The 288358-nt window shown below is 51.8% G+C and overlaps 10 protein-coding genes across 21 annotated transcripts; 5 read left to right on the plus strand and 5 right to left on the minus strand.

The window, feature by feature from the left end:
- Positions 1-4208: 4208 nt before the first annotated feature.
- LOC116939748 (uncharacterized) lies at positions 4209-20295 on the plus strand. Of its 2 annotated transcripts, none has more exons than XM_032948511.2 (2): positions 4209-8573; positions 9658-20295. In XM_032948511.2, the coding sequence occupies exon 2, from the start codon at positions 9696-9698 to the stop codon at positions 10845-10847; it is 1152 nt and encodes a 383-aa protein (XP_032804402.1). In that variant the 5' UTR covers positions 4209-8573; positions 9658-9695; the 3' UTR covers positions 10848-20295. The 2 variants fall into 2 exon arrangements, with proteins under 2 accessions (XP_032804402.1, XP_075919576.1); XM_076063461.1 differs by having other exon boundaries at positions 4209-4688; positions 5365-20295.
- LOC116939702 (ADP-ribosylation factor 6) lies at positions 19882-24373 on the minus strand. 2 transcript variants are annotated; one of them, XM_032948453.2, is made up of 2 exons: positions 24189-24373; positions 19882-22985 (listed from the first exon to the last, which is right to left on the minus strand). In XM_032948453.2, the coding sequence occupies exon 2, from the start codon at positions 22966-22968 to the stop codon at positions 22441-22443; it is 528 nt and encodes a 175-aa protein (XP_032804344.1). In that variant the 5' UTR covers positions 22969-22985; positions 24189-24373; the 3' UTR covers positions 19882-22440. The 2 variants fall into 2 exon arrangements, with proteins under 2 accessions (XP_032804344.1, XP_032804343.1); XM_032948452.2 differs by having other exon boundaries at positions 24231-24351.
- A 183-nt stretch (positions 24374-24556) lies between these two features.
- Positions 24557-29260, plus strand: GEMIN6 (gem nuclear organelle associated protein 6). Of its 2 annotated transcripts, none has more exons than XM_032948450.2 (3): positions 24557-25695; positions 26892-27231; positions 28210-29260. In XM_032948450.2, exons 1-3 carry the CDS (start codon positions 25644-25646, stop codon positions 28619-28621), a joined length of 804 nt encoding a protein of 267 aa, XP_032804341.1. In that variant the 5' UTR covers positions 24557-25643; the 3' UTR covers positions 28622-29260. The 2 variants fall into 2 exon arrangements, with proteins under 2 accessions (XP_032804341.1, XP_032804342.1); XM_032948451.2 differs by lacking the exon at positions 24557-25695 and adding an exon at positions 25706-26052.
- A 3536-nt stretch (positions 29261-32796) lies between these two features.
- LOC116939698 (uncharacterized) lies at positions 32797-41794 on the plus strand. Its single transcript, XM_032948448.2, has 6 exons — positions 32797-34159; positions 34897-35045; positions 36720-36919; positions 39411-39662; positions 40251-40632; positions 41141-41794. Exons 1-6 carry the CDS (start codon positions 34079-34081, stop codon positions 41184-41186), a joined length of 1110 nt encoding a protein of 369 aa, XP_032804339.2. The 5' UTR covers positions 32797-34078; the 3' UTR covers positions 41187-41794.
- Positions 41795-43094: 1300 nt separating this feature from the next.
- On the minus strand, positions 43095-86277 carry SOS1 (SOS Ras/Rac guanine nucleotide exchange factor 1). Its single transcript, XM_032948449.2, has 23 exons — positions 83301-86277; positions 63745-63870; positions 62584-62715; positions 61996-62160; positions 61455-61667; positions 60282-60425; positions 59464-59574; positions 58753-58851; positions 58203-58330; positions 57426-57705; positions 55868-56564; positions 55025-55106; positions 54228-54350; positions 53287-53390; positions 52496-52724; positions 52124-52243; positions 51033-51195; positions 50333-50450; positions 49845-50017; positions 48568-48684; positions 47875-48142; positions 47033-47142; positions 43095-46577 (listed from the first exon to the last, which is right to left on the minus strand). The coding sequence occupies exons 1-23, from the start codon at positions 83376-83378 to the stop codon at positions 45774-45776; spliced, it is 4584 nt and encodes a 1527-aa protein (XP_032804340.2). The 5' UTR covers positions 83379-86277; the 3' UTR covers positions 43095-45773.
- Positions 86278-86442: 165 nt separating this feature from the next.
- Positions 86443-96101, plus strand: LOC116939697 (retinol dehydrogenase 13). 2 transcript variants are annotated; one of them, XM_032948446.2, is made up of 7 exons: positions 86443-86675; positions 88474-88592; positions 89069-89224; positions 89988-90092; positions 91072-91284; positions 91636-91737; positions 92646-96101. In XM_032948446.2, exons 1-7 carry the CDS (start codon positions 86611-86613, stop codon positions 92960-92962), a joined length of 1077 nt encoding a protein of 358 aa, XP_032804337.1. In that variant the 5' UTR covers positions 86443-86610; the 3' UTR covers positions 92963-96101. The 2 variants fall into 2 exon arrangements, with proteins under 2 accessions (XP_032804337.1, XP_032804338.1); XM_032948447.2 differs by lacking the exon at positions 86443-86675 and adding an exon at positions 86682-86839.
- Positions 95026-157450, minus strand: LOC116939696 (mitogen-activated protein kinase kinase kinase kinase 5-like). Of its 5 annotated transcripts, XM_032948439.2 has the most exons (34): positions 156581-157450; positions 144588-144645; positions 144112-144202; positions 142370-142434; positions 140896-140951; positions 137975-138022; positions 136024-136066; positions 135080-135152; positions 132053-132184; positions 131696-131758; positions 127922-128003; positions 126884-126997; positions 124118-124193; positions 123519-123577; positions 119541-119602; positions 119297-119335; positions 117276-117320; positions 116010-116036; positions 114424-114454; positions 113552-113771; positions 113118-113233; positions 112214-112252; positions 111104-111188; positions 110447-110526; positions 110210-110270; positions 108290-108380; positions 107652-107710; positions 106657-106763; positions 105597-105762; positions 104877-104945; positions 103424-103516; positions 103221-103291; positions 102301-102356; positions 95026-101889 (listed from the first exon to the last, which is right to left on the minus strand). In XM_032948439.2, the coding sequence occupies exons 1-34, from the start codon at positions 156686-156688 to the stop codon at positions 101802-101804; spliced, it is 2673 nt and encodes an 890-aa protein (XP_032804330.2). In that variant the 5' UTR covers positions 156689-157450; the 3' UTR covers positions 95026-101801. The 5 variants fall into 5 exon arrangements, with proteins under 5 accessions (XP_032804330.2, XP_032804331.2, XP_032804333.2 ...); XM_032948440.2 differs by lacking the exon at positions 117276-117320; XM_032948442.2 differs by lacking the exons at positions 117276-117320; positions 119297-119335.
- A 120-nt stretch (positions 157451-157570) lies between these two features.
- Positions 157571-173798, plus strand: LOC116939695 (transmembrane protein 178A-like). Its single transcript, XM_032948438.2, has 4 exons — positions 157571-162463; positions 167143-167256; positions 169239-169376; positions 170574-173798. The coding sequence occupies exons 1-4, from the start codon at positions 161848-161850 to the stop codon at positions 170786-170788; spliced, it is 1083 nt and encodes a 360-aa protein (XP_032804329.1). The 5' UTR covers positions 157571-161847; the 3' UTR covers positions 170789-173798.
- Positions 173799-176019: 2221 nt separating this feature from the next.
- On the minus strand, positions 176020-213985 carry LOC116939747 (SERTA domain-containing protein 2-like). Its single transcript, XM_032948510.2, has 3 exons — positions 213570-213985; positions 182061-182333; positions 176020-181850 (listed from the first exon to the last, which is right to left on the minus strand). Exons 2-3 carry the CDS (start codon positions 182328-182330, stop codon positions 181008-181010), a joined length of 1113 nt encoding a protein of 370 aa, XP_032804401.2. The 5' UTR covers positions 182331-182333; positions 213570-213985; the 3' UTR covers positions 176020-181007.
- Positions 213986-223529: 9544 nt separating this feature from the next.
- AFTPH (aftiphilin) lies at positions 223530-257254 on the minus strand. Of its 4 annotated transcripts, none has more exons than XM_032948435.2 (10): positions 257136-257254; positions 251573-253685; positions 247626-247762; positions 238228-238354; positions 236819-236875; positions 235924-236064; positions 235271-235331; positions 232871-232957; positions 230029-230152; positions 223530-229599 (listed from the first exon to the last, which is right to left on the minus strand). In XM_032948435.2, exons 2-10 carry the CDS (start codon positions 253616-253618, stop codon positions 229443-229445), a joined length of 2937 nt encoding a protein of 978 aa, XP_032804326.2. In that variant the 5' UTR covers positions 253619-253685; positions 257136-257254; the 3' UTR covers positions 223530-229442. The 4 variants fall into 4 exon arrangements, with proteins under 4 accessions (XP_032804326.2, XP_032804327.2, XP_032804328.2 ...); XM_032948436.2 differs by lacking the exon at positions 257136-257254 and adding an exon at positions 256476-256774; XM_032948437.2 differs by lacking the exon at positions 232871-232957.
- Positions 257255-288358: the final 31104 nt, after the last annotated feature.

Raw genomic sequence — 288358 nt, forward strand, 5'->3', positions numbered from 1 at the left:
ATAAAAAAACCCTGAGTTTATAGAAACTGTGCGGTAAACTGCAACACCGTTCAAGGCAACAACGTCCAGACTTATGTATGAATCTATTTCGGTCACCGAACACACACACACACCAGTGCACTGACTCTTCGTGCCAACCCGGGACGGGTGGCAACCGTCCAGCTCCAGCCATGAGGCCCCCTGCCCAGGCAGCGGTCGTGTCGTGGTTAGCGCTACGCTGCGCGCTGCTACACCGCCGATCACATTTGGATTCCAGCTCACCGGTCATGGGGGGCCTCCCCTAGGTCAACTCAGCCTCAAATGAGTACCTGGTGTGGTGTGTAAACATCGCGCCACTCGGGAGACAAAGGCGGCCGGGCGCGGCGTTGGCCACCCGCCCCCCTGGTGTGGGCCAGTGGAGGCAGTCACAGGCGCTCCTCGCTAACAACACTTGCCCCGCCAGTCAGTGGCCCTGTTTCTGCATCACCCTCGGGTTAGAAGATGTTACAGAAACGTGTCTGTGATGCCTTCAAACAAATACATCTGAGAGCAGGGGCCTTCCTGGGTGACTGCTGAAGATAACTGTGGGAAAGTTCAGTTAACATTTAAAACAATCTCAGACCTGAAATTGAGACAAGTTAAACCCAAAACTGTATGGATGTTTTAATGCAGTCATGGGTGAACTGGGCTGACACCATTTATATACTCACCGTATTTTAGAACCCAATTTAATCATTGGTGGCTGTCCGAATTTGAACCCAGGTTTAAGTCAATGAATGATCTGATCTCTTACTCACACGGGCACCTCACTCACCAAGCTCATGTGTCTATATATATAAATACAAAAGGTTTGTATTGTATTTACATGTTTTAAATATATCTACAAGGAAAAAAATATTGTATCCCACCCAAGTCCAAGATAATGACATCTCTTTTTTTTAAGATTTACACTTAGGATGCAGTAAGAGAGACTTTATGGTCATATAAGTTGAGTAATGTGTCTGACTTCCATTTGGATGGAAAGTGTGTTCATTTAAATTGGTTATACAATTAACGTCCTAATCAACTTGACATTGCGCATGTCACTGATAGTACCTTAATGCAAAGAGGTGTGCAACATCAACTAGACAAAACTGTACCTCCTTGAAAACTATCCCACGTAAGACTAGACTAAGCATTTACAATATAAATGTTGTATTTGACATTGAATGCATTCAGGATGCAGTGGATTTGAAAAGAGATGTTCTTATGTTTATATTCATGTTTGGATGTTTTTATATTAATTAGAAAAAAAGTGCTTAAATTGATGCCATATTTTATAATCAACTGTTTAAAATCAGGTTCTGTCACTCATATAATACTTAATTTCAGTAAACATAAATATGCCGTTTAATGTAATGTCATAGTAAGACATGGACAATGTTTGCATTGTACTTTTATGTAGTTGAAGTCACGAATGATGAACCGCGTGAACTACTTCAGCATTTCAAGAAGTCACTGTGCCTTGCTGACGGATCTCAAGAGCATGAAACATGTTCTGTCAACTGTAATAACACTTAAATCCAATACATTTCACAATGCATAGTCATTTGAAATGTATTGTACACAACACCTTGGCAATTTTATCAATTATGGTCGTTGATGAGCTGTTTAGAAAATGACACTGGTTATATGACTACCTAAGTCGCCATGTCTCAGTGATGAGCACAAAAAAGAACTACCCATCTGTGTAATGTTGAATAGCGGTGGATGCAAAGTGTTCGCTATGGCGCATGTCCGCTTAAAGGTTGATTATATATTTTAAAATTCAGCGACTAACTTTGCACCGGGCTCTCAATGGCCCTTCTGCGTGGATTGGGAGGCGTTGTTGTGATGTTTGCTCAATGGAGGGAGGCGTCCCACCCAAGAGGCCTGCAGGGCAGCGGGCATGGTGAGTGGGAGGCCCTCCATGACGAGAGGAGCCGCGACAACGGCCTCCGCCCCACTACACAGTGTACCCATTTACATGGTGTACCCATTTACACGGTGTACACATTTACACGGTGTACACACCGACACAGTGTACCCATTTACATGGTGTACCCATTTACACGGTGTACACACCGACACAGTGTACCCATTTACATGGTGTACCCATTTACACGGTGTACACATCTACACAGTGTACCCATTTACACTGTGTACACATTTACACGGTGTACACATCGACACAGTGTACCCATTTACACGGTGTACACACCGACACAGTGTACCCATTTACATGGTGTACCCATTTACACGGTGTACACATCGACACAGTGTACCCATTTACATGGTGTACCCATTTACACGGTGTACACACCGACACAGTGTACCCATTTACATGGTGTACCCATTTACACGGTGTACACATCTACACAGTGTACCCATTTACACTGTGTACACATTTACACGGTGTACACATCGACATAGTGTACCCATTTACATGGTGTACCCATTTACACGGTGTACACACCGACACAGTGTACCCATTTACATGGTGTACCCATTTACATGGTGTACCCATTTACACGGTGTACACTTCGACACAGTGTACCCATTTACACGGTGTACACACCGACACAGTGTACCCATTTACATGGTGTACCCATTTACACGGTGTACACACCGACACAGTGTACCCATTTACACGGTGTACACATCGACACAGTGTACACATCGACACAGTGTACCCATTTACATGGTGTACCCATTTACATGGTGTACACACCGACACTGTACCCATTTACAGGGTATACACATCGACACAGTGTACCCATTTACATGGTGTACCCATTTACACGGTGTACACACCGACACAGTGTACCCATTTACACTGTGTACACATCGACATTGTACCCATTTACATGGTGTACCCATTTACATGGTGTACCCATTTACACGGTGTACACATCGACACAGTGTACCCATTTACACGGTGTACACACTGACACAGTGTACCCATTTACACGGTGTACACACCGACACAGTGTACCCATTTACATGGTGTACCCATTTACACGGTGTACACACCGACACAGTGTACCCATTTACACGGTGTACCCATTTACACGGTGTACACACCGACACAGTGTACACATTTACACGGTGTACACATTTACACGGTGTACACACCGACACAGTGTACCCATTTACACGGTGTACACATCGACATTGTACCCATTTACATGGTGTACCCATTTACATGGTGTACACATCGACACAGTGTACCCATTTACACCGTGTACACATCGACACAGTGTACCCATTTACATGGTGTACCCATTTACACGGTGTACACATCGACACAGTGTACCCATTTACATGGTGTACCCATTTACACGGTGTACCCATTTACACGGTGTACACACCGACACAGTGTACCCATTTACACGGTGTACACATCGACACAGTGTACCCATTTACACCGTGTACACATCGACACAGTGTACCCATTTACACCGTGTACACACACTATGTAACCATTTACAAGGTGTGCCCACTAACAGTGTCACTATTTACACAATGTACCCATTAACAGACTTCAAAACGGTGGCGAATACAATTGATGATGCCCTTTCGAAAAACATTATTCCCACCCCCCATTGCAGTTTTCCCTTTGGTTTACAAATGTTAATTTATTTAACTAATGGAAAGGAGAATGATTAAAAACTTCATCCAGAATTGATACACCCGTATAACTTTGGCAAAAAATCCCAGTAAACCCTCACCTGAATGTTTTTGTATGCTCCTGTTTGAGATGTTTGGCAAGTTATATTTGGGTATCAGGACTGCATTGCAGTGGTGCATAAGCACAAATCATAAACATTAACCATGCATATATATAATTGTATTCTCATATATAATCATATTCTGGGCAACTAATCAGCCCACTACTCTGCTCTTAAGGGGGCCCATCAGAGCTCCTTTTTTCCCTACCATATTCTTATTTCGTGACACAGTTTTACTAGTGAATGTGGTTTTACGGTTTCTATCAAGTGTGATTTTAATCGAGTGTATGAAGATAGCCCACGGATATAAGGGCCCATCCTGCAAACTCCACTGCCCAGAAAAGTCGTCTGCAACAGACAGGCACCTGGGTTCCCTGCAGGCCTGGCACGACTCTTGCATTATCAAGACACCCAGCCGATGGGTACACTTTGTAAATTGTCTGGCATGTTGGCCAGCTGTAACATTGGGTGCACATTGTTCTGGGGGCACTGAGAGCTTTCACACTTCACGTGGTGTTGCGTCCATCCGAGCGAGACCAGAGGCACTCGAGGTGTTTATTAAACAGTGAGTTATTTTATGTTTGCCAAGGTCCTTCGTGTAACTCATCTAGGTAGTTATATATAGCATTCCGAATTGCTCAGAAACTACAGAGGCGTGTATGAGAATATTACAGACGCCCGAGACGATACCTCCGTGAATGGGAACCAGGAGCTCAATGCTCTTGGATTAACAAGTCTTCTAAATGTAACCGCGTCGCAAGACGCTTGTACAGAACAGATGGACATATAAATGTGAGAGGTAGGAGACATTAACTGGATTCGTTATAAATACATAGCTTTAATGTGTTTAACAGATAAATGATATACAAACATAAGGGGAAAAGTACAACATTTTGTTAGGATTTTTTCCATTAGAATCTCTTCATTCGCCAGAGAAGAACGCCACCCTACACCTGTGTGGTAAGTCATGTATATTACTATATTACTCTATACGATGTTATATATCTGAGGTGCATAGCAAGTCACACATCCACTAGTAGGCTGAAGACTCCCAGGTAATGCATTGATACACATAGAGTATTGTATGTCTCATATTGCCTACGTGCATGCACCACATACATACTCGACTGTGTCACTCTGCTGCAGTAAGTTATTATACGTTCAGAAGTGCATTCGGTAGCCACGAGGTTACATTGTTTATGCTAATTAATGTGGGTTTACCGTGTGGGTATTTCCCACTTCTTCCTAGTTACCTGTCCAGTGCGACAGGAAGGCGGAACTCCTCTGAATGGAGGCCCTTCCGACAGCTGCGCCGTTGAGCAAGGAATTGCAGGGCTGCGCCTGTGTCTTTCTTTAAACTATGCCGATAGCACAATTGGAAATGTATAATAACAGTCCTGTCAATGAATTGCTAGACGCAAGCTCCTCCACCCTGTGTCGGCCATGGGGAGTGTTTGACCATATTTCACCACAATCTTCATTGCGGGTTGGCGAAGGTAGGCCCTTGGTTCCTTAAAGTCATCACTCACCACAGACGTTAGCCGTGGAGGGGAATCAAACTCGGGTCGCCTGGTTCATCGTGCACTGCGCTAACCACTGCACATCTGTTCTCCCCGAAATTGGAAATTATTGGCAGAAAACTGAAAGCTGTAATAAATCTACACATGGAGGCGGGGACCATGAATCTGGAAGAAGGCCCAAACAGACTGATGGATTACTCACCTGGTGGGTGTGGTGGGGTACATCTGTCATCCATCCACTTCAAACAGGGTCGCTGGATCGTGCCGAGACAGGTAGAGGAACACGCGGATTAAGAGAACACGTGGATTAAGAGAACACGCGCCAGTTGAGATCAGATTGACTGTTAGTAAAAGTAGGATTGGGCAGGGCAAGGCACGGCTCGTGGGGATGATGAGCGGTGGTCGAGACTAAAGTGGCGGCAGCCAAAGGAGAGAACGACACCGATCTCGTGCAGAGATGGAGCCATCAAATCCGCTGTTCCGCGGGCATGAGATGGATTGTTACATCGCGGATGCATATAGTTAGTTAATTTTGTATCTTAATTGTAAACTACTGAAAATAAATTAATAAAGGTGGCCAGTTTGAAGGGGAGGGGGCATTGCCTCCCGTGCCCATGCGGGCAGAACCATCCAGCGGTGGGGGAAACAAATCAATGGAGGGTTTTTACGCCACTGGCCACTTGTCCCGTGTGTAGTTTGAGTGCAAGGGATCCGTTTTTCCCTGACATTTCAACAACTGCCGCTCAGCATTGTGCCAGGCTAGATGCACCGTGCGGCCACGTGAAATGTCGGAAGGCTCCCCGGGAGGAGGAGGAGGTAAATGTGGCAGACCCAGGAGTTATGGGTTGGCTGAGCTGATTGACAGATGCACCACCTGCGCCCCCCACTGTGCTCGTAGTACACACAGCACACATCTGAAATTAGTTGATTTCTTCGTCTTGCGCCTTGCCTTGGTGAGGATATCTCATACAGAATATACAGCACTAGCTGTACTACCCGGCTTCGCCCGGGACTTGGATCCACCACGCGCGGCCGCCTTTGTCCCCCCAGTAGCAGCAGTTACTCGTTTGAGGCTGAGTCGACCTAGGGGAGGCCCAGGAGAGGTTGAAATAATCGTCACCGGTGGTGGCCGTGAGCGGGAATCGAACTCGGGTCGCCGGGTTCGTAGCGCAGCGCGCTAACCACTACACTACCACTCCACACACACACACAGACACACACACAGACACACAGACAACAACAACAACAACCGCCATTCGCCACTAAGTGGCGGTGACGTCACCACGACGCTTGTGCCAGGCTATGTGCACCCTGAGGCCACGTGAAGTGTCGAACGCCCGCTGGCAGGAGGTCACGGGGCAGACCCAGGTGCCACGAGTCGACTGACTGAGATGACTGGCTGATGCACCACCTGTGCCCCCTACTGTGCCAACCTGCTGTGCTTTAGCCACCCGGCGCTCCGCTCGTTCTGAGCGTCGCTCCTCCGCCCTCCGTTGTTGTTGGAGGGCGACTGCCTCCAACTGCCCAGTAGCGTCCTTCACGAGCCTCCTCCACAGAGGCCGATCTTGACACCGCTGGTACCAGTCATCGGCAAGTCCACTCAGCTCCACGTCCTCCTGTACCACATCACTCCATCTCTTCTCTAGCCCGTGCCGCGCCCGCTTAGCCCCCTCAATCCGGCCAAACAAAAGCTGTTTCGGCATGCGGTGGCTGGGCATGCGGGCTACATGACCCAGCCATCGCAGCCTTGCCTGCCGGAGGAGCTCACCGATGGGACCCTGCCCAGATCTTTCAAGGATTTGTGAGCTCCTCACACAATCCAGTCTGGTTAAACCCAGAATGGATCGTAGGCAGGCCAGCCTAAATGTTTCTAACCGGCGAAGATGTTCCATTAGGGGGGTCCACGTTTCGCAAGCGTAGAGAAGGGAGGGAATGACCGTGGCCGAGAAGACCTGAAGCTTAGTGCGGAGCGACAGACCAGGTAGCTTCCACACAGCGTTACGCAACCGATGAAAAGATATTGCCGCTCGACTGATTCGGAGTGAGACCTCTGCTGTTAAACTGGAGCCAGTCATAAGCACAGTCATAAGCACACACAGACACACACATACAGACAGCGCGCTAACCGCTACACTACAATGCGTTACGCTTCCACATGCGCGGGTCACATGACAGATTTGACGTCACAGCTCACTTGCCGTGCAAAATAAATATGCATTAATGAGCTCCCCCCAAAAACAAAAGTGCATTTTTTTAATAATTTTTGCATGGTGTACAGTCTGGAAAGTACCCACATGGCAAATTTCCAGTTTGTTGCATGTCGGGAAGTACGCTAAATATTTTGAACAGACATACATAATCACAACTTTGCCTTTTATATATATGGAGATAAATAATGCGAAATACAAAGCGCTAGATGTATCCGTTGCAGGTGTACTTTGTCTTCATACAATTGAATAATTGAAAGCTCCTCGTTTGAGTGGGGAGCGTCCTGACCTGAGGAGAGGGAAACATAGAGAGAACGGCCCAATTATTTATCAGTGTGCCACATTGCGTGTTTGGACGCGGCAAAGAGAGAGAGCCTGGGAATTGCACGCCACTCATAGTCCATCCGCTGTGGCAAACATAAGCCAGCTGTGGACAGGACCACGGTAAAAAGGCACCGCCACAATTACAGCACTGTAGCACATCCGTATATATTGTCCTTTCAATTGCACGCACCCTCAAAAGTCACAAGTGCTCACACAGGCGTGTGGCGGTGGCCCCAGCTCTATTGGTGGCCATGAGTCACCAAGCGGCGAGTGGGCCCGACTTGGCTGCCACGGACAGACACTCGCACCACCTGGGACCCTGACACCACAGGAGGGAGGCGGGGGGGGGACGCCTCTCCCAAGGTGCGGGCCGTGTCCTGCAGGATTGCTGCTGCTGCTGCTGAGCCTGCGATTCGCTAGCCGCGGGCGTGGGGGACAGAGAGAGGCAGGGTCGGGGTCACCACCACGTGCAGCTGCCACGTTCTCACCTGGGGCTGGGCTCCAGCCAGCAGCTCGGTCGGCCTTCTTCACATTTGGGGGCTTGCGCTTGGTTCGGAATCACGATTGTTTATTTACGACGTGTCCAAATGTTTATTATGTACATAAGGAAATAAATAACATGATGATGACGCACGTGTTGGCTGTGCCGTCATATCGCGTAGTTATAAATATGTTATGAGCAACCAAGCTGCGCAAGGTGGCTTCTGCTGGCAAGGGAAACTGCTCCGTAGTCTCCACGTGTCCAGTGGTGGTGACAGCGGCGTGCTGTGAACAACATCTCCCCGTCTCCCAAGGTCAGTGTACTGTGCCTCGTGTCCTATCTCACTCATAAACACAACACGGCCAGGCGCGTCGCACTTTCAAGAGCGGTAAATGCAGCCACTGCAGGTTAATTGCCCTTGCTAATCAAATCGATTATATATTATGCGCTTGACTTGTGCTTATACGTATAGCATTGCAAACAGTCTGCATCTAGTAAACACACACATTTGTGACTTCAGGAGAAAGTGTAAATGCACGTAGAGGTGAATGGTTTTAAATGACCTTGAGAAATACCGTGCGTAGTACGCGTCCGGCTCGTGTGCCAAACGGTCACATTTGGGGATTCTCAAACGCGTGAAATCTGCGTGTTGCGCACCGGATTACAGTGTTCCTGATACCTCTACCATTAACGGCAGTCTGTGTTGTCACGAACATGATGCTGACGCTGCATCGCAGTGCTTATGTCCACACGGGCTCGTGCAACCCACGGCACGTCCATCGTTTAACCAGCTGACAACGCTTTGAGACTGCCTCTTTTTCACGGGAGACCTGATCAGCTACAATTACGTAAGCAAATGTATTAATTTGTTATAATCCCATCTGACGTGTACTTTTTCCTTTTCAGTTATGTTTTTTTGTTGGCTACGAACCGGGTACACGGTGTCACCTACTGTCGTGAACAATGAAGTCACCGTGCGCAGTATTTTTTTAATCCATTTTTGAGCAGGCGGCATTTTTTTACAATTTCCCGCATAATTATCAGGCAGCTGCAACGAGTGAAGCATCGACTCCGTGGCTAACTGGCGTGACGGTGGTGCACGCTCCGAGCTTGCCCAGCTGCCACGGTCCCAGTGTTGAGAATCCGAGATCGCACTTCCAACTGCCCTCTCGGGTTTCCACCTATCCGGAATTGGCATCTGTGTACAGGTGGCAGGGATTTGGTTTGTACCGAGATCTGGTACCGGAATTGCTTTGAACGTGATTGCAGAATACTGCACAGGTTTTATAGACCGAGGCTTGAATGAGAAATAGGTCCGGTTTTGGTCTACAGTGGGAAAAGGTTGCAACCTTACAACCGTCCCCGTGTTTTATTCGTACTCATTCCACAATTCACAGGTACCGCACCCCCGGCACGGGGAAACGAGGGGCTTGGCATGCAGCGCACCGTGCGTGGCACGGGTGCCGGGCACCTGCAACGGGCTCAGCGGGTTGCGCGCGACCGCCTGCTGCGGCAGCTGGAGCGGCAGCGCGTCCACTGCGTCCGGGAGCTTGCTCACCGCGTGGACACCGAACATCGACTCCTGGCGGCCATCGCCGGGAGCCGCTCCACGGCCGCCACCCTGGCAGGTCCCGTCGCCGCCGCCACCGCTGTCACCGCTGCCGCCACCGCTGTCACCGCCACCACACGGCCTCCGGTGCCGCGAGGCCAAGCGGAAAGATCCTCACTCGTGCCGGGCGAAGTCGTAAAAGCGAGCGACTCGAAGAGCTCTGCTGTTTGTTTTCCCGGTGTTATGTGCGAGTCTGCACTCCGCTCAGATCGCGGAGCTCCTCATCGACACAATCACCGTTATCCTCATCATTATCCACAGCATCGTTTGACCTCTCAGAGCCAGCCAATCACTAAGTTATCACTGCCATCGCCTCATGGGGAAACATCCAGCATGTCTTGCCTGAATGGCTACGCGGTTAATCACAATGGTGACGAACAAACTCAAAGGTCTGACTGCTTAGAGGACAAACACACGTCAACTAGGAGCAAAGACAGTGACGCGAAACACGATCACCAATGCGACGACCACCACCGTGTCCACCAATGTGGTAACCGCCGCCATGACCGGCTCCAGCAAGGCTATCGCCGCATCGCCCAAGCGGACCTTGAGGAAACGGGGCCAACGTACACGGGCGGCGACGAACTTCGTGCGGTTGATGGACGAGAGGAGCTCCCGCTGGCGTTTCCCCGCCGCCACCGCAGCCGCCAGCGTCGCGGCCGCTCACCCGCCGCCCACGCGGGCGCGTCGTCGGGGCCTCGCACGGGCGTGCGGGCGCGGCGCGACGAGGCGGCGCGCGCCCGCAAGGCGGAGCGGGCCCGGCGGAGGAGGGAGCGCATCACGGAGCGGACGAGGCTGCCGCCGCTCTGGGACCGCGGTCGGCACGGCGAGGGGGCCGGAGAGGCCGCACCGGAGCAGGGCGACTGGGCGAGGGTGCTGCGCGACGTGCGCTACTTGCGCATTCACGACTGCGGGGAGGGCTCGCATGCGAGTGGCGAACCGGAGCAGGGAAGCCGGGACGGGTCGGCCGTCGGATAAGAACAGCTGCTACACACATCCACGGGTGGTAATGCATAGGCTTATATGCATAGGCCTACTTTAATCCACTACTGGATGAAGACCTCCCCACATCGCGTGGGTATTGTGGGTTGAAGCCCAGGAGAGGTTGGCATCTCACTTGCCACTGAAGTTGGCTTGTAGCCTGGCTCACAGTCCGCTAACCACTGCCCTCCAGACAATGGGTTTGATTCCAATGCTGAAGCATGTATACCTGTGTTTGGAGTCTGTGTGATCTCTCGCTCGGGTTGCATGGATATTTATCCGGGTTCCTCTGGTTTTGCCCTCCACAGTTACAAACATGTCTTTAGATTATTTGGCTGCTGCTATAAATTCTCAGGCATGAAATCAGCCACTTCGATGAGCTATCATCACGTGCTACCAGGTGGCCTCTGAAAAAGAGCTACTTGCTCAGTGTGCTTTACCTCGTAAAAGAGTTTAGTGTAGTTTAGACATTGCAAACCACTGTTCTCTCTCCAATGGTGATGGTTTTACTGAGGCAGTGCTCCTTCATAACCACATCACAACTGGAGGTGACAATTTAATTAAAACATTTCATCATTTTAATACTGTGGTGAATGCAGCGTCTCAGGGATTCGCGTGAAATTATTACATATGTAGACAAATGTGCACAATGGGATTTTTTGCGAGGTGTTGGTGACCAGCATCGGTCCATCACATTCGCTCGGAGAACCTGCATCTTTTACTCCCAGGTTTGGAGCTCAGTGACCGTTTGCGTAAAACACCCGCAGGACGACGCTAGGTGGACATTCGCACGCAAGTTTCTGCAGGTTGTCTGACGCGACCGACCCCGGGGTGGCGATCCCCCGATGTGTGCAGCAGAGGCTCCGTGCCGTGAAGAAGCAGCAGCAGCAGCGTCATTCGTCCCCAGAGGCCCCCCTCGGATCGGCGCGAGTTGTTACCGCGGCGTGCAGTCGGCGTGAAGCCACGGAGGCTCCCCACAGTCCCATCGTCCCTCGCGCGCTTGCCAATGCAAGGGAGCGGTCGTGCCATTTCGTGGCGTTTAAGTACGGTCGCGTGCATACATTGCAACGTACATAAAGCTGCGGGGGAAGTATATGCGTGCACGCATTGGGCGGGCAAATCGCGTACCCGCGAGATCACTCGCATTTTTTGGGGATTCATAGAAATCCAACAGCAACAAAGAGGGGTAATATTCGCCGAAATATTTCAGTCTTCGATTAAATTGCGACCCCGAACTGTGGAAATTCAGGGAGTTAATTGTCCAGCAGCTGGACTTGATACCATCGCTCCATCTCCGCTGTGGACGCGTTCCATTCCTTGGCTGCCACTCCCGTCACCATTCTTACCCAAGCGTACCCACTTTCCATAACAGTTAGAACGATGTCAATATCCTGCGTATTTTCTCCATGCCAAGTGCTCCACTTTCTCTCATAGTAATTCCAGAAAGGCCTTTGATATGTCAGAAACAGTATACGGCTGTGACAGTCAACCTCGGGTCTCGGTTTGAATGCGAGGGCGCGTTAACATATACAGTATATATAAGTAACGTTACTATATATAGTAACATATAGTAATGTCACGACGAGAGAGCGAAGAAGCTCTGGTATTCGGTAAATAAGCGCTCTTGTAAGCGAGCAGCACATGCACGTGACCTTGAAGACACAGTGTGCATACAGTCCTCTCTACTTAACTGGCTTTGGGTAATTGCGCTATAATTAGCCGATGTTTTATTCACCGCACGCCTGCGTTTTATTTCTCCTGCAATTACAGTTTGACGTAATTTGTTGACAATTTGTGGCAATCAGCCCGATTTTGCATTATCTGCACCCGTGAAAAATGAGCTCGAGGTTGGGTGCGTTCGTACGCTACTTTCGCGACCAAGCTGTAAGCCCTCCAAGCCACGGGACTTGTTCACGTAATTGTGATTATAAAAAAAAATATCATGAAAACTGCCGATTCAACACAAACTACAATGAATGTCACCGCGTTCTCCAGAAATTTTACTTTTGCAAAGGAGTTTCCACCCTTTGATCCACATTGAAAAAACACCAATGAACACATCTGAAGGAAATATCACCGACACTATACAAATGCACCGATTGATAGCACTCTGCCTCCTTATCCCGGAAATAATACGGACAGAATAATGTAAATTTAATATTTTATTATCCTAAAAATGGAGTTGCACAGAGGCAACACTGATAGTTTGCTTAAACTTAATGGTTTTATGCATAATGCATGAAAAGTACAAGCACTGTTATGGTTTGCTTGTGGGATACACATTAATTACATTTTTGTGCTCGGCGCACGCAGCGCTACATATCTCACCTGGTTCTGTATAGCCACAGTTGCGTGTTTGATCAAATCGACTCGGAAGGGTAAGCAGGATTGAGCCTGGAAAGCGCTTGCATGGGTTAACCACTGGTGGATAAAGCAGGTGCTATAGGTCCTGTTGACATCAGATGGTAGTCGAGAACAATCCACCGTTATGCTGTACTTCTGCACCCCAACTTGCACCAGTCCGCGTTGAGAACTTCCGTGACCCCCCCGTGTCTCACTGCTCAAAGGAGCAATAGGGTATCACTCCTATCCATTGGCATCCCCAAAGCCACATTCCCACGCTGTGGCGAGCGGTCTCCCCCGAGGAAAACCACTGCTGACGTTACACACAGCGGTACCGATTGCAATCCATTACGGTGGGATGAACACGAGCGGCAACGACCGCTTTAAAAGTTGGGCGGCACGGCCGTCGCGTGTCATTCCCAGTGCAGGGGATCCACAGGCTTGGATGTGCACCTCTTCCCGTTCCTTGCTTGCTGTGACATGCCGCACTCTGTCCGTCCTCGTGAACCAAACCACTTTAGGTTGTGTCGCGCAGATATTCAACTTCCTCGTCTCTACCCTCAAGCTTACGAGCGATGCACAAAATCACCAAGCCCTCTCGTCGCATCACGTCCCAAAAAAAAATCGTCACCCCCCATTATTGTTTCAGGGAGTCCCGCACGAAAGGTTTCTCTCGCACACCGACAACTATTCGCCATGGCACTCTCTCCACATCCATGGCTTTGGCAATCACAAGCAGTGGTGAGAGAAAGCACAGGTCAGAGACTTAAGTGAGACACGTTACAATTGAGAATCGTGTCCGTGATTCAGGTGGATAATATCAGCCACGTAACAATGAATACATTGAAAAAAAATCTATTCTTACACTTCTGATACATGCATTGCCTCATGCGTGTAAGAATGTTTTTATGTTGTATAATAGTTTCACATGACTCCTGCAGCCACGGGAGGTGCTACATTCACCACGATTGAAAACAAGTAAAATTGATTCTTGAATATAACTCGTGAGCTCGTAATGCAAGCGGGGGGAAATGACCACATGCCTCGCTAACACAGTCACAACACCAGTACCACCAAGATCCTGGGGGGTCTAAGTACAGTTTTCAGACACGCAACCCCCTGTTAAACCACGTTCTCAAGTATCTTGATGACGCGACCGACTCAACGTAATCAACAATCGCACAAAAAACCCCATCTTGTTCAACTATTACTGCGTGCTTACGGCAATTCACCTCTGTGGCGAGTTATTTGTGCTGCAACACCCGCTGTGAATGAGGCAAGTGACGCGCGCTTGAGTGACATCGTCTCACGGGGGGGGGGGGGGGTCCAACACAGGGTCACCGTGCACGCACTCGGCGTATAATTCATTACTTGGCGACTCTGCCTCTCCGCCTCTCTCCGAGGACTGTGAAGATGAGTCATTGCCCGAAACGTCACCTATTTTTATTCAGGCGGTGTTACGCGCCGAATTTTTTTTCTAATTAATTAAATAAGTAAGCTTCGTGGGGAAACCCCCTTGCAAGGATGTATAGTAAGCTTCGTGGGGAAACCCCCTTGCAAGGATGTGTAGTAAGCTTCGTGGGGAAACCCCCTTGCAAGGCTGTGCAGTAAGCTTCGTGGGGAAACCCCCTTGCAAGGCTGCGTAGTAAACTTCGTGGGGAAACCCCCTTGCATGGCTGTGTAGTAAGCTTCGTGGGGAAACCCCCTTGCAAGGCTGTGTAGTAAGCTTCGTGGGGAAACCCCCTTGCAAGGCTGTGTAGTAAGCTTCGTGGGGAAACCCCCTTGCAAGGCTGTGTAGTAAGCTTCGTGGGGAAACCCCCTTACAAGGATGTATAGTAAGCTTCGTGGGGAAACCCCCTTGTAAGGCTGCGTAGTAAGCTTCGTGGGGAAACCCCCTTGCAAGGCTGTGTAGTAAGCTTCGTGGGGAAACCCCCTTGTAAGGCTGCGTAGTAAGCTTCGTGGGGAAACCCCCTTGCAAGGCTGTGTAGTAAGCTTCGTGGGGAAACCCCCTTGCAAGGCTGTGTAGTAAGCTTCGTGGGGAAACCCCCTTGCAAGGCTGTGTAGTAAGCTTCGTGGGGAAACCCCCTTGCAAGGCTGTGTAGTAAGCTTCGTGGGGAAACCCCCTTACAAGGATGTATAGTAAGCTTCGTGGGGAAACCCCCTTGTAAGGCTGCGTAGTAAGCTTCGTGGGGAAACCCCCTTGCAAGGCTGTGTAGTAAGCTTCGTGGGGAAACCCCCTTGTAAGGCTGCGTAGTAAGCTTCGTGGGGAAACCCCCTTGCAAGGCTGTGTAGTAAGCTTCGTGGGGAAACCCCCTTGCAAGGCTGTGTAGTAAGCTTCGTGGGGAAACCCCCTTGCAAGGCTGTGTAGTAAGCTTCGTGGGGAAACCCCCTTGCAAGGCTGTGTAGTAAGCTTCGTGGGGAAACCCCCTTGCAAGGCTGTGTAGTAAGCTTCGTGGGGAAACCCCCTTGCAAGGCTGTGTAGTAAGCTTCGTGGGGAAACCCCCTTGCAAGGCTGTGCAGTAAGCTTCGTGGGGAAACCCCCTTGCAAGGCTGTGCAGTAAGCTTCGTGGGGAAACCCCCTTGCAATGCTGCGTAGTAAGCTTCGTGGGGAAACCCCCTTGCAAGGCTGCGTAGTAAGCTTGGCAACGCCCTGCAATCCTGCTTAGTAAGCTCTCTGGGAAACGCCCTACCACCCTGCGCAGTAAGCTCACTGGCCAACGCCCCGCAAGCCCGTGTAGTAAGCTCACTAGCCAATGCCCTGCAACCCTGCATAGTAAGCTCTCTGGCTCACGCTCTGCAATCCAGGAACTGAGCACCACTCAGTGCTGAGCCAGTGTGGGGGGTCCACGTGACCACAGGCAGCTGGGTTGGGCCCATCAGGGATGTGGCTGCTGGCAGGCTGGTGGTGTTGCTGGCCTCATCGAGACATTTCGCCACAGCCCAAGCGCCCTTCACCAGATAACCCTCATTTATTGCCCACTGTTCAAACAGAACGGTCGACCAATGATGAAACATTACACATCCCAGTGAGCCATTGCAGGCAAAAAAAAACAATGAATGGCACATTTTAAAAACTTATTTACGAGAACACTTGCGGTTCAATAAATGTAGTATTTTCTTCTAATGAAAAGAAAAACGTTATTGTCGAGTCTCTTTTTTTCAGAAGGCTTTTGCTTGGGATATCGGGACACTTTATAACGAATAACTTTGAGTGATTTACGTTAACCCGTCATCTACAGCACGGGTGTCATTTTACTTTGTTCTTGACCATTGTGACTCCGCAAGCAATACCTTTAGCTTTATCCCTCATTGCATGACCTCCACGAACACCCTGGGAATTGTCTACAACAGCATAAGCACGCGGGACAATACACCGCTTCACTAATTATTTGTCTTCACTCAAAACAGAAGAGTAGGCGATCTTACAACGACTCAAAAGTAAATTTCCCTAATCTCACTGCATACACTGTAACTCACTGTATGCACATGGTGATTCACGGCCTATCTCACAGGAAAGCATTGTGCGGAGCTCATCAGAACAATCTAAACGATAAGAAAACAAGAATCGGTGGTACTCAGTCACCGATGTTCTTAAGTCGCAGATGCCACAGCTTACTTAAGTCTGAGAATCGTGACATTGTTTTGCAAATGTCACTTAAGTTGCCTCTCGCGTGACCCACCCTGAAGCATTTGCTAAGACAAAGTTAAAACACCCACATGTTTTATTTACGACGCATCGTATAAACGGCCGTTCATAAATGCCCGAGTAATCTGCGACACGCTGCTGCCATAGCACGGCAAAGCCAAATTGCACTCTGCTCGCCACGGAAGGCAGGCGCTGTAGTTAACTGGCACGAGTCGAGAGCCTGCCTGGGATGGCCGGGATTGAGAGCTGCCCCGCATCCCCCCGGCGTGACGACACGCCGGGGGGATGCGAGGTGTCGTAAGCTCAACCGTCGGTTGCGCAGCGGCACAGCTGGCGAGCGAGCGAACGTGCGCGTTGTCTCATCACGACGCAGGACGTCCGACACGATCCGCCCTGGCCAGGACTTTTAATCGGCACCCTTGCGCCGTGGGCAGAAACCGCACGCCAACTCCGTCAGCTGGAGCCATTGTTACAGCGTATACAATTGTGAGAATATTTAGCCCTTACACTTTAGATGTCACAAGATGGGCACTGGTAAAGAAAATGCCAAGGTGGAAAATGCACAAATAAGTATTGAAAGGTGCATACTTGGCAATAGGCCGGGACAGAAGGCAGGCTTGGATCAAAGAGCACGAACTATACGCATCATATGGTCGATTAACAGTGGGAACGTTATTCAAGGGAAGACGGCCAGTGGTCAAGACTGACAATGGATTGTGAGCCAAAGAAGACAGCGTGCCCGAGATGACGCATACCGCGGAGAGCTGACGTGCACAAAACTGAGGGATTGTGACACAGGAGACCTTCATCTAGCAGTGGAAAATGGCTCATTAACATTTATTCATAACCAGGTGAGAACTTAGTGTCTTTTTTTAAGAGAAATTTGGGAATATAAATTGACGTTACAATATTTGTATTAAAAGGCAGTGCACCAACCATGTATTTTTGTCCTCTGTGGATTTCCAAGCAATATTCCGTTGGTGTGCTACTTAATTATATTTCCCCATGGTAAATGTGTTTCATTGTCTCGTCATTCCCTTGCAATGCCCAGCATCCCTTTGGTTGACGTGGCACGCGCTGAAGAGCGCATGCAAGCAGATTCAGCCTGCACGGCACTGCGGTGAAAAAATAATGCAGTCTGAAGTGTTTTCCTTCACGTGCAAATAGACAAATGGTGCACAATAGAGGTTTGTCAGCATGAGCCATCCGGTCATGGGCAACCGGGACAAAAATTTAATGGGAGACTTGCCATGCTAAAGTTTAATTGTAAAAAAAGTAGATTTAAAGTCCCTTTCCAGATAAATGTCATTAAATTGGAAAATATGCCTTTACCATAACGATTGACCCTTTTTTAATCCAGGAAACCTCAACGACTCGATACTTTTTAGGTGTGTTTCATTGGATATTTTGCCAATGCCTTCTTCAAATGTTACATCTTGGAAAGAACCGGACCACCCAACAATAACCCTATTTATCTCACATGAGATAAAAGTCTCCTGCAACAATTTTTGTTTAAATCACAAAAATTCCACGGTCTATTTTTGTTATCTCACAACACCACGACGCAGGTTAATGACGTACGCCTATTTGTTAATGCAATAGCCACTAAACACAGGATGCAAATGTGTCAAGATGGCCCAAGTTCCACTGCGTTGCCCCTGAAATATGAAACACACGGAGCTGCCACCAGCACTTTCGACCTAATTGTCGCCGTGAGCAGCAGGAAACCAGGGCACGCCTATAAACGTAGCTACTACACACCAGAAACACGATGCTATTTTTAACGGAGCTTCACTTTCACGTCCTAGAGTCATCGTGAAGACTCGATGAGCGGGTCACAGCAGAATGACAGGACCGACAAGTCTTGCCCATTTTGCAATTTCCTTTTGCAAAAAAGATCCATTTCGCGATGCTACAGCTCGGACACGAATCGAAACTGTAATCGCGTCAAAACGGTTACTTTAAATGGATTTTAAAGAACCAAAAAATCTCATTTTGGCCAGTTGACTGCTTTCTGACAAAAAAAAATCTATTTGCCCTTTACAGTAGTGTAATATTCATACTGTCTATGCTGTATAAACTACATGCATGTGTGGCGAGGCTTCTCCTGAATTAAAAAATGAGTTCTACGTACACACCACTTATATATTGTGTACAGTACAAGTGCAGGGGGATGATACATACAGCTGACCAAATATGGGACACGGGGTACAGTAGCGGTACATTAACGAGCATTTGGGAAGTCGAGCTCTTTCTGGAAATGTGGACCCAAGTACACATTGTAATTAAACACCGTTTAGACATTGACATTCTGTGCTGACCTAACAACGCTGGAAGCAAATAGATCAATTGCAGTCACTCACATTCATTACCTGAGCCTCGCATGGGATCTCACTCACGACTCTACTTTTTAAACTGCTCTTGTCAAATGCGTGAAATTTGTTTCAGTACCTCATTCCCAAACTGTTATGACCACCACCCTTCAGTGTTGTTCAAATGCATTTCCACACATCACCGTAATTTTGTAAATAAAAAGCCACCCCAGTTTGTCCACATGTTACGTACCACCGCGCCAGCTTCTAAAAAATAAGCAAACCGTCAGCTGCATTTTCCTCGCGGAATTAATTATTTACTGTTGGCGTGCCGCAGTTAATTCTTTCCCTGGCTTAACAAACTCTTTTGTAAGCAACTAGGAAGAGCAAAAAAACGGCTGTGTTAACAGACAAATGGACCCACACCTTAAAATATGATTCAAGTTGTTGTAAATAATGCACCAGAATCTACGTCAGAATGGATGAGGTGGGCCTTGTTTGTGACCCCGTGAATCCAGAAGGGAGGACATGAAAGGGCAGTATTTAAGTTGGGCTCCCATCAGTGACAAGAGGCTTTCAAATGTGCAGCACCCATCTTCTACATTCGTGGACAGTGGGCGCTTGTGTTGAACGCATCCGAAAGCCCCTCGCGCACGAGGCCACGTTTACACCTAACAACACGCGTTGCACGTAGCACCACCGTCACATATTGGACACGAGACCTGTCAGCCATGGTTAAAATTTTTACTGAAATAAAACAAACCACATTGAAATAGCTTTTAATGAACAGTAGTATAAATTATCCCAAAGCCCCCACTACCTGTTAAATCCGCGTGCATCTTTGCTCAGCCTCACATCCGACAAGCATCTGTTTCAGGATTATGCACGATGACAGATTGTCGGTGGACCTGCATGCACGTGCACCCTAATCATCCATCGGCGTCAACGCAGGCGCAAAAGCGGCTACCAGTTAATTAAGAAATCCACGACGCCAGCAAGTCGAGCAGGAGTGCATGTACTGTGTGTGTGCAGCTTGAAGACTTATTCTCCACACACACATACAAAAATTGTCAACGGCACCGCAAAAGCAAGATGGCTCGATGCTCGGAGCAGCTGCTGCCACCTACACCGCCAAGCCCGAGTGCCGCGCAAGCAAAAAGCCACCAGAGCAGAGCAAACCACACGCGCGCAAGATGCTATTCTCCTGCAGCTATCATCAACTACAGTCGGCACGGCCCCGCTTCCTACGTTGCCAGTGACCGGACTCGAGCCCACTGCCATGGTCAGCGACGCTACCTGGGGCCTACCGGGGGGGGGGGGGACAAGGGAGCACGGGTTGTGCAGACTGGTGTTGGGGACTGCTGCTTCAGGCAGCTTCAAGTAAACAAAGAGTCTTCTGTTGTCAACACACCGGTTGCACCACTTCCCATAGCTCACAATTAAACCTAGCAAGTATAAATTATGTCACTCGCTATTTTCTGAGGGAAAAAAAAATCAATTGTTAGATGTTTGGTCTTGAAATTAAAAATGCAATTTTATATTTTACAATCAACAATAGTTTACTTTCTCAGTTATTAAGATTATAATAAAACCTCTTGATGCACCAATGTCACCGGCATCAGTGCTATCTAGTAAGCAATGGTGTTTGTTGGGTATTTTCAGCAGGCAGCAAACTGCATGTTAATTTTATAGCATGCCTTCACCTGTAAAAAACTACGTGGTGTGATTTCAGCCATGGTGCAGCACATGTCAGGTGCAATTATGCTTCCAGTACAATGAAAACCTCCACAAAAACACTAACTTCTTTACACTAACTTCCATTTATTGATTAGAGAAAAGGCAGATGTTAAACACAAAATAAACTCTACACATTTAACTGAATTTAAATGTCTACAATTAAAAGACAGGCTCCCAAAGAAGTTAGCGTTTCCGTGGAATATCACTGCTCTGAGTAATTTATTTGAGAAAAAATCTTTATGTGGTTCATACTTTGTGCACTTATATACGTGGAATGGCTGGAAGAAATAAAATAGCGTTAAATTCCCCAAAGCTAACACTACATCCGTACCCTGAAAAGGCTGCATAGTTAATGTATGTACAACAAAATAAACGAATGAGATGAGACCGCGTGTCTTAATAAGAGCATCACCGATATATAAAATTGAATCGAAACTGATAATATGTCCGACATGCCCAAATACGGTATCGCCAAACCCTGTGTCATGGATCATAGCACATCTGCGTAAATACGTTTACATTGTTTTGGTTAAACATTTCACAATGCATTACAAGTAGGGCGAGGATGATGTGGGGCGGATTGGGGGGGAAAGGAGGGGGTGCGCGGGCGGGCAGGTAAAATACATTCTAAAGCGATCATCTTATGATCAAATACACGAAATCCAGAAGATATATAGAAAAATAGCCTATTTTACAAATTTAGTCCATTCTTTATTTTTGATCTTCATCCAGATGCGGCTAGACGGCGTTTTTAATACTTCGAGGCGGCTGCTTCTCAACAGTGGTCATCATCTATCAATCAGTCCATGCTGCCCTCCCTCGACTCCTGGTTCATGGGAGCATCGAGACAGTACGGCACAGCTGCTGCTGGGCCGGAACTGGATTCCACCGCCACCGCCAGCCGGTCACTTTGGCGAGGGAGGCACCGCATGAGCTGGCATCGGCTTCAGTGTGGGCGACACTACACCAGCAGAATGTGATTTCAGTGCGAGTGGCACCACGCCAGCAGGTGATGAGAGTAGCACCACACCGGCCGGCTGGTGGAATTGAAGGTTGGTACCACGCCGGCAGGCTGTGGCTACAGTGTGGGTGGCACCACAGAGGCAAGTGTGTACCCACCCCTGCATGCAGTGGCTGGACGCCACCATGTCCCCCACCGTTTTGAAGCCTCACCGATGGCCGGTAGCCTCAGAGAACGGTAGAATTGGCGCTTGAACATGTAATTGCGCACAATCGGCACGCCACGCGCACACATAAACTCACATTCTCTCACTTGAACGCACCATATAAACCTTTTAAAGAAACTAAACCACCTCTGACCAATAAAAAAGCTAGCTAGCTCAGTGTGCCATTAATCCCCCTTCCTCATCACCTTTGCCCCCCTACCCCCCTACATCCGCACCCCCCCCCCCAATAACTATGAACGTGTCAGGCAGTGCCAACACCAAACCACAGTCCCCCTTGCCCCACGAGGGCATGGCCAGCTGGGAGGAGCCTTCATCTCCGTAACCTCCGTCCTCCACTGCCACCTCCCCGTCACTGGGGCCACCGGCTAGGACTTGTAGTTGGACGTGAGCCACGTGAGGCCTTCGTAGAGGCCGTCGCCCGTGGAGGCGCACGCCGGCTGCACGTACCAGTTGCGGTCGCGCACCCTCGTGAGGCCCAGCTTCTCCTGCACCTCGTGCGGCTTCATGGCGTCGGGCAGGTCCTGCTTGTTGGCGAACACCAGGATGATGGCGTCGCGCATCTCGCGGTCGTTGATGATGCGGTGCAGCTCCTGCCGAGCCTCGTCGACGCGGTCCCGGTCGGCGCAGTCCACCACGAAGATGAGGCCCTGCGTGCCCGTGTAGTAGTGCCGCCAGAGCGGGCGGATCTTGTCCTGCCCGCCCACGTCCCACACGTTAAAGCGCACGTTCTTGTAGGTGACCGTCTCCACGTTGAAGCCCACGGTGGGGATGGTGGTGACGGGCTGGCCGAGCTTGAGCTTGTAGAGGATCGTGGTCTTGCCCGCGGCGTCCAGCCCCAGCATGAGGATGCGCATCTCCTTATTGCCGAACACCTTGGACAGGAACTTGCCCATAGTGGCGAAGTCACCGTCTGCGAAAAAGTATATCGATAACATTGTTCATTGTCAATTATGATTTTTTTAATGTACAATGCGGTATTGATGTTGATAGTGATGTTAATTTTTATATTGCTTTGTGCGAAGTCAGGGACTTATTCTTACTGTCTGATGTTATTCATATAATTGTACATTTTAATTGAGGTGATTACAGGGAGCCTTACTTCACCACCCTGTTGTTTAATATTACTCATGCCTCATTATAACTGTTATTCACACATTCTAAATAAAGGGTGTTTATTTAGAATGTATGAATGAGACGTGTTACCCTGTCTTTTCCGTCTGAAGACATTGGGGAGACACAAGAAGACCTTTGCCTCGGCACGATATTTATAATTGTTTAATTGAAAGTGCAAATTCATGACAGTGCCTATTCTCAGTCTGATGACCTTGATGTTATTTAAAATGAGTGTTAATTGACAAAACGCAAGCGCCCTCTCTCTCTCATCACAGACAAACGACGTTAACTCGGTTATTTACAATTAATTCGATTACGGCTCTCCACAAGGACCGATGACGTTACTAAATAATAACGAGATAAATTACCTGCGTTAACCCACGAAACGTGACACACACACTCTTCTCACCTTCTGACGATGCGAATTATAACGCTCAAATGCAATTGTTAATACGCTGTGACTCGGGCAGGCCTCGATATCCGACGACGTTAATGAGATGCATCATTTATAACTGTTCTGTACGCTCGGCGTAAAGACGCCGAGACGAGGCGAACCCCATCGCCGACGAGGATTTCCTGTGACCGAGGTATCATTGTTGAGACGCGACGCTTTCTCTCATCACCCATTAATGACGTTGAACAACCGTAAGCCGTAATTAGAATTGCCAAACGATTGTGCCGGTTTCAACATCCTCGCCGCCTGATCGGGTCCTATTACTAAATTATGGTACATTTTACGATCGCTTAATACTTGCTTAGACGCGAGAGTTCTGTCTTCACCGGCTAATCACGTTCACAATCACCCTTAACAGTTTAAAAGTCATCGTTGTAAAGGGTTTAATAACGATGATTATGGAGGAGGTGGTGATGATGATGACTACAGGGCCCCGGCCCTGCCCTGCCCAGCCGCCTCCATACAGCGAGGGCCAGCGCCGCCGCGGAGCCTCCACCCTCGGCACCGCCGAGGGTGGAGGCTCCGCGTCGCCTTCTCGTCACTCACACAGAGCGGAGGAGAGCAGCAAAACAGCGGCGCAGGCCTCACCAGCGGTGCGAGCGGAGCGCGGCTCCCTGAGCCCGGTGCCGGGGTCGCGGCCTCCGTCTCCGTGGAGTGGGAAGAGCGGGAAGGACGAGCAACTCCCGATGCTGTCGCCCTCCTCGCCGGCCACGCCCCTTTCCCGCCAGCCCCTCCCCCCCTCATGCCACGACCACACCCTTTTTCGCGCTAGCTCCGCCCATTTTTTGGCCTAGCCCTCCCCCTCCCGCCCGTTTCTGCTCCGGCACCTCCCCCTCACGGCCGTTACGCGCCACTGCGCATGCGCTGGGGCCCCTGAGACGCGGGGGCGGCGACACAAATCAAGCGCGTTCGCGGATTGACGTCACGTCCGGTGCAAAATTATATCTGAATAGTATATATTTTTTTAATGTGTCAGTATTACGTCGGTTTTGCAGTTTAGTTTTTCAGAGAGTTGAGTTTTTGTTCATCGGAAACATTTCTTTTTATCTAGGGGAAGTAAAAAATGGTGACGTCACATGGGTGTGTCAACCTCCGTCACGGTCCTCGGCTCATTTTCTTGCGACTTTGTTTCAAACGCTGGATTTGAATATTGATACTCAGATCTATCGTAGGGGGACGCGTTGATTATTGCTTTGAGTTGTGTTTTTTTTAAATCGATGCTGAGTTAGTAAGCGTGGTGACGTCACGCGGGAAGTGACGTCAACAGTGCGGTCCCATTGAATCCCCTTGATCGGTTTCACGTGGAATTAAACCCTCGTGAGAGGGGTGCTGCCCTCTGTCTTGATCCCACCGGGGCTGCCCTTCGCGCTCGAAATGGACCCCTAAAACAAAACCTACGCCCGGCGGCGTCGAAGGCGCGCGGCGCTTCTCTCTGCTTGGTTTTGAAATTTAACGGGAGCCGCAGCGGGCGTTCGGCTCGAGATCATTGCCGCAGGGGGGGAGGGGGGGTCGCAGTCGCGGGGGGGGGGGGTTATTTGCAATTATTTTAAAACAAAAATCTATCCGGTAAAAGACGCTACTCCGGAAGTGACGTTCACAATGGACATGGTACATTTAAAACAAATTAATCCGCTCGAGTTTGTAGGAAACTTCATTTGCCTTTGTAAAACTTCCTTTGCCTTTGTAAATCTAGAATTTGTAAATGTTCTGCCTTAAACGTCCTCGTGAATGTGGTTGCGTAATAACGTCAGCGGCGTGGTCATCACGGTTTGTGGTCTGTACTCTTAAGCGGAACAAAACAAATATATAAATTACGCGCGTAGTTCACGCCCTATGCTCCACACCCGTGCTTTCATTCAAGCCACATTCCGCCTGTGGGCCGCAATAGATTTTAGACGCGCGTCTCGAGTGTGACGTCACCCCGGTCCGGCGTGTCACCGACTTCGCTTGACGTCACCGCGAACTCGCTCTGCGGCGGTGACGCCATCCCTCCGTGCGGTGATGACGTCACTCACGCACGCTCTTCGTGACGTCACGTCTGTGGCGATAGCCGGTGAGTACGCGTGGTTCAAGTACAGTTTTGTGCTTAAATTAAACTCTTACAACCAGCAGCGTTCTAGACCACTTCATTAACTCGGCGTTAACTCATAAACAATATCAGCGACGCGGCTGCCCAAGCCCAGTCGATAACAATTGCGGATACTGGGGGCGAGGTCTGGTTAGGCGAGCTCCCATGTGAGGAGAGGAGCCAGAATCAGAATATTTAGACTGCATGAGGAATCCGATGAGCTACCAAGCTCTTTGCATACAGATGTAGCAGCAACAGCATCGGGGGGGGGGGGGGGTGGATGTGTGGCCTCGCCGCGCCCTGGAGTGGCGCTGTAGCGGCGGCAGCTGCCCCCAGCTCGGGGTGAGCGCGACTGCTGTCCCCTCGCTGTCTGTCTCTGCCAGCAACTCGCTACGGTCTCGCCCCCTTCAAAGTTTCAGGGTTCCTGGGGAAGTTTAAAGTTGAGCAGCTGCTCATTGATAATTATTCATTGTTACCGATCGTCGGTGACGTCGTGTGTGTGCAACTGTTGTGACCGTGATGAAACCCCGTTCCCATAGGGGGCCTCCGTTATTCGCATCGGCGTTCGTCATGTTCTATCCACTGTTTGATGATGAAGTCCCCACGTCTGGTTCAACTAACGTACGTGTATTATTGCAGTGAGGCAATTGCAGTAACGTCGCGTGTGGTTTATTCGCCGACATCGTTGGGTCTCCAGACGCAGTTGTGATGGAGGGGCCTGTGTACTGGGATGTTGTGATGGCCTCAATTGGGTACAGTCCAGTGATTGTTTTCATGGGAGGAAGTAGGGAGAAAAAAAGTCCACGCACGTCATAGTATAACACTCTGAAGGCTGCTGCTGCTGCTTCACAGGTTAGCAAACTCCTTACTGTACTGCCATCGTCTGGCCAATTGACAGCCCCAACGGTTTACAATTCTGGTAGACAACACGCGTTCCAAATGATCCGCCAAATGAATTCCAAAGTGATGAACGGACCACTCAAAAATGAACAAGAAGCTAAAATGTCACCTTTGTTATCGACTTGCGTTCTCGGCACCTTGACGGCGTAAGCCACGGCGATTCCACGGCCGCGAAGCGTCAACGATTGTGAGCGGAGGCCGCGTATCCGACCAGTTATCCCTCTCGATGCAAAGCAGCGTTTTTATAAATATGAATTCCACGGTGCGGTCTGAGTGCGCAGCGGCCTCGGAGAGAGATTCTGAAGAGACGGGAGACATGCCGACGATGGGAGACGCTGCGAAGACTAAAGATGCCTGCGAGGTCACGGACGCCGAGGTGCGGGAGACGGAGGGAAATGCAATGGAGGTGGTGGCGGAGACGGACGATGAGGTTGGGGAAGTGAAAGAAGGCGACCAGGCTGGAGAGACGAGGGGGCTGGAGGTGGTGGAGGAGACGAAGGCGTGGAGCGAGCTGTCCCCGCTGCGCTGGCAGGAGCTGCTGCACAGGCACGTGCGCGTGTGTGCGGACGAGGGCGTGCAGCGAGAGGGCTGGGTCTACACCGTGGACCCCGTCTCGGCCAGGTGAGACCCGCTCACCACCCCTCTACACCCACCCCGCCACACCCCCCACAGGATGAAGGACTGCGCGGGACGATGACCACCCTGCAGCGCGGTGTGAACACGTCCGTGAGGTACCGTCACGATATACAGGATTGTGCACGTACTTGCACGGCCCTATTGCCCATCCACTGCTGGATTGGGGTTACTTGACCATACTTTATCACACTGCTTGGCGTAGGCTGGTGAAGGGTAGGCCCATGACTGGTTCAAAAAACACCCATGGCCAGGACTTTAAACTCATGTCACTGCGTGCACTACCGTTCAACCCTAAAGGAAGATGCAGGATGCCGTATGAGTCGGCCATCGAGGTCAGTTGTTGATTTTCTGACAACTCTGAGAAGGAAGCGATGGTGAGGTGTGGTGGCATAAACAGCATTGATTGTGATTAACTCTTGACCTTGCCTTGAGCGATAGTGTTAAGGTAAGCATTAGGGGTTAAGGGTTAAGCTAAGAGTGATTTGAATTCTGAAAGATCAAGTAAGTGATTGGATTTCTGTTTTTAATTCGGTTAAGATTGTGATGAGTACTCGTTAAGATTAATGTTGCAGTTAGACGTAGTGCTAAGTGCTAAGGGCTACAATTTGAATTCATTGCTTGGTTAAGTTGGAACTGAAGTGAGGCTAGTAACCAACTGTTAATCAGTTCTGTGCCCAAGGGAAGCCCGTGGCTTGACCTCGATCCCAACCAGTCCCGCTCCCCACCCTTCACCTGACAGCACCACTCTCCATACCAAGGTTCTTGAGCCACAACAAGAAAAGTGGAGTTGGACGGTGTTTTACAGCCGATACCGTCTCCGAGATTAGCGTGACTGTCAATGAGACTTGGAACAGGACCATACGCACGAGGTAATCAGGGCTCAATGTGGAGGACTTCAGCTGTGCAAGCAGATTGAAGGGTGCTGGAAGGACGAGATTAACCGACTTCTCCCCTACCCTGCAGCATCATGCTCGTGACCCAGCCGTCGCCGGGGAGCCCCGAGCTGACCCTGTGCACGGTGATGGGCCACGCCGTGCGCTCCGTGGTCGAGACTCGGGCTCCGGGGGGCGACGCGGCGGCGACGTCCGAGTGCCCGTCGATGCTCTTCCGGCCCGCCGCGCGCCACCGGCCCTCGTTGGGTGCCGAGGAGGTGGCGTCGCGCCGGCAGGCGCTGCTCGTGTGGCTCCGGCGGAACCACGTGCCGGTGGAGGAGCGAGGCGATGAGCTGCTCGTGGCCGGCGGCGTGCTGAGCGTGGCGCCGCCGTACGGCCCCGACGACTGCAGCAGCGCCAACGAGATCATCCTGGAGAGGGTGCGCCGCCTGGTGCAGGCCCGGCTGTCCGAGGGCCGCGAGCCTGAGACCAACCCCGCATAGCGCCAAGCGTGTGTGCTCGCACGGCTCCGAGCTGGACGTTTCAAGCGTACGGCGCGCGTGGAACTTTATGGTGCGCAAGTGTGTGACGCGCAAGTGTGTGATACACAGGTGTGCTGTGCGAAACTGAACCATGCACTGCAATGATGTACAGGTTAAAAAAAAAATACTTTCACGGTGTAAAATTTTATAACTGTCCATAATGAACGATTAATTTTCTGGTCTCAACATCGATACAAACATAATGCAAGCTTTCATTGTAAACTATGCAATGGTATTAGAACGTGCTGTTTGTTTAAAGTGCAGGCTGTAATTCTAAATTGATTTAATGTTAAATTAAATGTGAAAAATTACATGACTATTGTGGCAAAACAAAACAGTGTTTCTCCCCTGCGGTTGATTCTAGAGTGATTCTAGAATGAAAACGTTCAGAAAACAAACTCTTCAGTGCGTTGTGTAGTACACGCTGCCAAAGGACATTCACATCGGTGGTCAGTAACCAAATCTCATCGATCTCAGCGCACGCGTAGCACATTGATACAGCAGACGATGTGTCCGTCCTGTACGAGATGCACAGTACTCTTTGTATGGAGAAGTGGGGAGGGTGGGTTTCAATAAAATAAAGCAAAGAATTGTGCCATATTCGTCGGTGTGTTAAAGGTTTCGTTTGGTTGCCTCCAGAGCCTGGGCCGTGACTCTGCATTCTGCCTGCACCTGGACCTTAGATGAAGGTTCGCTGTGTTTTTATGCAAATTTCACGGAGGTGGTGGGGGCGTGGGGGGGTGGCTGACGTCTGCTGTTACCAGTGCCTCCAACGCGGTTCTCTGTGAATGAAACGCATCTCACAGGGGCCACCACACAGGATCCGGCACCCATAGCCATTGGGCTGACAAGCCCTCCACACTTGGCTCGTTCGTGAACGCCTTGAATATTTTTTCGAGGCCGTGAGAAGCCCTCACCATTTCACGGATGCTTTAACCCCTAATGATGCTTGCACGCCCCTGTGGACTTGGCTTAGGGTTTCATTCTCAGCAGAGGGCAGCGCTGCAAAAGCCTGCAATGTATTGTTAGCCAATGTCTATGCTGCCCACCTACACGAACCCTGTAGGATGTGGAGGATACGTAATGGGCAACACACAGTGTGTCTCAACTTCGGTCCCACAAGCCAGCGGGGTCGGTGTCTCATGCAGATGACCATGTACCAACTGGGCAAATATTCATCAATGTGACCAATCTCTGTGTGGTCAAAGTACCAGCGTCTTCTGCCTGCTCATAGGGGCAGATGTTTCAACACCCACCTGAAGTTCTGCGCCAGTGGGGGGGGGCAGTCCCTCGACAAGACAACTACTGCAATAAATTACATGGGGGTGACTACATTTGTTAATGGCTGAATATAGGTGGTGGTCAGGCGATGGGGTTGCTTCGACTGTCAAGAGTTCCGTGCTGGCAGTGCCGAGACCCTGCGTTTTAATTCAAGTTTCAGCCACACACGCATCATTGATTCGTCCATAACACTGGCATTCAAGTTTATACATTTTCAAATAATTATTGTTTTATGTGTTGCGAAGAAGGGTCATTGTTTGAAACGTCAACTGTTATATATAGTTTTTTATTGGTGAGTTGTGTTGTTAACTGTGCTTTGTGCACCACTGCCAACTCAGCAGCAGCATCACCGGATCATTCATGTCATGAGTCAAACGCGTGATAATGACGTACCAAAGGCAAAGCCTTAACAGACTGTTGGGGCAAGTGCTGTTAGCGAGTAGCACCTATGAAGGCCGACACGGCACATACGGGTGTGGGGTAGCCAGCAACCACCCCAGACCGCCTTTGTCTCCCGAGTGGCGATGTTTCCACAACGCACTGCGTACTCATTTGAGGCCGAGTCCACTTAGGGGAAGCCTGGGACCGATTCGGATAATCGTCAGCGGTGTTGGTGGCCGTGGGCCTGAATCGAACTCGGGTCGTAGCCGCAGCACTGACCGGTTGACCCCTACCGGGGGGGAGACAGGCGCCACCGCACGGCCGAGTTGCTGCTATGAGCGCCACATTGGCATGAGACGATAATTACTGACAATATATTAAATAAGGATATTGAATGTATTGTTGAATATCATACACAGCTAATCGAACACAGCCACGAATATTATAACCATGCTCGACCCCGCTGTTGCCAATGCCAGAAGCAGCGCCTTGGATACAAATGGGGGCCCAGGTGACAACATTTTTCAGGCCCCTTTGTCCGTTTAAAACATTTCAAACAAAAAAATTCTCAACCTACCGCCCCCCACGAAAGACAAACACCAGCTAACAACAGCGACGTGAGAGCCCCCCCCCCCCGCCCCTCTTAGTCCACACAGAGCCCAGAGCCCGCCGTCTTACACCCACCCCCGCACCTTGCCCGGCGAGGCGCTGCGTGGTTGCCAGACGCACCCAGCGCAGAATGAATGTTCCGCATTGCGCCACAGCGACTCGCGAGATTGGGGACGGTGCGAGAGACACGGGGCGATTCAGAGCGGCTCCTGGGAACTGCAAACACGAGCGCCGTGTCCGCGTGCGTGCGTGCGTCTGGGCGTCGTGGGGAGCGGGAAGCGCCGCGTTTCGCGTGCCACGAACCCGACCAAACCGAGTTCGATTCCAGCTCACGGACTAGAACCAGTGAGGATTATCTGAACCGGTCCCGGGCCTCCCCTAGGTCGACTCAGCCGCAAAAGAGCGCCTGGTGCGGTGTGTAAACATCCCCAAAGGCGGCCCGGCGTGGTGTTGGCCACCAACCTCCTCGCGTGCCGTCCCGGCTTTCATATGTGCTCGCTAACAACACTTGCCCCAACAGTCTCTTCAATGCTATACGGGGGATCTTTGTCTTTGTAGGCATCTGGGTAGCTGGACAAAGAGGAGGTTGGTTCTTTTCGGATTGAGCGGTGACGCAGTGGTTAGCGCATTGCACTTTTGACGCCGGTGACCCGAGCTTGATTCTGGGCACGGCTTGGAAACGAGATGCTCCATCTCAAGGGGTTACTGGATTCAGGTGAAACTTTTAAATACAAAAAAATCCGCATGAAACCTACAGTCTCTCTCGGGAGTCTTGGTGAGACAGTGCCGCAAACGTAGGCACGTGATACGAACGCCAAATACATCGAAGCAATACAAGAAGTCTGAAATAAGATCTTAACATTCTAATTTAAATCGTATTTAAAATGATATTTCACGTGTCCATGAAGAGTGGTGTTGTGGTTGGAGGACCGCGCTACGAATCTAGCGACCTGGGTTCGGTTCCCACCATGGCCAAACTCATTAGCATATTCCGTGCATCCCCTAGGTCGACTCAGCCTTAATTGAGTACCTGGGCCTCCATATCAATATCAGCAGTGGTGGGATAAAGGCATCCGGGCGTGGTGCTGGCCACGCCAACACGATCGCTGTCCAGGCCTCAATAGGTGCTAGCTAACAGCACTTGCTCCAACAGCGTGAGCGTGTGTGTGTGCGAGTGTGTATCGGTGTGTGTGCGAGTGTGTATCGGTATGTGTGCGAGTGTGTATCGGTGTGTGTGCGAGTGTGTATCGGTGTGTGTGCGAGTGTGTATCGGTGTGTGTGCGAGTGTGTATCGGTGTGTGTGCGAGTGTGTATCGGTGTGTTAGCGAGTGTGTATCGGTGTGTGTGCGAGTGTGTATCGGTGTGTGTGCGAGTGTGTATCGGTGTGTTAGCGAGTGTGTATCGGTGTGTGTGTGAGTGTGTATTGGTGTGTGTGTGAGTGCAATTGTGTATATGTATCGGTATGTGTGCGAGTGTGTATCGGTGTGTGTTGGGGTGTGTATCGGTGTGTGTGCGAGTGTGTATCGGTGTGTGTTGGGGTGTGTGTGCGCTCACGGCCAACAGTGATGATTATCTGAACCGGTTCTGGACCTCCCCTAGGTTGAATCAGCCTCAAATGAGTCCTGTACCCGGTGTGTAAATATCGCCAATAGGAAGACAAAGGGGGCCGGGCGTGGGTCTGGCCACCAACTCCCTTGCTCCTCCAGTCTGTTGAAGGCTATATGGGGGATCTTTGTCTTGTGTGCGTGCGCGCGTCTGACTGAATGTGCATTCGCGAGTGCGTGTCTGCGTGTAAGTGGGTGTAGTACCTGTGTGGTGTGTAAACTTCACCACTGGGGAGACAAAGGCGGTCGGGCGTGGTGCTGACCACCCACTTCCTTTGTGTACCGTGCCGGCAATTCATAGTGGCTCGCTAACAGCACTTGGCCCAACAGACTGTTCAGGCTACACGGGGGATCTTTGCCTTTGTAGTACGTCTGTGTGCGCTTGTGAGTGCGCGGCGTGTGTGTCTGTGTGTGAGTATGCGGCGTGGAACTCGGGAGGGAAAGAGGCGGATTGTTTTGTCCTTTCAGATGCGATGGCGAGCAAGGGAAGCGGAGCATCACGCCTCAGCGCTCCCAAACAGCGAAACACAAACACGGGGGGGAGAGCGGGGAGGGCTGAGCCGGCAGCGTCCCATTCCTGCGGCGTGCGGTCACGACCTTGCACAGCCGTGAGAGAGAGAGAGATCACGGGTAGAGAGAGCACGGATAGAGAGAGCACGGATAGAGAGAACACGGATAGAGAGAGCACGGATAGAGAGAGCACGGATAGAGAGAGCACGGATAGAGAGAGCACGGATAGAGAGAGCACGGGTAGAGAGAGAGCACGGATAGAGAGATCACGGATAGAGAGCACGGGTAGAGAGAGCACGGGTAGAGAGAGAGCACGGGTAGAGAGAGCACGGGTAGAGAGAGAGCACGGATAGAGAGAACACGGATAGAGAGAGCACGGATATAGAGAGATCACGGATATAGAGAGATCACGGATAGAGAGAGATCACGGATAGAGAGATCACGGATAGAGAGAGCACGGATAGAGAGAACACGGATAGAGAGAGCACGGATAGAGAGAGCACGGATAGAGAGAGCACGGGTAGAGAGAGAGCAAGTCACTCTCTCACCACGCGGTGGATGATCGAGGGACACGGGGTGGGAGCTTGGAGGAGGAGGAGGGGGGGTAGCAGGTGCCGCGAGTCGGCTGCGCTCTCGCGCGCGCGCACAGCGAAGAGCAACCACGACAGACATTGGCGATGTATATTTAATTCATGTGGGGCACTCTGCTCGGCGGAGTACGTCCTGCGTGCTGTTAGCGAGCGAGATAGGGAGGCGGGGGTGGGGGAGGGCTCGTGACCGCCTCGACGCACGGAGAGGGAGCCACACGCGGTCCCTGTCTGACGCTGGAGGCAGCTGCAGCCCTCGGCACCACCTCGGGAGTTTGAGGCCTTCGCCGGGAGGACAACCCCGGAGCTGATCGCAGGGAGATTGGGCGAAGGAGACATCCCCCACCACTCCCCAGGCGAGTGCCCCCACGGTGTACTAAGAGCGGAGATCTCACACTGAGAGTGAGAACCCCCTGCCTGGAACCCAGGATCTCAACTCGGGGAGGATGGAGATGGATCCAGGGAGCGGGGAACCCGAGATCATGCTCAAGTTGACGGAGATCAGAGACATCGTGACCTCCATCAAGGTGCAGCACACAGCTCAGCTCACCCATTCACAGCTCACCCACTCACTCATAGCTCACCCATTCACAACTCACCCACTCACAGCCCAACTCATCACTGACGCAATTGATCAAAACCACACACAATATAAAAAAAACACATCATAATTGTCATAATCGGGTGGAGCGGTGGCGCATTGGTTAGCGCACCGAGCTAGCGTCAGTAGTAATATATCTGTACCAGTCCTCGGCGCTGTATACCCACCGTCACCATCCCGCACCGACCCACATAGTAATGTTCCGAACAGAGTTTCAAACTCATGTCAGACAGCCCGGGACACACCGCCGAAGCGTGTAGCTACAAGATGAGAGCTGTCTGCGGGTAGAGACTCCCATCGGGAAGGGTTGGTGGGACGCGGTGGCTCGCACGTGGTGGTGTGTGCAGGGAACGGTGGCGTAGTGGTTAGCGCACTGCGATGTGAACCCAGCTGCCAGAGTTCGATTTCCGCTCACGGCCAGCATCAGAAACTAACGTCTGAATTGGTCAGTCCCGGGCTTCCCCTAAGTCGACTCAGCCTGGTGCGGCGTGTAAACGTAAACACGGGGGAGACAAAGGCGGCCGGGGGTGGTCCCTAGCCACGTGAGCCGCGCCCGCCATCGTCAGGGGTGTTAACGAACAGCCAACTTTGCCCGCCAAGTGTGTCGAGGCTACAAGGGGGACCTTTGCGTGTGCGCGGCGTCCCCGTGATGCCACCCCGCAGGCCGAGCTGTCGGGAGTCGTGCGGAGCCTCGCCGCGCTCGGGGAGCGCCAGGCCCGCCTGGAGCAGCGGCTCCTGCAGGACGGGGGAGCTCCGGGCCCCACCGCACGGGGGTCCGCTGGGGTCTCATCCCCTCCCTGGCCCAGGTGGAGGTATAGTTCATGAAGGGGGGGGGTATACACACGTACAGCAAGTAGGTCTCTGTCAAATAAGTGGTGGAAGCAGCACAAGGAAGTGCGGTTGAGCCCAATGAGAGACCACGCAAATCTTCTTCTTGCGTTCAAGAGTCTCGAGACTCAATGATGCTTCCCAGGCGGGGTTGTTGTTGTTGTTTAACGCGGGGGCTGATGAATCGATGGGGATCACTCGGTTAAAGAACATTTCTGCTGATGGTGAGCGGAGCCAGGCGGTGAAAGGGGTTTGTTGCAGGCAAAGCGCCAAGACCACGTGGACCCCTCGAGTTCAACATTGGTCATCTGACAGATTGTTGTTGTTGTGAAAGCTCCGCTGGGACACCTTCTGGGTCTTAACCGAGCACCTTCATCTCCCCATCGCGTCAACCGATTGCTCAAGAGCTGCCCTCTCGCTCTCCTAGAGTTGCTCCGATTCCAGTTGCTGCCTGGACATCGACTCTCCCTCCCTCCTTGCCAGTAGGCAGCTGCACCAACTCCCAACACCCGCGGCTTCACGCTCTCTCCTGCCAAACCCCCAAACGTCTCCACTGTGCAACCACCGGGCGCTCTTTACCACGGCTTCCGCGGGCCCCACGGCCACTGGGCCCGCGTGGGCCCTGCAGCGCGCGCTCCTCGTCCTCCGAGCGCTCTCTTCCCGGGAGCGCTCTGCAAATGCCCCCTGAAGAACATTGAACTTGGCGCTGTCTGCTAGAGCGAGCCGCAGGGGCACAGAGGGGGACCCCCCCCCCCCCCACCCCCAGTGTCGGGCCACTGCTGCGCTGGACGTGGGCCGCCCCACGCCGTCGCAGGTCACGGGGGATGTCTGACGGCGCTTTGCCGCACTGGTCACTGCGGGTCGGTCGAGGTGTGGAGCGTCTATAGGTGGGCGCATAGTAGAGTTGAGTACAGCGATGTGCAGCAGTGTTTGTCTGCGCTGCTCTCTGCTGCCCGCGCGTGGCCTCACGGTGATGACGCCGGCCCGGCTTGGCGGTTGCCGGTCAGAGCAACGGTCCAGGGCTCAACCCGGATTGTTCACCTCTTGGGCCCGCGATGATTCACGACTTCTTGCCCAATGCGCTTTTATTGCTGTTTTGGTTAACTTAAAGGATAAAAACTCGCGTGTTTAGTCTGTGCACGCACACTGCACTGTCGATCTCACTTGTTCTGTCTCGTTCGGACTAATTTGTTTCGGCATAATTTTGTACAAATGATGAATTTATTCGTTTTAAGCACGTAATTGTGTGTGTGTGCGTGTGTTGTCTGGTATGAGAATCAATTTAAGGAACGAATGCCAACTCTCCATCTTGATGCCAACTCTCCGTCTCCCTTTGTCTCCGGCAGTGGGTGCTGCCCGTGTAAATGGCAACGTAATGCCCTGTCTTGAGCCAGGGAAGCTTCAATGAGTCTCACGTTTGTTTTCTCTCGGGAGGATCCAATTCCTCTAAGAATCGTGCGTCCTCTGCGACAACCCACGGCGCACGTTAGGGGATAAAACAAGCAAAGTTCCACACAGATAGATTCAAGAATCCATGGCTGTACGGCCAAATTGCGGCCCAAATCGACAAACACTTGACGGTCTTTGCCAACCAGGTTGAAACCCGCTTGGCTTCTGCGAATAACTTTATCTCCCCGCCTGTGTCTCTCCGTGGCGAGGCTGGTGAGACTGCGGCCCGCGACGCAGCCAGGGCCGTCGTCAGCGCTGTGGGTCCAGGGAGGAGCTGGGGGGGGCCTCGGCCCCCTCTGCTCGCAGTCGCTTGTCCAAAGCCAGCAGGGGGTGGGGGGCCCGGCCAGCGAGGGGGGCAGCCCCTCGGCCCCGCGGCGCCTGGGTCCGTGCGTCGCCGAGTACATCGCCTGTGAGCCGAGCAGAGACGCACGCGGCCACGGCGTTAGTGCGCACACACACACAGCACACACAGCATACACACACAGCATACACACAGTATACACACAGCATACACACATACACAGTATACACACATACACAGCATACATACAGCATACACACAGCATACACACAGCATACAGTGAGGGAAAAAAAGTATTTGATCCCCTGCTGATTTTGTACGTTTGCCCACTGACAAAGAAATGATCAGTCTATAATTTTAATGGTAGGTTTATTTGAACAGTGAGAGACAGAATAACAACAAAAAAATCCAGAAAAACGCATGTCAAAAGCGTTATTAATTGATTTGCATTTTAATGAGAGAAATAAGTATTTGACCCCTCTGCAAAAGATGACTTAGTACTTGGTGGCAAAATCCTTGTTGGCAATCACAGAGGTCAGACGTTTCTTGTAGTTGGCCACCAGGTTTGCACACATCTCGGGAGGGATTTTGTCCCACTCCTCTTTGCAGATCTTCTCCAAGTCATTAAGGTTTCGAGGCTGACGTTTGGCAACTCGAACCTTCAGCTCCCTCCACAGATTTTCTATGGGATTAAGGTCTGGAGACTGGCTAGGCCACTCCAGGACCTTCATGTGCTTCTTCTTGAGCCACTCCTTTGTTGCCTTGGCCGTGTGTTTTGGGTCATTGTCATGCTGGAATACCCATCCACGACCCATTTTCAATGCCCTGGCTGAGGGAAAGAGGTTCTCACCCAAGATTTGACGGTACATGGCCCCGTCCATCGTCCCTTTGATGCGGTGAAGTTGTCCTGTCCCCTTAGCAGAAAAACACCCCCAAAGAATAATGTTTCCACCTCCATGTTTGACGGTGGGGATAGTGTTCTTGGGGTCATAGGCAGCATTCCTCCTCCTCCAAACACGGCGAGTTGAGTTGATGCCAAAGAGCTCCATTTTGGTCTCATCTGACCACAACACTTTCACCCAGTTGTCCTCTGAATCATTCAGATGTTCATTGGCAAACTTCAAGACGGGCATGTATATGTGCTTTCTTGAGCAGGGGCACCTTGTGGGCGCTGCAGGATTTCAGTCCTTCACGGCGTAGTGTTACCAATTGTTTTCTTGGTGACTATGGTCCCAGCTGCCTTGAGATCATTGACAAGATCCTCCTGTGTAGTTCTGGGCCAATTCCTCACCGTTCTCATGATTATTGCAACTCCACGAGGTGAGATCTTGCATGGAGCCCCAGGCCGAGGCCGAGGGAGATTGACAGTTCTTTTGTGTTTCTTCCATTTGCGAAGAATCGCACCAACTGTTGTCACCTTCTCACCAAGCTGCTTGGCAATGGTCTTGTAGCCCATTCCAGCCTTGTGTAGGTCTACAATCTTGTCCCTGACATCCTTGGAGAGCTCTTTGGTCTTGACCATGGTGGAGAGTTTGGAATCTGATTGATTGCTTCTGTGGACAGGTGTCTTTTATACAGGTAACAAGCTGAGATTAGGATCACTCCATTTAAGAGTGTGCTCCTAATCTCAGCTCGTTACCTGTATAAAAGACACCTGGGAGCCAGAAATCTTTCTGATTGAGAGGGGGTCAAATACTTATTTCCCTCAATAAAATGCAAACAAATTTATAACATTTTTTTACATGCGTTTTTCGGGATTTTGTTGTTGTTATTGTCTCTCACTGTTCAAATAAATCTATTATTAAAATGATATACTGATCATTTCTTTATCAGTGGGCAAACGTACAAAATCAGCAGGGGATCAAATACTTTTTTCCCTCACTGTACACACACACACAGCATACACACACACATAGCCTACGCACACATATCATACCCACACACAGCATACACACACACACGTAGTGAGCAGAACGGCAAACAAACTCATGTGCAGCCACACACAACAACCCTGGTGAAGGAGAACTGTCCTGCTTATCCCAAGCAGGACAGTTCTCGCCGAGGCCTTTAGATGCAGCGAGGGGCTCCCCCCGCACCACGAGAAATCCTCGCAGGATGGTGCTGTTAACTAAACAAGTTGATATCACAGTGCCGTATGGTTGTTTACACATCCCATTAACTTAGTGGCCCTTCTGGGGTTGCAAATATAATGTTCAGCAGCATTGGTTTAAAACAGGCAAACTCTGGACGGGTTTTAACATTCAGGGTCTCATCAGCAGAGCCAGGCTTGCTCCAACCAATGCTGATCAATGTGTGGACGTGTCGAGGCTGTTGGGGGTGGCTTCGTGACTCGACGCACAACGACAGAAGACACAAACACACACAAAGACCACGGTGGGGCAACGGCCGATTAGGTTTTTTTTTTTTATAAAACTCGCGTCTTGTAGAGTATTTGGGCTGCTGCATGAGAGAAGGCAAACGGGCTCAGACAGTGTCGCTCAGTGGGCCATGCGTGGTAAAATAACAACAACTAACCACAACAACAACCACCATAGTGTTCAAGTCGTTGCATCAGAATGTCGCGGCCGTCTTCTCGCAGGGACCGGGAGCGACGCTCGCCCGTTCCCTCCTCACGCCTGCGACCGCTGCGCCGTGGACGAGGCGGACGGCAGCGGCCCCGCCGAGGAGGCCGTGGGGGACTCCCCGTGCAGCTCGCGCTCCAGCCTGGACGCCAGCGTGCTCACGCCCGTGGCGTTCGCCGGCACCGCCACGGCGGGCGCGCGCACCCCGCCCATGCGCAAGTGGTCGCTCCCGTCCCTGCTCGGGGGAGTGGAGATGGAGGATGGAAGAGGTGAGGGGCGCGGTGGGTGGGGAGGGGGGGCACGGTGGGTAGAGGGGGGCAGGGTGGGTGGAGGGGGGCACGGTGGGTGGGGAGGGGGGGCACGGTGGGTGGGGAGGGGCAGGGTGGGTGTGGAGGGGGGGCACGGTCTGTGGGGAGGGGGGGGCACGCACGGTGGGTGGGGAGGGGGCAGGCACGGTGGGTGTGGAGGGGGGGGGCACGGTGGGTGGGGAGGGGGGGCAGGATGGGTGGGGAGGGGGGGGCAGGGTGGGTGTGGCGCACGGTGGGTGTGGAGGGGGGGGCACGGTGGGTGTGGAGGGGGGGGCACGGTGGGTGGGGAGGGGGGTCTCTCTGGGTAGTAATTGCGCAGGGCTCGGTGTGCTGGGCATCGTGGTTTGGAGCAGGGCTTCTCAGCGTAAGGCACTACCACGAGAGTACAACGTGCGGTCGTCCATTATAATCCCGGCTCAAGGTAAGCACCGGTTATACCGCGGCGACTTGAAGCTGGCATCGGTGGTCACTGCCCGGTCACCGAAGCCCAGGCTCCGCTCCCGAGTCCCCGTGGCTCGTGCTGACGCGCCAGCGGTGCCGTGCGTGCAGGCGGCGTGGGGGGTCGCCACACGGCGTGGAGGCGCTCGCTGCAGGTTCACCCTCGCGCGGATGCCCCGTGGCACGGCGCGCCGCGCTCCTCCTCCTCCGGCGGCGGCCTCCCGCGACCGTCGGGCCGCGCTGCCGCCACCGCCACCCAGGCTCACGCCCGCCCGAGACGGAGGCGCCACGGGGCGGCCGCCGCTCCGGCCTCCTCCGGGGACGCGGAGACGAAGCGGTCGCAAGCGGCCGGACGGCGCGCGCGACGCGGCAAGGACCGCGAGGGCCCGGGGACACCGGCTGCCCCGGCTGCCCCGGCTGCTCCGATGGAGGGGCCGGCTCGCAAGGGCAGCCTCCGCGAATCCCTGCGCAGCTTCTTCAGTCGGGGCAGCAGGTGGCGCACGCACGGCGGGAGGGGGAGCGGGGGGGATGCCTCCGTTGGGCGCACAGTGAGAGTGCGACTCACGCGACTTGGCCACGAAACTCATCGCATTGTCGAATGGTCGGTGATGGGAGATGCTGGGATGTATTTTTTGTTGTTGTTGTTGTTGTCAAAAACAGAATCAAGAGAGGCATTTGCCAATTTGTGAATTGGGTTCTTTCTGAACACCAAGTTAAATGAATTATTATATTCAATTGTCAATCAACTAGAATCGACTACTGGAAAACGTCCTCCCCATGCTGTGTCTAGAATAGGGGTTGTTTAACCAAACTTAACCGCGCTGATCAGTGCAGGTTGGTAAAGAGGGGACCCAGGACCAGTTCACATATATGTCACGCGCCACTAATGTTATTTGTGGCCGGGAATAGAATTCGGGTGGCCGGGTTCACGGCGCGAGCCACTGCACCACCGCTCACCTTCGCGAGGGTAACGAAAAATCCCTTGCGCTGTGTTCGCGCAGATTTCCCAACGCCACGACCACGGAGCTCCGCGGGGAGAGGAAGTGACCCAGGCGACACAAGGGGCCTCGGCTTCCTCCCCAGCCACGAAGAGACGACGACGAGGACGACGGGAGGGGCAGGGGCGCGCGCGGTTAAAATCAAACAAAAGCACTTCGACAGGCACCTCCAGCACACACGCTCCCGTGAGCACGCCGCAGTCGTTCACGAGTCAGAACGTCGGTGCCGTTCTTCTTTCCGCGTGCACGTGACCATGGGGGTGGTGCAAATCTCCATTGGTGGTGAAGAGGACTGCCGCGAGAGGGGTGTGGGGGGGGGGCACGCTCCCCTCCGCCACCTCCACTGCTGGAGACTCATTCCGTCAGCCACCGTTTGCGACAGGGTGACTCCAAAACCGAGTTTTGCAGCCTTCTAATTGCGAGTTGCACGGCTGCATTTACACAGAGGATTTGTGTGCGAGTTGTTTCTAGGTGGGGCGTGAAATTCTGGGAAATATCAACATTACAAAATTGTAACATTAGAGAGGAGCGTTACTTTTGCTCGATTTCCACAACCGCGTGTATTTTGAACACAACACTTTTCTACGGCACTTCTCGTGAGATTTTGACGATGTTTTAAAATATTTTGTTCAAGTGAAAATAAAGGCGAGTGCACTCTCCCTGTGCAACGACTGTCTGCACACGCCTACCCGCTCGGAGGCAATGCTACTCGGTTGGGCTGCCTCCGTCGCAAAGCAACGCGAGCGGTTTTCTTTTTATTCACGAGGGTGGTTCAAGTACTCGAGATAGTAAAGGCCATGGGTTCGACTCAACCTATCATCCCACCTCCAGGGGGTGGATAAAAGGTGTACCCCCACCTGAGTAGGGGGTGTGTATGCACCTGTACGCTGGTTCGCCGGGCAAGGAATGGGTGGAAAAGCATTAATTTACACCGAGGAGTTTCCCTAGAAATAGCCTCCTCGCAGTGTTCGTCCACTGCGATCAGCGCCCGCTACTGTGGACATCCAAGCGCTGTAAAGAGCACACTCGTTTTTTTCCTCCCCAAGTACTCCTAACACGACCTTTGTCGATGGGAGACCGCTCGGTGCAATAAGCGACAAGAGACCCCGAGGCAGCCGCGAGTGCGAGGCCCGCCACAGCGGTGCGCCGGAGAGAGAGAGGGCAGTGGAGATGCTTCCTGCGCGCAAAGGCATCGATGTGGCCGAGGCTGGCCGAGGCTCGCCGAGCGACGCCGGGCCGCCACCACGGCGTTCGGCGTTTGACAGTCGGTCGACAGCGCGTGACCGGCGCGCACGCTCCCGAGACGGTCGCACGAGCGTGCTGGATAACGTTGTGCACGGCGGGTCCGGGCTGAGTGTTTTGCCGCCAGCCCCCGCACCTCCGATTAGCAGGGTTGGCTACGTACGGTGTGGAAAGAAATTCAACGTACGCACATACTACGTGGCACATGTGCAAAGCCCGATTTTCTCTCTACTTGCTGCGTCACCGTCCGTGCAATTTCAGCAGAAACGTTATGGTCCATCGGCTAGAGCAGAATGCATTTCCACATAAGTTACCAAAACATTAGTATTGAGTTAGTTATACTAATAACAGTGAATTACATGACACTTGATTACCCACTCATCTACGGATAAAATGTGCCTTACAAATGTAAATTTGTTATTTCAAATAATTATCGCCGTTGTTGGTCACATCGAAAAATTGGAACCGCCGAGGTTATGCCACCGCAGGGTGGCAGCGACAAGTTGAACACTGGTCTGGGCTCAAGACTCATCGGTGCGCATTCAGAGCAACGATCCTGCGATTCAGGCCCAGCTGCACGTGGCAAGGTGTCCGCTGACACATGGGTCTCGAAACAACTTGACGCCTCCGACAGACAGGACCGTGTGCACATCAGCTCCGTTGAGGTGTTTGTGTTTTAGCAGAAAAAAATGAAACATTTTCTGCAAAACAAAAATTGCAGTTTTCCCTCATTTTATTTAATTACATTTTTCTTCCCGCGCTGTAAGAAATAACGTCGCTTATATGCAGGTCCGTGGCTACGGCAAAAACGCAAACGCTGCATGATTTACGGCAACTTTCACCGTCAGGAAAATTACATAATCATGTTCATCAATGGATCTGGGAATAAAATATTAACGATAGAAAAAAAACTAGACAGGCCCTTTTGTAAAATGTTGCTGGGGAAAAAAAAATGACAATAAAAACACAAGGCTGTGTCAAGAGCCTTGTGCGAGTGCGTGTCGCAGTTAAAACATTTTGCATCCTTGGTACACACTGGGGTCACATCTCTCCTCCCAACAACCTGGCAGACACAAGAAGCTTCCAGAAAGAAAACGTGACATTGAAGGCGACGGGCAGACGAGGCCTTGGAACACAGCCAGCTCGTAGGTCAGCACACGACACCGTTCCGGAGTTGAGCGTTCCGGGGTTGAACGTTCCCCGCTCTCCACCGCAAACCGAACCGTAAAGGGGAAGATGCTCTCATCGTGAATGACATGGGTGCTGCCGACACTGAACGTAGGAAACCCCAGCTGTAACCTGTCATGGCAATCGCTGGACACAGACGAGGCTTAAATAAGGACACTGCGGCGCTAGGTTCTGGTTCCAGTGTCGATCCCAACCTGACAACAACAAGAAAACTAAATATAATTTCGCTGTGGGATTTTAGCCAGAGACAATGGCTGTTAAGGCTGTGTCATACAAACTCGAGCTGTGCAGGGCAATGGATAAACCAGGGGTTGAGTGTTCATATAAAAAATATATGGAAAGAAATAAATAAAAGGAACGACATTTGGAAAAGTGCCTACATTGTCGAAACAGAACGCGAGGCTCCGGCAGCTTCCTTGCCGGTCCAGGGCTGCTCCCTTCTCACCACTTTCCGTCGCCCGAGCGCGACGCTCAAGGTTACGGTGCACGGTGGTGCCTTCCCAGAGTCAAGGTAACAACGTTTCCTCTTCTCTTTGTAACTCCACGATTGCGTTTAAGCTTTGCCCCTCCCCGTGCGGCCGCGAGCAGTCGCTCTGGACGCGCGAGGTTCAAGCACGCTGCTCCCCGTCGTGACGATGGGATCGCGAGACCCCTTTTGACACCCCCCTCTCCCCCCCCCGGCCCTGTGCTGAAAGTGGCCAAGCCCATGGGTGCTACTCTGGGTTCCAGCCGAGAAGGAACAAGAAATATTCATTTGTATTGGTGGGCGGGGGAGATGCGTGATAACTGTGCTCGGTGCAAGTCACCCCCTGTCCCTAACCGATCATCCCTCGACTCTCTCACTTGTGTCTCCCTCTCTTCTCTCTCCTCTCTCATCTCTCTTGCTCCTGCCACAGACACTATTTCCCGGCGCAAACATCTGCGCCACTGCTTCAAGTCAACATCACGATGCGCCAAGTTTTCTTTTTTCGAGCCGAACAAATATTCATAAAAATTCTTATCACAAATTTTAGTTTTTTTCCACGGGGGGGGGCGGCCGCATGGGAACGGCGAAGGCGATGGCGTTGCGAGGACCCTGGCAGAACCGGGCGTTCGCGTGTCTGATGAGGACCCGACGCCGACACACGGAGATGACAACTCAGGAGTGCGGAGCTCTCGGCTTTGTCTCAAATGCAAACCGAACCTTCTCTTGTTTTGCTTTTTTTTTTTACGAAGCACTGCTCCAGTTTGCTGCGGACGCACGCAGTGATTTCAACATTATGAACATTAAAAAAATCAAAAGAAACCTTTGTAATAACGAGCAAAGAGAAAAACAAACCCGAGAGGCGGTGTTCGATTGTGTACAGGATACAGCATGCAGTGTCGCAGGGCCGGCTGCCGTCTCTCCACCTGGCCCGCGACGATGGCGGACGCGGGGAGCGCCCTTCCCGGCTCGCCTCATTTGAACCAAAATCAAAGGCGCCGGAGAGGAAGAAACCCCGCCACGATTTGTGTACAATAACAAATAAAAAAAAGTAAACACGTGATTTTTTTTGTATGAAATAAAATTAAAAACACACCAACGACCAAAAATAAAACTATCCGGGCCGTTTGAGTTGCGCGGAATTTCACAGTCGTCATGCTCGCTCGTTACTGAGCAAAAAACCGTATCTGGCTCAGATGGACAAATGTTTTTTTTCTTGTTTGAGATTAATACAATTAAACATGACCAATAAAATAATACCGATACAAAAAAACATGAACATCATCTGCGACAAAAACTAATTAGAAATAAAATACAAAATGCGTAAAGAAATAAAAAAATAAACCGTCAGGCTTGTTGTGCCGTTTAAGTTGGGCAGGGTGCTTGCGGTTGGGGTTGCTTGCGGCTGGGGGTCTGGGCGCCCCGTGGCCGGGGGGGGGGGGGGTCCTCGCTCGCTCCTCAAAGACGATGACGACGCTACAGCGCTCGGCGCTGGTCGACGATAACGCACGTTCCTCCTGCTGCTGCTGCTCTTCCGCCTTCTCGACAGTGTTAGTTTGCGAACTCTTGATTTTTAAAGATCGTTTTATATATTATCGTAATTATTACTAATATTATTATGAGCATTATTACTATCATAATTATTATTCATAATAACGTTATGATTATTTTACAACAGTTTGTGTTTTTTTCTTTATGTCACGTCGCCGTCTTGATTCGCGGCTGTGTGTTTTTTTCTCTCCGCTAGGGGGCCTCCTGCGAGGTTGCCCGCGCGCGCGGCGTGGGCGGCGTCGACAGCTCGCGCTTGTACGTCTTGGGGGGCAGCTTGGGCAGGGGCGCCTGCGCGTTCGCCGCAGAGGACGGCGCGGACGACGAGAACGGCGCCGCCGCCGACGACGAGAGCGACGACAGCGACGGGGAGGAGGAGGCGGCGAAGGAGGCGGAGGACGACGACGACTGCAGCGACGGCGGGGTGGCGGCCGAGCCGGATCCCGTCGCGCCCCCGCTCGAGGCCGCGACGACGCCGCCGCCGGGCGGCGTGGGTCGCGGAGGCAGGGGCGGCCCCGGCGAGGGCGGCGGGAACTCGTCGGCGTCTTGGTACGAGAGGTTCTGCGGGAACGTCTTGAGCGGCGGAGGCGGCGGCGGCGGGGGCGGGGGCGGGGGCGGCGCGGACGACGGGTTGCAGAAGCGCGGCAGGCGGCCCGGCGGCACCGGGGCCAGCGGGAAGGGCGACTGCTGGCCCGTCGACGTCACGGGCTGCGTCGTCGTTGACGCCGTCGTCGTCGTGGTGGAGGCCGGCGGAGGCGGCGGCGGCGTCGGGGGCAGCGAGGGGAAGGAGCAGCAGGCCGAGCCGAAGGACTCGGGCGGGCGATAGTTGACGAAGGTTTCGGGCGGCCTCAGCGGCACGGGGGGAGGGGTGTGCGAGCGCGGCTCGCGCGGCGGGGGCGGCGGCGGGGAGCTCTGCGGCAGCGAGGAGCGGTGGTAGGAGAGGCGCGTGGGCAGGCGCGGCGGGATGGCGGGGGGGCTATCGGGAGGCTTGGGCATCATCTGAGCGGGCGCGGGGGAGGGACAGAGGGAGGGGGAGGCGCCGGCGGGGCGCGCACGGCCACGCGCGCGCGTCAACACGTGGGGACACAAAGGCAAAGATCCCGCGAAGCCTTAACTGATTGTTGGGGCAGGTGCTGTTAGCGTGCACGGTAAGCACGTGTATATATAGACCGGAGGGGCAAATGCTGTTATAGAGCACATACTGACATCAGCATGGTAACATGAAAAGGAGGTGTCGTCAGCACCCACACCTGGCCCCCTTTGCCTCCCAAGTGCTGGTGTTTACACACCGTGCCAAGAACTCATTTAGGGTCCGGTCAACCTTGAGGAGGTTCAGGACCGGTTCAGATATTTGGTACCGATGTTGGCCAAACTCAGGTTCCTGGTGCAGTGTGCTAACCACTACACTTTCACAAACACACACGTGCGCACACAAGCGCACGCCAATTTGTTACCTTGGAAGGTGAGGACTCGGTGGGCGCGAGGTCGGGACGCCGCCGAGGGGGAAGGGGTGGAGGCACGCAGCACTCCTCCGCCCGGGACAAACTCGAGATGGACGGGGATCCTTGGTGGGGGCGAGGACAAACGGGGGGAGAGGAGAGAGGCGGCGTTCGGTTCTGCGGCTCTCAAAAGTCACCCGCTGAAGCCGGTGCCGCTTAACAACGCAACCTACAGTCTCATCGATGACCGCGTCTCGCCGCCGTGAGCACTCTCACCGTTCCTGGCAACGCAAACGTCAGTACGGGCAGTGCGACTGCAGCATTTGCAACACAGGTCACATAGACCTTGAGAGAAATGCATCGATTTTTATTCAGACCAAATATATGACGCTGGGTGCTGCGGTCACTCAACCGTGGCCTCCCAACACCCTCAATCCCCCCTCCTCTCTCTCTCCTGGCAGCAAGCGGCACACGCTCGTGCTCTGGCGCAGCCTTCGCCAGGAAAGGCTGCGCACCGAGGCGTCTTGCAAACCAAGTAAAGCTGAGTCGATAGATCGACAACTTAAAAAGGACTGATCGTACCAGCTACAATTAAAACGACACACGTGTTGGCTTCAAATGTGTACGTGGATATACAGATCTTTTGTCAATCCTACTGCTGGATAACGGCCAACTCAGTTATTTAATTGTAAAAGTATCTTGAGATGTGACTTGCATTTAGACACTAGATATAAAACTGAGCGATGTGATGCGCTCTGTGTAATGTCACCACCACTGTCACCACCAATGCCATCACCGTCACCACCAATACCACCACCGCCGCCACATCGTAGCTCGCAGGCCGAGTGTCGACTCACGCGTGGTCGGGAAGGTGGAGCTCTCTCCCTCGCCAAACACGGAGCCCGTGTCGGAGGCGGCCGAGTGTGGCGGCGTGAGCGGCGTGTTGGGCGAGTTGGGCGTCGAGGCGGCGCCCGCCGTCTCTCCGTCGCTCTCAGGGATGCGGCTGTAGCTGATCTTGCGCGGTTCGCGCTCTAGCGCGATGGGGTGCCCGCGCAGCGTGCCCGACGCGGAGGTGTGCCGCGGGCGGATGCCCGGCGACTTCAGCGGGAAATTCGTGCGACGTTGCTGTGGAGGCGCGGGCGAAAGGGGTCACCCCGGGTCAAGAACGGATGGGGACCTCGCCAGTTGGATCGGTGCCGTCGATACGGTCGCCCTCGCATCCGTCACACTGCCAGTGTGATCGCACCGTCATAAACATCTTCACGCAGTTAAAATTATTTGCAATTTTTAACTTCGGCTTCCGTGTTATGACAAAAATTTGTCGTAGCAAAGCAAACGAAGAAACTCTCCCTTAAAACTGTGATCACGAGCATCGACTGTGCTGAGCCGCTGTACGTACTGTATGTAAAGTCTCGACCACGTGCGTGGCGACGCGCGCGAGCTCGCGTTGACGCACGCGGCCGTTGGGTGCACGTTTTGTTGGCGTGAGGAGATGCGAGGCCGCGTGCGTGTACACGCGTGTACGTGCGCACCGCGCGTCGGGCACTCACAAATCTCGTGGGCTGCTTGGCGTGGCGAGGCTCGATCTTCAGCGACTCGTCGAAGAGGTAGTCCATGAATTCCTTCTCCTCCATGTTGCCCATCGGGTTCAGGTTCTCAAAAAACCTCTGTGAGGGCCCAACAGCAGAGTCAGAGGAAGCCGCCCCACCCTCGCCCGCGAGGTCACGCGCCGACAATTCAGAGCGCGCGATTGGCACGGTTGGCTACGCACGACGCGAAAGAAGTTCAACATACATACAAGCATACTCGCAAAGAACAAAGAAGGGTGTGAGAAAGGACAGAGATAAGAAGGCCGAGGCAGATGTTTGTAATCTAGAGAAGGGAAAGGAGGAAGACTTAACGAGTTTGAGCCCGAGCAGGAATTATTAATATTATAATATTATAAAGATGATCAGACCACAAGCATTGTGGTTAATGCAGACATGATTCCTTGTAAAAGGTTTCAGTTTGGTGTTTTAACATCTTAACACCTAAATTTTGATTTAAAGCTTTCGTGGCTGCAGGGATTCATATTCTTGGTTCTTTCGGTAAAGTCACGTGAATATGAATATCTTAACACGGCTGTTTTGTTGCCAGAAAAAAGGGGAAAAACCTATTATCATATTTAAGTGCTGGCAAAGGGGGTCCCAAAATGATCGGAGAGGTGAGACGTTGGAGATGGTTTTGGCACGTGTTGAGAGGAGTCGAAGAAGATGCAATGGGAAGGGCTGTGGAGATGCTACCGGTGCAGGGCTTAGGAGTGGAGGGAGACCGAGGGTGAGATGGGAGGGTACGGTTGGATACTGAATAGGAGCACGTGGAGAGACAATATCCAGGCAGCAGACCCCAAAGCAATAAATGGGAGTTTCAGTTGAGGAGCAGTGTGTGACCAGCGCATATGGTTTGTGATCGTGAGGTGTAGTGGTTAGCACACTGCTGTACGAATCCAGAGACCCGAGTTCATTTACCACTCATGAGTAATAAAAATTTAGAATATTTGAACGGGTCCTGGACCTCCCCTAGGTCAACTCAACCTTAAATGAGTACCTGGTATGGTGTGTGTATACATCTCCACTCGGGCAGCCAGGCGTTATGCAGGCTAACCTACCACCCCCCCCCCCCGCTTCGTGTAATACCGTTCTGGCCTTTGTAGGTGCTTGCTCATAGCACTTACCCCATCAGGCTGTAAGAGGCTATACTGGGGGGGATCTTTGTGTTTGTGTGAGCAGGTGTGTATGTGATTGAGCCAGAGTGTGTGCGCGTGTGTGTGTGCGCACGAGCCACTCACCCGTATGTCGGGCTCGGTGCGCAGGCAGTACGGCTGGTTCTGGTACTGTTGGATCTCGCCCGTGATCTCCGCCACCTTGCGACGTTTGCTGAAGTTGATGAGCTCCTTGCCGTGCCGCTTCAGGAAGTCTGGGTTTCCCTCCTCCGTCTTGAGAATGTTCGTAAGGTAGATTCCTGCGTGGGATTGTTACAAAACGAAAATCACACCAACCACTGCAGGAAGTGATCGTGATGCATAATTAATAGTCGACTCAGCTAATCACACCTAAAGGGTTGCTAAAATAAGTACCCCATTGTTGGAAGTTAACAGTGGCCGTCCTAGAGAGAGCGACTGGTCGCGGCCACAATAATATGAAATGTCCACCACTGGCTGACGGCCACCAGTGACGATGGGCACCGCCCACGGGTCATCGTCACGGAAACGGGACTAAGACGAAGGCGGGGGAGCTCGCTGCGGGGATCAGAGGCGGTCTCAGGTCGGGGTCGTACCAAAAAACGGCACGCAGGGCGGGTTGATGGAGCGCAGCTTGAGCTGATACTTCTTGTAGTGATCGTCCATGAGCTCCGACGCCTCATCCAGCGCTTTCCTCTTGCTCTCCGCTACTTTCTGAGAACGAATGAAGCCCGAGCGGGCGGAAGAGTGAGCGAGCACGCACAAGACAGTGCAGCAGACGCGCGTACACACACTCACCAATGAAACCTGAATAGAGCTCTCAAGGGAATTCTGATGCAACGATCAAAGTTGCCTTGTATCAACGTACAGAATGCACGCACACGTGTGCGCTTGCCCTTAAAAGCCTGGAAAAACGGTCCAAGAAAATGTTGTTTGTGAGCCCCTTTTTTAAGGCCAGTATGGCACAAGTCAAATTTCAGAGCCAGCACCACACATGGCCAGCCACCTTTATATATCCAAATATTGGACCCAAATCGCCCATTTAAGGATTACTGGCCAAGCGGAGGTCTGAGACAAGTTCCGAGACCGTTAAACTGATACGTCTCACAACAACCAAATCAAGTATTGCTATGTGATCACATACAGGCACACTGGGGCACACACAAGAGTCTCGAGTCTGAACTTGAACATGGGCAAGGAGTTGGCAACACAGTCACCGGGGGCAGGAAATCTCGGCGTGTGTACCCAACGGACTACACAGACGCGGGCACGCGTGGACACGCACGCGGGCGTCACCTCGAGCGTGTGGTGCAGGCGGTAGACTGGCGCCGAGCTCATGGCGCTCACCACCTCCAGGACCCCGTTGAAGTTGTTGAGCTCCTGGAAGACCTGCGCCACCTCGATGATGCGCGTCATCACCGCCACGCGCTCCTCAAAGTTCTCCGCCTCCACGAGGCACCTGTGTGCAACGACCCCCCGGGCAAAAGCGCGCAGGCGGACAAGGGATGGGAGCGGTGTGAAGTGGCATAAGAGGAGATGACGGACACAACACGGCTACAGAGCGGAAAGAGGAGACGGCCCCGAGACTCGGAGACAAAGTCTACAGCGAGCAGAAGGATTGGTACAAATTAATGGTATACAAATATTGGGTAGTCATATTGTACGTGTACAGCCCTTTGTCAATCCGCTGCTGGACGAGGGATTCCCCACGCCGTGTGGCTTATCGAGGTTATTTGACCAAAGTTCACCATACTGGTGGTGAAGGGTTGGTGAAAACAGAGAGCAAAGATTTGGGAGTTTAAAAGTACGGTACAATGGATTTTGCTACACTGCCTACTGCTGCCTATAACGTAGATCCACAACCTTTTATCAAGGTGGTCACCCATCCAAGCGCTGTCCAAGCTCAACCTTGCTTAGTTTCCAAGATCCGAAGAGATTAGTCAAATTCCTGGGTGATCTGGCCAAAAGCAGTGGTTGCTATTAATATTATAAAGTTACGTTATCTATCCAGGAAAGCCTCGCTCAGTCTGAAAACTTTTTTTTCAGGAGAGTGTTACAATGGGTTAATTGGTACATGTCTATAGTGTTTTGCATAAGGAGGAAACCTGAGGACTTGGGAGACAACCCACACAAACAAGTGGATAACATTCAAATGTCTGCAGAGACAGACTCGATTATTTATTTGCTGTCCTGCCATCTCCTTCTGGCCAACATTCGCGATTCATCAACCTTTCCCTTACCTCTAAAGCACCGCATCGCAGGCAAGCGCCACCACACTGCTACGAGTCGTGTTGACATTAACGCTAAAATCCACAAGGTGGAGGGTTAAAGATAAAAGCTCGTGGGGGTCAAGGCTTTTCTGCACGGTGTGGGCGGGGTTCACTCACTTCTCGAACCACAGCGTAAGGTTGGTGGTGTGGCGGATCATGCGCAGTAGGTTTGGGGAGTTGATCTCCTTGTCCTCCTTGGTCCACACGCTGCCCACGAGCTCAGAGGGCTGCACCGCCCTGCGTGGAGCACACACACGTGGTATACTTTTGATCAGGGTGTACAAGGGAAATAATAACAGTGACTTATTTACGCGAAATAGCCACGGTGCGGTTGCACCGCCAGCACCCTCGATAGCAACGCCGCCTCCGCCGCCGCCTCTGCCGCCACCTCGCACGCGCGCCACGAGGAAGGGCATTCCTGCCGCCGCTGGCGGACACCCTACCACCGTCGCAATCACGATGGGCACCACCGCCGATGGCGCCGCTCACCTGTAGAGCTCGGACTCGATGAGCGTGAGCTGGCGCGCAATCTCGATGGGGTGCAGCGTGAGCACGTCGAAGCTGTCCGCCTGGTTGGGCCGGCTGATGTGCCACTCGACGGGCGGCGGGGAGCTCTCGAACGTGAGGCTGTGGCTCGGCCCGTTGGGCTGCGTCTGCGCCTGCGTCTTGCGCTGGATGATCTTGGTGATGGACTCCACCCACTTGCGCATCGCCTTGCCTGGGAGGGGGCGGAGGCACGGGCTCTGTCGGTTAACAGCACGGCCGCCACCACCGCCGCTGTCACTTAAAGAACGATGCGATTCCCAGATGAGGATGAAAAATCTTGCCTACGCATGGATTCTGTAAAGACTTCCAAACAAGCATTTTATCTTGGAAGTATTTTACGAGCAATAATGTCACTTTCCGAGCCGCACGACGAGATGACGTCAGGCACGACAAGATGACGTCAGGGGCCCTGAGATACATGAACACGATGATTCAGTGGGAATGCTCCACGTGCCTTATGCTGCAGAAGCCATTGGCTCAATTATTCCATGGAATTCGTTTTATTTCTACTAGAAGTAGTAAAGCTATGTGATAGAGTCAAGTCATGATGTCACTGTCTGACTTATGAATTACCACACTCCTGTGTGACGCACACGACCTCATTCTCGCGTGACATCACTTGCCTGTGACCTCACTCCCATTTGATCTGACGACCCTGTGACCTCTCCTCCCACCCCCCCCCGCCACGCCCCCACTCAGCACGCATGCACAAACGCGCCGTGGGCGCCACTCACCCCGGACCTCCCGGATGAAGTCCTCCAGGGTGCTGAGCAGCTGCGGGTCGCGCTCAAAGTCGTAGAAGTGGTGCTCCACCCAGTGGCGGCACACGTTCAGCACCCTGCGCGGCGGCACGGCAGATCGCGACGGCGGTTACCAACCACGGCCTGCGCCGTTGCCCGCAGGGCGGCACGCCCAACGATTGACGGGTATTTCGACGACTCCACGTTCTAGCGACCGATAAATACGGGCAGTCAGCAGAACTGGTTAAGCTCAGATGGCATTCGAGAAACCCACAGGCTTTAAGATAAAACCCAGCATTCTGATTTCTCCCAGAGCGAAAAGGGAACTGCAGAGGCTTAAACACAAAACCCCAGGACTATTAATGCCGAGAGCATTAAGAAAATCTCCACAACTTGTAGATGCCTGCTATTTATTATTTTTCCAAGAAATCATCAAGACTTTTTGAAGATTTCAAGTCTCAAGAATTTTTCAAGAAAATCCAGGATTGGGATGTTTTTAATTTATGAATGTTTGGCATATGTGAGGAGACCAGAGAACCTTGAAAATACCCAGGCATATAAGGGGATAACACTAAAAACCTCACACAGATGGATTAAATAATCAATTTGTTGTGATGTGATCTCCTGGCTTCTTTACAGCCCAGCCGGCTTGGGAGTTTCACAAAACTGTATTATCCACCAATCCTCGTCTCTCAAGTACCAGACCAGTGGCAGGTGCCACCATACCGGCTAAACTCCTTACAGTCTCACGCTCCGAGTGCCGTACGAGGACTTGGAGGACTCCTCCAGTCCCTCAGCTACAAAGAGAACTCCCACAATTCCTAAGGCCCCTAAGGGCCAAACAGAACTCACATCGGCCTCATCGGTGACCACCACCAGCGCTGGCGAGAGCACCGGAGCACCGACGAGCACGCGGGCACTCGGGGCGGACTCACCTGAGCTGCACGGGCTGCACGTACTCCTTGCGGAAGCGCTTCAGCTCGGCACTCATCGGCTGCTCTCCCTGCTCCAGCGCCAGGCGGTCGGCGTCTGACGGCTTTGGGTCGGGGATCTTGAACCTGCGGAGACGACAGGCGATGACGACGACGGGCAATGACGACGACAGGTAATGACGGGCGACTTCGCACAAGATGACGACGCCGCCCACGCCCGTCCGTCATCAACACATCGATTCATTCACAGAGCGCTCCTCAACAACCAGTCGATTGCAAGTGCTAAACATCACGGGCTTGCAGAGGACAACAGCTTGAGTTCATGGCGGATAATTGTAAGGAACGCGTTAAACCTCACTCTGCGGCGAGCGACTCCTGTTTGTTAGTGTGATGCTCACCAATCACACGTATGAATGTTAACTACAGACAACTGAATCTAGACAACCTGTTAGTTAGGAAAATTCACTGGTGCACAAATTATCCAATCACATTCAATTTAGACTATTACCTAAAAGAATGTGTTCACCATAATGCTACATTTACGAATAATATAAGGAAGTGTGGATATTTAATGAGAGAAACACTTAAACCGAACATGATAGTGTTGGTCTACCATCCTGAACTGTTGCAAGAGTAACGCTCAAACACCAACACATGCTTGGCACATGGGATCGTGCGGTTGCTGTTGGAGGGAGCGTGGTGTTCACGATCACGGACACGCAACCGAGACCGAACGAAAGCAAATATTTAGCCCTCGCCAGAACGCAACTCTCTACGACACCACCGTGCAGCCTCCTCACCGTTCGATGAGCAGATCCAGCAGCTCCTGGGGTTTGCAGAACGAGCGGTACGTGGTCAGGAAGGTTCGCACAAAGTTTGGATCTGTGCGGAGAAAAAAACACAAACAGGCTATGAAGATCTGGCGGCACGAAGCACTGGCGTGGTCGCCCTCGGGCACCTGCTCGCTGACCATCACCATCACAAGCTCATCGCCAACGGTCATCGATCGCCAGGATTCCCACATCCTGGCGATCGATGACCGTTGAAAAACCGCCGAGGACTAAACGTGGCTTCAGACAGCAACGCGAATCGGAAAGTGATAAGCGATTGAAGGCAGAAACTCACAAGACTGCAAGCTGTGGTTATAACCGGAGTCAATTCAAGAAACGTAAAGACTCTTACACACGATCTTACTCTAGCTGTGTCCGTTCCTGGCCATTTTATATTATACGCCAAGGGCCTTTGCTTTGAAGATTGTGATTACAACATTGGTGATTAAATTTAATTACGCAGAAAAAAATACCTTCAGGACGAGTCTGCATTGGGATGCTTTGCCAGCAAAATAAGTTCAACATACATACATTAAGGGAGTGGCAGGAGATAACACTCAAAGACTTGTACTGCCATCTCCTGGCTACCTCTCAACCCAGCGGGTTTTTCCTTTTGGCAAATGCTTGTGAGCTACCAACGCTCGCTTGCAAGCAGCGGTGAACCGCGGGACTGCCAGCGATCTACACGCAAGAAAAATATTACCGTGAAGGTGAACAAAAGCACACAGAAGGAACTACAATCCGCACGAGATTCACCAACGCCACCCTCCTCGACTGCTGGATCGCAGGACGAGCCTGCCGCCGTCTCCGTACCTGCGTACATGTGGTACGTGAGCCTCTCAATGAGCTTGAGCACGGTGCCTCCGCGGATGATGGGAATGCCCGACTTGGCCTGGACGCTCTCCTCGAACAAGATGTTCTCGTCCGAGTCCTCCAGGGCGAAGCGGTAGTCGCTGGGCGCCGGCAGCCGCAGCGGCCGCTCCTTCTCCTCCTGCGCCAGCGCGGCGTCGAGCATGCGCTCCAGGGTGCTGCGGTACTGCAGCGCGATCAGCGCCGCCATCCACGCGTCCTTGTCGTCGGCCGTCCGCGCACAGAACACGATCGACGTGCCGCCACCGCTGCCTCCTCCGCCACCCGATCCGCCGTAGCCGTAGCCGCCGTTGCCCCCGATGATGATCATCCCGGCGCCGCCCATCCCGCCGCCGCCGCCCATCATCATCACGCCGCCGCTCACCATGCAGACGCCGCCGCCGCCGCCGAGCCCCCCGCCCCCGCCGGGCCCTCCGCCCGCGCCGCCGCCCCCGCCGCCCGGCAGGCCCGGCAGGAGGCTGCCGGCGGAAGAGAGAACGCCGCCCGAGGCCAGGCCGGCCGCCACGCCGGGGCCGCCGGGAGGCAGTCCCGCCAGGCCCGAGGCGCCGTCCGAGTCGCGGCACGTGATCTCGAAGGCGTGGCGGTAGTCGGAGGAGTCGTCCTTGTCCGTGATGCGCGCCTTGCGCACCTGCAGCTTCTCCTGTGCGGCGGGCAACAGCGGATCGTCCGAGGCAGGTTTTAGGTCACTGCCTGTGAGAACTACGCCGATTTTTTTAATGCCGACTGTGCGCACACTGGTATCATGACGTGAGATGAAGTATTCGGAATGCTAGCAAAGCGGTGACTAAACGCGCATGTTACACAACAACCAGTGGTTTGCGATTCCACAGAAGTACTGAGGTGTCTTCAAAGTGACCTTTTTATTCACAATCGGCGGGTGCCGCACTTTTTCCCTCAAATGCCCTGATACAGAGAAACATTTTCAATGCACAGCAGTCAAAGCAAGCGGTAGTCGCTGGGCGCCGGCAGCCGCAGTGGTTGTTGTGTAACTGGAATTTATCCGAGTGAAAATATAGTTGGGAGGTTTTATTTTTTGTGCAATCATTGGTGCCCAGGCTGAATCTGTTACTCACAGGTGGCTGGGACCTGGAGTCGAGCCCAGTGGTTCCATCGCTCGGAGCTGAGCTACGTGGAATTGCGTTCTTTGTTGTGGCCAGTGCGCTCAACTCCAGGTCCCAATGTTGTCTAGCCCACACCCTGTCAGCCCAGCCAAGCAAGACCTCTACGTGCATGCTCCAACCGACCCCGTCAACTCAGCCAATTTATGCTCGCCTGCCAAAGAACATCACTGAAGGGACCCCACACAAGTCCAACCTCGATAAATATAATAAACCAACAAAAACAACAGCAGCCACCCATCTCCACTAAGTGAAGCTGACGTCACCGCAGTGACGCGCACAACCGCACGCCAGCATCCAAACAAACTCCACCGCGAGCGCCTTCGCGTTGCTCCTTTCCCCACCCTCTCATTCCCCCCCCCCCCGCCGCCGCGGTCGCCCACCTTGAGTCGGTACTCGGAGCTGCTGCTGGAGCCCGGCAGGCGCGGCGGACCGTGGTGGCCGAGCGGCTTGCAGCTCACGAGCAGCCCGTCGAACAGGAAGACGTAGCGCTCGTGCTTGGCGCCGGCGCGCGCCAGGGGCCCCTCTGTGAGCAGCTGGCTGCAGCACTGGCTGATGTCGCGGCCTTCCCAGCCATCGATGCTCTTCTGGATCTCGTGCATGCGCCGCAGAGCCAGGTGCTTGCTGCGCATGGGGCTCATGTAGAAGCGGTGCGCCGGCTCGCTGGTGCCCGCGGCATCATGGGAACGGGGCAGGTGGGCCGCAAGGGGGGGGAGGGGGGGGGAGCAGTGGACGCACGCACGCACCGCCACGGGCGCACACAGGGGCACGACAACACGTGTGCACGCGTACCACAAAAAGGCAGAGATCGCCTGATTAGACTCACAGATTGTGGAGGCAGGCGCTTTTAGTGAACGCCTGCTGAGGCCAGCCTGACTAGGAGGGGGTGGTGTAGTAGTGTGCACCGTGTATGCTCGGCCACTTTTGTCTGCCCAGTGTTGTGCCAGACGGTCATTTGAGTCGAGTTAGAGGAGAACGAGGTAAGGCTCAGATACCGCTCACCACCGAGCACTCCCCTTCACCAACACTGCACTGACCAGCAGGTGGGGGGGGGAGCAGTACGAGTCACGCCACCCCAAGACCGGCACGGAGCGGGGGAGGCACACGGATCCAAGTCGCAGAGCCTGTGCGGAGGGACAGAGAGAGAGCAGGCAGCTCACCTGAGACGGCGCTTGGGCAGGTGGCGTGCGCAAGTGCGCTCGATGCTGCTCTGCAGGTTGAGCAGTGCCGTGATGGCCTGTTTCAGGCACTCGCGGTCCTCCTCCTCCTCGCTCTTCTCCTCCAGTTGCTGCGCACGGTGACGCAGGCAGAGAGGGGGGTGGCGAGGGATGGCGAAGGTGGGAGCGTTGACGAGACACACGCGGGGAGAGAGGCAGAGAGATGACACGATGGATGAATGATTGTCGCGTTAGCAAACTGTTGTTTGTGGGGGACAGCACGAGTGTGAGTAAGATAGCGTGTCAGCAATTGAGTGAGATGAGTGAATTAGTGCGTGGGCTGAGTCATTGAGTGAAGGATTTATTGAGTTGAGGGGGTGAATGATTTAGTAAGTGGGTCAGCGTGTCGGTGAGTGAGTGTGTAAGAGTGAATGTGGATGAGAGTTCGTGCGTGCTGTGAGAGTGAGGGTGCTGAAGCGAGAGTGTTAACATGAGTGTACATCAGCAAGTGTGCAAGAGTGCGATGTCAGGTGACCAATGGCAGCCGCCCCACCTTGAGTAGCTCAAAGTAGTGCAGGCAGTGGTAGATCGGGCGCAGCAGCAGACGCGGGAGCATGTACTGCACTGCCTCCTTGAAGCCCTCACCAATCGACTAAGGGATGCACAAAACCACCAGCGCACAAACACAAAGAATGCCCCATATAGCCATCACAGATTGTTGGGGCAAGTGCTGTTAGCGAGCAGCTATGAAGGCAAGAAAGGCACGCGAGGGGGTGGCCAGTACTACGTCCGACAGCTTTTGTCTCCCCAGTGGCGATGTTTACTACACACTGCGCCAGGTAGTCATTTGAGGCCGAGTCGACCTAGGGGAGGCCTAGGACTGGTTCAGAAAATCGTCACTGGTGTTGGCCGTGAGTGGGAATCAAACTCGGGTTCCTGGGTCCGTAGTGTAGCGCGCTAACTGCTACACGATCGTTCCCCACACACACACGCGTGTACAAACACCCACGTACACACACACACGTGTAAACGCCACCAACGTACACACCCACACACACCCACGTACACGCACAAACGTACGCATGCAGACACAGACAGAATGAGCCGTTAAAAGAGATGAAGCTGTATACAAAGTGCGATGAATTCTGAAGAGATCACACAAGAGTGGGTGTGTGTAGGGAAGTGGGTGGTGAGGCAGTGTGGGGGGTGGGGCAGGGTGGGTGGTGAGGCAGGGTGTGTGTGGGGCCGTGGGATCGGGACGCACGCGGAGGTAGTTTGCGGCCCCAGGCTTGGACATGAGGCCGAGGAAGTGGTCGTGGTAGCCAGAGCGCAGGATCTCCTGCGTGTAGATCTCGTAGGGGTCAAACGCTTGCTCCTAGTCATGGAGGAGAGGGTGGAGATTAAAAAACATATATTAACGTCGTCAATTCAATTCAAACATTTCTTACTACACTGCATTGCGGCTAGTTTTTTGTCTAAACCGAGAAAAAGCTCTCCCAACTCAACGCATGTTTTCTGTGACCCCCGATCAACAAGCTTTCAACCCTCCACCCACAATTCATGGGTTGTTTGTCCTGTGACCTTTCTGCGAGTCTTCTACGGTATGACCACAATGCCAAGGTATCCTGTCAGGGAGTCATCATCACTGCAGCAATTACAGCTGCACATTTGTTTTGTAACCTTCTATCAGCCAGCGTTCAGAACTCCAGCAAATGCAGGTCATGTCCCTTGACACCCCCCCCGCCCACCCCATCAGTAAACTTTCATTGCTAAAGAGGGCGCCTGGAATGTAACAAGGCTGGCACAGAAGTTGCAGTGGTGGAACATTGATTGTTATTTTTCACAGGTGAGTGTGCATGGGTGAATGGGTGAGCAGGTCAGCAAGTGAGCAAGTGGGGAGGTGAGCAAGTGAGAGAGTGGGCAGGTGAGCAAGTGAGTGAGTGAGCGACTGAGGAGGTGAGTAGTAGAGTAAGGCGAGCGAGTGAGCAGGTGGTCGGTGAGCGAGTATGTGAGTAGGTGTGCGAGTAGGTGAGCGAGCAGGCAAACAAGTGAGCAGGTGAGCGAGTGAGCCAGCGTTGTCACCTCAGCCATGTCCTCGAAACAGCTGCCCACGAGCGGGTGAGGGCTGCTCTCATCTGTCATCTCCACCGTGTCTTCCATGAGGCCCAGCAGCTTCACGGTCAGCTCGTGCACGTCCAGGATGCGGCTGAACACCATGTCCAAGTCCTGTGGCGCGGTGCGACACAGCACGGTGAAGCAACGACATCTTGTGGCACCGCATGGCCAGTAAAGCACAAGTCTGACCCGGCGCCTGAACACACTGGTGATCGATCCAGAGATGGCCGTGTGGCTTGAGAAGCTGATGCTTCAACTGGGTGAGAGCATTAGGCCAGCACTGCTTCAGGCGTGGAGTTTGAATCAAAGATTAAAAAACCGTATGTAAATTTGCTACATATTGGCTTATACAGACCTTAAGGGATAGTTTTGCAACTGTGTTCTAGATGGCACACGTCCGCAATGAACCACTCTCTCCGCACTGCATGAAGAGTGCCGCCTTGTGGTTTGTGGGCAGACACATGCGTGCACACCAGTGCGCACAAGGACAACAAAGATTCCATGTGTAGTCTACACTGCCTGCTGGGGCAAGTGCTGTTCACATGCACATAGAAACGTTGATATAGCACACAAAGGGGTGGTCTGATCAATTGTACACCTGGCTGCCCCCCATACGCACAAGCATGCGCATACATATACATAAAACAGCTTCCATTTGCCATATGAAGTGTGGACAGCTCGCTGGCAAAAAGTAACAGGACGACGAAGGCATTATGGATTGACTGAGATACACCACCTGCACTCCCCACTCTGCCGACATTTGCACGTAGACACACGAATGGACACAGACGAACAAACACGCGAATACCAGGGCACGCACGCACAAACGCACACCAACAACAACAGCTGCCATTTGCCACTAAGTTACGGTGACGTCACCACAGAGCGTGTACCGGGGCTAAGCACACAAAGCACGCGCACAGGCGTGCACACGCGCATGCGCGCGCTCATGTACACGGGCGCGCGGGCACGCACGCACATACACGGGCATGCACGCGCGCGCATGCTCACGCACGCGCTTCACGGGTACGGGCGTGCACGCGCGCGCGCTCATGTACGTGGGTGTGCGGGCGTGCACACGCGCACACGCACATGCTCACGCACACGTACGCGGGCGTGCACACGCGCATGCTCACGCACGTGAGAGGAGAAGAGGCCCGGCGATGACGCGAGCGGCTCGCGGAAGACGCGCAGGATGAGGTTGAGCTCGCGCAAGTACTGCCGCTCCTCGGCGATGAGCGCCTTCACCAGATCGTCGTACGTCTGCTCGCACGCCGCGCTCGGCTCCTCGTCGCCCGAGAGCACGCTGGACAGGTCGGCGTCGTCGTCCTGCTGGAACATGTCCATCAGCACCTGGGTCGGGGGGCGGTGGGGGGAACACAGGGGGACAGTCGGTGTGGCTCAGTCACTCGGCCAGCAGTGATCGGCGCTATGAATAACACTGTTAGTGATTCCATGCTATATGCACCAGATAATCAAAAGAATAAATTGTACATTCCGGAATTTTATCGTGACCCCTTATCGTAAAAATTCGTCTGAATCTCTACATGCCGATTCGTGTGCATGCGAGTTTTGTTGGCGACGTTGTTTGATGTATGTTGAACTTCTTTCGCACTGTACGTAGCCAACCGTGCGTGCGCCACCGTCGCTCCACAGCCACTTGCGGCGCATTTGCAGGTACCTTGTCGGCGCACATGGCCACCTTGATGTCCTGCTGGGTGATCTCAAAGTGTCGGATGTTGCGCACGTAGTTGCCGGCCAGCTTGAGGATGTCGGCCGAGATGTACTCGAGCACGGCCACGATGTAGGTGGACACCTGGTGGTCGATCCGGTAGCCCAACACCTCCTGTGCACCACCGGCGGCGGGGGTCAAAGGCCAAGGGGTCAGAAGAGAGGTGGCAGAAACCGGCCCTTCAGATATCAACTCCTAACGGAAGAGGACGATGATGAGGGATTCAATGATGCACCAATGAATCTATTAATTACTTTTTCGATATGTGTATGTAGCGTGTAATGGGATCACACGATCCTCGCATCCACTAGCGATGCTGCATTCACCCAAGGATCAAAGGGGAATAAGAACAAATAAAGGAGTAGAGTGAAGTTGAGCGAGACGTCGAGACCGAGCGAGTGAGATTAGAAGATGGAGCGAGGGGTGGGAGACGAAGGTAGAGGCAGCGAACGGACGAGGAGAGGAGACGGGGAGAGAGGGGACGCGCCGACACCGAGAGATCGAGGGGACCGAGCGGAGCTGGGACGCGGGGGCCACCTTGAGGAGCGGGTGTATCTTGTCGACGGGGAGCAGGAGGGGGCTCCTCCGCTTCCTCTTCTCGATGGCCGACTGGGCGTCCCCGATGGCCCACGTCTCAATCGGGTGCGGGAAGGTCTTCTGGACACGCTCCTGGGAGCGCACAATGTGACAACGCAGCACGCACATAGTCACGCACGCAGTCACTCACGTAGATAGTCATGCACGCAGTCACACATGCGCAGTCATAGTTATTGTCACTCACGCACACAGTCACTCACACACAGTCAGACAAGCACGCACAGTCACTCACACACACAGTCACTCACACACACAGTCACTCACACACATAGTCACTCACCCACAGTCACGCATGCACATGGTCACGCACACGCAGGCAAGAATGCAAACACCGCCGTCACCGTCGCCGCCAGCGCGCATGAACTGGGCGCAGGAGTCGCACGCACGCCCAGACGCGTGCGTTGCCACGAACGTTCATGCAGTTCGTGTGTTTGCCGTTACGCGCCGGGATTCGAAGCGTTGTGCCGTTCAACAGAAGCACGCAAAGTTTTTGCGCAACGACATTTACGGGGCAGAAGGCAGCTGGGCGTCTTTAGCTACCTAATGTCCCGTGTCGGAGTAATGAGCCGGCACCCAAGGGCAGGGAAGTCGGAGAACAAGCCTTGGCCGTAGGAGTGAGAGAAAGCGCCGGCAGACAATAACCGGGCAAGGGCGCCTTCTGGTTTTAAGAAGGGCTCTCGCTGCGGTGAGTTGGGCGACACGTAGGTTGTGTTTGCATTTTTATTTGACTTGCACTCATCTGTGATCGCGCAGAAAGGAAAGTGCTAAGTGGCGGGGCGACAGGTGATGTTTGAGGAGTGCGACGCACGGAGGTAATCAATTGCCAGCCAAAGTGCCGGTCCTGTAATGACACAGTGATAAGACAACTTTGGACTGGTTTCGTCCTCATTAGGACTCATCAGTACAGTAGTCACCAATGCACACTACTCCAAAGTCTGCCTATGGAAACCATATTTGTGGATTCCTCACTGTTGTTTGCTTTTTTGTGTTTGGTGTTCAGTGTCTCTCCCTCTGTGGCTGCTTCCTACTCCCAGGACCGCCGGTGAACCTGTGATAATCCTGCTAGTACGGACGCGCGGGGACGTGCGTGAACGTACGCACCTCGACGTCCTGCACGTTGCGCGGCTGCGTCACGCACAGCATGCTCAGCAGCTGCAGGATGAGCTCCTCGATGTAGCGCAGCGCGTCGTCGTTGGCGGTCAGGTTCGGGTGCACCTGCCTCTGCACCTGTGCTCATTCACGGGCGGAAAAGGGTCAAGGGTCATCCACCTGTCCGAGGGCAGTGTCGGTCAACTTTCATGCGTTATCGGACCTGCTCCAATCCTAAACCAGACTCGGGAAGAACATTATTACTGGGTGTCTACCGATTCATTCATTAAAAGCAGAAGGCACGTTTCAAATTGCCTCCTATTGTTGCTGGAGGGAGGCTACCTTTAAATGCCCAGTAGTGTTTTTCACGGGCCCCTTCCACAGGTGTTGATTTTGATGCTGCTGGTACCAGTCATCAATAAACCACTCAGCGTCAAGCCTCCCTGTAACCACATCAACCTCTCTTTTCTCTATCCGGTTACATGTCAATTTAGCCCCCCTATATTCAGCCAAAGAGAAGCTACTTAATTGTGCAGTCAGTTGGCATGCGGGCTACATGAACCAGCCAACACATCCTCGCAAGACGGAAAAGTTCACTGACGGGGGCTATGACCAAATATTTCAAGTTTTCTGTGATCAGATGATGGATCATAAGACAGGGCAGCTTGAGGTTTGAAATCAGTGCAGGTGTTCCTGTAATCGAGTCCATGTTTCTCAAGTGCAAGTGACAAGATCCAAAGCTTATTGCAGTGCAACAGGCCGGGCAGCCTGCAAAGAGCATTAAACCGTCGCTGAAAAGATGCCGCGTGACAAGATTCAGAGTGCGACCTCTGCTGCCTAACTGGAGCTGGCCGTCAGCACACTGCCCAAATACAAGAGTCTTTCCACCACCTCATAAACCACCACACAAAACTCGAATGGAGAGTTAAGGATCTGGATTTGTTGAGGACACAGGGTACTCAGGTAGGTGTTTTGTTTTGTCAGATGGCAAGGCCCTATCCTCGTGGGGATACGTTCCAGGTTTACCAGTTCATCAGCATGCATACATAACATGGTTGACCAGCAGGGAGACATCCTTTGACCTCACCCGGGTATCAATCACCCACTTGTTTACAAACCCATAGACAGCCAAGTGTATTCACGCATACTGTATACACAGATGCACAAACACACACATTAACAAATATGTACACATGTGGAAATACACATTCACATGATTGACTTATTGTATGTCCATCTTGAGTCAAAAGTCCAATCAGAGGGTCAACTTGGGCCATCATTTTTCTGGGGTTGATAAAATGCACTGGTCCCACCATGGGAATGTGAAATATTCCCCGTCTGTTCAGAGCCACCGGCAGGAGAGGAGCGCTTTGCACCTTGGCTGCCCGAGCAGGCAGATGACGCCGTGGCTGGAACTTTGAGTTTCACCGGCAGAGCGTGGCCTGAAACCACCGCTGCTTGGTTGCCTGCTCTCACTGCCAAGTGCCCTCTACAAAACACCACGTCCCCCCCCATTGAGCACAGTCGGGGAAAAGTGTACCAAAATTAATTTTACGTAGATTTTTGGTGGTTCGTTACAAACCACCAACACGGACCAAAAATGTACGTCGTGTCACAATAATTGTTATGCTTGCTTATCCAGGAAAGCCTCACTCAGTCTCAGAAAGAATCAAAGAAGAAGTCTCAGGACTCTTTATTCTTCAGGAGTGTCCTGGCAAGTTTCGCAGTATGGGGGGTGATGTAGTTATTTGCAAACCCAATGTAATACTTTGCAGGTAGATTGGGATGTTTGTCAAACACTAGTTCCATTCTCTTTGGGTCTTTCGGTAAAGTCACATAGATAGAAAAATAATTAGGCGAACCAATTTCTCAACCACATCAATTCCATACACCCAGCCATCAAATTCAACATGGAAGTGGAAAAAGGAAAGCAAGTTACCATTCTTGGATGTTTTAATCGAAAAGAGACCAGATGGCTCATTGGGACACTCTGTCTACAGAAAAGCCACCCACACGGATGCCTATCTAAACCCTGACTCCCACCACCATCCAGCCCAGAAAAATTCCCTCATCAAAACCCTACACCATAGGGCCCGTTGCATCTCCGACCAGCACCACCGAGCCAGTGAACTGGAGCACGTACACAAAGTCCTCAAGATGAATGGATATTTGGACCGCACAATCCGCAAAACTGTCACCCCAACCTTGGGGAGAGAAAACCATCTGAGGATCCAATAAAAACCATCACCTTGCCATACACATAGCAGGGGTTACCAAAAACATTTCCAAAATCATGGACAAACACAAGATTCCTGGTTCGATTCAACACAGTACATAAAATTCGTGATCTGATCCCATCTGTGAAGGATGCAATACCCCGGTGTCTACAAACTAAGTTGTGTCTGCGGCAGTAGATACATTGGGGAAACTAAAACGACATGTCTCGGACCGTGTTCGTGGAACACAAGGCAGATCTGAAACACGGTAGGACCAATACCTCGGCCGTGGCTGATCATTGTTTAACGCTGTAGGCTCACATTAAATTGATTTTTCCAAGACGAAGGTACTATGCAAACCCACTGGCTTGTTTCAGTAGCTTTCTCTCTCTCACCTGAAGACGCATTTCTTTTTTTACAAAAAATATGAACATCAACACACATTTAACAAATGCGATGGGGAAAAAAATTATTTGGAATAAAAAATGTGTGCGGAATTTTTGACCTTCCGTGTGATATATGTGGTTGTGCAAAAAATAGATATTTTAAGATGAGACTTCAGTTGTTTATGTCCTTGCTTAAAACCATAAACTCACTGCACTTGAGAAGCAAGTTCAATCACAAGCCACTACCTGGTTTTGAACTCAGGGTGTCAGAAGTAACAGCACAGTCCTCTGACCTTGGAGACATCCACCAACATCACATTACACTTTGGTGCTGCACTTAATTTGGCTGAATCCCAGTTCTAAACATTAAGAATATCACCCTCAGCGGCCGCGTGGATGGGCAAGTGCTGCCCCCAACTGTGTGGGTCAGAGGACACTTGGCGAGATGTCAGAAGGAGTTCCGTGATATCCATTTCCGTGGGCCATTCGAATAGATTCTTCACCTCACAACACGATGCCAATACTTATATTCCTCACAATTACCCTCATGATGATTTTGTGTGATGCACCTATGACACTCTTCGCTGGAGGAAATTACTAATTTCCCCTACAGGTGAGTGTGTCACACATCTTTCTCTCCTGCCACAAACTGATCCACCGTCCCCCCCGCCCCCTCCCTTAAGTCGCTGAGTAACAGCCGGTAAAATAAGTTGGGCCTCTAATGAGCAGCCACCCGAGTGCGGTTCAGACCGGCTTTGTGGTTACACGTTTTACTGCAGGGCCCAGTAGTGACGAGGCAGGAAGCCGGGACCGGTACACAGCACCGAGACCCCAGGTGGCAGTGGGCGTTATCTCAGGCCCTGGGGACGTCTTGGCCCACATGGGAGAAGACGCAAGTTGTGTGGTGCAGCTGGTTTGCAGTCGCGAGTCCTTTCACTTCAAAACTGTTGACATTTGCATTGGCGAATGTTTTTGGACAAAGCATAATGTGCAACACACCGGACTTCTTCAAAACCCCACATTTTTGTAAATGTAACCATGAAAAAAATAACGTACGGTCTTGTGTCAATCCACTGCTGGATGAAGGCCTCCTCACACCGCGTCTGTCATGGGGGTTGCTTGATCATACTTCACCGCGCTGGTCAGCGGGAGTTGACGAGGGGGTGGGGGCGTCACTCAGACTGGTTCAGATATCACTCGGCACCCATGTTAGCTGTGGCCAGGAGAGGTAAAACGGTGAAATGTGCAACCACCCTGCCCCCGCTCCCCTCCCCACTGTAAAACTTGAATACGACCGTGAGAGGGAAAGTAACACCAACGGAGTACGGCAATTTTTTTGCGGTTAGCAGCCAGGCATGCGCCCACCGACTAAGAAACGCGCGCAGTTTTCAGTGGATGAAAACTATGTTAAAATATTTGTTTTTGAGAGCGACCTGCTGGGCTTAACGCTCGCACGCACACAGGCGCACGCAACCAGTCGGTTTTTGTTCGAGCCCCCCCCCCCCCTCGCCGTATCGTCTCAAGCCGCACCCCGCACCGACGGTCCGCGGCTAAAGCTAGAGAGGGCAATTTTCCCACAATATTGTTGCGTACGGCAAAGTTTCTGTCCACATTGCTCGGTTCAACACGGGCCTCAATGCTGACTAAATACTGATCCACGTCGGTCTACGACAGGCAGCTTGGTCCCAATGCCTTTTGAAGCGCATTGCGATGCACATGCAACAGAAGCATTCTGTAATTGGCTGGAAACGCCATGTGGGTCATCATGGAAGCTTGGACAAATGTGGCCAAATGCTTATTCAGGCACATTGGACTATGTTGCCAAGTGTAGTTGGTTGGAGTGATGGAGGTTGCACTGTTAGAGGTTCTGGTCATTGAGGTTGTGGTATTAGAGGTGGCGGTGATGGAGGTTGCAGTGATGAAGGTTTGTGGTATTAGATGGTGAGACGTTAGGAGATTGCAGTGATGGAAGTTGTGGTGATGGAGGTTGTGGTATTAGAGGTTGCGGTGATGGAGGTTGTGGTATTAGATGGTGAGATGTTAAGAAATTGCAGTGATGGAAGTTGTGGTGATGGAGGTTGTGGTATTTGAGGTTGCGGTGATGGAGGTTGCAGTGATGAAGGTTTGTGGTATTAGATGGTGAGATGTTAGGAGATTGCAGTGATGGAAGTTGTGGTGATGGAGGTTGTGGTATTAGAGGTTGCAGTGATGGAAGTTGTGGTGATGGAGGTTGTGGTATTAGAGGTTGCAGTGATGGAAGTTGTGGTGATGGAGGTTGTGGTATTAGAGGTTGCAGTGATGGAGGTTTGTGGTATTAGATGGTGAGATGGTAAGAGGTTGCAGTGATGGAGATTGTGGTGATGGAGGTTGTGGTATTAGAGGTTGCAGTGATGGAGATTGTGGTGATGGAGGTTGTGGTATTAGAGGTTGCGGTAATGGAGGTTCGGATTTTAGAGATTGCGGTGATGGAGATTGTGGTGATGGAGGTTGAGGTATGGGAGGTTGCGGTGATGGAGGTTGCGGTGATGGAGGTTGCGGTGATGGAGGTTGCGGTGATGGAGGTTGCGGTGATGGGAGGTTGGGGTGTTGGGAGGTTGGGGTGTTGGGAGGTAGCTGCATTATGATTGCAGCATTGGGGGATGAGGGAGAGAGACTGAGTGAGAAGCGCAAGCAGGCGGTGGGCGGGTGGGTGTGAGGGCAGGCGGGTAGGTGGGAGGGGGCGAGGGGCAATTTCATGCAAAATGATGACGAATCACTCTTGAGTCACGGTCACGAGTTCACGCGCCTAACGTGGGGCGACGCTGGGGAGAGAGTGCAGGCGGGCAGGGTGTGTGCATGTACGTGCGTCAAGTGAGCTGGCGTGCAAGGCATGGGGAGGGGTGTGCGCACGCACGCGTAGTAAGTCTTGCGGGGCCAGGCAAAGGGCCCGGGATTTGAAACCTGCAACAGCTGCTCGAGCCTAACGCTGTTTCACCGTGTCCAAGACACAACAGAGCACCCCAGCAGGGCCTGTCGCCCCGTGTCTCCCTTCTCCTCTCGACTCCGCCACTCTCACCCCGAGTCACGTCGCACCTCCCCCCACCCTCGCCCCCAAATCAAATCCTCAGCGGTTCTGCAGCCAGCCTCTCCGTCTCTCCCTCCTGCTGGCACAAATCTGATTTGGACAGCCGGTCTAAACTAGCCAGACGCACACTGCACACTGGGAAGGCACTCCACAGCTTCAAACGCGGGGTCAGTCGGGCATCACTCTGAACCCTTAGAGACACGAGCACAAAAGGCTTCCAGCATTACCATTAGTGTTATTATTCAGGGCAGCAACAGCTACTTAATTTGATGAATCAGCAATTTATGTTAATATTGCGAATACATTAACTCCCATTATCTAATGGATAATATGAAAGTATTAATCCATAAGTGAAAGCGATGATCGGGGCAAAACCCAAGGATGCGGAAGAGGATTGCGTCACTACATTAACGATTCGCAACATCGTGATCGGACACTGGCATCGCAGGCAGTGTGCAGGGCACACCACACTCTTGAAGTGGACGCCGCCCAAATCCACAAAGCCTCACTGCTGCCGGTCCAAGCTTATGCAACGTGCAGCTCTGGCATCGTCCAAAGTTGGAATGTTTGAATTGCGTAGAAGTCGCCCGGCTGTCATCAGTTGCACAGCCATATGACATCGAGCAACCACCAGATCTGAAAACGGTCAATCGGCAGAAAATGTCGTCGCACGGTTGTTGGGGAGGCCGGCGATGAGACGCACACGTGGGGGTCACGGCAACACGCATTCCCTGCCGAGTTTCGGCAATCGGTTGCCTAGCGCCAGACGGGTTGCGCCGGATCGTGCAGGCGAAGCGTTAAGGGCGGCGCAGCGTTTGGGAAATCACACTCGCTCGGGGATGTTCCATCGCCCGTGACCCTGAGTGCCCCCATGACCGCTCTGCCACGGCCCACCCAGGGAGCATCGTGCGCGTGCGTGCCGCGGATAAATATTTACAACAGCTTTTAAATAAACCGCACAACGGCTATTTCTGCGCACGTCACCGCACGTCTGAAGAGTCGCTCTCGGGCGGCCATTGGAAAAGTGACAATTTGAATGCCATCATTTATTGTGTACCGTATTACAAATGACAATGAGTTTATTGTAAATCATTAAATTCTAATTACATTCCCATCTTAAGTGAGAAGGAAATAAGTGGTTTAATTTCCCCTTCACAGTGGAGGAATTTTGCCAGAAAATGCAAATTTTTCATTAAATAGATAAAATCTGTCTTTTGAAGGGGCAGGTTTGGTTTGCACAGACTTGTATAATTCATGCCTGGGTGGCAGGTGAATAACTGTTTACAATAGGACCCGAATAACTGACTTTATGGCTATGCAAAGTATGTTTATGTGCAAATCGCATGCAATGACAGAATTTAATGTGTGCTCAGAATAACTCGGATAAAGCCATCCTAAGACAACAACCTTTAAAAAATACGAACATAAAATGTACACATCCACCCGCGCTCGCGGACACTACAACCCCAGGCTGCTTGCCTGGACTCGTGGATTCGCATGTCTGGTGCGCGGCACCAAGGACTCTGCCGAAGCTACCTTGGCGCTGCTCGCCACAAAATGGCAAAACGCCGCCGGCCTTATGGCGGGAGATCACAGTGGGAGCGACGCCACCACTGCCACCGCGATCACAGTGGGAGCGACGCCACCACTGCCACCGCGCCGTCGCCGGGTATCAACGGCACGCCCTGCCGTACCTCGCTGTGCCCTGTTCGGACGGCCTGCCCACAACACACCCACCCGCCTCCCCACCGACCCTCGCACCAAAATGCTTTTTGCGTTTAGGTTGTTGTCCTTCCCCGCACCTCCGATTAGTAGTTGGCTACGTACCGTGGGAAAGAAGTTCAACATAGATACGGATATACAAACAGCTCCTAAAGTCCACCAGGCTTCCCCACGTCACAGCACGCACACACGGACTATAGGCTGGTAAATAAAGAAGACAACATGGTCCAACCAGGTGGTGGTGGTGAAATGAGTGGGGAATGGATGTTTGGAGAATTGATGCCACCGAGGGCTAAGATGCCTGCTTCGTGGCACTAGGCTGATTCAACAACGTGGGATAAAACTACCGTGCCACGTCCATAAAACGAGTACCACGTTGTGAGAAGCTATAACAGCGGTGATCCTTTGCCAGAAAAATGTGAAACTTCAAAGACTTGTTCAGGGACACGTTGGAGATAAGCGCTGCCCAATGCTCGCTTGAGCACGGATGCATTTTGACCGAATAGAGTTCCATCGGCCGTAAACAATAACGATGGTGGTGATAAGTAAATTATATTTGTCAGTCTGAGAAAACATGTCACACGAGGCAGAGATGTATTGACGGGTCAGCAGGCAGTGCTGGGCAAGGCCGGGCGCCGCCGTGTGTTCCTGGAGGAGGGCGGCGCCGTGTGTTCCTGGAGGATGGTGCCGCCGTGTGTTCCTGGAGGAGGGCGGCGCCGTGTGTTCCTGGAGGATGGTGCCGCCGTGTGTTCCTGGAGGAGGGCGGCGCCGTGTGTTCCTGGAGGATGGTGCCGCCGTGTGTTCCTGGAGGATGGTGCCGCCGTGTGTTCCTGGAGGATGGTGCCGCCGTGTGTTCCTGGAGGATGGTGCCGCCGTGTGTTCCTGGAGGATGGTGCCGCCGTGTGTTCCTGGAGGATGGTGCCGCCGTGTGTTCCTGGAGGATGGTGCCGCCGTGTGTTCCTGGAGGATGGTGTCAGCGCTCTCGGGCACGTTCCCATGTTTGGACTGCTGCTCAGTCATTAAGCCTCGACTGCTGGCCATCATTCCTTCAAGCGACGTGTCCTGCCCAAGGCTATGCTTCCTTTCCTTAACAGTCAACGTGACGTCTCTAACTTACATTTGAAGCGCACAGCACACACAAAAAAAATCACAACCCCCCCCCCTCCTCGCACTGCTCCACGATGGAATTCCCTACATACACACACACACAACCTTGCTCAATTTAATACAAATGTTTACTCCGACCGATTACAACTCTGACGGTGCTGTGCGTTGCTGGCCGCTTTGGGCCTATGCTCAGCAACCGTGTAAAAAAAAAATCACAATCACTAAACCTCGCAAGAATCCAAACCACGAGGAGCATGGTGGAGTGGGGGAGCAGGTGATGTGACCACGAGTGAGGGAATCTCTGCCGTTCGTCCCCAACGTCTCAATTTCATGCACAAGCCACCCTTTTAGGGCGACGGGCACAGGCACCGCGCTGTTACTTAACGAGATGGAAAGCAAAATAAATTAGAATTATTATTTCAGGCAACGGCACGAGTATATTCGCTTTGCTGTACACCCGCCCTCAACCGACGAGCAGAGGACAAACGCGTGCTAACATGCTGTTTGCCTGTTTTTCACTTTATTTGTACAACCTACAACCTTCGTAAAAATGAGGGTACTGTGCGCTGGATACGGAGAGCGAGAGCAAGACAGCGAGTGTGCGAGAAGGGTGGGTGGCGCGGTCAGGTTTAATTTCTTCTAATTATAAATAAATAAATTGGTGTCTATTTGCCCACCCTGGGGTGAATATGATACAGGGGCATAGTGCCGAGTAGTGCCACCCCCTTTCCCTGGGCCCAGCATTCTGAGTTTAGCCTTTTTACCCACCAAGGGCATCCCCTAGGCGCCCTTGAGGCTGAAAAGTTCAACACAGCCTGGAATGAGCACACACTGAAAGCCTCCGTGAGGTCTCACGAGGATGGTATGAACATTCTGTGACATCCTTGCCGAGAACACCCACTCATAGGGTTGGTACCATAAGCATCACAACCGCTCAGTAGGTGCCAAGGTGTGTATCCACCCACTGTCTCAGTCACGTGCAGTCCCAAGGAACATAACTTTACACTCTGCCCACTCATCAACAGAGATCCTACGTTACACTCCTGATAAGAACCGACGCTCAGGTGCATTATAAAATATAATTCTGTGGTGGCCATGTCTGACACTGCACTGGCACCGTTCAGATTCTAGGTTGAAGTTTTTTTGGCTTTGCAGGCCAGTCTACAATCAATGCATAAGAGGCCGTCAAAAATTCTGCCTTTGCATGAAATCTTGACAAGAGCATCTCTATGCAACAGCTTAGAAGCCACCTGCTTGTCTGTTGACAAATGCAGCATTGAGCCTGCTGCACGGCAGGCCCATAAAGGATGGCCAGCAATGGCCTGTAGCATCATTCCTAGGTCGTTGCCGAACTGGGCCGCGCTATTAAGGGAAGATACCTTAGTGTGCGCGTTGATTCCAGGGACACAATCGGTGACACCACATAATTGGTGAAGAAGGTGAAGGCGGTTTGAAGATGACACCGCTGGGCAGCACCCAATGCCGCATCTCACAGCGTCGGGGGACAAAGGGCAGCGGAGCCGCGTGCGGCACACACACGGTCTCGCCGAGGACGCCCCCCCCCCCGGCACCGCGTGACCCGGCCACGTTCGTCGCTCACAGAGGGATTCCCTCTCCCTTTGTCTCGTCACCAAAGCAGCGCGCGAATAAAGGGGACGGTCTTAGGCTACGGGGTCGTGACCCAGAAGGGGCAGGGGTCACAGGGGGCTCAGATGGAGGTCGAGAAGCGGAGAATACTGCGCCAAATTCCCTAGCACCCCCCCCCCCAACAATTAATACCGTATTGATTATACCGTGATCTTCATGTGAATTTTTTTTTTACAATTGTTTAACAGGAAAAACATCGCACATTCTATTCGTGAGCGCGTCACTTGAGGAACGAAATTCCGTGGTTGGAGAAAACTCACGCGTATGATAGGAGGGTAACACTCAAAGCTCTGCAGGGATAGATTAAATTAATCCTGGCCAACCTACAAACCATGCCTACAACACCTGAACAAGGTAAAACAAAGACGCGATGTTACATCAGTAATCACACCATAAACACCTGTCCCCGCATGGTCACCGTATGCTGCCAGCTTTCACCGGGGGACAGGAGGAAAGAGAGTCTGCGCTGGCTTTACAAAATGCGCGCCAAACGTGAAAGCCATCGGTGGGACGCAATTACGATGATAGTTCAGGGAGGAAGCGTGGTTGTTTCCCCAGTAAAAAAATATATATTCTGTAAAACGTACCACTTAATGCGAGAAAAGGCTGCTGTCTAAAAGGTCCGATGTGTAAATGCTCAGGGATTTTTAAAAGTTTTTTTAATGGGCGGCTATTACATGAGAGCCAAGTGCCATATAATATTTAACAGCCAGAAAGTACTGATTATCATTATTTTAAATGAAGAGGATCTGAGGTAAAAAAAAAGTCTAAAGACAATAGCCACTATTTGCGAAAGCTTCCCGAAACTTAGAGGTGCCAATGAAAATGTTTTAACAATGGAATTTGGCGGTAAAATATGCGCAGACCCGTGAAGAAAGTACCTGAAGAAATAAACTTGGTGTCATTCGCAAAGTGAAAAGGGGAAACATTCCTAGACCAGAGGGTATATAAACTGTAGAGATCATCAAAGCAGCGGGACCAATTTCTTGAAATAAAAGCAAGTAGACTTGCTCGCTCAATGCTTACACAGGAAAGAAAAACCGCAATCATGGAATGACGGATCAATCATTCCTCTATTGGAAAAGGGAGATAAACGGACTCGAAGATCCACAGACCCATTAGCCCCTTATCGTACGTCTATGCATTTTCACGAAGAACATAAGGAACAGCATAACAAAAATAGTCCGAGGTCAAGCAGGAGGGTTAGCAAGGTTTAGGAGAGTATTCTCTACCATCGACCATGCACATCCCATGAACCAGGTTCTGGAAGGTAAGTTTGGTTCATGTTGTGCCTTTGTAGACGATGAAAATACATTTGATTCAGTAGATATTTATGCGGTCACCCAGGGCTCTCACATGCAAATATACTTTTTTTTATGTAGACATTACAGAAGCATTTACAAAAAATGAAACAGCCGCACTGAGATGAGATGAAGGATGTACTGGGATGCATGTTGACATGGGAGTCAGACAAGGTGGCACGCTCTGCAGCAAAGCTATTCAGAACGATGTGAGAAGATATTCGATGAAAATCACACTGGAGAAACTAAGGCATAAATATAAATGGAGAAAAACATGAACAATCTTACAATTTGCTGACAACATAGACAATGTCCAATGGGAATTCAATAAAGGCAATGTTAGAATAAAATAATTTGACAAAAGGCTGCAAAATTGGGTTCAGGATGAATACGAGCAAATTAAAGGTCATGTACAACAAGCTCACTCAACAATTGGGGCCGTCTTTAGGAGGGTCACAAACTGGAAAACACAGCAGCAGGTTGTGAATATCCACGACAGCTACTGAAGGCAGACCGAGAGCAGAAATAGGAAGCAAAAATAAAGAGGTGGAGAAGGGGGCGCAGCGATTGTGGAAAGCTAAACTTGATCATGAAAAGTAACACAGCAACGTGCACCAAAGAAGATTGTTTTAACCAGTGCGTACAACTGGCTTTGGCGTGGTTCAAAAACGGTAATCAAATGTGCGTGCGAAAAATCATAGACACACACGCCTGGGCTTGCATTGCGAGATAGACAGAAGACGACATGGATTAGAGAACACACACAGGTTTAAGTCATAATTCCATTTGTGAATAAAATTGTGACTGAGCAGGACACGTCACTCGAAGAAAGAATGGCCGATGGTCTAGAATAATAACGGCGTGGCAGTCAAGGGATGGAGCTCGGGGATGTCCACCAAGGGGAGCGAAACTACTGGACATCGCTCATCGGATTCCTCCAGTATCAATATTATGATTCTGAATCTGCTCATGTACAGGTGCCTGGTAGTTTATTACAACGCAGAGTTGCGAGACATGGTGACAGCAGCTTGTGAAGGCCTTCATCCTGCAGTGAACTGATAATGATGACGATGATGTACACTCATACACTGACCGATCACCGCGTTGGATAACAGTGTACAATAAGTATAAAAAAATAATCAAAATACAAATGACTGACCCTCGTACACATAGGCCACGGTCAAATGACCGTGCATGTGACTATTTTTCACTGCGACATTAAGGCGATAAAAAAGTGCTATTACACAAATGTATCTGCGCACCAACAAACAGTTGATAATGTTAATTTTAAAAGGTATCTCAAATAATGAGCGCAAACCAGTTTGCTGCATTTCATCTGAAAAAGAAATAGGTCAGCTATTTTCAATTCCAAGAGGTGCTGTGGTTTTCAGATTTCAGAGAGGCCCACCGTTGACTCGGCGTGCCCGGCTTGTACGAGTTAAAAAAAATCTGATCAGAGGAGGCGGTGGCACGAGCCGAGCTCTTGGCTCTTGCTTGGCCCCTCGAACGTTTCAGCGCACCCGGAAGGCACTGGCCGTAGGTGAAAGCGCGCGGCGAAACAAACGCCGCCGCCGCCGCCGGGTGAGCCGCGGCAAAGCGAATGTGGCTGCATCGAAGCTGTCGTCTGCTTTGGCCGGTCGACGATTAACAAACAAAAAACCCCTGCAAACAAAATAAGATTTTTTTTTACTTCCTTGAGCCTAACCCAACTCTGAGGACAGCAGTTCGTTGTCGTGAACGACGGACAGAGCGGCTCTCCACAGGGCGCGCAGAAACTCCGTATCTCGTTCGAGTATCCCGCTCGAGAAGATGCAATAGGCCAAGTGGTTGCACGGTGTTACCTGCTATGGACATTTCCTGGCATTATGCGATGTACTATCCGCGAGGAGTTCCGGGAGACGTTTATTCCCTTCACGACATGACCCCAATAACACAAATGGGATATAGATAATGATACATTTTTAAACTCTTGTGTCAAAAACAAAGATAACATTGTCATCTAGATTTTACTTTTGAAAACAAGTTTCTAAGGGTATATAGCAATGGCACTGTGTAAAGTGAAAGCGACTGGAAAAATGCATTCCTGCAGACTAGCAGCCGTAAGAATTGGGTGTTTTTTGTTGTTATGAAACGACATGCACACACACCCGACCGGCAGCGCTCTCGGCTTTCATGCAGAAAACTTCACTCCTAAAGGACGTCGAACGGATCAACATAAACGCACACCGTCGATGCTGTCCAATTCTACACTCCGGCTCGCCCCGACACGCACCGGAACCCACGGGGGCCTGGGCACACAGGTTCCCTTCTGGCCCCGATCGGTTTGCGAACACGGACGCGCGATTGCGATCCTTCGTACCACGCACACAGGCACCTTGCTGCAGTGCGGCCGAAATCATTACGGTGCAGGTAAGGCCGGGAGTCAGACAATGGCGGCTATAAAAATACAAGACTGTACCATTTACCACTTTACAGCCACTGTGGCCTGGCGAGCAATCAGTTGGCACCAGCGAGACGCTCCAGTGCACGAGCACACGGACTGTAATGGGAGCACCGCTCGGCATGCAATGTGACAACGCGAACACACACACACACTCTTGCTGGTCTCGCAAAGTGTCCAAGATGTATTGGGATGCTTTCGCTGGTTTTCTTCCTTGCGATTAATGTATTTTAAGTGAATAAACAACAAGACTCGTTTTGCTCTTTGCTAACAGTCGACGTTTCAGCCAGCTGGTCTTACTCAGGGAGGCTCAACAGATGAAGAAATTTTGGGTGTTTTTTTAAATAACTTTTCACTCAACAAGTGCTGACTTGGCCAAAAGGCAGACTATTTATGCACAGCACATATATAGTATGTTGTACACATGTCACTAAAATACGCAGCATGGCACGAAACACGACCGCTGTTTTGCAGCATAGGGCAACAACTTTCCAAGCCTACTGACGGGCAGCGTGCTTTAAGATGTTGCGAATTAAAACTCAGAGACTATGCACACGTTGCAATGATGTCCATGGGCTGGCATGATAGAACCCTCAGGTTTAACGATAGTGGCGAAGATTAGGGGGGGGATACATGGATGATTGCGGCACTCAACATTAATGATTATCATAATCAGCCATGATGAATCCACAGCTGGATGAAAGCCAACATAAGCTGCTGCAAGCTCTTCACGATCCTGAAATGTAATAATCCACCCCGTCACCTGTACCACAAGCGGATTAATCATCGCCAGCAACAGCACCATTGGTCACATTCTACTGCCGCTTTCCAACGAGGTATCTCTCGCATCGCATGAGCCATGCGGGCAGAGTGAAGGGGGTCTTGCAAAGGTTGCGACCATGGCTCACGACGCGAGGCGTCTTCCTCGTCGGAGCGGTGACGAGGCTAGCGACGATGGGAGCGTTCGTCTGGTCGTGGCAGCGGCGTGCGTTCTGCATGCCCTGCAAAGCGGTAGTTTCCTCACTCTCTTCTTCCTCATCCATTCTTTATTTATTTGGTTTGTTTTACTCCATTTGCTATTGCACTCTTTCACAATTTGTATCCCAATTCTTCCTGCAGACCGTCCATGTACTACTCAGCAAAATGTTTAATAATGCAGGCTGCTCTTGCTATCCTCATACAAGCAACAGACACGTGCCGCAATAATATCCTTCAAGGGACTATCTTACAAATCCACTTCAGCTGTGCAGACGAGCCAGTGGTTTGGCCTGTCGCTATCGGACAGGCCAATTAATCCTCAAGAATAGAGAGCTCGGCTAAATTAGAGGCAAAAGGCACATTTTATACGACACATAAATAGTGTCGTCATTGGTGACCACACTGGGTTGTGGACATCAAATTTACCGCATATTAAAACTCTGGCGTTCTATCACACTGGAGACCAGGACTCTAACCTATGTTCTCACCGGCACAGATGAGGTGCGCTACCAGAGATGCCGGATATCTAAACGCCCATTCTCCCGACACCCGGAGCGTCAGCAGCGAGGAGCGTGTGCACACATGCACCACGGCACACATGCACCACGGCACACGTGCACCACGGCACCACAGCACACATGCACCACGGCACATACCGCAATGCACACTAACCAAAAATGTGTACACCAAGAGATGCACCGAAGACCAAGATCCCCCACGTTGCCTACCTACATGAGCTGTTGGGAACGGTGCTGTTCGCGAGCCTGATAACGTGCAGCATAGCGCACGAGGGGGTGGTGTGGCTAAAACCGCGCCTGGCCGCCTTTGTCTCCCCACTGCTGATGTTTCAACACCATACCAAATAACTCAATTAAGGCTGAGTCAACCTAGGGAAGGCCCAGGCCCGGTCGAGATACACCAACACTCCACACACACTACACGTACAGCTCATGCATACATGAATGCTAAACTGGATTTGTTTTTTCACCAGGTAAGGCCCACTGAGTTACGTAGCTCTTTATCAGAAGCAACCTGGCCACAAATGACAGCTCAACGAAGTGACTGACTACGTGGATATGTATAGCAGCCAAATACTCCACAATGCGTAATCGCAGCACACGCACCAAAGCACAAAACAATGCCACTGACCAAACACAGCGCGGTCACAAACACCACCCATGTACTGTACAGCATCAGTGACAGCGAAGAGGAGAGCTTTCACCACAGTGCACACACACGCACGTGAACTGTGCTTCGTAGCACACACACACACAACACACACGCGCGCCTGGGAGTGCGGGGCCCAGGGCACACTCAAATGCGTACGCCAACAACACGCACCAGCGTATCACACCAACACGGGCGGCACTCTCAAACGACAACACCGCAACATTCAACACGGCCAATGTCAAACTAAGGCAACAACATCAACATCGGCAGGAACGCACGGTCCTACAAACACGCCGAGCGTTCAACCTGTACTGTCCTCCGGGGCACACGGGCTGCTGCTGCTGCTGCTGTGTGCTGTGCCAGGCACGCCAAGCGCAGCACAAGCCGCCTGTACTCACCGCACAACACCCCAGCGAAGAAGGGCCGTAAACACTCAAAACGGTACACACACGCCCACGACTGAGTACATGCAACGGGGTCCCACCACTCGCTACTAAAATGTTCGTACCCTATGCGTATCAATGGGGCACACGCAGTGCGTGGGACACAACACTCTGTGCATGGTGCACCATCGCGCCTGAATGTCCGAGTGCACGTTCCATCACGGCACTCTAATCAAGAGCAACATAGTACACAGGCCTCTGTTAGTGCAGCACTCTCTCACAAGCAGTGCTGCACTTAGCAGCACAAGTACATGCGGTGCCAAGTGTAGCACCCACAACACAATGGGGTCCTAGTATCAGAGTACACACACTCCAGTGTGCACAGGCCTGTGAGTGGTGTACAGTACTGCAATCACAAACACTTCACAAGCACACGCGCTGCACACATCAAAGGGAAAATAGTGCAGTGCACGTATAACAACACACACACCTATGATTGCATAACACGTTTTGCGGTACACAGCTCACACTGCGCTCAGCCTCGTGCACGTTGACAGCATGAGAAATCAGCTCTACACTCCACATCACATTCTACACACAAAGTGTGCACATACATCAAGTTGCACATCATAATACACATCATATAGCGTACACACAAATCAGCATATGCACATCAGCGTGCAGTGCACACCCATCATTCTGTACACAATTAATTATGTACACACATTATTATTGTTGTGAATACACATCACAGTATTGGTGTAATAGTCTACGCACATCATAGTACCCAAGTCAGTGTACACACGTCACAATACACACGTAATAGTGTACACACATCACACTACACACGTAAAAGTGTACACACACCACAGTACACATAACTGTGGTATACCAAACTTCAGTGTACACGGATCACAGCGTACATAGACACACATTACAGTGTAAACATCAGTGTACACACACATTACAGTGTAGACACACCAGTGTACACACACACATTACAGTGTAGACACACCAGTGTACACACACACATTACAGTGTAGACACACCAGTGTACACACACACATTACAGTGTAGACACACCAGTGTACACACACACATTACAGTGTAGACACACCAGTGTACACACACACATTACAGTGTAGACACACCAGTGTACACACACACACATTACAGTGTAGACACACCAGTGTACACACACACATTACAGTGTACACACACCAGTGTACACACACACATTACAGTGTACACACACCAGTGTACACACACACACATCACAGTGTAGACACATCACAGTGTAGACACATCACAGTGTAGACACATCACAGTGTAGACACATCACAGTGTAGACACATCACAGTGTAGACACATCACAGTGTAGACACATCACAGTGTAGACACATCACAGTGTAGACACATCACAGTGTAGACACAACACAGTGTAGACACATCAGTGTAGACATAACACAGTGTAGACACATCACAGTGTAGACACAACACAGTGTAGAGACATCACAGTGTAGAGACATCACAGTGTAGACACAACACAGTGTAGACACATCACAGTGTAGACACATCACAGTGTAGACACATCACAGTGTAGACACATCACAGTGTAGACACATCAGTGTAGACACATCACAGTGTAGACACATCACAGTGTAGACACATCACAGTGTAGACACAACACAGTGTAGACACATCAGTGTAGACATAACACAGTGTAGACACATCACAGTGTAGACACAACACAGTGTAGAGACATCACAGTGTAGACACATCACAGTGTAGACACATCACAGTGTAGACACATCACAGTGTTCACACAACACAGTGTAGAGACACATCACAGTGTAGAGACATCACAGTTTAGACACATCACAGTGTAGACACATCACAGTGTAGACACATCACAGTGTAGAGACACATCACAGTGTAGACACATCACAGTGTAGAGACATCACAGTGTAGAGACACATCACAGTGTAGACACATCACAGTGTAGACACAACACAGTGTAGAGACACATCACAGTGTAGACACATCACAGTGTAGACACATCACAGTGTAGACACATCACAGTGTAGACACATCACAGTGTAGAGACATCACAGTGTAGACACAACACAGTGTAGACACAACACAGTGTAGACACACATCAAAGTGTAGACACATCACAGTGTAGACACATCACAGTGTAGAGACACATCACAGTGTAGAGACACATCACAGTGTAGACACATCACAGTGTAGACACATCACAGTGTAGACACAACACAGTGTAGAGACACATCACAGTGTAGACACCACAGTGTAGAGACATCACAGTGTAGACACAACACAGTGTAGACACAACACAGTGTAGACACACATCAAAGTGTAGACACATCACAGTGTAGACACATCACAGTGTAGAGACACATCACAGTGTAGAGACACATCACAGTGTAGACACATCACAGTGTAGACACATCACAGTGTAGACACAACACAGTGTAGAGACACATCACAGTGTAGACACCACAGTGTAGAGACATCACAGTGTAGACACAACACAGTGTAGACACAACACAGTGTAGACACACATCAAAGTGTAGACACATCACAGTGTAGACACATCACAGTGTAGACACATCACAGTGTAGAGACATCACAGTGTAGACACAACACAGTGTAGACACATCACAGTGTAGACACAACACAGTGTAGACACATCACAGTGTAGACACATCACAGTGTAGACACAACACAGTGTAGACACATCACAGTGTAGACACATCACAGTGTAGACACATCACAGTGTAGAGACACATCACAGTGTAGACACATCACAGTGTAGAGACACATCACAGTGTAGACACAACACAGTGTAGACACAACACAGTGTAGACACAACACAGTGTAGACACAACACAGTGTAGACACAACACAGTGTAGACATCACAGTGTAGAGACACATCACAGTGTAGACACATCACAGTGTAGACACACCACAGTGTAGACACACAACACAGTGTAGACACACCACAGTGTAGACACACATCACAGTGTAGACACACACACATCACAGTGTAGACACATCACAGTGTTCACACACCACAGCGTACAACAGCACCACCACCACGACCACACGACGCTGGGGCCGCGTCCGTACCTTGCGCAGGGCCGCGATGAACAGTCCCCGCCATTTCGAGGCCGCCTCGTCGCTGCTGAAGTCGTAGACTGGCTGCATCGTGCCTCTCTCTCTCGTTCTTTCTCTCAACACACGGCACTCACACACACACACTGAGGCACACGGGGCTGATCCTTCCTCTACATGCGAAAGCCTCTCCCTGCCGCCTCCTCTGTCCCAGCGCTCGGCGTGTACTGTAGTACAGTGTTGTACTGTATAGAGCGCGTTAGTCCGACGGTAAAGATCCAGCAGCGTTGGTGGCGATTCTCTCGCCGGGACGCACGCACGGAGATGGGGCGACGGTGATGGCACCGTCGCGATAGTTACAAGTACTGTAGTAGTTGCAGGAGGTTTGTGCGCGTGTCTTCAACACAACACAAGGAAGGTTGGCGGCGGGCCCACGCACAACAGAGAAGACCCTCGTCACATCCACCGCCGGCCACCTCCTTCCTCTTCGCCGGGGTCTCTGTCGACAAGACGACGGAGTGCCGCCAAACCGAGGGGCTGGAAGGCGGCGACGGAGGCGAGTCTCGAGCGCTGGGTGGGTGGTGGGGGGGTGCCTACCGCACCGTGCCCGCCACCTCGCCCGCGCGGCCTACACGTGGTGGGGCCGGGCCCTCCTCCACCATCTCCATGGCCCCGGCGGCTCCACCGGGGACTCTCTGGCCCGCGCCTCGCGTGCTCGTGGACGATTTGTGTGGGCGCCGGTCACAGACGCACGGACGGCAAAGCGTCCAAATGCAGACTTCTCTCGGCAGTCCTCTCGCGATGGAGGTCCCGGTTCGGTGTACGGATAATTCGGTTTAGACTTTTATATAATGGCGAGGTGGAGTTTTATGACCCTTGATTCTGAACTACAGATTCCTTAAGTTGATATCTGGCTTTCCCGATTCGGTTTAATCAGATCCCGAGCTGTACTTGGGGAATCTGCAGGAGGATTTATTCTACCTGGAGGTCGAGTTTAACAACGTAGATGTATATTGTGGTTTGTTCAGGTAGAATTATTTTAACCTTCGCGTTCCCAAGTCCTAAGGTCAATTTATTTTGACGAGTTTTTATTTCCGGGCTCCCGAATTCTTCTTTATCCAGATCCAGAATTCGAATATAGCGATGGTAAGTCAAGCCCGTGTGTACCTTGCCGTAGTATTAAGGCCAATTCCCAAAGTAATGTATTCACTGTAGTTAAATTATGGAATCTTCAGTGCCGATTTCCAAACCTGGCGTTGGAACTTCCCAAGTTCTGCTCCGGGTTCGCCGTGATGGAAACCCGCGGGCCCGGCCGAGCGAGGCAGAACCACCCCACCACCACCTCGTCTTCCTCCTCCTCTAGCGAGTTGTTAACGGCAGCACAGCCCCACGTCGACTGCGTGGTGTTGCAGAGATAATAATAATGCCGCCACCACCACCACCCCTGTCGTCTCTCTGCCCTGGTGGTCTCTCGCCTCGCCCCCTTCCCCGCAGGAGATGCGCGCGCGTGTGGCGGCAGGCGGCGAGGCTGCTTCGCCGCGTGTCTCCCTCTCTTGCTTCGTGCTCGCACAACCCCGAAGCCAAAACACGAACAGGACAAAAACAACCCGAACGAGACGAATTGAAAGAATTCGAAGAAGAGAGGCGGGACGCGCCAGAGGCACAAAGGTCGGAGCCCCGAGCGGCCAGGCCGCGGGGTCCTCCCAGGCGCAGCCTCCCCGGCTCGCTGGACCCCACCGCTCGCTCGCTCGCTCTCTCTCTCGCTAACCACGACGACGGTGACGACGGCTGTGTTGATGGCCGTGAGATGGTCCCGGTGTGATGGTGGTGACTGTTGTGGCTTGGCAGCAGATGGAGAGGTTCAAGGTTCAAGAGGAGGAGGAGGAGCAGCAGTAGCAGCAGCGCCGGCCGCCAGGCCCCGCTTAGCGACTGCTGCTGCTGCTGCACTCCCGCCCGCCCAGTGCGCATGCGACGGGCGGGGATGATGATGATGGTGGTGGTGGAGGGGATTTTTATTTATTTATTGTAGAGGGAGACGGAGATTGGTCGGCATCTGTGAGAAGAAGATGATGATGATGTGGTCGTTGGTGGTGGCGGCTTTTATGTTACAGTATTAGGGGTTTGCCAGACGTTGGAAATAGATTGTGCGCGCGCGGAGTTTTTGTAAAGATGACAAGGTGTTAGACGACACGATGATTATTATGTTTTAAGAATGAGATGAAGGTGATAATCTGTTCGACTGGAATGTGTTACTTTTGAGGGAGGCGAGACGTTTGTTGGCTCTGTTGGTTATTACGTTAGGACGGCGTGAAGCTTTATTTTTTATTTACACTGTTTTGGAGGGTCATGTTCGGAATGAAGAACCATGAGGTATTAAGGGCCAGGTATGTTCATGTTATCTGGATGAGATTGTCCAATAAAGCCACGCACTCTGTATCCCGTGTGTACCTGACGAGGTGGGATCTGATCGTGAGCATTGTTGCCAGCTCCGAGGTTTCCCCTTCAGATCTCTGGGCTTGTTTTGCGTTCACAGAATTTGAACTTGGGGGGGAGGGTGATTTAAGAGGTGACCTTTAGTCTTAGGGTTTTCCTTACGACTGTTTCCCCTCAGTAATAATTTGCAAGTATGCCTTTTTCAACACGCTGACGCGCTATATTAGTGACCCCCTTAATGGGGATCATCAGTCGACTCCAACTCTTGCTACTACCCAAACCCACAACTGTGCGAATCACACAGTGATCTTTAACCACACGGATTAAAGCTGGTTTTATACTCGGAATCATCAGCTCAACTTGCACCTGCTAACCTAATGCATGCAGCTGTCCCATGGAGCGATGCATTATTATTACATCGCACACGGGCTCTTGTTTTTTATTCGGCATTAAAAGTTTCCATTCACTTGTCGTTAAGACGTCTCTCGATGTTGCGACGTTCCATGCAGGAACGCGTGGCCCCGGCGGCTACGTCACAATCGCCGTGTCGGGTCCCTCGCCGCCACCCGTAGACGCCGACGGGAAGGTCAGGGTCACTCCCACGTGACTTGTGTGCAATGACGTCAACGATAGTGGGGAGGGTGACGCCACGACTGGGCGAATTACGTCATGTTTTACAGCGTCAACGCGGTGGCCATCTTACGTAGGGACCCCCCCCCCCACAACATATTGGTGACGTCACTCCCTCAACTGACTTGGCGCTCCTCCCTGCGTAACATGACCGCCGGGTGATTTGAATGACAGGCGGCGATCGAGGCTTGCGGGTTTAATGAGAGTGGACGGTAAACTCACCCGTTAATCAAAACTAACCGGTTACCCATTACACCCGACCATGAACCGGTACCTGTTGCCCGCGTCACTGGTGGGGAGCGTGGTGGGAGGATTTGTGCTGCTCAAGTGAGTACCCGAGTGAAAAGACGCGCAGCGTGGCGCTGCGCATCGGTGGAACCGGGCGTTGAGTTACGCGCACACGGGGTTACTCCTGACACATTGAGTCACAGGTTCACGCGAAGTTTGTGCAGATGTTAACGCGAACTGAAGGTGTCGAGGTCAACTTCTTGGTGAGTGGGTTGTGAGTAGAAGTGCGGGCATCGTTCAGATGAACTTGCCACCACCATAAGAATGTGGAATTTCCTCCTCTTACTCAGGAATTTACCCCATAGGATGATTTTTAAGGACTGCATTTAAATAAAAAACGCACACAACTGTTCGATGTTGAAACCATCGACCGGAGAAAATGCACGCATTGGAGAGGGAAACTTTTTAAAACTTCTCACAGATAGGTCACCGATTTGCTTTACTGCCTCAGGCAACTCATTGCTCAGCGCCCTGTGACAAACACATCGTGAAAATGTCCTCTTAAAGCCAGGCGAGAAGTCGTTGAGACAGAAACGGCATTGCATTCGTAATAAATGAAACGAAGTGGCCATGGTGTGAACCCCCCCCCCCTACAGTCTCTTCTTCAAGCTACCAAGCTGCACGGTTCACCTTGATGCACAGACTCTTGCAGTGTTAGTTTCAAGACACAAATTCGAATTGTACAAGTATCATGCATTATTTAACCAGGCGATATCCCGTTGAGACGTTACCTGGATGGGCAAGGTAAGATTTAAAAAAACTATAGGTTCATATTTTTGAAGTTAGTAAAATAAAACCCAGCCCCGTGGTTTCATTGGGCAATCCCAGTGATAAAAAGTAATATTTAAAAATACCTTTTTTAAACACGCTTTAATGAAATGTACCCAACTGGTAATGGAAGAATTCCACGACTCCAGGAAGTGGCCCCAAGCTTGCCAGAACGTAAGGGGCCCGTGATGATTTACAGCCAACGTCAGTTGACTGTGGACAATTAAACCCAAGGCGAAACATAACATATACAAAATGTTTAAACATTTATTTTTTATGATAGAATATAGTATTGTCATCAGTATGACATAAGTATACCAAGTTTGCAGTCGATACCACATTGTGAAGTGGGTTAAATTAGAGTTACAAGATTTGAGGATACAACGACAACAACAGACAGAGTGAGTTAATAGAAAGTGTGTAATAATAAAACGCCTTCACCGGTCCTCGTCCATCGTGTGCCACTACCCTGTACCCACCACCGTATACCCATCACCGTGTATCCACCACTGTGTACCACCACCGTGTACCTGTAGTGACATTGATAGCGCTGGATGGCACCACGCTCGGCGTGCAGTTCCAGCCCCTACAGGGCAGGGTGTGGGAATGAGGTTATTAGAGGCCATGGCACTCTGGGTGACCCGAGAGGACACGTGATCGGTTAAGTCTACAAAGGGGCCCCAAGTGGGGGCTAGGGGTGGTCACGTGGTCGGGGTCCAGATCCTGCTAGATGATTCTGGAAGGTGGGCGTGGCAAAGGGCGGAGCCAGCCACGCCGCAGAGAATATAAGCCGGGTCCCCCAAAGGGACCCGGCGTTGTTGTTCACCTGAAGAAACCTTCGTCTACGTTCTCCAAGTCTCCAACACGTGGACCCGGACACGAGCTGTGATCCTGCGCCGTAGTAGCAGTTACGTTGTAATTAGTGTAGTTAGCCTGGTGTCACTACCATAGGTTGTTATTCTGTGAAGGGGCAGTTACCCCGTGTGTTGGTGTTAAATAAATGTGTTGCCTCCAAGAGTACGTCTGCGGCTCAGTTGAACTCACTACATACCCACCACCGTGTGCGCAGGGACTCCATGCATGGCGGGCTTTGCAGCAGTAAGGCCGTGCTGCAGGGCAAGACGGCAATCGTCACCGGGGCTAACACGGGGCTCGGCAAGGAGACGGCGCTCGACCTGGCGCGCCGAGGTCACGACGCACGCACTCGTGCACCGTGCCGCACCACGTGCCACATGCCACGGGCACGTGGTGTGGCGTTGTGATGCAGTCGCCACGTCACAGCGCATCGCGGCACACCGCTGTCCAACGCGGTTGCCGTGTGCTCTGCGCCACACCGATCGTCATGACAATTAAGATGAACGGGCTGGTGCTAACCCAAGCTTCGTTGCTCACTGGTTTCAGACGCTTGTAAATGTTGCAGTCTGCTGTTAAAGTCATAATTCCACTGATGTGCATTCCTAGCCACACAGGCGGTGTAACTGTATCTGCGACTTTGGGCTATGAAGAAGGGGGATATTGGAACTTGGACAGGGGTGTCCATTTTATTCCTTGGACGAGGACTCATGCCAATTACATTACACCACTGCACCCATATTAAGCCAGGATATACGTTGACATGTGTTGGGTTGGTTTTGAGGGGGCGTGCGTTCTGGCGGTGCGCGCAGGGGCGAGGGTAATCTTGGCGTGCCGCGACGAGGCGGCGTGCGAGGATGCGGCGCGGGAGATTCGCGGGGAGACGCTGAACCCACGCGTGGTGGCGCGCCGCCTGGACCTCGCCTCGCTCGAATCTGTGCGAGACTTCGCGGCGCACATCAACCAGGGTGCGTCACGCCGTACCGCTTGCTCCGATCCCTATCACAATCAGCCCGGTATACGTGGATTTTTAAGAAGATGCATGAAAGCAAGGGGATGGCGAACACACCTGGGTGGACTTCAGACTTGTCCCCGCATGTGTGGGTTTTCTCCTGCCGCTCCAGTTTCCTCTCATATGTGTAAATACCCAATCGGGAACTGACCCAATATCCCAAGCAGGATTATTCTCATAAAAAAGGATTCAAAATCGGTGAAGCTCTACATTTTTTTACATTGTCGTCTCCACCAAAAGTACAAGGCCCACAAGCAGTCAGGCTTGGTGTCAGCAGTTAGACTTGTTGTGTCAAGTATATTTTAAAAAATGTTTTAACAGAAACTACACACCTGATGATGACCGTTTGAGTTATGGTCGAAACGTCGTGAGAAATTTTTTATTGTTTTATATATATTTTGTTATTTTGTTGTTTCTCTTCAACGTGACTTTACCGAAAAAACTAAGAATATAGAAACTACACAGTTGCCAATGGTAGATACCGATTCATATGCCAGGGGCAGAGGAATATGGAAATTCTATCACCGGTGCAGGGTCCACCTTGTTTGTATGAGGAGGAAGTGAATTACTCTGACCTTCACCAACCCCCACTAACCAGTGTTTAGGAGCATGTTAAAACATCCCTCATCAACATGGCGCGGGAGGCCTTTGTCGAGCAGTGAATTGACAAAGGACAGCATGTTGTTACACTAACACTGTGGGTAACGATGCCTCCGCAGACGAGGAAAACGTTCACATCCTGGTCAACAACGCGGCCGTGATGCGGTGTCCACACAGCACGACGGCGGATGGCTTCGAGATGCAGTTCGGAGTCAACCACCTGGGTGAGCTGCAGCAGCAACAGCAGCGTGGTTCTTGTGGTTGGAGTAGAGCCAAGTAGGTTGCCAACCTACACATTTTTTACTGTTAGCCCCCAATATATGAACTTTATGGCGGTATCCCGGGGTACCATAGTACCCCGGCTCTCGCATAATGTCCGTGATGCAGTAATTTTTAGTCTGCTGATGGTCGGTGATGTGGCAATCGACTCATCTCGACGAGCTGTACACGATGCACTACGGTGCGTACCGCGAGCATTCAGGGTTTCGGCGCAATCGTCCTCGCTGCATTTCGACATCGCGGAGTGTGGCACTGATTTCGGATTGATTGGTTACCCCAGTCGCGGAGTGAAGTACACACCTGGAAAAAAACAGTGTCCCAGAAATAAAATATTTAATTGCCTCGGCCATTTAGTTTTATTTAGTACCCTGGGGTACCGCCATGAGGATCATTTGTGTAATTTCTTCAGACACTCTTTATTACCTCCCCCATAAATAAAAAAAACTCAATAATGAATTGGCAAAAAATATTGCGAATGTTGTCTTCATACTCATTTGCAGCTCTCTTGCTAAAATAAAGCAGTTCTTTTGTTTTACCTCTAAACCAGATGCACAATGGCCAATGCTTGCAAACAAGTCTGTAAATTTCACATCGCAACAGACAACATGCTGTGGTAGTGCATAATTGCCGAAAAATTCCCTAAATTTACCAACTGTGCCTGTCAAAGTTGCCCAGCATCAAGTTAATACATTTTGTGGTTCAGTGGCTCCACACATATCCTGTGTTGATGATCTTAATCTTAAAATGATGGATAACGACAATTGACGTCAAAGGCACTGACGATGGCTGTAAAGTGTGGATTTGTAACAGAGTTATGGTGCCCAGGATTGTAGTGATCTGGCCGCAGTTGTGGTGGTTTGATGGGGGTTGTTGATGGTCTATTTGGGATTTTTTACAGTCTGGTTTTGGGCAATGCCGCCACAGGCCACTTCCTGCTGACGAACCTCCTGCTGGACAAGCTGCGTGCGTCGGCCCCGAGCCGCGTCGTCACCGTGTCCTCGCTGGCTCAGGTGGCCGCATGCCTCGACCTCTCCGACCTCAACTGGGAGCGCCGCAAGTATGACCCCAAGCTGGCGTACTGCGACAGCAAGCTCGCCAACGTGCTGTTCTCGCTGGAGCTCAGCAAGAGGCTGCAAGGTGCGGCCTGGCGCTCGGTGGCACACACGACGTAGAATGCTGTTCGGCGTGCTCGCACCCAACGAATTCCATCGTCAACCCTAATCAAGAGGCGAGGTTGCAACATTGAGCCTTGTGTCGTAAATTGCTCGCGATCACTGAAGAGGACAATGATTATTGAGTATAATTTTGTGGCCAGTCAAGCAAGAGGGGTTGTCGTGACCGGTCTCTGCAGTGGTCATGTGGAATTCAGGCCCACTAACGGTGCCACATGGAAGTGTTGTCCGTAGAATGTGTAGTTATGCGGGTGTTGTTGGGAGGTGTACACAACAACGACGCATGTGCCGCGTTGTGTGCGTGTGTGCCGTGCAGGCACGGGGGTGACGGCGAACAGCGTGAACCCAGGAGTCTGCAACACATCACTGGGCCGCCACACGGGCATGCACAAGTCAGCCTTCTCCAGCTCCGTGCTTGGTATGCCCGGATATCGCAACCGATTGTCAGTTTCTAATTAAATCGCACAAATGCCTTGCGGTTTCTCTACACACTGCGGTGGATTGCATTGTTTTTGTAAACTTGTCAATTTGGCTGTAATTTAGCAGGGGCTACCCTCATTGAGGGGTTCGTTTACACATTAATAACGATGATAATGCTATATTCTTGGTTCTTTCAGTAAAGTCACGTAGAAGGGAAACAATAAAATAATAAAAATATAAAACAATAAAATTCTCACGACGTTTCGACTGCAACACAAGCAATCGTCATCAGGTGTAATTGCTTGTGTTGCAGTCAAAACTTAGTGAGAATTTTATTGTTTTATATTTTTATTATTTTATCATTTCCCTTCTACGTGACTTTACCGAAAGAACCAAGAATATGAATCCCTGCAGTCATGAAAGCTTTGAATCAAAAGATGATGCTATTATACAGCACTCTTACTACAGAATTACATCAAAGTGCTTCGCAGGCTAATTTAAGTAAACCACTATGAGTTAAACATTCAGATGACATATATACTCTTTAGTTCTATTGGGTAAAGTCACGTAGGTGAAAATAAAATAAATAAAATAATACGTGACTTTACCCAATAGAACCAAAGAGTATGGATCCTAGCAGTCACGAAAGCTTTAAATCTAGAATAGATGACATATAACAAGAAATAAGTTATTGAATTAAACACAAGCAATTAAAGCTATTGAAAATTACAATATATCTCAATAAACATAAATCAAGGCACATAATGAAGATGGTTTTCCAAACAACATTTTAATGTCACTTTAACTGATGGTTCTAATGCTGAAGTACATAAATTACGGCAATAACGTTGATGATTCGGTAATGGTGCAGCCCCGTCACTCTGCCCCGTGGTGCCGTGACGACAGGCCCCTTCTTCTGGCTTGTGGTGCGCTCCCCTCGGCTTGGCGCCCAGCCCAGCATTAACCTCGCGGTGTCTGAGGAGCTGAGGGACGTGTCGGGCCGCTACTTCGATGGGATGCGGCAAGTCGACCCGGGCACGAAGGCCAACGACGAGGAGCTGGCGCGGCAGCTCTGGGAAGCCAGCGCTCGCCTCGTGTGTCTCCGCGATCACGACGGCAGCGGCGGTGGTAGCGGCAAAGGTGGCGCGGGGGAAGCATCGGAGTGCCACAAAGGCCAGGGTGCCGGCGCTCCCGAGCGCTCCGCCGTGGAGGACGGTGCTTAGGCTGCGGCGATCGGCCGAACTGCTGCTGTGAACTGTGCCCCATGGCCTCTTTAAAAGCTCTTCGAAGGCTGGGCCTAGTCCATATTATGGGTCAATCTGGTAGGACAGCACTAGTTGTAAGGGAGGCCCCTCGAGAATGCAATAAGCATCAGTGTGGGGCTGCAGAGATGGGATTGAGGTGCTTTCTGGAGGCAGCTGCCAGTCAGCCCTGCATGTAATCCTGTGACACCATGGCCTGCTGATGGCATATCACAGTGCACTGGCGATCACCTAACATTGCATAATTAGGTCAAATAACACAACGGACTGCTTCAAAGGAAGCCTTAATCAGAGACGTTTCCAACCAGGGCAAGCGGCCTACTATAAACAAATACATATTCTTGGGTCTTTCGTTAAAACCTATCTACGTGACTTTACCGAAAGACCCAAGAATACGAATCCCTGCAGTCACGAAAGTTTTAAGTCAAGATTGACTATAAACAAAGTGAAACCACACAAAATGACACTCGCCCTGGCACGACGTGTTCTCATTTGAGATACTTTTATACTTTTGCGCAAAGAATGTTTTGGTGCGCGGACCTCTTCCCTCTCCCACGGGTGTTGGTTTGACTGTGCATTGCACTGCGTTAATAAAAGCGTGTGCCCAAGAGTGACACCGTCACTGATGATCACCGCACTGGGTGTTGCACGCGGTTCAGCGTGCACCCGGCCAAGACGCTCGCTGCACAGGGCACAAACAGGACGTGATTTAGCACAAACCCTCGAGCGGTTTTCCACAACAGCGTTGCGACAGTACCGCGTGCAGTTACATAGAAAGTGGCACCACGTGAACGGTCGTGCTTGGCTCTGGCACTGCAGCATCGTCGGTACGGAAAATCTCAACGCTCTCGTGCGGAGAAGTGTTTAGTGAGATGTTGGTGGGAAGTGAAGATGCCATCGAAAAAGAAACGGCTCTTGCTGGCTATTCCGACATGAGTTTGAAGCTTCGTTTAGAGAGAAAAAAATACTTTAAAGTTATGGTGAGGCACTTTTTGATAGCACTTTATTGAAGTCACTACATTGACATTACAATATATAGAAGTGATTAATGCACTTGACCATAACTTTTTTCTTCTCAAGATCAAAGCTTCAAACTTGGAAAGGACAGCAGAGGACACTTAGCCTATATCCGAATACACATGTCCTGTTTGTTTTTTTGGGTTGAGCTTTAAGAGATCTCATTGTACCACCTATACACTACCAGATTACACGCTTTTAGCGAGCACCGATTAAAGTCACCTTGGCATACGAGGATGGTAAGGCCAGCACCAAACACCCCATTGCCTTCGCATCTCCAGTGACAAAGATGCTGACTCCCCAAACCCACACCAGAACACACAATTTAGGCCAAGCCAACATAAGGGATGCCCATAACAGGTTTACATATATTTCGATTTAAAGCTTTCGTGACTGCAAGGATTCATCTTCTTTGGTTCTTTCGGTAAAGTCACGTAGAATGAGAATAAAATAATAAATTGATAAAATAAAACAATAAAATTATCACGACGTTTCGATGAATGCCGCTTGTGTTGTGGCCGAAACGTCGTGAGAATTTTATTGTGTTATTTTATTTTATCAATTATTTTATTCTCATTCTACGTGACTTTACCGAAAGAACCAAAGAAGAGGTTTACATATAATTTGCGCTTTCCACTGTGGCCAGAAACTGAACCCGTTCAAAAAACCACAACCGATTTCCACCATAAAAAAAACTTGAGAACCGATATAAAAGGTTGTAACAGTTGTTTTCCCCCACCAACTATCCGCAGATACTGCCCCTCTGCAATCACATGAGTTGGACTCCTCTTTCTAAGGGAGACCGGCACAGTATAGGCAAGAAGTTGGAGGAAGTGGCTCTCCGTCAACTCGGTCGGAGTGCGGTCGCTGAGGCTGTCACATAAGTCGCCCAAAAGAGGAACCCAGGGCACGATGGTTTCGTTGCCATCAGAGCCTCGCGGCGGAACGGGCGGCGCGAGGGGGATTCCCGGGGAATTCTGCGGTGAACAAAGAGGCGAGCGGCAGACTGATGTTTATTCTTTATGCTTTAATCGCGCAGTTTTTTTGTGTAACTAAAGAGGATTAAACAAAACGTGTAGTCAACCGGCCTTTTCAGTTCCAGATGAGTAGCAGCAGCAACAGGCGGCATTTGATGGCATCGTTACAAAGTATTTTAGCCCCATCAGACAAAAGCGAAGGGTTTACAGTGCCACCAAGAATTATTGTTCAACACGATGCAATGTAGATTGCTGACTTGAATCCGAGATGTAAATCTGTAAAAGTCTGCAAAGTCGTCGTGACTCGGTGCATGTTGACTGAGCACCACACTCCCGTGCGCGTATCCCACGTGCATGCCCTACAAACCTCCGAATATTTGTAATTCAACCGGAACAGTTAATATGTACCTTCGGGATTTTAGTTTAAACTTTGTTTTAAGTCGATATGTTTTGCACCGTTAAAGGTAATGTTACTGTCAATTAAAATTGGAAGTGTACACAAGTCAGCCGTGCAAGGTTGTGTGCAAGTGGCATCCAATAGGGGCTTGGCACCAAAGAGACAATCTCCTGCGTGTGAAGGAGCTCCCTCTCACCAGCCAGTCACGATGTTATGATTAACAATCAACTGCTGACAAGCGAGCCAGCCAATCCACTGCATACGCAATGCAAAACTAAAAATCAAGAACATTTCCATTATTTTCATATTATGTTTGTGGCTTCGCCTCGAATGGGTCCAGCAAACGGTGGCGGAGCATCGCGGTGACGTTTTGCACCGTGACGCCGTGAAGGACGACGGGAGGCGGACGACACTCAACACGACTGCAGCACCGAGTGTGGGGGTGTGTGGCCATGCACTGGGGCAGACTATCTCCGAGTGGCAACGTTAATCATCGTAATTTAGCACGGGATTTTTTTTACCGTGAAAATGCATTCGTGTTTGGATGTGGTAAGCATTTAAGACGACAAACAACTCTTTAAACGTATGTAAAGTACAATTAAAACACGCAGAACGCTACTCGAAAGTGATGTATTTTGAATGCATTTACAGGTTTACGTTTATGTGTTCCGATATTGTGAAAAATAAAGTTAACAAATGGGAAGTGAAACAGACATGTATTATATTAAAATATGACCAAAGGCTATGAATGTATAATATATAGAAAAACTGTCAGATTTTTCACAAAACACCTTTGGGCCACACTGAATTGTGAGAAAAGCCCCCCACAATGCAACGCAAGCGCAACAAAGGACACGCGTGTACACAGTTTGATCTGGCCTGCAGCCTCTGTGAAAGCCTCGAGTGTGGCTTTTTGTGTAACCTATGACGTGTTACTCGGCTGGAGGATGGGAGATTAAAAAAACCACAATGCAGAGCAGTGCTGCTCATGTGCCAAACCCACTTACTTTCCAAGCGTCTTGGAGGCATGGTATAACTAAGAGCCCTTTTGAAGTTGCTTCATTCTGTGTCAGGCACTTTGCTGTGGATATTGCACATGCCCCCAGTCACACCGGGTATGGGGTTTCTGCCACTGCGCTTCAAGCTGCCCCGGGTGCTCGTAGCGGTGGGCACGCGGCCGTCTACCAGGTTGACAGGTTTTGAGTGAATTGAGCCGTGTTTTGTACCCATTTTGTCCGGTACCATTACACCTACCTCTCACTATATGTATGCACGTAACAAATAATCGCAGAAAAAAATACTCCGCTTACGATACACAACTGTAACCTATAAAAAATTATATCCCCCCACATCCCACAAAATCATATTTTATGTCAGTCAGCATTCTTTGTGTAACCGGCAGATTAAATAAACCCACGAAGACAAAAAAAATGCCTTTTTTGCAAGGGCGACCTGGGCTACATCAAGACAATTTGAGTGCAGAAAATATTAAAAGAGACATTAAAAATGTGGTTCATGGAGACCCAGCAGGCGCAGTTGCACAGAGGTGGCCAAAGTTGCTGACCCCACGAACCGCCAAACCCAAGCCCTGGGTCACTTGGCCGAGCGCCACACGGACAACGCGTCAAGCGGGGTGGTCACGCGGCCTGCTCAAGAATTTTTTACGTAGAAATCTGCGGCAGCACTCCGGGAATTCTTGTGGCTGGCTCCACTGCCAGAGACGAGTAGTCTGCGCTACTCCGGCTTCCGCAGATTTTTGTCTTTAACATAAAGTGATATCGAAAGGAGTGGTATGCGTCTGCATAGCCTCACTATGCATTTTGCATTCTACATTGCACAATGGAAAACAGTTATCGGACTCTTGAATCGAAGGGTGACCCCCTAATATTAGTTCGTGAGGAGGGTTGAATTGTTACATGGCTCCTCTCTTTTCCCAGGCATCCCTTGCGAAAGTAACATCTCTTCAGACTCTTACTCGATTTAAATAAAGGATATTTACCTAACGACCTACCTGCTTAACACCTGCCTACATCTCTACCTGGCTACACTTAGGAAACATGTTAGTTTTTATCTGAAAATCTAAGTCATTAAGAGGTCAGTACCCTATGTCTCTTACAAGATCCTTTATGTACAGCTAATTGCACTATACTGCCAAAACTTCTGGTGGCTGCTTCAACAGATACACGCACGTATGTATGCTGAACTTGTTTCGCACCGTACGTAGCCAAACATACTAATCGTGCGGCATTTGAAGGGCTCCAGACCTCACTAAAGAAAAAATCAGTACTCAACAGGTATCGCCAAAGAAGTGTTCACAGGGGAACCGGCAGAGGAAATGATTGGGCTCCGGTAAAGGAGTATTCATCCTCCACCGCTAATAAATAAAAATAGCATTTTGTCCGTCCAAGGACGGGTGTATTGTGGTAAATTTGAAACTTGCAAGCGGAAAGCAGACCGCGACGTGATATATTCATTGCATCAATGTGTGTGCGATTTGTAAGGGCGCGGTGACACAGAGCTATTTAATTTTAAGTTTATAATCCCTTGTTCATGACGACGTCCTTTTTACTTTGATGTCTCAACAGCGTTACGGAGATCACGTGACGTGAGGGTTCTGCCTTTGTAGTGAAGGCTGTAAGTTGACGCCGAGGAGAGGAGGCGCCTCGGCCCCCCATGTGGAGGGACGTCACCCGCTCATGATTATCAATGAGGGGTGGGGGGGGGGTGTCCATATGGATGACGTAACCTTTCATGAATATTAATTAGGGGGGCTGGTCGATGTGGAGTGACGTCACGAGCGTTAAGGACAGGCATTCCTAGGCGATTACAGTCGGTATGATGCTGTGGTGTGACGCCCGTGGGTCCCCAAAGTGTTGAGCATTTGTGATCGCGTGCAACCTCAAGCAGTGTGTGGCTACTGACGTGATAAGACTACGTAATCTGAACGGTAACAAAACGCATTGTAAACGACGACAGTTTCACAACAGCAGCCAAACAGCACAACACTAAATAATAATGAGCGTCGTAAACAACGCAACATTAACAAGTCGGGCAACTGACACTGATAATACAAAACATAAAAGTACGATATTAAAATCTAAAATCCCAAATACAAATTGGGTGATAAATTCACGCAAAAGTGTCCACGTACACCGATAACACTGCTGCTGTAACGAGTCCCAACACTGGCGAACCACCGTCTTTAAACGACGGTGGGGGGACCGCTGACGAACGGAAAGGCATCGCTGTGCGTCGCTGTGCGTCGCTGTGCGCGTGGACAGGGCACGTCGAGTGGTCGGGCTCTACCCTGCATTTCAGATGTTTATTAAGTACAATTGCACCGGAGTGCTTCCGAGGTTTCGTTTGAAAATGCTTAAAACATTGCTGGAACGTTTTGTTACATTTCTTGCGGACATCTGTTGGGGTTGAACAAACAAATACAAATAGCAAGGTTTTACTAATGAACGGTGATGATGCACGCAAACCATACCGGCTCGTATTCAAAACGCGTGACGTTGTTAGAGCACACTCTCGCGTCATTTTTATCATTGGCCTATTTGCATGTTCATGTCAAAATATAGAAATCCGTGGTCAAAATTGAGAAAAAAATCCCTCGTTCAATGTAAATTTTGGAAAATGTTCTATTACATTAATTCCTTCAACCCGTGCTGACCAGCTTAGTGAAGTATAGTCAACAAAAATACCCATGGCTAATACGGCATGGGTTGCTTCATCCAGCAGTGGATTGACAGGTTTGAAAATTATTACTTTTCCTGGGAAATGTTCCAATGGAAATAAATGAAAATGAACTGGTGAAAGTGCTAATGTAAATACATGCTTGTAGGGTAAAACTGAGTAACAACACACACCACACTCGTACGACCTTTAAAATGCAGAGTTAGATTCTCAGGCACGAAATCTCTTTTGTGATCAGTTCCACCCGAAAGTGTGATTTGTTAGAGCGCAACGGTGTGGTCCATTGCCATCGTCAATTACAGCTGCACCAAGCAAACCATAACGACCAATGACAAGGGACAGTCGCTTCACTGGGAAATTCGATTTTTTTTTTGTTAAGGACAGCGTTTAACGATGCATGCCATTTCATTTCAAGTCCTAAGCCTCACCCTTTTTGGTGAAGGCATACCTGAAGCCCATGTAAGTGATGACAATGCGAAAAGTTGTACATATATGCGCAAACAGTACAGCGTTATGTGTATATACAGGAACGCGCAAAATACATCGGTGGCTGTGACTATGAATACACACATTGACATATGATGTGCCTGAGAACACAAGCATGTTGCGTCATCGACAATCTCCACCGTGAGCCGCAACATGTGCCGACGCAGTACTAGCTTACAGCAGTCACGGCCGCCTCTAGGACACGTGGGGCTCGCCCCCCGAGGGCAGCCACTGCTCACGACCCAAGCGGTGTGCTCAACAAGGGCGGCCCAAAGGCTCCGCATGCCCTACAAGAATATATACGGCATTTGGAGTCTCCTTCCAGCAAACCACTTCTCGCTCTTTCTCGCACATTTTCGACAAATGAAACCCATGTTTGCAACAAATGAGTGCACGAGGTGGAATAATACAGCACGTGAAGAACCGTGCTGCTATGACGGCCACGGCCCACCTGTGGGTTGTGACCCCAGCTCGGATGTGAACTGTTGTCTGTGTGGGTAAACTGTCAACCCCGATAGCATTTACACAGCCAGCTGTGTTTAGCTTTACGAGGCCGAACGTAACGTTCGTGCACAGGCGTGCACTCTCACGCTCAGAGTTAATACGAGTACATTTTACGCATTTCAAAATTAAATATAGGTGTGAAGTCCCGAACGTTCTCAAGCACCCTCTCTCTCTAACCAATCAAGTTGTGGTTGTCCACGGGGTATTTTTTAGTCAGGTTATCTTGGGTATGTTTTCTAGCAGAGCAGAGATTACGGTGGATATGTATGATGATGAATGGAATTTCGGGTAGCCGTCCAATACGTTATAAAGGTTTTTGTGGTACGATAAGAAAACGTATACATCACGTTAACTAAATGGGCATGCCGGTGATCTTGACGATGCTGTTAAAACTTGCGCTCAAGGTGTGGCTATGAATGAAACGGTGGGATGGGTAGGCCCACGAGGAGTTGCATAGAGTTTTGATCGACGGGCAGCTATTATGGCAAACGCATCTGTGTGGCAATGCGGCGGTGAGCGACCTCACGCAAACACGCACACAAGACCAGACGCACAGCCTCTCACGCGCACGCATGCAGCTTCGACTCTCAGTTCATTGAATACACACACGCACACACGCTAGCGTGTGTACACAGACGCTGTAGCTAGCAATACTGGCAAATCATTGTATCTCGTACATGCGCAAACTCCCACCATGGCCATCGAACCGAGGGCATCTATTTTGTAACTGAGGAACACCTCGTTGAGTCTCACCACTGTTTTTCAGGAGGGTCCTGCCAAGTTTTTTTTTGGGGTGGGGGGGGGGGATGATCGCTACGTACATTCCAATTGCGAGTAATTTTGCAAATTCGGCAAACGAAGCCGGCACACAATGGCCTACTCTTACCAATGAAGTCGTGGGATCTTTAACGCCCATGGTGCAGCAGACAGCGCGTAGTTATTGCGTCGAGTACACCGGCAGCAACAAGCAGGCGTGCGTAGTCCCATCGCACGGCTCCTCCGTTCCCCCACCCCGCCGCTCTCCGCAAGGGCGCCGCAAAACACGCCGCCTACGCGGAGCCGCCCTTCGAGGCTCCGCAAGTTTGTTCTGTTCCCGTCGTCGGTGGTGGATTCTTGAGGGAACAGCTTACAGAGATGGTCGCCAGAACAAATGAAAAAGCAGAGAACCCGGCTGTTCACCGAGTCGCTGGCAGGGAATGCGTCGGAGCGAAGGCCACGTCCACACTCGGTGCATCGTGGGCCAGACAAGCCGTGTGTTATATCCTGGCCAGGGCGAGGCAGTAAACATCAGAGAGCAGCAGCACAGCTGTGTTGGCCACATCCCATGTTGCTACACAACATGTAACATAACATACCCCAGCATATCCGTGACGACTGCAACCACAGCAAGAAAGTGTCTGCTGCAGGAGGACTCCCTCCCTCTCTTGGCGGTAAGGAACCTCAGCGGAACACGTAGTTGCCCCCGCATTTGAGAGGTCACTCGCAAGGACCCAGAGATTTGTCTTCCAATCGACAGAGTGGATCCATAAGCTGGCGTGCTTAGATTTGGGCGCTGCGTGCCCGTCTCGGCAGCAGCATCGTACCGATGGGTGACCACTCGCCCTCCGCCCCACAGTTCGGCATGGGTGGCACGCCGGATGGGGAACGGAGCGTGCCATTCGCTGGGGTGCATGGATGATGAGAGCAGGGCATGGATGATGAGAGCAGGGCGACGTTGGCGAAGTCAGTAGCTGTTCTCGTGGCCCGCCAGGATGTAGAGGTTGCTGTGCACGGAGGGGTTGTCCGTGGGCCGGCTCTCCAGCACCACCACCCTGTGCCATGCACAGGGCGAGTGAGCAGACAGGGCGAGCACGAGCACTTAGTGCTCGCGAGCAGCAACACGCACGTGCGCAGAGTACGCACACACGTACAGAGCGTGCACAGCATCACCATGCAATCATCTTCACCATAACACAGTCGGGATTTAAGGTACATATACATTCAAACGTGTGAATTTCACAGCACATTCCTACAAATATTGTTGGGACAATGACTTAATTTATATTTCTACACGACAGGCAGAGATAGGTGACATCAAACTCTCCCATCCGTATCGTGCCTGTCTCTCTCTTTCCTCTTTTTCTAACCGCCATGTTTACGTGTACATCTCTCTCGTTACGCGACGTCTCCGTCCTATCCGCATCTCTCTGCTGGTTCTGGCACGGCCGGGCCGGTGTTCTCACCTCTCGGAGCCGAGCAGCCGGAAGACTCGCGAGCGGTCCGTGATCTCCTGCGTGACCTGCGTCCGCACACGTGCGAGACCCAGAACGCCAAACGTTACGCGTGCTCGATCGAGACCGCCAACTTCAATGCGAATCACGATGTTTGAAATCTGTCCTCATCGTCAAGAGTAAAATGCACAGTGACAGAAAACGTTCTCCCGAAAAAACACTGAAATGAGCAGGTCGGCCAAAGACCGGTCCAACTCTCCCATGTTTATATGCGTGGTGTATTTATAAATAGCAGTCCTTTTCGCAGAAAATCCTGACTGAGCCACGAAGCTCGTTAACAAGAGGATCTTCCCGCTTCTGATGTTTGGCCAAATCCTTCCAGAGAGCTTTTTATTATGGGAGGAAGCCGCTGCGCCCAGATAAATCCCTCACCGAGGAGGGGAGATCGCGAATGAAGGAGCTGCAAAGAACTAAACCCTGGTCCATGGTTGTGCGACCAGCAGACTCTCGAAATCTCGGAAATGAATGATCACCTCCAACCGCTCTGTCTACATCTGGGCGAGCAGTTGTGCAACAAGGAATTTAAACAGCGCATTCAGGATTGTAACAACACATTAAAGTTCGCAAGTGTGCACGTGTGATGATATACTTTGTTACAAAAGTCTCTTTAGCAGATCGATGATTCAGAGTGGAGTCTGTTTCTACTGACAACACCCAGTTGTGCGCAACTGCTCGCAACTGGTTGCAGAGACGTCCACGTGTAAGTGATATGGTCGGTGCAACTAAGTGTCAAGTGACCGATCGCTCAGGTGTGGACTCGGGTGAAGAAGCAGCAATGGTAGCAGCGAGCAGCTGGAGTGAGACGGGCACGTGACTGCTGGGAGAGTGAGACGGGCGCGTGACTGCCTGGAGAACGTGCATGCGACACTCGCCTCGTTGGATCGGAAGCTTCGTCCCTGCATGCCGTGCTTCCAGAATGCCAGCACGCTGTCCTGCAGGCACACTGCAGCCACACCACGGACGGTACAGACAGACGGAAGGCCGCTCTCAATATGCTGTCTCCAGACTTTCACCTTCGAAGGCATTGCAATTACCACGAGCTGCTATCATCATTGGCAATAAGGACGTAGCTTACCGATAGACTCGATTTGGAAGTCGAAGAACAGCTCAGAGGCCAGCTTCTTGCTGGACTTCAACTTGCCCTGAAGATTCACTATCTTCACGCTCTCTAAAAATAAAATGTTCAACAATGAATTAACTTGAAAGTGAATATCGTAAATTAACTTGATTCTGCAACATGATCAAACTAAATTTCGATTTAAAGCTTTCGTGACTGCAATGATTCATCTTCTTTGGTTCTTTCGGTAAAGTCACGTAGAATGAGAATAAAATAATAAATTGATAAAATAAAATAACACAATAATATTCTCACGACGTTTCGGCCACAACACAAGCGGCCTTCATCAGGTGAAGGGACGAGACTGTCTGGTAGGACAGCGCTTGTGTTGTGGCCGAAACGTCGTGAGAATATTATTGTGTTATTTTATTTTATCAATTTATTATTTTATTCTCATTCTACGTGACTTTACCGAAAGAACCAAAGAAGATGATCAAACTAGCTCAGCTCTCTGTGTCGCTGGCCTTGGACAAGTATCATTAGCCATCTCCACCGAGACACTGGGTTCGCATCCGCGTTACTCGTCCAGGGTTAAATTGGGTTCTCAAGTATGCAGTGGGCTCAATCTTAAGGAAGTATGGTCAAAGGGCCGCCACAACCCGCACGGTGTGGGGCAAGCGAGTTCACAGAGGGCTGCTGCATGTGTGCCTAGTTACGCACGACGGCATAAACACGGTACGTTTGGGTGTAAAACTCGGCAATAAAAAAAACACATTGGTAATAACAATGATAATAAATAGGCACATACATTTAATATATTAACTGAATCTCATCACCATTTTTCAAGAGTGCCCCGCATTGGGATGTTTGCCAATTAATGTTTAAAGAGCGCGTTGCTTGGGAGAGGAAACATTGCAAGCGCGGATACATCTCACACAAGGGGATAACATTAAAGGTGCACAAAGATGGGCGCACTAACCCACTTGCTGTGCTGCCAACGCAATGGCTGCCTCCCCCTAAGCCGAGATGCAGACGTTTGCCGTGACCCTAAAACAGGCGGCGTCCGCCTCACAGTGGCCATTAAATATCCCGCGACGTCATTCGAAGAAGGGGAGGCCACCGCGTGCCACCGTCAGGCTCCAAATGTGAAAAATGACTCGCAAATTGTTTGATTGGGAAACACAGCAATCGTCGCCCCCTGCTGTGAAAACTTGGCAGGAACCCTCCTGAACAAAAATACTGTGAGACTCTCTGAGACCCTCCTTGGTAAATAATAATTGATGATCAAAATAATAAGTGCTGGAGTATAGGAAGTACGCCACGATGTATTCAAATTTGCTGTGTCGTGTACAGCGCTTTAAGATCCTTGATAAAATGGTGCTTTGTCAATATAATCATTATTATTCAGCAAGAGAAGGGTTGGGAGTGTATGAGTGTGCCAAGTTCGTGCAGACGGTGGCGCCACACGCACTGTCAAAGCACACGAGCACGCTGTCCCTCTCCAGCTGGTTCACGTAGACGGCCTCCAGCGGGTGTCCCCCTGCCGAGAGACGGCAACACGCGGCGTCACGAGACCAGCGGCAGAAGGATCAAGACCACCGGTGCCACCACCACCAGCAATATCATTTTCACCGGCAGCAACAGCATCATTATTATCACGAGCATCAAACCAGTAACATAACCAGGACCTCCACAGCAGCAGCACCAGTATCAATAACACCAGCAGCACAATCACCAGCAAGACAGCTTGGCATGCAATGATTCATCACCCCTTGCCTCCTTGCCTACCCACTGATTCAGAATTGCCACAATTTGTGGTTGCAATTTGATTTCAGAATCGTTTATTTTTTGTCTCAATTTTACCATCCCGTTTATACAGTTTCTCATTCTAATTTCACAGTTTTTGTTTGCTTCATGACTCCTAAATGTAACATGAGCGTCAAATAACCGACTATAACGCGCACACTTTGATACGCGCATCATAAGCATAGGAATACAGCTGAATTGATGAACTGATGCGTCAACCATCACCACTACAGACCCCCCATGCAGCCTTAACGGTGTTATTGGGGCAGTGTTGTCAGCACGCACTTATGAAGGCCTTCATAAGTGCTCACTAACAGCACTTGTCCCAACAGTGTGTTAGAGGCTATCCGGGTGATCTTTGTCTCTGCGTGTGCGCGTGTAGGACCAGCTTGGCTGCAGGCGCCCGTGTTGAGGTCGATGGCGTGGAACGAGACGACCTGATCCGGCTGGGAGCTCGACGCCAGCGCCACGCACGCCAGCGGGAACTCCTGCTCCGGCATCACCAGCATCTCGAAGAGCACCAGCGGGCTGCGTAGGGGCGCATCCACGTGCTGCCCAGGGCGCCACCATCAACGGGGAAGGTACAGTGCGACGTGAACGTGGATTAGTGCGGCGTCCAAATGCAACGGCTGCACCTGAAAACTCATTTCTTTAGAACTGCTTTTTGTGGTTAGTTTGTTGTCCTTCCCCCGCACCTCCAAGTGGCTGCGTATGGTGCGAAAGCAGTTCAACGTACATACAAACAAATACCACATTCGCTAGCTTCCTAACATACTCTACAGACATTTATCAATCAACTATTGGATAAAGGCGTCCCCATGCCGTGTCAGTCATTGGGTGGGGGTGTTTGACCATACTTCACCATGCCGGTCACTGTGGGTTGTTGATGGTGGGGAGCTCAGATGAGAGGGAATAGCATCACACTACGAGAATGGACTTTGCTGCAGTGCCCTATGCTGCTCACCACGTAGGCCCTCACAAGCCCTATCACACCCATTATGCACAGTGGTCACCCATGCGACCACTATCCAGGCTCAAACTCACTTAGCTTCCGGGATCTGACGAGATCGAGCGCATTTCCGGGCAGTTTGGTCAGACGTTTAGATTATTTATATTGTTTTGCTGCTATAAATTTCCACATGATAAGCCACTTCGTTGAGCTATCATTTCTGGCCAGGTTGCTTCTGAAAAAGAAGCTAATAGCTTAGTGGGCCTTACCAAATATTTTTAAAGTGATTTGTTTACCTTTGCTACACTTTCCACTGTTTGTTGTTGTAACGTTCTGGCCCCATGCCCCTCCTGGAAATTGTGAAAATGAGCTTCATAGCTCTTCGGATTCCTCCTCCAATAAATATAAATATTCTGATTAATTAAAGCGGCTTCTGACGGGGGAATCTGCAGCGAGGGCAAGCGACGGGTCGCCTCGCGCTGGAGGCATCGCCCACCTTGATGAGCATGAACTTCATGAGCGGCTCGTACCACTGCAGCAGCAGCAGCACGCCCGTGTGTAGCGCTGCACACAGGTACTTGCAGCCCGTGTACGGGTTCCGCACTGCAGGCAACGGGCCAGACAGGGCGACACACACAAGAAAACAAAGATTCCCCAGTGTGGCCTTTACAGACTTTTGGGGCAAGTGCTGTTAGTGAGCAGCACCTATGAAGGCCAGCACGCACACGAGGGGGTGGGTGGCGTGCACCATGCCCGAACGCCTTTGTCTCCCTGGTGGCGACGTTAGAGGGGGCGACACATGCACATGCACATGCGCAAATGAGTGCGTGAGAAAATACAAGCACAGACTCGGTCATCTTTGCCTAAAGGACGTGGTGCCATTTTTTTCTGTGTTCCTCAATCAGCACCACGAGATAAAGTATCCATTCGGAACTCTCACGAAGATAAACATCGCCCCTGCTTTTATAGAACGGCCAGCGTAAGGCGATTTTACAGAACTACTTCAGAGATCCCGTCATCTACAAGAGTGGAGTCTCGAGCATCTACAAGGTGGGGGGGGGGGGGGCTGCACTCTCACAATTTCCAAAACAGAGACATGATTGTCAGGGCTGGAATTTTACCAAATTGAAGTAAAACACCAAATCTAAAATAAGTGTTTTTTTGTGGACTTATCGGGGACCAGGCCAAGACCATCAAATTGGAACACTTGAGAACCCGATTTAACCGTGGGTAGCAACCTAGATTTGAACCCAGAACCTCAGCAGTGCCGGCTCGGTACTCTGATCCCCAAGATACTCATGCCGCCTCTGAGAACACAAGACATCGTTATTAAAAGTTCAACGTGTCCAGATGGTGCCCTGAGCCGGTAGTGGGATTTCCACGCTGCTTTGCAAGGGAATTGGTCTAATCTTACCAAGGAAATGGTGCTCAGCCCAACGAAGCCTCCGAGTTGAAAAAATCAAATAACGAGACGAGGGAGAGATGCCTTACCCACACAGCACCGGTAGCATCCCTTGCTGTTGGGGATCTTGGTGGAGACCATGAACCTCCTACCACAACACAGCACACGTCGAGATAAACAGAGACAGCAGCCAGATGATGACGTGCCAGCAACGTCACCATCGGAGACGGCACACGTAGGGGATGCCAGATATTTGTGTGCCTGTGTTCATGTGTGCGTATGGGTCTATGTGTGCGCACATGTATGTAGTGTGTTTACACATGTGAGCGTGTTAATTGCGTGAATGTGTGCACATGAGTCCACGTGCGTGTGCGTGCGCCTGTGGGGAGCAGTAGTGTAGTGGTTAACGCACTGCACCACGAAGCCGGCAACATGAATTCCATTCCCTCCCGCTGATGTCCAACATCAATGAAGAACATCTGAATCAGTCCTCGGCCTCCCCTCGGTCGACTCAGCCTTAAGTAAGTACCTGATGCAGTGTGTAAACATGAGCACCGGGAAGACAATGATGGCCGGGCTTGGTACTTGCCACACCATCCCCTCTTGCGCCGCATTGCCTTTTGTAGGTGCTACTCGCAAACAACACTTACCCCAGTTGCCGGTGAATGCTATGGGAGGGTTTTTGTCCCGTGTAAACGTGCGTGCGTGTGCGCGCACACACACGCACCTTGGCAGGATGCGGTCGGGCAGCTTCTGCTCACGCCGCGCCTGCTCAAACAGGCCCAGGAGCGCGTGCGAGTAGAGCGTGCCTGCCTTGCCTGGCGCAGCACGGAACACACACACGCACGTTCGCTCACATTTCTGTCAGCACAGATTATGTATGTTCTTATATTTTTAAAATAAACATTTATTTTCAACTAAATTCCATATTAAATCGGGTCACAGCATTTATCAATGCAAATGAGCAACGGGCAGCCTTCATCTCAGTCGGTGGCCAGGAGCCAGTGGTGTAACTTTCAATCTTTCCATTCATACGTGTTACTACATACACAACATATTGATTCTCTTTCTAAGCACAATATTAATTCACCCTCAAGCGATTTCCTGCTAAAATGCGGATTGAGGCGGTAGTCATCTCCTGTTTACAGCCATGAACAAGCAGTGAAAATTCCTCATTCCTATGATGGGGGCAAGATGCAGTGCCCCACATCGTGCCCCTCATCACTCACTGTGCCCCTCACCCCTCACCGTGCCCCTCACCCCTCCCCATGCCCCTCACCACTCACCGTGCCCCAGACCCCTCACCGTGCCCCTCACCCCACATCGTGCCCCTCACCCCTCACCGTGCCCCTCACCCCTCACCACTCACCGTGCCCCTCACCACTCACCGTGCCCCTCACCCCTCACCCCTCACCGTGCCCCTCATCACTCACCGTGCCCCTCACCCCACATCGTGCCCCTCACCCCTCACCGTGCCCCAGACCCCTCACCGTGCCCCTCACCCCTCACCGTGCCCCTCACCCCTCACCGTGCCCCTCACCACTCACCGTGCCCCTCACCACTCACCGTGCCCCTCACCACTCACCGTGCCCCTCACCCCTCACCGTGCCCCTCACCCCTCACCGTGCCCCTCACCCCTCACCGTGCCCCTCACCCCTCACCACTCACCGTGCCCCTCACCATGCCCCTCACCCCTCACCGTGCCCCTCACCCCTCACCGTGCCCCTCACCGTGCCCCTCACCCCTCACCGTGCCCCTCACCACTCACCGTGCCCCTCACCCCTCACCACTCACCGTGCCCCTCACCATGCCCCTCACCCCTCACCGTGCCCCTCACCCCTCACCGTGCCCCTCACCGTGCCCCTCACCCCTCACCGTGCCCCTCACCCCTCACCGTGCCCCTCACCCCTCACCGTGCCCCTCACCCCTCACCGTGCCCCTCACCCCTCACCGTGCCCCTCACCACTCACCGTGCCCCAGACCCCTCACCGTGCCCCTCACCCCACATCGTGCCCCTCACCCCTCACCGTGCCCCTCACCCCTCACCACTCACCGTGCCCCTCACCACTCACCGTGCCCCTCACCCCTCACCCCTCACCGTGCCCCTCATCACTCACCGTGCCCCTCACCCCTCACCGTGCCCCAGACCCCTCACCGTGCCCCTCACCCCTCACCATGCCCCTCACCCCTCACCGTGCCCCTCATCACTCACCGTGCCCCTCACCCCACATCGTGCCCCTCACCCCTCACCGTGCCCCAGACCCCTCACCGTGCCCCTCACCCCTCACCGTGCCCCTCACCCCTCACCGTGCCCCTCACCACTCACCGTGCCCCTCACCACTCACCGTGCCCCTCACCCCTCACCGTGCCCCTCAACCCTCACCGTGCCCCTCGCCCCTCACCGTGCCCCTCACCGTGCCCCTCGCCCCTCACCGTGCCCCTCACCCCTCACCGTGCCCCTCACCCCTCACCGTGCCCCTCACCCCGTGCCCCTCACCCCTCACTGTGCCCCTCACCCCTCACTGTGCCCCTCACCCCTCACTGTGCCCCTCACCCCTCACGGTGCCCCTCACCCCGTGCCCCTCGCCCCTCACCGTGCCCCTCGCCCTATTGTTTGCCCACGCGAGGGCTGCCCTGGTGGCCATACCGGTTATGGCCATGAGCACGTTGTTGAACACGTAGAGCCAGGTGCAGCGCCGTGGGTAGAGCTGCAGGTGACAAGGATCCGCCAGTTAGCCAAACGGACTGCAAAGAGATCTGGTGCTTACTGGCAAATACAGGAGCCAGCGTGTGCCCCTGAGGAAGGAAGCAAATAGTAGCCTCACCTGGTCCACAGTCACCACACCTGTTAGCAGCCACCGCACCCGCTCTACCTTATTCTCACCTGCTCCATTGTAGCCTCGTGCAATTCGTTGAGGTTGAGGGTGTAGATCCCTTCCTCGGCGCCGATTATGATGTGCTGGTCTGCAGGAGACAAGGGTGCCAGCACGCGGCATGCACGCACGCACACAAGTATGTACGCACGCACGCACTGCGGGGCAACAAGTGAACGGCAACGGGGCTGTTCGACCATACTTCACCACGATGGTCAGTGTGGGTTGGTAAAGGGGGGGGCCCAGAACCAATTCGGACACCACGTGATATTAGCCGTGGCCAGGAATCTAACCGAGATCACAGATTTCATAGCGCGGTATGCAAACCACCGTGCCACCACTCCACCCCATCGTGTAATGTATGTACTGTACAGCCCGTTGTCAATCCACTGCTGGACGAGGGCCTCCCCCAACGCTGTGCGGGTCACCGGAGTTATTTGACCATACTTCACCACGTTGGTCAGTGTGGGTTGCTGAAGGCAGGCAGCATCGCCGCTGAGTGCTCAGATTCACAGCACAACGATCAACGTTGCTACAGTGCCCCCTGCAGGCCAGCCACGTCGCCTGCCCCCGCACCAGAAGCCACCCGATGCAGCGCAACACAGCAGAACGGTCTTAGCTCACGCGTCGCACCCCTGCAAGCAGATTTCTAACGGGCGTGGCATCACCTCTGGTGTCGGGATGCACCCAGGAGGTGGCGCAGCTGATGCGGAGGGGACATCCGTTGAACACCTTGGAGAAGCAGGCGCCCATCTGCAAGGCGGTGGCAGTGGGGGGGTGCACGTGACGATTCACACTCAACAAACGGAGACGTCTGTCGGACAGACACAGCACACGGCTGAAAAAAACGCATCAAAGCGTGCGTAGTCCTGGGGCGGATATCGAAGGTAGACCGAGACGAGAGCAGTCCGAAGTTTTTTTGGAAAGCTGAACTTGATAACGAAAAGCAAAATGCCAGTGTGCTGGCAAAAGCACGTTTTTAATGAGTGCGTATTACTCGCTATGAACAGGGATGGGAAACTTTGAGACTGGCAAAGAAAATTGAACACAAAGCTGAAAACAATCGTGGAGAGATGCGTGCTGAGAATTTCGTTGGGAGAGAAAGCCAAACATTCACAACATACAGAAAATAAATATCAGAGACATGATAGTGACCGTTAATATTGTACTGGATATGTAATTGGGCTGGGAGATAACCCATCGCTTAGGCCAACGCTTGGCATTGGTGACGGCATGGCAGTCAGAAGTGGGGACGTGTCCGAGAAAATGACCGACGCTGAGATGAAGCGATGGGATTTACTCAATGTGCAGGGGTGAGATGGATTACTGCATTGCAGGACCGTGACGGATGGCGACAGCATGAGGCATCCAGACAGCAGTGGAGAGAACGTGGCCCATGATGGAATGTAACAATTAATTGGTTAAAATGGATGCATACATTGATATTCAGACGTTGATCGTGTTTGCATGGAATTAATTATCATTCATGAAACAAGTCGTGAGACTCAGTGAGACTTTCCTGGACAAAGAACATTAATATTTTTTTATCTTAATTTGTATTCCCCCTGTGAAGCTTTTAACGATGTAATAATGGTAATGTCCAGGAATTCCGCGACACTAGGTGCCTCATGCAGATAGAAGAAAAATCATCATCATCAGCCACGATCAATCCACTGCTGGATGAAGGCCTGCTTAAGCCGTCGCCACCTCTCACCGTCATGCGATGTAACATTCCGGCCAGTGAATGGTGAACTCAAATGAAACGTGGAACTACTCACGTGAACCTTGGGAGTTGGAGGAAGTCCGTTACACCAGCTCTGCACAGCGCGTGATGAACACAATGAAACACCTTGTTATTGTAACACGCATTTTAAATAATTCTTCGCTGCTACAATTACAATAGATAGGCAAATCTGAAGACAAAGAAGGCCCAAATAAACTAAACGGATGGGTTGGGAGTTATAGTTCAGAGAGCTGGACTTTAAGGAAGCAATGGGAAAAGCAGCTAGTGGTGTTCGAATTCAGATTAGCATGGTTGGCTACCTACGGTGTGAAAGAAGTTCAAGACACACACATACGGCCCTTTGTCAGTCCACTGCTAGATGAGGGCTTCTTCACGCCATGCAGGTCGTGAGGGTTATTTGACCATAGATGTGGAAGCATGTAAGTACAGTGAACAGTGGATGTTGCTGCACTGCCCACAACGTAACGCCACAGCCTATTAAGCAAAGTCGCTCATCCAAGCGCCATCCACTCTCAAGCCTGCTTAGCTTGATGAGATCGGATGATTTTGTATGAATTGCACAGCAAGATAGGATAAGCAAACTGGAAGTTCTAAATAGAATAGAATGTGGTAGGAAAGTGTTTTAGATGTAATCAGGGAAGGTACGATGTGATAGATGGGGCACGTGTGGCAGACGGATGAGGGCAGGCTACCCAGACAGGCACTGGAGTGAGCACCTTGGGGTCGGTGACCGAAGGGAAGATTGAAGCCAGATTGTGGTGATGCGACTCTAACGGCAGGTGGTGCAACAGCTGAGGAATCTGGTAGAGGATTAAAGTGGTGGCGGGGTGACATCATCGGCACCGGCTCTGGTGACCTCTTGAATGCAGCTGTGTGTTAAGAATTTAAGAGGCGTTGAGGTCAGGAGGTCAGGAAGGCGGGGGGCTAAGGGCACCTACTGAGAAGTCCTTCTTGTCCTTGTGACCAGGAGTCAGAAGCGGCTGCCCCTCCATGCTGGATGAGTTTTCAATCACGGGCAGACCGGTGAGTTCATCGCCATTAATTATCTCTGCCACTGCACTCACAGGGGCACACGCAGACACGCGTGCGCACATACACGTACACATAAACACAGAGGTAAACGCTATCCCATTCAGCCTTAGACCACAGAGGGTATCAGGCCGTTAATGAGCACACATGCACGCACACACCTCCCCACACGCACACCCCCAACTACCACGAACACAATGGCACCGATCCAATCTTTCAATTCTAATCAATGTAACCGCTTCACACCTCCTATCAAATGCCACCCACGCGAGCCACAAGTATGCCACCTGCGACGACCCTCTAACCCAGTGCCTGGCAGGCAAGAGGAGGAGGGAGGTCTCACCCAGGGGCTGTGGGGCGTTGTGGTACTGCACCCACATGTGAGCAAACTGACGGAACGTGGCCCTGGGTTCGGCCCCGGCCGCCCCGGCCCCGAGGGCCGCCCCGGCCCCGAGGTCCGCCTCGTCCCGCGGAGGGCCCGGCGCTGCGGGAGGGGCGGGGGTGGCGCCGTCTCCCTCCACCTCCTCCTCCTTGACGACGACGACGTTGCTCTCGTCCGTCGCCTGCTCGCCCGCACAACCGCAGTCCGAGCCGTTACGGATTTTGTTTCCCCCCCGCCCCCCCACCAGGTCTCCGTGCCCCAAGGAGACCTGGCCCACAGTTCATTTGTTAGCACCAAGGTGGTCTTGGCGATGTTTTTGAGGGAAAGAAAAAATACCTTTCTGCAACGTGGGAAAATACACATTTTAAGCACCGGGTAGAGTAAGGACACGAATTGTTTTTATGAAATTATCTCATTTGTAATCATTATCACAGGTCGTTTTTAAACATTCTGATACGGTCCCACGTAGTGACACGACCGTCTCCTCTCAAAAACCGCTGACAGCACAGGTTCTTTAACATCCATTTTAACGCAAACTTCGGCAATTACCGTACTGCTGCTCAAGTGGCTTAGGTGAGTGCATCAATCACGAGGGCACCCTCCAGAGAGCTTACATTAAATTGTAAATGAACGTCTAAACTGAAGTTTGCAGCCATGCAATTCACATAGCGTGGGGATGCGATGGCATCACTAAACGCTGTACAGAGCCGGGCAACACGTGCGCAAGGAAGGGGGAACCATCGTCAGCACACGTCATAAATTTGTCTTGGGATGAAATTAATCAATAAACACGTGTGTCTGTATGCGAACCACTGTCGTGTACATTGCTCTACCTTTATGGAAGTCGTGACCTTGATTGTGGAGCTGTGAAAGCAAAACAACCAAAATCAATCCACCAATCGATCAAAAACATTTTTTTATCTACCCAGAAAAAACTTCACTGAGTCTCAAGATTTTATTTCCGGAGGACCCCGCTAAGTTTTGCACGGAGGAGCTGATGCTGCGCTGCGTTTCCCAATTTAGTTATTTGTTGGCAATTTTTATAAAATTTGGAAACTCCATATCCAAAAAGCAAAAAAAATTACTCTGTCCATGCATTCAACTCGATTTATTGACAAAGTGTCAAGGCTGTACGTACCACGAGGCTGGTAACGACAAATTAACCAGACAAGTATCCATTGCAGATGGGAGAAATAAAGAATTGGGTGGCAAGGTGGCAGGCACAGTGGTAATATGTGCCCCACAGCAAAAAGGGTCGAGGTTCGATTCCCGACTTGGGTGCCTTTCTGTGTGGAGTTCGTATGTTCTCCCTCTAAAATCATCGGATTTTATAGCCAATACAATGGGTTAGGCCTAACCCACAAACAAATATGGATCCTGTTCTCGCCCTGTTCTGCACGAGTTTCCTCCGTGTTCTCCGGCTTCCTGATATAGCTCAACAAACACACAATGTCACCGGTGTTGACCAAACATCCCAATCTTGAAAATATACCTGAAAATTACTCGATTGGGATTACACTCAGCAGCAGCATCACCCTCTACTGAGAAAACCTGGCAGGACCTTCCTCAATGGCGGAACCAGGATTTTCATGTAGGGAAGGCAACCCCTCCAGCAATGAAAAATGATAGAAGTTGTTAGTAAGTAAGGACTTGTCCCTTGCTTTTTATTCGCGTGTGCGGTGATGGCGCAGCCATCGATCAAGGGTCGAATTCGAACCATATGTGATCGGCATCGCGCTCGCTAAAGGTGTTTGCCTTCAGGGAAGTCGTGTACTGTATACGCAACTAAGCACAATTCTGTGCCGTTACTTATTGCCAATTATGGACTCAGACTATTGTCCTATCATCTCATAGAGTCCCTGGCACGTAATAATATGCTACACAGTGGCAGTGGGGGTCGCAAAATGCCGATTTATTACGAATAAACCCCAATGATCCGATCTAAATTAGGGATTTCGATCGGATAATTGGGGGAGCACGTGCCACCCCCCCCCCCGCCACTGGCTCCGCCAGTGACCCTCCTGATAAAGAGTCTTGAGACTCAGCGAGGCTTTCCTGGTTAAACGAGCGTAGGAATAATAGAAACGAAATAATTTACGAATCACCCCAATTTGAAATCACCATTCAATTCGAGAATTGGTCATTGCTGCTCTCCCCTTGCGGCATGCATAGAATCCACGGTGGCGGCAAAGGCTTCCGTGAACCAACGACACTCAGCGTACGTGAATTGCAGACAATTGATTGGGGGGTACAGTTCGATGCAGATATTCTGAGAATAAGCATCAAATTTAAGTAACCGTTAGACGCCCATGGATAACTTCGAATGGTGGAGCTTTCCTCGATCGCAAATGGCCGCGGCTTTCGCCATCCCACGATGAGCGAATGTTTGATCTTTGTGTAAAAAAAGTAAAAAGGTTACCTGTTGCAGTAATCGTGATATCTCATGCTTTAGTTTAAGAAGGCGCCACACAGGAGGAGGACGAGAAAGGGAAACAAGAGACAGAATGCGATGCTTTAACGCTTAATGCATTGTCTTACAATAAGAATACTTTATCACCTATTAGAAAATATATTATCAAGTCGCCCTGCCCACAATTCACGAACGACATTTTAAATAGTTTTCTAGTTTTCGTGAATTATTCTAGCGCTTAAATAATTTCGCCCACGTCACCACGAAGTCTTAAGTGGATAGATTTAGGGCAATTAAATATAACCTCAGATGGAATTACAGCGCGGCGACAGACTTCATTGGTCACTCGTACGCCTGTGGCCAGTTACATAAAAACTACCTGAATGAACATTTCCTTTGGTTCACGCGGATTTAGTCTTGAAAAATAATAAACACTTTCCCTAAAACCGTTCAATGCCACCGTACCGTGGAGCGCGCTTCTCGAAGATGCTTCAGGCTCGCATGTGCGAATGTCATCGCGACCGGTGATTGAGCAACAGAAATGCACCAATGGTGGAGATGATGGGGCAGAAATTAAGAATTGTGGAGCAGGAAACAGGTGAAAGCATGCACAGAGCTACCAATCATTTTCTGAGAATCAGCAACAGGTACTGACTTGCACATCACATGGATTAATGGGATATTTTCTGAGGCGAAGCAAAACAAAAACAAACGATACATAATATATTAGAACAGAGGAAATCTCTCTCTCGTACTTGATTAGCTAACTACAAAGGCAACATCCAGCTACCGCATTCCCTTTGGGCGACAGAGAGGATTTGAAATTCATGCCACTTTGAGGTTTGATCTCGAGTCCATTTCACGCTTTGTGTAATGCTGCCCTGCGTGCCGAGTTTCGAGCGAGCGCAAGGGGCAGTGGGGGCCGGCCTCGGCTCCGGCGGATTTCTCCGAGTTTGCGCCCCGTGATCAACGCTCTCAGGGAGTCTCGTCGAGTCTGCGTGAGGCTCTGCAGGAGGGAGGCTCTGCCCGGCAAGGACACGAAACACGGGGGAGGCGGCAAGCGATAAGCAAAATGAACGGGTGTTCCAAAACAACCACACCATGCACACACAAACACATTGACATGCGCACGTGCGTGTGCACGTGCGTGTGTGCACTGGACACGCTACGGTGCACGCACGCACACACGCCAGTGCATCAGTCGGGCGGAGACGGTCACGCCGGGTGAGCAGATTGAGGGATGGGAGGTGGCATGGCCGCACGCTCGGCACTCACTGTTGGCTCGCATCTCCGTCATCGTTTAGCCAAGCCGCGTGGCCGCTGGGGGGTACAGAGAGGCCGACGTGGGGGGAGGGCACGAGGGGCAGTAGTGGCGGGGGGCACGCGTGTGCAGGAGTGGCAAGGTAAGAGTGGCAAGAAAGAAAAGGGCGGGCGTACGGGGGGACCACGGAAAGGGAAGAGGGCAGCCAAGACAGGTTAAAGGTCGGGAGGGGAGGGAGACACCGCTTCCAGGGATGGGGCATTCCCGTGAGGTACGAGTCTGTGTTGTCTCTTCCAGGGTGCCGTTACATGAGGGGGAAAGTATCCCAGGCGAAAAAAGTGCAGTGTGACAATTCGTTAAGGTTTTGTGCTGGCAACTAAGTGACCGACAAGATAAAAAGTAAGGTAACACGTGAGGTTAACTATTAATTTACTTTTCACTTTTCATGGCTGCAGTGGTATTCGAATGCAATTCAAACATTATCTGTAAAGCAAGTCGATTAATATCGCCGCATTAATATTCTGTCTATCATGGTCATACGCATGCTGACGAGGCCATTGGGGGTGCATGCATGTCATCCGCAGGGTATTCATCCAGCGCTTATGGCTGGAAACCGCTTCATGCTTTAACTGCGCTGGGGGGCAACGTTTGGCGAGCATCGTTTGTGGGGTAGCAGTCGCCCTGGCCGGTCGCGTGGAGCTCCCCACGTGTCCACTGGAGGGCGCTGTTGCTCAGAGCCCCGACTGGGTTTACCGCTGCTGCTGGGAGGCTAATGTCATTGCCAAGCGGGTGATGGACTACAAATACCTAACACTCTACATACAGTGCAGAGGACGCGTGGATTACGGTTCTAAGCGGGTTAAAGGTGGCTTCAGTTGTTCTACTGTTGGAAAGGGGTGGACAACAAAATCTGAATTTTGAGCATTTGTTTTGTTAAACCGAATACTGTGACGTAGAAGATTTTATGGGGCACGTGTGATCATTAAAATTACAAATAAGTGGCAAATGTACTTGCGTATTTTTTTTCTTTAATAATGTTTCGTCCGATAGCAGCAGGCATAGTTGAACGGCAATTGGAATAACTGCAGGAGACTGTGTCCAGTGGCCCCTCATTGCAACGAAGAAGGTACGTGAGCCTCGGAGGAAGGCATGATAACCATTCGCGGTGGCATCACCGTGAGACATTAACTGGATTGCTAACTTCGACATCCAACTAGAACCGCTTCCCCAGCCAGACGGAGAAGAAGAACAAGAAGAAGAGGAAGGTTATCGGGAAGGCGTGCGGGACGGAGGAGGGACCGTGGGGTCATGACGACTCCTCGGGGTTTCTGTACGAGTCTTGTACACGCAGGGTTGCCGCACCACGAGGAGGAGGGAGGGCACGGGACAAAGACCTGGGTCTGCCCGGTGTCCAGAGCCAGCCTTAGGGGCTGTGAATGTGGCCAATTGTGCACGAGCTCTGCCGTAACCACGTGACGTGAATTCCATTGATAACGACAAACGAGCGTTGGGAGTTGCCAGAGCAGGCTGCGTCGGCGATCGCCCATTTGTCACCGAGTGCTGAGAAGGGCGCGCACCGAGCGCACCGTTTCACAACGAGCAGTGATACCTGCTCCTGTTGCTGGCTATGCAGCGATTGAATGCCAGTGGTCCATAAACACGTGACTTTAAACAATACAATAGCCCAATTGGAAATACATTGCCCAGAATTTTTTATTGAACATGTAAAAAATCAACCTCACAAACTGATTCAAAACGATATCAATTTGAATCTTAAACAAGGCCAATGATGAAAATAATACTTGGTAAATAATTAACTGTGCATCTTGCAATAAGAAAATAGTTCCATTGACAAGGGCACAGTGTTTCTTGGGAGTCACAGTTGTCCCTACGCGCTCGATTTTCAAGCGGTGTCCAGGGCGAGCCACACTGGGCTGAGCGGCCGGTTCCTTCGGGAGCCTCCACTCAGACACAATTAGCCGAGTCCTGCCCACGTGGCTCCACGGGGCGAGTGGCGTGAGAGTGCGTTCGTTACCGTTGCTTCAGCTCCTCCTCGACGGACCTCAGCAGGCTCCTGTGACGGACGTGGTCGGTCCAAGCAGGAGGGACAGCGAGAGGCACAGGGTGGGCAGGGATTAGGAGTGGGTAGCAGGGGGGTGGGGGGGGCAAAGCCTTGGGCGTCTAGCACATGCAGGCACGCGTGTATGCACGCGTGTACGCACGCGCGCACGCATGTACGCACGCACGCACGCGTGTACACGCATCACGGCACTACTCACAGGTCGCCTCCTGTGCTGTGGGCCCAGAGCGGCCCGCACTCGTAGCTCCCTTGCTGCACATCCTGCCACGACAAAACACAAGACGCGGGGGACGTGGGGTCAGAACGATGGCGGATCGCCCAAGCGGTAGTGATGGTGCCCCCCCCCCCGAAATGATTCCCCCCGCGAGTGGGCACACGGCCTTGGGACAACCGCACGGACAAAGTCTGGGATCGAGCGAACACATGGGTGGGATGCAGGCAAGTTGGTGGAGACGGCTACAAAAACATGTTGGACAATTTATCAATATGCAGATAGAGAGAGTTTACCCCTATGTATGTTGTTTGTACGTTGAACTTCTTTCACACTGTATGTAGCCAGCCACGCTCATCGGAGGTGTGGAGGAAGGACAACAAACTAAACACAAAAAGTAGTTCTCAAGTAATTCATTTTCAATTTAAATTTAAAAGTGCATAGCTCCAGCGGCTTTCAAATATTGGATGGAAGAGCGTTCCAGACGGCCTCAAAACGCACATCTGAAAGCGTGCGATGCAGTGACCGTCTTTGTCTTTGTTCGATGGCTAGACAAAAGCCGCTGCGAGGATGACCCGAGTTGGCATGTTGGTAGTTACTATTTCCCATATGTTCCAAACCTCCATTGGCTGTCATAAGCCAGTGGGGGAAGTTTCACATTCGTGTGGCAGGGACCATCCTGTCCTTCTTGCAACCACACATGGGGGAATGAAAACATTCAATCGTTAAAGTCAAATCGTGTAATTTAAATCATCCGCTTCTTTGCGAGGTATTCACATGGGGACAAGGGTTTTTCTAAATATCTTGTGACATGCCCCCCAGTCACGTGACCTGGATGTAACCTTCAAAGTGGCCTCTTAGACGTTAATGTGTTCACACAGGGAAGAAAATTGGCTGTCCAAACTCATGTTTCGTCTCTGCTCATCCCAACTTTAAACTTACAACACAATTTCTGCACAACATTTTGCACAATTAAAATGTGTTACTAATGTGAGAAGCTCACGACCGTGTAGAAATTCACCATCCTTTTCCGTTCCCCCCTAACTCTCCCCCCCACCCCACCTCCACCTGCTTGAGTGATTTTTCAAAAACGATGACGATGAGGTGTAGGTTCTCACTGCATGGAATCTACCTGGTGGGAAATTTCTATGGCGCCGAATGGATGTCAGTTCATAATAGGTCTCTGTGACAAGGAACGGTGCTCGTTCAGATCTAAGTCAACGTGAATGGTGATCCGTGAAGAAACTCGGCGATGGCTCAGGACTCTTCTGCGGTGTCGGGGCAATGAGCCGGCTCTGCTGAGATTCTGTGTTTTGACTCTGGGTTTCAGTCTCATCGCTAAGGTCACATTTAATTTTACTTTTCATGATTCGGCTCAGAGAATGTTAACTTGCAGTTTAATTGACACGAAATGTGTGCCCCCAGTGTGGCCAAAGAAAACGACTTAAGGGACTCCCCAAGGAGTTCTGTGACATCCCAAATTCACGCTGGTGCACTGCTTGCCGCGAAACATCGGAATGGAGATGTCTTCACCTCGCAACAGTGATGCCGCCAGCACAATTAGAAGAAACCGTCATTGTAATACAAAGGAAATAGGCTGTGCAGCTAATAGTGAATTCCGCGCTGAGCCTTGCACCACCATGGCTGCCACTCGGGGCCACGTCTGGGATGAGACGCGACACGGGGCCGCCCCCCCACCCCCCCCGGTAGACCACTAACGAGCACCGCCTCGACTCTACTGCTTCCCCACAAACTCACGCTCCCCCTTGCCCCCCACCGACGTCGCCCGCCCAGTCCCACCGTCGGCCGCCCCGATTTTACGCCCCCGTGCCCAGATCCAACGCGACAGCTGGATAATCGCACGCGAGCGCGGACAAATCTGTGAGCAAATGCGTTGTGGCAAAGCTGCGCCGAGGGCGGCGCGGTAGTGCCGGCGCACAAAACAAGCGGCGCCCAAAATAAACCGGCGGGAATAAAATAAAAAAATATATACCGAGCGCATTTTGAAAAAAAAATGGGTAATACGCAGCGCCGTCCCGGCTAAGTGCATTTGCGACGGTTTTAAAAAACAAGGCCACTCGGCCCCCCTGGCACAAAGCAGTCCACTCTCGCCGCATCCCATCGTCCGCGCACACAGACGCACGCACGGCATCGCGCTGCCGCCGCAGTGACAACAAAACGAAAATAATGAAGACGAACGTCTTGATAATAAATACATTCACACGCTACTGGACGATGCAAACAAAAAGTAAATCTAAAAAGTAAATATGAAGCTTGTTGACAAATAAACAAATATGGGATTGGAAAAATGGTTAATGTCTACGAATTTAAATAATATTTTGGTTGATGAAACTGAAATTAAAACGACTGAAGCAGAGGGAGGTCAAATGTCTCCTGTTCAACAAGAAAGGGGGTGGTGTTCGCCTCTGTCGATGGCCCTCTGCCACGGGTGGAAATTGCACATTCCTATGGTGTGGTGCAGACTCGCCACAGAGCAACCGTTGTTGACTACCCACAAGGAGCAGTATTTATTTTATCAACCCCAATAAAGAGAGAATCGATCCTTAATAATCAGTGTAGGAACACTTAATAAAGGAGCATACAACTACTGGCCCTACGCCCTGCTGGACATCTGTATCTCATCAGATTCCTCCAGTATAAATAAAGATTCTGATTCTATAACAGTCTAATGACGTAAAAGCCCTTCTGTGACAACGTGGTCTTTGTCTTCGTATTTCTTTCAGATGTGTTTTATTCATGACCAGTTTATAAGTAAAAGGCATTAATATTGCCATATACATTTACGAAGAAACCACCTGCTTACTGAATGTAAGTACATAGAGATCTTGAGATACACCTTGAGACTATGAGCTATTTTACTTGTAATTGCTAGTTCAAATTCAATAGTTTTTTTTAATTAATAACGTTGGGCGCTGTTTAAATAGCTTGAAGTGTTGTGATCGCCCCCTGCCCCTGGTAAGTATCTAGGTCCACCCAGTGCCAGATTATGCTAGTAGCAAAAGTAGCTACACAAGTAGTAGCTACACAAGTAGTAACTACATATGTAGTAGCTGCACAAGTAGTAACTACACAAGTAGTAGCTACACAAGTAGTAGCTACATATGTAGTAGCTACACAAGTAGTAGCTACATATGTAGTAGCACAAGTAGCTACATGATGCTACGGGCCCCGCACTTTCAAGGGCCCCGCGCTAAATGCTTTCAAGCTATCAATTCCAGTTCAGTGATTCTGCACTTGCTCTATTACTATAGTACTATACTGCCTTCAACTTTTATGAACGACTGGGTGTTTAAGGTTAACAATTTCTCGTATTATCTGGCTGTATAGCAAATGAAAAAATACAAATTACTTTACTATGCAAGTTAAATATTTGTGTTTTAATATTTGTGTTTTGTTTAATTTACGGCCCCTTTATAACATTTGCTACAGGCCCCGCACTAGCTTAATCCGGCACTGGATCCGCCTCTGTTGCCATGGTAATTGTGAATACTGCAAATAATTTAAAAAGGAGGCTTCAGAATGTCACGGAAGGGACATTCTTCACAGACACAGCCCGAGTAAGGTGGAATGCCCGTAACGTAGGTGGTTGATTTGTTTGTATTGTGAGGGGCCACGGAGACCAAAGCCTTCCTATCGAGGGAGAGCTGGTCGCGAGGTGTCATCGTCAGCGTCCCCTCGCCACTCGCGCCTGCCGGGCCACCGCTACCGTTCTCCAACGCACACACCACCGTCATCACCACGTCTAGCGGCTCAGACTCTCTTCGCACGTATTGGGCCCCAAGTGGGTCGCGGTGGGGATGTTCGGACTCCACCGAGCGGAGAGTGAGGACGAACCGAACGCCCGTGGGCTTGTATGTACGTATGTGTGCATGTTGAACTTCTTTCGCACCAGCGTACAGAGCTAACCACACCAATTGGAGTTGCGGGGGAAGGGAAAAAACTTACCGTGTCATGGTTGGGCTCCGTCTCCTTGCGCAGTGGGAGGTTGAACTTCACCCGGTCGACTGCGCGCGAGAGACGGGGAGGGAATGTTGTCAACAGAGTGAAGTTAAGGTGGTTCGGTGAATCAGCCGAGACTTAGCCAAAGGTTGATACACTTGTTTGTGAGAATAGTTTTTCAACTTACCAGTGAGCTGAAGCAATAATGTTTGGCTTGTTAAACGTTTGAATCTGTGACAATTTAATTTTATTGGCTGTGTTGAGTGGTGGAGGATTATAAGACACAAATTAGGCCAGATCATTACATGGCATCATCCAAAACAGCTGTTATGAATCAACCTACTTTCAGTTCAGTTGACCTACTGGAATCACTTCACTGCACTGGTATGTAGGAGTCTTATACAGAAGTTATTCCTATTCTTGCATGATCAACCAAGTCGTTGGATTACAGGCGCATCTTACAAGTGTCTAGTTTACTTTGTTTAACCTGGTGAGACCTCAACCTGGGTCACCAAAGTCACAAAAGGAAGGCAAATAGCAATCAGAACAAAAGCAACTGCATCAGCAATGGCCTGCTCGCCCGTTTTGTGCTGTGCGGGGCTCACAATTTATCTCTGACAGTGTCCTCTCGGTTCTCTGTCGGTTCATCGAGCGGATCCTGTGTGGCACTGAGAACTGCAACTGTCGGACAAAGAAAACACACACCCAACACATTCACTCACACGCAAACACACGTGCAAATACACTCTCAGATGCACACACAAACACATTCAAGCTCACACAAAGACAAAGATCTTCCGTATAGCCTTTAACAGACTGTTGAAGCAAGTGCTTTTGGAGACCACCAACGAAGGCCGGCAAGGCACATGAGATGGTGGGTGGCCAGCCCCACACTCAGCCACCTTTGTCTCCCTATAGCTGATGTTTACACACCACACCAGGAACTCATAGAAGGCTGAGTTAACCGAGGGAAGCCACAGTACTGTTTCAGATATTCATCACCGATTTTGGTCTGTTAGCGGGAATCGAACTCGGATCACCAGGTTCAAAGCGCAGCACGCTTGGCACTGCGCTACCACTCAAAGACACGCACACACACACAAGCGCACAAATACGCGCAAAGACACGCACGCACACAAACACATCTACATGCACACGGATGCACACGTGCAAGAAAAAGTCAAGAACACGTGCTTTAATCCACGTGCCAACTTTTGATTCGGGCACCGTACTCGCGATGACGTCACATAGTATTTGTACATGGCGACGCCCTCAAAGTGGCATTAGCTCAAAAACTGCAATGGAGGGCGGCACTCAAAATTTAAGCCGTCCACATTTGTTTTCAACTGGTATGCGTGCAAGTTGAATTTTTTTTTAACGTGCGTTTCATTTATAGCTACTCTGCTGCGCCGCGTGTCAATATTATGTTTTCTATAGCTATTTATTAGCTTCCGCTGGCTTCAAGATACGCTGGTGGTGTTGGTATTAGCACAGTGTGCATTGTTTTTCATAGCGGGCCAGTATCACCAGCAAAACTGATTTCCTTTTAGAATTTTTTTCAGTAATGGATAATTTTGTCCTATTTCGAAATGTCATGATAAATTGTGGCCCTCGGCATTCTGTTACGAGACCAAGGAACAGTATGTCCATGCAGGATTCTCACGCAGCGGCGCATTCCTCGCTGTCAGAGAACGGTCCGTCGAAAGTGATATCGCAGAACTACTTCTGAGATCGCTGCCCTCGCCCTTGTGCCCTGCTTGAGAGGTGCGGCTCATGGGGCATTCCAACTCGAATGATTACTTTTTAAGTCGTAGAGCTGGCAGTGTGACTTACCTAAAAATGTAGTAAAAAAATTGTTCAGCTCAAATATTTGTTTTTCATTAAAAATACTGTAAAAAACATTAAAAAGTTTAAACAGAAATTAAACCAAGTGGCTACTTTAAGTAATTTTCTTTCTTTTTGCCTTTTAAATCGATTTGGATATAACTGATTTTAAATATTACAAACTGTGGGGCGCCTGGTTCAGAAAGAGATAGCCCGATGCATATTTATATTCTGAGCCCATGACGTACGGCATTTTTGAAAAGGAAATAAAGGAAGTGCCTAATCTGACGTATTTTTACAGCCGTTCCCAAGATATCACTTGACACAATTTGCGTGACTGCCATGACCTCTGGTGCCAAAATCGTAGCCTTATCCATTGGTGACAAGGCTGCTGCGCTTTGTTCAGGAGAAAGTAGCTGCGTGGTCATCAGCATTACACACGGCTCAAAGGGATTAGCCAGCGACGCAATAATGCCAACGGTGTCCAGACCCTCAGGAGTCCGGTGTAATTCTTTGAAAGTGGCTCGTGAGTTGATAGTTTATTGTTTACAAAGCTTTTGAGTGTTTGATGTCACCTCGTCCCCTTTGGATAAGAAAAAACGCCAGCGGCTTCTGTATGCATATTGAACTTCTTTTGCACTGTACGTAGCCAACTGTGCTAATTGGAGGTGCAATGGAACGTTTACTGCCTCCTTCTGCAGCGAACGAGCAGCCTGGCGCCTCTCGATTTTGAGGTGGAAGAGAGGTGCACGTGGTTTGTCTCCGTAACGTGGCACCAATGTACTCCCTGCACACGTAGAGTTTCTCCTTCACGTTAATCAGGCCGCAGCCTTTGGCGTGGTTGGTGGGGGTGGGCCCACCGGTTGAGACCACCGACTTAAAAGTATTTTATTACTCATGAGGTCACACCTATCCACTGGTTACATCTTTGAGACTTTAGGGCTCACAGTTGTCGGGACACACATTCAATTAATCATTGAGAAGATGATCGATGCCACACGTGTTGATTCACAGCGAGGCTGGGCGACCACCGCTGGCGTTGGGATTCTCGTGGCACCGACTGCACCATGAACGAACCAAGAGGTTGTGGGTGTTGCTTGAAAATGGGCTCGGGGATAAAATATTATTCTCGCTCGCTCTTATTGCTGGCGAAGGCCCATGGAAAACACGGCCACGTGCCCAGTCCGGCATGCAGAGCGGAGCCCTTCGCCGCACGCCATCTTTGGTCAATTCCTCTCCGGCAAGGAAAAATGTACAAAGTACACAGTCCTCATAAGTCTCTCCCATATAGACTGTCAAATACGGATTGTTATTTTAAAAACTTTTTGCAAAATGTACGTAGCCTTAAAACTGCGAGGGTTAAAAACCTGGCTTTTTCATTGATGTTTGAAATTCCAAGTCCATGCGCTTGCGCGTCTGTGCCAGCTAAACGAGGGCATCGCTGGGAGTCACTGTGCGCTTGCGCACGCACGCACACATGTGCATGTCTGTGCGTGTATAAATGCGTGCGCACGTTTGCGTTTGAGTGTGCGTGCGTGCGTGCTGACCTCATCGTCATCGAGGTCGGGGTCGGGGGCCGCAGTGGGCGGCTCGGGGTCACTCACGCGCTCCAGCAACTCCAACGCCTGTGCCCGGCTCAGCGACTGCTGGACGTACGAATGCTGCCACGCGCGTTACCCGCACCGCGCACACCACAAGGAGCTCGGTTCATTTACGCGTTTTCACTCTGTGAGTGTTTCGGATTTTTTCCCTCCAGTGTAATCCTCGCTCGTGCTCTCGGCGTCATGTCGCGAGACGAAAACTTAATTGGGAAATCTCACAGAGGCAGATATCATACCTTCAACTGACTTTGCGTCCACGCAGTAGGGGGTGGCACTTTCTCTCCCGCCCCGTTATGCAGAGTGATATTCAAAGCGTGAGAATTCAAACTGATATTTTTTATTGTCAAGGCTGAAATTTGGCGAAAATAACCAGATGCAATCAGATGTGATTTTAGTGCCGTCATTGGTGACCAAGCAGAAACCGTCTGCTCACTACACTCGAGAAGCTAGTTTAATCACAGGCAGCTCATCACCCTGACCTCTGTGCGACCCGGCCACCACACAAGCATTCACTGTCAATACTGTATACATACATGCATATCCAGCTGTTTGTATTTATGATGGAAGTTCTTTCGCACTGTACGTAGCCAAACGTGATAATTGGTGGTGCGGCACAGCACACCGTGCCCTGTATATCAACATTCACCCTGAATACGAGACATGTAACCATGCATACAATCGTGACTTAAATTGATTCTTGCACTCAAAATACACGCATCGAATAATGCTCTGGGTACGAATTATTTAGCGAACCAAACGCATATTGCATTTACATATTGCATATGCAAATGAGGCAGTAAATACTGAACATAAAAAACACTATTCTTGAACGACATGCAGCATTAACTATTAGTTACCACGGTACCCTGCGATCTGCCTGCCCATGCGGCCCTCTGTAGCATGGACCCAGCACGCAAAAACCACACCAGCGTTTGCCATAACGGCACGGGCGTTCGCTGCGGTGCCTCGGCGCGCCGATCTTACCGTCAGCATCTTCTCCGCCGTGGGCCTCTTCTTGGGGTTCTTGGTTAGCGCCATCTTGATGAAGTTGTGGAAGACGGGCGACCTGAGGGAGGTAGAACAGATTGGGCACAAACGACAAGGCGAGGTTAATCAAGAAGGAGTGGTTAACCACCAAGATGCCGCGTTCCCACAACTGCCACAAAGTGAGCTGGCTTGCTTTGTGAATCGGGAAAGTTGGCTTGGCCCAGATTTCCACAGCAACCTTACCCCGCCAAGGGAGCTGTAAGCAGACTGCGTGGCTCGTATACGGAACCAACCGGCTCGCATTCCGAAGGGAGCTCCAAGCTTTCATGGATTGCCCTCGGAAACATTCACGATGTTACTGGGTCAGCGCAGAAGGCAGAGGCACGGTCAACGGCGTCTCGCACTTAGGTCAACTTTCAAGGGCTGTGGCGTTGTAAAAAAAAACACTGGGAGAAAATTATAAATACAAATGTCTGCTTAGGATAGCGTAATCTAACCCAAGCATAAGTTAAATCTCACATCTCTTTGGCCGTGGAGCAGAGAGATGATGAGCTGTGCCAGGCTGTGAGTGGAACGTTCGTGGGACGTTCGTGGGACAGCGTGGGCAGGCTCAGGTCTGATTTTCAACGGAGGTGGAAACGCGGCACGAGTCACGGTGAAACGACTTCTCGCTTTGTACTTTGCGCCAAGAGGCACGAGGTTCTGCCTCTCACCAGAATGAGCACCGGCATCTCAGACGCCTTTCGAGCTCAGTTTGAAATTGTGAACAACATATTTATGTGGGGTTTGCGTGTTGCATGTTGTACCTATACAATCATGTAAGTTAATGTTAATTCAAGAATGTAATAAATTATTAATGTACAGTTTAATTGTTTAGAATGCTTCATGTGCCACTTTATATATGCTCACATTACATTGGCATTACACTGACTATTCTTTGGGTCTTTCGGTAAAGTCACGTAGATAGGTTAAAATTATTTTCTTTGAACCTACAGTGAGGGAAAAAAGTATTTGATCCCCTGCTGATTTTGCACGTTTGCCCACTGACAAAGAAATGATCAGTCTATAATTTTAATGGTAGGTTTATTTGACAGAATAACAAAAAAAATCCAAAAAAACGCATGTCAAAAATGTTATAAATTGATTTGCATTTTAATGAGGGAAATAAGTATTTGACCCCCTCTCAATCAGAAAGATTTCTGGCTCCCAGATGTCTTTTATACAGGTAACGAGCTGAGATTAGGAGCACACTCTTAAAGGGAGTGCTCCTAATCTCAGCTTGTTACCTGTATAAAAGACACCTGTCCACAAAAGCAATCAATCAGATTCCAAACTCTCCACCATGGCCAAGACAAAAGAGCTCTACAAGGATGTCAGGGACAAGATTGTTGACCTACACAAGGCTGGAATGGGCTACAAGACCATTGCCAAGCAGCTTGGTGAGAAGGTGACAACAGTTGGTGCGATTATTCGCAAATGGAAGAAACACAAAAGAACTGTCAATCTCCCTCGGCCTGGGGCTCCATGCAAGATCTCACCTCGTGGAGTTGCAATGATCATGAGAACGGTGAGGAATCAGCCCAGAACTACACGGGAGGATCTTGTCAATGATCTCAAGGCTGCTGGGATCATAGTCACCAAGAAAACAATTGGTAACACTACGCCGTGAAGGACTGAAATCCTGCAGCGCCCGCAAGGTCCCCCTGCTCAAGAAAGCACATATGCATGCCCGTCTGAAGTTTGTCAATGAACATCTGAATGATTTAGAGGACAACTGGGTGAAAGTGTTGTGGTCAGATGAGACCAAAATGGAGCTCTTTGGCATCAACTCAACTCGCCGTGTTTGATGGAGGAGGAATGCTGCCTATGACCCCAAGAACACCATCCCCACCGTCAAACATGGAAGTGGAAACATTATGCTTTGGGGGTGTTTTTCTGCTAAGGGGACAGGACAACTTCACCGCATCAAAGGGACGATGGACGGGGCCATGTACCGTCAAATCTTGGGTGAGAACCTCCTTCCCTCCGCCAGGCATTGAAAATGGGTCGTGGATGGGTATTCCAGCATGACAATGACCAAAAACACACGGCCAAGGCAACAAAGGAGTGGCTCAAGAAGAAGCACATTAAGGTCCTGGAGTGGCCTAGCCAGTCTCCAGACCTTAATCACATAGAAAATCTGTGGAGGGAGCTGAAGGTTCGAGTTGCCAAACGTCAGCCTCGAAACTTTAATGACTTGGAGAAGATCTGCAAAGAGGAGTGGGACAAAATCCCTCCTGAGATGTGTGCAAACCTGGTGGCCAACTACAAGAAACGTCTGACCTCTGTGATTGCCCACAAGGGTTTTGCCACCAAGTACTAAGTCATGTTTTGCAGAGGGGTAAAAAACGTATTTCCCTCATTAAAATGCAAATCAATTCATAACATTTTTGACATGCGTTTTTCTGGATTTTGTTGTTGTTATTCTGTCTCTCACTGTTCAAATAAACCTACCATTAAAATTATAGACTGATCATTTCTTTGTCAGTGGGCAAACGTACAAAATCAGCAGGGGATCAAATACTTTTTTCCCTCACTGTATCTACGTGACTTTACCGAAAGACCCAAAGAATATTAATTCCTGCAATCACGAAAGCTTTAAGTCAAAATTACACTTTTTCTTGAGCTCCACGTCTTGACTCGCAACGTCTTGACTCGCCACACTGTAAACTCTTTTTCAAACTAGGCTACAGAGATAAACGAATGTCCCTGTGAAAGGTGTTTATTGGTCAATAAAAGTGCCCAGTTGTCCAGTAAAGGGTGTTTATGGTTGTTAACGTGTTTACTGTTTGGCCGAAGGGTTACGCCGTCGGTAAAGAGGTTTAGCGGTCGACGACGGGAACATTGTAGCTTTCGAGACGCTGCACCGGAGGCAATGGTCGGACTCTCTAACCCATCTCCCCAAAAATCCCAGCCATGCTCTAGCCCAAGCGGAACGAGGCCCTCAGCGCTGTCATTTGGCAGCCTGGACGATCCAAGTTCTAATTATAGAAGCCGCCCTCCAGAAACAGTGAAGAAGAGGCAGCGGCGCTGCACTTAGGACAAAGACTCACCACAAAAGCAGCATCGCTACTTCCCAGTTATATATATTACTTAATACTTAACGTTTAACAATGCTTTAATGTTTGTTTTATTATTTAATCATTATGATGTGACTTTTTTCACAAATGGTGTGTTCACCATTGCGTTGTTTACACGATGAATTAGTTTGCCATTTTCGTGAACTTATTAAAACCTGGGTCTCCCATCATAAAACAGACTTCGGGACTCTATCCGCTCTGAGCCAGTTTTACGTATATTACATACAGTATACATTCATCACTATCGTGATCATTCATTCACTATCCACTGTTAGTTTCAAGACATCGACCGCTGGTGTCACCACGTGAGAGCCCGTACTGTCGCGGATGTTCAGTTGCGGAGTGATGACGATGTGTGCCGCCTCTCCAGGAGCTTGCGGTGTCATCGCGTGATCGTCGTGACGATGATAAACTTTTTTTTGTTGCACAATAGAAATGAATGTATAATACAACAGACGGAGGTGTGCTGCATGCAGAGTCAGAGTGACAATTGTTCTCCCAAATAGACTGGGACCAGTGGTAAAACATTGTCGACAAACTCCGGCCCACACCCGCCTCGTGACAAATTTTTCAAACCAATTTGAATACGAACAAATAATATTAATGAAAATTAAAAAAAAATTCCCGACGGAACAGCAATCCCAGCACGTACCACTTCTGCTTGTCCCTGAGTTTGGGCGGCTGGAAGCCACTCTTAGACATCAAGAAGAGGGCCCTGGAAAAATGTACACATGCACACAAGGACAAACATCTAATATACAGTCTCATAGATTTGTAGGGTAAAATGTTATCAGCAAGCACCTATTAAGGTGGCACAGCACACGGTGGGGCAGGGTGAATATATCCAACACCAAACTTAATTCGAAAAACGTGTTATTCGCCGTACCGTTAACTAAAACTATTTCACAACACCTTTTTTAGAAACGATTTTGTCAAATAAGAGCGGTCATGCGCCTTCCCTTTAAGGCTGGCACTGCACTCGTGCGAGCGGCGGTGGTGGTGGGGGCACCTCATGGGGTGCAGGTCGAACATGGGCGGCTGCAGCTCAGCCAGCTCGATGGCGGTGATGCCCACGGCCCACACGTCGCACTGGTGGTTGTAGCCGCCCTTCCTCTCCACCGCCGCCACCTCCGGAGCCATCCTGACGCGCGCCGCGCCACACAGATGCCACATCGAGTCAGGCCACGGAACATCGTGCCAACACTGTGGCACCGCTGTCACACCGCGCCGCATCACGCCACCGCAACAACGCGTCGCGCAAACGTCGTGCCACAACAACGCTGCGCCCACACAGACTTGTCGTATCACAACACCATACCATGGCAAAACATCATAGCAGTAATGTACCATGCCTAACATCAAAATACCACAGCACAACAACTATACTGCAACAACACCAAACCACTTCAAGCCACCACAACCATAACACTGCACAGCATACCAATCTAAAACACCATAACAACAATGCACCATGCCTAACTACCACATTACAGTATAATCATCAGCCATGACCAATTCACTGCTCGATGAGGGCCTACCAAAGCCATCATCATATTACAATACCATACCACCTCAATCACACCACAACACCACACCACTCCAAACCACCACTTCACAATGGCACCACAAACACACCACATCAAACCATACCATCGCAACAACACCACACCATGCCAAACCTCATCACCAGGTGAAATAATCAATAAGACTGCGAACAAAAACGCACGTGTACATATTTATATGGATATTAAATTGCTGCTGCTTCAGCAATTGTCTGGGATGAGCGTAGATAATTTACACAAAACATAAATAATTGATTCTTGCACGTGTGTGGTGCGCGCAATAATTGATTTTCACCAATGACTCGTTACCTGCCTAAATATCAAGATCTCAACATTTATCGGTCGAACGGCCTTCATCAGCGGCATAGGGACGCACGAAGCAGCCGCGTTGTCTGTCCACGCGACACGAGAGAGGAGCGCGCGGCGCATCGCGCCCGTCGGGGCGAGCCGCCCACCTGCGTCGCATCGACGCGCCCTCCGTCCCCGAGCACCGCGGCCCCCGCAGAGCCAGATCGAATGCCATCGACGTCCGCTGACAAAACGCACGCGTTACGCGTTACTTATTCATAAGCGCTTATTCATCGTGCCGTTTGGTGGTGTCAACCGCCGACCGGCCTATCGGCCCGCCGGCGCTCGCTGTGTCGTTCACAGGCTCCCGAGCAACCCCAGCTCTGCAGCCGCATTCACGTCTTTTGCCGCAGCCAGTGACGATGGCGTAAACTGTTTTGCTTTTTTATCCTTTGGGCAAATGAACTAATCTGTCTGTTGACTAGTAATGATGTTTATAAATTACGATTTACAAGACAGTCTGAACACAACTGCATCTCACGATGCTGTGACACATCGCTAATGTCAACAGACGCTGCCCTCCATGAAGAGACTGCCCCCCACCATAGTCATGTGGAATTGCCATGACTGACTCAGGGGCTGCCAAACAGCAATGTGCCACTCAACGCGCATTTGAGCACACATATTTTGACTTGAATCCTTTCTGTAATCAGAAAATCCTCGAGGAGTCTCAGGATTCCTTTCCTGCAGGGTCCTGCTTTGGATGTTTAACCAATTCTTTATTGAGTTTCTGTAATGAGAGGAAACCGCAGCGCAGAAGCGACGGCGCCGTGGTAACGGTGGGAGCGGTGGCATGAGGGTTAACGACGTCCGCTTTCTCTGCCGCGGGCCAGGACAGACGCACGTACGGAGCGAGCACCCGGGCCCCGTCGCAGCCCCCCGCTTAGCATTTGCAACAGACGGGGCTGATCTGGGGCCCCTCACTTGAGTAGCGCGCGTGCGCCCGCAGGATCCATCACCGGGGGCGACGGTCGTCCGGCAAGCTCCGACGCTGCCCCCCGAGTCCCCCGCAGCGTCCGAGTCCCCCACAACATCCGAACGCGGTCACAGAGACCCTGACCTTCAACCGTTGCCTTTTGGGCTCAGCCGCGAGACGGACAGAGGCAGGCTAAAGGAAAGAGAACTCTTATTGTGTGTGACAAGAACTGAAAGGTGCACCAAGAGGCATGGAGAGATGCATACTTGGACTTGCACCGAGGGGACAAAGGCACAAACACAGGAATGCTCGGCTCAAAGAAACGAAAATTGGACACGTCACACTGACAAAGGACGAGCAGTACATGAGCGTGGGCAGAACGCATCGCGAGGAGAGATGAAGGCCGACGGGCGAGGGCGGTGATGGAAAGGTGGCAAATGAAAACGTGTCCCAAAGGATGTCCGCTGTGGAGACGGAGCGATGGGATCAGTTCGTGCGCAGGGTTGAGATGGAAGGTAGCCACACTGGACCGTAGTTGATGGTGGTGACAGGGGGAGTCCAGCAGTGGATAGACAATGGCTGATGATAATTAACATGGGACAAGCTGCGGCTGACTGCGACTCTCTTTTCGAATGAGCATAGGTGGTGGACGCTAATCTATATTGGTAGCCCAGGGGAAAAATTACAAATTCATATTGAAGGCACCAGAAAATCCATTGATGCTCACTGCTTACTTTGCAAAATGGTAATTTTATACTCACCCTGAAGAAAGGCTGCATTATCCTTTGAAAACAAAAGTGATACTCTTGCAAACTAGAAATCCCAGGAAACCCTGCAAACCACTCCCTGTAACATCTGCGGAACCGCCTGAAGGCAAACAGAATACTTCTCATGATCTCTCAGCGTAATTGGTTGTGAATTCGATTCACAGTCAGGAGGAAGACTCGGCCCATCAACGCCGCCGGACTTGATACAATTAGCACCACTTTTTGCAAAATGAACAGTTGTTGTCCTACGATTCAAGACTGGTTCCCACCGCAGGAATGCGTCATTTCCACCACTCGCCAATTTTTTGTGGTGGCTGATTTTCAAGGAGCCCGAGCAATCGACCGCAAAGTGGCCGATTGCGACTCGAGTCGTCGATCCGTCGACGTAATCGATGGACGGTTTCGAGCTACTCGCGACGTACGTGAAAAAATGCAACATTTACCAGTAAGGGGTGCCGATGAAGGACTTCCTTTTGGCGATCGTAGCCGTTATCTGAGCAGAGACCCCGAAGTCGGCTGGAGATCCGCAAGCACGGCACATACAGGCGAGGGCATTAAAGCAGCAAGGGGCAAGCCCAAGCGACAAGAAAACGCAACCAGAAAACGAGCGCCCACATAAACAAGATCAACCTCCAGTGCTGGATGAGAATAACTTTACCATCAAAACCTCGGCTCAATAAGAAGCTTTAAAACCGAGGGTTCCTACGATAATTTATCTGAACGAGGAGTCGTTGGAAAGCGTACGATATGTACTTAATACAAAGGTCAAAATTGCAAGAAAAACAATAACTTTCTACACAATAATTATGCTTATTGGACTTATCACTGCTTATTCACTCACCCATTTATAATAGTCTAATGCAGGGTGTTCCCCCATATCAAAGTCACACAACGGATAGGCATATATATCAGTCATCAGAGCATCACGCTATCGGGGAATTGTACTGCAAGACGATGTCAATCGAGATGGCGCTCCATCATGCTCTATAAAGCTATAAGCACACCGACAAGGCTATGTTTCACCAGGTGAAAACAGTTCTGGGCCTATGTCTTCCCAGGGCATTTGTTTCAGCGGGCAAGCTCCAAGCTGGCTTTCGACTTCCCCGAGTCTCATCGGCAACGCGGCGTGTTAATTAACGTTTTGGGTTTCTTCACAACGTTGTTGTCTTTTAGCCAAGAGCGGTGCGCGCTCGAGGTGCTGGCGGTGCGCTCACGGCACGCCCAGCCGCCGTGTTCGCCAAACAGGTTCTGTTCACGAAGGCGTGAGCGGTAAAGTGTTGTTGGTGTTGTTGATTTTTTTAGTTATCCCCCATTGCAGTCAGTGCCTCCATGCCGCGGCCCACGCAGCCCCAGACATTGCATTTGGCGCCAGCGCGTGTGCCCGTACCCAGCTTCACGTCTCCGTCGTCCGTGAGCAGAATGTTCGCGCCCTGCAGGGAAATGCGGGAGTGGGTGGGGGGTGGAGAGGGAGGCAACGCGTCACATCTTGTTGTTGTCTGGGTGTCGCATCGCCACACGAGGCACCCCCTGCCTGTAGAGTTACAAAGTGCCCTGCAAGAGGCAGTGCGGCAAGTAGGCGTCTGACATATCCGTGCAGATCTTTGAGAGTGGGCTTCCTTCGAGCACTCACTTGAGTTGCTGAAGGACGTTCAGAGGTCACGGGGTATAATTGTTACTGTGCAGAAAGTAGGTTAAGCATATTGTTGAGCGTTATCTCCTTATAAGCACAGGTGGGATTCCTCCGGGTTTCTCATCCCAGACAAAAATACAAATACGTCTGTAACAATGCATTCATAAACGGATTCCTACGCTGACAACATAGGTGCGGACGGTGCCATAACAACCTATCATTCCTTGCTATTTGTATGCGTTGCACTGGTGGGGTGGAGGTGCATTGGTGCTGCACGCGCTGCGCTGCAAACCCGGCGACCTGAATTCAATTTTCGTCCACGGCTAACATCGGTAGCAACTTGTGTCTGAACCGGTCCTGCACCCACCCCTTCGCAAACCCAGAACGATCGTCATGGTAAAGTAAGGTCAAACAATCCCCGATGACCAACATGGGATTGGCTTGACAAAGACACGTCATTAAATATTGTGTTACGTGTATCGTTGATTCGCATAAACCCAGCAGCCTCTATCGATTCATGCATGGCAATGGCAACGTCATATAACAGTACTGAGATTCGTTAAAACCTTTATTTGACAAGAGACGGGTGTTACCATTAGTACACGTGAATTCCATCACCTGTGGGAGTTTCCATGAAGCCAAATAGGCGTGCACGTATTTAGTGGATTACGTCAAATACTCAAAACCCTTTGAAACCTTAAGGCTGGCAAAATGCATCGAAACCTTTCAATCATACGAATTGCGCACGCTGGGTCCAAGCGATGCTGGCAAACGGGTGTACAAATGCGAGCTGGGCAATCTGAAGTTAATTCATGGCCTGGGGAAATCCATCCGTCCGCGCAGCTGACATGCGCTGGCAGCACTAGCGGGGCAGATGCAATGTCTCGCGCACAGTGCGGTGTCGGTGCCACACGGGAACGACACAAAGCACTTTGCGCAACAATTTACAATTGCCTCTACACGTCAACACCACGAGAAGCACCGATACAACCCACGCAACAGCCGGCTCCACACGAGCATTGGGCAGCGTTTGTCAACATTTGGTGGAATGCTCAGCCAGACCGAAGATTCCATATTCCTATAGCAAGGGCCGGTTTCTCCATCGAAGCGCCACCACTAACTTACAACACGGTGGTGCTTGTTTTATCAACCCAAAAGGAAGGATGGCGATAAACTGAGTTAATCCTCAACGGGGATTTGAACTCGTGACCTTCCGACCGCACGCGAGTTGAGCGCTGCAACGAGGCGCCGCCCGCAAGGTCACTTACGGCAGCAGTCCTCAGGCTGTGGGTCACGACCCCGTGGGATAAAAATGTACAAATAATGTTGCTCTCAAACCCATAATCCTAACCTCAGTGGTTTCTGTCCCCTTTCTCCCATACGTGGTTATGGCACGTCCATCATCACGTCCACGATCTCGCCTTGAGAGCTCCAAATCCAACTTTGATCGGCAGCTGCAGCAGCAGTATGTTTGAGTACACTATCCAATTGTCATAACAGAGTTGTCATGAGGTGAGCCAATGATAAATGAATGCCAAAGGCATCCGTTTAATTGCCACGATATAATAGCATTAACATTCCCTTTCCGTAGCACCACACTGACAGCACCATACCATCCCCATACCATCCCCCCAATCCGTACATCCATGTAAGGAGGGCGTCGGATTGAGAGCCCCCGACTTAAAAGCCCTGATTTAGAAGATCTCACCTTGATGTCTCTGTGCATCTTCCCCTCGCTGTGCAAGTAGGCCAAGCCCTGGAAGAAACCGTCACACGAGGGTCCAGAATTGTAATGACGGTAACCTTCAGCGACCGGGCCGTGGACGTGCGTCGTGAAACGCTGCGAGGCCGCTTTTGCCGCATGTCATAGTTTGTTTTTGGTGTCCGATACACTCAGATTTACATACACAAAGAGAAGACTGAAGCCTTCGGGGAAAATCAATGGCTTGTTTATCTTTATCGCCAATGACAACAAAACAAAACATGAACCAAAATAAATGCCGTGTATGAAATGATAAATGGCCACCTGCGTTAATGCGCACGGCCCCTGAAGCAGGTCGAGGCTGTGCCCTTAGGCGGAGTGTGCAGCAACGGCTGTAGCTCACGCTGCCACACGTGGCACGATGCCCGCGGCTACAAAACAACGCCACGGGAGCTGCGCTGCGATCACGGCGCCCGAGGTGTCATTCCTGGCCACGGCTAACATCAGTGGCAAGTGATATTTAAATAAATTCCGGGGTTCACCCTTCACCAACCCTCAATGACCGGCATGGCGAAGTATAGTCAAACAACCCCCCCCCCATGGTTGACATGGTGTTGGGTGGCTTTCATCCAGCAGTAGATTGATTAAGTTTGTACATTTATATGTATATTATTGTTGTAGTAATTTAATTACATGCGATGATGATAAATGTGATTCATGACGAAACAGCAAACACTTACCTAAAAAGTTACGAACTGTGTCGAACAGCACACATGTTTGCCAGAGTTAATTGATATACTCTATAATGTTTACTGATTTAATTATGCTTATCATTCAAAATTGATATTAACAAACTTAAGAGAGCAGTGCACTACCAAGTGCCAGAGAATGGCACGGAAGATAACATCACAGAAGTATGTATGTCTCAAGTCCCTTCAATCGGCATATTACACCCACAATAGCACGCCTGTCGTGCGCCCTACAAAGTTGTTTTGGCACATGTTAATATTTTTTTGTATATTATTTTGTGAACTGAAAACCACATTTTTTACTTCGGTTGTTTGTGTGTAGCCATTGGTGATTTGGCCGACATCGTCAAACCCAGCCAAACCACGGGGATCAAACCCAATATCTCGGTGGAGGTAGCAGCTCAGCGCTCAGACCCAGTATTAGCTCCCTGATCCATCCAGCCACCTCGGGGAGGAGCACGCACGCACGTGGCACGCACGCACACAGGCGGTAGCAGCGGCATCGCGGCATGTAGACTGACTGGACTGTGAGCGCGTGAGACGTCTGGCCCACGAGCGTGCCCGCGCCCGCGTCCACGCTCGTCTCCCACGTGGGCGTCCGCCATCCGAATTACACGACTCAGCGAGCACGCTACCCCCATTGCCGCTGAGCGCCAGCAAGACCTCCTGCCTATCCACCACCCCCACCACCGCCACCCAGCCTCACCACACTGCCATCCCTCACCCCCCAATGCCGCCCGCCTGCGCTCGAACGAATGCAGACAGCGGAGAGACCCTCACCTTCGGAGGTCACGAGCTACAAAACCACGGTCAACGTCGTTACATTATATATGTCACAGGTGCAATGCAGAGACTAAGTTGCTGACCTACGCTTATATTGAATTACATTATTGTCGTTCCTTCATGTGTTGGTGTACTTTGGGTATCCCTCATACCACGTATGCATCAATAGAAACGTATTTATAAGTTCTGCTTGTGCGTGCCCATTAAGAAGCATATATCAGATGCACTCCCCGTCGATGCATTGTCATAATTTGGAGCAACAATTTGAATCGAGAATCATATTTATTTAATTATTAATTCTCATTTTCTCACTTACACTGTCGAGTTTATATTAGCTGTATGGCTTCTTCCGTCTTGCTCACGCTCTGAGCTAACACAAATACATCGATATGAGACGCACATGACTTGCACAAGTCTTAAATAATGGATGTTTTACATGCACGGCTGGAGGCATGCATCGTTAGCGCGAGAGATGAGTTTACTCGATGGCTTGTTACACGCCTACTCATCACGGAGTTGGCCGCACATCCTGGTGCCGAACTCTGCTGAAGGAGCCCGATATCTTTCAGGAACATTGTGTTCTTTACTTCATGCTATGTTTCAGGGCATTTTTCTGCATGACCACCTTGTTTTTCTACGTTCATATTTAAGATTTATTTTAAAAAGTACATTTCTACGTGTGTCTGCTTTTATTTTAATACAGCCTAGTCGATGAATTGCACAAAGAGTAACATACAACTACAGAATGGGCTTTTTGTCATGTCACTACTGATCAGATCCATTCGGAGTTTAAATTTACAATTCAATGAGTTAGTCATTGATCACCAATTGCGACTACATCTCAATCCCATCGTCTGCGTTGTGACGAGGCTTCGAGGTTTTGTTCAGTGGATTGCGTGGTCACGATGAACGAGAACGTGGAGCCTGCGATCCGGTGCCATCGCCATCTAAAAACTAAGCTATTTTTATTATACCAGGTAAGGCCCACTGAGCTATAATCGCTTTTTTTCAGAAGCCACCTGATCACAAATAATAAGCTCAACGAATTGGCTTATCACGTGGACATTTAGAGCAGCCAAATACTCTAAACGCAAGTTTCTAAATGTATAGGGAAAAACCGGAGGACCCGGATACAAATCCATGTGACCACAGGGAGAGAGAGATATGCAAAGTTCAAATATACAGGCGTCAGGGTCAGGATCGAACCCACGACGTCCTGTATACCAGGGGAGGAAGTTAACATCTCGCCACCGTGGCGCCCATCAGCCTGACAGACGCAGGCCCGGGCCTACAAAGAGCGGAAGGACAATGGGACAAGAAGTCCTTGTTCATTGCTTGCATCGGGGCTCATGCCAACCTCGCCGCATCCATGGCTGACCATCATGCGGCACCCACCTGGAGCGTCTCCCGGGTCACGTACGCGATCTGCCGCTCCGTCAGGGGCCCCGTCACTGTGACAGACGCGGTACAAAACACTGTTAGAGGACGTCCACGACGCGCGACTTAGGGGGTTCATGCCCCATGTCTCAGCACCGGGCCGACTCCAGTGAGGTACCGCAGCCGGTTACATAAAACGGCTTAAAGCAAGCCGCGACCCAAATAAATAATCTTCTATATCGTAGATACTGACCCAGGCTGTGTGTCCCTGGGTGTCTGATACCACTTTGCAACTGCATCAAAAAGCAATAAAATGCTTCAACGTCACGGTTATACACTCCCTTATAGCACTCCGATGATGTTACTGGGATGTTACTCCATACATGTTGATAGAACAACGGTGCAGTGTGATCATTAGAATGATAATGACTTGACCACGACTAACATTATTTTTTATTGACAAAGCTTTAAATAACCATTTGTTATTTAAAGCAATGAAAGTTACAGGAAAAAGGCTTCAAGGTGTTTTTGCGACTGACCCCTAGGCTCAGGAACCTCACCCACATCAGCTGTTTAGAAACATGGCAAGAGTAGACTTTGATTTAAAGCTTTCGTGACTGCAGGGATTCATATTCTTGGTTCTTTCGGTAAAGTCACGTAGAAGGGAAACAATAAAATAATAAAAATATAAAACAATACAAATTCTCACGACGTTTCGACTGCAACACAAGCAATCATCATCAGGTGTGAAAACCACAGCAATAAATTTTGAAAAAAGTGATGCAAATGCATTTCTTTTTTCAAATAATGTACACTTTCATATCTCATGTCTGTAAAATGTACAGGTAACCAGTGACTTATATGTCCCTTGGAATTGTGAATTACATGTTATTATGGTCAAATATAAAATAAAATACACATAGCTAGTGTTGCTTTGGACTTTTATCGTTTGACAGGTCAATATGCGGAGTACATGCAAATGCATTTCGCAACATTACACAATTAACCGTCAACTAATCGCAAGGCATATAAATGATCCATTTATTGACTTTCATCAATTCGAAACTATTCTACCTAACAATTTAAACTTACAGCATATCATGCGTCTAAATATATAGATCATTACTGACATTTGTACATTATTTTCAAATTGCGTGCATACATTTACATTGAGGATGTACGTACTGTATGTATGTGTGTTGAACTTCTTTCGCGCTGTAGGGAGTCAATCATTTTAATCGGAGGTGCGGATGACCTTGAATGATGATAATTCCTCAAACGACAGGGTAGTGGAGGGGGCATGCCGAGTATTTGCAAAGGGACTATCCAGCATGCCGTGTTCCTCCCTGCGCCAGTGTAATTAGCGTAGCGTACAGATTTGTTCACCGTTGCAAACGCGACACCGCAGGGGTATGAGCGGCAGGCGAAGACGCAGCTGAGAGCGCACAGTGCCGCATCGCTCTCTCTCTCGCTCTCTCTCCATCTTCCTTACCGTGATAAATATCCTGGAGGGACCCTCCTCCGCAGTGCTCCATGCAAATCCAAAGCTTGTCGTGCCTGCAGGGACGGACACACGCACACAAAGTGAACACGTGCATGCGAGCTCCTGTCTGCCGAGATAAGGCACACGAACCACCCACACACCGCTTCATCTGGCCACAGGTTATTCCCGAGTCCCCCGTCCCATCTCATCGCCCGCACGCCGGATGCTGCATTGGGGCGGTTTGGCCCGAGCGTGAAGCATCCCCCACTCACAATGGGGATCCCTCACCACGGCCACTGCACAAGGAGCCACTCTTGGTACATTTTGTCAGCGATTTAGGCAACAAAAAATCTAATTTTTGGGTCATTACATGAATGCAAAAACTTAATCCATGAATGTAAATGATGTCATATTGTATGTAAGCTCAAATAAATCACTGCAAATGCAGTGCTTTTGGTATCTCTACCCAGCAGAGTGACATTCCGAAACCATCTCCCTTACCTTCTTGAAAATATTATAAACATCTGCTAAGCCTCTAAGGTCTTCATTCCACGTCGTTTCCCAAAGATACATTCCCAACATGCACCTCGGCATTCTCGTCTCTGTCCTTTTAAGCATCTTTCATTTGTCTTCCCGAATTCCCATGCCTCTGCAGCGCGTCACCGCATCGCTCCTACCACTGCTCTAAATAACCTCCCTTTCAGTTCGACTGGCATCTCTAAATCACAACGCCTGAATCTTCTCTCCATTTATGCGATCGCATCCTCTTACCTCACTTACTACCCCACGTAAATACTTAACTAGTGACCTGCTTGACGTCCACCCCTCCCCTATCCACAATCTAAATGCCCTCCCTTTCCTCATTAACGATTCACTCGTCTCCTGGGAAATTCCAGAATTTCCGTCCCACGCACCCACCTGAGATGGCCAGATACACGCGAAGTGTAACACGGCCGCCCCCACACAAGGGGCGGCCGTGTTGAGTGCGCGCACGCGTGCATTACGCCGCCAACTCGGTGTGAAAGTGCGGCTGCGGATGAATTACGCTTCCCGTCACGCGCATTTAACGTGCATCGCTGGGACGTCGCGCCTCTGCCACGCTGCGTACAAGCTGCCTCGTGGGGTCACGGTGGCTAGATAACGCGCAGAACGCTTGCACTTTCACTACTTGACCAAGAGAGAAATGTCGCTGAGTGCGGTGCATTACAGGTGAGTGCGAGATTCTATGACCTACACTGGTTTCTAGGCCGTGATTATGTTGGCTCTTGCTTGTTTACTGACTTTAATGTGTACAGTAATTATCGTGTACAATTAGAATTGCAATCGAGTATCCTTAATTTAAGTTGTTGTAATTATTTGTCCTCTTACTTTTAGACAATAACAGATTTCTCCAGATTATGAGATGCACTTTTTCCGCCCTGTATTTTAAAGCACATGTTGGGGCTGCGCCTTAACATCCGGTATGTTTGTCTCTCCATCTTATAATATAGAGAATACAGCAGCAAGGGTCGGGCTATACACGTTCATGCTGTATATAAAAGCGTATTGGTTTCTTTTCACATTTTGAGCAAGTTCGTGAGCGAGTGAAACATTGACAAGTCATCGTGAAAGTGGGTGATCATGTCCGTAGATGAATAACTGAGCGAGCGAGTGGATGAATGTGTTCATGAGTGTGTGAGTGCGCTGGTGAGCAAGTGTGTGATTGAGCGAGTGAGCGAGCGAGAGCGAGCAAGGAGTTGAGTCCCACACACCGTAGGTAGCTGCCGTAGTAGGCGACGATGTTGGCGTGTTTGCACTCCTTCATCATCACAATCTCTTGCTGGATCACCGAGAAGTCATCTCCTGAGACACACGGGGACGTCCGGGCACACATGGTGGAGGTGGGGGGGGTGCAGGGGCGGGGGGAATAATTGCCTCGGGAACGCCGATACAGCATCGCTCACACCACACGTGCAGAACACCCACGGCCACTGTGGTATCATTTAACGGCGAGGAGGGAAACGCATGCTCGAAACTCTTGGGAAGAAAAAAAACAGTCTCACGTTAATTATTCATCAAAGGCTGTGTAGTGTTGCGTGTAGTGTGGGCTCCGATTAAACTGTAAACCGAGCCGTTAACCTGCGATGCCGCTTGTGATTCACAATACCGAGCAAGGCAAACCGCATCCCCAACACTGGTGAAGGCCCCGCTGTGACCCTCACTGTGTGTCCTGGGATGCTATGCTCACCGGGCTCCAGTTTGATGATTTTGATGGCCACCAACTCTCCTGTTTGGACATTTCTGGCCTGCGGTGACACAAACGCACAAGAACCCAGCGTTTAGCCTGCATGCCTTTTGAGGATGGCCCACCTGTTCAGGCCGTTTCGGTACACGAGGGGAGGTTTAGCAGGCACCACACATACCCGTCAGCCTTTGTTACCGCATTGCCAATACGTAAGCATGTCGAAGCATCGGGTACTCACTTTCGATTTTGACAACCAAATGGAAGCCTGTGCCACATCTAAGTCCGCCGATGTCGTGCACGGTCAAAATTCGAACCCAGGTCGAACGGGATCGTAGCTCCATGCAATCAGTACGAGCTTCCCGCCGCTGCTCCCCACACTATCGACGATGTACACCAGCGACAAAACAGAAGGCAGAAAGGAACACACGACTCTTGACTCAAGCCCACCGTGCAGTCCAGCTAATTCTGCTCCACTGCCAATGTCACCAGCGCTCTTCCCTGGGAGAAAGAGCACCACCCACCCGGGGCGATGTTTATCTCGGACAGCTCGTGAGGCTCTCCAGAGACGGCATCAGAGCTACCTGTCTGGAGAAATAACCCCGAGTTCTAGCACAAGTAGCGGTAGGATGAGGGTCATCATTAGTGTAATCATAACGTGGCTTTTTACTCGAGCGTCAGTATGACAACCAATCAAGACTTGAATTCAGACAGAAATCATTTGCCCACCGTTCTCAACAAGGGAGATATTATCAGAAAATACCGCGGTGTCGGACGTACTAGGACGAAATGCCTTTTTATCCACCCTCGGGTGAATGCCACCGTGGGAAGTCAACATCATTTGCCCGGTCCCCGCCCGAATAGCATAAGATAATTTCCACCACTGGCTCTGGGCCACCAACACAAATGAACACCACCCCCATCACTGTTCACGCCGGAAGACAGTTTGACCTTTTTTTTTTGGCGCAATGAAGAGACTTGTACATGTTGTGAAACTGTGCTCAAAATTCTCATTGTGGTGCAAGTCTATAAATTACAGTAAATACCAAAAGGCAAAACCACTTGTTATTACTATTCTGCAGCGAATACCACGAATGTGAAAAAAAGCATATTTCTGATTCCGTGTCTCCCGTGGGGGCTGGCGACGATGCAGCGGGGGCCACGAGCTGGGGCGGCGAACCCCTGCCAAGTGCCGCCGCTACAGCGCACGCCGGCGCCTTCAACTGCCAAGCGCACAGCCTCCGCCATCCCAATTGCTATTCCGCACACAGAGACTGGGAGAGGGTGGATGCTCATACGTGGTCCCACAATCAGACTCCATAAAAAAACACCAAAACAAAAGTTTCAATATTTAATTATCCATTATTATCTACGTCAGTGTCACACTATTAAAAAATATTTTAATATTTGGGGTTCAGTACCCATCAAAACTTCAAAATACAAACCTTCATAGGACGAGGTGTCAAACCCAGCATACATAATATGCTGTCCTTTAATTATGGGGTACCGACATTTTTTTATGAATGGCTTTGCATTTTTCAGACATAATAGCAATCAACTGTGCCATGATTATAGAAAATGTTAACTTTCTAGCCCTCAAAGAACTTGATTTAAATTAACATCAGTAATGATGAGATACTGTATTCAGTGACTTTCAGTTTAGACATCGTTGTAGTCCCTATCTGAACCACTGGCCATAACTCTACCATGATAGGGTCTGAGCGAATACAGGAATAGATTTTCAATTCAAACTTTTTTTTCCCCCACGTCCGTACCGAGCCACCATCACGAATCGAGTGCGAGCTTAGCGAGCGAGAAAATAAAATATTTCTCGGATTTTCAGGACAAGGTTTGTGGTGAAAAATACAAAGAAGGCTAAGGAAGTTTAGCCTGGAACAAAAAGTGGCCAGAGGGGAATTTTCTTAAATCACGAAAGGAATGAATAACATCGGCAAGACAAAATGTAAATAAAACATTAATTTTGAGTTCCACAGCATTTCTCGGGGCGGGGGGGGTCATTACGAGATGAGGCTAATGCCAGAAACAACAAAGATCCAGAGACAATTACTTTACCAGAGTGTGGCACTCATCGTGGGAACACCAAACAATTTGCCCGCACCTAATGGTGAAAGGGGGTGGAGCAGTAGTACAGTGTATTGCACGTTGCACAACAAACACAGAGATCCGAGTTTGATTCCCTGCCATGGCTAACATCAGTGGCGAATGTATTCCCAGCTGGTTCTCAACCACCCCTTCACCAACCCACAATGCCCGGCGTGGCTATGCACGGTCAAATAACCCCTATGGCCTACGTGGCGTGGGGGGGCCTTCATCCAGCAGTGGATTTACAAAAAGGCTGTGAATAATTATTGAGACACCACAAATTGTTATATAACACTGCATACACAGTAGATGCGAGATGATTGTAGCTTCACCATTTTAACGATACACTTTTTGCCTGCAAGTCAAAAAAATTGCACTATAAACATAGTAAATATGTTTTTTAGATCAACAGATCACTGTGATAAAAATTTAATGAGATAGTATCCAAATATCCAAAGCAGGCATCGAGTAAATACGTGTCTTGAGACTCAATGAAGCTTTCCTGGATAAAGGCCATGATCATTTCCATACCATTAATCAATGTGAAGACTTGGAGGCACACAAATACAGTGCTACTCTAGTATGGTGCTTTTAAACAAGTATCAGCATGTCACCTGCTGATACTTGTCACCTGCTCGCGTCCACAGTCGAACAAATGGTTCACACGGGCATCATCCATTCAACAATACAGGCAGCAGAACCATCGCTGCAAGAAGCAGAAACGAGTTTTGAACACAAGTTGTTCAGTGCAGCCCGGCAATAATTTAGAAGCCACTATTGTAGGGGAAAGGGCTGAGTTTTGTGCACCAAAGCGGCATAGATATCGCGAATGAAAGAGCGGTCTATGAGGGATATCACAAATGTCACGAGCGCAGGAAGCTTTTGGGAAGCTCATTTTGTGGTCTTGAACGCGCAACTTCAAGCTGTTACAGAACACAGCAAGAGGATAAAGGAGAAAGCTGACCAAACCTAAGCATGTTTCTCCACCCGCTCCCCTCCCCCTGAGCTGAAGAGATCACAGGAGCGAGTGTTGCATAGAGAACACTTGACAGATTATAAGCACGGGGTCTGCGTGCGTCCCAGCAAATGCATTACATGCAAGCGGTTCTGTACACAGACTACCGATCATATCACAGCAACAAGTGCCATGTGAAGCATGTTCAACGTTATCTGCGGGGGCAAGATGTTAACTCCCTCGCCTGGTATACAGGAGATCGATGCAAACCAACTGTGACATCACTCATTTGCTTTAAACGTCTCGGCTCTATGCGTTAAAAATTTTACGTCTAAAAATTACGACTCACTTAAAATAGTCTACACTAACCCATGCCTTCGTTACACTTTTCAAATAATCTAACATAAAACAATATATCTTCTTGACATCCCATTCCAGAGAGTAGGAAGAGGGATGAGTTGGGGGAGGAAGGAATGGGAGTGGTCGAGCCCATGGAAGCTCACGGTTCTATGGAGCATGGGGACATGGAGCTGGGAATCGGTGACGTTTCCGGGCAAGAACTGGGCCGTTCCTGGGCTGGCAGAGCCTGGTTCCCAGTGATCAAAGAAATGAGGCATAAGAGACTACACATGAGCTATGGGGGCACAGATTGGTGGATCCCGCAGGTTTTGAAGATCTCCAAACCCCGCCGGGCCGCGAGACAACCGAGCCAGGGCAACACACCCACATTGTGTGTGGACCCTATCAATATTATTCCCCTGTGTACCTGGCGGGTTCTCTCCAGCTACCCCAGTTTTGTTGCACATACAAAACAGTCCTTTAAAAGGAATTGGCCGAACATCTCAATGCAGGAACCTATTGAAAGGAGTACTGCAGCTCAGTGGGGATGTCATGGACAGTATAAGTAAACGATATAAATCGAGCTGGGATACAGATATAGACACTCGCACGCAGTGAAGTGGCCCCTATCAGCGTCGCCCCAATACCAGCTATCGATTTTAAAGGAAAATATGAAACCCCAAGAGAAAACAGCTCTCATCTTGTAGGAAAGTACCGACGCTATGTACGTGTCGGGCTGTCGACACAATGTTGTAGTAAATTTTGATTTAAAGCTTTCGTGACTGCAGAATACAATGTTGTAGCTTTGTTTATGAGTGCCATCGCTAAGATGATCCTGGCTGTCATTTTATTCTCTGTCACAAAATTAAAAACTAATTTTGCAGTCCAAGACACATCGCTTAGAGGTGCAAACATGCAAAATTAGGAGCTAGGATTTAATTTTAATTGAGAGTTTCTCATTAAAAAAATACACACTCAGTGGCTTTTTGCAAAATCGTCCATTAAAATGACTGCACTAAAACAATACAGTAATATAAAAATATATGTATCAAAGGATGGGAATCACTCTTCATTTAGAAGAGGCAATCGTAAAGACTGCAAGGTGTTGCTAAACAATGCAGGCAACACCACAGTTTATTCCATATCAAGTGATACCAGCAAAGCTGGACATCGACATAGTGAGGTCATGGTGGTATTGGCACTGCAGACCACATCTATAGTCTGGCAACGGATTAATAATGGGCGCTGAATTCCGAAGCGATAAATAAATGCGTGGTATTTATTTACTTAAGCGTTGGAAACTTTCATTGGGTGCAGGCAGTGTCCCTGGCTCGACAAATGTATTGGTTGGTGGGTCACCGAGCTGGGCTCACGGCACGCACTCTCAAGGTGGGGGCGCGGCACGGCGCTGGTGAGAGCGGCCGGCAGAGCGGCACGACCACGGATTGAGCGAGTCGCTCCCCAGCCGCACCGAGTTTCACAACGTCCCGCGGTTACGCAAAAGTGCCCGCGCGCTCCCGCCGGCATCCGGCCACGCCGGATCCGTGTGTCTCGCTGGCGAAGACAGAATTATTAAGGGCCACTTCAATCCCAAAAGTCTAAGTGTGAAGTGATCCCGTGATCAAATAGGCATTCAGCCGTGGTCACCGATATGAAAAGATGGCACCGCCTCGAGGGGCAATGATGGTGATGATGAAGAAGCTGCTGATGGAGCAGAGTCTGGATTTAAACTCACAATCCCGCGATTGGGTGGTTTGCATTTCAACAAGCCGAATTGCATCCCACCTCTCCTTGTGTGCGTATGTTTACGTATACCAGCTGAGGGTTCAGCTCAGTTCCACAACAAAACAACGTTGTCTCACGCAAATTCAACTGCAATGCAGTGCCAAGCGCTTAACTGAAGCAATTCATTCCCCTTTCTCTCTCCTCTTTTACTCTTCACAGATTCCGAGTACTGCGTAGTGGACACCCAACCACAGAGCGGGGATAAAATAAATAAATATCTGCATTTAAAACACCAAGAACAAAACATGCACCGACCCCTACATTTGCTTATTTAAGGCACCGAGACGGACCGCGTGATTTACCCACGGTGCCGCACCAATCGTCGCGGTGAATACAAATCCTGCGCGGTTCTGGCCGGGCCGACCGGAGCGACGGGGCTCGAACTTCCAGCGCAGGTGCCAACTCCACCTTCGCGGCGCCGGTTTCCGCTGAACGCACCAAATTTAGCCAGACGCAGAAATTATTTCTTGGTGACGTCGCTGCCACGACATACATGGCACCGGTCGCCAATCGCATTACCAACACATACCACGGTTTGGCACAAAATCAAAGAATGCATTAACACCTCGGTTTGTTCAAGACAGCCTCACTGAATGTGATTTTCAAGAAGACCTGCTCCTTGGATGAGTGCTAAGTTCCTGTTTGAGTGGTTGTTGTGCGCAAGAGGAAACTATAATACCCGAGAAGCTAACATGCAGTTTGATCGTGTAGACAAATGGACACTGGCAGCGACCACTACCAGAGCAGGCTCTTGCACCGTGTTAATTGCTCCCGTGCGTTAAGTGCCCAGGTGTGCTAACCAAGGGGCCAGGTGTAGAGTGCCACAAGGGTACACGATGACCCTGAGCATCATCGACAGAGCTAGGATCGTCGTCCCTCGAGCTCGAACGTTGCCGCACGTGCACCGGCCGTCACCCGAGCTGGCGCAGACGCTGCCGCGAGCAACAAAACCGTGCTTGGGTTCGTGGAGGAGGACGCACGGGTTTCCAAATTACCGGAGCTAAGGGGCACGGCAGCACTTTGTGCAACTGAAAACCGCGAGCGTAGCGCCGAAAGGGGGGAAAATGCGAGCGCTTTCCACTCCACGCCAACGTTCCCAGCGCCGCACCCAACATCCGCAAGCGGCCCGGGAGACACCGCTGGATCAATGCAACTGAACACACCCGTCACTCCCAGGGGTACTACAATAAGATACCGGCCAAACGTCCCGTCGATACGCTTTACGTACGTGCGCGGTATACCCTATGTGTTCCAGGATGCCCGAAGGAGGCAGGCAGTACAGGAGATATGGTGGCTGACCTATCTGTTTTAGTGTTGTGCACCTTGTTAGTGAGGGTTTTACTCCAGGCACTGGTTTCACCCACAGAACCAAGTCCTCGTATTTAAAGGAGTTGGCCAAACATCTCAAGCAGGCGCCTCCTGATAAAGACTCTTGAGATTCGGTGAGGCTTTCCCAGGTAAAACGAATACTTTAGAGAACACATATTTCCTAATAAAAAAAACTAGCGGGATGATCAATTTTGTTTATTTAATGTGTTTAAATATCTTTCCTTGCAAAACTCGATTGTTGTTGAGTGTACGTATTATAAAATGTAATGTACTGCAGAGTTTTCATTGAGAGCTGTATTCATTTAAAGACGTTCACACCCCCTTGGAGGCACTTAAACAGTGGCATGTGGGGCTCAAACTTTACCAGACGTGGCTCTGAGCCCAAAACAACATGCGCCATCTGCACAGGAAATAGTTACTGAATGTTACAATAAATATTTTCAAGCCAGATAATTAGTCAAGTGCAGGTTAGCTCACTGCACCCCGGCACAACGTTTCTCTAACGCCTGCCTGTTCTCATCATCAATCTGACTGTTTACACTGATAACTATACCAACGTGGAAAACAGTTGGCTTTTGGTATTGATGTCCAGAAATTTTGAGTGTTTGCGAAGAGAGACTGCCACGCTGAACGATGGAACTCCCGTAATGGCAAGGTGTCCTTTGGCCTGTTGGCACTTGGGAAGCCATGAGCTCTGGACGAAAGTATTCTTTCATTATTTGAACCTAGTTAGAAAATCCAGATACCACCGCAACCATTCACCTTGGATTCCAGCTGACACTGAATAATTTCATCCCAGATCTGACATGGACACAAGGGCCAAGTTGATTTGTTTCAGGTGCCTGGAATATCTACGCAGCATCAACAACCAGAAGCATCCCAAGATCAAGAAAATGCAACTCGAGTCCCCTCTGTGTGCTGTGCTCGTTGCTAATGAGCAAAAAATGTCCTCTCCACTTGACGAAAAGTAAATAAAGTAGACGAGGCACCATACCTTTTTTCCCAAGTGTGCAGTTCATGGAGTTCGCAAAAACACCGAGACCGTATTCTTTTTGAACAATTCCACCAACCCTGGTCACATGAACCTCATCATACATTCCAGCCGTACGATTACAGTGCGCATCGTGGTCCAGTAACGCACGCACTGACGACTCGGAGTGCGCGTGCGTTAACAACGTAGCGAGCTAAGAGGCAGGGTGTGTTTCTTATGAAGTCATGAAACAGGGTGTGTGTCCTATAGTGTTAAAATGCAGGGTATGTGTGCGTGTGTCTGTTCAGGTATTATGAGCACTACGCACACTGAATTGCAGGAAGTGGTGGGAAGATGACGTTGACCTCCTGACCTGTTCACCGTCCGGTTGCGCTTTACAGACACCAGCACTTTCTACGCTGCTACTTCCCCTGCTGTATGCGCGCTCACATATGTACCTCTGTCTCTTTTCCCAAGTGTCACATTTGCGTCACCAAGAGCAATGCAAGCGAGAGTGAGCGAGCGAGGAGATAAAAAGGAACAGCCGCTTGCTAGAATCATCGTCTAAATGTTTTTCCACCTGGCTACTGACACATGAGGTTCCACACAGTGTGGCCGTCGTGGCCTGACAGTTGAACACTCACAACACATGTCGTTTATTTTACAACTCTTACAAAGCTTCCAGTTGTCAAAGTCCCCTGTTGCTGTTTATATAAAGTACTCATCATTAGTCAATATCATTATGTATTTATCTTGTGCATCTGGTGCTGTGTAAAAACTAAATACTTTTTTTTAAGGACTGCAGTGACAGTGGTGCGCTGTTTACGGTAACGCATAATTAACTTTACACTACTCTCACAGGCCCAACGCTGCCGCACATGGGGATTGTATGTCACCACGCTGGTCAGTGCGGGTTTGCGAAGGAGGGAGTGCACCCAGGACTGGTTTAGATATCACTCGCTACTGATGCTGCCCGTGGCCAGGAACTCAATTCAGGCCGCTGGGTTCATAGTGCACTGAGCTGACCACTGTACCACTGTTCAATCGGCAGCACGGTTCCAGTACGGTGAATGGTGGGTGCACAACCACTTGCCAGGGAGTGTGAACGCATTTCAGAATGCACATTCAAACTGGAATTCATTACCGGTGCCGTACTGAAGTGTGTCTATCACCAAATCACCCGAACTGCACCCCATCTCCCAGAGGTTCAGCAGGGTTGAGCTTGGATAGTGCTTGGATGGACTACCAACTGTGTATAATAGGTGGTATAGACTGTGGGATTACATGTGGGCAGCAGAGAGCAGCGTAGCAAAATACTGTTGTACTGTAATTCTATGCCCCTGGATAGAAGTACAGTACCATAATGTACTCATATTATATCCCCCATTTTCACCAAACCTGTGCTAACCAGCATGGCGAAATTTGGTGAAATGGTCACCACGATCCGCAGTGGGTTTACAAAAGGCTGTGCATGTACACTGTGGTGTAGTCCAATCTCAGATATTTCAAGATTTACATGTTCTCGCCATGCATGTAAATAATATGTTAATAATAATAAGCAAACACACGTGCGTATTGACGTGCCAACACGCGGCAGCACTGGGTGACGTTGCATCACGGTTAGAGGCTAGAGATGTGGTCAGGAGAGTGTTTAGGAGGCGGGCTGGTGGCTCAGGGGATGATTCCATGTCAAAGCACTGCAGCCAGCCAACCATGATGAAGCCCGCTTCGTATGTGGCATGAGTTGATGGCCTCAGCCCAGTCACCAATGACTATACCAAAAGAAAAATAAGTAAATAATGGCGTTTAGCTTTATCAAGTCAGCATGTTCCAGCAATCAAAACAATTAACACGTTGGTTTAATTACGACGCGGTGAACGTTCTTTGCAGCACATATACAAGATGTGATTAAAAAGGCCTTGGGATATAACTTCGGAAGCAGTTATGTGATGTCATCTTCCAGGCCGTTATTGAACACAAGGTGATGTTAGCTGTTCGCTGCTTGAATTGAAAAAGCTTTGTCTCATTAAGACAACGCAACAGAAATCTAAATTAAAGAAAAAAACAAAAGTATAAAGACTAGTTTTGTGCTGGAGAATTTTGACGAAGCTAGATATTTAATAATGTATATATTAGCGTGTGTAGTGTTCATGAGTAAAGCGGTGGTGCAGTGGTTAGCAAACTGCGCTCTGAACCCGGCAACCTATGTTTGATTCCCAGCCACAGATAACATCAGAGGCAAGTGATATCTGAACCAATTGGCACATGTGAAGTCTATCTCAACAGTGTAAGGAGGCCTTCGTTCAGCAGGGAATTGACTTCGGCCTGAAAATTATTACTATATTTTACAAAAATAAGATGCATATTTTCCCCTGTACACTATTTTAAAGCACGGATTGGGGGAGAGGTGGGTGCATCTTATAATACAGACATAATACATTGTTTTTCAGAACACTTGCTTTAATTTATTTGTTCATAATACTTTTCTGGTGACACTTCTTCACGACAATACACGACCACCAAGAGGACAGAGGAACCACAAACAGCCGTTCAGATTTATCTTGCAGAAGACATCTTCCCCGTTGAAAAAGCAGCATTCATCTTCTCGAAAACGGCTCTCCAGAGACCCATACCTTCCCCTATTAAATAAGCACTTTTTCCCCAAAACACCGCAGAGTTTGGGACATGTCTTACTTTCTGGAGACTCTTATAATCCAGAGAACACGTTAATACGTGTTTTATGTTCACGAGCCAGCGACTGGGTACGGCTCCAAGGCAAGGGGCTCCTGGTGATACTAACAGTCATGGGGTTTATATTCTGGGCAGTGTTCAACAAGTGGTTGCCGATTACTCGGAGTTGTGCTTAGGGAGTTTGGGGATCACATCAATAATACACGGTTGCTGCACTCAGTTAAGTGTTACAATGATTAAACACTCAAATTATTTACTGGGTATGGCTCTATGAAAAGATACAAGTCATTATCAATTGCAGTATATGATTCATATATTAATAATATACTGCAATTATTTATAATTAAATGGTCACATTATTGATAAAGGCATCATCAATAAGTAGCTGATTCATTATACAGTAGTTAAATACCACGATATCCATAATTTCTAAATCAACAAAATGTATTTCCAGGTCATGCATTAACGCCCTCCTTGGCTCCGATTTGACCCTCTGTCATTGGTTCATTGCTCAACGGGTGAGCGGGCCAGTGCTCTTGTGGTCAGTGCTAGAGGCGAGTGGCGAGTCACAAAACAACTTAGTACGCTGCCTAAAGGATGAACTGAGTGGAATTGACTGCCGTTGTCTGGCGGTGAAACGAGGCAACAAAAGTCAACAACTCGGAGCTCTGAGGATCACAAGCCACCATTCATCTTCATCACGTTGACATCTGGCTCACCTGACAACTACACAAAGCTAGCCTGTCCAGGACACACCTTGGTACAAGTCGGTGGGAGCCCACTGAGCGCACGAGTCTATGATTCAAGGCAAAGGCAGGCTCACCACGAGTGCAACAGGACATCGAGAAGTTGCACGTGATCAAGACAGTAGTTGGGTTTGGAAAAAACAACATGTTAAGTATTCGTGTTGTAAATGTAAATTGTCACAAATTTGCAAGGGTCGTGACTGGAAAGGGTGAGACGTGAATACTGCCAAGAGTCCCGTTGCATTCAACAACCCAAGTGATTCAACTTTAAGTTTCTTTGGTGCTGGTTGTATGGACACAACCAGCGACATATGGCCAGGAGTTAGATAGAGGCCAGGCCAGGAGGATCAGGCTCAAGGGGTCATATTTCAAGGTGTGGACACAAGATCAATGAGTCCCAGGTCAAGAGCTCAACAGGGAAGCGAGTCCACACAGCCATAGTTACCGCAGCTAGTGCGGTGAATTCAAAATCTCACAGGTCAAAACGTGGCCTTAACACAGGGGGTCGTGGGCCAAGTGAAACCTGGGTCATAGTCCATGAGGTCATAGGTTAAGGAGGCCGTGGGTCATCCGCCCAAAGGGGTTATGGGTGAATTGAAAGGAGTGGTCATGGACCAAGACGTCTGGGGTCAAAAGGTCAAAGGTCGTGTGCCTTGCGGAGGTCAAAATGCCACAAACGGGTCCAGAGTCTGGCGCAGCATGCGCCGGGTTGCAGTGGTGAGGAGTGGTGAGGTGCGGTGAGGTGTAGTGGTGAGAAGCGGTGTGGAGTGGTGATTTGTGGTAGTGAGAAGCGGTGTGGAGTGGTGATAAGCGGTTAGGTGTGGTGTAGTGGTGAGAAGCGGTGTGGAGTGATGAGAAGCGGTGTGGAGTGGTGAGGTGTGGTGTAGTGGTGAGGAGCGGTGAGGTGAGGTGTAGTGGTGAGAAGCGGTGTGGAGTGGTGAGAAGCGGTGAGAAGTGGTGACGTGTTGTGGAGTGAGGAGTGGTTTGTAGCGAGGAGCAGCTGAGAGCGTTGAGGAGTGGTGCGGAGTGTTAATGAGTGCTGAGGAGCGGTGAGGAGGAGCGGCAAGGGGGCCCCGGGCACCTTGTGCACGTCGCCGTACGTGCCGCTGCCCAGCCGCTCGGCCAACTCGAAGTCCTCCTGCGGGTTCCTCCGGCTGATGTCCAGCCCCGTGGGTCCGTAGCCGCTCATCTCCCCCTCTCGCTCGCCTCCTTTCCTCACTCCTCAGTCACTCCTCTCTCTCTCTCGAGACGTCTCCTCTCGCCTCCCCACTCCTCTCGCCTCCCCACTCCTCCCACCCTCGTATCGCCCTCCTCCTCCCTCCTACTCCTCCTCCTTCTCTTACACCCTCCCCTCACCTCCGTCCTAGTCTTTACTGTTCCGCTCGTCGCTCTTCCACACTCCTTGCTAAAGACTTCTCCTCCTCCTCCCTCCTCCTCCTCGTTGTCGTCTCCGCCGCTGCGCCTCTCGCTCACGACGACGACGGCGGCGGCGATCCCCGCAGCGGCGGTCAGTCACCGCCGCGACCCCGCCCGCCTGGCTCTGCGTCTTCCCCTCACGGCGTCACCCCGCACGCGTTGCTTGGTGACATCGTTACCGAAAGAGCTAAGAACATCGTTATCCCAATTATAAAACAACAATAACGACGACGACGACGATCGTCAATGACCGGAATCGCAACTGTCAACAACAACAAGAAGAACAAGAAGAAAAGCAGTCGTCGCTGACGTTAGCTGCATCGCTTTGTTCGCGTCGCTGCCTGGAGCGCCTGGTCACCGACGCGCTGTTGGCGGCCGCCGTCGAAGCGCGCAGCGCTCACGACCATATCCATGTTGTTGTAGTTGTCAATGTTGTTGTTAATGTTGTTGTTGTCGCGGTAATTATCAACGTGGTGAACATCATTACGTGGGCACCGTTATCGCCTCACGCGCCTCTTAATCCACAGCCCCTCCCCCCGTGCCCACCCCCCTAGAGCCCCTCCCCTCGAGCCCCTCCCCTCAGACCCCCCCCCCTAGAGCCCCTCCCCGCAGACCCCCCCTCCCCTCAGACTCCCCCCAATACCCCGCCCCCCGTGCTCAAATCCACACAGCGCACGCGCACAGAGGCCGGGGTGGCGCGCGTCGTCACGTGCGCGTGCTCCGCCAATCGCGAGGGGGTGAGGGGGTGGAAGGAGAGGCGCCTATCCTGTGTGGGATTTCTAAACGCGCACCTCGCCCCGCCCTCGTGGGCAAGTGACGCAGAATACGGAAGCAGTTTTCCATCACGTGGGCTTTCCCAGCCGGACATGCGTCACAATGGCAGGGTTCCCGCCAAAATACGGCCCGCCACGTGCGTTTGAAGAGTCCACGTGGTTAACTCGACGCGGTCACTTCAGACTACGGGGTGGGGGAGATGCTGTATTGGTGTAAAGTAGACGTTGCTGTGCCGAGGATCAGTGTGTCCCGAAAACATTCATGAAGAGATTTAGTCTTTGCTGAACAAAACCGTTCCTATCATTACTCCTGCATCGTTACGTATGTTGAACTTCTTTCGCACCGTACGTAGCCAACCGTGCTAGCGGGAGGTGCGGGGGAAAAACAAACTAACACAAAGATAGGTTCAAAGGAAATCAGTTTTTCATCTACATTTTAAAAGTGCATAGATCCGGTGGCTTCCTAATATCGGAAGAGCATTCCAGACGGCCGCAGAAGCGCATTTGAAAGCGCGCAATGCGGTGACCGTCTTTGTTCGATGGCCAGCCGACGTTATTCTGCTTCCCTTGTAGAGACTCCGAATCGTGAAGACATTTGACGCAGTCATCTAAGCTTCAGCAAATCATGGCCTTAATGTACCAAAAAACCCCACTGAGTTGTAACGCCCAGACACGGCAACACAACGACGCCTCCAGGTTGCAATGCTACCGCCGAGGCATTTCCTGAAAACTGAATTGAAGACAGGCAACAAAAAGAGATGTCATCTTTTAACTACGTCAGATTTACTCGTGCAGACGCGGCAATCGCAACCGATGGAAATCATCCACAGGAAATTGTTGAGCATCACAGAGAAGGCAACGAAGTTGGGCTTCAGATATACAAATATAAAATGAAACGGAATGGGCGTGTTCGCAAAAACAAGAAAACGGAGCAGCATTGTCTGTAGAGGAGCGGGCAGCTGTGAAAGTGACGACACAAAGAAGTGAGTGAGAGCGGCAGAGTGTCTGGTGCCTTTTTGGGAATGTTGATTTCATTATGACGATTAACAAACCGATGCTCCTGCATAAAAGAACATTTTCAATCTGTTCGTATTACGGTTTCCTGCAGATCGGAAATGCCCGGCACTGACAACACTGAACAGCAATCGGCACGTGGGCAAGAAAGATCGGAGGGGGAGGGGGTTGCTTGGAACTAGGCGAACAAATAGAAACTCAATCTTGATTTTAAGCTTTCGTGACTGCAGGAATCCATACTCTTTGGTTCTTTCGGTAAAGTCATTTACAAGAGACATTGACCGTTAAAGACACGCGGACTATGGAGGGAGACGCCACTGGATGTAACTCATTGCGGAAGGAAGAGACTGATGTGTTGCGCACGTGATTCGATGCGTGTATCACTTGCGTAAGAATGGATTGAGTCGATGCATCGTTCGTCGTTACATGGCTACTGCTAATGTCCCTTTCGGCAGGCAAGCTCAACGCAACTGTCTGTACTGAGTCTAGACAGTCGTCCATCGTCGAGGAGTGGATCAAATATCCCCAGAGCTCCCTCCAGTGGAGGCGCTTTCATCACCATTGGTTTAACACAAAATAAACCCTGAACCGATTTTACTCTGCTGATGAGACACTAAATGTCAAAACGAGTCCAACGCTGCTCAAACGAAATCACTCCCAGAAGACCGTGCGGCGGATGGGATGTGTACAAAAATAGTTTTCCTTGCTATCAACACGAATTCACGAACCCACTCTCTGCACTGACATCTCCTCTCCCGACCGTTTTCGGAGCCCAGCAGTGATCCACCAACCCTTGCCGCCGAAGCGCTGCGTCACAGGCGCGCAGCCACGGTGCAGGCAGTATCCCAGGGCAAGAACCCTCTTGGGCAAGGAGTCCTGGGGGATCCCCGTGAGGCTCTGACGGACCGAGGGAGCGCTGCGCTGCCGCGAGGCGCGGCGCTCGAGATCGCCTCGCGCGGCCTGGCGGTGGCAGGGGGAGGGGGGGGAGTCGTGGCGCGGTGGAGACGGCGAGATGGCGAGGTTCCACCGCGATGCCTCGCTGACTCGATGAGAAGTGATGGCTCCTACTCCTCCCCCTCCTTCCTTCGCAATGAGCCCCCCCCCCACTCACCCCCACGACACAACCCACGCGTCCGTCCCCCAAACACGAATAACCCCCCTCTCCCTGCCCCCTCCTCCCACGCCCCACACAGCAACCCCCTGCTTCTCCCACTCCACGCATGATGAAGGCCCCCACCGCAATACCCCACCCCCCGCTACTTATGAAGAGACCCCCATTGCCACCCACGGCTCCCTCCCTGAGGCCACGGCTTCTTGCTGATGCGCACAGACGCACTCACACACACTCATAATGCACACACACTCATAACGCACACAATCATAACACACACACACACTCATAGCGCACACACTCATAACGCACACACACGCATAATGCACACACACTCAACGCACACACTCAACGCACACACTCATAACGCACACACACAGATAACGCACACACACACATAACGCACACACACACACAATGCACACGCACACACTCAAAACGTGTTGAGTGATTTTGCCCCCTATCTTCGCCAACCGGCACTCACCAACGTGGTGAAGTATGGTTAAAAAAAACCCACGTCGTCATCCAGCAGGGAATTCACAAAAGGCGGCGGTGGCTATGCACGCGGCGTGAGTCCAGCCCAGTGGAGGCGAGGGTTGGTGGATTACACATCGGTCGTGAGACTCCCCGTGAGCCTGTCTCGCCAGGAGACGTCGGTACAGCAAAAGGTGGACTCAAATCTCCATCTGTTCCATCTGTATGGGACAGAGTGCCGCCGCTTCCTCGCGCGCGTGGGGTTTGCTCCAGGTGCTCCGGTTCCTTCCCACACATATATAAACACCAATTGGCGGAAAACATCTGAATATACAGAGGACCACGGATCGTGGGCAATTGCTGGTCGCGCCGGCTCCTGGCGTGGCTGCCTTCCCGCGTGTCCATGGGTTTTCGCGCGCCTCTGAGTCGTCCCCTCTCTCTTTCATCCAGAGCGAGCAAATACCGTGCACTTTAGAGGTGAACGTTCTTGTTGAAGGGCCGTGCATTGTCATACTACTTTTAAATATGACTTTCAATCGTAGGGCAGGTCGGCCTCAAGGTTCTCGATGCACGTGTATAGACGCAACGAAGACACGCACAGACGCGCGCGCACACAGGGTAAGACACACGCACGCACACATAGATAAGACAAAGATCCCCCGTGTAGTCTTAACATACTTTTGGGAGCAAGTGCCGTTGGCGACAATCGACAGACAGACATACGCACAGACGCAGCACATACGCGTACAGAGGCGCGCGCGCACACAAAAAAAAACAAAGAGACACGCACAGCAGAGACAACACACACACCGCTCTATGCCGCATGCAGATGCACACCGCTCGGAGCATTTCTGCTCCCTCCTCGCGTCTCCCCGCCCCGCACACGCGCTCCCTCCCACGCGTGGCCCACCCGAGACTCTCCCTACCCCGGTGCAGTCCGCGTCTCTCCCCACACCAAGATCGCGAGTCTCCGTGACCACGTGGAGCGCGCGGCGGGTTGAGCACTGGCGGCGCGCGGCACGATCCGAGCACAGCGCTCCCTCCTGGAGCACACAAACACAGCTTGCAATCCTCTCAACCAATACACCGACACACAAGCACTTACACACGTTCACGAACACACGAGCACACCTGGCTAACACGCCTTACCTACACAAACTAACACACCGACCAACCGGACATCCCACCAAATACCCCCAAAAAACGTTCACACCCTACCAATATCCAACAGCCACTCAAAAAATACCGAGCAACACCCAGCCCAACCAAAACAACCCACTACTCAACCAATACGCATATTCACCAAACCAAGCATGTAACTAGCACACAACCACCACACAACGACACACACAGACACCCCTAAACAGTACACACTACCCACAGCACACCCGACACACCGAACCAAGATCCAACACTCGACCACAAACACCCAGACACTCTCAACACACCACCACCACCACACGCCAGCAGGTATCACCCTGCGTTCAGTAGCATCAGTTGAAGGAGGAGGAGGTGGTGGAGGAGGAGGGTTTGAGAGGGGTTGGGCCAGCTGCAGGAGCGATGGCCAGCTGCAGCGTGCCACAGGTGTCGGGCCTGTTGGCCGCGGGCATGGCCCTGGTGCTGCTTTCCTTGGCCTTCGTGAGCGACCACTGGTACGAGACGGACGCGCGCGCGCACGCGGCGCGCTGCCGCGAGCGCCCGGCCGGGCCCTCCGCTCACGACCCCCCGGGGGGCTACAACCTCCCGCTGCGGGACCTGCCCGGCGTGCCACCGCAACACGGGGCACCTGGCAGAGATGGCGGTGGAGATGATGATCGTGATGGAGGGCAACGAGTTGGCGCAAAGTCTGGACGATCTGGAGGGCCCGGAGGAAGAGGAGGTTCCGGAGGGCATTTGGGTGCTGGGGGCTCCAGGCTGTCTGGTAGGAGGCGGGACCCCCAGGCGCGTTTTGGAGGGGGGGCTCCCGTGGGCACTGGAGTGGTGGCGGACCCCGCGGGCAGGGTGAGGGACCCCGCCCAGGGGGGTCCCGGGGAGAGCGCGGGTAAGGAGCAGGAGCAGGAGGAGCAGCAGCAGGAGCCCGAGTGTGACCGCGCCGTCTTCTCGGCGCACGCGGGGCTGTGGAGGCGCTGCTACCGGCGCGGCCACGACCCCGAGCTGGACGCCCTCGTGCAGAAAGGTGACCCCGCGAGGTCACGCACGCACACGCACATTTAAAACAAAAGGTAAAGATTCCCCGGATAGAGTTATCGACTTTTGGGGCAAGTGCTGTTCGTGAATAACACCTCATGAAGGCCGGCAACGGCACACGAGGGGGTGGGTGGCCAGCACCGCTCCTGACCGCCTTTGTCTTCCCAGTGCCGATGTTTACACATCGAGCCATTTGAGGCCGAGTCGACCTTCGCGAGTCCGACGACCGGTTCAGTTAAGCGTCACTGGTGCTGGTGGCCGTGGGCGGGAATCGAACCCGGGGTGCAGGGTTCGTAGCGCGGCGCACTAACCGCTTCGCCACCGCTCCCCACTCACGCGCACGCAGACGAGTAACTACATCGCGCAAACCGCAAACGTTGCGACTCCTTCTCATGGCGGTCACTTCACATGAAACTTAGATGGATGTGAATTCATTGTTGAGCATCACTGCAGCATTGGTTTCAACACGAACACACTCTGGACCGATTTATATCCAAGTGTGTATGTATGTAGGGTTATATGTAAGTGTGTATGTATGTAGGGTTATATGTAAGTGTGTATGTATGTAGGGTTATATGCAAGTGTGTATGTATATAGGGTTATATGTAAGTGTGTATGTATCTAGGGTTATATGTAAGTGTGTATGTATGTAGGGTTATATGTAAGTGTGTATGTATGTAGGGTTATATGCAAGTGTGTATGTATCTAGGGTTATATGTAAGTGTGTATGTATCTAGGGTTATATGCAAGTGTGTATGTATCTAGGGTTATATGCAAGTGTGTATGTATGTAGGGTTATATGTAAGTGTGTATGTAGGGTTATATGCAAGTGTATATGTATCTAGGGTTATATGCAAGTGTATATGTATGTAGGGTTATATGCAAGTGTGTATGTATCTAGGGTTATATGCAAGTGTGTATGTATGTAGGGTTATATGCAAGTGTGTATGTATCAAGGGTTATATGCAAGTGTGTATGTATGTAAGGTTATATGCAAGTGTGTATGTATGTAGGGTTATATGCAAGTGTGTATGTATGTAGGGTTATATGCGAGTGTGTATGTATCTAGGGTTATATGCAAGTGTGTATGTATCTAGGGCCCATATCTAAGCGAGAGAGAAGGCTCCCTGCCTGTAATTAGCATCTGGGAGATGCGCGTTGGTTCCAGCGAGCCTGGCTCTGCTGATGAGACGTTGCAAGTTGAAAACCGGTCCAGAGTTGTGTTGTTTGTGTTGAACCAACTAACGCTGCTGATATGCGCTCGCAGAAAGGCAAGGCCGTGTGCGGCTGATGAGATGTGTACAAAACTAAAATCCCCGTTTTATGACGGTACAGGTATGGGGCAGGCGTATTGTCACCGTGGGGAGAACAGGACAATAAAGCGTCTCTGAGACGCTGCCGCGGGAGGGATACTCGTGAAGAACGTCGCGAGTGATAATCGCGACTCCACGCTGTCGAGGAACGCGAATAACCGGCTGGGTAATCGCGGCGTTTCGCCCACCGCATCTTTCCTGATGATGTTTTTGTTGTTGTTGTGTTTAGTTCCTTGTTGTCCTTCCTCGCACCTCCGATTAGCACGGTTGGCTACGTACGGTCCGAAAGAAGTTCAACACACAGCACGCAATCATCGTGCTCTCCGACAGGAAATGATGAGAACTGTAATCGATTTCTCTCTCAAACGGACGTTACAATTATCGCGGGCCTTTTATCGTACGCGATATAGTGGCATCGCCGTATCGCGGCAACCACAATACACGTGTTCACACGGGCATCAAAAGGAAGAGATCGCTCTGAAAATTGAGTGACAGTCGCTTAAACATGTCTCTTGATGTGGGCAGCCGTTGTGTAGCGGTTCGCCACGAACCCGGCGACCCGAGTTCAATTCCCGCTCACGGCCACCAACACCAGTGACGCTCCTGCGCCTCCCCTAGGTCCACTCAGCCTCAAACGAGTCCCGTAGCTAGTGCGGTGTGCTGTAAACATCGCCACCAAGGAGACAAAGGCGGCCAGGCGGGGCGTGGTGCTGACCACGCACCCCCTCGTGTGCGGTGCCGGCCTTCATAGGTGCTCGCTAACACCACTTGCCCCAAGAGTCTGTGAAGGCTATACGGGGGATCTTTGGCTTAAATGCATAGATCTCTGTGATAGCAAATGCTGGTCGCTGTAATGTTAGATAGGTGGACTCCCATTCAAGTGAATAACTCGGGATCTCTGTGGCAGATCTCTGTGACATTAAACAAAACTCCATGAGAATGAAAGCACGCTTAGTTATCATGAAAGTCGCTCTAATCTTGCCCGTGCGGCTGTTGTTGCTGTAGAACAACAACAGCTCGAGGGTTACATTGAGGAGGGTTAAGAGGCGTCAGGAGAAGCGGAGCGGTCGCTTTGTGGCTGTGACGATGGCGACCACGCCGCCTCCTCCTCCTCCGCGTGTGCGATTCGGGGGTCTGCGTTACGGGTGCCACGGTCTCTGTTCTGGGTGGTGACCACAGGCTGCGCACGCCGCCCGGACAGTTTGTCATCATCGCCATCAGCACCATCAACACCATCCAATATCCGCATCATCACCATGAGCAGCTGCGATGTTCCCTGCGGTTGCCGTTTAGAGTCGTGCCCAGAAGCGTCGTCAGGTCTTCAGACGAGGAGGAGTTTGGTGACCTCTTGTCGCCTTGATGACCAGGTCCCTTTCGCTCGTGGGGGGGGGGGTTGTGGTCGCTATGCGCAGTAAAGGCAAATGTGTACCTCCGATCAGCACGGTTGGCTACGTGCGGTGCGAAAGAAGTTCAATATGCATCCACATCTGTGCGAGTGAATGCACGTCACTTTAACTCGCAGGCGGGAGGGTATGGTGGGGGGTCGAGATTATGAACCGATGTCTTTGTGAGAATGGATGACGGCCGCTTATACCAGGTTACGATCAGGTCTATTGATCGCTGAGCTATCTCTCTGAAAGTGAACCGCGATCATTTAATGATCGAGGTGAATTCTAACCTTGGAAGGCAACGGAGATCGCTTCAACGGATCTCTGCGAAGACGAGTCACCCGCCACTCGAACTCATCTCTGTGGGAGTGAATTCAGCAGCGCCCTCAAGAACAACACGAACGGACGACGACGACGATGCAACAGATGGCGATTGGTCTGAGCGAGGACTTGACGCTTTAATAAAGATCAGGAGTAGAGCTCTATAACCACAGAGCTCTGTGATTAGGATCTATAATGATACACCTCTATGATTACGATCTATCATGATAGAGCTCTATGATTATAATCTATAATGATACACCTATATTATTAGGATCTATGATAGAGCTCTATAATTTGGATCTATAATGATAAAGTTATTTGATTACGATGGAGCTCTATGATTACAATCTATAATGATGGCGCTCTATGATTACGATGGAGCTCTATGATTACAATCTATAATGATGGAGCTCTATGATTACGATGGAGCTCTATGATTACATCTATAATGACGGAGCTCTATGATTACGATGGCGCTCGATGATTACAATCTATAATGATGGAGCTCTGTTTACGATGGAGCTCTATGATTACAATCTATAATGATGGAGCTCTATGATTACAATCTATAATGATGGAGCTCTATGATTACGATGGAGCTCCATGATTACGCGAGTGGCGGAGTGTGCGCGAGCGGCTGTCCCCAGCGGACGGCGCCAAACTGCCGCGGGGCAACGTTGGATGCGCGCACGAGAATCGTGCTGATGATGATGCTGCTGATGATGCTGCTGATGCTGCTACTGATGATGCTGCTGCTGCTGATAATGCTGCTGCTGATGATGCTGCTGCTGATGATGCTGCTGATGATGCTGATGATGCTGCTGATGCTGCTGATGATGCTGCTGACGATGCTGCTGATGATGCTGATGATAATGCTGCTGCTGTTGATGATGATGATGCTGTTGATGTTGATGCTGCTATTATTGGTGCTCCTGCTGCTGGGTCCGTGTGGCGTCACACCGGGCCGCGATGCGCGGCTGCCAGGCGTCACACGCCAGGCGTCGTCACCAGGGCCAGGGACGTCGGGACGCATCGACTCACCATTGATGATTACGCATCGGACCGCGCCCGTGCGAGAATCGATGTTTGTTTTAACGATGTTACGCAACCTCCATACAAATGATGTGTTGCCGAGGGTGCATTTCGGCTCTGCAAAAACAAAAATAATCGATTATTGAATTGCCCAGTAATCGCATCGGCAGGAAGGGTGCCGGTGGTAGTGGTGGGAATCGCGTGTGCTGCCCTGTCACTCAAACGATAGCCACGCCCCGTCAATCAGATAGCCGCGCCCCTTCAATCGAATAACCACGCCCCTTCACTCAGCTAGCCACGCCCAGTCGATCAGCTAGCCACGCCAGGTGCGCGCCTTTGTCTCCCCAGTAGCTTGATCAGAGTTTGTACACGGCGCTCCAGGTGCTTGCTTTAAGGCTGAGTGTTCCTAGGGGAGGAAAGCCCCTGGACAGGTTCGCACATCGGTGGCGAGCGACAGCTGCGCCGATCTAAGGCCTCCCCCTAGGTCGACTCAATATTAAATGCGTAGCCGGCCAGGTGTATAAATATCGGCAGTGGGAGACAAAGGCGGCCGGGCGTGGCTGTCCGTAGGCGGCGCCCCCCTGGCTCACAGCGTGCTGTGCGTGCGCCAGGATCGCTGCGTCGCTGCGTGGCTGTCCGCTACAGCTCCTCCAGGAGGAGCCTGGCCAGGCAGCTGTCACACAACGCGACGAGACGCCTGCAGCAGGACGAGTGGCACCTCCTGCGTGAGGACCAACACCACCATCTACACCACCATCTACACCACCATCTACACCACCATCTACACCAGTATCTACACCACCGTCTACACCACCGTCTACACCACCGTCTACACCACCATCTACACCATCATCTACACCACCCTCTACACCACCATCTACACCACCATCTACACCACCATCTACACCATCATCTACACAATCATCTACACCACCATCTACACCACCATCTACACCACCATCTACACCACCATCTACACCACCATTTACACCATCATCTACATCACCATCTACACCATCATCTACACCACCATCTACACCACCATCTACACCACCATCTACACCATCATCTACACCACCATCTACACCACCATCTACACCACCATCTACACCACCATCTACACCATCATCTACACCACCATCTACACCACCATCTACACCACCATCTACACCAGCAGCATCATCTACACCACCATCTACACCATCATCTACACCATCACCATCATCTACACCACCATCTACACCATCACCATCATCTACACCATCATCTACACCACCATCTACACCACCATCTACACCATCATCTACACCACCATCTACACCACCATCTACACCATCATCTACACCATCATCTACACCAGCAGCATCATCTACACCACCATCTACACCACCATCTACACCATCATCTACACCATCATCTACACCACCATCTACACCACCATCTACACCACCATCTACACCATCATCTACACCATCATCTACACCATCATCTACACCACCATCTACACCACCATCTACACCATCATCTAGACCACCATCTACACCACCATCTACACCATCATCTACACCACCATCTACACCACCATCTACACCATCATCTACACCACCATCTACACCACCATCTACACCATCATCTACACCATCATCTACACCAGCAGCATCATCTACACCACCATCTACACCACCATCTACACCATCATCTACACCATCATCTACACCACCATCTACACCACCATCTACACCACCATCTACACCATCATCTACACCATCATCTACACCACCATCTACACCACCATCTACACCATCATCTACACCATCATCTACACCATCATCTACACCACCATCTACACCATCATCTACACCAGCAGCATCATCTACACCATCATCTACACCACCATCTACACCATCATCTACACCAGCAGCATCATCTACACCATCATCTACACCACCATCTACACCATCACCATCATCTACACCATCACCATCATCTAAACCATCACCTATACCAACACCATCATCTAAACCATCACCATCATCTACACCATCATCTATACCAGCACCATCATCTACACCATCATCTACACCAGCAGCATCATCTACACCAGCACCATCTACTGCAGCAGCACCATCATCTACACCAGCAGCACCATCATCTACACCAGCAGCACTATCATCTACACCAGCAGCACCATCTATACCAGCAGCACCATCTACACCAGCACCATCATCTACACCAGCAGCACCATCTACACCAGCACCATCATCTACACCAGCAGCACCATCTACACCAGCAGCACCATCTACACCAGCAGCACCATCTACACCAGCACCATCATCTACACCAGCAGCACCATCTACACCAGCACCATCATCTACACCAGCAGTACTATCTCCACCAGCATCTACACCAGCACCATATACACCAGCAGCGTCATCTACACCAGCACCAGCGCCATCTGCACCATCTACACTGTCATCTGCACCAGCAGCATCATCAATAGAAGCATCAGCACCACGAGCACGTGCACCGGAATATACATCCAGTGCCTCTTCCTATACTCACCCGTGTCAGTGTCCACGCGCGTTGACCCATACACACGTTGCGTCCATTCCCCGCCTATCCACGTGTACCCATACCCCCATGTTCTCACGTGTACCCATATCCCCGTATACCCCCGTGCATCCATTCCCCGTGTGGAACGGCTCAGACCTACGGCGCATCACTGCCGGCTTCCTGGGCATGGCTCTGGCCGTGCTCGGCTGCGGGGTGGTGATCGGGGCCTTGAGCTGCTGCTGGGAGCCCAGCCTCACGCAGCACGTGGCCGGCCTGCTCTTCCTCATGGCCGGTGAGGGCCTGCGCCACCACCACCACCATCGACCTGGCCGCCTCCCTCCCTCACACGCGGGCTCGCAGGGCCAGCCAGCTTGGCGGAACATCGACATCGCACGGGCTAGGAAAGGCAGAACACCGGCGTCACGGTGGCTAAGAGATGTTAACTACCTCGCCTGGTATACAGGAGGTCGTGGGTTCGATCCCGATCCTGACGCCTGAATATTTGGAGTTTGCGGTCTCCCTCTCTCTCTCTTCCCCCGTGGCCGCGTGGATTTTTCTCCGGGTCCTCCGGTTTTCCCCTCCACGTTTAGAATCAACGTCACGCCTTTCGAGTCTTTGGCTGCTATCAATGTCCACGTGATAAGCCGCTTCGTCGAGCTATCACTTGTGATCGATTCTCAAAAAGAGCTACATAGCTCAGTGTTGCCTTACCTGATCAAATAAAATAAATAGTTTCGTTTAAATAGAGTGTTAGCAGCACAGAGTTGCTGAGAACAGGCCCAACGACGTCGAATGACCAACAGCAAATACGCCGTAGGCACCGATCTTGAATGGAGCTGGGGGCACCAGGAGCTTGGGGGAGGCGAGACGGCGATTGATGAAGGCAGCAAGGGGATTCCAAAGGGGAGCAGAGAGAGAAGTGAGATGACCTGCGGTGTGGTGAGTGGGTGAGTGAATGGGTGAGAGAGTGAGTGGATGGGTGGGTGTGGGTGAGTAAGTTGTTGTGACCTGCGGTGTGGTGAGTGGGTTAGTGGGTGAGGGAGTGGATGAGTGCGTGAGTGAGTTATTGTGACCTGCAGTGTGGTGATTGAACACAGTGTGATGGATGACACGAAACAGTCTGGTAGAGACCGAATATTCAACATGGGAGTTAAAAATTAAAGTTAAAATATTCACGGGAAGCAGTAAGCGTGATGGCACAGTAGTAGTAGCTCTAGAAGAGTGACACGTCGGCGACTGACCGCCGGCAAGTGAAGCGAGTGAATCGGTGAGTGCCGCCTCTAGAAGCGCCCTGGCCGCTGCTTCGCCTTGAATTCTGTCCGCGTGGAGCAGTGAGCTGGGATCCGAGGATGCTCCACTCCGCGCAATGACACACGGCGCCAACACTGAGGGGCTCCCCCCCGGCTGATGCGACACCGTTGATGTCTCTCCCCCACCTCCTCCCACTCCTCCTGTCTCCCCCTCCCGCACGCCGGCCGGTGCGCACCAGGCATCTTCTGCACCATCTCGCTGTGCACGTGCGTGGCCACGGCGTCCCACGCGCTGCCCCGCGGCGTGGCGCGCGGGTTCGGCTGGGCCCTCGCGTGCGGGTGGTGCGGCCTCGCGCTCGCCCTGGCGGCCGGCTGCGTCTTCACCGCGTGCCCGGCCGTGCGGCGCAAGCGGTTCGCGTTCGTGCAGCCGGACCCCATCGACGTGTCGCCCTGAGACGGCGCGCAGGGACGGCCAGGGGTGGAAGTGACGCAAGACTCGTAGACGCGACTGCCTGACGCCACGGCACTCTGAGGACCCATTGACACCGCACACCTTCGTGGGACGCACGGACACACGCACGGACACACGCGCACACACACAAAGACAAATGCAATGAACCACCCGTATAGCACGGGGCCAGCACCACGCCCGGCCGCCTTTGTCTCCCCAGTGGCGATGTTTACGCACCGCACCAGGTACTCATTTGAGGCTGAATCGACCTAGGGGAAGCCCAGGACCTGTTCAGATAATCGTCACCACCGGTGTTGGCCGTGAGCGGGAATCTAACTCGGGTCGACGGGTCCTAGTGCAGCGTAGCGCTAACCACTACACCACTGCTCCCCACAAGACACATGGACACACACACGGACAGACACACACACACCTCTACTGAGGATCCACGGTGTCCCCTCGTGGCAAACAGTGGGGGGCTAAATTTTGATGTAAAGCTTTCGTGACTGCAGTAATTCATATTCTTAGCTCTTTCGGTAAAGTCACGTTGAAGGGAAACAATAAAATAATAAAATATTATATATATATATTTTATATATTCAACGTGACTTTACCGAAAGAGCTAAGAATATAAAAAGTGGGGTGCTACTCCAGCAGTGGGCAGGGGGCAGGTAGCGAGGAAGCCGCGCGCGCGGGGCTAGTGGCCTAGTGGGCGTGGCTGCGTGAAAGTGGGCGGTGCTTACGCAGGGAGGGGGGGGACTGCCCCCGCGCCGCGTGTCCCGCTGGAGCTTCCCACTCCCTTGAGCATCGCCAGTCGTGCTCAATCCACTGCTGGATGAAGGCCTCCCAGAGCCGCCGCCGCCGTCGCCACATCTCACAATCCTGCGATGAAACAACCCCTCCAACGCCCGCGCACAAACCGAGTGCGTTGCTCCATCTCCTAAGGGGGTCGCCCTCGCGATGCGTTCCACTCCTTTGGCTGCCCACCCACTTATTACTCCTGACCATGGGCCACCGTCAACCGATAGCGACGCGTTCCCGCACCGACCTTCCTCACCTAATGTGGATCGTGTCGCGAACCCGCGTGGTGTGTGTAATATACTCCACGTGTCAATCCGTGTCCACGTGCGTGTGGGTTTAATAATGGTCGTTGCAGTAAAAGTTTTTGAGTTTCGCGGATCTCACGATGCCCGCGTGAGCGGCGGCCCGTCTGGAGCACGCCGACTGCTCCACCTTGCTCCTCGTACCACGTGACCCGTCTGGAGCACACCCGCTGCCCAACCTTGCTCCTCGTACCACGTGACCCGTCTAGAGCACGCCGACTGCCCCACCTTGCTCCTCGTACCACGTGACCCGTCTGGAGCACGCCGACTACCCCACCTTGCTCCTCGTACCACGTGACCCGTCTGGAGCACACCGACTGCCCCACCTTGCTCCTCGTACCACGTGACCTGTCTAGAGCACGCCGACTGCCCCACCTTGCTCCTCGTACCACGTGACCCGTCTAGAGCACGCCGACTGCCCCACCTTGCTCCTCGTACCACGTGACCCGTCTAGAGCACGCCGACTGCCCAACCTTGCTCCTCGTACCACGTGACCCGTCTAGAGTACGCCGACTGCCCCACCTTGCTCCTCGTACCACGTGACCCGTCTGGAGCACGCCGACTGCCCCACCTTGCTCCTCGTACCACGTGACCCGTCTGGAGCACGCTGACTGCCCCACCTTGCTCCTCGTACCACGTGACCCGTCTAGAGTACGCCGACTGCCCCACCTTGCTGCTCGTACCACGTGACCCGTCTAGAGCACGCCGACTGCCCACTTTGCTCCTCGTACCACGTGACCCGTCTGGAGCACGCCGACTGCCCCACCTTGCTCCTCGTACCACGTGACCCGTCTAGAGCACGCCGACTGCCCCACCGTGCTCCTCGTACCACGTGACCCGTCTAGAGCACCCCGACTGCCCCACCTTGCTCCTCGTACCACGTGACCCGTCTAGAGCACGCCGACTGCCCACCTTGCTCCTCGTACCACGTGACCCGTCTGGAGCACGCCGACTGCCCCACCTTGCTCCTCGTACCACGTGACCCGTCTAGAGCACGCCGACTGCCCCACCTTGCTCCTCGTACCACGTGACCCGTCTAGAGCACGCCGGCTGCCTACCTTGCTCCTCGCGCTCTCTGAGCGATGGGTCGACGATTTGTTGGCGTCCACATCCTGGCACGGCCCTTGGATGTTTGTCTCGCCCAGCTGCCGCGTGCGATGTGACGTCTCAATACGCAACGACAAAGATCCCCCGTGTAGCGCCTTTACAGCCGTGGGGGCAAGTGCTGTTAGCGAGCACTTATATGTACGTGTGTGTGTGTGAAGGCCGACACGACACACCACGGGGATCGGTGGCCAGCGTTACGCCCGGCCGCCTTTGTCTCCCCAGTGGCGATGTTTACACGTCGCACCAGGCGCTCATTTTGAGGCCGAGTAGACCTGCTCAGGTAGCCGGGTCCAAAGTGGAACTTCGCGAACCGGTAACCTCACTGGAAGAGTCCACAGCCGCCCATTGAGAGGCGGCGTCGTGCCCACGGCATCGTCACCACCCTGATTCTGACCTCCGATTCGACCCATCACCGGCCGATCGCGCCGCACCCGTTCGGACTAGTCCGAATGCATCAATAAACGTGATTCAAAACTAGTGGCATCGTAAATAAATAAATGGCCCGTTGCCTAAAACGTCGGCTCATTGTTTGGTCGCTGTTGATGATTGAGCTCCTGGATAATTTTACCTCGACCGCTGAACTCCCGATGGGCCACAATGCTCCCCGCGTGTTTGTGCAGTGGCCGTGCGTGTGCACGTGGAGTGTCGTGGAGATTTTAATTTGCAGCGCAGAGCGATGCGATGTCGGGATTTTTCGTTCATATTTAACACGCGATTATATATATTGGCGGTGCATCCGTACACACACACACCCGGCTGAAGCTCAGTTTTCTTGGGCAAATAAAGGCTCTGGAGAATGAGAACCCTCGTGATGTATTCTCATCGCGTGTTTACGCATGACGGCGATGATGATGGGTTGGTCGCGATTACGGGATATTCCAATCCTGGGTAACGTAAAGTCAAAGAGGCATTGGGCCACTCGGGCCAGGCAGAACTCTCCTGAAAGCACCCCCACAGACTCGGTGACAATCAGAGACTCCCATTCTGTCTCCACATCCCAACTAATAAATGTTTGAAGTACGGTCAGCCCACTGGCTCTCCATACCAATAGTATCCATCAATATTATCCATAAATATTATCCATCAAAATTATCCATCAATATTATCCATCAATATTATCCATCAATATTATCCATCAATATTATCCATCGCGAAAGCATTTGAGCGATCCAACTCTGGCGCGGTTAATTCGTCTCAACAACCTCGGATCTGTTGATGAGACCAAAACTGTCGAAGTCGGTCCATAATTCGCTTGCTCAAACAAACGCGGCTGGGTAATGTTAGTCGGGGAATGTTGTTAGTCGGTAACGTTAGTTGGGTAAGCCAAGAGGCGGTCCGATTAAAGCGCATTAATACCATGTGTTTTTTCTGAAGACCAGATGGGGTTCCGCTTATCTTGGCTACGTACGGTGCGAAAGAAGTTCAATATATGGTGCACCGTACGTACGGTTCGCCCCACAACGACCCTCGCCAACGCAGGCCGAGTGCGTGGTGCTGGAGACCCGGAGGGTAAACAAGAGAGTAAACGGAGGGACTTGGCGATGCCTACATTCGTCCATTACTGCCCTCCGCTGCCCACAGCGTTGCCTCGCAGCAGCCTATAACACCTGTTATGCGCATGGTGTTGGTCGCCCCATCACGGCATAAATCTAGGCTAAAAAAACCTGCTTTAGCTTTCGAGATGTGCAGCATTCCGAGTGAATAAGGACACGAAGAAGAAGTAGACGAAGAAGACGAAGTGAATGATCCTATCGATTGCTACATTGCATCAGATTGTAGGATGCGAGGTTCGTGACCTCAAAGGGCCTCTTCGCACAATCCCTGAAGGACATCCACCGTGCACGCGGTGCGCAGTGCAGACTTGGACGAGGGCGACGCTGCTGCTGCTGATGGTGAGGATGACGCTAGGCGGCGCTACACCATCGCGTTTAAGTTCTCGACGTGGTCGCTTTTACATTTGAGGCTTTGGGAGCTCGGGAAGCTTAAGAGGCTCTCCTCCACTAGCCCTTGCATTCACTCGCACTGTCTTGTTTTAATGCGAACGCTTTGTATGTGTAGGTAACGGACTCACATTGGTACTGAGTGCGATGGTGGTAGTGATAATGATTGTGATATTCTAACTACGGGAAAGCCTGAGTCACATGACTCCTTTCCAGGAGGGTCTTTCCAAGTTTATTTTTTGTAGTCCAGGGGACGATGACTGGCTACGTAACTTACAAGTGAACAGTTTGCGGGTATTTTCTTTTATTTGGCAAACATGTGACTGTGGCTCGGGCAGTTCTGGTGGTGGTGGCAGTGGTTTGCTTGGTTGTTGGTAGTTACGGAGCCGACGCAGATTTCTCTTCGTGCCGATGAAGCTGCATCTCGTTTGTGTGTATGGGAGAGCCGTGGGTGAAGAATGATGGAGGAGGAAGAAAAAATGGCATCCGCTTTTCTGCCGCTCAGATGAAACACAACATCCGCACGTGCCCAGCGGCCTCGCACCACGCGGCGTGTTTCACGGCGGAGGTTTTTAATAGCCCTGTCCGCTCTGCGCCCGGCTCGTGGAGGCCATGTGTTTCTTGTTCCTCGCGCCCCAGAACCAGGCGGACAAATTCCTTGGCTCCGAGCTTGACGGAAGGGGCCATTCGCCAGGTGGACGTTTCCTTCCATTGGAAAAAAAAAATGCGATTCCAGTTCACCTGCCTCATATTTCTCAACACGAGAAAAAACTAATTCAACTTTAAAAAAATATCAACTTGCAAACCCTGCGTTGTTTTTTGTTGCTAGAAAAAAACACCACACCGGTAATTTTATGTTTTCAGGCCAATAACTGCAGAAATTATCTTGGGAAACCCGTGGCTTGGGCCCACCGTGTAGTTGTACACACGTGGAGGGCCGCCGTCGCTGCTCCGCTGGCACGACGAGGTGCGTGTGTCGTCCGGCACCACGTGGAGGGGGAACTCCTCCTCCTGTCCAGCGCGACGTCGTAGTGGTTGGTGGTGGTGCCCTCGGTTCGGTAAAGACACGGAGGCGGAGCAGAGGTCGCGATTTAAATTTCGTTTATTTTATGACAGGATATTACAATGACCTGCAAAAAGTGTACAGAAAAGGCACAGGGGTTGCGTACAGACAGGTACAATGCAGGGTTCTCTTTATCTCATCCTAGTAAACCACGTGTGTGTGTGCACAGCCTGCTGGACTCCACATCGGCACCACGTCAGCTGGGAAACACAGTCGTGGGCAATCCGAGACTTCTAGTTGTGCTTTTAAATAAAAACTCTGAATAAATACAGTTAAATAAAAAAAACATTGCCTCATTAGTCAATTATTGCAACCACTGCAAGAGACGTCATTACAATGATATTATTACACGGATGTGTTTGTGGCAATTGTATAAATCCGTTTTTAGCATAAGACCTGAATGATAGAGGCGATTTTTTTGTTTGTTTTAGCCTGTCAAGTGTGGCCTTTGTTTTGTACGTAATTTTTTTAGGTTTATGGCTGCAAAAATTAAAAATAATAACAATAAAACATAAAATGAAATCACAAGAAGGCAAATGAATTGCAGTAAAGATGCCTGGCAACTACATCTCATTGATTTCTTTAAAAATTCAAAAAAAAGTTCAAATTACGTACTTTGTTCCAATGAATAAAGAACAAGCATTAGTACCATTTACACAAGTTTAAGATAGTTTTTTACTATAGGCCGTACACACCATTCACAGATCAAATCTACCGGGAGAAAAAATTAAACTCTAGAAAAATCAGTTTTCATACATGTACCCCCCTTCTGAAGTTCCAAAAATAATTACAGGTTTGATCCTTTTTAGAAAATGAAATAACAAAGCATTTGTATGTAGCCTAGTTCACAAAAAGCATATATTACTTATTACAGACTTAAAAAAAATTAGCCTTACATTAGTGGCTTGTTTAAACTTGGTTCAGTTTTTTTTTAAACCACAAATAATAACAAAAGAAACGACGTGTAACTTCCACAACACAATCTCCCCATGCTCCATGTTCACGTAAAAACCCTTCCGCTCAGAAAGTGCAGAATAAATGCCTTAAAGTCTACACGTTTCTCAAGCACCCTGAAGTCCACACCATCGCAGGCCTCAACGCGGCCACGCAAACCCACCAACCTGTCTCCTTCCCATGGCTTTAGCCGCCAATAAAAAAACAATAAAACATAATAATTTATGACTCTAAACTCGTACAAAAATTAGTTCTCTTCAGTTTTCCCTTTAAATTGTGTAAAACACACTCGCCACAAAAACACACACGCAACAATAACGAAAGAAAATGAAGAGCTACTGCAATTTAAAATGTCTTAAATAATCCGCAGATTTATTTTTGTAATTATTACTCTTAAACATTTATTAATCTGTAATAACTTAACGCAATAACTTAGTTGTGAAAGTCACGCCGGCGGACTGAGCGACTGTCCTCCAGCGTGTCTGGAAGCCCATTGATGGGGGCGAGACGGATTTGTCTCCCCCCCCACTCCACGGACAGGAGTACCCGCAGACGAGGAGGGATCTGAGAATGTCCACGCGGTTGGACGGGCTGCCCCGCGGAGACAAACGGTGACCCAGAGATTACACGGCAAAACCTGAACATTGATTTTCTTCTAAGAAATCCTCACGAAATCAAATAGTGTGTGATCAAACCTGACCCTTACCTCTAACCATGACCCTGTCAATGCAAGAGTTAGGACTGGGACAGGGATTAGATTAGGTGTAGGGCGACAGGTTTGCTCCATTAACATGCAAATCAATTTTCCATTAAAGTGTATTTCAAATCCACTTCCATTCAAATGCAATTCAAATATACTTCATCGTTACAGTATCTTAAACTAACAATTTATTTGGAAACCGATTGCCTGATGGATTTTTTCAATGAAAATGGCAGGAGAATTTTAAAAGGAATTCTCCTTCCGAGTCCTCTCTCTCTGTGTCTCGTCACGGTGCCCACGTGGGCACCTCGGTGGTGCCAGCAGGGCCACGTGGCATGGGCGGGCGAGGGGGCGCCGAGGGGCTCACCCGGCCCCCGACTTGCCCCACGCCAGACGCTGGTCGAAAAATAACGACGACGCAAACGACGCCAACGGCATCGGTCAAAATTAAACCGCTCCGCACGTTACACAAACTCGGCGATTAAGGCACGCGACTGCTCGTCCGATCTCAACGCAAATGACATGTAAGAGACGGAGATGGTGAACGGCCAGGGGAATGAGGGAAGTTGTCGAGGAAGAGAACAGAGGTGGGAGGACTTAAACGATTCGCTTGGCTGAACTCACTGGGGTAAGGAGCCATCCATTGAGTAGGTACGCAAAAATATGTCAAAACTTGACCCCTCCCACACTCGCTGTACGCCCGCGTACTTTTTACACCCCCCTCCCCCCACCTGCGTACGTACGCTTGATGCACCCCCCCCCCCAAATCCTATAGAACGGCCGATATTTAATTCACGCAGAAACGATCAAGGATTAATAATATTGACTTAATGCTTTCGTGACTGCAGGAATTCATATTCTTGGGTCTTTCGGTAAAGTCACGTAGATTGTTATTTTTTTATTTTCTTTGAACCTATCTACGTGACTTTAGCGAAAGATCAAATAATATTGATAATATTAACGTGTTTAAGCAAACAGATAGTCCACCGCCGGTTGCATTAAAGAATTCAGTTGCGTACCTTGGCCACTTATTTTGTTGAGCTGCGTGATAGCTCGCAGTCAGGGGCACGGTGGCACACAAGTGACACCTCTCCCACAGTCCCACTTCTCCTGCTAGTACTTGTTGCCTGACAGCTGAAGAAATTCAACTGTGGCTCATTTGAAGGCCAATGTAGACAAATTGTTATCGAGGCTTAACCCCCCACCCCCCCCACCCCCGTTTCCTATGCGTACATACATTGTCAGTGGACCCTCCCATACGCAAGCGTAGGCATTTGGGTTAACCCCCCCCCCCCCTCCATGCGTACGTACTAAAAGGATGGCCCCTAAAGACTGGGCACGCTCGTCACCCCTGAAAGTTGGGGTCGCAATACTTGTACTGGTAACCTGGTACTACTCTCTGTGGGTTCATGATACCTGTGCACGTACGACTCACTGCAGAGTTAATATTGCGTTCGTGTGAAGATACTTGACGTGGTATTGAACTCTGCGAGGTCACGGCACTTATGCTGGTACCGTTCTCTGTAGTGACAATTATTTCTATACCTCTCTGTAGAGTTGGCACCGCTCTCTGTGTACTCAAAATACTTGTATTGCTCTCTGCAGAGCTGGTACTGCTGTCTGCAGGGTCATGGTATTTATAACAGGGTACTTGGACTGGTAGGTTCCCTGCTGCAAGGTGTAACTCTTTGCAAACGGTGTGCAACTGAATTCTAAATGAAAAGTATAGGAAGCATGTAAACTGGAACACAAATACTGTAATGTTTGTGTGTTTGCACAAAGGTAATGGTGTCGAGATTATTCATGTATCGGGAAGCAATAATAAATACTATACGTCACTGATCGAGGCCAACACTGGGTCAATTCAGCATTACTGCCTAGGTTTCATTGTCCTCTATGGGTTTGCATTTAAGTATTCTGCACTCACAACACACATCATCAGTAGCATTGATTTAATTAAGTTCTACGCGGTAGAAAGGTTACCTTGCAAACTGCACTGGGAAAATACTTGAACATCCGCGCGTGCGTACGCCGGGCAGTGCGTAACGCTCGTAATTGCGGCGCGCCTAGCCACACGTGCCCATGCGTGCGTGCTTGTGTATGTGCTTGCGCGTGTACATGTTAAGGATCCGGGCGGTGACGAAACTTTCCCACGCGCACAACCGAAACCTGCGTCGTCAACGACTCAAAGACTCCTCTTGACAAAAAAAAAACGGTATAAAAAAAGGCAGCCGACAGCCAAGGGGGGCGGCTGTATCCCTCGTGTGAGACCGACCGTGTGCGTGCGCTTTCCCTGCCGGAGGTAAGGAGGGTGTAGAGATTGCTTGAGAAGGCTGGGCCACGATGCCGTCGCTCAGTCCGATCGCATCGACGGCGGGGGAAAAAAAACGGCCCATCGATGTCCGTGCCCATCGATGTCCGTGCCCATCGATGCCCGTGCCCATCGATGTCCGTGCCCATCGATGCCCGTGCCCATCGATGCCCGTGCCCACCTTGTGCCCACGTGCGCCATCCAGGCTGGTGCTTCTGGCCGTTTGCAAAAAATAAAAGAAACACGCGCACGAAGTGACGTTTGTTACCTGATGAGAGCTCGGCCCGCGACACGGGCAGTAAGTTCCCTAATGCATAAGACGCCCGTGGCCACGCAGGGCGACGGCCTCGGTTGTGTAGGAGTCAAATTAAAAACTAAGCCGGGTCTTCTGTCCAATTACGACCCCCGACGTTCTACCGTCGATGCAAACGGGACGTCAAGATTCAGCGGCGTCCGCACGGAATGCCGACGGAGCACGGACAAAGTCGTGGAGGCGGCGATGACGACGATCCGACGGCTGGTCTGGTCGAGTCGCGGCGCGAATGCTGGCAGCACCCTGGAAGCGACGCACCCCGCACGGGGGCAGCGAACCCTCGCTATCCAACGATGCGCGGGACGGACAGAGGCAGCCTCGAGTCCTCCCGGAAACTTGTACGAAGAGCACCTTGTCCCAAAACGTGCACACGGCGTGCTCACGAGTTATCCGCGAGATTTACACGATGCCATTATTGGTTGACGTTCCTCTTTCGCCCCCAGACGAGTCACGGAGGCTCTTTGAATGCCGTCGAGTTTGTAAGTTGGGAGAGGCCAGAGAACTCGCGCGTTTGGGTCGGCGCCGACACCGCTAAGCGTGCGAGCAACACGCCCCCCGCCCTACACGAGGGGACATGGGCACCACGCCCTTTCTTCCGATCGAAGCGCACGCCGCCCCGCGCCGTCGCCGAAGGGCGGCGCTCGCCCCCACCCCGGGGTCACGCCGACGCGACCCGCGGGACGTCGACCCCGGAACGTTCGGCAGGAGACGCCGTCCGACGGCCCCGTCCCTCAAGACCCCACCAGCACCTCCATGATGTGGTCGAGCTCGCTGAGGTCGGCCTTGAACTGCGGCGAGCCGCCCGTGGCCGAGCTGCACGGCGCCGGGACGCCCCCGCGCGGCCACTCGTCCCCCGCCGCGGGCCCGGCCCCGCGGCCGCTCGCGAGCGCCGTCGGGGCGAAGAGGTCGAAGTCGTACATGGCGGTGTCCACGTCCGTGAACACGTCGTCCAGCGACAGCTCGGGCAGCAAGAAGGCGGTGGCCGTGCCGTCGAGGCATCCCGCCCCGCCGGCGCCGCCGCCGCCGAACGGCATCTCGGGGACGGGCGGCGCTCGCGCGTCGGGGGGCGACCTGCCGGTCGGGCCGGGCGCCGGCGGCCCCGCCGCTCGCTCCGACGGCTCCGTCTCCGCGCTGGCGTCGCGGCGCGCGCAGCCGCAGGCCGCGGCCGGCGGGCGCGCGTCGCCCCGCGTCGGCGCCGTCCCCGCCGAGCAGGCGCACCGAGTCCGGCCCGCGGGCTCCGCGCGCGGCGGGGCGCCGGCGTCTCCTCCCCGCCCGTCGTCGTCGTCGCCGTCGTCTTCGTCGTCGTCGTGGCAGAGCTTGGAGATGGCGCAGAGGGAACCCTCGGGGCCGCCCGCCTCGCTCCGCAGGTCCACGGCTGGCGGGAGGAGCAGAGGCAGAGTCGAAGAGGAGGGCGGCAGGAGAGCGAACGAGGGGCTCCCGGCCACCCCCCGACCCGGCGAGTGGGGCGGAGTCTCCGCGCAGCTGCGGTCAGGAGGGGGACCCTGAGCCCCGACGCCGGCGCCCACCCAGGGGGGCAGCAGAGGGCGCGACACGCCCTCCTGCCTCAACTCCTCCTGCGGGCGACACCGAAGTGAGACGACGCCGGTCACACGCCGAGCCGTTCGCGTCGAAGCTTGACTTAACGAGCGACGTGCGCGGCAGATTTCGAGTCGCGAGGGGCCGGGTTTCCACTTAGGGCGGTCGCTTAAAGTTCGAGGGACGAGGCACCGCGACGGGCGAGCGGGTGGGCAGGAGCCCACCGGCAGCCGTGGCGGCGGACGCACCTGTATGCGGCGCAGCGTGTTGGTGACGGCCACGTAACGGCGCAGGCACGGCTCCACCTGGCCACGCACCTCCTGCAGCTTCCCCAGCGACAGGGACATGACGGTCTGCCGCTGCAGGGCGTACGCCCGGCCTGGCCCCGGAGCGGCGCAGGGCAGCGGGGGGCAGCGGGAAGGCGCCGCGCCGCTGCCCCCCGGCAGCAGCAGCAGCCCGCCGGCCGTGCCCACCGCGTCCTCCTCCGTCAGCTTCCTCTTCACGCCCTTGCCAAACATGGTCTGCGGGAGGAGAGGTGGACGCACGGTCGGCGATAAGGAGACCGTTCACGTTTGCAACCGTACGCACTTGGGGGCGCCACAGTGGCTAGGAGATGTTAACTACCTCGCCTGGTATACAGGAGGTAGTGGGTTCCATCCCGACCCTGATACCTGTATATTTGGAGTTTTCATGGCTCTCTCCCCGTGGTTGCGTCGATTTTTCTCCGGGTCCTCCGGTTTTCCCCTCCACATTTAGAATCAACATCAAGCGCTCAGAGTATTTGGCTGCTCTACATTTCCACGTGATAATCCACTTTGTTAAGCTATCATTTGCGATAGCCAGGCTGCTTCTGAAAAAGAGTTATATGGCTCGGTGGGCCTTACCTGGTAAAATAATAAAAAATAATTGAGTTTCGTAAAAAGTTTTTTGTTGATTCGCTCGCGCACGCTGCTAGACCAGGGAAAGCAAGAGACGTACAAATGCAGGGTTGTACTGACTCTCTCGGGCCTATGTACATCTGTTGCAAGTTATTTTTCATTTTAATTTGTAGTTCGCATCGACTTGATGGGGCATTTTTTGACCGCTCACGTCGTTATTTTGCTCAGAAAAATCACCGCACATTTCTTAGAATCTGCAAGCATGCCCAGTACATGGAAACCAACGCATTCTCCCTAGCAAGGCGGTGATTTAAATGTATTATTTATCACAGACAACAACCACCATGGGAATACTTTAAAGATTTGATAAAAAATGTTGAGACGGTTCAGTTTAAACGAAGTGTTTTATCTTCAGCCCCTCACATTTGAAGCGTTATCACTCCCCGAGTGTCGCGCACTGGAGTGGCGTTCTAACGGCTATGATCACAATGTGTCGCTGACCACTGTATGAATAAATTATAGGCAAGCAGAGCTCTAGAATTACAATGAAAAGATAATTGAACAAGTTCAGTCTTTGCATCATTTGAAACGTTTCAATACAATGAGGGCAGTTTTATTGCAAACACCGAGACCTGTCGTCAAGCCAAACGAAGTCGACCGAGGATTATGAAACAAAGACTTTCGTTTCGATTTAAAGCTTTCGTGACTGCAAGGATTCATCTTCTTTGGTTCTTTCGGTAAAGTCACGTAGAATGAGAATAAAATAATAAATTAATAAAACGAAATTACACAATAAAATTCTCACGACGTTTCGGCCACAACACAAGTGGCCTTCTTCAGGTAAAAGGAACAGACCTGTCGGGACGACAGAGCTTCAATGAACGTTGTGAAGATTCGTAGCATCTTTTAAGCTGGTTTAGAGAAGTGAGGCACCTTGACAAAGGGGTTTACAAAGGGGTTTACATATTAAACCCCTTTGTCAAGGTGCCTCACTTCTCTAAACCAGCTTAAAAGATGCTACGAATCTTCACAACGTTCATTGAAGCTCTGTCGTCCCGACAGGTCTGTTCCTTTCACCTGAAGAAGGCCACTTGTGTTGTGGCCGAAACGTCGTGAGAATGTTATTGTTATTTCATTTAATTAATTTATTATTTTATTCTCATTCTACGTGACTTTACCGAAAGAACCAAAGAAGAAAAAGACTTTCGTGTTTTTGACATGTGTGAAAATGTTGTGGCAATCGTCAAGATGCACGCACGCCCAAGCGTGCACTCACATGACAACGTTGACAATGAGCGAGTACTGCACAGTACACTAACACACAACAAAGATCCCCGGTGTAGCCTTAACAGACTGTTGGGGCAAGTGCTGTTAGCGAGCACCTATGAAGGCCGGAACGGCACACGAGGGTGTGGGTGGCCAGCACCACGCCCGACCGCCTCAATTGAGGCTGAGTCGACCTAAGGGGGCACAGGGCTGTTCAGAAAATCGTCACCGGTGTTGGCTGTGAGCGGGAGTTGAACTCGGGTCGCCGGGTTCGTAGCGCAGCGCGCGAACCGCTACACCAACGCTCCCCATTCACTCACGCACACAAATACAAGCGAACGCTTGTCGAGAAGCACACGGTGTGCATGCGCGCACACAACAACCGCCATTCGCCACTAAGTGGCGGTGACGTCACCACGTCACCACGACGCTTGTGCCAGGCCATGTGCACCTTGAGGCCACGTGAAGTGTCGAACGCCCGCTGGCAGGAGGTCACAGGGCAGACCCAGGTGCCACGGGTCGACTGACTAAGATGACTGAGATGACTGGCTGATGCACCATCTGTGCCCCCTACTGTGCCAACCTGCTGTGCTTTAGCCACCCGGCGCTCCGCTCGTTGTTGTGAGCGTTGCTCCTCCGCCCTCCGTTGTTGTTGGAGGGCGACTGCCTCCAACTGCCCAGTAGCGTCCTTCACGAGCCTCCTCCACAGAGGCCGATCTTGACACCGCTGGTACCAGTCATCGGCAAGTCCACTCAGCTCCACATCCTCCTGTACCACGTCACTCCATCTCTTCTCTAGCCCGTGCCTCCTGTACCACATCACTCCATCTCTTCTCTAGCTCGTGTCGCGCCCGTTTAGCCCCCTCGATCGGGCCGAACAAAAGCTGTTTCGGCATGCGGTGGCTGGGCATGCGGGCTACATGACCCAGCCAACGCAGCCTTGCCTGCCGGAGGAGCTCACCAATGGGACCTTGCCCTGATCTTTCAAGGATTTGTGAGCTCCTCACACAATCCAGCCTGGTTAAACCCAGGATGGTTCGTAGGCAGGCTAGCCTAAATGTTTCTAACCGGCGAAGATGTTCCATTAGGGGGGTCCACGTTTCGCAAGCGTAGAGAAGGGAGGGAATGACCGTGGCCGAGAAGACCTGAAGCTTAGTGCGGAGCGACAGACCAGGTAGCTTCCACACAGCGTTACGCAACCGATGAAAAGATATTGCCGCTCGACTGATTCGGAGTGAGACCTCTGCTGTTAAACTGGAGCCGGTCATAAGCACACTGCCCAGGTATGGGAAACTCTCCACTCTCTCCACAACTGCCCCATCACCGATTGGGAGTTGTGGGGGTGGAGTGTCCGATGGTACAAAATACCCAGGCAGGTGCTTAGTTTTGGTGGGGCTGATGGTAAGGCCCCATGTGTGCGTGGGCGCGCACACACGCACACATGCACACACGCACACACTTTCACTGACAGCCCGCACGACAGCTGCGGCTCTGCTGCCCCGCTACTTTATTTAACTAAACCCAAGGTGCCACGGGGCCAACGGGGACCTCAGCGCAATCCCTGCAGACGCCGGCGCTCGCCCAGCGCCGGAGCGCCGCCGCAAAGGCTACGGTCGCAAGATCGTCCCGCCGGACTGGGCCGTGAGAGGGTGCCGACTGCGGCCGGAGGAGACCCCTCAACGATGAGAGCACGAAGAAGCCGGGTCGAAACGAGGCCAGGCGAGCGCGCGGCGCCAGCATCGAGAAGGCGGGATGATAATTGCAATTAATTTGCGCGAGCGATCATCAAGAGCGAGGGGGGACCCAGCAGCGAGGAGGTGGGAGCGACGCGGGGGGTTGGCGAGAAACGCGCCAGTCGAGACTCTCGCTCATCTCGCCGCTCAAGTCACTCGGAGAGAAACCGACTTTGGATTTGACACCGGCAACACCGCCACCCGCGGTACAGGAGCGCAATGACGCCATTGGCAGCGCTCAGCGGTGCGAGCGAACGTTGAGGTTGAAGACCTTGTGGGCACGAGTCACGAAACGCGACGGCCGCGTGCCACCGCCGTAAGCCGGACCCTCAGATTCGTACATTGCGAGAAACTTAACCGCACCGTCATTTGCAGCCACGCTCTATCTACAGCTGCCGGATGAAGGTCTCTCCCTGAGCCGTCACCACGCCTCGCAGTCTCACGACCCATCAAGCTCCCGCACGTTAGTCCATCGGCTCCACATCCGCGGTGGATGTCCTATCGCAACGATGACGTTATCCGAGTGGGGTTGGCAAAAAAAAACGATGGACCTCCGCAGAGTCTCTCCTTGAAAAGTGCAACGACTACCCAGTTACTTTATTTTGCTCCTTCTGCAAGGCGGACGCGGCAGCTCCACGTGTGGCCGTCCGTGCAGCTTCGACCACGAGGAGGCGGCGCCGTGGAGGCCGACGGAAGGATGGGGGCGCTTGGGGGGGGGGGGCGCCGCGCGGAAGGCACCAGAACAGCGCCAAGAAAGGAACATAATGGATGGACCAGGTGCTGGCTAAGCATGTGGCCCTGGCTACCGGGCACCGTGCCAGCTCGCCGCAAGGCCAGGGATTTGTGTTTTTTCTTCTCTTCTCTGCGCCGGGGGCCGCGGTGGCAGCGCACCCGAAGTGGAACACCTCCCCAACCACACCCTGCCTGCCGCCCCTCGCTCGCCTGCCCAAACAACCACCGTGTGGTCACTGCACGCCCGCTGGTAAACAGACAAAGATACCCACCAGTCTTATTGCCGAGAACCTTCAGGGCAAGCGACAGTTGCGAGCGGGGGTGGGGCGGTGTGGTTCATGCACTACGCTGCGAACCGGGCCCACGGCTAACACCGGTGCCAAATGGCATCTGAACCGGTCCCGGGCCCCCGCTGTCGCCGAACAGCAATGACCAGCATCATGAAGTATGGCCAAGTAACCCTCGTGACCGATACGCGTGGGGAAGCCTTCATCCGGCCATGGATTGACAAAGGATTGTTAGTTATTAAAGAGCAACAGGACACATGTCGGAGCGGTGTGTCCAACACCACGCATGCCTTTGCCACCTTTGTCTCCCCGGCGTTGGTGTCACCCGCACGACAGTACCAGATACTTTTTTTAGGCAGAGTCAACCAACGTGAAGTTGAGGCCAGGCGCATGGCCAACATTCACGCCCGCAGAGCTGGAATATCATCGCACCACCGCCCTACAAATACGTACAGATGCGCACAGGGAGACGTCTACAGTCGGAGCGCCCCGCAAGAAAGTCACAGGAAGCATAAGCACAGGCACACACGTGCAAGGGCACATACGGACACACACGCCCGTGTGTACAAACGTGAGCTCGGAAAAATGCACGCTTAGCGGGGGATGCCTGCACGCGCGCTCGCACACGCGTGCGCGCGCACGACAACACCCGCACACAGACAGACGGTCAATCCCGACACCGCCTAGCAACACTCGCACGGACAAAGGCAGTCAATATCTAACCCGCACCACCGCCACCACCGCCTCCCCCACACGGCCCGTCTGGGCCCGAGGCCCGCCCGCATGCACAGCTGTGTGCAAATGAACGCGGGCGGGAGGCCAAGAAACAGCAGGGTCCGTTTCTCGCAACGCTTCACAATAATTACGATGATCGATGATAATGATAACAATAAGGACTTAATAAGATAGCGGAAAATCTTGCCCGCGGGGGCGACCGCCGCCCGCTCATGGTAGCGTGCCCTTAAACAAATAGGCGCCTTTAACCGCTTCCAAAAGACAAGCCAACGCCAAGGCCATCAGCAAAATGGCACTGTGCGGTTATCGCTGTAAATTATTTCTCCGTGCAGGCGAGGGGCAGAATGGATCCCAATGGGGCTCTAGCTCTCTCTCTCTCTCTGGGTTAAGGGAGAGATCCCACCGCACAATTGATTTGTGAGCGCAAACGGAGATTAACAAAGCGGCGCGTGGGCATTAAATGCGGCGCACATTCACGCACTCATCATGGTGGCATTAAGAGTCAAACACGCACGTTGACTCGACACTCTGCGACAATGCCAGAGGCACACTCGACGGAGCATCATCGATCGGGCCCGAGCCTCTAATTGGGTGTGGACACCAGCTCGGCTCGCTGCTCACGACTTTAAATTCACCGTCGCTCACTGACGGACATTTAGAAATATGCATTGAGATTATTGAGGTCATTTTGTTGCTAGACATATCTACACGATGAGCCACTTTGTTGTTGAGCTATAATTTGTGGCCAGGTCCCTTGTAAAATATAAGTTAAATACCTCAGTGTGCCTTGCCTGGTAGGATGAGGATGGTTTAGTTGCATTTGTATGTTTTTGGGTAATGTTACCTTTCTTGTACTTTACACCCCTATCGTGTTTTTGTACTGATTGTTGTTGTAACTTTCAGACCCGTCCCTACTGCAACATCTGTGAAACAAGAGCTTCGTAGCTCATCAGATTCCTCCAGTATAAACAAATATTCTGATTATAGTCAAAGAAGTGTCTTTTTTGGAAGATATCTTCGTATTCATCCATTCAAATTCATGAAACATTTTCCAATTGAGTGCACGGCTTTAAAAAAAGAATTCCATTATTTACTAAAATCACGATATTCTGACCAAACAGGAGCTGACCAACCGCGCTTATAAGCACCGTACATAATAAACGCAGCTTTTGTCGTTGTACTGTAACACTGGTGAGTGTTGTTACCGCCTGCTGCCACACCGTCTGCCTGCCTGACCTCGACAACTGTCAGGAACAGCGAGGACAGGCGGGCCTGGCACCAACAATCGCGTGGGTCACTGCCAACGCAATGGTCAGCAGGAGGAGGAGGCTGCTGCAAAGAACCGCGTTCTGCGTGACCGGCAAAGGGGGACAATGGCACGACATTAGTGCTAGGGGGCGCTCTCCCGTAGGTGATTGCCAGTGTGTGCGTGTGTTTTTAGGACCTGGTGGTTTCGTGGTAATTCATTGAAGGTGGAGGGGTTACCAACCCCTCGCACGCTTCGAGTGGCCTCAACGTGCACATAGCCTGGCACAGGGCGCCGCGGTGACGTCACCGCCACTTAGTGGCGAATGGCGCGTATTGGTATTGGTGCAATCTCATATCCACCAATAACATTTATTCACTCTAAGTTATAGACAGTGTTGCTCTGGAGCGAGCTTACAAGGTTCTTCTCATGCCAGGCAATTTCAAGCATCACTGTCGGGTAAAGGGATTATACCTCTAAGCCCAAAATCTCTTTGGTAGACCCGGCAGGTGAGCTTCTTCGTCGGCCAGGCACACAATGGAGGGAAAGTTAGGCAGGCGCTTGCTTCAGGTAGCTCATACCAAGTTAGAGCACTTAAGACGGCACTGCTGAGCAGGTTTCAACCGTCCGTGATTAAAACCGGGTTCTCAAGTGCAGTGAATAAATGGGCTCAGCTCGGTCACAAATGACTGAACAAAACATTTTATATGAAGTTTCTCTCTCTGGGAGTAAAAAGAATAGTGGCGTGCAATCCGCGCGGCAAAACACCGCTGAAACGGGGCACGTGGGAAAGTCCACGAATTAAGAGTGGGGAAAAAGCGATATACTGTAATTGACTCCTAATCCTGTGACACTTTCCACACGCTGGTCTCTGACGACAGACACGAGGCCACGAACCGCTCGCTGTGAGCACCTCACGGTGTGACAGCGATAGCACAATCGGAATATACCGTGGAGAAAATAGAAATGAGTGTGGGGGGGGGTGAATGCAAATGAGGTGATCGATGACGTACTGAGCTGCGCGTACGGTAATACGCGACACGCGCGCATACACATCAGCAAGTGATTTAAAAGTGTAATTGCTCTGGCACCGTCCCCCAGCCACACCAACAACAACAACAAAGCCGGCCTGTCACCCATAATGTGGACACGTAATGCATGCGTTTGGAAACACCGCGGTGATGTCAACAGTTTACGTGGGAGGAAGCTACACACGAGGGATACGCAGTAAAGAATTCAATTAAAGGAAGTGTGGCATATTTTTTATGTTTTTTTTCAAATCTTTAGACTCAGATGTTACAAAATACAGCATTCGGTATGGCTCTGGAAAGACGATACTGTCGAGTGCTGAAAAATAAAACCAGGTATCAATCTAAAACCAGATATCAATCTGCTTGATATTAAACAAAAAATACTAGAACAGCCAACTAATATTATAATTCATCAATATCGGCCATGCCACCGACGGCAATGTGTGTACATTGTCGTTCCAACAATGCTGGTATGAATACACATTCTCGAATCACAATAAGGAATAAAATTTGGCGTCCGATATTAAACCCTTCGTCGACAATATTTCACCTGAAGCGGCTTTCGGTGAGAGGGGGTGCGGCAAGAACAGCGACTGCTCGGGGCGGAGCGGGGAGCGGGAGCACCGGCGGGGAGCGGGGAGCGGAGAGTGGAGAGCGGGAGCGGGGAGCGGGAGCACCGGCGGGGAGCGGGAGCGGGGAGCGGGGAGCGGGAGCACCGGCGGGGAGCGGGAGCGGGGAGCGGGAGCACCGGCGGGGAGCGGGAGCGGGGAGCGGGAGCACTGGCAGGGAGCGGGGAGCGGAGAGCGGGGAGTGGGAGCGGGAGCACCGGCGGGGAGCGAGGAGCGGGGAGCGGGAGCACCGGCGGGGAGCGGGGAGCGGGAGCACCGGCGGGGAGCGGGAACGGGGAGCGGGGAGCGGGAGCACCGGCGGGGAGCGGGAGCAGGGAGCGGGAGCACCGGCGGGGAGCGGGGAGCGGGAGCACCGGCGGGGAGCGGGAGCGGGGAGCGGGGAGCGGGAGCACCGGCGGGGAGCGGGAGCGGGGAGTGGGAGCACCGGCGGGGAGCGGGGAGCGGGAGCACCGGCGGGGAAGCTTGGGGCTGCCGACCGGCCGGCCGCTTGAGGAAGCTTTAAAAAAAAAATCCCACGAGCAGGCGACAACTGCAGTAGGCCGGCTCCATGGCCCAATCAATTAGCACAATGAGCAATTATTTACCACCCACTAATTCAGTGGATGCGCTGAATGCGAATGCGTCACTGCTCTCGTTGGCAACGAGTCAACGGGAGCGTAAATGCTCGCCGCGATTTATTGTCCTCCGTGTACACGTACGGAACTGTGCTTCGTAACTAAATAATAATTGTTCATTTTTGACCCGTGTCATTACGCGAGAGGTGCCCGACGAAGATGGCAATGGGATGGACCAGCCAAGTGAGCTGGGCAATGGCTGTGGAGAAATAGTAGTAATAGTAATAATAATACAATTCATGCACTACTCACAATATACGGTCTCCTTATGAGTTTTAGAGGCAATTGGCAGCATGCTGCATCAGCACGCCGTGAAGAGTGGGATCGCTTTCGCGCGACCTTGAGGGACGTAACCTTGAATAAGACGCATGTTTGGCTTTTTATTGTTGGCTCCCAGGTGGCCTATGACCTGTAATGAGTAGCCCGCTCGGCCCGAAGCTTGTGACCTTGTATCGCATGCCCAGAGCTCGTAAATATGACACTACGACACCATTCCCTTCGCACGCTGCTGCGATCAATGCACTTAATGATTGATTGGCTAGGGATTTCAAAATATAGTTAAAACATGTTTATTTGTATATACGGTACTATGCTGTGCACGACTGTGGTGGTATGTGCTTACATTTTAATACGAGCTCGTTATGTTGTGTAAAAGCTTGTTTTTTTTCTACCTTTAGATATTGTCATTGGTTTGATGCTGGTTGAAAAGTCGACCGCTTCTGCTGGTTGCGAACATTAATATTTGTCAAAACTGACTTTATTAATACCGTGGACTTTTGCCGTATTCACCAGATCACATTGAGACGGATGCACCCAACACTGTCCTCCACACATCCAGGAGGAGGAGGAACTAAAACGCAGGGACACCTCAAACTGACACACCACTTACACACAACGGCTCAATTAGTCTAATTGGCTCGAAAACAAACAACGTGAACAAACACCAACAGCGGCCGGACGATGCGAAGCATTAATCAGACACGGCGATTGATGGAACTCGGCGAATGTGACATTCACATTGGACTCGGCGTTTTGTTTTCCTCTCTCTCTGCTCGTTGCGGTGTCTCTCGACCTGTGGCCCCGTTGTTGTCTCATTAGTCACGACAGTCGAATAGCGCGCGTCTCTCTCTGGGCAAAGCAGCGACGCTGCAATTTAGTGGTGCCGCTGCGACTAGCGGTAGATAATTGCTTTGCCGCCGTCAGGATAATTTATCCGGACCACGGGAGCCCCATCCTGCTGTCGTGGTGGGTGAGGAGACTGTGGGAGGGGAGTGGGGTGGGTGGGTGGTGGTGGGAGCTTCAGGGTTAAGGTTGCAGAGGGGTTTGGTGAAATGGATGGATGGGCGAGTGGCTGGGGTTGTGGATGAGTGGCTGGGTTAGTGGGTGAACGAGTGGGTGGGGACGACTGTAGGAAGAACCCCCCCCCACCTCCCCCCCATAACTCTCACTGCCAGCACGCGTCACGTTTTCCAGCACGGGCTGCCAGGGGTGTGTCCCCCCGTGATACACTCCCGCCGCGGCTGTGAGCGGCCTCTGTGCGGTGCCCGGTGCAGCACCCGGCAGCGTTGTTAAGGCGGCTGCGCCAGGGAGTGCTCAACTCACGCTCACGCCGTTCTGATCGATGTTAACTGAGAATTTAGACACGAGTCTAAATCTATGCAGTGAAACCCAAGACGCTTACCGTTTAAGTGGCCCATCGGATTTAATGAATGCTTCCATTATTCTCCCATTGTTCGTGCAAGCACCCGTTTGAAGACCGCTTTAGAATCCAGGTTTCCCGGTGTGATCTCACTTCACAGTTTTCGCGATGGGGAAAACTTCAGACGATGATTGTCCTCGATCAATAGCGCCGTTCTGCGGTAGTTTTCAAAAGCCATCACAATGCATAGTTTATATGGCGAGTATACAATGTCGAAGGGCCACGGTAAAAGTCCGACGTTGCTTTAAGCTCACCACGTGAAACCTTTGCGGTGTCTTTACAGACTGCGCCCGGTCATTGTCCGCGTGCCGATAGCCTATAAACTCACGTGGCCCAATCCAGCCCTTGGCCAGAGAATGTCACGCACAAAAGAAACATTTAGTTGCGAAGGCAGACAAGTGGGACTTTACCACAAGCCACTGGCCAAAGCCTCGGATTTCCCTCCTGTCATTCGCAGAGCTGTGTGCAGAGACCGATGATGACACGGCTCAAGGGGCGGGAAACTCTGCAGCCTGCCCCCCCCAAGGAGAGAAGCACGGCGCTGGGTGCTGAAAGGTTCAGGGCCGTTTCAACGCCAACCACTCAGCCCAGGGTCAAGCCTCAACCACCGCAGGGCGGAGGGGGGCATCTGGGTGATTTTCGCGTCACGCCAAGGGAAGACCTTTGCACACAAGACAGTGCGTGCGTGTGCGTACGTGTGTCAAAGAATCCCCGATGCTCGTTCGCAAGAACTGGGTGCCTAAGTCGGAAATCTGAGGACTGTTATGGAAGACAAACTTTTTACAAACTTAATTGTGCATTAATCAGCCGAGAGACATTAAAGTGCGGTATCGCGTTCAAGGGAGAAATGTATATTTGGCAATAAATGAGGCATGTTAATGTTGTTGGTATGACTTCACCAGGTCGGCTATTCATTTCAGACTGAGCCACCCAGCTGCAGGGCCGACCCACACCCAGCGTAAGGAAGCTGAACTTAAGACGCCGTCAACCGCCGCACCACTTCGATTCCCCGACACAAACCTCGCCTCTGTGTTAGCGCGACGCACGTGACGTCGCGTCACCCAAATGTCACCGCAGGTCGCAGAGGAGTGCCGGGCTTGTCCTTTCACCCGCGTCAAAGGGCGGAAGGGAAGGCCCTTGGGCGTACGTGCGGCATCGCTCTTGCGGTCGGGGCCTGGCTTTGGGGCGGTGCCCAAAAGCTCCCGCCAGCTTCCCAGGAGCTGTCCACGCCTGGCGTCTAACCGGCGGCGGGACGTGGAGTTCCTCCAATGTTGGGGGGCGGGGTGGGGGGTGGGGAGATACACCCCCCCTGCCGTGCCCTCCCCCAGGCGCCCGCCTCTGCACCCTCCCCATCTCAAACGCTGGGGTCCGAAGACACGCAGCGCACGCACCGCACGCGATCCTCACGGCCGCGTTCAAATGTATCACCGCTCGTTAAGCCCTCTTAGGAAATCAATTACAGTGCACCGAGAGGTTTTTATTGTGTGTTAAATGAAATCTTCATTCTAATGAAGTGCGCGGCATTCAAAACATATTCTAATACCGCCGATTGCACTCATCTCTATGCAAGCACATTGACGTCAGAGACCAATTTTATGCTAATAAAAATGCATAGAGATTGAGTGTTAAGTCGATTCTTGGATACAATTGACCACAGAATAATGCTGAATAAATATTTAACAATACAGCAGAAGATTACTTGGCTTATTAAGTAGGCAAATGGGGGGATTATGGTTGACAAATCGGTTTAGATTACATACTTTTGGGTGTCCCGTTGTCTGCCATGGATACACAAACAAGTCACGCGTAAATTCTGCAGAGCGAGTGGAGGCGTTACACAAATGTGATTCTCATGCCTCATAAAATATGCACATCCACACAATTACAGCTAAAGTGAACATTTGCATCTGGAAGTATGTTCTCCTAATACACAGGACCCACAAGCAGCACCATGGACGAGCCTGCGAGGCTGCAGCAGGAGGATAAATAGCAGGCTGCAGACACGGCCGGCGTTAATAAGTCCACAGGCGAACCACAATAGTACCATATTTATGAATGAGTAAGACTCGACTATATCTTCAGCAGCCAACCATGTTGCTGTAAATCAAGATAAGTATGAACGACAAACTTCACGGTTTCAAAAAAATATCGGACAGGGACGCAAAATGCGACGCAGAAACGCGTAAAAATGTTGGGTGCACAACAGCAAAAAACTCGCTTGCGAATAGAAAATGCAGCCTAAATGTTCCGAGGACTGTGCACAAGTACTCGTAACAGACAGACACACGTGCAAGCACAGTTTCAACACAGAACAAAACTGCTGTTGCGATTCCGCCTTAATGATGCCACGTGAGCCGTGTCCCTGGCGCGGCCCCGCTGGCACGCGTTGCCACACGCACACTCACGGCTCGTGCGCGCCTTGGGCCACTACAATAGAGTTCACCACCACCACACACACACACTAGAGTTCACCACACACACACACACTAGAGTTCACCACACACACACTAGAGTTCACCACACACACACACACTAGAGTTCACCACCACACACTAGAGTTCACCACACACACACACACTAGAGTTCACCACACACACACACTAGAGTTCACCACCACCACACACACACACTAGAGTTCACCACACACACACACTAGAGTTCACCACCACCACACACACTAGAGTTCACCACCACACACTAGAGTTCACCACACACACACTAGAGTTCACCACCACCACGCACACACTAGAGTTCACCACACACACACTAGAGTTCACCACACACACTAGAGTTCACCACACACACACACTAGAGTTCACCACCACACACACACTAGAGTTCACCACCACACACACTAGAGTTCACCACACACACACACTAGAGTTCACCACACACACTAGAGTTCACCACCACACACACTAGAGTTCACCACACACACACTAGAGTTCACCACCACACACTAGAGTTCACCACACACACACACACTAGAGTTCACCACACACACACACACTAGAGTTCACCACCACACACTAGAGTTCACCACACACACACACTAGAGTTCACCACCACCACACACACTAGAGTTCACCACCACACACTAGAGTTCACCACACACACACACTAGAGTTCACCACCACCACGCACACACTAGAGTTCACCACACACACACTAGAGTTCACCACACACACTAGAGTTCACCACACACACACACTAGAGTTCACCACCACACACACACTAGAGTTCACCACCACACACACTAGAGTTCACCACACACACACACTAGAGTTCACCACACACACTAGAGTTCACCACCACACACACTAGAGTTCACCACACACACACTAGAGTTCACCACCACACACTAGAGTTCACCACACACACACTAGAGTTCACCACCACACACTAGAGTTCACCACACACACACACACACTAGAGTTCACCACCACACACACACTAGAGTTCACCATCACACACACTAGAGTTCACCACACACACACACACACTAGAGTTCACCACACACACACTAGAGTTCACCACCACACACTAGAGTTCACCACACACACACTAGAGTTCACCACATACACACTAAAGTTCACCACACACACAAACCAGTACAATACCCCTCCCCTTTAGTCCCGACCACAGGTGGAGTTTGACTTCTATATTTGGGGGGGCGGGGGTTCGCTTTTTCCTTCACATCAGGAATCGCAGGTGCATATAATGATTTCTCCAAAATCTTAACTCTAAACGACTGAAAATAAATTAATAAAGGTGTCCAGTTTGGGGGGTGGGGGCACGGACGGGGTATAGCCCCCCCCCCCCCCACAAACTCCACCCATGATCCCTACCATCAATGCAAACGTCACCTCCAACCCACCCAGCTGCTACTGCTGCACTAAGAAGAACAAGCAGCAGGATTGCTGCTGCTGCTGCACTGAAGAAGAAGAAGAAGCAGCGCTGCTGCTGCTACTGTACACGGCTGCTCTCTCTCTCTCGAAGCGGTGCAGAACCCCGCCACCGGGCAGGCGCGCGCCGCGGTGACGCGCAGCACGCGCGTCCGTCTCTCGATCCTCCTCCTCGGGGCATCAAAAGCGCTTCTCCCCCCCACCACCACCACCATTGTTCTGAAGCAGAAAAAAACTTGCCCTGCTGGATTCTTTTAATTTTTGTTGTTATGGTGGCTAATGCCAGTTTGCGGCTATTACCACAACAACAACAAAAGTGGGGTTGCGATAAAGGTAATTGACTCGCACAATTTGCCTTTCTCTGGGTCGACATATTTGGCTTTAATCTCAACTATGACCACACAAAAGGGTTTTAATTTAAGAATAACTCAATGATTAATTGCTGCTAATAAAGTTAGGCTTTAGGAACCAGGCCGGCTGGGTCGTTTTCATGCCAGTGGTCTATGCTGTGTACAATGTTTAGTGCTTTCAGGGCCATAATTAACTTTCCCATTACAGTATTATGCTTTGCTTTAACTTCATCAAATTATGCTTGCGATGGAAAGATAGCGGAGTTGATGGCTTATATTCAAACAGAAAGGCAGGAAATACCAAGGCCGAAACTCACAATTCCATGAAATAAGTCTCTCTTGCAAAACAATTAGTAAATCATTGGGCTTATGATGAAAGTTAATCATCCAAATCACACAGACACCAACTAACTGCCTGCAGCGGGTCGGCGTGGAGTCACACTCACATGCAGTGACACACTATAGACAACTTCATTTAAGGTAAACTTTTATTATTTAACGTGACAACATTTAGCCTCAACAGCAACAACAGTGCCGTGAACGATATTCATGAGATGTTGTTTACTACGGACAGCGGAGTTGTTGATGTTTACCCAAAGCGAAACTATCGGCAGGCTGAGGTCAGCTTTAAGTCTGTGAGCCCTACATTTTAGAGGCCAGCACTCGACCAGAAAGCCACAGTAATCAATCAACCCTAGCTCAAGGCTTTCCCGAAGCGTATAAGTGAAAATGTATTGACGAGTTGAATTGTTTACCATTGAGCACGGCATAGCTAACGTGGCCTTCATGGTATTAGAGTGAAACAACGCAATTTGAGAAAGAAGCGCACCAATGTGACTCCCAAGAAGAGTTTGGAGTTTATCTTGTGAACATAATTCGTCCAATCTCAATGTTGTCGTGAGGACACAAACGTGTGTGAAACACACCCACAACACACACAACACACGCGACACACACGAGCCCATTCTTGGTTTGTTGGACAAGTCAAGTTCTCTCTTTTTCGTTTATTGCGGCGCCCTAAAGGCAAGGGAGGGGGGGGCACGGCACCGGCAAAGGCAGGAAACCGCCCGCAGGAAACTGGACGCCTTCGCGACGCGCACCCAGACAACGCCTCCCTCCCCCGCCTCCCGCTCCTCGCAAACAAAAGCCCAGCCCGGCCGGCCGGCCAGGGCGGGCGGGCGGGCCCCAGCAGCCGCCCACTCGCTTGCCCCCGACTGCCCCCATGGCCCCCCCACCCTCACTCTCCCAATAGCCCCCCCCCCTGCCTACCACCAAACATGACCACCCCCTCCCCTTTCCCCATCACCCCCCTCCCATTCCACCTCCCCCCCCCATCTGTGCTCTCTGCACAGGAAGCCACAAAGCACAACACGGAGGTGCAACACGCTCCCCGCACGCGCTCGGACTGTGAAACGCACCCGCGCGCGCGCGCGCACGCGCACACACCGAGAGTACGCGCCTACAGTGAGCACGAATGCACAACCTTTGACTTTTCTCGCAAACGGCACGTTCCTTGCCCACGAAAACGCTGGAAAACTTTGAAAGTAAATAAAAAAACGGATTTCAGATTAAATGACCGGCGCTAATGTGTCGTGAGAGCCAAAACTTGCGTCCGTTATTCAGCCGTACGTTAAATGTACACGTATCGAGTGTTCAATCAATGCACAATGGGTTGTTTTCAGGCCAAAAGTCTGCGGTCCCCACGTGAAGCCATGTCTTTATTGTGGACTCATCTGTTTCTGCTGCACTCTCTGAAGGGCTGTAATGATTTTAGGTTTTGTTTGCCACATTGAAGTTAACACCGTAAATTAATTGTGCGGTTTTTGATTCAAATACAATGATAAAAAACCTGTATTTATTTAAAATAAATGGTATTTGGATTTGCACACGTTTTTTTGTAGAGAAACAAATGAGCCTATATAAAAAAAAATTGTCAGTTTATTTAGAAAAAAAAGTATATTCAGGTTGCCTGGACGGAATATGAAAGCAGAGTTGACATCCAGGTTTACAAAAAGTGCCTTCACGTGCAGAAGACACCTTGCCCTACCAGAGGAGTGACATTTCTGAAGGGGTAAAGGGTGGGTAAGTAGGAAATGAAGTTCAACAGAATCATTTTAAAAGACAAAAAAAACTCAACACATTCGCCAATAACGCTGCCTCAAAAGAAAAAAATAATCAGCGACGTTTCAAACAATGGACCTTATTCATAGCACATGACAGAGTATCGCCAAGTAATTTGTGTCTCATTGTTAAAGTCCGACAAGTGGTTCAAAAAGACCAATTTGTATAATGAAGGTACTGTACTGTCCTAAGTTGTGCAAAGGTTATATTTAGAGCTAAAAATAACTATTATCATCTAACCCTGAAATGTTAAGAAGAGTTTACATAAACCAATTAGGTGAACGTTGAGAGTCGGCCAGGCAAAGGTGTATAGCGACCTGGAGAAAACTAAAACCCACAGAGATAAACAGACTGGGGTGAGACAGCAGCAGACAACGAGAGACGGGCAAGGCGACAGGGCGGCTGGGAGGGAGACAGCACGAGGGAGGGCGCGCATGGTGGCGGTGTGGTGAGACGCGCACGCACACAGTGACGCATCGCGGTGTCCGAAGGCGGCAGAAACACGCGGCGGCAGCCAGCGGCAGCGGCCTCGGCGGCGTCGTACATTTTTGAAATGCCTGCATCCCACAGGGGCCACAGCCCTTCCTTGATACCAGAGCCTCTTTTTTCTCCCCCCCCCCACTCCTCTCACAAATTCTGTGGAAATTATTTGAGGCTGCCTGGCCGCCTCCCTCCCCCCCCCAGGCCAGCCACACTGCGCGGGCACGGGGAGGCTGCGCGCCAAAACGCGCGTGCAGACGGCGCGCTCCAACCCATCACGTCCAGACGTGGGGACGCATCGATCTGCTTTTCATATACAAAATACAAAGATGCCCCCCCCCCGTGTAGCCTTAACAGAATGTTGGGGCAAGTGCTGTTGGCGAGCCCCTATGAAGGCCGACACGGCGCACGAGGGGGTGGATGGCCGGCCAGCACCACGCCCGACCGCCTTTGTCTCCCCAGTGGCGATGTTTACACACCGCACCAGGTACTCATTTGAGGCTGAGTCGTCCTAGGGGAGACACAGGACCGGTTCAGATCACCGTCACTGGTGTTGACCGTGAGCGGGAATGAAACCCGGGTAAACCGCTGCAGTACACACACTCTCTCTCCCTTGCTTTCTGAAGTGTCCCACTGCTATTAACGGACCTTTAATTTCACGGTGGGCACGTGCGTTGCACTTTCGCTCAGAGCATTCGCGGGGCGCTTCACGCCGACAGTGGCCGCAACGCAACATTGACTTTGGATGGGAGCCCCATAAGAGATAACAGTGGTCAGACATTATGAAGGCTCTGACAATAAGAACAATCTGATGCTTGCCTCGTTACAAATAGGCCAAGCATCAAGTTAACCCGAAACATTCTCGCGCAGAGTTTGCTCTGCACAAACATGCTTTTTTCCCACCGCACCTCCGATAAATATCACGGTTGGCTACGTACGGTGCCAAAGAAGTTCGACATATATACGTACGGACGACAAGCTCCATGGGGTTTACGACACCCCACATCCTCCGTTATTACGAACTTCAAACGGAATAACGCTGCTCCCTATCGAACGCGTCAAAAAGAGGCTGGCTGGCTTTTAGTCGCATTTTAAAAAAGCGAGCAAGCAAGCAAGCAGGTCTGCGGTCTGCGATGGGGGGGGTCGGTGCGGCAGCAGGGACGGAGTAAGAGCGAGCAGTGGGGAATGGGTGAGGGGTGGGAAATGGCTGGCGTTAGTCGGGTTTGTGTCGCTGCAAGGGCTGGGTGTGGGGGCAAGAGAGAGAGACAGGTCTTGTTTATAATCACAATAAGGGCCAGCTCCATTACATGCCATATGCGCCCCACCTGGAGGCAAACGAGAGGCTTCAGATGTTGGGTGGCAGGGAGCTGCGTGGTGGCTCCGCGTGCCCTGGCCCACCCCTGGCCTGGCACTCGCGCATCTGTCGGGAGCTTGCCACGACCCCGCTGTCGTTCTCCGCGCAACCTTTATTCACCACTACCACCGATTCGCTCGGACACACATATTGTCAACATATTAAATGGTAAGAGTTTGCTCCGCTACTCACACATACATTCCTTGTGCAGCATTGAGCATTCCTCTGTACCCTTTGTTGTTCCTTACAAAATGCGCGTATTGTCCTCCTCCAAAGGTAAAGGTCGCTGCAAAGTGTTGAAATTTACAATAAGCGCATTCATCATATTTAACCAGGTGAAAGACAAGAGGTGCTCATTGTATTTTATATATTTAAGACCTGGATAATCGTGGCTATTCACTGACTTGTCTTCCTTACAATTTAGCTGCAGGTCATTTTACAATTTCAAATGTAGGCGCCGATGCTAGCACACCAAAATGTGCTGTAAAGCACACCAGAGAGTGTCTGAAATCCACTTGACAGCCGATGATGGCAAGCCCTAGAGCTCGCTGCTAAACATTAGAGGCAGCAGCAGCAGGAGTCCAACTGGGGTACCCGTGTAAACTTGGCTAAGCAGCGAGCAGGCCGGCCGCTAGGCAGGCAATCCCCTAAGTGGCTCCACATTTCATACGCGCGCTGCACTATTATTTTTAGTGACGCAGTATTACGGTGGCTCGCCAACGTGAACGTTCCACACACTGCTACTGTGGTGTTGCGTTACCCTCCCCGAGCATGAGGAGGTAAAGCTGCGCGTGCCACCAAGCCAACCGTTGGGTTGTCTCCACGCTCAATAATGCCACGACGATGTCAACAATCTGCAACGGCGAGGCGTTGGGAGGCGCCACTGAAATTTAATAGGGCACCAATGAAGCACAGGCAAGCGCACAATATTGGATTTTTCAATATGTAATGGCGATAAATTATGTCATCTACAATGAACCACAATTAATAGCACCGTGCTCTTCTCCTATGATTGATGAGAGGCTCTGTGTGTCGGATGCCACTCAAAGCCACCGGATTAATTCTGCTTAATTAAAAAGTCCACTTACGCTATCATTAATCCGCAGTCCCAAAGGCACAGCAATTTAAAACCATCCTCAGCAGCTACGAACAAAATGTGGCCACTGAATTCATTCCAAGCGCTACGTAACCTGCAGGCAGGAGACGGTCAGATACTTGCTTTTTGAGATGGTGACAAGGACTAAGAGAGAGCACGTGGCAGTCATCCAAGACATCATCCCTGGCGAATCACACCGTTGAGTGGCAGGTGCGATCCTCTAAGCGACTCAAGATTTTTTATTGAAAAAGTATTCATTCTGAACTGCCTTTTGTGTTTAGTCCGTTGTCCTTCCTCCACAACTCCGATTTGCACGGTTGGCTACGTACGGTGCGAAAGAAGTTCAACATACATTATATTGTAACTTTTCTTGCACGTACGAGGATACGTGAGCCACATCACGGGAAGGTAATACAAATCTTACCGAGTTTCACATCTGGCATGTATACCCATCCCATGCACCTGACCTTAAAACTTCACCTGTACACCTGGCACACACACCTGTCCACCTGGCCTGCACGTCTGCTGTTCTACAGAATGTGGACAATTTCTTAACGGTGACTGGTGGTGGTGGGGTGGGGGGATTAGGAGGAAGTGGGAAATCTGAACCAGCACACAGCTCCCCCATCTGCACCAACCACTGCCCACAGTCGCAACCACGCACGGGCAAATGTGGCCGGAGAGATAATACGCCTCGGTGTAGCATTACAGTCAGTTTTTTTTTCACTTTTTATTATATTTAGTTTTTTGCACGTCGGGATCGTACAGTTCGCCCATCGCGGGGTGCAGTTTTCGCCGCGAGGCGCCGCATGTGGCTCCGTGCTCATCCGCTCCGTGCTCATCCGCTCCATTCGGCCACGGGCGAACGAGCGTCACGGCACGGCAAGAAGGGCCTTTTCCCCGTTCTTGAATTTGTTAAAGGCGCTTATCCTCTTAGGGGTCCCCTGGGACTCCCGCCGGTGGCGGCGACTTGTGCTTTTGTTTAGAGAGAGAGAGCGCGCGCGCACGCTCGCCGTGCCTTACTGTACATCGAGTACCGCCGGCTGTCTGCACGCCTTGCTGCTCACTGTACGCACGCACACACGCACGCGGTGAGCGGAATCCGGGACAAGGTTCAAGGCCTCCGGCTCCTGCATGCATTTTACAACGGAATAAAAACGCATTCGTCTTTAGCGGGTTGACACTGCCGCCTAACCTTAACGCAATCAGATTCGTGGCCAGAGATTGACGGGAGCAAGGAGAAACTATATTCTGTAAACGTCCATGCGCACTGCGGTGTTAATCGCAGTGCTTGTAATCGCTGACATGCGGGATTACTCACTGTTTCAGTTTTCAGTTTATTTATTTTGGTATAGCCCTGTGAGCCATTAGGCTCTTGAATCGGGTGCAACCACAACAAACAAAAAAACGAAAACACGAACGGCGGGGCTGGCGAGGCCACTCGTGTTGTCCTCGAGACCACTCCGGGGCACGTCCCACCATCTCTCGCGGACTACAGCGCGGTGAGCAGACAACAAGTGGTGGTGGTGGTGGCAGCGGTGGTGATGCCACGGACAACCACATTCCCATATGATGCCCGCTCTCTCATGTTAGTGCAACCCGGTAATTGGTACTAATGTGATGATAAGTATTGCTTCAATTGTTACATGCGGCAAGTGCCGAATTATCTGTAACCTTAATATCCTGACTATATAACCGGCAAGTTTAGAATAATGGTTCATTTATATATATATTTTTAAATCAACCATATTTGTTTTTCACGTAGTTGCAAAAAATCAAACTACAAAGATCACATCGGTGAACATGAATACAAAATGCAAAATCCATCCAATTTGGACCCTATAATAGGCCAATAAACCTCACTCCTAAAATACAGCATATTTCATTGGGGTTTATTAGGAATAAGCAGCAGAAACTGAAAGAGCTGAACTCTACGAATAAGCTCTGGTTTTTAGATGTAAGGTTAATTTATTTGTTCAAGGCACATGTCTAAGGGTCTGGCCACACACAAAGACCCTCGCTGCCTGGAGAAGGCACACGAATTCAATTTGTTTCATGCGATTACCGTGCATTTAAAAATCCATTCATTATCCTTTAAGCCAAAAATTGCCTTTCGGCAGTATGGCAATACTGTAAATGCATACCGAGCCTCACTCCTCGCCAGCACTGACCTCAGAATCAGTCAGACACTCGATTCGGGGGAGCAAGCGGCACTTGGGAGCGCGGGCCACTTCATGGTTTACTCAACACTCGCTCGGGTCCTCCGCCCGCTACCGCATGCGGAACACCAACCCAAAAGCAATTCCCATACTATCACTGGAAAGTGATACACCGCTGTATGTACAAAACAACGCGTGTCATGATAAACTGAGTTATAGATGATGCCAAACGTTTGAGGTCCTTAACACCACATTCATTATACGTCGTCGGGGTTAATAATATTTTTTTTTGTCGTGGCTCGAGAGTTATAATTGTTCTCAGTCGAGATGCCAAATGGAGGGTTCAGGTACCGCGCTCGCCATGCGTTAAAAAAAAAAAAAGCTCTACAAACTTCCGCAAGACATATTTATTTCCGCGTGCCGTTAAAAAATACAGCATCCGTCTTTCAAGGCGTAATTTGATAATTACTTGCAGGCAACTTTCGAGGTGGACCGCTGGGCGTTGATGAAGCGCCGCCGCCTTCTTGCGAGCAAATAATATTTGGGAGCTCCATGCCCTCAATGAATTTTGCTGTCCGACAAACAATTTTTTTTCTCTCAAAAAAGTGCGCAGCTGCGCTCAAAAAAAAAGTTGGACACAAGGAACCGCAGTGTTCAGGGAGCGCTGCCAGTACAGGTCGCGTGGCACTCGTGCATCTGGGATTGATTCTCTCCGTGTACTTTAGTCATTCCCAATTTGCGCCGATCCTCGCAATCCATGCCAACAGCAGCAGCCCATCATCCCCTTCCCAACAGGACAAAACCCTTCGCTCAGTTGCTCAGTCCAGGGTTTTTTTCTTTGTTTGTGAAGATTCAGCAATCAGCAGTTCCAAAACCAGCACGAGAATTCGCTGCACGGTCCATACACCTGCAATGTATTAGCCGGCACTGCTGCTCCTGCACGAAGCCACGACGCTCGTTTTAGTGAAGCACCCCGAACGAGGGGCCAAGCAGCTGCATTATTTTGGATGAACTGTGGTACAGCCTGGCTCAGTTATTTGGACACTCAATTAAACCAAACTACACACAAACGCACACCCCCATATACACACATCCACTCGACTTAGCATTACATTGCGACGGTATATTAAGCAAAACTGTTGTAAATACGCGTTTTGGTAACTTACAAAAAAATGCCCACTACGCCTTGCATTGACGAATGGTGCTCGCGTTTACAGCGGCCACTGGCAGTCGTAGGCGCTGCGTTGTTGGGTTTGCCCGGCGCGCGTTTGAAATGCGGCCACCCCCTGAGTGATTTGTGCGAGACGTTAATAACGCGGCTTACGCGAAAGCCAAACCCGGCGGCCGTCTCTCTCGCCGCCGGACGCTGGGTTCTCTCGTCTGCTCATCATCCAGCGAAAAGGGGGAGGAGGATGCTTCAAGAATACACGCCACACACATACACAAAACCAAGAGGGGTTTTGTACACTCGCTGCACACGCGAGTGTGCTAAGTGTGTGTGTGCAAAACATGCACACGGACGGCAAGCTTTGTCCACGTTGCCGGAGCGCTCCTTTGACCGTGACTAATGTGGCGACCTGCTCGCTGTGCCACCACGGCGGCGTCTCAGGGCTTAATAACGACTCGCTGTGCTGTACACTCTGTACCAGGAGAAAGAAGGGGGGGGGGGGGGTACAGTCGGCGGTTCATTTGCTCCCTTTGTTGAAAGGCAGGGTGGTTTGAATTTGCCAAGGCTGAGAGGAGGAGGAGGGGGGCAGGCAGGCGGCGGTGGTGGCAGCGTGCTGCTCAGTGCACTGCAGGGGGATTTGCTGCTACTGGGTTGGGCGAGTGTGGGTGCTGGGCGGATGAGAGGGCTCTGAGCAAGTGGGCAGCGGAGGAGGCTTTTGCTGGTTGACTGCGAAAAGCTGAAGGTCCCTGTGCGGGGTTGATGTTGTGCGGTTGGCCAAAGTAGGTTTGTTTTTTAGATGTTAGGTCTTCGCGGTAATATTTCGGGTCAGCAATCGAACGCTACTGTTTATATTTGGGTAACGTTTTTCGGGTATAAATATTTGGAAAGCAGTTGCATGATGACGGTATGCACCTAAGAAGACGGACTCCTGTTAAGGGGCAATTAAACAATGGAATGAGCGCACGTGGCAACATTAATTAAGCCTAAACTTGTAATGTCAGGCCTGGTGTGGTTAAGCGTGAGGGTGTAAAATTAGTTGGGATTTGGTTCACGATTTGGTTAACGCTTCGCCTGCTCTGGCTCGGGGGAGATGTGCAGGCAACTAGGGAAGGGGGCGAGGGGAAGAGACAAAAAAATCGCTGACGTTTGAGGGCCGTGATCAGCTGGCGGCGGGGAGCGGGACAGAAAACAAACCAGAGAGGGGATTCCACACACGCACACAGCAAAGACAAAGGACCCCCTTAAAGATAGAACAGACTATACGGGCAAGTGCTGTTAGCGAGTAGCACCTATCTATGAAGGCCGGCACGGCACACGAGGGGGGTTGGGTGGCCAGCAACACAACCCCGCCGCCGCCTTTGTCTCCCCAGTGGCGATGTTTACCACGCCGCAACGGGTGCTCATTTGAGGCCGAGTCGACCCGGGCGAGGCCCACGACAACGCCGCGAGCGGGAATCGAACTCGGCACGCTGGGTTACCGCTCCACCACGCGTGCACACAGAGCAGCGCGCACACACACACCACACACAACACACTGTACACGGTGGCGCTGCGTGCACGTGCAGCAGCGTTACATTACAAGCAGCAGCTTCCCAGGAGTTGCTGCAACACCGCACTGTAAGAGCTGCCCCGATCGGGCGGGCACGTTTCTCGTCTCTCTCTGTGTGATGACCTCGTCACACGGCGGGCTTCTCATTCACCCCGAGTAGAGACATTCAGAGACTGCGCTCGCACGAGCGTTTTGAGCAGAGGAACTATTTGGAGAGGGGGTTTTTTGACACTTTTTTTTAAATTGATCCTGAAGAAGGTCGACTGCCTGAATTGTTAGTTTAAAGACGTGTTCGTATTTTTGTTTGATTGCTAATGACAACTGTGTTTCGGCATTCGCATCCTGAAGTTGTTACCTATCATTAATTCCCCTGCTGCAGGCAACCACGCTCACGTTAGCGCACGAAAACAATTTATTGTGTTCATTACTAAACGATACACCATCGCGAACCAACATAAGTTACATAATACAGGGTTTTTTTGGGGTGATATTGGTCGCGAAATCCTACGTGTTAAAGTTACATAATGCCTGCACATCTCATGAACACTCAGTACCGGTAGTGTTCAGCCTTGTCTAATTAGTTCACATTGGCGACTATTTTTCGGACTCAAAAGCTACCCTCCCATTAAATGTTTTGTTCCTTTTAAACGAGAGGGGTGGGTGGCAGGGTGAGTGAGATGGTGACAAGTGAAATTATGCTTGCTTGGAACACCTCGCCTCTCACCCAGCGGCTGCGGGCAGCTCTCACAACACGTGACAGCGGAGGCGCTGTTCACGGGGCGGGTGACGACGGTAGCGGCGGCACGCGGTGTCCCCCCCCATCGGCCATCCGACACCCGCACTGCCCCACACCACCATCACCACCACCACCCCCGCAGCGATTCACAACTCGCCATAGAACGACAACATTAGCAGGCCCCTTAATTCTCGAGCTGGCCACCACCAGGTGCAGACTTGGCGACTGCGGCACGGCACCACCACCATCACCACCACCAGCGAACAGCGGCATCGCGCTGCTGTTGTAGTTCTTTTCAGAAGCGGCCTGGCCACAAGTGGTAGCTCAACCACGTGGTGGATTATCGCGTGGAAATGTACTCAGTACTCTAAACGCGTGATGATGATGATGATTCTAAACGTGGAGGGGAAAACCCGGAGGACCCGGAGAAAAATCAACGCGACCACGGGGGAGAGAGACACCGCAAACTCCAAATACACAGCAGCAACAGCAGGTATCGTCAGGGTCGGGATCGAACCCAAGACCTCCTGTAGACCAGGCGAGGGAGTCAACATCTCGCCACCTCGTCGAAGGCGGCGAAGCGCTGTTAATTACAGTGACGTTACAAAAGAGCGCTGGCGCCATGAAAACAACGAAATCAAGTTACGTAACGTGAATAGCTCCTAGCCCCAATCCGCACTGTATCACGAACCAGAAAGTTCATTCAAGAGCTCACCCTAGCAACTACTCTAACCCTAGCAACTACTCTAACCCTAGCAACTACCCTCACCATAACAACTACTCTCACCCTAGCAACTACTCTAACCCTAGCAACTACTCTCACCATAACAACTACTCTCACCCTAGCAACTACTCTCACCCTAGCAACTACTCTCACCCTAGCAACTACTCTCACCCTAGCAACTACTCTCACCCTAACAACTACTCTCACCCTAGCAACTACTCTCACCCTAGCAACTACTCTCACCCTAGCAACTACTCTCACCCTAACAACTACTCTCACCCTAGCAACTACTCTCACCCTAACAACTACTCTCACCCTAACAACTAGTCTCACCCTAGCAACTACTCTCACCCTAACAACTACTCTCACCCTAACAACTACTCTCAACCTAGCAACTACTCTCACCCTAACAACTACTCTCACCCTAGCAACTACTCTCACCCTAACAACTACTCTCACCCTAACAACTAGTCTCACCCTAGCAACTACTCTCACCCTAACAACTACTCTCACCCTAACAACTACTCTCAACCTAGCAACTACTCTCACCCTAGCAACTACTCTCACCCTAGCAACTACTCTCACCCTAACAACTACTCTCACCCTAACCTGAAAGTAAGTACCAACCCTAGCCCTAATTGAATTTCTGATATTATTCCTGATGATATCCATCACAACAACGTACACCTTAATCCTACATTTAACTGTGATCTAAACAATACACTTAAAACAAAGTAAACATTAAACTCAGCCCTCAAGAGTGTATAGGACTGTCAGCACAATCCAGGGCATTAGCCCCAAGTCTAGCTAACAACGGAATGTTTTAAGTTGTCAATTGCTTAGCATGTTGAGATTTGCGTTAATGATAGGGATTTGGTTCAAAAATTTGTCTTGACCCTCTGTCAGCAGTTTGCAAGTAACAATAATAATTGCTGGCAATCTTAAAATATCGTCCTTTCACAAGATACAGTATTCCTCTTCCTGACATCACTATAGTACCATGTATTTATAATTACATAGTCTCCGTGGCTATAGCATGCCTGAGGTTAGTAAATATCTGAACAATACACCTCAACGCGGCGTAATCCAAAGACAAATATGAATCACTGCACTTGCTAGAAAACCTACGTTTTAAATTAACCTCACTCTTAGTTGGGTTGACATACTACCTCAACAGATGCATGCAACACATTGAATACAATTTACATATCATATTCTTGTTTCTTTCGGTAAAGTCACGTAGATAGAATTTTAAAAAATCGATGTATTCTTTTTTATTTTAATTGTATTGTACATTTTTAATTTATTTCATAAAATTTAATGTTTTGATGTTTTTTCTATCTACGTGACTTTAGCGAAATAACCAAGAATATGCATTCCTGCAGTCACGAAAGTTTTCAGTCTAAATTTACATATCAACCAGGCAGACTAGAAATCATGAAAAACTGGATAGGCAAAATCATTTAAAAAAATCATAACCGTTCAATATTTTTTATCGTGAAAGCGTGATCGCTTTGTCTTCAAAACTATTTTTGGTATGCTGAGCAAGTTAGAGCCGTGTGGTCGCGTGAAAACGTAATAAATAAATAAGTAAAGCTCTGTCACAATGTGCTCACAATGGGCGTGCCGCCAACGCTGCCCGATCGTCACGGGGAGAGATATTCACCTCTTCGTGACGTCACGGGGCAGGGTGGCACGCAGCGTCGTCACGAGGAACAGTCAACACGTTTTGAGAACTCGATGCTGGATTCCGATTGCCAACGAATACCAGGCCAAATGCTTTCATGAGTGTTCACTATTTGTTATAATATACAGAAAATATTGATGTGATCCTTTATTTTGCTTTTGTTTCTAAACGGAACGTGCCATTTAAAAAGTTCAGTTTTAGACACGTATGTCATTTTTATTAACTGCCCAGAAATTCACTCTCGCATGTCGCAATTTGCAGACCGATGGAGCTGGTAGGATGGCTTCAAACAATCTCGGTGTCTGTGCCAGAGTTGCAGCCTCCACCATCGCGGAGGGCTCACTGGCAAGCACAGCGCTCGCTGCTTGAGTCCAAAGGGACCCGTCCTCAGAGGGTGCATTAAGCCAACTGTGATGCCTGTAAAAAGGCACCACGACGATCTTCGCACGTGTAAGTCTCTACGCGCCGGTGTCATTGCCAAATTTACCCTTGCAACTTACCCCACATTCCCAAAATAGAGGTCACTCAACACGTTGGTGCACTACAACCCTGTGGTCCAACCCAGTCAGCCGACGTCTTGTGTGCTAAGAACAAAATGTTAACGTGTAATCATGTATATATGTGAAAATTATTTCACAGAGTACGTATCCAACCACGCTCATTGGAACTGCGTAATACAAAAACGGTAATTAAAAACAGTAGTGATTTAAACACAAACAGTGGTAACTGGAAATGAACGAATGTAAAGCATGCATAAAATATGTTGAAAAAGATCTTTAATACCAGTATCTGGAAGCCACCCGTAACTCATACGTTCATGTTTTCCATTTAACAAACAAGTATGTACATGGCAGCCCTTTTATGAATCAACTGCCGGTCGAGGTCCTCCCCTTGTCACGTGGGTCACAAGGGTTATTTGATCATACCCTACCATCCTGCGAGTTGAAAGCAGGGAACACGGACGTGGGAGCATAGAAGAACAGGACATATATTTTTTGCACTGCCGTCTGCTGCCCACTGCACAGCAGCCTATGCATGGTGTTCACCCATCCCACCACTATCCTGAAACAACCCTACTTAGCTTCCAAGATCCCACACAATTAAGCACATTACCGAGTGATCTGCCCATACATCACCCATTTTGCACAACACTGACACTTGCTCTGGATAAAAAAAAATGTTGAGGACTGGTGTAGAGGATTTGAGGTACCGGGAGTTATGAACCAGCTACAGCGTGCGGCGTAAAACGTGCAACGTCTTCACTATTCAAGCGAGCGCTCATGTCGCCGCTCGTGACACGGGACGCGAACCTCCTCGTCGTGAATTCATGAATGGAGTTGTGGGAGCGTGGGAGAGGGGGGCTGCATCTTGCTTGGCTGCGTGCAGCACTCCCACCTCTCGAAACAGGCAAACCTCGCGTCGCACGCACAGTTCAACACGGAGGGCCTTGACATTTGCGTTTGCAGAGCGGCAAACAAGTGGGGCCCTGGCTCGTCCGACGTCAAGTTTTCCCGAGAGGAAGAATGAGAGGCTCCTCTTCAGAGAGGCGGCCCAAAGGGGCTGCGCTGGCATAAATTATTGCGAGGAAATAAATTAGCGCAATCGTAGGGAGGCCACGTGTGTGCAGGGAGATGGTGTTGACGGGCCCCTGTTGGCGACCGCCCCTTCTCGTCGGGCTCCCCAGTCTGCCGGTTAGCGCGGCTAAAGGTCACCCCGCCCCGAAGTCTCTAAAGTGCAACAGCTGCTGGACTTGACCTCATGGAAAGCGTGGCCCAGTACACACACGGGGCCCCCTCTTTTGAAGGCAGGCATTGCGAGGGGGGTTTAATTTTAACTTTTCCCAAATAAATGCCAACAGTGACGGTCGTCACTGTTGTGATAGTGAAAGTTTCTATGGTTTGACTGTGAAAGAGTTGTAAAGTGATTTAATGGGGAGGCTTAAGTCACGGTATGAAGAAAAACAGTTAATTTCAGTTTGTTGCTGGCATGTTTTGTAAACGTTTAAACATGAAAAGCAATCGTAAACCATCACACAAAGCACGTGTAAAAGCCCACCACACTTCCTTCACTGGACTGTTTAGACTACTGGAAGACTTCGAGGTATGAGCCGTAAGGTCAACACTTGCTGACCACTACAACCTCCCCATTACTGATGTCCCTTTAGTCAAACAAGAAGTCACTGTACAACCATACCTTGATTTAAAAAAAACCTACTTCGTCAGCCTGAGGCCAGACCAAAAAAATCCCACTACGTACGTACTACACAGTAAACTACCACGCACCATGGCTTAGCAGTTGGCTCCACACGGTGCGAAAGAAATTCAACATACATACTGGTATGTTAGTGTTAACATACATGCAGTTTTAGATATTGTTCTAACAGACATATCCTTATTAAACACACACTTAAGTACAGTATCCCAGAAGACCCTTAGTATTGTTGAGCAGTGTATTATTATGGTTATTTTTATTGTCAATGGGAGCCAAACCAAAAGGTGTCTTGGGAGGTTAAGTCGGGGCTGGCAGAGCTTTCTGGCTCTCAGACGGTGGCCTACAAACCCATGTGTACCACCCAATGCTTAGCTCAGGTTTCCCTTCAAAATACAATCCAGTTCGCTTCTAAGTACGTTGGTGGTGGGATTGGTGGGTCACGGCAAGTTGGCTACATGTGCGTTTTACACCGAAACTGCAGGGCTACGAGCTGAAACTAAATGACAGTACAGCAAGCAGGTTGATGACCACCTGGTGTGGGTGGACTTGTCTACTTGTTATCTCCTCGTATTCCTCCACGCGTTTATCAGCAGAATTCGCAGTAAGGAAACTGGCCAAATATCCCAAGTAGAATCCCCCGAAAAATGGGCCCTGAGACTCGCTGATGCTATCGTGACTATGTTGTAAATTACTGCCCAATAACACACGTACATATATACACACAAACACACACGATTCGATCTTTATTTTGATGCTGCAGAACTTGCCACTGGGTGTTCACGACTGAAAAAGTGTTTCCGAAGAGGGGATTTTTGTTGTGTTGAAACAAGCCACGGTCCTGCCGTTGGCTCTATCTCCCAGCGAGGTAATTTGTAACATTATCATTACTATGTCATATTAGTAACCGTCATAGAATTTCGTGACATGTGGCTTCAGTGACAAGATGCTCAGCAACACACACGCGCATAGCCGCCTGGAAATTCCATTCAGAGACGACACACGGGCATCAACACGCTATCTCTCGGCACGTTTCTCGCACAATATCGTTCCATGTAAATATAATGCCTCAAATGAACAATTCAAAAGATATTTTACGTTGCTCGTAACTCGTCAGATTCACGACACAGGGCTTTTGTCGTCGTGGACGAGTCCATTTCACCAGTGGGGGGGGGGGGGATGGCATTTCAAGCAGCAATAACAGCGACAAAACTATCATCTTGAAACGGACGCAAAAATAAACATAATTTTATTCAAATAATGCATTGGATGTAATCGTGATTATGGCACAGTAAGAATAACAACGTGGAGAATTATGATAACGACAATGTTACGCGCGCCTTGGAATGTACCACTGCAACCGTTCCCACCTCCAGTTTAAATGTCCCGCAGCCCGCGGCGCTCCGCTTCAAACCGTCGCCATCCTAACGGAAATCCGCGGTAGGCGTTGAGGAGCCGCGCCGCCCGGTGTGGCACTGCAGAGCAGGCGACGCCACCGAGTCCGGAGCTCTTCTCCCTCGTCCTCGCGAGCGAATCGAGTTGAGTGAGCGCCGATTAAGTTTGACGGCTCCCTGCTCGATTCACATCTTCGCTGAGGGGGGGGGGGGTAGGGGGGAATGGGTCCTCTTGGTTTGGTGGGGGTAATGTGGAGAGGGTTTGGTCGTCGGGGGGTGGGGGGGGGGTTGGGGGGGGCTCGCGCGTGCAGGGGGGAGGGGCGGGGTGGAGGGTGAGGGCGCACGCGCACACGCGCCGCTGTCCCCGTCGCGAGCCGCGCGCGACTGCCGCCCGCGAGCGCTCTCCGTCCCGCCAATACCCGCCGTGACGTCACCGCGCCGCCGGGGACACGCCCCCCCCCACCCTCCTCGTCGGCCCCTGGACCCGCGAGGTACTCGCCGGTCGCGACCTTTCAATCAAACAGATCCCGCGACGCTATTGGAGGGGAGGTGCCTGTGACCACGCCCATCCCCATTCGTTTTGATTGGCGACGGCACGCCCAGCTCGTATGTCAATCAAACGCGAGGAGGAGACCCCCCCCCACCCCTCGCGTTGGCTGCTGCTGGGGGGTGAGCGGGTGTGAGGCGGGGTGATGGGGGGGTGTGAGGGGGGTGAGGGGGGTGATGGGGGGGTGTGAGGGGGGTGAGGGGGGTGATGGGGGGGTGTGAGGGGGGTGAGGGGGGTGATGGGGGGTGTGATGGGGTGTGAGGGGGGTGATGGGGGTGTGATGGGTGTGAGGGGGTGATTGGGGGGGGGTGATGGGGGGTGATGGGGGGGTGAGGGGGGTGTGATGGGTGTGATGGGGGGTGTGATAGGGGTGATGGGGGGGGATGGAGGGTGAGGGGGTGTGATGGGGGGTGAGGGGGTGTGTGAGGGGTGTGATGGGTGTGAGGGGGGTGATTGGGGGGTGTGATGGGTGTGATGGGGGGTGTGATGGGGGTGATGGGGGGTGTGATGGGGGGTGTGATGGGGGTGATGGGGGGGGGATGGGGGGTGAGGGGGTGTGATGGGGGGTGATGGGGGTGTGTGAGGGGTGTGATGGGGGGTGAGGGGGGGTTATAGGGGGGGGTTCTTGGGTTTCAGGTGGGCGCTGCTGTTGTTGACTGCCGTGTCACGCCGCCTCTGATCACGGTGATCACTCTCACGATGTCGCCTTCATCCACGAAAACCTCGTTGAGTCCCGATAGTCACCGAAAGACGATTTTTTCTATTAACCCCGTTTTCTGTAAATACATATACTGTACTTTTATTAACGGCGTACTAAGTTATGTTGCATTTAAATACAGTAGACTGTGTGTGTGTATATGTACAAGGCGTGTCACTATTAGCCGGCTTGCCTTGCGATTTGAAGTTGAGTCACGATTTTGGGTCTCGACTCAAGAATCAGTCGCCTTGCTGTGACAATGTGGTGAGTGTAGCGCCTCCAGTGGCTGACAGCGGCAAGTGAACTACGAATTTCATGCAATGCTGGACCATCAATGCTTAATCATTCGATCCGATGCATTGGTTATAAAGTTATCAAACGACCTTCGGAACTGATTTTAATCCATCATCTCGCCACCACATCATCGACTATACAGCATTCCGGGTCTTCCGTGGGATACATCTGTTCATCCGTGCTCGTAAACTTTATATGCACTCAAAACACACCCAGCGTCTATGAGAGAGCAAGGCAAGTCAATGTAACACGTGAGGCTTTCCCCGATTCCAGGGCTCATAAAAACCACACACACACACCTGTATTGTGTAAATCAACCAAGCGACGCACATCATCGCAGGGATCTGTTGGCACGCTGCGACGTGCTGCCTTGGGGGTTTTGTTTTCTGCTGTGAAGTTGTTGCATTGAGACCAGAGGTCTCACCTGGAGGACCACGCACACGTGCGTTGACACTGGCGAGAGACGCGGGGCACCTCCAACAAACATGCGGGCACTCAACAAGGCAGCGCCACGCCGGTGGTGTGGTTAATAAAGGAGAGTCGTGATCATTGTTCCCAGATTATCGGAGTCGGAAAGCCGAGTGACGACGTCTCGTGTCTGCACCTCGCGGTGATGACCGCGGGGCCTCGGAATGCTTGCCTTCTCTCCCCTCCCTCCTCTCCCCTCCCTCCTCTCTCCCCTCTCTCCTCTCTTTTTTACGATCAGAGGAAACAAGAAGATGCTCGGTGTAGTCGGCACTTTGCTTCGTTCATCATTTCGTTTTTTATGCTTTGCTTTATGTAACCCCCCCCCCCTTTAAATGAAAGACCCAACAAATTTGTTTTAACTACGACAAGTGCTGCATCTGCACGCAGCCCTTCCCACAGTCAAACGGCCTCCGACGGGTAGCTTAGATCTGCATGCAGAGCTCTCCACCGTCATCTGCCACCGAGCACACGGCCTCCTCCAGTGCCCACTGCTCCTTGAAGGCCGGCACGGCGTGGGTCAGCCGCGCGTGGCGGAACTCCAGCCCACACACCCTGGCACCGACCAGAGCACGGACTACCTTCCTCGCCCTGTATATGGCGAGCTTGGCGTAGCCGAAGAGCACGTTGACCAGCCCCTGAAGATGTTGGGGTCCGTCGCCCTTATCTCCTCTCTTTTTTTTCCCTCCCTCCCATGCTGCGGAGGCCGTGAGCTCAGTGAAGGTTTATCACGGCGATTTACACCACCGACTTCCAGTGGCGGTTCCACAGCACTGTGACAAGGGGGGGAGGGGGCACTTAGGGGGCACCATCGAATACTTGGGGGGGGGGCACCCATAATCGCCGCCTCATTGAATCACTCCGCGAGTGGGATGAGAGTTTCAGAGCAGATCTTGAGGGTCAGGCCTGTGCAACCGCTGTGGGATTATTTGGCAGAAGTAGGATCATGATGGCCAGGAACTGGGGAATCTACAGCATTGTTCCGACTGTTCTTGGTTAACTTGAGTGTCTTTACAGCCACCTTGAGTGGAGGAGGGGGCACACGGGTGTACAGCTGTTCATCTGTTCATTATGGGGGGGGGGGGGCACAAGCCCCCTCCACCTCCTGCATCATCATCACGATCCATGGGCAGATATCCCGTAGGTGACCACTGCACATTTCGTAATTTGTTTCCACTTTCCTGTCTTGTGCCAATATGCCCCAGCAGTGACCACATCTTTCTGGCACCAGCCTGTTGTGTCGCCGTACGTATGGAGTCCCACACAGGAGCACGCGAGGGTATGGGTGTGTGGACGACACAATGACCGGCCCTCTTTGTCTCTCCATTTCTGACGTTCTACACACAGCACTAGTTTGCGCCTTTACGGCTGAGCTCATTATATACCACTTGCCAATGATGCTGTAGGTGCTCGCTAACAGCCTCTGCGTGGTCTATAAAGCTAAAAGAAGGATGTGTATCTGTGTATACAGCCGAGGTTACAGTGTGTGCTGTTTGTTCTTGTAAAACGCCCACTCCTAAAGAGACTCGGGGAGGAGAGACAACTTCGAGGCACGGCCTCGGTCCCGAGCTCTGGCCTGGGGTCACGTGGGAGAGACGAACAGAACCTGCCCCGTGCGGGAGTGGACGGCGGTGGTGTTTCAGAGCCAGGACCTGACCAGGGCGTCTTTGTCAGCTGTTTGAACAACATCGACCTAGTTCGGATCAGGCCGGGTGCAGAATATACGCCAAGTTCGGATCAGCTGTCGGAAGTCCAGGGCTCTTAACGGTGAAAGCGTGAGTTCTAATCCCAGCCGAGACCACTTGAGTCAGCCCCCATCACCATCATGCTTTGCTCGGTAACGAGGAGCATCCAAGGGGCAAGGAAGCCAGCGAGAAGTAATTTTGCGAGCCTCGGGCAAATTTCACCACCTGCACGGACCACTCCATGTGGGTTCCGGTACAGTCGCACCGCCTGCGTGCACGGTATCTACCACTACTGGTTCTGTGCCATGCTAATGTGGAATGTCCACCGCTGAAGGACGACAGTCCAGCCACTTGTTTAGAGCGAAGAAACGTGCCGCGCTCATTGTGCGCGCGTAGCTCAGATTTACGTTCGCGTTCAATCTCAATCACTGCGGGCACCGTCGCGTCGAGGGAAAGGTGCCTCGTGCGTTCTGGTGCCTTATTTTAAATGCCATGGGCATGGATGAAGGCACGACAGCGCTGCGATTCCACATCGAGAGCTGGAATGCGTGCCTCTTGCAAACGCGCAACTCGCCAATGGCTGGGCGTGAGGCAGCAGCACAGCCCGACTCACAAGAGGGAACAAGGGGGAACGGTTCTAATTGGCTCTCGTCATTCAACTTTAAGTCGAAATGTGGCTTGGAAACAGAGCTACGTGATGTAAATTAATCACAAGAGGCATTACCCCGTATACCCTTAAACAGACTTGGGGCAAGTGCTGGAAGCGAGCCCCCCGCTCTGAAAGCCAAAACGTCGCACGGGAATTGGTGGCCGGCACCACGCCCGCCCGCCCGGCCGCCTTTGTCTTCCCAGTGCTAATGTCAACACACCGCACAAGGTGCTCATTCAAGGCCGAGTCGATCTGGGGGAGGCTCCGGACCGATGTGGAACTCGGGTCACCAGGGTCGTAGTGCAGTGAATTAATCACGACACAGTGAACACACGTGTGAATATATATGTATGTTTTTAACATATGAAATATCCCCTATATAGCACGATAGATTGGTGTGTTAGTGAGCACCTATTAATGCTGGCACGGCACACGAGGGGGTGGGTGGCCAGCACCTGACCGGACCGCCTTTGATTCCCCGATGACGACGTTTTACACACGGCACCAAGTGATTAATTTCAGGCTGAGTCAACCTGGGAGAGGTCCAAGATCAGTTCTGATTGTCCTCCTACGTCACCGACGTTCGCCGTGACCGCGACTCAAAGCTCGGGTCACCGGGGTTTGTATCGCAGTGCATTAACCACTGCTGCTACTCGAACCGCTCCAATTCTGTAAACACACGGAGCACGCCAGCACGCGCCCCTCTGCTGTGGACACGCGGCTATAAATAGAGAAGGCGATGCTGCTGCTGCTGCCCTCGTTCTGCCTGGTCACGACGGGATCATCAAAACGAAACTCGCGCAACCCCCGCTTCTCGTGGCATTCGCACGATCCGCAATCCACTGTAACCTCGACCTCACACTCCACTCCGCGCTTTCGTGATGCACGCGATTCGCGCGTCACCGTGAACTTGAGTCCACTACGCGCTTTCATAAAATCCACGCCGAGTTCCAAACTCCACTCCCACACCTCCATAATCCATGCCGCATTAAAAACTCCACTTCCAAATTTCTGCAATCCGCAATCTATTCTAAAATCCACTCCACACTTGTGCACCCAACAATCCATTATCGCATCAACTCCTAATTTCTACCATCCTCAATCCATTCTAAACTAAATTCCACAATCCATGCTCCATTCAAACGCCACTCCACGTTTCTTCAGTCGACGTTCTATCCCAAACGCCACTCAACACTTCTAAAATCCGCGCTCCATTCCAAACTTCACACGACGCTTCTGCAATCCGCAATCCAAGCTCAGCGTGACGACGCACTGCGCAATCCGTACTCCATTATACACTCCACTCTTCCACTCAAATGATACGCCACGAAACGCTTCTACGATCCAGTCTCAATTCCAAACTCCACTCCACACTTCGACAAGCCACATTCCGCTACCAAATATATTTCACCGTGCATTTCCACAATCCATGCGCCACTTCAAAGTGGACTCCACTCCGGGTTTATGTAATCACAGTGGTTGTTTGTCCTATACGTATATGTTTGGCCTTGTGAATCGAACTTTTTTTTAAATAACCTATCTTATTATAAACACTCATACACTCACTCATTAAAGGTCATGAAAGAGAAAGTATGCGAGTTCTAATAACCACTTGAAACTGCACACCACACTACCCTATACACCAAAGACAAAGTTCCCCGTATAGCCTTACCAGACTGTAGGGGCAAGTGCTGTTAGCGAGCACCTATGCAGAGCACCCACTTCACCACACAATTCACTCTACACCCTACACTCCACACCACACACCTCACTCTACACCACACACTCCACTCTACACACCACTCTACACCACACACACCACTCTACACCACACACACCATACACCCCACCCTACACCACACACACCACTCTACACCACACACTCCACTCTACACACCACTCTACACCACACACTCCACTCTACACCACCCTACACCACACACACTATACACCCCACCCTACACCACACCACAGACAACACTATACACCACACACCCCACCCTACACCACACCGCACACCCCACTCTACACCACACACACCACTCTACACCACACACACTTTACACCCTACACCACACCACAGACACCACACACACCACTCTACACCACACCATAGACACCACTGTACACCACACACACCACTCTACACCACACACACCACTCTACACCACACACAATACACCGCACCCTACACCACACCATAGATACCACACACACCACTCTACACCACACACTTCACACCACACACCATACACCCCACTCTACACCACACACACCACTCTACACTACACACACCACTCTACACACCACTCTACACCACACACACTACTCTACACCACTCTACACCACATACACACCACTCTACACTACACACACCACTCTACACACCACACACACTACTCTACACCACACACACTACTCTACACCACACACACCACTCTACACCACACACACCACACACTCGACTCTACACCACACACACCACTCTACACCACACACACTACACACACCACTCAACACCACACACTCCACTCTACTCCACACACACCACTCTACACCACACACACTACACACACTACACACACACCACACACTCCACTCTACACCACACACACTACTCTACACCACTCTATACCACACACACTCCACACCACACACACTACTCTACACCACACACACAACACACACCACTCTACCCCACACACACTACTCTACACCACACACACCACTCTACACCACACCACAGACACCACACACACCACTCTACACCACACACACCACTCTACACCACTCTACACCACACACACCACTCTACACCAGACCACAGACACCACACACACCACTCTACACACGAACTCAACCGCGCACCCCTCCCCGTGAGCCGTGATGAGTCTCGCGCGCACCGGTCACTAAACATGCTCAATAAATATTGTAGAGAGCCATGGCAACGCCAGCCAGTCTATTTTTTCCGTGTGTTCCACTCCCTCCCGCCATCTCTCCCTCCTCCCTCCCTCCCTCTGAGCCTCGGTGGGCGCGAGGCCGCCACCGCACGCTGCCACGCGCCTCTGGCCCCGAGTGACCATCACCTCCACCTCCTCGTCGTCGCTGCAAGGCGTTTTGTGTTTTATGTTGCCCCTCTCTGCGGGGTCAATGGTCGACTCGCTGCGAAGCGGCAGGGGGCTTGGCCCCAGCGACACGGAACGGCACCCACAGCTCGGCATCGCCCACAGCCTGCTGCTGCCCACAGACACCGCCGACGATTCACCCTCCCTGCCCCTCGCCAGACATTCACCTCTCGTCGGCACGTTTAAGGCGTCGCGATTTCACTCTCGTTCGATTCAAAACTAAACACGCCGCCGCTGCTGCTGCCTCGTCTGGCTCATTGCCCGGCGATGATGCTGCGTTGGCACTCATGTGCCAATGAACACATTCAGAACATTCTGTCAATACAAGGATAAGCGGTGGCCTTAAAAATGCGGGCGACGTTTCGGGAAACGGCCCTTCGTCACGGTGCTGGAATTGTAAATGTCGTGGGCTTACCCTCCAACACACTACCGGCGTGCTGAACTAGTAACGAATTGACACGTTTATGTGACAAACTTTACGAATTGGCTGTCGGGTGGTGGCGGTGCTTAACGACACATTTACGCGATCTAACCCAAACAAAACCTCTGGATAATATTGGTCGCGAAAGCCCTCCGTGTTAAACTCGCATCATCACGCTCACGTCTCGAACATTTAACGCTGTGGGGACGCTACGTTTAAAATGTGTTTGTGCCTTTAACACTGTTGTTGTTCAAAACGTATCTCATGGTGCTTGTCAAGGGGTCCCCCAACTCGTAGGTTTGGCCACCAGTGGGGGGCCAAGACACCCCCCCTGCCCCCCACGCAAGTTACGCTCCTGCACGTGGCCCTCGGCGAGTGTCCTGGCAATGACTTGGTCAGTGCTGCCTCGGCTGCCCCTGGGGCGCATCGCTCTTGCTGCTGTTGCTGTTGTTGGCGCGGCTCCGCTCCCAGCCCCAGCCCTCGTGTTTCCCTAACCCTGACCTCCCCAGCACTCCACGCGGGCAGGAGGCGCCCCACTCACAGGACGCACCGTACATTGGAACGGGCCAGGTGGGTCCGCGGTAGAGCAAACACGGCCCGCAAATCGGACATCTGTGAAACTACTGGACGTCTGTGAAAAAGAGCTTCGTAGCTCATCGGATTCCTCCAGTATGCGAATTCTGAATGGCTGAGAGTTCACGCCTCATCACCCCATCCAGGGTAGATGATGCAAGGAGTACCACTCTGTGGGCAAGTTAACAGTGGGTTGTACTTTGGAAAGACTCCCCCCTCCCACTGGCCATGGAAACGTGGAATTTCCACCACTGGCTGTAAACAGATGAGCACCACGTCCATGATCATTTGAGAAAAAAAAACACTTATATTTTTTATTATTTAAACCGCTGCTGTCAACGCTTTGCATCGCCTCCCCACTCGCCCGGTGTTCCGTGTATTTGAAGCGGTACAGTCCGCGGGTTTCGCGACGCCACGTTAGGGCCTCTTTTTATTTTAGCGTCAGTCACCGCGACCGCACGGCGCGGCAGCGCGCTCACACCTCGGCAAGGAGGAACAGAGCGCGACTGTGCGCCCGAGAGCGCGGAGCCCCACGTGTCCACACCAATCCGTGTCTCCTCGCCCGCGTACTATTTATGACTTCCTTTCTCCGACGCAGCACCCCCCCCCCACCCCCCCCTGAGATTTGTTGAAAGGGAGCCCCCTGCCAGGCGTCTTGCAGGGAAGGGCCCGAGCCCCCGCGTCTCGAACCAGTGCAGCGGCGGGCCGTGGTCACGTGGGGCTCAACTGTGACGCGCGCCTCCAGTGCCACGAGGTCGCGGCGGCCATGGCGGGAATCAAAGTTTATTATACTGCAGGAGAAATCCGGTGCGCTATAAAGCTCTTTTTCACAGACGTCCAGTCGGGGCGGTTGTGAACGTTACAACAAACAGTACAAAAAAAACACCGAGTGCAAATTACAAAGGTAAACAAATCACCCAAAACTCTAACCCAATTAACAAATGAAACACTCGTCACCAGTCTATCTACTGCTGGATGAAGGCCTCATGACGCCGCCCCTCACAATCCACCTCGCTCCTGTACTTGCTCACCTCATCGCTCCATCGCGACGGTTGTCGTCTCCTCGCCCACGTTCTCTCCTGTGGCTCCACATGCCATGCCAGCCTGGGCCATCCTCCCCTTCCTCTTCATAATTCTAGGATTTCTATAACTTGGATTTGACCTCTGATCCATGCGTTTATCGTTTTGTCTCTCAGTGCCAATCCCAATCGTGCACCTACATATCCAAATGCTTCTTCGCTGTAGTCAAACATCAAGTAGTGTTTATTTGTGTTCCGCCAGCATTTTGATGGGTTACCCATGGAAATCTTGATCTAAGTTTTGTTATCAAATCTGTTGGTGCAGGAAAGCCTCGCAGGTAAAGAGCAAGTCCCAAGACACGATTCCCAGGAGGCTCAAGACACGACCACTACACCTCACCACCTGGAATCAAACATCGGGGTCAAAGGTTGCGAATGTATACACACACACAAACGCGGTATATATTAGAATATTTTATTTGAAATTTTAATACCTTGCCAGTTTATCTACAAAGCAGATGGTAAAGTGCCCTCGAAGTGCCCAACTAGTTTTTCTTTGACAAGTTCGAAATGAAACATTACAGAAACCCTGTTGTAAATAGCGAGACAGACACGTGGGCATTTCACGTAAAGCATCTTAAATAATCCGCAGCAGCGCCTCTGGGCTGACACGCGCGCAGCAGTCACACTTATGCAGGCAAAGGGGGAGACGTCGGACCTGCTACAGTGTTCAAACTAAAACAATCGCGCTTGCCCTCGAGGAAGACGCGGGCCATCTGACAGGCAGCTCTTGCGGTAGATACCCGCCGGGGCTGTGGGGCTCAGGCTGCCCGACCAGTTTGGGATTTTCGTCGACGAGAAAGTCAAAAAAGAAAAGACGGTGATGGTCACCTGCGTCAATGCCATTCGTGCACAGGTGATATTACAGAGACGTCACTGTGACGTCGGTGAGTTCACTGTGATATCACTAGAGCTCAAAAATGGTGAGGGGGGGGGACGTTTCCATTTAACGAGGTTTTTTTATCTTTACCAAAGATTCCTACTCCTGACAGCCCAAGGCGCGGTTTCACAAGAGATGTTTGCTCATCGGATCAAGTCTTCCCTTAAGCTGGATTTTGTTTGTTTGTTAAATTACATATTATAAACTACGCATACTGTCGTTCAATCGCTACCACCAACACCACCACCACCACCTTCAAATTGCACCCGATTCGAAATCTATGTACATATTACAATGGCGTCATCAAGGATATAAACAGCTGGCCGCTCTCACGCATTCGCTATGTACAGCTCCATTCGGAGAGGGCCCTGTTCCGGGACATCTCCCGTGGGACGGGCGGCTCCTGCGAGTCCAGGGCTGGGGTGTTGCCGTCTGTGGTGGCTGCTCATCCGATAGCGCCGACGATTGAACCACACTTCTCGCTCTCCGAGAGGTAGGAGAAAGTGCCATATTTTAATCCTCACCCTCCGGCAAAGTAGAGTTAACTTCCCATTTTTCCCCCCATTAAAGTAATTTTCTCCTTAACAGGCCTACAGGATTGGGTGTGCTGTGATGTGTGCACGTGTTCATAGGAGCATCCGTGTCAGACCCGGATTAATTAATGGAATTCATCAGGTGTGGCATATTTCTCAATTTTCAATCGCTGCTTTCTAAACGCCTTTGTTTGACAACAAGAAGGACGCGTACAAGTTTATTCTGGGTGCGAGCAGAGGAAATTCTGCGAAAAGGACTTGCACACTTGTCTCCATCCTATCCATTTCACAATCATTTTACCATCACATCAATTGACTGTTAATCAAAAGAACGACCGAGTAACGCGACGACGATCGCAGAATCAGTGACGGGGAGACGCGTGCCGTCGACGCGATTGAAATAAGATGACAGGCGGAGACGAACGGAGAGACGGCGAGAGACACTTCCCTGAAAAGAGACGAGCAACCCAAATGTAAATAAAACATGGATTCAAAGTTGGACTCATAACACCACGTGGGTTTGGGCTGACCCTATCTCTACCCCTAACAAGAACACTCGCGAGTTCAAAGCCAACACGCGTCCACTTTTTGGACTCGTTAAGTTTCTTTCGTTGCGGACACAAGAACAAATATTCACCCCGTTTCAGCCCGATGACAATGGCGGAGAATTTTCTGCGACTGAAGTGCGCCTATTTAAAGGGCCAGAAAGGCACGGTGGGTGGCGGGGCCTACAACACGCGGAGTCCGTGGGCCCACATCAGATGTTCACCTCTACAGCTTGAAATGTTTTCCATGAGTGGCAAAACCTTAGTGGTGGGTTTTTAGTAAAAGCGAATTGTGCCGTCAAATGAATAAATACGTGACATAATTTACTCTTACTGACCTTACAAATAAATTACCGCCAAATCTGCCCGTTACCGATTTTCACCGCGGCCCAGGAACTCGTACGCCGAACTGCTCGTCTCTGAAGCCGGCACCGAGGCTCACGGCCAACACCACCCCTCCTAGGCCCAGCGACAAGTCCCAACCTGGGCCCCAACCCTGCCCCAGCTGCTAACGGGCCACGTGGACTGGCTCCGTGAGCTCTCGTGGCTCTGGTGCTGTCGCCACGTCCACATGGCCCCTCTCTCCCGTTGCTCCGTGTGGAGGACCCGTTTCACACTCGCGCGAGTGTGAGGGGGTTCGACTCCCCGCAGTGGTTATCACCCCTTGGACCGTGGAATTCTGTTACAGCCAAGTCCCTTGCACGACCGAGACGTGACTTGCATTGTCTGGCAGTAAATTAATTCTCAATTATAACACAACACATGAATTGCCAACTTCAATGTACTTTACATGAATGAGTTAGGACTGAGGCTATGGGTGGAGGTCGGCCTAAGGCTTCCAGCTACGGATATTTGCTCGTCTTAGGACTTGCATTAAGATGAGGTAATGGCTCATGTTAAGGGAAGTGGTTAAAGTTCGTGATAATGGGGGTGTGATTAAGGTTGGTATTAGGGATAAAGTTAGGGTGTTGGAATGTGGTTAGGATCAGGAATATCGTTAGGGATGTGGCTAAATTTAGGGAGAGGCATTTGGTCACTTTTGGTATTCGGGGCTGGTTAGGATGTGGCTATGATTAGTAACAGGGTTAATGCTAAGGTAGTGGTTTTGGTTAATGCTATGGCTGCAGCTATGGTTAGTGTAAGAATCCGGGTTAGGGTTAATGCCACGACATGGTTAGGATTGTGGCCAAGACCGAAAAAGAAACGGGGCACAGAACCCCAGCAACGGTGACCACGGCCGCCGCCGCTGCGGCCCCCGTGCCCCGCGAGCGAACCGCGCGGCGGTGCGAAGGCGACAGCGTTGGCACAGGGCCGCCAACGACCGAGGGGACAACGAGGTGCGGCCAACCCCCGGTTGTCAGTGGGCGGACTATCCGGGTTGCGGATCCGCCGGTTAAAAATTTGCCATTCCCTCCCTTGCCGAGGGCCGGTGACTCGGCGCCCCCTTGCGCGACCGCGAACACGCCGCGGCGAGTGAAGGCGCTTCAGACGCGACGAACGCCGACTCGGCCAACTCTACCTCCCAACTCCCGTTCTACTACGCAGCAATAAATACGGTGCGCGTTCATAGGGCCACGTTCACGTGCGTCTGAGCATCGTCCCTCCGCGTGTTTTTTTTTTCCGGGCCGCCCCTGCCCCCCCACTCCGCAGGATAATCGTCGTGTAGTGCGTGGCCTGGGTTGGGCAAACGCTGCCGATTGGCGTCGTTTTTTTTAGCCGACAGGCAACGCTCGAAAGCGAAACGCAGTCACAGCGCCACCAGGCGGCAGGAATGGACATTGAACAGTGCTGGAATTTTAGATCATCGCAAGGGCCAGTGGGGATGTAATTATCCATCCCATCCACCGCTCAATTAGACCCACACATTGGTCCCCCCCTCCCTTGGTTCCCCACCCCACCCTCTCCCACTTGGTCCCCCCACACCCCCGCCACGGTGCACTGTAGGCATGTAACGACTCGTTCCCCTGGAACGTGGACGTCGTGATTCCGTCACCATTACATCGGACAACCAATTACATATTATCTCAGTCTGTCTAGTTTGTGCTGTGTCATGTTTCTACTATCTACACGGTGTCACTTGTTCTGTCATTTGTTCCGCGCGCGATGTGGCGAACTTTGCATATCGTCGTTATGCATAGTAAGAGCAGAGTCTTGACGCGCGCGATTCGACGCTAGTCTCGTTGCGTATATCGAGCGGCAAACCGTTACACACCTACAGTGCACGCATCGGAGCTTTACCCTCTCCTCCCGTGAGCCAATCGCGAAATGCAACGAATCTGAAACAATTATTACACGCACGCAAATCGGATACACGCGAGTGCAAGAGAAGAATTGAGTCGACGATTCGAGCGTCGTAACATCCCAGAGAACGCGTGGCCCCGTCAATCCACCCACGTGGTTGTCGAGCACACAGATAGGCCTCTTTTTTTTTTTCAAACGGACCAATCGCTTAATTTAGGAACATGACAAGTACGTAAAGAATGGCACTCATTTACGTCTTTGACATTTGTTAAAAGTCGTAAGAGTAGGAATAATTTAGAAGTTTGGAGGGTGGGGTGAGTGGGGGGTGAATTATCCATGGGGGCCCATGTCGAGCAGCAAAGGGGGCCTTGTGCGTGGTAGCGAGCGAGCGCAGAACATCGCGAGAATCCCCACCCACACCCCCGACCCCCGCTGGGTTGGACGGTTACTTTTTTTGGAAAAGATAATTCATGTAAAATGTACAGGTGCTCGAATGGACGCATTATTTGGACCCATTAAAGGAAGCAAGGTTTACAAGGAGCGTCCGCAAATGCACCTTGCGGTTGGCAACGCTGCCGGCGTGCAGCTCGGGGCGTGGCGAGTGGCGGCTCGTGGGTCCAGCCGAGGCCACAAACTCTACCCTGGGACTGATTTATCGATGCAGGCGACGCGTGCAGGGAGTTCAACCGGTACCCCGCGGGTGTGACGACCACGGTGCCGACGCTCGGCTGCCATCTGCCAAAGGAAGCGATGACGAAGCCACCGCTGCTAACTCACGCCACCCCGGGTGCGTGTGGTGCGTCACCTGCGACTGTGGTTTCTCCATAAAACCAGGCAGTAGCGGGTTACTTCACCCACTCGGCAAGTTCCACTCGGTTAAGCCAACACTGAACTTCTCTACAGTCGCCATTCAGGGCCAGGCAGGCCCATTCTCAGTACAAGGATCACTCAGGAGTCCAGGCTCAGGTTCATCTTACAGTCAGCTGTAGTTAGTGTCCACTACTTGCAGTACCCTTTCACAGCGAGTCGAGGGCTTTTTGTGAATGTGGCAACGCTGGCAAAAGCTCAGAACCGAAACTAAAAAGACCGCTCGGCTCAGTCCTAGCGCGAGAGTAAGGTTTGGCGTCAGCCGGTTTAGGTGTCGGTAAAGCTTGGTGTTAACAGCGAAGGTAAAAGGTAGGGTTAAGTTTCGTGTCTGTGTAAACGCGATGATCTCATTTCACCACCTGGAGTTGCAAAGTGTCTTCCAATCAAAGCGCTGTTGCCAGTGTCGCTGGAAGGCCTCAACTCAGCACGCACGCCGACAACCCGGCTGGGCCGCCAACCCGGCTGGGCCGCCAACCCGGCTGGGCCCACGCTCGAGCGATTACCGCGCTCCTCAAATCGGTTGCTAAAAAGCGACGCCCCTTAAATAAAACGATCGTCAACCGCCGCCGGTTCACCGTCCCCTAACGCGGAGGAGTGCGGTGAGCGACCTCTCCTGGCGGTTCGCGAGGAAGTTTCCCGCGGGCGGAGTTAAAACCGAACGGCGCTCGCTGTATTCGGACAAGCGGAGAGACGGCACGCACGCGTGCCGCCAGTTTCGCTACAGGGAATAGGAAACGCGGCCGCCGGCGCTTCCACCGCCCCCTCCCCGCGTGCGAGTACGCGCGGACGTCAAGTGCAAGCGGTCGACCCAGACTCACCACGCGGGGGGGTGTTCAGGGTGAAGAAGGCTCTCTCGCCACAACTACGCACAACCCACCTCACACACACACACCCCTCCCCTTACCAAACAACAATATATGATACATCGGTTTATGTGTACATGTGCAAGCTGCCGCAGTCCGTCGCGGCTCAAACTACAATTAACGACTGCGACGGGAGACAAAGATCAATCTCGTATGTTCTACATACAGTAGTTCACTCATTGACCCGACGGGGATCCTGCGACGTTCGGTCAATTCTCACTTCGTCCGTCTCTGCCCGCCCGACCGCCCGCCACAGAACTCCCCGGCACCGACCGGCTCGCTCTTTCCCAGACGATTCCGCGGTGGTTTTGGCGTTGGCGTCGGGCACAGAGATTGAGCGAGCGGGCGGGCGGGCGGGCGGGCAGGCGGATGAGCGAGCGAGGGGTCAGGGCCCGTCCACGCCCACCGCGCCGCAAGCTGGCGCGGTGGGCGTGAGCGTGGACGGGAACATGAGCACCTTGGCGCGCATGAACGACAGGTCAGGAAGGGCGGCCATGACCGACAGGGCCTCGCCGCTCAGCTTCTCTTCGCGACGCGGCCTCCTGCTCCGACACGAATCGACACAAAAGGACACGGAGCCCAACACGGATCAACAATAATCGCCGTCAGTCACCACGATACTCGTCAAACATCACAACACGAAACAACAATCAACACAGTACTAAACAATACAAATCAACACACAAAGACACAAATCACCAGAAATAAACACAAAAACAGTGCAACCACATTGTCTCTCAATGGTTTTTGGAGGCCGAGTTGGTGTAGCACTCAGATTACCGTGCGTTGGACGCACAACCTGTAGTGCTATCCGGTGGTGTGTTCAACGCAGTACAGCAAGTACGAGCGTGGAGCGACGGTGCTTGCATTCGCGAGCCATTCTCACACAACACAAGGTGCCTCCCGACCCCCGACCCTGCCCACCCCCCCCCCACCCCCACCGCCACCATCGCCCCCGCGCGTCCACTCACCGCGCCGAGGTGAGCGTCTTGTCGGCCGTGGACATGAGGCGCGCGATGGCGTCCGTCACTCGGCTCACCGTGCTCGCAGACTCCATCTTGGCCGTGGTCAGCTCAAACAGCTCTGGGTCGACGCCTACGGCCGCCACACGCACGCAGGTCGGGTCAGTGGGTCAGGGGTCACCGCCATGGTTCGGCAGAAGAAAAAAAACGCCAACAACAAATGCCGAAGATTAACGACGATTTGGGTTCATCCACTTTTCGGATGAACCCAACGACTCTGTGGACTCGTGAGGTCACTTGCCACACCCGGCGGGCCATTATGTGCCAAGAGCCGAGACGGCAAGTATGATGAATTACCGGCAGCAAAGTTGTATGACATCATTATGTGCTGCCTTGGGGGTGGGGGGGTGCTGTGTGCAAATAAACAATAATAAATAAAAACTAGGGAAAAGCATGCTTTTTCAACAAAAGAAAACAGCATCCATAAATAAATGGGCTACGTGTACTAACAGCTTTCAGCAGCGTTTGAATCAACATTGAAACGCTGGACTGGATTTCACTTGGTTGTTAAACTCGTGTATCCATCTGCGTGTGACCAGGCCCCCCCCCCCCCGCCACAGACTCCTGGTAAATGAGATGGCTAAACCCATTCGTGCGTGCTCACCAGGGCTAAATAAAGAGAAGCTTACTGAACGTGAAGAGATAATGTGGACGCGTGTGAGCATGGAGACATGTCGAGATTCTCGCTGGACGACTCGACATGCGGTTTAAAAAAATGGTCTCCGTTATTCGCCATTTGCTTTCAACGATTCTTGTTCAATTCAGACAAAGCCGCTGAGAGCTGCGCAGTTTTCACGCGACGGCGTAATGGAGCGCTAATTAAATTAGCCGTGCGAGCCATGACACCCATCCTGATTTGCAGGGCATTTTTAACGGATTAAAAAAAAAGATTGCAACACAACGAACGTTTAACCGCCTAAGTGACACACGCGCCGGCAAAGCTGAGCTATGCGTCCGTGCGCGGAGGATTAAGCACACGCACTAATGAGGTGCCGAAAAAGTGCGGCCAGCGACTGAGAAGCAGAGCTGTAGAGCTGTAGGCCCCGGTAGCTCTGGCGGCTCTGGTGGGAGCGCAGCGCTGCGGGCCTCCCGACAGTTGGCAGCCGCTTGCCGGGTGCCCCCTTGGCCCAGTCTCGCAGGGCGCTTCAGCGAGTCGGCACAAGAGCCACGCGGACGGGAGCCTGGCGTCGCGCGAGGCGCATGCCTCCAATCCAGCACTCTGGTGATGGAATCATCGTGCGCGAGCGACTCTCGGCGAGCAAGGCCGTGATTATGAGAGGGGATGGCAGCACAGGAAGAGACTGCTGCTGACTTCTCCTGCCTCACCTTTGACCTATTCACCTCGAACGCACCTCCATCTCATCAGATCTCACAAGTTTAGCCAGTTTCAGGTTGCATAGTGCTTGGATGGACAACTACATGGACGACAGGTGTTACAGGCTGCTCCAGGGCTACACTCTGGGCAGCCGAGGGGAGTGAAGCACATTGTTGTACCATACTTATACGCTTCCGCGTCTATGCTCGCCTTCTTCACCAACCCTCACTGACCAGGGTGGTGAAGTATGGTCAAACGACTACCTGGAACCACAGGGCATGGGGAAGGCCCTCATCCAGTAGCAAATTGACGAAGGGCTGCACATGCGCGCGCGTGTCGCGCCGTGAGACGTTTGAAGTCGATTTAGGTATACCAGGTGAGAACTCGGGAGACTAAAATAGCCTATTATTCTGCCGGAAAGGGTGGCGATGATTGCAATGTATGATCCGAATTTCAATATCCATTGGGAACTCTCACAGGGCAGTAAATCACCCCGTGTATTAAGAGGAAGGTCCGTAGAAGCAGATATCACAGAACTCCTTCCGAGAGCCTTTCAAATGAGATTTTTTTTTTACCACACACGATGGGGCAGCACTTTCCTATATGTCCTGCAACATTAACATTTTTGTTGCACGGCAAACTGATATTATCCATTCACAGGGCTGAAATTTAGCCAGGTGAAGTGGAAAAATCATATTTAACGTCAATTTTCGTGCAGTCAGTGATAGCCAACGAGGATCCATAAATTATCCACACAGTCCATGAGCGCAGAGCAGATATCTCAACCCCGTCAGGTGGCACCCCGTTAGTGGTTCCAATCTTTTCACGTGGCCATTTGACGAACGTATTGTTGAGTTTTCAGTTCACCGTTGGTGGTGACTGACAATTGAGGCCAGGATCTCCGAAGTGCCCGCTCAGCATTCTGGCTCGAGCCACCACCGCCACCAGCGCCGTTTCAAACGGAAGCCGACATCGCCGAACACGCTCCGCTGAAACTCAGGTGCTTTTTTGAAGAGGCTACGTGCGAGTAAAGCGAGGAAGGAAAGCGAAACGCACACGCGTGCTCGCAGCGACGTGGGAACCCCAAACGTGTACGGCGAATCGATTCCCCTTTATCATTCTGCGGACAACTCGGTCGGTCGGAGCGGCAGTAGCAGCTAGCGTGATCACAATGCAATCCGCGGGTAGGAGCGGCGGTGGCAGCTAGAGCGCTCGCAATGCAATTCGAGGGGGGTGGGGGAGGGGACGGGGGGGCGATGGAGCAAACACAAAGCAAAGTGCAGCCGAGCGAGGTTCCGGTCAGCGGCACGCTCCGCGAATGTCGCGTCGCGCAACTCGGGGGGTGCACGACCGGGACGGCGACGGACCACGAGCCGTCTCCACGGAGACTCCGCCGAGACGGCTCGTGGCGGCGACGCCGACGGAACCCTCGCTCCGTTTTCACGGCAAGGCAAGGCGCAGCGCGGCGTCGCTGACCTGGCATGGACGCGCCCTGGCTGGCGCCCGTCCACTCGTCCGCTGGCCCAAAGAAATCGAGATTAAGGGTGCTGGAGGCTCCGTTGGCTAGGCGGTTAGTAGGGGGACGGGGAGGCAAGAGGGCGGTGCCGTTAGGGTTCACGTCCGGCGGGAATTGAGCCAGGGAGCAACGGAAGGGAAAGGGGAAAAAGATAACATCAAGAAGTCGGTAAATTGTGAGGACAGGTGAGGGCAGGTGACAGCAGGTGAGGGCAGGTGAGGGCAGGTGAGGGCAGGTGAGGGCTGGAGGGTGCCGGGATGTAAGCCAAAGGTGTCTCCTTGTTCAACGGAGCGTGGGGCTGTGCTCATCGACATTGGCGGTCCTGAGTCGGTGCTGGAAGTTCCACACTGTCATGGCGGGGCCAGTCTACATTTAGGATGGCCGCAATGAACTCCCTACAGAGTGTACTCCTTTTATCGATGAAAGAAGATCATTGGTGATAAATGGATGATGATGCCTTTCAACCAAATCACGCCCGAGTGTGCCTGATCTCATCAGTCCTCAGAAGCAAAGCAGGTCTGGGCCTGGCAAAACCTTAGAAGGGAGGTTGCCTGGGAATACCAGATGGTTGTCGACGTTGGTTGCGAGGTGGCCAGAAGATGACAGCACAGCAACGGATCCTTGACTCTATCTGCATGGGTTTTGCTCCGAGTGCTCCGGTTACCCTTCTGCCAAAGCTGAACACCCGCTATGAAGGGCCCTCATGATAACGAGTCTCGAGACTGTGAGGCTTTGCAGGGTAAAGAAAGGACGTGAGTTTTATTATTATTACTGATCACGATGATTGACGACGACGGTGATAACAATAGGCAGGGGTCAGCGGCTGACCGGCACTGACGCGATCACCCCTTCCTCTTGTGAGTGGAACGCTCTTAACGAGCGAGAGAGACACACAGAGCTCACCCTAGAGAGAGTCTGAGACACGCACGTAGAAGACGGCTGCAGACAGTTTAGAAAGAAGCTTTATATGCGAATTCATTCAACGGGAAACAAACAAAGCCTTTGCGTTCAAAAAGAGTTACAGCTCTCGTCAACACGCAAGTCGACTTGACGTTCTGATCTTGCGAAAAACACTGCACGCAGTGAGGGTTAACATCTCCTGACAAAGCGCCAGCTCCTATCCGATGTGACATCGTCATGTTTTTGCGCATTTTTTTCCATGTTTTTTTCACAGAACAGATTCAAAAACTCACAAGGCAAATAAAATAGTTCTACACACATTGCGAATAAAGCAATTTGTTATAATATTGCACAGGAAAAAAGAAATGCTGAAAATACAGAAGCATGGATTTAGGCTTCGATTTAAAAGGAGAGGACAGAATAGCAATACGGCCGGGAGGAAAATCACGCAGCTAGGAAACCAAACACTTCCAGGATCATTTCAAGGTACAGGTAATACTACTTTATCTAGGCTTTCTCTCATTAACAAATGAAGCAATTTAGCTTTCACGTTATCAGTGTGTTGCTCGTAAAAATGCTTGGTAGAACACGTTGGTTGCATTTGCCTTACCTTCACAACATTTAGAAGCGACATAGCGGTGCACTGAGTGGTTTATCAACCGTTTGAAAAATCACTGCGCTCATCCACTAACTCACAACGCCACGTTCGAACGATTTACCTGAAATGGAGACGTTCCTTCCCCTGATCGTCTGCTTTATGGTGCATTAACGTTTAATTACATTTGTTTAACGCTCGGCCAAACGTGCTTTTTTGGAGAATTGAAAATAAGGATTTCGAAAACAAGTTTAAAACAATCACCACTTTGTATTTAAATGTTACCGCTCACCAACATGAACGACTCATGAAATGGCTTGGAATGTTATGGTTGAATAAGTAGCTGTCTGTCTCTCTCTATATATATCTATACATCTATAACGTTTTATGTACAGTAAATTTTGAAATACGTTATCTTACTTTCATGCCAGAGAAGGCATTTTAAAAAAATCAGGGTGGTTTTCTCAAAAGTTCGGCATCGTGTCGCGAATAAAGAGGAGACGTTATAGGCGAGGTGGAGGGGTGGTAAGAGAAGAAAATACGCCTTGGTTTGCAAGGTGACCAAGGTGGAAGGAGGGGAGGAAGACGAGATGGGAGAAAGCCTAGATTTACAGCGAGCGAGGCAACGCTTGCGGCAGCGGTACAGCGATCAACGCGCAGGGAAAACGTGGTGGTGCGTTGGTTCGTGCGTGCGTTGGTTCGTTCGTGCGTGCGTTCGTGCGGCAGTCCGAGATGGAGCGACAGCGGTGGAGCCGAGTCAGCGAGACGGATCAGGAGAAGGAAGTCTGCCTGAGGCTGCGTGGCGCTCGCCTAGGCGCGCCCGCCGCTCTACCACTGCCCATCGTCGCCCTGCGGCGCAACGTACCGTCCAGCGGGTTCTTGAGGCCGCTGCCGCTCCAGTCGAACTGCGCGGCCGCTACGCCCTCCTGGTGGCGTGCCCGCACACGCGCGCGCACACACGTAAGCACAGGCAGACGCGCAGACGTTAGTATGGTCATATGTACACGTTCGCGGGACAATGACAGGGCGCTGTTGGCGAATATTTAGTTTTTTTCTGATGCTGTGGAAAAAAAATGTGTCAATGTCTCCATCACCAAGGAAAAGGGCAAAATGCCGAGGTAATGTGATGCGTTGTTGTCCATCTGGCACGTATGTAATGTCTGACCGGATGGGTTTACGGATATGGTTCAGGTCAAAGATTGAGGGTTCAGGGTGCAGAGTTAGCGTTCAAGAAAGTGGCTTATGGGTTAGAGATACAAAGAAAAAGTGGATTAAGGGTCAAGGTTCAAAGCTCACAGCTAGGATTCAGAAGTGGTTAGGGTCAGTGTTAAAAGTTCAGAGTAAAGATGAAGCGAATTACTTTTGGGGCCCAGGTTTCATTATCGGGTTAAGGGGCTGGAGCTTGAAAACGAGGCTTCGGACTTATGATTCTAGGATGAGGTCTCAAGAGTTCTCGTTTAGGAGCAGGTTAAAGGTCGCGCTTTACGGGTCAGGGTTAGAGGTCGCGCCCCGTCTTGCCTGAACACTCTCGCCGGACGCTGCGGCGCCGGCGCTGCCGGCGCTGCCCGGCATCGCCGTGCCCGAGCCCTGCGCGATGGAAGCGATCTTCTCGGCCGCAGAGATGGGGTTCATGGGGCCCTTGGTGGGCTCCAGCATGCCCTACATGCAGCACAGCGATGACGACAACAACACACACAGCACAACAAACAGCACCACTTAACAGGGTCCCGTGCGTGGCACACAATGCCGCTTAAGGGAGATGAATCGGTTTTGCGATGTCGTCAAACGGTGCCCAATTGACGGTAAAAACTTTCCCTAAGACGGCACTCGGTCGTGTGTAACGTAATACTTTTGTTAAAAAAAAATCCGATTTAAAACCATAAAATCCGGCAACACTTGAGCAGTGTGGATGTTAACAAATACTGCCCTGCAACGAATGGGCCTAATCTGAGCTAATGTATCACACAAAATCTCTCTATGTTCCCTCTGGTCTGAAGAAAAGCCATGGGCCAAAATGTTCCTCTTCTTTCTTTTGCCAGAGTATTGCACCTCCTATAAGCACGGTTGGCTACGTAAGGTGCGAAAGAAGTTCAACGTACATACATACAAACAAACGTCTCTTCCCGCTCAAACAAGAGCGGGGCAGTGTTCTTCTCCATTGGTGACGTTGAGCCGGCAGTAAAAGTTGCACGCTCCTGTGGCAAAGGCCAGTCTCTCCAATAGACAACTACCAAGCCTTCCGCTGTACACCAGCGAGGAGGATGGCATTGGTGGCGCGTTTCCCGTTTGTGTGCGGCCCCGCGATCAAAACGCAACCCAGCGTCACGGGGGTCCCGTCTCCACGGCAAAACGACCATGGGTTTGTAGCGGGTGGAGGGGCCAGGGAGGGTGGGAGGGACGGAGGGCGACTTACCAGGCCGGCGGCGTAGACCGGCACAATGACAGGCTGCTTCTTCTGCCCGGTGAAGAGCTGCCGGGAGGGGGGAAGGGCAACAGAAGAAAGCAGACGGCAGATGGAACCGGCGTGCACCAAACGACCGTTCTGTCACGATATTAACAGCCCCTTCGGAACACAGCCAGGCGGCACTGCGGTTAAGAAGGTTGAGAGTTCAAATCCTGGTTGGGGACCGCTTGAGTAAATATATTTGCAGGGTCAGATCGTTGAATATTTTTTTGCATTGGAAACACAACTCTCCTGTGAATTCTTACGCAACGTGACGGTGCACGGAGGAGAGAAGGTCGCGATTTATCATTGGCATTTGGCGTTCGTCGCGAGACGGCGTTGACAGAAACAATCACAGCGGCTGCAGCTCATTTCCCCGCAGCCTGGGAATGCGGGCGCACGCTTCCAGGAAACACTTTAACGAGGGCCAAGCAAAGTGGGCTTCAGCTAATGTTGCATCGCTTAATTGATTCACCGTGACGTAGTTAATCAATTAATCCGTCGGCGTTTAACCTTGCGTGCTTCTCCCTTACGGCTGGAGGGCCGCGCATGCGTGCACGACATGGGGGGGGGGGGGGGCCTCGCCACTAATTGACGCTGGGGGCGCGAGGCTGACCCCCCCAACCCCCTAGGGTTTGCGATGTTAGGGGAAACTGCACCCCGCATGTGGACACAGCGCTGTCCGCTCCGCGCCTTGACCTGTCGGCTACACTGAGCCGAGATATTCCGATTCGGCGCACACTCACCACACACGCTCGGTAAACGTGCGTTTCCACACGTGGCACGCTCGCACACGCGTGCAGAATTCTGTGAACTTGACGCTGAGTTCGCGCCGACTCGCACTTACTCCTTGTTCAGATAATGCAATGCGCTCGTGTTGTCACCCCTACTCAAATAATAATAATACGTTACTACTCAACACGGACAGATCGCAGCGTCAAATCGGGATGTATTAAAATTGTGCTCTTGGCATTGTCCCAAAACAAGGAAACATTAATTCGGAACTCAGAGAACAGACCCCAGAAGATGTCGTTACAGAACTACTTCTAAAGGAACATCACACGATGTAGAACAGACGTGCAATGCACATGCCTGGCTCCACTGGCAAAACACGATAGACGACTCAACGACAAGCATGATGCTCTAACACAGGGCAAGAGGCAACGTGAATGATGTGGATGACGTGAATGAGCGAGCAAGTGGCTGAATTAGTGAGCAGGTGGACGAGGTGGCGAGCGGGTGGACAAATAAGCAGAGGAGGCAGGTTGGTGAACGAGCAAACAAGCGGGCGGTTGAGCGAGCGAGCAGGTGAGTGAGCCAACAGGTGGCCATGTCCGCCAGCTAGCAGTTTCGTTGGCGAGTGAGCGGGCGACACTCACGATGTTGCGCGTGTCGATGCCAAGCGCCGACAGCAGCCTCTTGTTGGTGTGGGAGCCGCCCCACTGGTACCTGAGGCCGTGAGCGTCGTCCGTTTCCACCAGCTCCGCCCACAGGGCCAACGCCGGCCTGCCAGCACACGCGCACACCCCGTTAATCGATCGCCCAAACCCGGGGTCTCCCACGGGGCGGCCAGGTCGTGTTGCTGGGAGGCGCGACCCGCAAGACGCGGCCGTCAACGCGTCTGATCCAAGCTCGTACGCGAGCTCGCCCGTGCGCACGCAAACGCAGGCACGTACGCACGCACATGCGTGGTGCAACGTCACGCACCGGGCCACGCTCACGCCCACGGAGGTCCCGACGCATTCAACAGCAGCTGCCGCCGCCGCCGCCGCCGGCGCGACCGCCGACTCACTTGGTTCACGCCGACGGGAGCCGTCTCCGACTGCGATCGCGATCCACCCACGGGTGATTGCTCTGCCTCCCGGCCCGCCCGCCCACCCGCCCGCCCGCCAGGCCCGGCCCTCTCATGACCCTGGTCTCATCAGCATTCTGAAAGTTCCCTCGCGCTCGTCTGGCTCGCTTCACCTCTTCTAGCTAACGCAGAGAAGGCCCGTGCGAGCGAGGGTGCGTGGACGTTTAGCGACGACGCGTACGGACAGGCCGTCTGGTAAGAGACGGCGGTGCGTCCATTAGGAGTAAGGCATCTGTCGAGAATACAGTCTGACGTGCCTTATGACAGGCAGCGTGCCTTTGTTCTTTTATCACGCTGGGAAAATTGCCGAGGGAGACGAGAGAGCGAGGGAAACAAAAAAACGCCGAGCAGAAGCGGAATATTTCATTGACTCATAAAATGGATGAGGCAGTCACCGAGTGTAAGCGATCAGCAGACAGGGAATCCATCCCGAGCGAGTATAAAAGGCTGCTTCTGCAGATGTTCAAACAGCAGGGAGCCCGCTTCACAGCTTAACGGGCTGAGTCGTCGCAGTGATGGTGGTGAATCTCTGAACGCGTTTTGGCGACTTCATTTTAATGTGCGGCGGGGGTTCCCAAATTTACGTGCGCCGTGCCGTCGCTCGCAACTCTATAAAGTTATAAAAGGTGTTTGTTTAAAAGTGCGTGAAGCCGGCACCGCTGCGAATCCTTTCTGGGGCAGTCGTTATGAATAATTCATTTATGTACTTTGCCGACCGAATTCGGGGCTTCCACGTGCGTGCAATTAACACACGAAGCACCACGCACAGCCGTACTCGTGGCACTGCCGCCACATTGAGGGTGCAGACATCGTCGTCGCTACGCCTACGTCGCACTGCGCAGCATATTAAAGAGAGTGTGAATTAAGAACCTCAGCAAAGAATATTGCTAATAGTGATAACAATGCATTAGTAACAACAATAACATTAACTGTCTTGATAGCTTTACACCAAATCATAAAAATGAGGTAACAACTTTCACTCGTCGTCATCAGCAATGATCTGTCTACTGCTGGAATAAGGCAGGGACAGTCTATTATGAGTTCACAGTCAACAGGGGCCGTGAAAGTAATCTGGCACCGTTTTTCGAAAACAAAGGAATCTAGGAAACAAACCTGGGAACGAGATCGACTCGATTCTCACGGACAAACCGCACGTCGTCAGAGACGTTCCTGTCCTCAACAACGAAACACAGGAAGCGACCACAGGAAGCAGGTGTGCAGTGAAAGTCTCCATTCAACACAGCCAAAGAGGGGACAACGTTGATAAAGGGCAAAATCAAGGCAGAGTTCCCATTAAACGCCTTGGCGAGAGGGTAGCGGATTTCAGAATAAATCTCAGCAACTTATCAAGTATGGGCACCAAGCGGTACGCACTGTGTTCGTGTATGTTCAGAGTGAGGGTGGGGGGGGCAGCGCACGCTTGCCACCACGAACCCGAGGAGCAACGCTTGAGGAAGCCAAATTAACCGCATCGGCATCTCATGGGCAATCTGGTAATCAAAGCTCGGGTTTAGACGATAGTGGATTGATCACTCTGCCAATGCGCAGCACTTTGCATCGGTATTTCCCAGAGCGCATCCACTTAGTACGCGGAGAGGAGTCGCTACGATTTGGCATAAAACCCGAAACAATAAACTAATGCACGTGACGAAGAAAAGGGAAACAGAGTGAACGCGCGTCACACCGCATCCATCACCCTCCACAGCGGCACAAATTACTGTCTCCCTGCATCCCCCTACGCCGCCTCACCAGGCTGCCAACAGCAGGCGCCCGGGGCCCCTGCATGACGGCGCGCCGTGCCAGCGAGGGGTCCTCACTGCGCGCCTCTCGCTCGCTTTGCTCGCACCACTAGTACCACTAGTACCACTTGTACCGCTCGTACCGCTCTGCTGATGCTGATGATACATGTGGGCTAATAAATTAGACAAACAAAAGTGCACAACTGAGACAAAACTAACTGAGAAAGAATACAAATGCCACATTGACAATGATAATACATTCTGGGATTGTGAAGTGGTATGGTGACAACTGATTGAATCTCCGAGGAAAGGATAATATCGTTACAATCCTAGCTCTCACCCCCGATGGAAACACCCCCCGTATCTTAGAGGTGTCCGCGCCCCCTCCTCCAGCCCCAAGCAAATGTGCCGTGCCTCTTTATGGAAAGCCTGACATTTACGCTGAATGGTAACTCAATCACACCTTCGGCTGCTCACTTATTCTTCCGGGATGCGTGTTTGTCTGGCGCCCCCGCTGAGACGCCCTCGCTGAGACGCCCTCTTTTCTGTGACAGCGGCGATATCCATCCGCCACGACGCTATCTCGTTTCCATCTAACACAGCGGTGTCCCAGCCATCGTATTTGGCGATGGCCTGGTGGCTCAGGAGTTTAAAACGTTGAGCTCGCACGGCTGAGACCCGCTGGGTTCTAATACTGCCAGCCGCCCGTGATGAGGTTTGGGTTCTAAAGTCGAGTGGGCTGATGGTCTTAGCCAAATCACCATGATGACTGCACAAGAAACCAGCAAGCTAAATGTGGATTTTAACTTAGTTTGGTAAAACAGTTCTTAGCATTAAATGTTGGTTATTCCTGCCATGAAAACTCACTTCTCAGTAGAAAACTAATTTCTTAAGAACCAGTTTTTGAATTTAGTTTCTTGTCCTTCCACCGCACCTCCGATTAGCTCGGCTGGTTACGTACGGCGCGAAAGAATTTCAACATACACACAACATACATATGATGAATGTCTCCATAGCAAAAAGCGACAGTGTGGGGACAAGAGATCGCTTGAGGAGATCTCAAGTGGTGGTTCTGCACCAGCACTCTCTCCCGCGGGCTGTTCTCCGTCAGCGGGTGATTGACGCGTTGTCTCATGACAAGATGCCCAAGGCTCCAATGGAATAAAGTCGGGGAAAAAAGACAACAAAAAAGTTTGCGCAATATTGCTGGTGGAAACGCAGATGCTTGCTTGACAATAATTGAACTTGAATGCACCACATTCACTTTTTTTTAAAACTGTGATCAGATACTCTTTGGTTCTATTCGGTAAAGTCACGTAGGTAAAAAATAAAATAACAAAAAATCACGACGTTTCGGCCACAACACAAGTGGCCTGATGAGGCCTGATGAGGCCACTTGTGTTGTGGCCGAAACGTCGTGATTTTTTGTTATTTAATTTTTTACCTACGTGACTTTACCGAATAGAACCAAAGAGTATGGATCCTTGCAGTCACGAAAGCTTCAAATCTAGAATGTGATCAGATATTTTTTATGGTGAACACAAGAAAAAAACCAGGGTGGCGAGATGTTAACTCCTTCGCCCGGTATACAGGGGGTTGTGGGTTCGATCTCGACCCTGACGCCTGCTGCATATTTGGAGTTTGCGTGTCTCTCTCCCCCGTGGTTGCGTGGATTGCCAGGTCGCTTCTGCAAAAGAGCCATATAACTCAGTGGACTTCTTCAACGGAGCACTGCTTTACCAGGGCAAAGATGCTTACGGGCGTTGCAGATCCGAGTAGCTGTCCTGCATTGGAGCACCCCGGTACCCAGTCAGGTACTTAGCTAGACAAATCGTGTTACCTTTATAAGCCCATACCAACCAGGGGTGGTCAAGTATGGTCAAACCCCCCCACCTCCCCCCGACGACCTACTCGTCTCCACCATGGCCCCCAGTCCCCAACAGCCATTGCTGGATTCACCAGCCAATGGTGTTGGTTGGTTTGGCGAAGGAATGGGGCGACGGAGGGGGGGGGGTGGGGTTACACTTATCCTACTCCCGAGGGTGAACCCCACCGACCCTCTCTGCCGCTTTCAGGACCCATATCGCCCCACATCATCACAAGCGCCCGCGGACTGAAGAGCGGAAACACGCGCGGCGTGATTGTTTACGCCCCCCACGGTCGGTCTCCCTTTGGGGGAATCGCAGATCAATGAGAGCCACTTAGATCCGACCGATCGATCAGAGCGCTGCGCGAGCGCAAGGTGGCGGCCGCGCCCCACTCCACCACACATCCGTGTCACGTGCCCCGCAGCATTCCTACAGCAACAAGGCACGTACGTTTCCCTGTCAGAGACACAACACTCACACTGAATTACTTGAGTACGTCCTCATAAGGACGTCGTCAACACTTACCAAGGGCACACAAACTGTGTGTTAAGGGGAGGGGGGGCCGGAACCTAAAGTATACTTTAAAATATCCACAACAATGTTGATAAAGCTTTTTCTCTGACAATCAACACTTTCATGTACCTCTTTCTTCTCTATCTGCACAATCCTAGATTATCTTTTCCCAATTACATTCCAACTGTGCCGACCGGCACCATTCATGACGCAAAATAATTTATCGCAAAAGGCAAGGCTCACCACCCCATGCTCGAGAGCAAAGCGGCCTCTGAAAGACAACACAGACCCACTCCTGTGATTCTACTTCCTATTGTAAGGACAGTACGGGGTGATGTAGGGATAGTACGGCTCCCCGTGGCCATTGTTACTAATTAACGTAACGGGAACAGACAGGATCACGTTAGGGTAATGTGGGACCTAAGTGGTTGCTAATAATGATTGATGCGACAAGCTTTGACAGGGTCCTGCAAGGGGAAGCACGGGACCCTAACGGTCGTAAATTGTAATAAGGGCAGAGACAAGACAGGGCCAGGTGCGGTGAGAGAGGGTCCGGGAATAGGGGCGTGGCCGGGTCGTGAGGGGGATAAGAGCCGGTGTGAACCGGGGCTCTGGGCTGCTGTTGTGGGGGCACTGCCGTCGCCGTCGTCACCTTGGAGTGGGTCGTCTTCATCATCCTGGAGTGGGCACTTTGTAGTCTTGGAAGGCTTAGAGTTATGTTGTCTCATAATAGAGCTATCTAAGTTACCCAAGTGTATATGGTCACTCGCGGTTACTCGTTAAGTTATCAGTGTTCGGCGGACTTTATTCATAATAAATATACATATAATAGCTGAACAAGACGGTGTCTCTGAGAGCTACATTACACTATGATCCACACAAGGGGCCATTATCCATTCTTATCTATGTCCCGCTACGGCGGTGTTCATTATACAGCAAGTCAAAGCAAACGAGTGCAAACCTCAAGAGCTGTAAACACACTCAATTGAAAAAACAAGTTTAGCATGAGCGGTTTTTGGTTTAGACCAGTGGCTGAGACCATCTAACTGCCTTCCGTTGGGAAACTACGTTCATCACGAGTCGCGGGAACCCCAGACTTGAAGCAAGTTGGCGCTATAAACGCTTCACGATGTCAAGCCTCACGATACAATGACTGTGATATCCTATTGTAGTTTCCATTGATAATGCATTGTGTTTGTGGTTTTCTGTACTTCCCGTACGAATCAAAGATTTACTTAAATGCTCTGCAACTGCAGCTCACTCAACAGAACCTGCCACGGGTTTTGTGGTCAACTCTACAACACGTAGCACGTATATTGCACACGCTGTCGCGGGTACAATAACATCATTAAACAATTCAAGCTCCCATAAAACTTATGACGTCATATAACCAGAATTCCGTCAATTACTCACGAAACATATAGCAAGTGTAGTATCTGTGCGTAACAACCATTAATCTAAAACTTTAATTATTGTGGTCACATTTTCTCAATAAAAAATATATGTAAGAAATTAAATGAGCAATTATTATTAAATGTATTATTATTATTACGCTTGACCACCCATAAAAAGCCTGTACTCTTTTTCAGGAGGGTTCTTCCAATGTTTTGCAGTCAGGGGCCACGTAGCCATGTGTAATCCCAATTGAGTGATATGCAGGTAATTTTTCATAATTGGGATATCTGACCAACAGCAGTTACATCACCTATGGGAAGACACCGGAGAACCCAGAGGAAACCATGCAGCGAACAGGGGGGAGAGCACACACTCCGCGCAGAACAGGTGACCGAGTCGGGAATCGAACTCAGGAAATTCCTACTTTGAGGCACGGGTGTTACCGCTGTGCTGCCACCCTGCCGACACAATGACGGTCATATTTCTCACAACCGGACCATACCATTATCATCGTGGACCTCCTGGTGCCATGGTTTTCCAGCGTCACCGCACCGACACACCCCTAATGTGAAGCCAGGATGTCCGCGGTGCCGGCTCTGTACTCCGTCACGGCGTTCGTCGGCGCCCTAAGCCACCCGGTCACCCCCCTCGTCAAACGGAACGCACTCCTGATTAGAGTATGGGGAAAACAAAGGGCACTCCGGCCGCTCTTTTGAAAAAGCTGATAGTAGTGAAGTATCTCTAAAACCAAAAAAGCCTCGCTCACGGTCCACACATGAGAAGACTACTGCACAGAGGCACTCGGAGCATGACTACACAGCCATGCGCCCTTCAAGGAACGCGGAATAAAACATTCAACCGGCCCTTATCTTGCAGATAAGCCTCTGTGTTCTAGGCTATCCAATACAAGATCATCGTTTTTGAAGTTATGGGCTGGAAAATAATTGAAGAACAGCATTCGCTCAGCAACATCACTTGGGCAACTACAGTGGCAACGGTTTATCAGAAACTTTAAAGCAAAGATGAGGAAACTACAGCCTTAAGGGCCAGCACATTAGGCCTACCACTTTTGAAATGACACGCAAACAATATTTATCCCTTCGTTTAAAGTTTCGAAGCCACACTAATCGGTTACTAGAGGGAAATATTGTCGAGCTAGCAACAACATTGCATTAGTATTGTAGCGTGCCCAGTCACTTCAGCCACTCTACGGGCCTCTTGCAGTCACAGAAGCGACCCGAGGTATGTGTTGTTAAATCTGTGGTTGTCCACCACTGGAAAAGGTTGATCCTGCTTAACTCCTGCTTTTAAGTCTAAAATCCCCACGTTCTCATTAATGAAAGTTAAAGCTCATGGCGGAGAGCCTGGGAAACGCAACACCAAGTGATTTGGATTGACAGGGCGGTCAGACGGCGCAGCGGTAGCGAGGTTCACGGTTAAAATTCACGCCGTCTGCTTCACAGGGGACGTTAGAGATCCCCCCCGGTGTCGTTCGAGATCCTCCGGTGTCGTTGGCAAGAGTTGGCCATCGGGTGGCAGCGTCGGGATCCAAATTTGGTGAATTTAAAAATAACCCGCCAACCACTCGATTGGAATAATACATTGCAATCATCACCCCCCCCCTCTCTAGATGATAGACTGACAACATTAACATGGATAGACTAGTTTAACACGTAGGCTTTTGTGACCAAAATCATCCATAAAACAGGTTTTTTTAGGGTTAGATCTGGCTACCACCTCTTGATGCCAGTTATAATTACTGGCGAAACACTCAGATTGTAAATGCTGTGAATTTGCTCTTCAAAACACTGGTGTACTGTACTAGTAGCGAATTGGCATGTTCTGTCTATGTGAGAAACCTTACTAATTGGCTGTGTTGGGTGGTGCCAGGTTTAACGACACAGTTATATTTCTGCGATCTAACTAAAAAAACCTGTATTATGGATGGATAGACAAACACCCCCAGGCGAATTTGAAAATCAAACACATTCTTGCCTCGTGAATATTCACCTGGTTAAACAACGTAAAGTTCAACACTTTATGAAGTGTTTAAAGGTGACCTCACCACTAAACATTTTCACACGGTGGGAAAGACGAAAGACGCGAGGGTAAGGGCTGGTGATTGTAAGGCCGGTGTGTGGGTAAACTCTGTCCAAGGTACGTATCCACTTGAGCTTTATTTATTCGAAGTACACGCCAATTGCACACAAATGGGGCGCAAGGGCTAACTCAACGAACAAGGCACCAGAACATCAGAAAAGTTACTCACGACAGCGGGGCTATTCGGTCCATCTCGCTCATTAGGGCAGGAAACCATAGACAAACTGGAACCGGCACCAACAATTGCCCCTGCTCTGCGTTCTGCCCCGGCTCTGAGTTCTGCCCCGGCTCTGTGATCTGACAGTAGTGAACAGGGGGGGGAACTTCCGATTCATGAACCCAATCGAATAATTTGGAGGCAAATGTATTGATTTGGCCAATTTGGTCTAGTCTTGCGAAATACGTCACGGGATCTTCAACGTCCACTCTGAAGCAGACGGCGCGTATAATTAATGTTAAGACACGTGCATGAAGGCCGCTAGATTCAAACCACGAAGCTATGCAACAAGCGGCGCATGTGTAACCGGCAGGCCACATCACTGCTGAACATTCGATATATACAAACAATTCCTAAATGGTGACATAGAATCATGAACAATAATCAAACTAATAGAAAGCGCATGGTTATTTGTGCGGCATCTGGGGCGTCCTCTCGTTAAGCAGAGCCAAGCGTGTGGTAGAATTGAGGGGTCTCAGCAACCCCTTTATGCACGTTGACTGATGACCGAGCGCACGCATGTACACGTGTGCGTGCATGCATGGGGAGCGGTAGTGCAGCGACTAGCATGCTGCGCACCGAACCCAGCGACGCAACATCTGATTCCCACTCACCGCCACCAACACCAGTGAGAAAAATCTGAACCAGTCCTGTGCCTCCTCTATGTAACTTGAGCCTAAAATGAGCAGCAAGTGCAATGTGTAAATGTCGCCACGAGGGAGATAAAGGCGGCCAGGCGTGGTGCTGGCCACCCACCCCCTCGTGTGCCGCACCGGCCTTCATTGGTGCTCGCGAATAGCACTTTCCCCAAAAAGTATTTTAAAAGGCTACAAGGGGAATCTTTGTCTTTGTGCGCACATGCATGGGTGCATGAGAGCACTGTGTGTATGTGTGTGTACGTGTGTGTACGTGCGTGTGTACGTGCGTGTGTATGTGCGTGCATGCATGACAGCAAGTGCGTGAGCACACGTGCGTGTACGTGTGTGTATGAGAGCATGTGCGTGTACATGCGTGCATGAGAGCATGAGCATGTATGTGCGTGCACATGTGTGTACGCGCACGCACGTGACTACGAGAGCACGGTGCCTCTCACCTGTGGCGGGCAACCTCCTCCTCGGCCCCCTGGGGGGCGCTCACCATGACCTCCCGGAGGGGCACCACAGCATCCTCGGCCCACGCCAGCGAGGGGCACGGGAAGCACGCCTGGAACACGCGCTGCAGCAGGGACGGCTGGAGTGGCACGGGGACACGGACACGCACGCACGTGTGAGAAACGCGACGACGCACATACGTTTCGGCTTACCATATTTTGAATAATATATTTTGTCTGCAGGGAATTTTATGAATAAAGTCACCAAATGTTGTGCAAATATCTGGCTGTGAGCTGCACGGATCAGCCTGTTCTGCTGACAGATGCAGACACTCGCCAGCACCGAGCGCCGGTGAGCAAGTGTGGACCGCAACGTAGCGTGCAAGACGTCGAGTCCCACACACATGCAGGTGCAAAAGTCTCACCTACTAATTTCTGGCGGAATAACTGCCAAATAGATTTTTAAAAATATCAGACTTTTGGCAATGAAGCATTGTAGTGAGGTCAGTTTCCATCTACTGATTAAACTCTTTCATTTCTCCAAACTTTGACATCTCATCAGCTGGAGTTAAACGGTGAAATAGTCATTAAATAACGTTCATTAAAGCAATGCAGTTGTCTGTGCTGTTAAACGTAGGGCTTAAAAAACTTGAGAAATGTAACTCCGTGTGGGGACTCCAAATCACAATTGTTAAGTTGCCGTCCTCCTTCTTCGACAACTTGGCAAGAGCCACCTGCAAAAGTCACAAGTAAGTGTGGCTTTCCTGGGTAAGATAGTAATAATGGTTAAATAATGACAAGGAAACCGCTATTACTCATGGACACGGTGAACAGGAAAAGTAGATTACGTGCTTTATGAAGGTAAATATTTAATTCACCTTAATTTAATATTTTCACCTTATTTGGTTTTCTGAAATGCATGTTCTTGTTCCTAGGCCAAGCAGGCATCTGTCCTTGCCTAGATCCCCTGCCGGGCTCCCTGGGTCACGCGCTCAGGGAAGAGCCTCCGCTGCTACTGTCGTAACCATTGGGGACATTGGCCGCAATTGACTAATTGCTCAATAATTAACGTGAAGCCTTATCGTGAACAAACGCAGCAAAGTTGCAGCGATTACCGTGGGATGTGACAGGCCATTTTAAGAAAGCAAAGCAGTTTTGTGCGCAAAAAAGCATCGCTAAGTTTTCTTCGCTGTCCGTCGTGCTCCGGCAAAACACTGCCGCCTGCTTTACTCCTCGCGGGAGACTCATGATCTCCACACGACCGAAGGTCTCTTTCTCCTCGGCTGCTCCCGAAGTCTGTCCTCTCTTCCTCTCGTGGTATGAATCGAGGCTGCCGTTATACGCCGGTCGTGTTTTGTGTGGTAAGCAGAGCAGGCGAGGATAAATTAATGATGCGTTATCCGAAGCGCCGGACTCTGCCCTCCCAGCCCACCCCGCACCTGCAACGCTCCCGTGCACGCCGTGCCATGCTATGAAATTCGCAGAGCAGAAATTCATTCCTGGCAGCCGCTCGGCTCCGATGCGAGCCCATCAAACCATTAGCATGCAAGGCAATCACATCGGCACCTGAATAATTCATCAATTCATCTGTCTCACCAAAAAAGCCAGCCAGGTTCAGTGTTAGAATAGGTTTTTCCCCTTTTTTTCTGGCAACAAAACTGAAACCTTTTTACGAGGAATTATGTCTGCATTAACCACAATGCTTGTGGTCAGAACGCCTTTTGGCATCCTCTGGTCTAACACCGGTTGAAACGAGGCTCAAAAGAAAGCTGTCTCTGGTGTGGACCAATCAGATTCAAAGACAATGCATATATTATCAGAGTATGTTTTTTGTTTGCATTCTGACCACAAGTATTGTGGTTAATGCAGACATGATTCCTTGTAAAAAGGTTTCAGTTTTGTCACCAGAAAAAAGGGGAAGAACCTATTCTTATATTTTGGTACTGGCAAAGGAGGTCCCATGATGGGTTCAGTGTTCCCTCTCTCTCGTTTTTGCCTCTAACATTTTTATCGAGAACACATCTCCACATCCTGCTTGTTACAATACATGCTGTTACAGATGAGTGACCTCGGCCATTGCTACAAACAATGCAGCCAAGCGCTGCGGTTCCAAGCCAAAAACACTTGAACGTTTCAAGTTGAAGTGAAATAATGTTGTTTGTATTTGAGTTTACACCTCCGTCAATACCTCTTTATGGTCGATATTTACGACGATTACTGACTGAGAAGTGGATTAATAAGCAATTCGTAGCTGAAAAGTGTGAATGATAACAGTGAGCTCACTCTGCAGAACGCTAACGACCCGCTAAGGCACTCGCATCTTAGTGAAGATGCTGCTGGGTTTTGAGAGACACAAGTGGCCCCGCTGTGACAGCGGCAACTAAACTCCTTTACCGAATATAAAAGAGAAAAAAAACATTCCGTCAGTTGTGAGAAGGGCAGTTTTTGGGTCAGTCAGGATTTATAAACCAAAAGTAAAAAAATATCAGACCCCTTCAACCAAGGTGGCTACCATGTAGCGCTACAAATGTCATTCGATTAAAGTCGCTGAATTTGCAACTTTCGGAGTATTTGACAAATATTGTTTCCAACTGAATAATTATAGTGAGAAATCAATGTCACACGATACTTGATCACAATGAGAATTCAACTTCCTAAATGGCTTACGCATCATTTTCTCGTACTGAATGTATACGTCACCCAGCCTTAGCTAAGCTGTACCAAAACGGTACCCACCCCCCCTGCTCAAATGGAGGAGGCAAGAATATTAATTTACGACCATGAGCCAGTACAACTCCTAACAGGCAGGGATATGGACTCGATTGTGAGTGACATTAACTAGCCAAAGCACCAACCATTTAGTACCGGACAAATATATTCAGTCCTTAAAGAGTGAGAGCTTTCGATAGGGTAGGGTTCATATTGTCGTATTACGAGAACATAATTAACAGCTGTTTGCCTCTGATGCGTCTCGTACATGTCACTATCTATTTAATGTTTCCGTGGCTTAGTTTTGTCATGTGCCAAGATCGTTCTGATAATCCACCCGAGCAAATTTACACTTCGATTTAAAGCTTTTGTGACTGCAAGGATTCATCTTCTTTGGTTCTTTCGGTAAAGTCACGTAGAATGAGAATAAAATAATACATTGATAAAATAAAATAACACAATAATATTCTCACGACGTTTCACTCCAGCGCTGTCCTCCAGACAGTCTCGTCCCTTCACCTGATGAAGGCCGCTTGTGTTGTGGCCGAAACGTCGTGAGAATATTATTGTGTTATTTTATTTTATCAATTTATTATTTTATTCTCATTCTACGTGACTTTACCGAAAGAACCAAAGAAGACAAATTTACACTGCAAAGTAATCAGACAATAAGCTTTGATTTAATATTGATTGATGTTTGCAATGTTTTTGATTGCTCATGTTATGGTCTTTTGTTTGTTCTTTTGTTCCAATTTATTTTCCTTTGTTGGAGTGACCCCGGTTCACTCTCGCTAATGAGACTGTCCTGTTCTCTTGCGGTCCGGTAGACAAAATAAACTTCAAACTGTGAACACTCCCATCTGTGGTTCTGTCGCCTCCCGCGGGTGCTTCTATCGTCGGCGCACCTCCGGAGCCTCCTACGTTATTCCGCCGCCCGTCCGTCACCGCGCTTGCTTCACTCGCCGTGTGACTCGTGCTCTCTCGCCAGCTCTGCCACACAAAGCGCTCTACCTCTAAACTCTTCAACTTATTGTGCCCCACTATCTTTCTGTTGGGTCGGAATTTAGTCTTTTCAAGCCTAAAGGTAATTTGCTTACTAGTTTCACATGTGTACTTGTGACAAAAATTATATCCTACATAGATAGATCCAGACCTTTGAAATCGGCAAAATTAAGACAAATATTCCTTCGTTCTGTTCTCCCGACAAACCGTAAATGCCAATCACAGCCACCAACACTCACCGTGCTGACACCCGCGGGAGCCGCAGCGGCTGGACCGGCTCTTGCTGCTCCTCCCTGGCCAAACTCAAAACCATCCGTGCCACCACTGGCGCTGGGCGCCTCTCCAAACGCCCCAAACTCATCGCTGCTCTGCGCCGTCCCAAACGCAGCCCAGCCACCCTCCTCTTCGTCTTGCTGCTGTGCCTCACCCTCCTTACCCAGGGGACTCCGTGCACGGCTGAAGTCCGCGAAGCCATCGCCGTCCTTCAAGCCACCATCGGCCCCGGCCGCCTGCTCGCTCGCAAAGTCTCCAAACTCAGCCGAGTCTGAGGCTGCGAGCGAGCCCTGCGCGTCTCCATCTGCGACAGCGCCGACGGCGGCGCCAAAGTCGCCAAAATCGTCCTCGGAGGCGGGAGACTTGGCCGCGGACGCCTCTCTGAAGCTGCCAAAATCATCCTCCCCTTCGGCGTCATCTGCGCTCAACTGCTGCGGAGCTGGCGCCGAGAAATCGGCAAACTCTTCCTCGTCTCCGGCACCCGTCGGCTCTTCCGAGAGCATAGTAGGGGCAGTAGAGGCAGCAGCAGCACCAGCAGTGGCGGTCACGGCCACGTCAAAATCGTCAAAATCATCGGCATCTTCAAGGTTTGTGGGCGGCTCCTGTGTGCTACGGGGCTCCGCGGGCGTTTGCTCCGAGTCTGCGGAGTGAGCCGCACCATCGGCGCCATTGTCACTGGCTGGGGCGGTGAGAGGCGGCGTCCTCGTCGGAGCACCCTCATCGGCGCAGATGCCTGCCCAGGAGTCATCGGCGCCGGGTTGTTCCAGGTGCGAGGGAGGATGGCTTTTGTCTCTGGCTGCCGCAACACGCGAGCAGCTCGCATCGTCGGACACCGACGGGCAAGTTCTCTCGGCATCAACGGCGGCGGCGACGACATCGTCCCCACCCATGAAGGCAGCGCTGCTGAAATCCGCAAACTCCGTGTCTTCGACGGCCGAGAGAGTGTCGGCAGTACCGGCCCGACTCTCTAAGCGTTCGTCGACATCGGCGGAGCACGTGGCGGCGTGCGGCTCGCCCTCGTCCGAGTCCACGGTCTCCCGTGTGTCCGCTTCCGCTCCGCTTCCGACAGTGCTTCTCGCTGTGCGCTCACTTTCAGTGATGACATCGCCAGGGGCCGCTTCCTCGCCGTCCGGTAGCGTGGACAGGGAGGGGGAGGCGAAGGCAACGAAGTCAGCAAATTGACCGGAGCCCAGTGGTGATTCTGCCGGGTCTGGCAATCCCCACGTGCCATTGGCCTCCGGCGCTCCAAAACCGTCTAAGGACGCCGCAGTCGTTTCGCTGGCCGGGTGGGGCCTAGGCTCGGCGCCTGGCTCCTCAAAGTCACCAAAACTGTCTTGGCTGGGGCAAGGGCTGGCGCAGGGCGTGGAGGCCGGGCTGGGCTCCACGCTTCTCCTCCTCCTGGCCATCGTCGTCGCGATGTCGGAGCTCTGCTCGTGCACCTCGCTTGGCGCCGTCCCCTTGGCAGGGTGCCCCGCGTCAAAACCATTCACCAGGCCCGGATCGCGCGAGGCCACACGGCTACCGCCGTCCGCTCGCTCCGTTGACGACGAAGCGCTGCTGCCGCTGCTGCTGGCGCTTTCCATCTCCATGCTGGCGTCGCTGCTGTGGCAGCTGTCGGGGCTCGCCGCGAGCCTCTGCTTGGCCGAGCCCAGCCTCTGCCTCGCCTTGTCCTGCGGCCTCGTCGCCGGCCCATCGTCGTCTCGAGACACCGCGCCGCCGACGCCACCGTCGTTGTTGTTCCGCACGTCGGACGCAGCGCCGCCGCGCGCGCCCGTCGGCCCGCTTGCCACGTACGGTGGGAAGTCGCCCGCCGGGGGGCGGCGCGGAGGCTCGGACTCCGGGAGCGGCGGGCCGCCCCCGCCGGCGTCCAAGTCAGGAAAGGCGTCTTCGTGTGCCGCCACGGCCGTGAAGTCGGCAAAGTCGCCAAAGTCGTCATCCTCCTCGTCGGAGATGGCACCGTCATCAAGCGGGGGAGGGGAGGACGAGTACATGGGGGCGACGTCGGGCTCCATGGTGGCGGCACGGAGAGGCGAGACTCTTTCGATCGATCGCTCGCTCGTCCGTCAGCAGCATCCGAGCCTGGAAGAAAAGGAAGAAACATTAACGTGGGTGTCGCTGTGCGCTCAACGGCGGTGAAAGCGCAGCCGAGTCATCTTAAAGGCATCGCCGCTACCGCACCGTCTCTTTTAGATTATCTCCCGGGGAAGACAAGCACGGCGATTGTGTTTCGAGCAGTGGTTGTGCGGCTAAGCAATTGCAGGAGAGAGCACTGCACCTGCGTGCCTTCCTGCGTTGTTTAGTGACACAACCGCTGCACCGGGTATTCATTTCAGGCTCTAGCGGATGAAGGGGAGGCTGGAATTTAATCCTGGTAGCCGCGCTGTAATGCACAGTGCTCATTATCACCCCTCCCCTCTAAATCCCGTTGGAACAACACAGCAACGGTGTCTGCAACAGGTGGTAAACAAATTCGACTCGAGGACTCTTCCAAACCATTCAAATCGGGCATTCAGTAACAGTTTTTAAAAACACTGCTGACTCAGTGAATTGACAAAGTACTATTTCATGAAGGCCGATGAAAAGAAATGCCCTTTATTATAAATCATATTGATATTAATTTAGGAATAAGGTTAATGACTTTAGATAATTTCACCAGTGAATATTTTTTCCCTATGAAAATCTATTTTATATCCCTTAAGTTCGTGTTCAATGTATTACTCAAAAGCTAATCATGCTTGGTTGGAAGCAACTTCACAAATGCATTTAAATTGTAATAAATGAATTTTCTATTTTGGCTCATAGTTAGCCATTGTTGCTTATCAGTGCTGCATTAAACGTGATCCTAATTTCATTGACTGAACAGCCAACATATCTCCATGGCGATTGCCCGGCTTGATAATCTCATTTCTCATTAGTTGAGGCTTTTTGGCTCTAGGAATTGTGCTCGCCGCTGGCATATTGAGAGTAAGGGTCAAAAGTTTTAGAAAGAAATTCGTCTTGTTTTCACAAGCTCCGAATTCCTTGGCGACACTGGAATTTCAATGAGGGCGTGCACACACCACTTGATGGGATCCACTGCGTTTAGAACGTGTAAAGGGTAAACATGTGACGTGGGGCTCAGAGGTACGCACAAACCTGGCGTGACCTGGCGAAAATCCATACTCACGGACGTTTCTAACGAGTTTGTATTTAAAGCAAAGAAATGAACTCTGCTCTCGTGATAAAAAAAAACACCACAGAGCCAAAGAATCTAAAATAATGATTGCCTAAAATGGCCCCCCATAGGCTCTTTCCGTGTTTGGTATTTTCATAGATATGCTTTAAATGAGACTGATGAAAAGTGAAGATAACATATAACCAACAGTGGTGAACGAGCCATTTTCACAAATGTACAGCTACACCTTGTGTTGAAAATAAAACCAAAAACACACAACGCAGGCAGACATAGAGGCACACACAACCTGATCTCGCACACACACACAAGCATAAAAGAGACACACACAGTACACAAAGCCTCCAAGATCAATAATTGAGTGCAACACGAACGTCCCGAGCCAGTGATGATTGAAACTGTTGAAGCTGTCCTGCCACGTGACAGGCCACTCTCGAACTCACAGCCATCGCCACTTGTCAGCCCATCTTCAGGTGAAATATAAAACCGTTGACAAACGTTGTCAGATCAGACGTTTAACTCTCTAGGCCTGGGTGTGGTGTTGCACATCGGTGACCGCAGAGCTTTGGAGGCGAAGGGTTTTCATGAATCACGCAGATTTTGTGAGACGCCAAAATCCGCTTAGCTGGCCTTGAGAACGCAGTATAGCAGTGGGTTCCTTAACTTGTCTCAACCGGCCTGCGAGTAGTATACCTTATCTGGTATACAAAATCTGGCCATCCGCCTGATGATGCCGGTTGTAATTACTGGCGAAACGTCGTACTCAGATTGTAAATGTTGTGGATTTGCTCTCCAACACACCGGTGTGCTGTACTAGTGACGAATTGGTATGTTCTGTTTACGTAATAAACCTTACTCAATTGGCTGTGTCGGGTGGTGGCGGGTTTAAAATACATTAATATCCACGAGCTCTAACCCCTCTATTATGGAGTGTACCTTATATAGACCAAAAGCTTGCAACCTTCATAAACATTCATCTCGAGTAGTTCAACAAGGTTTTTTTTTTTAAGAAAATAAACATTTGGAAATGTATTTTGGATTTTTTTTTAAATATAGAACTAGAAATGCAACCACAGTTTCATACCTGGTAAGTGAAATGGATGGGATTCTTTGTATCATTTTAAACATTTTGAACCTTAAGTGTTTCTATTTCTAATTGCCATTTTTCAAAGCTAAAACCGATATTTGCTGGTTAAACCGTAAAGGCCACCCCAGTCAAATGCGGATGTGAGCGCCTACCAAGGCTAAAGTATAATACAAACCTCGGGGGGGCTGAAATCCTAGACGGGAGTCAAATTATCATCCCATTACCACCATGGCCATTCGCACCTCCGATTAGCACGGTTTGCTACGTAGGGTGCGAAAGTTCAACATGTAGTAAACAACCCATCGCTTCTCCGGGGTCGATAAACACCATAGGATACGTGACCTCTAATGGACACGAGGATTTGAGGAGACGCTTAAACGACTTCCACTCTGGTTTTACGTTTGGACTCCAGGCTCAATCTCGCGTTTTCGGCCTGCACGCGCGCTCCACTTAGCAATTTAAAGGTTGCGAGTTGAATTTACATGAGCTCAGCCTACATATTATTATTACCCCTTCAATCATCCTCGACATCACCTCTTGGGGGGGTCGATAACAAGGTAGCAGCAGAAACTGTGGCAAGTCCAACAGCGCTCATTATACAGCGAGTGACCTCGTCATGGGAATGTGGAATGGAGATTAAGTGTCCCGCCAAGCTCGTCAGACTTTTAGTCTGACGACGAACGCGAGAGAAACCCGCAAAGTGTCTCCCTGCTCCAGCCCCCTGGCGCGCCCAACCGCCAGCCGACGCTGCGGCACTTCCACGTTAGCAGGGCGGGCGGCGAGAGTTCACCTGGATATCAACACGAGGTGTAAAAAAATATAAAACCTCGCGCGTTCTCGCCCCGCGACTCGGCAGCCCCGGTGCCGGGTAAACACGCGGGGGGAGTGCGGCGGCGGCGGCAACGCTTAGAGGGCCCGCGGCTCCCGGCCCCGAGTCGAGAGCCGCGGGCCGGGCCAGGCAGGAGGCGGCGCCGCCGCCGCGACCACAAAATCCCCGCACTGGACGCGCGCGAGAGCCGCGACCGCGCGCCGCCATTGGCTCTCGCAGGCTCACGTGACCCGCGCCGACCAATCGCGCGGCGCCGCACGCCGATTTGCGCTACCAAATGCAATAGCGGGGGCGGGGAGCGCTTGGGGGGGGGTGCGGGGAATGCCCCCCCCCCCTCCGCGACTCCGCGCCTCCCGCGGGCCCCGCCGCTACCGCCGCGTGCCCCCCCCCCCCGCCCGCGTTTCCCTGCGCTCCTCTCCCCGCGCGCTCGCCCCCCTTCACCTCGGCACCGCTGCCGCCGCTGCTGCTGCCGGAGCCATCTCGACGGGAGCCTCAGCAGCGACGCGGCTCCTTCCGGCGCCGCCCCCACAATGCCCCGCGCGCGTGCACCCCCGCCCCCTCCCGGCGACGTCACCGGCGCGCGGCTTCTGGCGGAAGTGGCCACGTCACCACTCCCCGGCCCCGCCCCCGACAACGCCCCCCAAACTCCCCCCCCCCCCAAACAATTCTCCCCACCACCCACCAATGCCCTCCCCCTCACCAATGCACGCCCCCCCCCCCACCAATGGCCACCCCCACCAATGCCCACCCCCACCATTCCTCCACCCCACCAATCGCCCCCCACCACCAATCCCCCCCCCCCACCACCGCCCTTTAATTCGCCCAGCCCACGGTGGCGCAGCACGCCCGCGTGTGGCCTTGCGTCTCTAACGTCCCCACTGACGAGCGGTCGCGCGGTGTCACATCTCGAGGGCCACGGGGAGGCCGCTCGGACCCCGCCGCTGTCCGTGCGAGAAGTGTCGGGGCCGGGCGCGTGCCGGGCGACATCTCGGAGTGTTGAGTCAACGCGGACGGCTTCTCTACGCAGTGACAGGGTGGTGATGGTGGTGGGTCGTCAAATCGAGGATCTTCCCCGGCGGGCACAGCAGGGGCCGCTATCGGCCCGCGATCCAGCCAGGGTCGCTCTGGCAGCCACAGCCCCACGGAGTCTCGAGACTTGGCTGTCAAAGGGCTCCTTCCCTGCCTTGCGATGTTGGGCCGGGGTGTGTGGGTGGGTAACAAGCAAAGTTCCATAATCCATAGCTTCAATGCCGCGTCGCAGGTCATGACCACCGTCCGCGGATATGCCAACACCCCGCTGCTAATCCCAGCCAGTCTCCCATCCGCGCACGAACCAGTCCCAGCCCCGCTTAGCTTCCGAGCCTTTGACGAGTCAAGGCCCTCGATTCGGGAGCCAAATGCCCGTTGAGTAAACGAAGGCGAATCCGCCCTGAGGTCCAGGTACCCCATGCCCTGGTGACCCTATTCTTACACAAATTAAGTGTAAGAATAGGTTTTCCCCTTTTTATGGCAACAAAACAGGTGTTAAGATGTTAAAACACCAAACTGAAACCTTGTGCAAGGAAGGTTTTGCAAAGAAGGTTTCAGTTTGGTGCTTTAACATCTTAACACCTTTTTTTGCCAGAAAAAAGGGGAAAACCTATTCTTATATTTTGACACTGGCAAAGGAGGTCCCATGATGTAACAAATTAAGTGGTTCCACGCGCCTGATGATTGCTAAACACATCACACGTGACGTAAAACAGTACCGTTTGATTGAACCAGGCTTCCCGACCTGCACCTCATCATCACCACCACCATCGTCACCAATATTAAAAGCATCGTAATTATTTCTATCACCACCATCATCACCACTGTCATCATCACTATCACCACCATCATAAGATATTTTTATCACCACCACCATCACCACCATGACTGTCAGCGTTGGCTGTTACGTAAACTGTGTGAAGTACTTTATTGTTAGTACACCTGCAGTATTAACCGGGGCGGCCGGGGACTTGAACTGCAAACCTCTGAGCATAGGCGCTACAGCCCGGCCACGTAACCGCCCAACATCACGCTCTCTTCCTCCTCCTCACCAGGGCACTTTCTCGTTGACGTTCCGTGTGAATTGTGCATCACAACACGATGCACCAGGGTTTGATTCCCGACGAGGGCGCCTTTCTGTGTGGAGTTTATATATGTGTATATGTTCTCCCCTGTTCTGCATGTGGCTTCTCCGGCTTGTCCAGTTTCTTCCCATAGCTAAAAACAACCCATGCAATGTTACTGGTATTGGCCAACAAACATTCCAATGTAAAAATCAACCCTCAAATTACTCAATTGAGATCACACTTAGCAACATGGCCCCCTACGGCAGTACTCTCCTAAAAACGAGTCGTGAGACTCAGCGAGGCATTCCTGGCCAAACAAACTGATTAATTATCTCATAGCTCTGCGGTAACCTTCCCCGTGTCACTCGTTTACGGCACTGTGGTTTGCGGGAGCAGCGTTTGGGACCGGTGGCCTACACTGACGCGTGACCACCCGGACGAGGAGTGTAGGCACTGCCGACACGGGCAGCATTCACTCGCACTGCCTGGACTTGCGTTCACAATGATCCTAGTGGGTAAAACAACATTCGAGTAACACTCCCCAGTCATCACTACACGCTTCTATTATCATCTCTTTCCATCCATATCTCCCTGCATCTATACTCTCTCACTCTCCCCATCCGCTCGTCACTCTTTACCTCTTCTCTCTCCCCGCCATCAATCCATCTCTCCCAGTCTCTCGTATTGTGTCGTCTCTCGCTATCCCCATCCATCTCTCCTTCCTCTCTCTTCTCTCATTATCCCCACCCATTCATCCATCTACCCGTGCCTCTCCTATTCCTTTCTCTCCCTATCCATCCATCTCCCGTCGTCTTTCCTCCCTGCTCTGCTCCCTGCCCCCACAACGACCAACGCTCCATTTACAAATTGGAGATAAATAACTCCCTCTCCGCATCTCTCACATCGCTCCCCACACTCTCGATCACCCGTATGTCTCAGCTACTCTCTCTCTCCCTCTTTGTCCGCCTCTCTTTGTCCGTCTGTCTCAGTGTCTCACACTATATCGCTCTTTGTGTCTCACAATTTTTTCCGGGCGTCTCCTTGTCTTTGCATATCCCTCTTTACGTGTCTCTTTGTGTGTGTCTCTTTACGTGTCTCTGTGTGTATGTGTTTCTACATATCTGTCTTTCTTCCTGCAGATGTGTGTGGCTGAACGTTGTGTTTCTATTTGTGTGTCTCTGTCTCGGAGTCGTCTCTCTCTGTCTATGTCTTTCTGTGTATCTCACTCTATGTATTTCTCTATCTAAACTAGCATTGTTCCTCCGATAACCACCTCCCATTAGCACGGTTGGTTACGTATGGTGCGAAAGAAGCTCAACATATAAACATACAAACCTTCCAGCCACCCCGAACTCGGATTCACAACTCACATCTCAAGGATCGCACTTCCTGGGATATATTTTTTTTACGGGAATGAATTAAATCCGCACGATGATTATAACGAGGCGAGGGGAGATGGAGGAAGCGGTGTGGATGGGGAGAGAGTCGAACAAAAACATTCGCTTTGCCGTGCCTCATCCCGTGCGCCCGTCTGGACACGAGACCCCCCCCCCCCCACCGCGCTCGCTGCTAATGGGAATTGTCCAGCGGGGCGATCAATCTGTGTGATGCCGCTGATGAGCTGGGCGGTAAGTGCAGGCTCACAATGGCCAGCTGGCCTTTGTGAAAAGCATCGTGGGTATCCCGCATCCCCAAGATACACAGATGCTGTGTATTAGCAGGTGTATCATGAGCATAATGGTAATAGCATTAGCATATTAGATGCATCATTAACGTAATCTTCTCATGAAGAATAATCTCGCCAGCAAGAGACACAACATTAACGTCTAGGACCGTGGAGAGCTCTTCCATGTGCGTTTAGCACCGTGGACAGCTCTCCCCCTTGCATTCGGCCCCACAGACAGCAGCAGAACCATGGACAACGCTGTGCATTTAGTACCGTGGACAGTTCTCCGTTGTGTGGTCAGCACCTTGGACAGCTCTCTCGTGTATTCATTACACGACTGATTGCTTAGAATCGATCATTACCCTCAAAGGTGTCTTCTGCGAATAATGCGTGTGTCTATTGTTATACAAATGTCATGCAAATCCTTCCCTTTAGGTTAGTGTTGACAGCAAGTGAGACAGCACAAACGATACGGAAATAATTACACAAACACTTCAGACGAGACAGAACAAGACGTAAACAGTACAGACGGTCCAAACGAAACAAACAATACACACAAAGGCAGCACAGCACACGGAATGTACAAGTAACCATTCGTGCATAACCCGTATCGTGACACGCGTGGGGACCCACTAGGGGAAGGTTGCTGAGACACTCGGCGCTTCGTGGCACGGACAGCATCCTCACCGCGTGACCCCTCAGCCCCCCGGCACTGCCAGCACAACACCACCACCATCACCCCCTGCAGTTGATTGACGCTGCGTCTGATTGTCACCAACTCTCGATGATTGACAATCAGCGGGTTTCAAGCTGTAAGCGGGAGAAATCACTCCACTCTAGCGGATAACGATTTGTATCCGTCTTCTTACTCACCATGCCCTTCACTCAGGCTCTGTTTGTCGGGGACCAGGGCCTTGTATCGAAACGTTTGGACCATTCCGTGACTTCGATTTCGCCTGAATGTTGGAGAAACCCCGCCCACCGCGCGTTGAGACTCAAGATTTCCATTTTTGCTATCCCAAGCCTACAACACCTGGCAAGCCTCGGTGGTCACAGATGTTACTATCTGAGTCCAAGCAGGCTCACAACCTGCTTGGTTCTTGGGTTGTGCTCCCCTCTCTCTGATAAAGTGGCGCGTCCAAACCACGCGGCCTGTTCGAGAATCCCTGGGCGATTCATGAGCGCGGATTAGAGGACGATGCGCCCCAAGGGATGCCGGGAAGAGCCACAGCCTAACAAATCGGCTCACGCCAGCGGGTTCATTAACTCGGAGAAAGTGACGGCGATTTACCAACATCACCGACTCACCGTGCTAGCTGGCGGTGTCCCGCACGTGTGCTGTGACAGCACAGGACTCCACAGCCTCATCACACATTGGAGTGTGAATTTCATGAACACTCCACAGAGCCCACTCTTCGACTGAATGGACTGTTGGGGAAAGTGATGTTAGCGAGCACCTATTAAGGCCGGTACGGTACACGACGGGGTCGGTGGCCATGACGACGCCCGGACGCCTTTATATCCCCAGTGCTGACATTAAACACAGCACAGCAGGTATTCATTCAAGGCCGAGTCGTCATGGCAGAGACCCAGGACCGGTTAAGATATTCGTCACCGATGTTGGCCGTGAGTGAGAATCGAAGTCGGGTCACCGGGTTCATAGCGCAGCGCGAAAACCACTGCGCCCACTGCTCCCCACGCACTCACTCACGCGCAGTGCGGGCGACAGTTGGGGGTGAGGATGCGCGCGTTCCAGCCGTGACCTTTATCAGGGATCGCCCCTCCCCCTCATCATCATCATCCTGCTCCTGCTGCTGCTGCTCTATCACGGCGCCGCGTCCAGGTGATGGAGCCTCGCGTCACCGCGACTGCCCGAGTGACATTATTAGTACGTCTCTCACGCACCGCCACTCTCGTTCCATCGGCTCCACTCTCCCCGTCTCCTCCACCAGCCACGCTCTCCCCGCTCTCCCCGCCTCCTCCACCAGCCACACTCTCCCCTTGTCTCTCACGCAAAGTGACATGCACACGCACAGTGATATGCACACGCATCAGTCGCGGATCCGCCTTGAGACTCCGACCATTGGTTTGTTTTATGATATTTACCAACAAAATACACTGCATGTTATATCTGTTATTGTTGTAGGGCTCTCTATAAAACATTAACAGTTGGGGACTCCCCTGCTGCCCCCACCCGCCCGTCTTGGGAAATTTCTATATCCACTTCTGACATGCCTACATAGAGACAAAATCACCCCTATAGCCTGCACATACTGTTGGGGCAAGTGCTGTTAGCACGCACCTATGAAGGCCGGCACGGCACACATAGAGACAGTCTGGTAAGCACCACGCCCGGCTGCTTTTGTCTCTCCAGTGAATATGTTTACACACCGCACCAGGTACTCATTTGAGGCTGAGTCGACCGAGAGGACGCCCAGCACCGGTTCAGATAATCGTCACCGGTGTTGGCCATGAGCGGGAATCGAACTCGAGTTGTCGGGTTTGTAATGCAGCGCACTAACCGCTACACTAACGCACACACACACGGACACGCACACACACACGGACACGCACACACGCGGACACGCACACACACACGGACACGCACACACACACGGACATGCACACACACACGGACACGCACACACACACGGACACGCACACACGGACACGCACACACGGACACGCACACACAGACACGCACACACAGACACGTTTGCTGTATTTTTAGTGCAGGTTGATGATAAATCACGTGCTGTCAACTCTTCGTCAGATACCGAGAGCCGGGTTTAATTACATAAGATAGGTGTGTAATTATTTACACAAATGCGTAATTGAAGCTGGATGTGAGATTAACATTTTTGCTATATATATCATTCCGGATAAGGTTAATTTATTTAACATTATTCTGTCCACAGTTTAGGGAATGGTTGCATTTCAAAATCCAGCTTTTTATGCTTATTCAACTAATGTATTATTGCTGATTCCGCAAATTCTAACTTTTTAAACAAACACGAGTATAATATCTTGGCTAAACGCCAAATATAAATAACATAAATCCGGTGAAGGCATTATCTGCCTCGCTGGGTCTCATCAGTACGTTGTAGCCCTATCAGTTATTGCCACAGGCTTCCCTTCACTGGGTCTCATCATCAGCAACACGAAGCCGCATCTGTCATTGTGCCCTGCTGCTAAGGGCAAGACCCACGGAGCCGTTTCGTTTCCACTTTCACCGGGACTCATCAGTAATCGTGAACCGATCGTTATTACTGCCAGCCCCGCTCCTGCAGTGCTGCAAAGAGTTTATACGGGGATGGAATGTGTCGCCGATGCTATCGTCGTTCCACGTGAGCCCCCAGGCCCTCGGAGCCAGCGCGATGTCTCTCTCCTCCTGTCTCCATGGCTTTATCGCCTCACCCACTGTGGGGGGGGGGAGCTGCTATCCATGTGGGGGGGGGGAGCTGCTATCCATGTGGGGGGGGGGGGGGGCGGAGCTGCTATCCATGTGGAGGGGGGGGGGAGCTGCTATCCATGTGGGGGGGGGGGGCGGAGCTGCTATCCATGTGGGGGGGGGGGGAGCTGCTATCCATGTGGAGGGGGGGGGGAGCTGCTATCCATGTGGGGGGGGGGGGCGGAGCTGCTTTCCATGTGTGGGGGGGGGGAGCTGCTATCCATGTGGGGGGGGGGGAGCTGCTATCCATGTGGGGGGGGGAGCTGCTATCCATGTGGAGGGGGGGGGGGCTGCTATCCATGTGGGGGGGGGAGCTGCTATCCATGTGGAGGGGGGGGGAGCTGCTATCCATGTGGAGGGGGGGGGGGGGAGCTGCTATCTATGTGGGGGGGGGGGAGCTGCTATCCATGTGGGGGGGGGCGGAGCTGCTATCCATGTGGGGGGGGGAGCTGCTATCCATGTGGGGGGGGGAGCTGCTATCCATGTGGGGGGGAGCTGCTATCCATGTGGAGGGGGGAGCTGCTATCCATGTGGGAGGGTGGGGGGAGCTGCTATCAATGTCCAAATTCGGGATGTGGTGACGACGCGGAGCCACACAACACGGACGCCACGGTGGCGAGGAGATGTTTTACTCCCTCGCTTGGTATACAGGAGGTCGTGGGTTCGATCTCGACCCTGACGCCTGCTGCTGCTGTATATTTGGAGTTTGCGTGTTGTCTCTTTCTCTCCCCGTAGTCGCGTGGATTGTTCTTCGGGTCCTCCGGGGTTTCCCCCTCCACATTTAGAATCAACATCACGCGTCTAGAGGATTTGGCTGCTTTAAATGTCCACGTGATGATGACAAGTCGCTTCGTCGAGCTATCATTTGTGGTAGCCAGCCCGCTTCTGAAAACAACTACATAGCTCAGTGGGGATTTACCTGCTAAACAAGAAGAATTGTTTATAGTTTAGGTCACTGAGGTGGCTCTGTGACACCCGCTTCCGGGACGCTGCCCTTTGACGGTTCCCCACGGATTTGTCGTCTCGCGGTTTGACGCCAAGAGCGCAATTTGGAGAAAAGGGCTTCTGTATAATTGTTCAAGAGAGACGCGTGGCTCGGAGCGATGACCCCCGACAGGCTGAGCACAGCACCCGTGGCCGAACGGAATTGCGGAGCAAGCTGTAGGAACGGACGGCGCCTGTCCTCATAGCGAGCGAGCGGGATATTCGCCACGGGTTTGAGAGCTTCGTCGGTGAAGAGAGAGAGAGAGGAGAAAACACACGGCCTTCGGTGACGTCACAACGAAGTCACCGAAATCAGTGGCGATTGGTCAATCAGCGCAGTGACGCCGCGCTTCGTGACTCGAACGTCTCTTTTTGATTGGTTGTAAAACAACGACTTCTCCAGGCTTGGGGGCACCCATCCCAGGCGCGTCCCCAGCTGGGCTCGCGTGGTGGTTCTCGGGGTTGGGACGAGAACCTCGCGCCCCGTGCCAGCGCGCACTCCGCCCGGGCAGGGGGCACCGTGGCGCGTGCTGTCGGCGGGAACTCGCGCGAGGGGTGGGTGGTGTGGGTGGGTGGGTGGTGTGGGTGGTGTGGTGTGGGTGGTGTGGTGTGGGTGGTGTGGGTGGTTGGTGTGGGGGGGGGGACTCGGCCACGCGAGTCACAGCCGAGCGGCGGCGGTGCCGCTGCTGGTTTGCAATGCTTCTCTTGCACGTGGGCTGCTTGCCTGTGACTGACCCAGCGCTGTGGAGGCAGCAGGCGAGGGTTGGTGGGTCACCGCCGCACTGTTGTTGTGAAGCTCCCTTCTCCCCGTGGGTGGGCCTCGAGGAGGAGCCGTATACCCTGGCTCACCGAGAGAAGGCGGTACGGCAACACCTGTTTCGGACTGTAGGGGATCGAGTGTTTCCCTCCCGCACGCGTGTTTTTTTTCTCCAGGTGCTCCGGTTTCCTCCCACTAGCACGAACACTCATTGATTGGCCGATAGCACCGTGATATACAGAGGACCGCAGAGCTTGGTCAATCGTTAGTAGCGCCGGCTGTCTTACCGCGTTGCTGCCTCGCACGCTCATCTGTGGTTCCTTCACGTGGGGCCTCTGGGTCGTCCTCCCTCCCTCTCTTTCTCTACCCGAGCGAGAAGCGAATTCTGTGCGGTGTTGGTGGCGGCGGCGCAGTGTAACAAGTAGAAGAGGTCCCTGTCCTCTACGCGCTGCCTCTGATTAATTCTCAGCGCGCGCCTCGCCCCGCCTGGATCGCTCCTCGGGCGAGTGGGCGCTGCCCCGGTGCTCATTCGATAGCGAGAGCGCCGCTGTCCACGGTGCTGATTTAATTGTCACGGCCAGGCTGGGGGGTGGGGCGCTTCTCTCATTGGACCCTGGGCACGACTCCGGTCCCTGTGGCCTGAGCCACCTCGCCCGCACGGCCACCCCCCTAGGGAGTCGGGGCGGCGTGAGCGGCCACAGGAGGAGCACGGGAGGGGAGAAGCAGCGAGAAGGGAGGGAGCTGAGGAAGAAGGGAGGTGGTGGAGGAGGGGAGGGAGAAGGGAGATGGGGACAGGGGGGCAATGGAAGGTGTGGAGGGGGGTGAGGAAGGAGAAGGGAGGTGTTGGTGGGGGGAGGTAGAGGGAGGCAGGAAGAAGAAGGGAGCTGGTGGAGGAGGGGAGCGTGAAGGGAGATGGGGGTGGTGAGAGGGAGGCAGGGAGGGGTGGTGAGAGGGAGGCAGGGAGGGGTGGGGGTGGTGAGAGGGAGGCAGGGAGGGGTGGGGGTGGTGAGAGGGAGGCAGGGAGGGGTGGGGGTGGTGAGAGGGAGGCAGGGAGGGGTGGGGGTGGTGAGAGGGAGGCAGAGAGGGGTGGGGGTGGTGAGAGGGAGGGGTGGGAGTGGTGAGAGGGAGGCAGGGAGGGGTGGGGGTGGTGAGAGGGAGGCAGGGAGGGGTGGGGGTGGTGAGAGGGAGGCAGGGAGGGGTGGGGGTGGTGAGAGGGAGGCAGGGAGGGGTGTCGCAGCCCACGTGACTCGCGAGTCCCGTTCAGTCGTCGAGCCTTTGAGAGATTTTTGCGCGGGTGGAGGGATGGGGGCGGGGGGGGGGAATTTGACGGCGTCAGCCCCGGGGGCGGTGATTGCGCGGAACGTGTGGCGAGGGTGAACGAGATTCTGTGTCTGCCGCGCCGCTCCGTGAGACCCCCTCGCCCGAGAGATGACGGAGCCGTGGCGACCCCCCCCCCCATGGGGGGCTCGCGACACGGGGAGGAGGAGGCAGTGAGAGGGAGATTGGGGGCAGCGTGACGTGGGGGAGGGGGCGAGGTGTCAGGAGTTGAGTTGCGGGCGTATGGGGAGGTTGGAATCCTGCCGAGTTAATTATCACCATCATCAACCATTGTCTATCCACTGCTAGATGAAGGCTTGCGCACACGTCGTCGTCACGGATGGGCTCCATAGTGTGGATGCGGGGGCCTCTGTATGTGTGGGCTCCCAGAGGCAGACGTTACAGCAGCGACCATGGGTGGCTCTGCTGTGCTGATGAGTTCTAATGAGAACGAAATCCCGTCCGTCCGTCAGTCGGTCGCATTTGGTCAAATTTAATTTGATGCTGACCTCACACAATGGGACCAACAGTGCAGTTCTTCAGGAATTGCTGATGGGGGTTTTGCTTGTTTTTGCACGAATGCACAAAGCCTGCGAGTGCTGTGTGCACGTGTCGTCGTCTTTGTGTCTCACGGAGTTTCACATTCCACGTGTGCTGCTGTCCGCGTCACGTGGTCAACCGCGAGGAAGACATGTACCACGAGGCGAGTTGTGTGAACGTGGACGCTGATTTACGCTCTCCCAGAAAGTGGCGTGGCTCATGCGATGTGTAAAAAAATAAAAATGCGTTTAATACTCCGAGAAAGAAACACGGGAAGGAGGCGGATGAAATTATCCCGGTCATGTATAATGTTGTGGGAGAGAGGAGGGACGGGAGTCGAACCGAGCAACGTGGAGGTTTGTGGCACGGCGCTGCCTCTTTCGCTGGGGTCGCGATGCCCAATCCGCGCTACGCCGCTGATGGGTTCTTGACGAGGTTCTTTGTTTATTTGCTTTATGGGCCCCCGCCGGCAAAGCCGAACTTTTGTTGACTTAGTTTATTTCCCCAGCATCGCGTTATTCTTGTTTGTTTGCAGATGTTGTTGTTTTAATTCTCGGGACTAGTTTCACTTCTTCTCCAACGGCAATGGAAATTCGCCAGGCATTTCTTGTTCACGAAGATCGCCTCTGGTGGCAATTTTCTTGCCCACGATGGGCAACAGCAGCATCAGCAGCGATGTTCAGGAGCTCGATGGGCAATGTCGAGGTCTGCTGCTGGCCACGACGAGAGGGAAGGGCTTCAGCACACACACACACACAGAGTTCGCGTCGTTTCGCTGATCCTCCTCCTCCGTTGAAGGAGCACCGTCCACAATAGCTTCACTGTTTGGTTCACAGTCTGCGTTGCATGGCCACAATCGCCCAACTGTGGCTCGTCTTCAATGCATCTCTCTGTATGTATCTCGGCGAGTGCACCTCCGTGGATCTCTGTTTACATCTGTGGGTCTCCGCGTACCTGCTACGCGTATCTCTATATCACTGTGGGTTTGTTATATGGTCAATGGTTTTGGTTACGTGGCCACAATCGCCGCGCATCGGCCCGCTGGTGATGTTCTCACGCGGCTGACTGATCCGCCACCGGCGTCTTCGAGAAGGAGGAGGAATGTCAAAGCCAGGAGGTGTGCGATGTTTGGGTGTAGAATTATGCTGATGAGGTATCTAAAGTCGAAACCGGCCCAGAGTTTACTGGCTTGGCGACGGGGTGTTTCATAACGTTTGGTGTGGAAACTTGATCAGCTGGTGGACTGAGACGGAGAGTAGTTCATTGCGTGTAGAGGGAAGTTCTTCCCATACGAAGGTAGACAGTAGGCACAGTACCCCACAGTACCCCACAGCACCCACAGTACCCCACAGTACCCACAGTACCCCACAGTACCCACAGTACCCCACAGTACCCACAGTACTCCACAGTACTCCACAGTACTCCACAGTACCCACAGTACCCCACAGTATCCCACAGTACCCACAGTACCCCACAGCACCCACAGTACCCACAGTACCCCACAGTACCCACAGTACCCCACAGTACCCACAGTACCCACAGTACCCCACAGTGCCCCACAGTACCCCACAGTACCCACAGTACCCACAGTACCCCACAGTACCCACAGTACCCCACAGTACCCCACAGTACCCACAGTACCCCATAGTACCCACAGTACCTCACAGTGCCCCACAGTACCCACAGTACCCCACAGTACCCCACAGTACCCACAGTACCCCACAGTACCCCACAGTACCCCACAGTGCCTCACAGTGCCTCACAGTACCCCACAGTACCCACAGTACCCATAGTACCCCACAGTGCCCACACACCAAGCTGCTGGTGGTGTTCCTGTCACCAGGTAAGAACTGGTTCTCTGGGATTCGCTGTCTCTTCTTCAATCGCGTGAAGCGTGATGATGATGATCGTGATGGCAGTGCGAAGATAATCGTCAACGACGACGGTGCTGAAACGAAAAGAACAAACATCAGCATCATCAGCAGCATCATCAGCATCATCATGAACATCAGCATCATCAGCATCATCATGAGCATCATTAACATCAGCATCAGCATCATCAGCATGAACATCAGCATCATCAGCATCATCATGAACATCATCAACATCAGCATCAGCATGAACATCATCATCAGCATCATCAGCATCAGCTACGAGTGATCGGGAACAGGGTCAATGTCAAACTGGCGTTAGCGGTGCTGCTCAGCACTCCGCTGATTCGTCAATAACACCGTGGCCCTCAAATAAAAAAACACTATATATGCCACATAATGTCGTGATATAATAGGCGACGTTTCAATCAATGGCCCTGAACAAGTTTTATGAACCATCATCATCAGCAGCAGCAAGTATGTACATCAGCGGTAAGAGCAAGAAAAACCATCCGTTTTCCTCCCTCGTCCACAATAAACACACTCGTCAATCATTGTCTGAGCACATCTCTGAAAAAAAATTGAACAAAAACCCCTCCCCAATGTAGCGGGCAGGACCCTCCTGGCAAGGAGCCCTCCGACTCGGCGTGGCTCTCCCGGAGAGGGGGCGGGAAGGCGCCACCCGCCCGCCATGGCCGCGTGTTTACGACGACGGCGATGATGAAGAGATCAGTCGCTTTCCGCACGTAGGGGAGTGTATCTGTGTGTGTGTGATTAGTGGTGCTCGCTAACAGCACTTGCCCCAACAGTCTCTTGAGGCTAGAAGGGGGATCTTTGTCTTTGTGTAGTGGGGAGCGGTAGTGGAGCGGTTCGCGAAACCGATTAACCGAGTTCGATTCCCGCTCGCGGCTAACACCAGTGACGAATATAGGACCGGTTCAGCCTTAAACTGTGTGTTGTTTCAGCATCGCCACGAGGGAGACAAAGGCGGCCGGGCGTGTTACTGGCTACCCACCCCACCGTGTGCCGTGCCGGCCTTCATCGGTATTCGCTAACAGCACTTGGCCCAATCGTCTGTTAAGGCTGTTAGGGGGACCTTTGTGTGTGTGTGCGTGTCGCTCACGCCGCGATCATTCGACGTGTCTCTCATACCTGGGCGTCCCGTGTGAAGTTTTTGTCTCTTCTCGTCTGGGAGTAGCAACATCGCCTGAGGCTCGTGCGGGGGTTTGTGTGGGTGCGTGTGTGATGAGTGTGCGTGTGTGATGAGTGTGTGTGTGTGTGATCAGTGTGTGTGTGTGATCAGTGTGTGTGTGTGTGATGAGTGTGTGTGTGTGATGAGTGTGTGTGTGTGATCAGTGTGTGTATTATGAGTGTGTGTAATGAGTGTGTGTGTGATGAGTGTGTGATGAATGTGTGTGTGATGAGTGTGTGTGAAGAGGGTGTGTGTGATGAGTGTGTGATGAGTATGTGTGTGTAGTGTACTGGTGGGGAGCAGTAGCGTAGTGGTTAGTGCTCTGCGCTATAAACCCGCGACCCGAGTTCGATTCGCGCTCACGACCAACACCAGTGACGATTATTTGAACCGGATTATGGGACTCCCCAAGGTCGACTCAGCCTCAAATGAGTACCTGGTGCGGTGTGTAAACATCGCCACTCGGGAGACAAAGGCGGCCGGTCGTGGTGCTGGCCACCCACCCCCTCGTGTGCCGTGCCGGCCTTCATAGGTGCTCGCTAACAGCACTTGCCCCCCCCGACAGTCTGTTCAGGCTACACGGGGGATCTTTGACTTTGTTTACGAGTGGTGTGGTAGGCGGCTAAAACGCATCAAGTCGGCACAGTGAGGAGCATCTTGCTTGGCATCTCAGTCGACACGAAGCACCTGGGTCTGTCCCGTGACCATCCTGCCGGCAGCGATCATTCCACCCTTCGAGCGGCCTCAACGTGCACCGAGCCTGGTACAATTGCCATTATGACGTCACCACCACTCAGAGGCTTGTTGCTCTTGTTTGTGAGTATGAAACAAACCCCTAGTTCGCGAATATTCAACGATTACACCTGTCATCAATTTTAACATTTAAATAAGTGACGTAACCCCTCTTAATTATTCAAATAACTATAACTCCGTGTGTCCTGACTTGTGGGCCACCCTGTGTGCATGGTGCGTGAAGGGTTAAAGTGTAGAGACGCTGATCAATCCGTCGCTTCCGATGGCGTATCGATCATGAGAGGCTGCTGTTTGACCATACTTCACCACGCTGGTCCGTGTGCATTGGTGAAGGGCTGAGATCAGTTCAGATATCACTCGCCACTGATGTTAGCCGGGCCGGGAATCGAACTCGGCTATCCGGGTTCATAGCGCAGTAGTAACAGTCCCGGATGAAGTTAGTGCCGGGCCAGTAACATGTTGTTATAAAGGGGCCTTACATAAATAATAAAACATAAATATTAAAACACTGTCGTTTTCATTTGCTATACAGCCAGATAATACGACAAATCGCAAACCTCAAACACCCAGTCGTTCATAAAAGTTGAAGGCAGTATAGTACTATAGTAATAGAGCAAGTGCAGAATCACACCGGAATTGATAGCTTGAAAGCATCTAGCGCGGGGCCCTTGAAACTGCGGGCCCGTAGCATCATGTAGCTACTTGTGATACTACATATGTAGCTACTACTTGTGTAGCTACTACATATGTAGCTACTACATATGTAGCTACTACATATGTAGCTACTACTTGTGTAGCTACTACATATGTAGCTACTACATATGTAGCTACTACTTGTGTAGCTACTACATATGTAGCTACTACTTGTGTAGCTACTACATATGTAGCTACTACTTGTGTAGCTACTTGTGTAGCTGCTACATATGTAGCTACTACTTGTGTAGCTACTTGTGTAGCTACTACTTATGTACGTAGCTACTACTTGTGTAGCTACTTGTGTAGCTACTACATGTGTAGCTAATTGTGCTCCTACGATAATCCGGCACTGAGTGGTAACAATAATAACGAGCTATCACTCTCCCCGAATACTCGAGTACACGTGTACACGTACTGACGCCTCGGTGCACTCCACTGGGAGTAGTGCGTGCGTGGGAGGGTGGGATGGGAGGGAGAGTGGGAGTGGTGGGAGGGTGGGAAAGTTCGCCGCTCAATTTAAACGAAGGAATGCTCGCTGCGGAACGTGCGGAGAGAGGGAGGAGGGAGGAGAGCTGGTGACGTGAGAGTTTAACCTTGGAGCCGTGACGCACCACGAGAAGGGGGGGGGGGGAGAGTCAAGGATACGCGTGTGGATGTCGGGGATGAGAGGGTGGTGCTGATGATGATGAGAGAGACACGGCAAGAGCGGGATAAGAGAGAAGGGGCGAACAGAAGTGAATCTGCAGGGAAGAGCAGCGTCTGTTTTCATAGGGGGCGGGGACAGCAGAGGCATTCAAAGTGGGGGTGGCCACGCACGAGTCACGTGAACGAACGATACGCCGCCCGCGCGACCCACTGTGCCACCTCGCTGCGTTTTATCCGCCCGGTGCTCTGCTCGTTGTTGTGAGCGTCCCTCCTCCGCCCTCCCTCGTTACTGGAGGGGGACTGCCTCACAACCCCCACGCCTTGCAGGGGCCTCCATCAGTAACTGGCACGATACCTGGTGCGGCTCGCACCACGTCCGGCCGCCTTTGTCTCCCCAGTGATGATATTTACGCCTCGGAACACGTGCTCATGTAACGGTTGAGTCGACCTAGGGGAGGGCCAGGATCCGTTCAGGTATTCAGGTGAGGGAGAATTGAACTAGTTGTGGCTGGGTTCGTCGCGCAGCGCGCTAACCACAGCGCCACCGCTCCCCACGGGTTCGCACAAGCGGTGTGCGGGACGCGCACAGCAGGGGGCCAGGGGGGGGGGCGAGGGGGGGGCCAGGGGGGGGCGAGGGGGGGCCGGGGGGGCCCAGGGGGGTCTCGCTGCGGCTGCGTGCCAGGGAGAAATGCATTGCGATGTCGCTCCCGCAATGAATGCTCGTGGAGCCGCGCCGCATGCACAACAACAACAATCATAACAACAATCATCACAACCACAAGACACGTGTCACGGTGATGATGAGGAGGAGGAAGACAGCTGCTTGTGTTTGCCTCGGCGGCGGTGGAGGGGGGGGGGGGAGCTCGAGGCTCTCAGATGAGGTGTGGGAGGGGGGAGGGGTTCTAAATCTGCCAATATAATTTTGGGGGGCGCGGGCGAGGGCAGCGTGCAGGAGCCATCGCACGAGTTTGTTGTGATCGTTATTATTCATTGACAGCCTCGACGAGACTCGGGGCTCGTTACCACCAACCCCCAGCAGCAGCAGCAGCAGCGTGAGGGTCCTGCACCGGGATGCGTGGCCCACTGACTCGTGTTGTTTTTGTCGTCGTTGTTGTCGTTGTTGTTGTCGTTGTTGTCGTTGTTGTCGTTGTTGTTGTCGTTGTTGTCGTTGTCGTTGTTGTCGTTGTCGTTGTTGTCGTTGTCGTTGTTGTTGTCGTTGTCGTTGTCGTCGTTGTCGTTGTTGTCGTTGTCGTTGTCGTTGTTGTTGTTGTCGTTGTTGTCGTTGTCGTTGTTGTTGTCGTTGTCGTTGTCGTCGTTGTCGTTGTTGTCGTTGTCGTTGTTGTTGTTGTTGTCGTTGTTGTCGTTGTCGTTGTTGTCGTTGTCGTTGTCGTTGTCGTCGTTGTCGTTGTTGTCGTTGTTGTCGTTGTCGTTGTTGTTGTCGTTGTTGTCGTTGTCGTTGTCGTTGTTGTTGTTGTCGTTGTTGTCGTTGTCGTTGTCGTCGTTGTCGTTGTTGTCGTTGTTGTCGTTGTCGTTGTTGTTGTCGTTGTCGTTGTTGTCGTTGTCGTTGTCGTTGTTGTTGTTGTTGTCGTTGTTGTCGTTGTCGTTGTCGTTGTTGTCGTTGTCGTTGTCGTCGTTGTCGTTGTTGTTGTTGTCGTTGTTGTCGTTGTCGTTGTCGTCGTCGTCGTTGTTGTCGTTGTCGTTGTTGTCGTTGTCGTTGTTGTTGTCGTTGTTGTTGTTGTCGTTGTTGTTGTCGTTGTTGTTGTCGTTGTTGTTGTTGTCGTTGTTGTTGTTGTCGTCGTTGTTGTTGTCGTTGGGCGCGTGCGGGCGTGGAGAGACCCCAGGCGTGTGCGAGGAGAGCGTTCGAGGTCCGCTGTACAATGTCACGGACCGACTTGGTGTGTGTTTGTGTGTTTGTGTGTGTTGTCTCTGCGAGTGTGCGGTTGTGTGTATGTGTGTGGGGGAACGGTGGTGTAGTGGTTAGCGCTACGCTGCGCTACGAACCCGGCGGCCTGAGTTCGATTTCCGTTCGCGGTCAACACCGGTGACGATTATCTGAAGCGGTCCTGGGCCTCCCCTAGGTCGACTCAACCTCAAATAAGTACCTGGTGTGGTGTGTAAACATCGTCACTGGGGAGACAAAGGCGGCCGGGCGTGGTGCTGGCCACCCACCCCCTCGTGTGCCGTGCCGGCCTTTATAGATGCTCGCTAACAGCACTTGCCCCAACAGTCTGTTAAGGCCATCGGGGGGTCTTTGTCTTTGATGCTGTATATATAGCTGTCTGCGTGCCTCTATGTAGCCATGGATTTATTTGCAAGCTCACTTAAAATGAAACAAAATCTGCATATTGATTGCAAACAGTATCGAACACATCAACAGAAACAACACTAGCCCCTCACCTAAACAACAAATTGGGCCACACACACAAGACAAAGATCCCCCGTATAGCCTTAATATACTGTTGGGACAAGTGCTGCGAGCGAGTATCTATAAAGGCCGGAACGGCACACGAGGGGGTGGGTGGCCAGCACGCCCGGCCGCCTTTGTAGTCCCAGTGCTGATATTCACTACACACCGCACCAGGTCACTGATTGTAAGACTGATTCGACCTAAGGAAGGCCCAGTACCGGTTCAGATATTCGTCACAGTGAACTACCGGATACTGCGCCAGAACAGGAACCTGCACGGTAGCAACGCCCACGTCTACAACTTGACGGCCCGGGCCTTGGCACGGGTCTCCACGGCACGGGTCTCCATGGCACGGGTCTCCATGGCACGGGTCTCCATGGCGCGGGTCTCAATGGCACGGGTCTCCATGGCACGGGTCTCCACGGCACGGGTCTCCATGGCACGGGTCTCCATGGCACGGGTCTCCATGGCACGGGTCTCCACGGCGCGGGTTTCCAAGGTACGGGTCTAAAAGGCACGAGTCTCCATGGCACGTGTCTCCATGGCACGTGTCTCCATGGCGCGGGTCTCAATGGCACGGGTCTCAATGGCACGGGTCTCCATGGCGTGGGTCTCCAAGGCACGGGTCTCAATGGCACAGGTCTCCACGGCACGGGTCTCCACGGCATGGGTCTCAATGGCACGGGTCTCCACGGCACGGGTCTCCACGGCACGGGTCTCCATGGCACGGGTCTAAATGGCACGGGTCTCCACGGCACGGGTCTCCACGGCACGGGTCTCAATGGCACGGGTCTCCACGGCACGGGTCTCCACGGCGCGGGTCTCAATGGCACGGGTCTCAATGGCACGGGTCTCCATGGCACGGGTCTCCATGGCGCGGGTCTCCAAGGTACGGGTTTCAAAGGTACGGGTCTCCAAGGCACGGGTCTACATGGCACGGGTTTCCATGGCACGGGTTTCTATGGCACGGGTTTCTATGGCACGGGTCTCCATGGCACGTGTCTCCATGGCACGGGTCTCCATGGCACGGGTCTCCATGGCGCGGGTCTCAATGGCACGGGTCTCAATGGCGCGGGTCTCAATGGCGCGGGTCTCCATGGCGCGGGTCTCAATGGCACGGGTTTCTATGGCACGGGTCTCCGTGGCGCGGGTCTCCAAGGTATGGGTTTCAAAGGTACGGGTCTCAAAGGCACGGGTCTCCATGGCATGTGTCTCCATGGCACGGGTCTCCATGGCACGTGTCTCCATGGCACGGCGCGGGTCTCAATGGCACGGGTCTCCATGGCACGGGTCTCCATGGCACGGGTCTCAATGGCACGGGTCTCCATGGCGTGGGTCTCCATGGCACGGGTCTCCATGGTACGGGTCGCCATGGCACGAGTCTCCATGGCGCGGGTCTAAATGGCGCGGGTCTCAATGGCGCGGGTCTCCATGGCGCGGGTCTCAATGGCACGGGTCTCCATGGCACGGGTCTCCATGGCACGGGTCTCCATGGCGCGGGTCTCAATGGCACGGGTCTCCATGGCACGGGTCTCCATGGCACGGGTCTCCATGGCACGGGTCTTTATGGCACGGGTCTCCATGGCGTGGGTCTCAATGGCACGGGTCTCAATGGCACGGGTCTCCATGGCACGGGTCTTTATGGCACGGGTCTCCATGGCACGGGTTTCCATGGCACGGGTCTCAATGGCACGGGTCTCCATGGCACGGGTCTTTATGGCACGGGTCTCCATGGCACGGGTTTCCATGGCACGGGTCTCCATGGCACGGGTCTCCATGGCACGGGTCTTTATGGCACGGGTCTCCATGGCGTGGGTCTCAATGGCACGGGTCTCAATGGCACGGGTCTCCATGGCACGGGTCTTTATGGCACGGGTCTCCATGGCACGGGTTTCCATGGCACGGGTCTCCATGGCACGGGTCTCCATGGCACGGGTCTCCATGGCACGGCGCGGGTTAATGAACATCGCCTCCCGCGGCATCTCAATCTCGCTTTATGGCGTCGTTTCCACTCTCTCTCCCATGATGCAATTCTTTTCACATTTAAATTAATCATATATATGGCTTCATCCTCTATTATTATTTCTTCAAAGCGCTGCCAATGCTCGATGTTTTTACAGCCGATTAAAGATTTCTCACCATCTCCGCTCTGTCGAGGCGCTCATTGCCGCCGTTTTAATGTAAATTGCGGGCGATCAACACGGCCCTTGCAATGGCCCCATTCCGTTTTATTCTCCCGTAAAGAAAGTCAAACTTCCATCCGCGTCGTTAGAATAAATTCGAAACACGTGGGATCTCTCTCCGCCGCAAACATATTTTGGACATTTATTTTCAGAGTTACGAGTCTATTAGAGAGGCCCCAGTCGCGCGCGCCTCCGTTAGCGGCGGGCGCGATTCCGCACTGGATATGGGAGGAGAGGCCTCCTGTGCGGAGCGGGGCTCTGCTGACGGAGTTTGGTGGCCACGGCATGAACCGGTTTGGCGCTGAGCGCGGCAGTCGCAGCCTCCAATCGAGTCTCGAGAGTGACCTTTAACGAGGGTTCTGCACGGCGGGGTAGGTGGGTGGCCGGGGGGGGGGAATCGGTGGTGGCGGTGGGGGTGGTTGGACTTTTTAAATGTTAACCGAATATTTTTGGTTGCGTGTGGACGTCCACACGCAACCGGCCTATGAAACATGCACGGCTCTGCAGCACTCTCTGTTTGACTGTCATCGCTCTCGTCGAGCTGCTGGCCCCGAGAAACTCGCAAGGGCAGTGCCATTGGGGGCCGCCGGCGTCAGGGTCCACTGTTGCCAAATTTGAAAATTGACACCGCGAATTCCCCGACTGGGATCAGTGGCTCAGCACAGCGGCGATCATCGCCCCCTATCGGCTGATCGAAGCCCCAAGGTCGCTCTTGCAAATGAGGCTCATCCTGGCCCCTCTGAAGCCCTCACCCGGTTCAACAAAATCAACTGGCCTATTGCACACGCGCGTTTGGCACGCGAGAGGAAGCCGCAGCACCCACACGCACCAGAGGGCTACACTCAACGCTCCGCACAGATGGATTTAAGAATCCTTCGCTGCACTGCCGTGTTGTTGCACGCATTTGCAGCCCAAGCCTATAACACCTGTTATTCCAGGGACTAACGAGACTCAACCGCGCCGCTTAGTGTGCGAGAGCCAGCGAGGGCGAGCGCATCCAGGAGACCCGACACTCGCAACTCCACGCTGCAGCGGAGTCTATCCCGGCGTTCAACTCTGCTCTGCGAGTGTGGGGTGATTTACAGGGGGGCTCAGAGCGTCGCCCCGGGATCTTAAATCGGCATCCTTCGGAAGAAGATCGAGGTCAATGGAAGGACGATGGGAGACGGGGCAAGGGGTGTGGGTGCAGGGATTCCCCAAAAAACAAGGGGGCCGTTTATCCCTTGCCCCACGTTAAAAGAATTTCCCTCCTTCCCCCACCCAATACACAGAAATCTCAGCCCCCACACCTCTCCCGTCCCACTTGGCTTGCATGGGGCTGGGCGTGAAGGAGATAGGCAGGCGACAGGGGAAGTTTTTTTGCACAGCAGTCGGATGAGAGTTGTTGAGAATGCTTCACCAACCCTTAAGATTCATTGTGTCACAGCGACCCCGTGTTTATTGTAAGGTCACCGCGTGCACAAAGAAACGTTTTGTTTAGAACTCTTTTTGACAGATCGCTGAAATTCTGCTTGTACTAAAGGCAAAGATCCCCCGTGTCGCCTTAACAGGCTGTTAGGGTAACGTGCTTTTCGCGAGTAGTACAGTACCTATGAAGGCCGGCACGACACACGAGGGGCTGGGTCGGCCAGCTCCACGCCCGGCCGCCTTTATCTCCCCAGTGGCGACGTTGACTACACACCGCACCAGGTACTCGTTTGAAGCTGAGTCGATCTAGATGATTTTTTCCCAGGATCGGTTCGGATATTCTACATTGTCATTGGTCGTGAGCGGGGACCGAATTCTGGCCGCCGAGTTTGTAGCGCAATGCAGCGCCATCCACTATACACAGTCACACACGCACACACACACAGACAAAGATCCCCCGTATAGCCTTAACACACTGCTGGGGCAAGTGCTGTCAGTGAGCACACATACACACATTCTCTCTCACACACACACAAGTACAGTGAAAGCAGCTCACAACGATTTCGTTTCTGTAAATTATTGACAGCTGCTCTGCCCTAAACGGCGCGAGAAGCGAGACGTGGCGATGGGCGCGTCGTCTTGAGCCTCGACTCCTCCTCCTGCACGCAGAGTCGAGGCAGCGCGATTCACACGCGTGGGGCCGAGGAGCCCCGCTGGTGAATGAGGAGCGCCTGCTGCGTCCGGAATGCCGCACCCCCCCCCCATCCCTCCACGTCCCGGTGTCCACGTCACAATGGGCCTCAGGGTTGGTGAGTCACGCGGAGATCCACTAAGCCAGCCGAGCCGCGAGGTGGCCACGTGTTCACAGTAGAGAAAGTGGCTCTGTGAATCCATCTGTGCGGACCTTATGGGTGTCATTTACTCGTATTAGTCGAGGTGGATTTTCTCGGAGTTGATTTTCTGGGGGTGGATTTTCTGGGGGTGGATTTTCTCGGGGTGGATTTTCTGGGGTTGGATTTTCTCGGGTGGATTTTCTCGGAGTTGATTTTCTGGGGGTGGTTTTTCTGGGGGTGGATTTTTTGGGGGTGGTTTTTCTGGGGGTGGTTTTTCTGGGGGTGGATTTTCTGGGGGTGGATTTTCTGGGGGTGGGTTTTCTCGGGGTGGATTTTCTCGGGGTGAATTTTCTCGGAGTTGATTTTCTCGAGTTGGATCCTTGAAACTCATTGACTTTTCCCCAGAATCTGCTATTCACATTGGGCGTGTATATAAGCCGCACCCTACTCTGCCCACACATCACAGACGCAAACGAGATCAACTTAAATGGCATTTACGTTCTACACAAAGACAAATGTCCCCCTGTAGCCTCTACCAGACTGATCGGGTAAGGGCTGTTATTGGAGCACTTGTCATAGCCGGCACGGCGCAAAATGGGGTGATAATATAGCCAGAATCACTCCGGGCCAACTTATTTTACACTGATGTTGATTACATACCGCGCCAGTTACTCATTAAGGCTGAGACAACCTCGGGGAGGCACAGGACTGGTTCAGATATGACTCGCCACCGATGATAGCCGTGGAAGAGAATCTAACTTGGGTCGCCGGGATCGTAGCACAGTGCGCTGACCCACTACACTCCTGCTCACACACAGACACGCAGGCAGTTAATCGCACTCACTGACTTACTGTGGAGTGAGTGTGTGAGTGTGGAGTGAGTGTGTGAGTGTGAAGTGAGTGTGGAGTTTGTGAGTGTGGAGTGAGTGAGTGAGTGTGAAGTGAGTGTGGAGTGAGTGAGTGAGTGTGGAGTGAGTGTGTGAGTGAGTGTGGAGTGAGTGAGTGTGAAGTGAGTGTGGAGTGAGTGTGTGAGTGTGGAGTGAGTGTGAAGTGAGTGTGTGAGTGTGTGAGTGTGTGTGTGAGTGTGTCTGAGACCAGGAAAGGCAGCGGGCAGAGATTATCTCCCAAGCGAAATGCTGAGGGAGGGTGGAGTTTGTGCACAGACTGCCCTATATGACATCATAACAACAGTCTGGACCACTGGACGGGATCCGCAGGATTGGAAGGATGCCCTGGCGGTCCCCCTCTTTAAGAAGGGGGACCGCACAGACAACTACAGGGACATCTCACTCCTCAGTGTGCCGGGAAAGGTCCTGGCAAGGATTATTCAACATCGCCTTGCCAGGCACGCTGAGGAGAGGCTTGCGGAGCCCCAATGCGGTTTCAGGAAAGGGCGGTCCTGCACAGTTGCCATATTTTCTGTCCGTCTGCTACAGCAGAGGTGTAGGGAATTCCAGCAAGACCTACATCTCTGCTTTATTGACCTGGTCAAGGCCTATGATACCATCAATAGGCCTGGGCTCTGGGTTGTTCTTCGTGCTTTTGGAGTACTTGACCCTCTGCTCACGATCATTAAGGACCTTCATGATGGTGAGCGGGCCCGGGTAAAACTACGTGGCCGGGAGTCCGAGCCTTTCCCTGTACACCTTGGGGTGCGACAGGGATGTCCTCTGGCTCCCACATTATTTAACATCTATTTCGACCACATAGTTCGTGAAGCCTTCAATAGCTGTACCGGGGGAATCTCCATATGGTACAGATATAATGGGAGGCTGATCGATGCCCGGGTGCGGTCAAGGAATGGCTCCCTATTGCTCAACCACGTTATGTATGCTGATGATTTGGTAATAGCTGCTCAGTCAGAGGAGGAGTTGGAGACGCTGCTGCTGAGACTGGAGCGTGCCACTAAGAGATGGGGCCTTACCATCAGCCCCACCAAAACTAAGCACCTGCCTGGGTATTTTGTACCATCGGACACTCCACCCCCACAACTCCCAATCGGTGATGGGGTAGTTGTGGAGAGAGTGGAGAGTTTACAATACCTGGGCAGTGTGCTTATGATTGGCTCCAGTTTAACAGCAGAGGTCTCACTCCGAATCAGTCGAGCGGCAATATCTTTTCATCGGTTGCGTAACGCTGTGTGGAAGCTACCTGGTCTGTCGCTCCGCACTAAGCTTCAGGTGTTCTCGGCCACGGTCATTCCCTCCCTTCTCTACGCTTACGAAACGTGGACCCCCCTAATGGAACATCTTCGCCGGTTAGAAACATTTAGGCTGGCCTGCCTACGATCCATTCTGGGTTTAACCAGACTGGATTGTGTGAGGAGCTCACAAATCCTTGAAAGATCTGGGCAAGGTCCCATCGGTGAGCTCCTCCGGCGGGCAAGGCTGCGATGGCTGGGTCATGTAGCCCGCATGCCCAGCCAACGCATGCCGAAACAGCTTTTGTTCGGCCGGATCGAGGGGGCTAAACGGGCGCGGCACGGGCTAGAGAAGAGATGGAGTGATGTGGTACAGGAGGACGTGGAGCTGAGTGGACTTGCCGATGACTGGTACCAGCGGTGTCAAGATCGGCCTCTGTGGAGGAGGCTCGTGAAGGACGCTACTGGGCAGTTGGAGGCAGTCGCCCTCCAACAACAACGGAGGGCGGAGGAGCGACGCTCACAACAACGAGTGGAGCGCCGGGTGACTAAAGCACAGCAGGTTGGCACAGTAGGGGGCACAGGTGGTGCATCAGCCAGTCATCTCAGTCAATCGACCCGTGGCACCTGGGTCTGCCCCGTGACCTCCTGCCAGCGGGCGTTCGACACTCCACGTGGCCTCAAGGTGCACATGTCCTGGCACAAGCGTCGTGGTGACGTCACCGCTACTTAGTGGCGAATGGCGGTTGTTGTTGGAGTGAGTGTGTGAGTGAGTGTGGAGTGGAGTGAGTGTGAAGTGAGTGAGTGTGGAGTGAGTGTGGAGTGAGTGTGGAGTGTGTGAGTGTGAAGTGAGTCTGTAAGTGTGGAGTGTGTGAATGTGAAGTAAATGTGAAGTGAGTGTGTGAGTGTGGAGTGAGTGTAGAGTGAGTGAGTGTGTGAGTGTGGAGTGGGTGTGTGAGTGTGGAGTGGGTGTGGAGTGAGTGTGTGAGTGAGTGTGGAGTGAGTGTGTGAGTGTGGAGTGAGTGTGAAGTGAGTGAGTGTGGAGTGAGTGTGGAGTGAGTGTGTGAGTGTGGAGTGAGTGTGTGAGTGTGTGAGTGAGTGAGTGTGGAGTGAGTGTGGAGTGGAGTGAGTGAGTGTGAAGTGAGTGAGTGTGGAGTGAGTGTGGAGTGAGTGTGGAGTGTGTGAGTGTGAAGTGAGTGTGTAAGTGTGGAGTGTGTGAATGTGAAGTAAATGTGAAGTGAGTGTGTGAGTGTGGAGTGAGTGTAGAGTGAGTGTGTGAGTGTGGAGTGGGTGTGTGAGTGTGGAGTGGGTGTGGAGTGAGTGTGTGAGTGTGGAGTGAGTGAGTGAGTGTGGAGTGAGTGTGTGAGTGTGAAGTGAGTGTGTGAGTGTGTGAGTGAGTGAGTGTGGAGTAAGTGAGTGTGGAGTGAGTGAGTGTGGAGTGAGTGAGTGAGCGTGAAGTGAGTGAGTGTGGAGTGGGTGTGTGAGTGTGAAGCGAGTGTGAAGTGAGTGTGGAGTGAGTGTGGAGTGAGTGTGAAGTGAGTGTGGAGTGAGTGAGTGTGGAGTGAGTGAGTGCGTGTGGAGTGAGTGTGGAGTGTGTGAGTGTGGAATGAGTGTGGAGTGGAGTGAGTGTGGAGTGAGTGTGTGAGTGTGGAGTGAGTGTGTTAGTGCGTGTGGAGTGTGTGTGTGAGTGTGGAGTGTGAGTGTGGAGTGAGTGTGAAGTGAGTGTGGAGTGTGTGAGTGTGGAGTGAGTGTGGGGTGAGTGTGTGAGTGTGGAGTGAGTGTGGAGTGAGTGTGGAGTGAGTGTGTGAGTGTGGAGTGAGTGTGGAGTGAGTGTGGAGTGAGTGCGTGTGGAGTGAGTGTGTGAGTGTGGAGTGAGTGTGGAGTGAGTGTGGAGTGAGTGCGTGTGGAGTGAGTGAGTGTGGAGTGAGTGTGGAGTGAGTGTGGAGTGAGTGCGTGTGGAGTGAGTGAGTGTGGAGTGTGTGAGTGTGGAGTGAGTGTGGAGTGTGTGAGTGTGGAGTGAGTGAGTGTGGAGTGAGTGTGGAGTGTGTGAGTGTGGAGTGAGTGTGGAGTGAGTGTGGAGTGAGTGTGGAGTGAGTGTGTTAGTGTGTTAGTGAGTGTGGAGTGAGTGAGTGAGTGTGGAGTGAGTGTGTGAGTGTGGAGTGAGTGTGGAGTGAGTGTGTGAGTGTGGAGTGAGTGTGGAGTGAGTGTGGAGTGTGTGAGTGTGGAGTGAGTGTGTTAGTGTGTTAGTGAGTGTGGAGTGAGTGAGTGAGTGTGGAGTGAGTGTGTGAGTGTGGAGTGAGTGTGGAGTGAGTGTGGAGTGAGTGTGGAGTGAGTGTGGAGTGTGTGAGTGTGGAGTGAGTGTGTTAGTGTGTTAGTGCGTGTGGAGTGAGTGTGGAGTGTGTGAGTGTGGAGTGAGTGTGTGAGTGAGTGTGTGAGTGTGGAGTGAGTCTCTGCAGCGTACTCACTGCGTACTCCAACTCACCGTGCAGTGTACCCAGAGTGACCACGCTCACACCAGCCCCCCCCCGCGCCGCTGAGGCTGCGAGCTCTATGGAGGGACCCCCCCCCCCGCATTCTCCTCGATTTACCCCCCCCCCACCATCCCGCTCGCCTGCTGATTTACGCTTAATTAGCCGCGGATAATTCGCTGTGGTCGGCAAGAAAGAAAGAAAACTTCAATTTAGCGAAGCCGGTGCGGCGATAAGAAGTAGGGGGGGGGCAATAAAAGCGCCTCTTGTGGGGGGCGGGGGGGGGGGGTCGCGGCGGCAGTGGCTGCCTCGCTCGCTGCTGATTTAGTGGCGAATTCAACAAAAACAGAGCCACGACTCGCAGACCCCCCCCCTCCACTCCTCCTCTCCCTCCTCCCCCTCCTCTCCTCCTCCTCCTCTCCCCCTCCTCTCCTCCTCCTCCTCTCCCCCTCCTCTCCCCCTCCTCTCCCTCCTCTCCCTCCTCCTCTCCCCCTCCTCTCCTCCTCCTCCTCTCCCCCTCCTCTCCCCCTCCTCTCCCTCCTCTCCCTCCTCCTCTCCCCCTCCTCTCCTCCTCTCCCTCCTCCTCGTCGTCTCGTAAACTCCACCGCTCCACTCGCGACGAGTGCGCGTTCACGAGCACTCGCCCCCCCTCGCCCCCCCCCTCGCCTCCCCTCGCCCCCCCTCGCCTCCCCCTCGCCCCCCCTCGCACCCCCCCTCGCCCCCCCCCTCGCCCCCCCCCTCGCCCCCCCCCTCGCCCCCGCGTGCACGCGCTCCTTGACGGCTTCCCGTGGCCGACTTGGTGCGCAGTGACGTCAGCTCGCAAACCGGCCGGGCCAAGCGCTCACCGAGGTCGCGACTCTCTCCGCGACCCCCCCCCCTCTACCCCCGCCCCCGACTGTTCACCTCCCCCTGCCCCGGTTGGACCGATCTCGCTCCGTCGTCGTTCAGACGGAAGCGAGGTCCACCGCACGCGCCCGATGATTGTTAAACAACGCCCCGCGTGACGAAGCGGGCGCCGATTGAGATTAACGTCACGGGGGGGGGGGGGGACGGGGGGGGGCTAAAACAAAGACAAAGAGACCCGTACAGCCTTTCACGAAGCGTTGTGGCAAGCGCTGTGAAGCGAGGCATCCACGATGGCCGACACGGCACGCGAGGTGCGTGGGTGGCACGGACGTTTCTTTTTGTCTCCGGAGTTGACCGCGGGTGGCGTCGACGTTGACCACCGAGAGCGAGGCGGATGCGCAGTGCTCGACGTCCCAGACCCCGTGAGCAGGTGCGGCGAGACGAGCGGAGCCGCCGTGCGAGCGAGACGCGCGGCCACCGACGTCCGTGGCGTCGCGGCAACTCGGCCACGCGAGTGGCGCTCGCTTGCTTCGAGCTTCGAGCGTCCACCGTGGCCAGGTGACCACGAGGCAACGATTGGCTTGCAGATGGATTGTGTGGTGGCCGCGTGTGTGGATTGGAATGTGTCGTTGGACGGGATGAGGGCGTTGATGGGTCGGTGGATGGATTGGGGAATTGATGGGTGGATCGGTGTAAAGATGGATGGATGGGATGATAGGTAGATGGACGGATGGGTAGGTGGATGGATAGATGACTGAATGGATCGGAGTACAGGTGGATGGTGACGATGGATGAGAAGACGTGGAGGGACGCGTCAAGCACGCGGCGACGCGGGGACGAGGCCTCCACACGCGGCGGCGAATCGCGTCGCACGGTGGACTAGCGAAGGTGTTGGCCGCGGAACGGCGACGCGTGGCCCTCAGGCCCGGAGTGGCCACGCGTGGCCCTCAGGCTCTGAGTGGCCACGCGTGGCCCTCAGGCCCGGAGTGGCCACGCGTGGCTCTCAGGCTCTGAGTGGCCACGCGTGGCTCTCAGGCCCGGAGTGCCCACGCGTGGCCCTCAGGCCCGGAGTGGCCACGCGTGGCTCTCAGGCCCGGAGTGGCCACGCGTGGCTCTCAGGCTCGGAGTGGCCACGCGTGGCCCTCAGGCCCGGAGTGGCCACGCGTGGCCCTCAGGCCCGGAGTGGCCACGCGTGGCCCTCAGGCCCGGAGTGGCCACGCGTGGCCCTCAGGCCCGGAGTGGCCACGCGTGGCCCTAAGGCCCGGAGTGGCCACGCGCTCCACGCTCCCCGGCCCGGCACGTGTCCCCCGTCCGCGAGCAGCGGCGGTGCGGCGGCGGCGGCGACGCGAGCGAGGCGTGCGTGTCAGCGATAATGAATTCCAATATATCACGAATAATCACAACGCTCGTGGGGTTTTTTTTGTTCTTTTTTTCTTTCCCCGGAGCCATGGCAACTGCGCTGAAGTCGCGAGGCGGAACTCCTCGCTCCCTCGCCGCCGCCGTGGCCGGGAGCGAGGGGCGACTGACGACGACGACGGCGGCGCCGCCTCCGCGGTGGGGGGGCGGGGGGGTCACCGCTCATGACCGCCAAAAACGCGAACCGCGCGCGCCCCTTGCGCTGGGAGGTGGTGGCGGCGCGGTCAGAGTCGAGGAGCGGCGGAAGGAGGTTGTAGGACGAGGTGGAGGAGGAGGTGACGGTGGTGGGTGAGGAATCTGCGCGATGGGTGCGCGTGTGGGGAGCGGTGGCGCAGTGGTTAGCGCACCGCGCTGTGAACCCGGAGGCCTGGGTAGTGATTACCGGCCGCGGCTAACGGCGGTGGCGACCGCTATCGGAACTCTTTTGCACCGCCCCCCTCCACCACCATCGGACCACGACCACTTGGCCACGGTGGCGAGATGTTAACCACCTCCCCTGGTGTACAATGTAACGTAATGTAACGTAAACAATGTAACGTAAACAATGTAACGCAAACCATAGGTAAACATCGATACGAATACAAGCCCCGGGGTGGCTCCTCTCCCGTGTGCGGCTGCTGCGGCCTGCGAGGCTCCGCCAGCCCGCGGGGCCCCGCCAGCCCGCGGGGCCCCGCCAGCCCGCGGGGCCCCGCCAGCCCGCGGGGCCCCGCCAGCCCGCGGGGCCTGTGCGTGTCCGAGCGGTCGGTCGTTTCGGGGCCCCCGTGAGAGTTCGGAGCGAGCGGGCCCCACCCGTGCGGGCCGCGCGTGGCGAGGCGGAGGAGGAGGCAGTGGAGCTGCCACACCCCCCCCCCTGTCTCGGCTTCGCGCTGCTGGGGTTTGTGGGATATTCGTTGTTTTTTGTCGTGTCGCTGGAATCCGATTGATGGGGTTGGGCTACAGGTCAGAGCACTTGTTTACTCGGCGTAGATAAATAAATAATACGGAACACCACCGAGGACACGGCCAGCAATCACTTCCAGACGGCCGTTCGTTCACTCATTCACTCACGCGTTCCCGCGGGGACCAATTTCTTCCAGACAGCTATCAGGGGCTGATGTTTGCACACCGCACCAGGTACTCATTTGAGGCCTAGAACCGGTGCGGACCATTATCACCGATGTTGGCCGTGAGTGTGAATCGAACTCCGGTCGCCCGGGGTTCAGTGGCACAGCGCGTTAATCGCTGCGTCACCGCTCACAGAGTCACGATGATGACACAGACATCGCGAATGGATTGCTCACGCGAAAGGCTGGCGTGGCCACCACCGCGCCCGGCCCCGTGACCTCCGCCCCATTCCTTCCCAGTGCCGATGTTCGCACGACGCATCACGACGCGTGTAAGGCGGAGTCGACCTAGGGTAGGCCCCAGCACCAGTTACAAATATTCGCCTCTCATTGTGGGGTCGTGAGCGGCTATTGGACCCGGATGGCCGGGTTCATAACGCAGTGCGCAAACCACTTCCCACACCCCCGTCCTCCAAACACCAGCAGCAGCAGCCTGGATCCACCTAACAGCTGTCCACGCGGACACAGAAAGAGAGCCAAGGGAAGAAAACACGTGCCTGTAGCCAGCCAGCCAGCCCCTGTAAACTGTAAAGCGTTCTGTTAAAGAACAAAACTTTAGCAAAAAAATGTGAGTGTAAACAAAGCCATAAAGGCCCCCTCTCTGGCAGGGAGGCAGCGATCTGCTTTCATAACATTTCCCGGAAAGTGGCCACAGCAGCTGCTGTGCGCGCGATAGGCGAACCCGGCTTGGTCCTCCTCCGCCTGTGACCCCTCCGCTCTCCGCCAACCCACACGGCCAGAATCCGACTCCGACTCCCCCCTCCTCCTCCTCCTCACTCGCGTCCCAGACTCGCACCGACCTCTCGCCCATCGCTCGCACTCACGCGCGCAGCCGCGCGTCACAGGGAACGAGGGGGCGACGCGAGCCCTTTAAAAAAAAAGAAAAAGATCCC

Source organism: Petromyzon marinus, chromosome 6 (assembly GCF_048934315.1).
Source record: "Petromyzon marinus isolate PM22_M1 ecotype Great Lakes invasive population chromosome 6, UKy_Petmar_22M1.pri1.0, whole genome shotgun sequence".
Classification (NCBI taxonomy): Eukaryota; Metazoa; Chordata; class Hyperoartia; order Petromyzontiformes; family Petromyzontidae; genus Petromyzon; species Petromyzon marinus.

Excerpts from the sequence above, each read along its gene's own strand:
- LOC116939748 (XM_032948511.2), top strand. The coding sequence starts at position 9,696 with ATGCAGCGCACCGTGCGTGGCACGGGTGCCGGGCACCTGCAACGGGCT.
- LOC116939702 (XM_032948453.2), bottom strand. The coding sequence starts at position 22,968 with ATGGGCAAGTTCCTGTCCAAGGTGTTCGGCAATAAGGAGATGCGCATC.
- GEMIN6 (XM_032948450.2), top strand. The coding sequence starts at position 25,644 with ATGACGTCACTCACGCACGCTCTTCGTGACGTCACGTCTGTGGCGATA. Across the intron at positions 25,696-26,891 it reads CACGTCTGTGGCGATAGCCG|CGGCCTCGGAGAGAGATTCT; the intron begins GTGAGTACGCGT and ends CTGAGTGCGCAG. Across the intron at positions 27,232-28,209 it reads GTGGACCCCGTCTCGGCCAG|CATCATGCTCGTGACCCAGC; the intron begins GTGAGACCCGCT and ends CCTACCCTGCAG.
- LOC116939698 (XM_032948448.2), top strand. The coding sequence starts at position 34,079 with ATGGAGATGGATCCAGGGAGCGGGGAACCCGAGATCATGCTCAAGTTG. Across the intron at positions 34,160-34,896 it reads ACATCGTGACCTCCATCAAG|GCCGAGCTGTCGGGAGTCGT; the intron begins GTGCAGCACACA and ends GCCACCCCGCAG. Across the intron at positions 40,633-41,140 it reads TTCTTCAGTCGGGGCAGCAG|ATTTCCCAACGCCACGACCA; the intron begins GTGGCGCACGCA and ends GTGTTCGCGCAG.
- SOS1 (XM_032948449.2), bottom strand. The coding sequence starts at position 83,378 with ATGCAGCCAGTCTACGACTTCAGCAGCGACGAGGCGGCCTCGAAATGG. Across the intron at positions 56,565-57,425 it reads GCTCCGAGTACCGACTCAAG|GAGAAGCTGCAGGTGCGCAA; the intron begins GTGGGCGACCGC and ends CCCGCCGCACAG. Across the intron at positions 55,107-55,867 it reads CACGTACCACATGTACGCAG|ATCCAAACTTTGTGCGAACC; the intron begins GTACGGAGACGG and ends TTCTCCGCACAG.
- LOC116939697 (XM_032948446.2), top strand. The coding sequence starts at position 86,611 with ATGAACCGGTACCTGTTGCCCGCGTCACTGGTGGGGAGCGTGGTGGGA. Across the intron at positions 86,676-88,473 it reads GGAGGATTTGTGCTGCTCAA|GGACTCCATGCATGGCGGGC; the intron begins GTGAGTACCCGA and ends CCGTGTGCGCAG. Across the intron at positions 91,285-91,635 it reads GCTCAGCAAGAGGCTGCAAG|GCACGGGGGTGACGGCGAAC; the intron begins GTGCGGCCTGGC and ends TGTGCCGTGCAG.
- LOC116939696 (XM_032948439.2), bottom strand. The coding sequence starts at position 156,688 with ATGAGCGGCTACGGACCCACGGGGCTGGACATCAGCCGGAGGAACCCG. Across the intron at positions 144,646-156,580 it reads CGTACGGCGACGTGCACAAG|GCCAGAAATGTCCAAACAGG; the intron begins GTGCCCGGGGCC and ends GTGTCACCGCAG. Across the intron at positions 138,023-140,895 it reads TGACCCGGGAGACGCTCCAG|GGCTTGGCCTACTTGCACAG; the intron begins GTGGGTGCCGCA and ends GGTTTCTTCCAG.
- LOC116939695 (XM_032948438.2), top strand. The coding sequence starts at position 161,848 with ATGGCCAGCTGCAGCGTGCCACAGGTGTCGGGCCTGTTGGCCGCGGGC. Across the intron at positions 162,464-167,142 it reads GGACGCCCTCGTGCAGAAAG|GATCGCTGCGTCGCTGCGTG; the intron begins GTGACCCCGCGA and ends TGCGTGCGCCAG. Across the intron at positions 167,257-169,238 it reads GGACGAGTGGCACCTCCTGC|ACCTACGGCGCATCACTGCC; the intron begins GTGAGGACCAAC and ends GGAACGGCTCAG.
- LOC116939747 (XM_032948510.2), bottom strand. The coding sequence starts at position 182,330 with ATGTTTGGCAAGGGCGTGAAGAGGAAGCTGACGGAGGAGGACGCGGTG. Across the intron at positions 181,851-182,060 it reads ACACGCTGCGCCGCATACAG|GAGGAGTTGAGGCAGGAGGG; the intron begins GTGCGTCCGCCG and ends TGTCGCCCGCAG.
- AFTPH (XM_032948435.2), bottom strand. The coding sequence starts at position 253,618 with ATGGAGCCCGACGTCGCCCCCATGTACTCGTCCTCCCCTCCCCCGCTT. Across the intron at positions 235,332-235,923 it reads CGTCCGGCGAGAGTGTTCAG|GAGGGCGTAGCGGCCGCGCA; the intron begins GCAAGACGGGGC and ends GCACGCCACCAG. Across the intron at positions 230,153-232,870 it reads CCAGGGCGCGTCCATGCCAG|GCGTCGACCCAGAGCTGTTT; the intron begins GTCAGCGACGCC and ends TGGCGGCCGTAG.